This window comes from Argopecten irradians, chromosome 8 (genome assembly GCF_041381155.1).
Source record: "Argopecten irradians isolate NY chromosome 8, Ai_NY, whole genome shotgun sequence".
Classification (NCBI taxonomy): Eukaryota; Metazoa; Mollusca; class Bivalvia; order Pectinida; family Pectinidae; genus Argopecten; species Argopecten irradians.
The window spans coordinates 32714117-33002474 of record NC_091141.1 but is presented as its reverse complement, the minus strand read 5'-3'; the positions used below and the strand labels follow the sequence as shown (position 1 = coordinate 33002474).

The 288358-nt window shown below is 34.2% G+C and overlaps 10 protein-coding genes and 1 long non-coding RNA gene across 20 annotated transcripts; 6 read left to right on the top strand and 5 right to left on the bottom strand.

Annotated features, from left to right (window-relative positions):
* Nucleotides 1-7298: 7298 nt before the first annotated feature.
* Nucleotides 7299-9647, top strand: LOC138328916 (uncharacterized). Its single transcript, XR_011209376.1, has 3 exons — nucleotides 7299-7451; nucleotides 8176-8883; nucleotides 9440-9647. It is a non-coding gene; the product is annotated as an uncharacterized lncRNA (long non-coding RNA).
* Nucleotides 9648-9690: 43 nt separating this feature from the next.
* On the bottom strand, nucleotides 9691-26369 carry LOC138330138 (uncharacterized). 3 transcript variants are annotated; one of them, XR_011209532.1, is made up of 4 exons: nucleotides 26154-26348; nucleotides 12350-12435; nucleotides 10382-10743; nucleotides 9691-10345 (listed from the first exon to the last, which is right to left on the bottom strand). XR_011209532.1 is itself a non-coding variant. In XM_069277544.1 (2 exons), exons 1-2 carry the CDS (start codon nucleotides 26175-26177, stop codon nucleotides 19386-19388), a joined length of 492 nt encoding a protein of 163 aa, XP_069133645.1. In that variant the 5' UTR covers nucleotides 26178-26369; the 3' UTR covers nucleotides 18716-19385. The 3 variants fall into 3 exon arrangements, 1 of the variants encoding a protein (XP_069133645.1); XR_011209533.1 differs by lacking the exon at nucleotides 12350-12435; XM_069277544.1 differs by lacking the exons at nucleotides 9691-10345; nucleotides 10382-10743; nucleotides 12350-12435 and adding an exon at nucleotides 18716-19853 and having other exon boundaries at nucleotides 26154-26369.
* Nucleotides 26370-68501: 42132 nt separating this feature from the next.
* LOC138328914 (uncharacterized) lies at nucleotides 68502-70483 on the top strand. The gene is made up of 4 exons (XM_069275629.1): nucleotides 68502-68672; nucleotides 68857-69412; nucleotides 69596-70218; nucleotides 70448-70483. The coding sequence occupies exons 1-2, from the start codon at nucleotides 68523-68525 to the stop codon at nucleotides 69397-69399; spliced, it is 693 nt and encodes a 230-aa protein (XP_069131730.1). The 5' UTR covers nucleotides 68502-68522; the 3' UTR covers nucleotides 69400-69412; nucleotides 69596-70218; nucleotides 70448-70483.
* Nucleotides 70484-75221: 4738 nt separating this feature from the next.
* Nucleotides 75222-86918, top strand: LOC138330136 (uncharacterized). 2 transcript variants are annotated; one of them, XM_069277543.1, is made up of 17 exons: nucleotides 75222-75450; nucleotides 76136-76238; nucleotides 76983-77186; nucleotides 77617-77691; nucleotides 78065-78226; nucleotides 79274-79452; nucleotides 79849-79971; nucleotides 80361-80478; nucleotides 81056-81219; nucleotides 81727-81828; nucleotides 82552-82626; nucleotides 82865-82988; nucleotides 83644-83750; nucleotides 84510-84689; nucleotides 85095-85305; nucleotides 85754-85825; nucleotides 86744-86918. In XM_069277543.1, exons 1-17 carry the CDS (start codon nucleotides 75436-75438, stop codon nucleotides 86863-86865), a joined length of 2136 nt encoding a protein of 711 aa, XP_069133644.1. In that variant the 5' UTR covers nucleotides 75222-75435; the 3' UTR covers nucleotides 86866-86918. The 2 variants fall into 2 exon arrangements, with proteins under 2 accessions (XP_069133644.1, XP_069133643.1); XM_069277542.1 differs by having other exon boundaries at nucleotides 75223-75450; nucleotides 76133-76238.
* A 1023-nt stretch (nucleotides 86919-87941) lies between these two features.
* On the top strand, nucleotides 87942-91639 carry LOC138330134 (uncharacterized). Its single transcript, XM_069277540.1, has 2 exons — nucleotides 87942-88353; nucleotides 89494-91639. The coding sequence occupies exon 2, from the start codon at nucleotides 89519-89521 to the stop codon at nucleotides 91550-91552; it is 2034 nt and encodes a 677-aa protein (XP_069133641.1). The 5' UTR covers nucleotides 87942-88353; nucleotides 89494-89518; the 3' UTR covers nucleotides 91553-91639.
* A 154-nt stretch (nucleotides 91640-91793) lies between these two features.
* Nucleotides 91794-105531, bottom strand: LOC138330135 (uncharacterized). The gene is made up of 7 exons (XM_069277541.1): nucleotides 105375-105531; nucleotides 102747-102908; nucleotides 98477-98674; nucleotides 94548-94627; nucleotides 94162-94262; nucleotides 92932-92981; nucleotides 91794-92715 (listed from the first exon to the last, which is right to left on the bottom strand). Exons 2-7 carry the CDS (start codon nucleotides 102867-102869, stop codon nucleotides 92578-92580), a joined length of 690 nt encoding a protein of 229 aa, XP_069133642.1. The 5' UTR covers nucleotides 102870-102908; nucleotides 105375-105531; the 3' UTR covers nucleotides 91794-92577.
* Nucleotides 105532-108813: 3282 nt separating this feature from the next.
* LOC138330132 (protein SpAN-like) lies at nucleotides 108814-118065 on the top strand. Its single transcript, XM_069277538.1, has 14 exons — nucleotides 108814-108934; nucleotides 109496-109598; nucleotides 109940-110078; nucleotides 110525-110594; nucleotides 111241-111450; nucleotides 111881-111944; nucleotides 112274-112336; nucleotides 112876-113013; nucleotides 113581-113732; nucleotides 114100-114233; nucleotides 115007-115128; nucleotides 115401-115510; nucleotides 116132-116253; nucleotides 116586-118065. Exons 1-14 carry the CDS (start codon nucleotides 108833-108835, stop codon nucleotides 116896-116898), a joined length of 1842 nt encoding a protein of 613 aa, XP_069133639.1. The 5' UTR covers nucleotides 108814-108832; the 3' UTR covers nucleotides 116899-118065.
* Nucleotides 118066-118149: 84 nt separating this feature from the next.
* Nucleotides 118150-131195, bottom strand: LOC138330133 (DNA damage-regulated autophagy modulator protein 2-like). Its single transcript, XM_069277539.1, has 9 exons — nucleotides 131038-131195; nucleotides 126942-127064; nucleotides 123833-123889; nucleotides 123435-123502; nucleotides 122358-122506; nucleotides 120724-120904; nucleotides 119602-119663; nucleotides 118772-118927; nucleotides 118150-118377 (listed from the first exon to the last, which is right to left on the bottom strand). The coding sequence occupies exons 1-9, from the start codon at nucleotides 131058-131060 to the stop codon at nucleotides 118342-118344; spliced, it is 855 nt and encodes a 284-aa protein (XP_069133640.1). The 5' UTR covers nucleotides 131061-131195; the 3' UTR covers nucleotides 118150-118341.
* A 6033-nt stretch (nucleotides 131196-137228) lies between these two features.
* Nucleotides 137229-176487, bottom strand: LOC138330131 (modulator of macroautophagy TMEM150B-A-like). Of its 6 annotated transcripts, XM_069277534.1 has the most exons (10): nucleotides 176401-176487; nucleotides 176140-176288; nucleotides 147271-147399; nucleotides 145517-145570; nucleotides 144517-144584; nucleotides 142760-142914; nucleotides 141337-141517; nucleotides 140932-140990; nucleotides 138179-138331; nucleotides 137229-137964 (listed from the first exon to the last, which is right to left on the bottom strand). In XM_069277534.1, the coding sequence occupies exons 3-10, from the start codon at nucleotides 147360-147362 to the stop codon at nucleotides 137899-137901; spliced, it is 828 nt and encodes a 275-aa protein (XP_069133635.1). In that variant the 5' UTR covers nucleotides 147363-147399; nucleotides 176140-176288; nucleotides 176401-176487; the 3' UTR covers nucleotides 137229-137898. The 6 variants fall into 6 exon arrangements, with proteins under 6 accessions (XP_069133635.1, XP_069133634.1, XP_069133632.1 ...); XM_069277533.1 differs by having other exon boundaries at nucleotides 176140-176454; XM_069277531.1 differs by lacking the exons at nucleotides 176140-176288; nucleotides 176401-176487 and adding an exon at nucleotides 157805-158196.
* Nucleotides 176488-191491: 15004 nt separating this feature from the next.
* On the bottom strand, nucleotides 191492-253467 carry LOC138330128 (DNA damage-regulated autophagy modulator protein 1-like). Its single transcript, XM_069277530.1, has 9 exons — nucleotides 253370-253467; nucleotides 252870-253049; nucleotides 215854-215907; nucleotides 211624-211691; nucleotides 209637-209797; nucleotides 201833-202019; nucleotides 199513-199571; nucleotides 195349-195504; nucleotides 191492-194739 (listed from the first exon to the last, which is right to left on the bottom strand). Exons 2-9 carry the CDS (start codon nucleotides 252959-252961, stop codon nucleotides 194704-194706), a joined length of 813 nt encoding a protein of 270 aa, XP_069133631.1. The 5' UTR covers nucleotides 252962-253049; nucleotides 253370-253467; the 3' UTR covers nucleotides 191492-194703.
* A 12278-nt stretch (nucleotides 253468-265745) lies between these two features.
* LOC138330127 (tripartite motif-containing protein 2-like) lies at nucleotides 265746-274530 on the top strand. Of its 2 annotated transcripts, XM_069277528.1 has the most exons (3): nucleotides 265746-265877; nucleotides 267775-267933; nucleotides 270751-274530. In XM_069277528.1, exon 3 carries the CDS (start codon nucleotides 270778-270780, stop codon nucleotides 272740-272742), a length of 1965 nt encoding a protein of 654 aa, XP_069133629.1. In that variant the 5' UTR covers nucleotides 265746-265877; nucleotides 267775-267933; nucleotides 270751-270777; the 3' UTR covers nucleotides 272743-274530. The 2 variants fall into 2 exon arrangements, with proteins under 2 accessions (XP_069133629.1, XP_069133630.1); XM_069277529.1 differs by lacking the exon at nucleotides 267775-267933 and having other exon boundaries at nucleotides 265761-265877.
* The last annotated feature ends 13828 nt before the right edge of the window (nucleotides 274531-288358 follow it).

The following is a 288358-nucleotide window of genomic DNA, read 5'->3' as shown; positions in this document are numbered from 1 at the left end:
ATATCAAATTCAACACTGTGGGTACATCGAGGCGGGTTTCATCAGTTTATAAAGGTTGTTTTGAGAGCATTGTTTCATTTTCTTTATCAGTTCAAACCTCACCAATTTTTCTTCATATGATCAAATACCATTGCATGTAGGATTTCGATATACACACCGGAAAGTTCCTTGCTGGAAAGAACTGTCAAACTTGTCGAATCAAACAGAAGTCGACGACGGAAACAGACGATGAATTTATTTCTTTTCAATAAAGTTGACTTATACAAAAATATCCCAGTAGAAGTTATTTTCCGGTTGTACTTTCATGAATATTTTAGTTTCCATCGAAGAAGGGAATTTCCCTAAAACGTAGTTTCAGCTAGTAGGTTGATACAACCCAACAGAAAATATTCAGCGACATGAGTTGTATCACTGTAAGATAGCATACGTATGTGATAAATATCTATATTTCCATTTTACTTTCAGTTTCCCGTTTGATCTAATATGGGCAATTATCAGGCTATGAATTACAATCTGGTCAAGCGTATGAATTTTTAACGGTTTCCGCCGCGTCACTGACAATGTATACAATGTATACTTACGCGTATACAAAACTGTCAAGTATTTTAAAAAGTGGTTTTAAAGTTGTGCTGTCTTTGAAATTTAAAAGTATTATCGTGTTGACCAAATAGCGGGGGTCACAAAATCTAAAACCAGAGGCGTGCTAAGGATTTTGCAACATTTTGTGATCCTGTGGGTAGAATATAACTATCCTTCATTGGAAAGAGTATTTTTTCTTTTATATATCGACGTTTTCTAGCAATTTTTACTATGTACTATTATTTTTCGCCATTTTGAAATAATTAATTTTTATTTGTATTCACACTAAAATTCTTTCTGATTGGTAGATACTATGAAGAAAACTCATAGAATGCCACAAAAAACTCGACGTTATCATGCCGTACCAATAGAGACGTCTACGTTGCGTATTGATTTAGAAAAAAAAATCTTTTGAAAAATCAATGGAATCGTACGTTTAAACGTACGCGGATTCACACAGTTTGCAAACAAAATTTCTTTCAACCCCCGACGAAGTTAGAAATGCATGTCCATTCCCAATACATGAAATTTGCATGATATTTTCAATGCAAAGCCCGTTGTTTGTATCTTTTAAAGTAAATCCAGAATAATTTCTGACAAATGATGAAATTGTACCTAGTAAAAAGTAATTTTGTTAAAGCTGTGACGTCACGAGGCTTTGTGGTATGGGGAAGTCATGCAATACAGCTTCAGGTGAATTGAGGGTATTGTCCTAGACCAGCCAGTATTACACGTATAGGTATGAGAAAAATTATTTTACACGATGTCTATATTTAAAATATTAATGATAGTCAATTATGGTTGGAAATAAATCGATGCTGAACATTTTAAAAGCGACCAACGTTTTGTTGGGATTTCGTGTTTACAACCCCTTGCTCAGTGTAAGCCATACATATGACGATTCCCACATTACCAAATAGCACAATTTATTAAAGATGAAATTAGACATACATGTAAGACAAGATACATACATTAACGCAATAACGCAGTGCATGTCGGTCAAGTTTAAAACCGCGTTGTATGGAATTTTACATTTTAGATTGCGTTTTCTCCTGTTTTTTTGTAAGGTACGCATTATTGCATATGAATAAATGAGATTGTTTCATATGATAGATATATAGAGATATGCATAAATTTCTTTGTAATTGGCTGCTCCTCATTCCATTATATTTCCATTCCACTTTCAGTTTTCCGTTTGATATATGATAAACCTTGTTGAATGTTGAACGTCTTGTAGGTATTACTTGTTTGTAGGTCGTAGTTTCGGTTTGGTGTAATGTAGAACACAGAACGCAGAACTGTAGGCTCGAAACGCTTGGTGAGTAATTCAGGAATCGACTGACGTACAAACCTTCACTGGAAAGTTATATAGCAATACTCTGGATTTCAAACATCAACATTTGTATATTACACCTAATACCTGATGCATCTGATACCACGATAGCTATTGTATAACATAAGGCAACATGTTCATTCAATCAGGACTCATCCGTTTCATACTTTATAACATGGCTATGTAATTAGTAGTTATACAATGACACTAAATGAATCGGGCTTCCGATTAGGCTTTACATGTGCAGACATATGCTATTTTAAATAGACACACATTTGATTGACCTACACAATGTGACCTACTCGAAGGCCGCACATGTAAATGTTGATATTATTTGTACGCTATTGCAAGTACAAATTGATATACTACATCAGATTGGCAATATCAAGTGGTTTTAATGTTGTGCGGTCTATAAAATCTTATAGTATTATCGTGCTGACAAAATGAATGTATTGAAAAATATCATCGCATAATTTTCATTTGTTCGGGTTTTTTCAAACCGTTTTTTGTTGAACTATATTCAGAAGCTGATGCTATGGCTGTTCCGTTTATTGAACTTGGTGACGTCAACACACTAGCGCAAGCAAAACGTTCAAAACATATACGTGTATAGATTTGAATTTGAATGATCGTCATGGAACTATAAGTAAAGTAATAAACTGTTACCAAGATTGGACAAAAAGTTGATATGAAGCCCATCCGGATGAAATATAGATATCCATGGCGCCCTACAATCTATCTATCTTTCTTTCGAATGGGCTTCATATCAAATGTATGTCCTATCTGGTAACAGTTCATTTGCTTAAATGCTCAAGTATGTCGATTTGTGTATTTCCTTGCAGTGAAGTTTTTCCGCAAATAAACGCATATTAGCAGAACTCCACGATTGATCGTCTTGTTTGAGCTGTAAGCCAATCATCCTGATATAACAGTACTGAAATTACGAATCGAATACATATGTTGCAGTTTTACATATGTACTATGGAAATGCATCAGACACGTCATTGATTTCTGTAAATTGACTAGACTATCATAAATCAATGCATGTAGGTATGTATGTCACAAAGGATGAGCCGCTACACAGTCAATATTTCCTAACCTGAAATTGACCTGAAATTGACCAGAATTTAACCTGAATTTGACCTGAATTTCAGGTCAAGAAATCTTAACCTGAAATTGACCAGAAATTGACCAGAATTTCAGGTCAAGAAATTTTGACCTGAAATTGACCTGAAAATGACCAGAATTTCTGGCCAATTCAGGTCAATTTCAGGTCAAAATTTCTTGACCTGAAATTCAGGTTAGGAAATATTGGCTGTGTAACTGTTCAATAATTAACGTGAATGTCTATCAATAAATGTTAACAATCTCGGTCTGGAAATATACTTCATTGTTTTGTATTTTGCACCAACGCTTAATCATTATGCAACAAGACCAATTCATACTTTTTCATCATGTACCATAGAGTCGTTGTCAGTCAGACATGGAAGAGTGGCGCCTATGTTTTAATCAGACAGAGTTTTAATTTTAAATTCTGGAACATATCAACACTCAACAATGTAACTGTCGAAATTTCATAGACATATAATGTTTATATGTGGCTTAACTTTAATGGACATGCAATTGTATATGAACCTTTCTTTTTTTAATCGACACTCGGAAATAACTTTCTAAGGATTTAAAATCTGTCGTCAACAAATGAGGATACAAGTTAAGGTAGGTTACGTTATCTGTTAAGCTACACAGAGTACATCCTCAATACTCCAAAGGTTCGACGATTTATGATCTCTACACCTCTGGACTATCTCATTGTAAAATTGGAGGCAGCTCAGCGCAAAACATTTGACCAATCACAGCAAAGATTTCCTTTTAAAAAATACAGAGAGAGCGACGCCTAACATCAAAGCCACACAGTAGACCACAGTGTACCGTTATACGGCTCTTTTGATGTACATCAAATGACTAAATTACCTGTATTGTTCTGTTGCCTCCAGGTTTAGTATTAGATAGTCCACGGGTGTTGACCTCGTAAGTGATCGGAAGTGGAGTATCGAGGATGCACAGAGTAGCAATTATTGTACACAATGTCTATATAATTTCTAACCATCTAACCAATCATTTTAAAACAGTTATGAAACCATTCGAGTTGGTATTAATTTTATAAGTATTCTGTTTACAAACTATTTATACGAACATATTTCAGCGGCAATCGCATTTCGCGATTTGAACAGATATAGAGAATACACGGTTAGTATCTTACAATACAAGGTTTATTTTGGTGCGAGACTTAGGAAAGCCGAGATGACAAGGCTTTGTCGAGTCATCTCGGCGTTCCGTGTCGAGCACCAAAATATAAACCTTGTATTGTAAGATACTAACCGTGTATTCTGTTTATCCTGCAAAACCATTATGGCATTCAAACGAAAACAAAATTGACAGTTATTTACTTGGTTTCGTTCGAAGCGAGGACCCTTCTTTGATGCGGAGGTAAAAACGATTCATTCACTAAACCGAATGAGAGTGTGTACTCCTTTTTACTGCCGTGGGAAATAAATAAGCGCATTTCGCAAACAGTACCCGTAATTCTATTCAGCGTGATATATCACTGAAACAAAATAAAAATACTCAAAAACCAATAAATACCCATTAAAGAATTACTTTACAATACATACCTTTGCCATGAGCCAAGAAAAAGACGACACCGCCATTCGAGATTTTCCATATCGTAAAAATGACGTCACGTTCTGGTTCAAGTTCTGGGTCAAGTTAGAAAAAGTTCCGTTAGATATGGAACAAATTCACGTGATCGTATTGACGGATAAAGCATTTCGTATTGACGGATAAAGCACAAGTTTATATCCGGCAGTAGTTATCGGTCAGTATGTGGGGACAGTTTTGCAGGATAAAGTATTATAAGGCTCCTTCATATGTGAATATGTCGGATATGGATATTTTACCCGAGGGTCACGTTGTTTGTTTGAGTTGTACGCCTCATCCTATCCAGAACAATATAACTAAGTATCATTTAGGGCCAACCGAGGGTCATCATAATGTTATAAAACCCAGAGGCTAGCCGAGGATTTTACAACATTTTTGTGATCCCTCGAGGGTAGAATATCTATATCCTTTATATCCACGAAGAGTATTTCTCTTCTCATACCTCAACGTTTTATTGCATTTCTACTACTATGGTTTTTCGTCATTTTAAAATAAATTCGAAAAAAATGCAACTGCAAGTCAATTCTCCGTACAAGATAAATTACCGTGGTATTTTCACCGCAAATCCCGTTGTTTTGTATTTTTTTTTAATAAATCTAGTATAGTTTTTGACAAAAAAAATTGTTAAAATTATGTACCGAGAAAAAAGTACGTTTGTTGGCGCACTGTGAGGTCACAGGCTTTATTGCATGTGTAGCTAGGGCATGCTATACAGCTTCAGTCAGACGACATGAGTGTATTGCCCTAGACCAGCCAGTGTTACACGTGTAGGTATGAGAGAAAGGTATATCATTTTGTAAACACTCGGGTAGAATGTTTTTTCTCCTAATTCAACGGTTTGTTTTCAGTTTAACAATTATCAAAGCCCGCCATCATAAGACATAAGTAGTATAAAAGTGCCTGAGACTTTAACGCAGATCCCGTTGATTGCAATCGTTAAAGTCAAAACCACCATAGTTTCTCAAAGTAACGTTAACATTCATCGACAAGTACTAAAATAACGTCATGACGTTGTATTGCACGGGTACCCATGCAATACAGTCTCAATTGGCATGGGGGTAGTTTTTGTGTATTTCATGCAATAAAACAGTATTAGGCCAGTTGGTATGAACGAAGAAGTACTATTGCAGTTTGTAATAATGTATTACCATAGTGTAAATCAACATTTAGTTTTGTTTAATGCCTTGTCAAAAAGGTTTCATTAAAAAATATTTTTTTAATTGTTGTCGGTAATTTAGTATAAGATCCAAACACTAAACAATATTTTTAAATGACAAAATAATTAGACATTTCAGTTAATCCTTTGGATTTCAGTTAATCCTTTGGATTTCAGTTAATCCTTTGGAATAAGAGTTGTCCATTAAAGATGTATTTATATCATCGTTAATTATTGTTGATAAGATCAACTGAGATTTGTGCCCTATGCATACTACATTATATACAGTGTATAACTCGATACTCCGGATGCCGATAGTAACGGACAACTCACAATCCGGACAGAAATGTCATAGAATTGATTTTATTATTATTAACTAAAATAATTCCAGCATTCAAGAAACTTTACAATCCAGTCGGATTGAACAGAGGGGACATAAATAAGTCTCCGGATTATCGAGGGTCCGCTGTAAAGGATATGGAAATCAAACAATACTTACACCTGTCTCTATAAAGGTCATCAATTTTTAAGAATACTTTAAATATCATTCTGCGAACTCTCACAATGACGTAAGACAAGGCTTTTCGTGACCTCTTGAACTCTGATTAAGTATTAAATATTAATTTAGTACCCCAAAGCCTAATTCTCAATGTTAATACAATACATTGGGTTTAGTAGTAACTATATATAGGTACTGTTACATTGGCGTTATAAATGTTGGTAGTTGCCAATGCACCTCGTCTACTGGAACTGCGAACATAGGCTGTGTAGTTTCGGAACCTAGGTGACAAGGTGATCCAATTGCATGAATGTAATCAACATGCGATATGAAAGAATCAATATATGTATACTACACATCTACCTTTTACAGATAACGATGATTGCATGAATTATCCAAAACAGCGTAATAAGTATCAGTGAATAATAATGCTAGTCAACGTTTTGTTGGGATTTCATGTTAAAACCCTAAGCATTTACTCAGTGTAAGCGATACACATATGAAGATTCCAACATTAACAAATAGCATAATTTATTAAAGACAAAAAAGACATAAGGACAAGACACAAATAAATTTTAAGATCGATCGTAATCCAAAATGAACTTTAAAATACTGTAATGCAATATATACAGAGTTCGAGGCCGGATAGGGCACGAGTCAATAAATTGTCATGCTTTGTTAAATTGTGTTTCTTTGATATTTATTATATATATATATAATATATATATCAATGAAAAGATATTTCTGAAATTTTAATTGGTTGTTTTATGACAGAAATGCATGGAAATGGATGTCTGAAACATTGACATGAACAATGGGGGAGCAAGTGAGGAAAGCAATCGAATCTACTACAACAGACTCTCACAGTCAAACCATCACGCCATTATAGAGAGAATCTGTTCAAAGGATAAAAGAATGCTTGACCAAGTATAGGTGTGATATAAGTCATCAAAAGATATGTTCATTACATGACTTGACGAGCCTAGAGAAAACGTTCCAAGATATGCCTTGTCCGAATATGAGGTGGACGTAGTATGTGTGACAAGACACGAGGGAGATAAACTCTAGACTACTTGAAGAGGAAAAGCAGCACGAATACCAATATTGTCGCGTGTATTCATCTGGATGTTGAAAATAAAGATGGCACTTTACGAGTACCAAAACAGGTAGTTTTATAGATTTTTCTCCTAAAACAATAAATATCTTGAATATATAAGCTATTGTTCTGATTATTTAAAAAAAAGTTATAATATCGTTATCACTCGTCTTTATCTATTTCTCATGGGTAAGTGTTAGCTGTTTGACCAAAATGATGATGATGATGTTGTTAATGATGATGATGATGATGATGACACGATATAAGCATAATGCTAAAATGTAGTTATTATGATAAACAAAAACCCAAATAATTGATGATTTCTCTTGATGAAGTCAACTGAATCAAGCTTTCAATGAGAATGATTCAAGTACATGTATCATGTGATACCAGGATACCGTTTGTGCGGGACTATTGTTTCTCTTGGTCAGGAAATGGCGTTAAAATGAAATCCAGCGTTAACTTCATTTCAGCAGGAATTTACAAAGAGCTATGTATTTCATCCCCAATGGAGATGCCAGTCCCTCACAAACGTTATCGGGTATCACGGGACCCATTAATGAATTCTACCAAACCCTAGTACATGTAAATGAATAATATCTTAAATTGATAAATTCTACTTACACATATGATTAATACTTTCAATTGATGAATTCTTCAAAATAAACCAAACTAATTGGTGAGTTTAATTGATGAATTATACATATACCAAAATATTTGAAGGTTTCAGTTAAGTAATTTTCTACTAACATCTGAAGAGGTTGATGGTGATAATAAACCCTTTTATCGTTCAGAATCGTCGTTTACTTGGGGAGAAGTATCCGTGTGATACCATCATCAAAATTCAAGAGGCAAACTGTGTAATGGAGCAACATGTCGCAGCGAATTTTTCCGAATTCCAACCTCTCGCAGAAACAAATCAAAGACGTGAAATGATCACCAATTGGTTAAAGAAATACGAAGAAGCTCTCAAAGAAATAATCTCTGCATGCAAAAGCGAGAGCAAAATAAAACAAGTCGTCGGTAATTTGACTGATGATATACTGAATAGCACAACTCAGGGCAATATGGATTTTTCAAAAGAATGTCAAAATGAAAACGTCATGACATTTAAATCTTTATTGCAACGGGAACTTCCAGATAAGGCCTTGTGTGAGAAGGTAATGCAGGTCATCAGCGAAATGATCAGCTATATCCTAGTCAACATAGAGAGGTTTAAACAAGATTTCTTTTTCATTAAAAACAGATATATTCGGGAAATATTTGACAGCATCACCAGGATAATTATCAGGAGATGTCGACATTTTGAAACGGAATGCATTGAAGTAACCAACTGGTTGAGGTCAATTTTTAAAAAGAAGGATGAAGAATTGAAAGAAGCACTTAATCAGTCGTTACAAAGCTTGCACGGGTACTTCAGATGCGCTTTAGAAGAGGAGAGGAACTCAAAATTGTTCAGGATCTTCAATTTACGACTACAAAAACTACCCCACCAAAATATCGTAAGTGAAAGTTTTCAAAACTTTGTGTTCGTATGCAGGTAATTACTCGCAATTTATAAACCAAAACATACATAATGAATTAAATACAATAATAAATAATATAAATCTTAGAATTCATTACATTTGTCGATTCCTTTGCAATACAGTACAGTACAACAGTTCTAATGTTCCTTTCTTTTCGATGTTGCAATATTACACAGGCATACATGCGATGTATTCAGGTAAATTCAGGTCAATATCAGATGCTATTTATAGGTCAAATTTTTGACCTGAAAATCGACCTGAAATTCATATGAAAATTGACCTAAATTTGACATGAAGAATTTTACAGGTCAATTACAGGTGAAATGGACCTGAAATTGACCCGAATTCATATGAAGATTTGTTCATGTCAATTTCAGGTGACCAAATAACCAATTAAATTTTCGTTTTTTTCACGTGACTTTGACCTCAGGTAATTTCAGGTCAATTTCAGGTCAAGATTGATTTGAAGATATATTACCTGTGTAATAATGCAGATTCAAAACAAACCAATAGTTCTTTTTTCATATTTCAGCATGCCCCTTGACATCCTTTTGCTACGGAGTTGCGGATTCTAAAAATGGTCAACTTGTATTTGGATTCAGGGCAGAGAGTTTTGATCGTACTCATGTAACAATAAGTCCCTCTCTGAAAAGCATCTATTGACTTGAAAACAATCAGAGAGGCAACACAGGAATCCAAAACTGTAGATGAGTTAATTGGAAACAGTCTTGAATTGTCACTCGAGGATACGAAACGTCTCTTTAAACGTTATCGACAAATATGGTAGACATTTCTTTTGTGTTTCTCTGGCGCGAATATTGGTTGCTATTTGAGGCGATGGTTCAATTTCCAATTCACATGGCGGTTGACTTTTCTTCTGAAGTTCCTCCGTGTGAAGATCGGTTGCTGCTTGATGCGATGGTTCTGTTTCCGGCATCCAAGATGGTAGACATTTCTTTTGTGGTTCTCTGGCGCGAATATTGGTTGCTATTTGAGGCGATGGTTCTATTTCCAATTCACATGGCAGTAGACTTTTCTTCTGAAGTTCCTCCGTGTGAAGATCGGTTGCTGCTTGATGCGATGGTTCTGTTTCCGGCATCCATGATGGTAGACCCTTCTTTTGTCGTTCCCTGACGCGATTATTGGTTGCTATTTGATGCAATGATTCTATTTGCGATACCCATGGTGGTAGACTTTTTTTCTGGGGTTCCTTCGCGCGAATATTGGTTGCTGCCTTGGTGCGATGTTTCTGTTTCCGGCATCCATGATGGTAGACTTTTCTTCTGAGAATTACTCGAGCGATTATTGATTGCTGCTTGATGCCATGGTTCGGTGTCCGGCATCCAATATGGTAGACTTTTCTTTTGGTGTTCCCTCGCGCGATTACTGTTTGAGATATGATGAAATGGTTCAGTTTCCGGCATCCATGATTGTAAACCTTTCTTTTGGTGTTTCCTCATCCATGATTGTAAACCTTTCTTCTGTGGTTCCCTCACACGAATATTCGTTGATATTGGATGAAACGGTTGTGTTTCTGTCATCCATGATAATTTCTCATCAGGTTGATTCGTACAATTTATTGTGGGGACCTTGTGATATTGTATTATTCTCGGGGAGCAATGCTGAGGTTGTGTTTCATCCGTCGATAAAAAAATGTCTTTTGATAATTTTTTGTGGGAAATTGTTTTTGAGATATGATGAGTTCGTTTTTGTTCCGGATCCCACGAGAGCATGATTGTTTTTCGATTTTGGAGATTACATTCGGGGAATAATTGTTGAATTTGCGGAAATCGTAGAAGTTAGAAGATTCTCTCTCGGGATTGTTTTCGTTTTGACCTGTTGAATAAGAAATAACAATATATTTATACTTTTGACTGGTCCCACGTTATTGTATTTCCTACCGATAGTGTCTTCATATTTTGTATAATAGAGCAAAAATACTACCACCATGAATTATTGTTCACCATTATTCTATTACTTGACCTGTAAAATTGTGTCTCAATTATTGTTAACCATTATTCTATTATTTGACCTGTATAAATTGTGTCTCAATAAAGTAACCATTATTTCATTATTTGACCTGTATAAATTGTGTCTCAATAAAGTAACCATTATTCCATTATTTGACCTGTATAAATTGTGTCTCAATAAAGTAACCATTATTCCATTATTTGACCTGTATAAATTGTGTCTCAATAAAGTAACCATTATTCCATTATTTGACCTGTATAAATTGTGTCTCAATAAAGTAACCATTATTCCATTATTTGACCTGTATAAATTGTGTCTCAATAAAGTAACCATTATTCCATTATTTGACCTGTATAAATTGTGTCTCAATAAAGTAACTATTATTCCATTATTTGACCTGTATAAATTGTGTCTCAATAAAGTAACCATTATTCCATTATTTGACCTGTATAAATTGTGTCTTAATAAGCCAATTTTGAAAGCCTGTTGGTTATTTTTTTGTTCCTTTTGCAATAAATAAAGAAACTTTGCTTTTTGGTAAACAAGATCAAAATTGTATAAAAGGATTGTATCAAAGGATTGATAATGAAATTGTTCTTTATATTAAATTATATATACAATACAAGATGCCTACATGGTTCATTTAATATTTTATATTTCTAAATTCTATTAAAGCATATTACCATGTTCGAAAATATATAGCTTATGGAAAAGGAGAAAAAGAATTAATAAATTTAATAAAGATTGGCAAAAATGGATAAAACTAGTTCAAACTCTAGTGCAAACCCCTGACATTTTGTCCACATATTATATTGAAATCAAATAGCTATTGATGCATATTTTGTTTTTCATGTGTCATGCTTGCACTATGTATACATTTGTATATATCCGTTAATTGATATCCAATTTCTGCCCACCGCCCTCCCCCCTTCCCTTAGACAGCATATGTATTCCCTTTAAGCTATCGCCACTTTACCTCCTTCCCCTTTCTTACCCCCACTTCTGATTAATGATAATTTAAAAAATGTAATTTCTTATGTATGAAAAAGGAAAATGCCAGAATGGAAGGACAATTTAGACAAGTAATTTACATGTATATATGGCAAATACAGTTTGTGTTGAATCATTTTTTGGAAAGCCGCGGATTGATCATTCAAAATCGTTCATTCGGGTTAACATCCCAGTCCACTTTGTAAGACATCTCATAGATAATGATGAAAAAAAATCGGATTATCACCTTTGAAAACAAAGAAAAAGTGTTAAATCAAAGGCCATGTTCATGTTTAGGCGTCATTTTTAACATTATTTTCACGCAAAACTCATATTATTATTTTTATTTTGATATTTATAATAATCTATATTGTAAATTTGTATTTGATAATTAATAATATTTTGTACTAAAAATACTTGACAATTAGCTTTCATATTAAAATCCGGATTTGTTTATACCTGTATCCAGTTTTACTATTACCTTTGACTAAAAATGGCGGCCGTTACGATTGCCCTTTCTCACAGTTTCCTACTGCTGCACAATTGTGTTCAGCATGAAACTTGTAGCTGAAATACAAATAATCATCAACGGAGTACAATTTCAACAGGATGTTTAAATTAAACCTTTGGATCAATAACACATAGCGCATATGATACATTGCGTTTAAAGTAATTATGACATATATAACAAAGAATTATGTGATACATTTTAAAGTGCTTTAGTTTTGTGTTAATAATTGCTAAAATTAAACATCAATTATCAGTTTACTATTGTGTTTAATTTTACATTCCTTAGGCTTGATTATATTTGGTCTATGTTTATCCTTTTTGACATTTGAGATAAAAACTCGTGTGTGATAATTGTGTATAATCCTCTGGCAATTTACTTCGATACCTCTTACATGTAGGAAAGATTTTATGTTTCATTATATTACGTAAACGGATAAATATCACGGCCATCCTAATTGCCGAATAAGCGATATCTATAATTTTATTGTCTGTACATTATTTAAGCGTGACATATTTGATTTGTAAAGCAGTTAGGTCTCCGACTTTGTACGGAACACAACGGCTATATTATGGACACTCCTGAATAGCCCTCCGTCAAGTCAAAGTTATCGTCATTTAATTTCAAAGTTAAACTTCAACATTTTCTTACGTCATCTTTACTTCTTGAAAAAACGTGCGGAAGTTTCCGTATGTTAATATCAAAGATTTATTGACTTATATTTCATTACACTGGTGCCAATTTCGGGCCTCGAATTCATGATTGAAGGCACCCAATCGCCTAGGCAAACACAAATTACAAATACATGTAATTACTTTTTGAATGTATTTGTAATTGTAATTAATTACATTTACAAAACTGAGTAATTGTAATTGTAATTGAGTTTTGACCAAGTAATTGTAATTGTAATTAATTACATTGCAATGTAATTGACCCCAACCCTGACACCAACCTGGAAACAGTCGGTACAGTCTGTATAAATTAAGTAAAAAAAGTGGAACAGTAAAATACGGACGAATCGAATCATCGGATGTTTTGCTTCAATTCATATCATTTAATTGTTCCATCATAAAACATACACAAATGTGTACATATGTGTGTGTGTGTTTTTAATGAAGTGTCCCTCTGACCATCCGTACAAACTTTTCCGTCTCTAATTCTGATTCTATGAAGCTTAATTTGTTAAAATGTTGACTCTGAAACTTGTGCTGTCTATGGCAATATTATATGTATCATCTAATTTTGCAAACATACATTATGTTTTAGAAATCAATTAGTAGTGAATTTTAAATATTTTTTTTTCCATTTTATTTTCTAGAATGACATCCGCATAAAAGACTCAGTGGATCAGGTATTGCTGATGGACTAATTGTCAAGATGTACCAAGTAAAGATAGTTCCACAAAATACCAGTGTGAGACCCATAGTAATTGTACATACCATCGAAGGCGCTTGTTCTATACATGGAGTTCTGTCTAGCAGACATTTTATCACTCGTACTTTCACCAAGCAATTGATATGAAGCTGGATAATCTTAATATTAGTTTAACGTCCTTTTGATAGCCAGAGTCGTGTAAGGACGTGCAAGGTTTGTTGTCCGGCCTACCCGGAGAAAAAACCACCAACCAGCAGTCAGTACCTGGCAACTGCCTCACATGGGATTCGAACCCGCATCCAAGAGGTGGAGGGCTTGTGGCAAGATGTCGGGACATCTTAACCACTATGCAGACTCAGTTGTGAACTGACTATCACAGTTTTGTGAAGTGTATGATATCAAAAGACCAAAGTGATGCTTATTAATTAAGATAAATTAATAAGCTTAAAGTGTTTTGGTTGTAATTTCAGTTTGGAACATATACATTCACAGAATGAGTCTATAGAGATCTGTTATCAAGCCATATGGACATAACATTTTAGTTTATTTTTTAACGAGGACATCAAATGTTTTGAAAGGATGTTTCATAAAGATATTTCAGTATGGTGAGGGTATGTTGAATGATGGCATACAAGTTTATAGTGTGGTGACTGATGTAATAAGTGTATGTTTACAGTCAAGTAATTATGACTGATGAAAAGCAAAAGCTATAGTGTGATGAGGGCATACATTTACACTCTGATGACTGATGTCTCAGTAATGATGAGGGCATAAGATTATAGTGTGATGACTGCTTAGGGCATATATTTACAGGGTGATGATTGATGAGGGTATACGTTTACAATGTGATGACTGATGATGGCATAAGTTTATAGTGTGGTGATTGATGAGGGCATAAATTTACAGTGTGATGACTGCTTAGGGCATATGTTTACAGGGTAATGATCGATGAGGGCATAAGTTTACAGTTTGATGAATGATAAGGGCATAAGTTTATAGTGTGATGATTGATGAGGGCATACGTTTACAGTTTGATGACTGATGAGGGCATAAGTTTATAGTGTGATGATTGATGAGGGCATAAGTTTACAGTTTGATGACTAATGAGGGCATAAGTTTATAGTGTGATGATTGATGAGGGCATAAGTTTACAGTTTGATGACTGATAAGGTCATAAGTTTATAGTGTGATGACTGATAACGGCATAAGTTTATAGTGTGATGATTGATGATGGCATACGTTTACAGTTTGATGACTGATGAGGGCATACGTTTACAGTGTGATGATTGATGAGGGCATAAGTTTACAGTTTGATGACTGATGAGGGCATAAGTTTATAGTGTGATGATTGATGAGGGCATAAGTTTACAGTTTGATGACTGATGAGGGCATAAGTTTATAGTGTGATGATTGATGAGGGCATAAGTTTACAGTGTGATGACAGATGAGGGCATACGTTTATTGAGTGACGGCTGATGAGGGCACAAGTTTACAGTGTGATGACTGATGAGGGCATATGTTTATAGTGTGGTGATTTTTTTATTTATATAAGCTGAATAAAAGTTGACAAAAGAATTTCTATTGATGCAGTTTTGTCTCTATATCTGCCCTTTCCCTCAAATCCATTTATATATATATGATATGGTTTGGTGAAAGGAATTAACTGTATTTTTGGTGTCAAGTAATGTCACAGTTCAGATATTGTAGTGACAATATAATTATTTCTATTTGAAAGAGGAGGCAGTAGAAATATAAGCATTAATAAGTTGTTGCTTAGGAAAAAATAATGTTGCTAGGGACATTTTCAATGGCAAATGGTCCTAAAATTTCACTTTTTATATAATTAATTAATTTTAAGCATACTCAATAAGCTTCCAGCAGTGATATTTACTTTTTGAATGAAACAAATACAATATTGAAAGAATAACAAACAGAAATGACCCTATTTTTCTAGTAAAAATGTGTAAAAATGACCTAATTTCAGTCATCCAATAAGAAAACAAATTAATTTTTCTACCCATTTTTATTTTTTCTTTCATTACTTAAACATCCATTAATGATCCTCAGTAATATAAATTGCATGGCAAATGTACGGATTTTCCATAATTTTTCAACAAAAAGTGCACATTTTTCGTCAATTTTGGGAAGTCAGGGATGTGGCTATTTACTGTTACCATAGCAACCATCCTATAATTTTGGATTGTTTATTAATAATTTATTTTAATCAAATATACTTCATTTTAGGAAAATATATTGTTTTCATACAAATGTCATTTTTATAAATGCTTGAATTTTCCATAAAAATATCCTTCTTTTTCAACATTTTTCCAATTATGAGACCTTGTTGCCATGGCAACCAAATTTCCATGCCAATCAGTAAAAATGGCCTTCCAAACAACTTAATTCTTTATGGAATTTGTTTCTTAGCCAAAGGGGGTTGCTTATAAGTATATATTTTGAATTTCTATTTTTTTCACTTTCCACCTAAAGCTTGATGCTTATTGGCACGGAACGTGGAGTGTCAAATAAAATGTATGTTGTCAAGAAACATTTTAATCATATATCTGTTTTAGTGTTTTCACAATATACACATATTAAATACAATGTTTTATCTTTATTTTTAACCCAGTAAATTTAGATTATACATATACAATACATATTATTATTACATGTATGTAGGTGTATGTACATGTAGTTGTTGTATTGGATATATCCAATGTATTTGTAATTGGTACAAAAGAATGTCACATATTGATATACATGGGGATACAGGTATACCTGAATAAATACATCTGTACGTACTGTGAACTCTAGGCACAGGTCTGTCGCCGTGGCAACACACGCATATGGCCCTTTTCTCCCTCTTTCCCCAACTCCACCAATGGCAAATTTTCAAGTAAAGAACTCACTTATACCCAGCCCCACCCCAAACCTACTTATAGGAATATATTGTATGTGTATTTCGCCACTCTGACGCTAATTCTGTCATCTGGTCATAAATTGCTATACCTGTAATTTAACTAATAAAATAACCGAAAATAAGAAATGTTTCTCTTAACTTTAATGTCTAAAGACTTTTTTAGATAAGGTTGACATAAATATGTTGTAATAAGATGTTTGTATAAATTTCCTTTAGATGAATATTTTATCAAACGTATAAATTCCTGTCTAAAAAGATCTTCTAACTTGAGTTTTAATAGATCAGATTTAAGAAACGATTCCAAATCATATATATATATAGCCCAAACCACATTTTTTTAATTCCAATCTCAAATGTAAAATCCAGCTATGATTATTTTCTTCCATTTCTAATTTTCCTGATAGTAGATCAAGTTAGAAGAAAAACACTACTAATGCTATGGTATATATTGAAGAAACTCTTCCAAGTTAGATATATACCATAGCGTTAGTAGTGTTTTCTCCACACCAAGTACTCTAAGTCTTTTTGTGAAGCTGATGTGTACCTTTTCAATTCATGACCTTTATGAAATCCCTATATTTCACATCTTTAACTCAAAAACACTAATAACGTAAGAACATACTATTTCGATTAATTAATCATAACAACACTTAAATGTATCTCATATTAGGAAAACATGCACCATTATTGCGCAAACAGCGTAATTCACAGTGATAGAATAACATTGACAGTAATTAATGCAACCAACATCTAATTATTTTTTGATGTACCAGTTCTAAAGACGGGCTATCAAGCAATATCATAACCATCAGAAGACACCAAATCAAAATTGGAAATCATTAATTCTATTTATTTTTCTTCTCTAAATTGATCATTTTGTAAAAAAAGTAGTGATTTACCATCTTGAAATGAAGGTTCCGTTATTGATAACATAAAAAAAGTTTTAATGGAATTATTAATAAATTTTGTATTTTTACCTGAAAATGTAAGTTTTAAAAGTAAAACTTTCGTACACAAATTTAATCTTCAACTTATCTATTTCATATTTTTTTCCTATCATAGAAAGAAAGAACAGACTATAGCTTAAACTCACTCGGGTGTAAAACATGTTGGCCAGGTAATACAGGTAAATTTCAGAATGTTGGCGAAGTGTGAAAAACAGACACCACAGGTGAAAATTACAGGTAGCCGTGGGTACTGCCCATTACATGTATGGGGGCTTTGGTGTCAATCAGCTAAAGGCTGGGATCTAGGGGGGGGGGGTGCACCCCCCCCCCCCCCCCCACAACTTAAAGAACCAATGTTTTTCTGAAGCCTTATGACCCACTGATAACGAAATCGAGAGGTAACATTGTATAAACTGGGATGAACTTCCGGTTATGACGTCATCAAGATGGCCGCCATCTCGAATTTCACTAAAATTTGAAAAATGGTCATAACATTGACATTTTTCAACCGAAGAAGACAAATGAGGCATCAAAATGACCACAATAGAACAACAAATACATATCAGGACCATATAATCCAATATATGAAGTTATTTTTACGCAGGAAATGAAACATTCGGATTTTAAGCTCAAAAATGGTAATATTTTAGCAAATTTCTCATATTTGGCTTGACGCAGCAAAAATGATTGCCAACAGAAAACTATTATTTCTAATCAGTTATTTGCACTCTTATCAATCAGTAAAAACAACACCAACAAAAAACAATGTTAACATTGTATAAGCTCCGGTTATGACGTCATCAAGATGGCCGCCATTTCGAATTTCACTAACAATAGAAAAATAGTCATAACATTGACATTTTTCAACCGAAGTAGACAAATAAGCTATCAAAATTACCACAATCGAACAACAAATACAAATAAGGACCAAATAATCCTATATAAATAGTGATGTGTACGCAGGAAATGAAAAGATAAGATTTTAAGCTCAAAAATGGTAATATTTTAGCAAATTTTTCATATTTGGCTTGACGCATGTATAATTGTTTCCCAACAAGAAACTATTATTCGTAATCAGTTATTTGACTTCTTATCAATTAGTAAAAACAACAACAACAAAAATATACAGAAATGCAAAAGATAATTATTGTTATACCATCATTTGGTTTACATCACCGGCTGCGTATATATGATTGCTGTTTTTTCCAAACCGCTGACACTACAGTTTCCGGATGTCTTAGAATTTCCTGAAGATAACATTGGCAATTGATGATTCATATCTTAACTCATTTGAATTTTAAGTTTGCTTAATATCTAAATGGGACTTGACAATTTTCTTACATAATCCATTTTCATGTTCGAAAATTTGAAGAGTAGTAGCGTCTCAAAATGAATTTTTACAGCACAACGCCAACTAATAGGGTATCAAATTGAAACTGAAGAAAGCATTTGTTTCCGTTAATACCACGACACTTTCCGAAATTTGTTTCTTTTAGAAATAGAGCATCCACTGTTAACTTTATTTTTCTATGTATAACGTAGGGAAATGTCAGATGGTTACTGCAGTATCACATATTTCTTTCAATAGTTCTTAATAATAAGCATTATCGTTGTGTGTGCTTTCTCGCCAGAGTGACGATGAGCTGATGAGCTGATGTGACATTACATTACCGGTTCCGTCGTAGTTCTAACTTGTCAACCGTCCATTGCCAGATGTAACATCAATAACATCAGATGTGGGGGCTCATCCTGTTTTCAACCTTGTGATTCACATATCGTATATGATGTTCCAGACCTCTCCGGTAGGATGGAAAAGACACCAGAGCCACATTCTGCGAAGGGTTGAGTTGCTTTTCCTTAATTCGTATGAAGCACAATTCCTCATTCTTGTGAACCCCCAGTGACCATAGATGGCACAGGTGGATTCTTTGAGGTCATAAATGAGATCTACAGTGAAGTTCCTCTCTTTGCCAAGTCTGAAGAGCACTGTAGAAAACTTTTTCTGGAGAGTCTTCAATGGTGTATCCACGCATACACCAGATGCTACACAACCAGTACCTTCAAGGGACTGGGGAAAGTCTGACCAATGAAATTTAACGCTTATGACCTCATTTAAGACCTCGAGGATACCACCTGTGCCATCTATAGTCGCACGAGTGTCCACAAGGTTGATGAATGGTGCTTGAATCATTCCACCATTCGAAGAATCTGGATCTGGTGTAATTTCCTGAGAGGTCTGAAACAGCATATACAATATGTTAGAATCTGAAGGAGATCCCACATCCCTGAACCTGTTATTCCTGATATAAACTCTGGCCATGGATGGGTAATGAAAGATGACAGGCTAGAACATCACTGGTAATGTAGTGTCACATCAGCTCATCAACATCGAAGACGACGCTCTGGCTTTCGACGAATTGGATACTGATATCTCGATTACTCTGATTCGGACTGCATGTACCAGCTACCAGACATGCCAAGTCACGTCAGAGGATAGTGCAGTGAGGCGGGAAAGCACGCACAATGATAATGGTTATAATTGAGAACCAGTGAAAGAAATATGTGACATTGTGGTAACCATCTGACATTTTGCTTATACTATGCATAGGAAATAAACGAAACTGTGACTTGTCCTACCTAGATATTCTGTCAAATTTACATTTATGTTTCCAACTTATAAATCGCCAATAGTCAAACTTATTTGAGGAACTTATAATACACCAGGAAACTGTAGTGTCAGCGGTTTGGAGTTAGAAAATAGCATATACCCAGTATACGCACCCGGTGATGTTTTATAAACTTAATGATGGTAAAACAATAATTCTTTTTTGTATCTATATATATTTTTATTGTTTTACTGAGTGATTAAAGGTCAAATAACTGTTTACGAACAATAGTTTGTTGTTGGTAAACATTTTTACTGCGTTAAGCCAAATATGAAAAATTTGCTAAAAAATAATCATTTTTGAGCTTAAAATCCGATTTTTTCATTTCCTACCTAGAAATCACTACATATATTTAATTATGTGGTCCCGATATGAATTTGTTGTTCTATTATGATCATTTTGATACCTTATTTGTCTACTTCAGTTGATAAATGTTAATGTTATGACTATTTTTCAATTGTTAGTGAAATTCGAGATGGCGGCCATCTTGATGACGTCATAACCGGAGATTGTACAATGTTAACATTGTTTTTTTTGTTTTTGTTTTTTTTTTTTGGCGTTGTTTTTACTGATTGATAAGAGTTCAAATAACTGATTAGAAATAATAGTTTTCTGTTGGCAAACATTTTTGCTGCGTCAAGCCAAATATGAAAAAATTGCTAAAAAAATTACCATTTTTGAGCTTAAAATACGATTTTTTCACTTCCTGCGTAGAAATCACTACATATATTGCATTATATGGTCCTGATATGTATTTGTTGTTCGATTGCGGTCATTTTGATGCCTCATTTGTCTTCTTTGGTTGAAAAATGTCAATGTTATGACTATTTTTCAATCTTTAGTGAAATTCGAGATGGCGGCCATGGTGCACGTGGACCCCCCCCCCCCCCTAGATCCCGGCCTACTATTAAGGTGTAGTGCACTACTAGTTTACCTAAAGTGCACTAGGTGTTAAGTTTAGCTTACAATCAACAGTAAATATTAATTATATATTACATAAATCCATGTTTCCGGAATTGAAAACTTTCGGCTGTATAATGGGACTCATTCACGTACCACGTGATACCCGATAACGTTTGTTCGGGACTATTTTTTCTATTGATGATGGAATGACGTCAAATGATGTTATCGGGGAATAACTTCATTACAGCAGGAAGATAACAAATAGTTACGTTCCATCACCACTGAAGATACCAGTCCCGCACAAACGTTATCGGGTATCACGTGATACATGAATTAGTCCCATTCCTGAATCAATACACGGTTATTATCTTACACTGCGACCTTCGTTTGGTAAACCGATATGACTAGGCTTTTTGTATCCTTTATATGCAATACGTTATCTATTAAGGTTAGGTAAAATAAATAATATTGAAGCGAATGATTGTACAATATTTTGATTAGAGTTATTTCCCTTGATTTCCGGAAGTGTGTAATGATTCTTTGATTAATTAATGACTAATAAATGGGTAAGGCTGGAGTGTTGATGATAGTTTCTAAATTTACAGTTACATGTAGGAAAGATATATTAGCAAATTAAAAGTTGATCACTGTTGAAATAAATAAGAATTTAATTATTGAAGTTTTGTATACCAGGAATAATTTACTGATTCTAAGTTAGTAGTTCAGAATGATTGTCAAAGGGGAGCACGATGTAAGAGGCGAATCTCTGCTTCGGCAAGATTCTGTCAGTGACCAAGCTGAATAAGTTTGGTCCCAGCTGAGTAAGTTGGGGTTCCACTGTTGCTACCACTATGGGGTATACGTTACAGGGTACTCCAGTACAGGGTGACGTACTGACGAGTACAGGGTAACGGGGTGTCAGTTCGATACCAGGTGTTCAGCAACACAGGACGACGTGTTACTTGAACAATGAGACAAGGTTTGCAAAGGCACTCGCGATCGGTGCCGCGGTAAAAGGGTGACTCGGTATAGGTGTCGTGATAATGTGTACTTTGTACACGAGGAACTGACTGTCATAGTGAAGCAGCCTCTTTACTTAGACCTGTGGTATTGAAGATACAGTGTGCTCAAGTTGATTCAGTTGTTGTATTTACCAGGTGTAAATGAATCGGATCATGGTTGTTAACATGTGATTATGAGTCAAGTAGACTAGCCATTTATTTGTATATATTGTTGGCAGTATTTAGTTTGTTGTGTTTAACAGTGCCTGGGTCCAAGATAGAACTTGGTAACGGACCGTACTACAGTTGTAGTTGCAGCACAGAGTAGCAACAGGCATAGCCGGTCACGCGACCGTTACAATATATAAGGGATTAACATACCGTTATATGATAACCTTTTATATATTGTCACGGAAGCATGTATAATTGGGACTGTATATGTACTTATTATGTTGTTATTTTGTTGTATCTGTTGTATTTGAAATAGCGCGGTAAGTTGGGGTTTTAAATAGGTAAGTACCGTTAGGCGGAAACTACGTCACGGGTAGGTGTTCATGGCTGGTGCTATGTCGTGACGGACATGTTTCGTTGTCCGCGTGTCCGATAAGACTTATCGGAGATTCCATAACTGTGAGCCAGGCACAGACATCAGACTGTGGTAAGTACTCTTTCTACCTTACTTCTATTCTGTTTTAGTTGGTATTATTGTATTGTAGCGGGATTGGACTGGGTCGATCATCGGTGACCAGGTAGCTCAGTCGGTAGAGCACTCGGCTAGTATTCTGAGGGTCCCGGGTTCGAATCCCGGTCTGGCCGCTACATTTTCTCCTCTCCTGTTACAAAATTGGCGCCCAACTAAATAACCCACGGTGGTGGCGTTTGGAAGGGTCTCGTGTGTCTTCGAGGGCGAAGACTTCGAGAAAGGAGGGAGGAGTGTAGCGGGATTGGACTGGGTCGATCATCGGTGACCAGGTAGTTCAGTCGGTAGAGCACTCGGCTAGTATTCTGAGGGTTCCAGGTTCGAATCTCGGTCTGGCCGCAACATTTTCTCCTCTCCTGTTACAGTATTGTACCTGACATTATCGTGTCAGACAATCTAGGTATCTGTGCGCTCCAGTTCTCCAGTCGACCGTGACTATTGTTTATCGAGTAGATTGAAATATTTTGTATTTATGTTACTTCATGTCATATTTCATATGTATCATATATAGTAACATAGTATACTTACTTAATGCATGTGTTTTGTGACTATATATGCAATTCATCACTATGAATCACTGGTTTCACTCGATTATAAAACTGCGGAAGCCCAGTTCTATTGTTATAACGGTCAAGTGTTATGTATGTGCGCGCGGGTGCAAAATGTATGGAAGCCGATGAGAGTGTTCTACCTGTTTATAGTATTTTTGTTCATTTTGGAGCCGCACATTATTGTTTATCATTGTATAATAGGTATATATGTTATTTAGTAATTGGTTTACATCTTATTAGTAACATAATTAGTTAAAAAAGTGTAATTCCAGTATAGTTCTATATAGGATCATGTATTGGGAATGTATGGAGTTTGTGTGAAAAATAGAAATAATAATTGTAAATAAATTACTTGTAGCTTCACATATTGGGAGTTGGAAGCAAGCCCACGGAACCAACAGCCATGACCAGGCTTTAGATACCCCAGCAACATCCCACGCAACTGGACCGACCGGGAACGTATACGTATTATCCATCAAGGTCAAGGTCAGCTATGGTGAGCTAGGATGGTCTAACAGCGAAGGTTGTTTTTGATTAACATAACTGCTATACCTGTCGTGTCTTGGACACTAGTGAATAGAGCTAGCTATTACTCTATGGGCTCTGGATTGAGCTGGATGAATGGTGGATGGATGGTGTTCATCTTCCTTAACTCTGGACTGCATACTGCAGAGGCTCTGGATTGAGTGTTTTTTCATCAATAGCTATAGTTGTCAGCTATTTGTCACTGGAACTTTGTGTGAGGCTACATAATCAAGACATTTTAGGGGAACTGTTTGAATGTGTGCGTGTTAGTGAGGGTGTATAACAAAACATTGAAGTAATACAAACTGTTATACGAGTATGGTATGCATGAATGGCTAAACATATGTATATATAGGTGAAACAATAATATATCTACGACCTTCAGCGGAATATACAAGGACGTGTATATATAATCTTGTTCTTAATTGTCCATATACCAGGAATCGTTTCCTGTTTCACAAAAGAACTTATGAAGTAAAGAACAGACTGCAGGCTTTAAAATGGTTTATTTTCCAGTATAATATCTTGCATTGAAAATACTCCCGGTATATTTTCTGTGTACGTGTAAATTAGTTTTAAAATTAAAATCCAGATAAAACAATGAATGAATTGAACTGAGTGAGTAAGCTTCAATCAGGAGCATACATGTATCTAGTCAAGAATTGTTTACCTTAAAGGAAATAGAAAACAATGTACAAATTTATTGTATAAAAATGTTGTGTTTTTGTTTAAATGTCATTAATTGTAAATTTTTTAGTCAATTTTGAAATTGAACCCACCTAGGAAAAACATATTTCTTTAAAAAAATATATTGGCTACATTTCAGCGTTTGACAAACTATTTTCCCGGATCTTTTCTCAAATATTTGCTAAAAGAATCTACATTTGTATGTTTTAAAATGATTGCAAATTGTGGATTCAATAATAATTTTTGGAGCTTTATCAAAGCCTTAACTCTTATCCTGTCAAACAAGTGACTTTAGTCTGCTTGAAAAATCTTTTTGTAATAAAAAAAATCTTTATAAATGCGTATACAATAAAAATGAAACTTTCTTGATGGGTTTGTCAGATGCATATATATCTGAACAATGTTGAAAGCTTTTTTGCGTTCTGCACCCAGCAAGCATCGTGTTGACCACAGGTAATCTCACATTCGCGTAGAGATATTCTAATTAATGTGACAGACTCATGCTTCTCTTGACAGGAATATCCACAGTTTTAACCATGTGAGATTTTTTATTTTTCTTACCCCAGCCAGGAATAGCCACAGTTTTACTCATGTGAGATTTTTCTTTTTCTTACCCCAGCCAGGAATATTCACAGTTTTACCCATGTGAGACTTTCTTTTTTTCTTATCCCAGACAGGAATAGCCACAGTTTTACCCAAGTGAGATTTTTCCTTTTCTTACCCCAGACAAGAATAACCACAGTTTTATTAGTGTGAGATTTTTCTTTTTCTTACCCCAGACAGTAATAGCCAGTTTTACCCATGTGAGATTTTTCATTTTCTTACCCCAGACAGGAATAGCCACCGTTTTACCCATTTGAGGTTTTTCTTTTTCTTACAGCAGACAGGAATAGCCAGAGTTTTACCCAGGTCAGATTTTATTTTTCTTACCCCAGACAGGAAAAGCCACAGTTTTACCAGTGTGAGATTTTTCTTTTCCTTACCCCTGACAGGAATATCCACAGTTTTAACCATGTGAGATTTTTTCTTTTTCTTACCCCATTGTGAGATTTATCTTTTTCTTACCCTACACAGGAATATCCAGTTTTATCAGTTTGAGATTTTTCTTTTTCTTACCTCAGACAGTTTGAATTTTTTCTTATTCTTACCTCAGACAGGGATATACACAGGTTTACCAGTGTGAGATGTTTCTTATTCTTACCCCAGACAGGAATATCAACAGTTTTATCAATGTGAGACTTTTCTTTTTCTTACCCTAGACAAGAATATCCAAAGTTTTACCAAGATATATCAATCCTTGGGATAAGATCCTTAAGCTGTCAAAAACTCGGCAAGCCTTGTGTTTGATCACTTAAAAATCTTTCCCCTCGGCTTGAGATTCTCATTACTTCCCATAGGGGCTGAAATATTCTGGATATACAGCCATTACAACGTCAACAATAAAAGCCATCATTTCATAATTTTGGAACACAAAATTCAATCATGGCATTATCAAAATCTTACCTTCTTTTGAACTTTGATATTCATGGATACTCCTTCTTTATGCAGGTTGATGTTTATTAATTAAGTAATCATACATGCTCACTAAACTCTTTCATTGCACATGAGGAAAAAACACCTATCCTATAACTGTCATAATGCTAAAAGTGTATACATGCTAGCCAATGAACAGTATATTAGTAACAAAAGATATTTATAGCCATTACCTTTATAAGTAACTACAGCTATGTAGACCACTGTTGTGTTCATGTACTGATTCTTTGTACTGGTAATTACAATGTACTATGGAACCCCCACGAATGACATGCCACACACTTATTTTATTTCGTTTAAACGAAGTATTATTTAGTTTTATTTCAATACTATGTCGTTTTATTGAAATACTTTTCCGTTTTATTAAAATACTTTTTCGTTTTATTAAAATACTATTTCATTTTATCCAAATGTTATTTCGTTTTAACGACATGTCATTTCGTTTTATCGAAATAATAGCAAGGTAAAGTACATAACCATTTTAGTATGATCAAATACAAATCAGACGTTCAGAAGGCTGACAGCTTATTTCAAAACTCGAGAATTGATCGAGAGTTTGTATACTACAAACAAATAAGTGCAATTTGTGTATGGAATAAATCTCTGTTTTCATTCTGCTTGCAATAAATGAACAAGTTTATTTTAATGTAAACAGATGACAGTACCTTGCAGCCATCAAACAAGGGATTCCAACCCTCGACCCATTCCAACTATAATTATATTTTAGATTTTTCAAAGATTTTTTCCCATTACAACTTTAGTTTCGTGCTACATACTGTAACAACTTTTGTACGGTTTCTGTAAATCATACAACCTTATATTTACACGTGCTATGCTTGTTCACTATACGCAAGTACTAGCCGATTTTGTTTACCATAACTGCATGGTAACATTAAACTTTGAACTTACGTATGAATATGTTCTATGCAAGGTAAGGGGCTACTTTTAAAAAAAAAGATACACATGGGTTTGTTTACATTTTGACGCAACATTACGTGTATATTGTTGTTTTTCATAGAATTAGGGAAAAATGTAAACAATACACATATGTTTTATATTTATATATGATACAAACTTTTTTTTTAAATTAATAATTGTATAAAGAAACGGGAAAAAATATCCCGACCGGAGCGACGTGCAGTGCTTTCATTTTCGTTAAAAATGATGAATGTCAAATATAAACCTCTGTGTCTGTGTTCGTCCTACGATCGGATCTTTGGGGTGGACGGGCGTGAGGCCCTCTGACAGAGGTCAGTTATAAACATATCCTCTTGTCTTTGTTCTTTGCGAATTTAATCATGTGTATTATAAAACATGCACCGCTAGTAATATACGTGTTGACAGTTACTCGTAACCGCAAATACATTGCTATCCATCGCACACAAGTGAAGTTGTTCCATCTATCGATGTTGATGGATCTAAGTGTCGATTATATAATCACATAGCTCCCAAGGATGTAATATCGTCAAGTTAGACGACAATCTCAAACACATTGAGCTACTTGAACACCGGTGTTTTGACAACTTCGGCAACTCCAGTGTGTAAGCGTGCGTCAGCTTCGACTCGTTGCACAATAGGCCTAACGGTCACCGAGTTCACACATGTGGCCGAGTACAAATACTTTATGTTATTATGCTATATATTAACTTTTAGAAAAAATGAATATATATTTAAAGTTATGATCTGATTAGAAAAAAAAAATTATCAGTGAAATTTACTTCGTTTGCCATGTTTATTTTACATTAAAATATTGAACTTTTTGTCGTCGCGGATGAATCATTCTACCTTACGTAAAGAGTCATCATACGCTGTTCAATTGAGTAACCGACTTTTGACCGACTTTTATTGAATAATTACGTCACTTTCAAATGACGATTTTATTGTATAAAATACAAATGAAAAGTCGTGTAAGTGTAAATATAGGGATTGAATTTCGCTTTTATGTTAGCCATGCTTGTATGGAGCAATTCCTCTAAGAATATATTCAATATGAGGCGCTAACGCTCCTATACTTGACTGGGGTTTCTTCCATACTTCCAAACTTGACAGTGTGTTCTCCCGTACTTGACAGTGTGTTTTCTCATACTTGTCAAAGTGTTCTCCCATACTTGACAGGGGTTTCTCCTAACTTGACAGGAGTTTTTTCCATACCTGACAGTGGTTTTTCCCATATTGATCAATGGTTTCTCCCATATTTGACAGGGGTTTCAACTATACTGGATGGAGTATTCTCCAAAACTTGATAGAGTAGTCTTCGATGTTTGCCAGTGTGTTATCCCATACTTGTCAGTGTGTTCTCCCATACTTGTCAGTGTGTTCTCCCTTACTTGTCAGTGTGTTCTCTCATACTTGTCAGTGTGTTCTCCCATACTTGTCAGTGTGTTCTCTCATACTTGTCAGTGTGTTCTCTCATACTTGCCAGTGTGTTCTCCCATACTTGTCAGTGTGTTCTCCCTTACTTGTCAGTGTGTTCTCTCATACTTGTCAGTGTGTTCTCCCATACTTGACAGTGTGTTCTCTCATACTTGTCAGTGTTGACAGTGTGTTCTCTCATACTTGTCAGTGTGTTCTCCTATACCTGACAATGTGTTCTCCCATAATTGTCAGTGTGTTCTCTCATACTTGTCAGTGTGTTCTCCTATACCTGACAATGTGTTCTCCCATAATTGTCAGTGTGTTCTCCCATACTTTTCAGTGTGTTCTCTCATACTTGTCAGTGTGTTCTTTTATACTTGACAGAGTGTTCTCTCATACTTGTCAGTGTGTTCTCCCATACTTGTCAGTGTGTTCTCCCATACTTGTCAGTGTGTTCTCCCATAATTGTCAGTGTGTTCTCTCATACTTGTCAGTGTGTTCTCCCATACTTGTCAGTGTGTTCTCCCATACTTGTCAGTGTGTTCTCCCATACTTGACAGTGTGTTCTCCCATAATTGTCAGTGTGTTCTCTCTATACTTGTCAGAGTGTTTCTCCTATACTGTCAGTGTGTTCTCCCATACTTGTCAGTGTGTTCTCCCATACTTGCAGTGTGTTCTCTCATACTTGTCAGTGTGTTCTCCCATACTTGCAGTGTGTTCTCTCATATACTTGTCAGTGTGTTCTCCCATACTTGTCAGTGTGTTCTCCCATACTTGTCAGTGTGTTCTCCCATACTTGTCAGTGTGTTCTCTCATACTTGTCAGTGTGTTCTCCCATACTTGTCAGTGTGTTCTCTCATACTTGTCAGTGTGTTCTCTCATACAGTGTGTTCTCCCTTACTTATTAGTGTGTTCTCTCATACTTGTCAATGTGTTCTCCCATACTTGTCAGTGTGTTCTCTCATACTTGACAGTGTGTTCTCTCATACTTGTTCGTGTGTTCTCTCATACTTGTCAGTGTGTTCTCCCATACCTGACAATGTGTTCTCCCAAACTTGACAGTGTGTTCTCTCATACTTGTCAGTGTGTTCTCCTATACCTGACAATGTGTTCTCCCATAATTGTCAGTGTGTTTCTCTCATACTTGTCAGTGTGTTCTCCTATACCTGACTGACAATGTGTTGTCTCCCATAATTGTCAGTGTGTTCTCCCATAATTGTCAGTGTGTTCTCTCATACTTGTCAGTGTTTCTGTTCTCCTATACCTGACAATGTGTTCTCCCATAATTGTCAGTGTGTTCTCTCATACTTGTCAGTGTGTTCTCCTATACCTGACAATGTGTTCTCCCATACTTGTCAGTGTGTTCTCTCATACTTGTCAGTGTGTTCTCTCATACTTGTCAGTGTGTTCTCCTATACCTGACAATGTGTTCTCCCATACTTGTCAGTGTGTTCTCTCATACTTGACAGTGTGTTCTCTCATACTTGTTCGTGTGTTCTCTCATACTTGTCAGTGTGTTCTCTCATACTTGTCAGTGTATTCTCCTATACCTGACAATGTGTTCTCCCATAATTGTCAGTGTGTTCTCCCATAATTGTCAGTGTGTTCTCTCATACTTGTCAGTGTGTTCTCCTATACCTGACAATGTGTTCTCCCATAATTGTCAGTGTGTTCTCTCATACTTGTCAGTGTGTTCTCCTATACCTGACAATGTGTTCTCCCATACTTGTCAGTGTGTTCTCCCATAATTGTCAGTGTGTTCTCCCATAATTGTCAGTGTGTTCTCCCATACTTGTCAGTGTGTTCTCCATACTTTTCAGTGTGTTCTCCTATACCTGACTATGTGTTATCCCATACTTGACAGAGTGTTCTTTCATACTTGACAGAGTGTTCTCTCATACTTGTCAGTGGGTAATGAACAGGCGTTTGAATAAATGATATCATTATATGATCACATTACACCCATGTGCACCCCTTGAATTAGTTCTGTCATGGGTTTTAAACTGGCCTAATAATACTACTGTGCACTTAAACAATACATCGGCATTGAAAGATTATGTCATTCTCCAGAATACAACGGTCATATTCAACCAAAGATAGGGTAGTGATACAAAAACAGGTCAAATGTTACACAGCGAGTTACCAATAGCTTTTATAATTACCATGTACTGCGCAGTTCAAAAAGGAATACAGATATGTATCACATACCTACAGGTATAAGTATGCGTATCTATACAATAAAGCCTCGTGACGTCACAGCGTCAACATTATCAACTCGGTAAGATTTTTGTTAGATACTAGGCTGGGTTCACTTTAAAAGATACAAACAACGGGATTCGCGTTGGAAATATCATGCAATTTTCATGTATGGATAATTCACTTGCAGTCCCCTTTTATACAAATTTATTTCAAAATGGCGGAAAAATCATCGTAGTAAAATTTGCAATATAACATCGTGGGAAGAGAGAAGATAACTCTTCCATCTATCCATATGAAGGATAGGGATATTTTAGACTTGGGATCACAAAATGTTGTTGAGCCCTCGGCAAGCCTCGGACATTACAACATTTTGTTGGGTAGCATATCCCTATCCTTCATATCCACAAACGATATCTTACAGTGATATGCAGTGATTTACTCAAGTCGCTGAATATTTTTGTATCGAAAAGAAATGAAATTTTCATCTGTTTCTGTCGTCTGCTACTGTTTTATTCAACAAGTTTGACAGTTCTTTACAGAATGAAAATTTCCGGTGTGAATTTTGAAATCCTACAGGCTGTGGTAATTAATGAAAAATACCATGTATGGGTTTTTAACTGATAAAGAAAATGATATCATACTCTCAAAACAACCTTTACAAATTGTTGAAACCCTCTTCGATGTACCCATGTCTACTTAAGGTTGAACAATTGGTGATATTGCTACTTTAAATAAAATATACAGTATCGAATTATGTCTGACATAAAGTCGTAAATTGTGACATTTTGCTCTCCCACCATTCACTGATTTGTCACAGAATTTAGCCGAGAGAGATTAATATAATCTTTCCTTACCTAGAGGGTGTGACAACAAAATCACAACCCGAGGGGTATTTCATGAACGTGCAACGTGCCTCGGGTTGGACATTCAATTCCCCCTAGGGTTGTGATTGCGTTGTCCCACTCTCATAGGTAGTGAAGGATTCTTTTTTCCCATATACACAAGATATATATGAGATAATAGCCTAACATGGTTCCGTCGACTGCTAGTCAATGTTAATGACGTCACCAACAATCCACGCCACGTTTACACCGTTTAAAGTCATGACTTCATGTTGTCTTCAGGTTCAATCTGTCATACCCTAGGAGTTGACAAAGAAATCTTTCATGGCTAAAACCGGTGACAAATCAGTGAATTGTGGGAGATTTCTCTTCCAATCCCTAGGGTATGACAGCTCCGGGGATCCGGCGAAACAATTGCATGAATTCATGCGGTGTTACCATGGCGTGCATTGTTGATGGCGTCATCAATATTGACGTGAGATCGACGGAACCATGATCATGTCGCAGTGAAAATGCTTCTTTTAACCCCCAATATCCGTATCTGTCTTATTTTTTCACGATTTAGAAGAATGTTGAAAACATAATATGTTGTAAATCATACCGAGACAGGACTAAATCGAAGTCAAGATGAGCGATAATGATTCAGAAACTTTTGATAAAAATCAAATAAATATTGAACATCGCCAGGAGGATCCATTTAGTCAAACAAACCGAAGTTAGACGACATTGTAACGCCAATGCCGAGAACGTCACGTGATCATGACTACCGTAACTACGTAACGTCTGTCCAAACTCTTCCGAAAACGGGTCATGAATTTTAATGACAGGCGGCTGCCCACATACGACGGTTACATTTGAGTACTTCAGATAGGTGCATAGGTTTTCGTAAGGGTATCTCAGAATGAGATATCAATACTCTATGCAAAATGGAGATGTGCTGTGGGTTCAAAGAGGGGTCCATCAATCAGTCGTTGAACTTGGGATGATTTTTCACATAAAGCCAGTGGTGGACAGAGGATGATCAGCAGAACTGCACTCCATACACTAGGACCATTGTTGATACCTACAGATGAATACAGAGGAGAAATAAAGATTAGTGTTGTGTGAAGTTTATTTTTTGTCGTTAAGATGCTGCGCAACCTAAGCATTACATTAACAAAAATATGCTCAAACTTAACAAAAACTACACAAGAAGAAAGAGAAAAAGGAATATCGATCATCATCGAGTTATCGTTATGTATACTCTATAATGTCAAAATTCCTTGAGCTGGTCAAATTAACTTTTAACATTTTTTCTATGTGAAACAAGGTTACTTCTTTTTAAGAACTTTCTTCCTTGCCTTCCTAATTTCGATGTTTTTCCAAATGGAATTCTCGAACCATGGCTAGTGGGAGGTTCTCTATGTGTGTGTTCATCACTTCTCTCTTTGACAAATTAAGACTACACTAAACTTAATACGCTGTCTCCTCATATTAGACAAGTGAGAAACTTCTCTATTTTATTGTTTCTAAAACATGTACATTATTTACAATTAACATTTTTTCATCTATTTCGAATGTTTAGTTAAGCATTGGTTGTCATATTTTGACATGCATTGGTGTGTAACATGTACTTGAACACCCAATGTATGTTACACACAATGCATGTCAAAAATATGATTACCAATGCTTTTATTTACATTTAAAGTAGTCATAATCGTTGAAAAAAGGAAAACAGATAAGAAATAAGCATGCAAATAAAACTTACACGTCTGCATAGAGAAAAATATCAGTCGATGGAACAGTGTGATTTGGCGGGACATACTGTTTGCCACTGGCATCCGGTATGTTGTCATGGACATAGAGGTTACACAACGAGTGGTTGTTGAATATTGAATTTATTCCACTCGAGTGAGTTATTTTTAATAGTTACAAAAGACACGAGCTTTAAAAAATAACTTACGAGTGTGGAATAAGTTCAATATTCAACAACCACGAGTAGTGTGACCTGTTTCTACCACAATCATATTCGTTTTAGCCGATAGAAATACGGAGGGGATACGGTAATGTGTATTTATCGAAATATGCAAATAAAGTGTAGTAATATTTTCATCAGCAAAAAGACACTTATTAGTATTCAAACGTCATCGTATGATAAAGAGTCCATCGATATCAAATTCTTCTAATTGGGAACATTTTTAGGGTTAAATAATACTCATTTAACGTCTTATTCAGTTCAAATCTTCACAGCTGCTTCCAGAAAATAAAACTCAATGTCGGATTACATACATGTATATATACATGTAAAAGCATTCGCACGACACGGCATCGTCCATTTCCCGCCAGATAATCATCAAGCCATTACCATCAAGATCAAGTTCTTTTCATATACGTTAAATCTACGAAACTCATTAGTGAAATTCTTGTCCGTCAAGATGTATTATTAGTACTTATAAGGTCAATTTAACATGTATGAAAACGTCACGTATTTTGTCAGCAACGATCACGACGCATACGCTTTCCAACAGCAGTTTTGGACGTCAAGCGGCGATCAGAACATATAATGACATCATTTGATTATTGATGACGTTGACAATGATGACGTGACACTGAGAAATAAGCAGTTCGGTCAAAGTTCACCGTGTCAGCCAATCAGAATGCGTACAGAGTTTATACCACGTGTGGTATAAACAAATTGTTAATCAACAGCTGCATTCTTTATTTAATGTCCTGAGAGTTGAATAACACCGCCTATTGTGGTAGAAAACCGATAAAACTACTGTAGTAGATGAAATAGTTCTATTCGAAAATCAGATATACAAAGATAAATACAAAACTTCAATCCATTTCAAATATTTTAATTAGAACATTATTTAACCATTTTTGCATTGAATTCTGACACTGACCAAAACCAAGTGTTTTCGTGACCTCTTGAACTCTGATTATGGTTTTAGTACGCCAGGGCCTGACAATGTTATTATTGGAAAATAACACACATTGGGATGAGTAGCAACATATTGGCACTGTGCAGTGGCACTGTAAATATTGGATCATATTTAACATTAAATCAATGCAGTTAGCCAAAGGGCGACAACTCTAAAACAGCTATACTTTAGAATAGGTATAGCACATTATCAATGATTACCTTGATGCATAATCAATGCCGTAATATACAAAAAGTTGTTTAAATAATTTGGTATAGATATCTTACATTCACAACATGTACATACAAAATAGATAATGACGAAAAAGCAGTTGGCTGATTTCTAACGCAAGGTCATGTGTAAGTAATATTGAAAAATACATATACACAGGGGAGAAACTACGTCTTATACATGGTTGACGTTGCAATTAAAATGGCGGAAAATTGTTCGCTTCAAGGTACAAAATGATATGCTGTGTCACTAATAACGACAATCTCAAAAAGACAACGAGTGCACCGTACCCCAGACATTTCCATGTAACTGTAGTAGGTGCCATTTGTGCTAAAAATATCTCCGTTTCTTCAAACACTCCAACACAATATTAAAATAATGCCTGATATCGTTAACACAATCAAGCCTGGTTTTGTAAACAATCAAAATTTCTGCATATTTCCGATGTCGCATGTTGAACACTTTGTTATATTATGTTGCATTGATTAAGCACTGTTTAATTTTGAATTTTTATGTTTGAATTACGTTTAAAATCCTGATATCTACGTTTTATCAAAATGATGTCGTTAACACTTAAAATTGGAAATGATGCAGTCAACACTATTATCCAATGTTTATGTTTGGAGACTCGTATATTCACTGTTAAATATTCTTTAACAGTATTTTTTAAATAGGAAATGATGTCGTCAACACCTTTTTAGCTTTTATTCGAATATGGCATTGGACTGCTATTAAAAATTTGGCGCGTGACAAAATATTAGGCTAGTTAACACCATTCAATTTAGCTGGCGGATTAATATCTCATTCTTTAACCATAAATTTTGTACATTTACAAAATGTTGAAAGCATTTAAAGATGCTCCACCGCCGACAGAGCATAAATGATATTCCTCATTTGAACAATAATTTGTGTTTAATTGTGTATATATACGCCAAATTAACACAAAAAATAATATAAAATAATTTATGTTGCCTTTGGTGCATTCACAATCAGTACTTCATTCCATATAGAATAGAGTGCCACGGATTTTTTTCGGGATGCAATTAATTATTTTTAATATCTTTAACTTAAAGTAAAATTATAATCCCAAACTTTTCGATGGTGGTAATGGTGTTAAGTAAGTAACTTTTGTAACTGAAGAAAAATACCAAATCGTCTGCTCCTGTTTTTTATAGTAAAAAAATACCATTTGTCAGCGGTGGAGCATCTTTAAATATGAGTGTTTGATTAATAAATCAAGAGCTATGAAATATGATGTTTTAAAATATTGCGATAGCAATTATAACTGTATTGGGAGTAGTCGATCGATCGTTGTGAAACAAAGGGGCGTTACTCTGAAAAAGGCGGAAATATCTCTTTCCGATATAGATAACGCACATATACATGATATAAAAATTATTACCACCAAATTGTTTCGTTGAAATCAATCCAGTAGTTTAAGAGTAGTCGATCGATCGTTGTGTCTACGGGCGGACGATCTTAATCCTGTATACTCCCCTAACTTAGACGACATCTCAAATATCAAATATAACGATTATGTTTATCTGGACGACGGACGGACAAAAAGTCATCCTGACGGGAACGGGGTGAAGGCAGTGTGTGATTATTCGTTCTAGTAGGAATTTGCTGATGCTTACATTGATAACAAAACTTAATTTCTGAAGGACGTCTTTTTTTAGTTTTAAAAGGTGGTCGCTAGATGCTGGTATAGTGACCACGTTCCCATGGATTTTTGTCTGCGACTTAATTTATGTCTTATCCGAGGCAACAGATCAGCGTCTTTGGCAGATGTATATTAATTTGTATAGTTTTTGTCATCACTCCGCAGAACATTAGTTTTTCTTCATGTGCGCGGTGCTAAAGATCTAAAAACGTCATTCTTGGTGGTCAAGTATAACACGAAAATCCCATGCATGTTTTACAAAATAGAGTGATTCACCATTTATGTTCATGCATGTTTGGATGGATTTACGGTACTTGTTTTCTTAAAAACTGGCCGCTGCAATATAGAATTGTATTTAATAGTCTCACCAATGCTATTTGACTATAAACATTGAAGATATGCCTACTTTTGATGTAAAGTGTCTGATGTTGGTATTGTGTTCTCGACAGCAAATTCGAAAATGTGCCATTATTATGTTATGCGTCTTATTTACAGCGATAATTAGAAATATCTCTTCTATTAAATGATAAGTTAAACATTGTTGATTGTGATCTTAATGTGTTTCTTTGCTAAAATAATCCAAAGATGAGGAGTTAGTTGTAATACTTGGTGAAAGTCACTTGTAGTTTCAGAGTAACTTTTAGTTGCTATTTAAGGCCAAATATACGAAAACTAAGGTTGTTGATTTCGACTTTCTCGTATTGTCGCTTCTGTGAAGGCGATGATGAGAGGATCGACAGCGTGCTAAGCGAAAGAAATACTCCAGTATATATATACTTTCGATATATTACATGTATATGTATATGTGTTTTTTCCCTAAATTGCCTTTTTGGACTTTTGTTTATAAATCAGGAAAGTAATTAAAACGTTAAACCCATTTTGAAAGATCATGTTGATAAAAAGAAACGATTGCAAGCGACAAATAATAACTGTATATGTACGTGTATTCTGCCTTACTAGTCAATAATGAATGGAAAGGAAGTTATATCCAGCGTAAGTTGCCGTTTTCGCGGTTCTTTGGTGCTAAATACATAGGGATACTCCATAGCAAGTTAATTGATATAGGAATAAGTTATTTTCCCGTGTGTACAAACATGACTCGAATAAATACTGTTATTTTATCAATAACATACGAACCACAAAACATAGAAATTGGATAATAGTGTTGACGACATCAATTTGATAAAACGTAGATATCATATCTTAATATGAGGATTATATACGTAATTCAAAATTAAACAGTGTTTAATTGCAATATGCAATATCATAAAAAAGTATTCAACATGCGGCATCGGAAATATGCAAAAATTTTGATTAATTACAAAACCACGTTTGATTTTGTTAACGCTATCAGTCACTATTTTGATATTGTGTTGGAGTGTTTGAAGAAACGGAGAGTTTTATAACACAAATAACACTTGCTACAGCTACATAGAAATGTCTGGGGTACGGTGCACTCATTGTCTTATTGAGATTGTCGTTATTGGTGACACAGCATACCATTTTCTACCTTGAAGCGAACAATTTTCCGCCAAGTTAATTGCAACGGCAACTATGTATATTTAATAATTAATATATAATTAATCAGAATCTATCCAATGTGAAATATACTGTAAAAACATTTAATTTCGTTGAGGTAAAATTTCGTTGTTTTATGTCTATAATCGTTTTTTTTAATGTCATAATAGTTGCAGGATAAACAGAATACACGGTTAGTGCTTGACACGGAGAGCAGTGATGACTCGGCAAAGCCTCGTCATTCCGAGATTTCCTAAGTCTTGCACCAAAAGATACTAACCATGTATTTTCTATTTATACTCCTTGTGGTGCTATATCCCATAAGATTAAGATACCAGTTCTAAAAACCGACAATTATAAAGAACATAACAATTTTGCAATGACAAATGTATAGGTTACAACATCAGAAATTTCCAAGAGACTGAAAAACAAAAGCCATATTCGAAACACTATCAAACAAGGGTATAGGTGTTTAGTATGTTTTGGTTTGGAAAACAGTCAGTGCCTTATTATGCAGGGTTTTCGATTAGGCCGCCCAATCAAACATTGTTTCAGGTCAATTGAGCCTTCACTGTAAATGTTTTTTGTTTTGTAAGAATTGCACTAAATATTATGATGTAATGTTTACGCATCTAAAGAACCTGTATGTTCCTCAGTATCTATCATTTTTGATTATATTATTGTTGAAGGGATTGACCTTCGTTCCCGCGTACATAACATGTGTGTCTAAGAGTTACGTCCCCTCCTCCATAGGTAGTCTATAGCTAAGATTACGATATTTCTCTGCATAGATTTCATTTGATGATAAATGATGTCACTATAATACGTTTAATATTCATGTATATTTCATGTAATTCTTGTCATTTAAGTGGTAATTCTGGTCATTTATAAGATCATGTAGTATAATAATTTTCTCGGAAAAAAAATTATACTTTCGATTTCAACTGTTTCTCGGAATTACTTCCGGTTTCACGTTATTTCTTGGGATTGTCAATGTTTATGTTTACATATTTCACAATATTCATGCTAACTAACGCTTATCTCATTTGTTACACTTTTGAGGTTTGTAGTTATATACAAGTATTCTAAAATTGTATATGTACTTATTAACGGAGTATATTAAAGTTAATTAGTAATTGGTATATGTACATGTACTTTACTAACGAAACATAGTTAAGACAATCTTATTTGTTATTTCAGTTTCTACGTTATATGGAGTTATGTGATAAAAGTCAAAGAGTGTTGATTTACCTGTAATCAATTGTTTAACTTGTATCAAGGCTAAAGGCTACATAAACGGTGACCGCCTTATATCCCAACGGCCCAATAGTCCGAAGGCCCGTTAGTCCGAAGGCCCGATAGTCCGAAAAAAATAATATAACTGAAATTTATATGTGAACAGTACTCGAAATGTTTATTACGATTTTCGATGCAAAAGATTTGTTGTAAATTTGCTAAGGTATATTTACATGTATGTGACTATAGATTTGATGAAAAATGATAATAAAAAACGAAATGTTGCGAATTTTAAAAGAGAGCATAATCTTGAAATACGTAAACGTATCTGATATTAAAGAGTAAATGCATTTTAATTTACAATGCAATCCGGTTTAACATCACCCCCCAAAATATCATTATGCGGACCATTTCTGTCATTAAGGGTAGAATAAACAAGTCAAAGAAAGGGGAAGGAAACGCAAAATACATGTACATATTGTAAAATATAACGTATATAAGGTATAATAAAGGTCATTTTTCGGTAAATTTTGATTATATACATCATTTATTCATGGAGCAACGTTAACCCTAATGCAATCAAATTGCAGAGTACATAAGGCTTACAATCGGTCAACTTTAAAGCTTGTATGCTTGTGAGATATCTTATAAAATATAACATATAAACATGTTTTAGTATTATTTTTTTTATTTTGATGTAATTTTGAACTCGCAATGCTTCATTAAGAAATGACAACTTGCCGTCCAATCGTCCATATAAATTTTCAGATCAGCACTGCAGAAAAATGTATTCGTGAAAATACAACTGTACGTTAATTATAACAACTATATAACTTGCAATATTTACTAATTTTCGGACTAACTGGCCTTCGGACTGAAGGGCCTTCGGACTATTGGACCTTCGGACTAACGGGCCTTCGGACTATTAGGCCATAGGGATATAAGGGTCACATAAACCACTAGAACCTTTCCGTTCCCATCACGGTACGTTGACTCTCCATTTTGAATCGAAGCGGGAGACAACCGTATCACACAGTCTAGACATTATCATTCCGCATCTTCGGCGGACGATTTTTGCAATCACTTCTAAATCTATTGTAAATTTTTTATGTTTCATCTGGATTACATTGATAATAAAGTTGTTTCTAAATAAATGTATGACAAATTCTAATGTTTGCGCTATTTGCTTTTAATTAGTATACTAATGACGCACTCTTTTCTTACGTCTCTCGTTGTAGACTGGCACAAGCCCAGAAACTCGCATTTTTTTAAAAACAAAAATCTAAAATAAGATTGAATTTAAATATAAGCATTGAATCTTGCTTTGGTCGATTTCATGGGGTGATGAATTGAGTTGCTCTTGAAACAAATTCAACATGAACTGCTTCGCAGTTCATTCAATTTGTTTCAAGAGCAACTCAATTCATCACCCCATGAAATCGACCAAAGGAAGATTCAATCCTTAAATGATTCCGAAATTCTTGATATTTATTGATTGTGTAGATTTTAAAAAAATGTAAATTCATTAGAGAGTCATAGTACAATGTACCTGCAATTGATTAATTTGTTCATTATGGAAACAGGTACGTGTACTGTACATTATTATTATACATTCTAATACATGTACGGATGAGGATGAGAAATCAAAAACTAAATTACTGTCTTTGTCAGTGGCCATAATACAGTACGCAAGCGATTCTAAATACTGTATTACTAATTTTACATTGTTTTAAAACTCATCTATGCAACCATAAAAACTTCAAAGTTGACAACATAAAAATTACTTATATAAAGCTTATTTTGAAATAATGTACATGTTCTTCCGTTGCAATATGTGTGAGTTGTGAACGATTACATCAAAATAAAGTTTGATGACGCCGCCATTTCCTTCTTTGTCTATAGTTAAATGGCGTCATATGTCTACACTGTTGTTATGATCGATTTATCGATAAATATGGCACGGAATATATTTTAGATAATATATATAGGGTGCAAAAATGTCCTTAGTCAAAACGTAAAATCTTTTTACGATTAAATGTAAAATTACTTTAGGAATAACAATTAAAAATATGTAAAATTACTAATAATATATAGAAAAATATTCTCTTGCGTACTTAATTAAATTATTATGGCCACTGACTGTACGTTTTACGTAACATGTACATTAATATTATATGTTTGAAGATAAATTGTACATGTAGATAGCTTTAAAAAGGGTTCTAGTTACTTACGCAACACATGTACAACCACCAGACTTGATAAAGCCTTTAGTTCCCATAAGTATCCAACAATGGCTCCCCGTTCTGTCGTGTCTCAGGTATACAATTGGCTTAATATGACCGTGCTGCTGGTGATACACGACATTACTGATGTGGTTCTGTTGGAAAAGTATGCATTGTCATCTTTATAGTGCTTGATCCGGTCTTGACCCCAACCACAATCACTACTGAGATCCACAAAGATATATCCAAACCCGATATCGGGTAGCTGCGACTTGCAACTTGATAACGTAAAAACATCGGGATGATCCGGCATCAACAACCATCGTCCTCCTATTTCTAAATGTTTCTTCGTAATCGTCGGTCTCGGGAGGCGACAAATTTAACTGGTCGGCAACTTCGGTTAATTTTAAAAGTGCCCCTTTAGTTTTGCTAGATGTTGTTATCCCCTCTCTGTCAAATAATCTTTGAGCTGGCCGCCATTTTGTACAGATCATGCCCTAAATAAAGTCCCTTATGCCTATGATGTAATGTATCACTTCATGCGATGGTTTGGTGTAAAGTAACACCATTGTGATGTAAGGTAACACTTCAAACTGAGATCTGGTGTAAAGTAACACCGCTGTGGTGTAAGGTTTCCTTTTCAAGTATGAATTTGCTGTAAAGTAACACCACTGTGGTGTAAGGTTTCCTTTTCAAGTATGAATTTGCTGTAAAGTAACACCACTGTGGTGTAAGGTTTCCTTTTCAAGTATGAATTTGCTGTAAAGTAACACCGCTGTGGTGTTAGGTTACCCTTTCAAGTTAGGATTTGGTGTAAAGTAACACCACTGTGGTGTAAGGTAACACTTCAAACGGAGATCTGGTGTAAAGTAACACCGCTGTGGTGTAAGGTTACCCTTTCAAGTTAGGATTTGGTGTAAATTAACACCACTGTGGTGTAAGGTTACCCTTTTAAATTAGACTTTGGTGTAAAGTAACACCGCTACGGTGTAAGATTTCACTTTCAAGTAGGATCTGGTTCAAAGTAACACCACACTGTGGTGTAAGGTAACACTTCAAACGGAGATCTGGTGCAAAGTAACACCGCTGTGGTGTAAGGTTACCCTTTTAAGTGAAAAGTTGGTGTAAAGTAACACCACCGGGGTGTAACGTTACACTTTCAAGTGAAAATTTGGTGTAAAGTAACACCACCGGGGTGTAACGTTACACTTTCAAGTGAAAATTTGGTGTAAAGTAACACCACCGGGGTGTAACGTTACACTTTCAAGTGAGAATTTAGTAACATCATTTTGGTGTAATATTGCACACTTACACCAACTTTGGATTGAAGTAACACCAAATTTTGGTAAACAATACACTTTTCATTGTTTGGATTAACTTTACACCAGGAACGGTGTTACCGTTTTTTTACACCGATATTGGTGTTAAGTTACACGTTAAAAACACCATAAATGGATTAATTTAACACTAAAAGTTTACAGTTTATTTATAGAGAATACATAGTTAGTATCTTACAATACAAGGTTTATTTTGGTGCGAGACTTAGGAAAGCCGAGATGACGAGGCTCTGCCGAGTGATCTCGGCTTTCCGTGTCGAGCACCAAAATAAAACTTGTATTGTAAGATACTAATCGTGTATTCTGTTTATCCTGCAACTATTATGTCATTCAAAACGAAAGCAAATTGACAGTTATTTACTTGGTTTCGCTCGAAGCGTGACGCTTCTTTGATGCGGAGGTAAATATTCATTCACTAAACCGAATGAGAGTGTACTCCTTTTTACTGCCGTGGGAAATAAATAAGCGCATTCACAAACACCATCCGTAAATCCATTCAGTGTAATATATCACTGAAACAATATGAAAATACTCAAAAAACAATATATACCCGTTTAAAAATTATTACTTTGCAATACATACCTTTGTCATGAGCCAAGAAAAAAACCACACCGCCATACGAGATTTTGGATACCGTAAAAATGACGTCATTCCGATGAATGTGACGTCACGTTTTAGCGGGACTGAATGACGTTTCATTCACCGGAAGGTTCAAGTTCTGGGTCAAGTTAGAAAAAGTTCCGTCAGATATGGAACAAATTCACGTGATCGTATTGACGGATAAAGCATTTCGTATTGACGGATAAAGCACAAGTTTATCCGGCAGTAGTTATCGGTCAGTATGTGGGACAGTTGCAGGATAAACAACATTATTTAGGTGATTCACATTGTTGACGTATTATTAGATATTATATCAACAATCCGTCGTGATTGTTTATTTGCTTTATACATGTATGTCGTTTACATCAAGTAGGGTTAACTGTCTATTTGAAAGATAATAATGGATAACATATAGATACTGAACTGAATGCAATTAGCACACAAAACTGCCATTATAATCAGATTAAAATAGATTTGAAAACATTTGCTATGGCCATGTACATTTAAACTTAAAATTACTTGTGTTGTAATTTTAAAATTGACAAATCAAGAAGAGCTATTTATATTAAATTCTTAACCACACGAGTTTCGTAACATTAAGAAAAAAAATAAAATATTTACAACCCATTAGTGTTCCTTTTGAAAAACTAAAAAAAAAAAAAACAACAACAAAATCAAAATAGCATATTTGATACTCAGTATCCGTATCATTGAATGAAGTTAAGATATTTAATTTTAACAAGTTAACGAGATCAAAATCAACCCAACGACTTTTTTGATGAAAGATGACTTATTTTCTACAATCCTACGTTTTTACATTTTCTGTCTGTAGGGCCTTGTCATTTCTGTATTCATGGTCTTTACAATATACGATTGTCACACGTACTTTTGTACAGTAATGCCATTCTAATTCCAATTTTGTTTTAAAACAAAATATGACAAGTCAAGTGCATATAAATGGCGTATATATCAAGTGACTTGATAACATCGAGGATTCAAGGATACATTATCACAGAGATTTAAATAGTCATAATATAATAGTATCTATGTCTCTGATTATCAGTACTAGTATTAGTATTTCACTCCCTATACAAATTCACTTTGTAGTACATATAAGACTAAAGTACATGTACAGTAATATTCCGAACACACTGAAACCTTTTCATATATATGGTATTTAAGTTTCTGATTTATGTAAAACTTCCTAAGATGAAAAGACTCAGTATTTGAACTCTTACAATATACTGGATATCTATTTTTAAGCATGATCAGCACTTCAAACATGGAGGGCTAACCATAGTTCCATTATCCACAGTCTGCTTCATTATATAATGTTATAAAGTAGACATTCGATAATGCAATAGAATATATTTCCTGAAATAATATACTTTAAGCAGATTATTGATATTTTTCAAATTTTCATATACATGTACATTCCAAAAGTCTATACCCACCTTTATTTTTTTTAAATAATTCGTATATTGAATGGTTCTTATTATTGTGATCTATATTTGTTTTAATCTGGTGTATTGTACTTTAATGTACAAGTTTGCCACACCCTACTGAAAACAGCTTTGAGAAGTGACCATGTTCCAATGCATGTAAAGTTACATATAATAATACCGTATTTAATGTATTCAACACATCATTTTATCATTTGTTGCATTATGTTGGTCATTTTTTTATATTCTGTTTAATACTTAAATGTAAATTAATCAGTCTTAAAGTCATTGTGATGCCTGATTTGATATATTACCCAGTATTTCCTTTATATTCCTGAGCATAGTTTCAATATGTTTCATGAACATTTCTTAACTTAAAAAATCTTAAGTTTTCCTAGACTAAAACTTTTTCAATATAAAGCATTACATTTAAGTTATTAAGAAAAATCTAAAGCTAAGAAACTTTCTTTACCAGGTATCTTCTGTAAAGAGGTAATTCCGTGAACCCTATTTGAATATGATACTTGCTGGAAAGACACTGAATTAATAATTCTGTTTATTTATTTCCAAACAGATTGTCATTGACTATCAAATAATGGTAAATCTTTATTTAATTCATTTGCCGGTAAGTTGGAAACAGAGTTAAAATAATTATTTAAAAGTTCACATTTACTGTCGTTATCATATATCATTTCGTTGGTGGTACAGTCCAATAACTGGGATATCTCTGTGTATATATAGGGAAATGATCAGATAAAGTGACATAAGGTAACTTTTGATCGAGTGTCCAGCAACATACCAGATTGCGGATAAAGGTGAGTTATGGGAGTGTTATTTATTACATCATTATTAATGCATTGTTGTCATCTATATCAAGTTACATATTTTGACTCAAACATCATTTTAGAGGATGAATATATGAAAGTAAATTAATGACGGCATGCATTTGGGAGAAACGGGCTGTATTTTAAGCTGAAAATGTTTTTTTTTCGATATGGAAACAGGCGTCGACCAACCAAAATAATTCCATGATCATTCTTTCAAACTGATGCAGTTTTCATGTCTTGAAAAATATAGGCTAATTTGGCCAATATGAAATAACAGATTTCCCTCCCTGAAAACTACCGATTTTATTTGTTTTAGTGCAATAGTCTGGTATGGCACTCAAAACACTTTTTCTAGCTAAACTATTTCATAATAAAAGTTAACATTTTAGTGCTTAGATATTTTGTTTTACAAATTACAATAAAAATATTCTGACCTTAAATTTTATATATAATCCAATTATATATCTAATACTCCATTTTAGATAAAATTTACGTAAATTATTCCTCTTTAAGGTATATGTGCCGTAATTCTCATATTCAACAAACATGAAGACCTTTTGATAATTATGATATTCTCCAAAAAATATTGCAAAACATTTGAGAATTACAGTAATTACAATGTACAGATTTTAATTTCACAAAGACAAATAACTTGACTCAAAATGGATTTGGCGGTACTGCTAAAACTCATGATATTTACGTTAATAGTGCAGTGAAATAAATTAGCACAATGTGATCATATCCTGAACCCAAGTTGTGATCTACATTTTTACAGTGTTATTAATGACTGTAAAATGACTTCAGCAGATATTTTCCATCTAAACATACAAAGCTTAAGTTACAATGTACGGCGTACATAACTTTAAATCAACATTATTATCTTGTTAAACAAGATACCTAACGCGTTAAAGGAGATAAAGTTTTGATAAAACAAACTGATAATATATATTAATATATATTAATCATAATCTATAAGTGAAATAAAAGTTGAGGTATTCGGTACATAGTTTCGACAATTCATTTATTTGCATTTTCTTGCGACACATATTGTATCTTGTGTCCACTATTCCTCAACAATTTAGATTTTTCACTTGTAGATTTTACAATGTATGTGTGTCGAGTTAAATACTGGTCCGAGCGTTTGAGATATTTCATTTTTTCACTTGAATATTCAAAGTGTAAAGCATGAAAATTAGAATATGTAGAAGATAAACCCAGCGAGTACAAAATAATTTGCTAACCTTAACTCACCTTGACGACATAATTTTAAGTAACTATATATTAATCGGAGAGGCTGAAGTTGGTTCCGAGTTCCGAATTCCGTTTAAGTAAAACGGAAGAGTTCCGTTTAAGGATTTTGTTGGGTTTTTTTTTTTTTTAAATGAAATTAAGAAAATTAATTTATGTGATTTGAACATTTTGTCTGTTGTGATTGGTCATGGATAATTTGTGACAGAGTCAGAGAACCAGTTCCGAGTTCCTTTTAATGGTTTTCATGGACTACTGCATCCTCGATACTCCAGGGTTTCCGATCACTTACGATCTCTACACCCCTGGACTATCTCATAGTAAAAATGAAGGCAGCTCAGGTGAACAGATCTGAACCAATCACAGACCTGCAAAGATTTCCTTTCTTCAAAGCCACACAGTCAACCACAGTGTACCGTTATACATCAAAGGACTAAATTACCTGTTCTATTCTGTTGCCTCCAGTTTTACTACGAAATAGTCAAGGGGTGTAGAGATCGTAAGTGATCGGAACCCCTGGAGTATCGAGGATGGGACTACTGGTGGTAATTTCACTTTAATCTAAATTTCGATCGAATTCCATTTCATAGTTCCGTTTAAGTAAAACGGAACTCGGAACTGGGTTTTGCGTAACTTAACGGAACTCGGAAATGGGAGTTGATAGAAAGCTAAATTAAAGTGGATTCATCACTAGTGACACATGAAAAAAGACAACAGATAACATTTGTCATATTCCTAAGCATATTGACTGCTTTTATCTAAATTGATAGAAAATTTCTTTAACGGAACTCGGAACTGGAGTTCCGTTTTACTTAAATGGGCCTCGAAAATGGAAGTTAATTGAAAACGAATTTAAACCGACTCTATCACAAATAATTAATACCAAAACACAACAAACAACATTTGTAATTTGTTCCAATCACATGAACCGAATTTCTTTGAATTTATTTTGAAAAATAAATCTTTAAAAAACGGAACTCGGAACTCGGAACCAACTTTAGCCTCCCAATCATGCTTGATAGGAGTTGTGCGGGTTGAAGGATCATTGTACTAGGCTAAGTGTCCTAGGCTCGGTTATAACCGGAACAAGGACGTATAGCCCCATTAATCAATCAATCAGATCGTTTTACTGTATATGTCAATATTGTATTCTATGCTGCAAGGTGAAATCAATTGGAAAACCCTGAACAGATAAACATTTAGATACAGTTGAAATTTAAAAATTATTCATCCATCATATGGTCCGCCTACTGTAAGAATTTTGGACTACATGTGTATATGTATCTATTAGCAACGCTTTAAACCTATCCTCAAAAGTAATTATAACTTGTGACTTCACAGATGCTCCCTCGCCAACAGAGCATTAAAGGGACAATTCAATCTAATAGAACATTTAATTTGTACATATATCGGGGGGAAAACCAGTTCTAATGGAAATTTGATCAGTCGGTTTTACTGTGATGTGCTAGAAAAGCCCATGAACTGAGGTGTTTAACATGCGTGACTTTGGCTCGGGTATGGGTACAGAGTACATACTATATCTGCTTAATCGTAATGATCAACGATTTGTAATTACATCGGTATCAATAAAAATACTTAACAATGACGTGGAATTCGTCAATATATTGTGTTAAATGTTTCATAAGAAATATAGAACAATACATTTATGCCATATTTTGCTTCTTGGTTATGTAAAAGAATTAACCTGAGTGAATTGTCCCTTTAAACGATACTCCTCATTTGAATAATTGGTGTTTAATCGCGTATTTATATATATATGTCTAATTAACACACACAAAAAAGTCATATAAAATAATTTATTTTGCTTTTGGTGCATGATTTTGTAACTCATGTTTTTGATAAATACAATTTATCAGCGATGGAGCATCTTTAACATGTATGTATCCAGATGTACGGAAAATTGGAAACGTTATGTCATTACACAAGACAAATGATAGATATTCTCCGTCTAACTAGAGACCATTTAATCTTTTATCGACAACAGGGAAAGCATTTGAGAGATATATTCAAGCATATGCATAACGTTTTGATAGAAAATTTTCTGCTTTATCAGCATCAGTCAGGTTTCCTGCCTGGGCATTCCACAATATTTCAACTAATTTAATTGTATCATAATATTTACATGTCCATTGAAGAAAGAAACACAGCTGTTTAATATTCTGAGATATCTAAAAGTTGTTGATCGTGTATGGCATCGTTTACTTGTGAAGTTAAAGGAATATTTTTTTCAGGCTTTTTGTTTACGTGAATTCTATAATCATTCTGCTATGAACAAATAGCATGTTAAGGAAATTGAAATTCATTTTAAAAAGAGATGTTCTACTCAGTATTTACACATTTTTTATTTTACCAGATTTAGAACATGCATGTGAACTTTGGGATGGGTGTTTGGTATCAGATTCTATATAATTAGAATAGCTAAACGTGGGGCCGCGCGAATTATTACTGGTTTCAGCTTTATATTCGGAAACCGGACCTGAGACACTTTCTGTGAGACGCAAAAGAAGAAATGTTCGTTTAGTGAACAAAATCGTCGAGAATAGTTTAGCACCAAACTATCTCCATTCACGTCTTCCCCCAAACGTTGACGATAAAAATATCTATGATTTAAGAACTACAAATGTAACAGCAACTAATGTCCAGCTTTTTACAATTTTGGTCACAGAAATATTATATATCCAAAGTTAAGACGGGATCAGAGATATACTTAAATCTTTGTATCAACATGCGAGTAACTCATTTTCTATAATCCATGGATTAGCATCAATGTCGCTTATGATTGGCCGAAACAACGAATTTGGTATTATGAAGAGATTATCGTTAGTAAATATAAGGATTAATTTGATTGTATACTTATGTTATAGAGATATAAATCTGAGTGTGCTCTTATCTTTTTAGAGTATTTTCAATTCCAATCTGCACAATACATATTGAACGAGACTTAAAGTTGGTCGTAGAGTCAAATACCATGGTGGATCAGTCATTTAGCAGGGCCTTTTCTGACTTTTCAGTATTCTTGCTACTTCGCTAGAACATACAAAATGAAGATCCCGAAGAGACCCCGTGACCACCCCTAACACACGCACGCTGTATACGAAATAGATACTGAGAAATATTGCTAAAGATAAATTCTCGTTTAAAAATAACAAATCTAACGCATTCAAAAGAGATTTTACAAGCCTTACTTCACGAGTTCGAAACCAATATAGGGTTTTCCTCCACGTTCTAAACCTGACGCGTCTTTAAATGAATCTGGCTGTTTACACTGTATATCATACTCAAACATGGCATCTAGTTTGTGCACATTACCCAGCCCATGTGACCTAAAGATGTAATCATCTTCACCAGGTCATCTTCAACATTCAGTGCTAAACATCAACCTCAAGTTCTCAAATGCTTGAATATTGAAAATATTCAAAAGTCGCCTTTTACGATCATACGATGGGGCAGCAGGCATAATTGAACTGTAATTCACAAAGCATGATTTGCAAGCAAACTACAAAAACATAATTTCATCAATTAGCATAAAAACAATGAAAGCATCAATTTTCACTCTTTCACCCTTGAAATGACCATGAGAGAAGAAAAAAAACGGATGATAGGAAAAGCATACAATATGCAGTTGAGCCTAAAGTATCTCATGAAAAATATTTTGAATACCACTGAGTGGTCGTAAAATGGCCTAAAGTGATAGCTTTCCCCTGATATTTTATTGTTAATATATGTACTCTATATGCTACATATATGTAAATCTCGCTAGGTTCATCTTAAGCATACACATTCTACGTATATATGAAACTAAAATATGGCTAAAATACTTTTTTTTCTAATACCAAATCCCATTTGCTTTCACTTGTTTTCATTATTATAATTTTTTTCTTAGCTTTAGAAAATGAATGCTGGTGAATCCGTTATTGGTTTGTTAAACTCATTCCGAGACTAAATATCTCTGCCAATCCTTAAACAACAATATGGAGTGTAAATGAAGAGGTTTGTTACATTGTATGTCAATTCGGAGACTAAATCTCCCTGAACACCCTCAACTAAAAGTACGGAGTGTAAATGAAGAGGTTTGTTACATAGTATGTTCATTCTGAGACTAAATCTCCCTGGACACCCTCAACTAAAAGTACGGAGTGTAAATGAAGAGGTTTGTTACATAGTATGTTCATTCCGAGACTAAATCTCCCTGGACACCCTCAACTAAAAGTACGGAGTGTAAATGAAGAGGTCTCTTACATTGTATGTTCATTTCGAGACTAAATCTCCCTGGACACCCTCAACTAAAAGTACGGAGTGTAAATGAAGAGGTCTCTTACATTGTATGTTCATTTCGAGACTAAATCTCCCTGGACACCCTCAACTAAAAGTACGGAGTGTAAATGAAGAGGTTTGTTACATAGTATGTTCATTTCGAGACTAAATCTCCCTGGACACCCTCAACTAAAAGTACGGAGTGTAAATGAAGAGGTCTCTTACATTGTATGTTCATTTCGAGACTAAATCTCCCTGGACACCCTCAACTAAAAGTACGGAGTGTAAATGAAGAGGTTTCTTACATTGTATGTTCATTCCGAGACTAAATCTCCCTGGACACCCTCAACTAAAAGTACGGAGTGTAAATGAAGAGGTTTCTTACCTTGTATGTTCATTCCGAGACTAAATCTCCGTGCCTACCCTCAACTAAAAGTACGAAGTGTAAATGAAGAGGTTTCTTACCTTGTATGTTCATTCCGAGACTACATCTCCCTGCCCACCCTCAACTAAAAGTATGGAGTGTAATTGAAGAGGTTTGTTACATTGTATGTCAATTCCGAGACTACATCTCCCTGGACACCCTCAACTAAAAGTACGGAGTGTAAATGAAGAGGTCTCTTACATTGTATGTTCATTTCGAGACTAAATCTCCCTGGACACCCTCAACTAAAAGTACGGAATGTAAATGAAGAGGTTTGTTACATTGTATGTTCATTCCGAGACTAAATCTCCCTGAACATCCTCAACTAAAAGTACGGAGTGTAAATGAAGAGGTTTCTTACCTTGTATGTTCATTCCGAGACTAAATCTCCTTGCCTACCCTCAACTAAAAGTACGGAGTGTAAATGAAGACTTCGCATGTGAATCAGTGATAAGCCAGTCAATACATCACAAATGATGTTTTTACCTAAAACTTATCGAATATTTTGATCATATTATTGTGTGCAACATTGATAAAATTACGATAAATTATAAAATGTTGTAATCCTGTTTAGTTGTTTAGTGCAATATTCAAGGAAGTGCATAACTAATTATTTAATTATTGTCTTTATTGGTTTACTTTCGAATAGATCTTTGCTCCTTCAACCATGGATATCAGAGAAAGAAGCCATATAACGTTGAAACCTTTTGCTGAAATGTCCGTGTCTCAACCAACGATTTTGCTGCCTGAGAGAAGTAAGTATGATCCGGTGTTGAATATTGTGTTCATACATGTATATACCACCGATTACCTGAAATCTTGCAACACTTTGAATATCAGTTAAAGATGCTCCACCGCTGACAAATGGTATTTTTTCTCAATAAAAAACAGGAGCAGACAAATTAGTATTTTTCTTCAGTTACAAAAATTACTTATTTACACCATTACCACCATTGAAAAGCTTGAACTTCTAATTTTACTTTAAGATAAAAATACTAAAAATAATTAATTGCATCCCAAACTAATTCCTTGGCACTATGTCCTATATAAAATGGAGTAGCAGCAAAATAAATTATTAAATTATTTTATATTATTTTTTGTGTTTATTAGACATATATAAACGATTAAAATCAATTGATTGTTCAAATGACGAGTATCGTTTATGCTCTGTCGGCGGTGGAGCATCTTTAAGAATATATTCAGAACCCAACCTGACCGTTTGTGAACCTTTTTAATGTTTACGGTAATTCTGTTGTAAAGCAAAAAGAATAAACATGTTAATACTAAGCTTATTATGTTCAGGTTAGAGCAGTGATGAATTAGCGGATTCGCAATGTTTACTGAAGCCTTTAACTGTATTCAGTTGGTAATTATGAGAGTTCGAATCCAGAAAGATCGCTGAAAGATCCTAAAATGAAAATAGTAACATAAACCTCCAAATTTCATTACATAAATTACAAATATATATTTTGTTAACAAACTAACACAATAATAAATTACAAAATAGGTCTACTATACATTAATAATCATGCAATATTCTGAGGAGGGCTGAAGTTGGTTGCGAGTTCCTAGTTCCTAGTTCCGTTTAATAAACGGAACTAGGAACCAGACCCGAGTTCCGTTTAACTTAAACGGAACTAGGAACCAGACCCGAGTTCCGTTTAAGCTTATACGTAACTAGGAACCAGACCCGAGTTCCGTTTAACAAACATACTGGCCAACGAGCGGAGTTCCGTTTATTAGGATTCCTATCTCTAACTGCATGTTCAATTTCCTATTATATACAGGAATCGAACTTAGAGCTTCCATGAATAATACAGCACAGAATTAATCTCCTTAACACAAGTTTCCTTAAACGGATCTGACACCTAGACTCCAGTTCCGTTTAACTTAAACGGAACTAGGAACCAGACCCGAGTTCCGTTTAAGCTTATACGGAACTAGGAACCAGACCCGAGTTCCGTTTAACATACATACTGGCCAACGAGCGGAGTTCCGTTTATTAGGATTCCTATCTCTAACTGCATGTTCAATTTCCTATTATATACAGGAATCGAACTTAGAGCTTCCATGAATAATACAGCACAGAATTAATCTCCTTATCACAAGTTTCCTTAAATTATTCTGAAGCATATCTAAATTCCATAGTCGCAGACATTTACATAACCAGTTCGTCTTTTAATTTCACCATTCATTACATCTATACTATTGAATTTGGACACTGTTTTACTATCTGTTGCGCATTTAAATATAATTTATAAGATATCATCTATATCATAGTATGTATTTGGTAGTACAGTCCATTAAAATTATCGAAATGTCTCGCTGTCTCCGCGTCGGCTTATCGAATCGTCACCGAGAATCTTCAAAGCGGCGTCTCCGCGACCCATCGTGATCACGGTGATCCGCCATGTCACCATGATCCGCGGCGATCAAAGTTAATATGTATATTGGTAATGTTTTTAAAGCTTTTGGTTTTCTCTAACACAAGTGACCGATAACTTGGACACGCTTGTTCATTGGTGGGCAATTTTATGAATATAAATCCAGCAAAACTTGCAATATTTATTTAGCAGAACCTGTAACGGTAAATAACTTCTGTCACTAAAAAAATACCCCGTCTTCTGGCATATTTTGTAACGACATTGAGAATGAAACCAACTTCATTTTAAGCGAACCGTTAACTTTACAGCGAGAAAAATTCTTTTAAAATTTGGAACGACTTTTGTCTTCTAATGATCTACAATTTCTACAGGATTTAGGCCTCTTTATTAAAAACTCTGAGGAAAGCGGCCTTGATAATTGTTTAACTTGTTGTTTAAATATACTGTGTTCTATATGTTTTTCACTGCCCTTTTGTATGAATGGTTAAGGGTTAACCTAATCCTAACCCTAACCCTAGAAAATAATAAAGCTGTTTTTATGTCCCACACTGATCGGTGACACTCAGTGGAAAACATTTTTTTTTATGATTGGCTGACCAAAGCAAATCCTCTGTCGATAGAAAGCGTTGCTGTAACATGAATATATGTTTTTCAAAATCTCTTATATTAATCAATGTATTCAAGAGTCATAAAAACGTATTCATATACGTATAAAAAGACAATCGTACAAGTATTTGCTTGTCTCATGAAATACATACATGTTTAGAGTATTTAAGGTGAATAATCGACTTTCTACATTTGTATGTTACCGTACTGCATAGCTGTCCTAATTCGAATACAGCGTTGATAAAATAACATTGTTTACATTAAAGTTTTTTTTTTACTTAGCGATGGGTTTATGTTTATATATAAATGCAATCTATGTTCACGGGTAATTCAGGCATCTAAATTACATAATCTCTGTTGATCATTTCTTTAAAGATGCTCCACCGCTGACAAATGACATTTTTTTGCTATCAAAAACAGGGCAGACGGATAAGTGTTTTCATTCAGTTACAAAATTTACTTATTTTTATACCATTATACCCAGTGAAAAGATTGAGCTTCTAATTTTACCTCAAACTTGAAAATATCAAAAATAATTAATTGCATCATGAAAAAAGACGTCGGTTTTGAATATAAATTACAAAAGTAAAAACGAAATGATTTCAGATATTTTCCAAAAATTAACCATTCCATATGAGAATTTATTGTAGCATATCTTTATAAATCTAAGGTCAAGGATCTATAAAAATGTTTATAAAAAAAAAAAAAAAAAAAAAAAAAAAAATGTAGTAAAAGTTTGCTGATTATTATGAATTAAATTCTTAGTTTAACGATGCCGTGAACCTATTACAGAATTATCATTATTATGGACTCTATAAGGAGAGGAGTAGAGAGAGAGAGTGAGAGAGAGAGAGAGAGAGAGAGAGAGAAGAGAGAGAGAGAGGTGAATTAAATTTAATATTAATGAGATATAATCTAATTGTCTGTCTGTAGTTTTTCAAAGCTGCATTTTCATATATTTAGCCTGCAAAAATACATTTTGATAGTAATGTTAATGGGACCGTATACGGGCTGATAATAAATATAAGACGGTGTTTTTGGGTGGGGGGATCCACTCTCCCTTCATGTGCTGATTCGATTGCTATATAATGCTTCATGGGAACCACTGAGATGGCAGCCACCTTCAAAAGTCGTGGACGAGCACGTTTTCTCACTGCCTGGGACCGTATACGGCTGATAATGTATATAAGATTGGGGTTTTGGGTTGGGAAATCCACTCTCCCCCAGAGTGCCGAAGGTTCATTCCTCTTTCAATCCTAATAAGATTGCTATGGAATGTTTCATGGGAACCACTGATATGGCAGCCACCTTCAAAAGTCGTGCACAAGCACGTCTTCCCACTGCCTGGGACCGTATACGGCTGATAATGTATATAAGATGGGGTTTTGGATTGGGGGATCCACTCTCCCACCTAGTGCTGAAGGTTCAATCCTATTTCAATCCTAATTAGATTGCTATGGAATGTTCCATGAGAACCATTGAGATGGCAGCCATCTTCAAAAGTCGTGCACGATCAAGTCTTACCACTGTCTAGGACGTATACGGCTGATTAATGTATATAGGATGTGTTTATATGACCCAGAGATCCTGTTTCCGACCCGAAGCTTAGGGCGTGTTCTGCTAGCTAGTATTATGATCCAAATCAATCATACAACTGTCTGTATTTTTCTTCGTATACATTTGAGTTAAAAAGTAAATAAATGTGAACGCAACTCTGAAGATTTGGTTTCAGTAAAATAATTTATTATCGACAATAAAACTCTCAAATGATTTAGAAAGGTCTGTGCTTTAAATATTTACTGGAAAACTCTGAAAAAATATTGTTATTCCAGGGAATTAAACAAAAAAAAATATTTAATTTGGCTGCATCCGTCAAAAAAAGGTTACGTTTGAATAACGAATAACTGTCTAACTTTACTTTACCCGGCCAGAGGTAAAGTTAGACAGTTATTCGTTATTCGAATAACGAATAACGAATAACTGTCCAACTTTACCTTGCTCCAGACTTCGTATGTATGTATACATCGCTGTATTATTATAAAAAGAAACAAAGTGTAATATTTATATAGCAGGTAACGACAAGGTGGATTTGTGTTTACTTTCATTTGTTTACGAGTTTTAATCGAGCCACCCCATGGGAGGCCTCATCAGGTAACACAAACATGTGTTCGGTTTCGATGTACATTTCAATAAAAAGCTAGATTAGGGATTATCTATAAATCTTTATTACAAAATACATAAGATCAGCAAATACCATTGTAATTAAAATATTGTTAATTGCTTGCTTTCCACTTCAAGAACAAAACTTTTTGAATAGTTTTAGTCTAGTTTTATATAGAAACTACATGTAAATACACACATACACAACATGTATTTGTAGGTCCACGCGTGGAATGCGTGTGTTCGTAATGTGCAGTCGATCGCGATCGAGCAATTATCGTTGTTTGAAGAATTGGTTTCGCTCTTCACCACGTTCGAACCCATGTGTGTTTCGCTGACACATATTTGGCGAGTTTGCGCTCGCCATGCATGATGTTGAAAGATGTGCCTACGCATGCGTACTAGATGGTTTTGGCTGTGGGGCGGAACTACGGATTTCCCCCTCTCCGAAGAGGGGTTTTCTATTGTTTTTGAAAAACATTGAAATGTTGGGCATTTTTTATTAGCGGATATTTTCATACGGATATATGCTCTACTATTCAGCAAAGTTTTGGTACTTTATGGCGATATTTTTTCACCCCAAAACATAACGGGGCTTTAACAGAACACGCTGAATATAATCGGACACGCTGAGTTTACGATTTCCACACTGAATATAACCGAACATGCTGAGTTTAATCTGACACGCTTAATTTAATCTTCCACTCAGAGTTTTCGGTCTTCACTCTGAATATAACCGAACATGCTGAGATTAATCTGACACGCTGAATATAATCTTATACTCTGAGTTTAAGATTTTCACACTGAATATAACCGAACATGCTGAGTTTAATCTGAGACGCTGAATTTAATCTTACACTCTTCACTCAGAATATAATATAACACGCTGAGTTTTCGGTCTTCACTCTGAATATAATATAACTCGCTGAGTTTTCGGTATTCACTCTGAATATAATGTAACACGCTGAGTTTTCGGTCTTCACTCTGAATATAATATAACACGTTGAGTTTTCGGTCTTCACTCTGAATATAATATAACTCGCTGAGTTTTCGGTATTCACTCTGAATATAATGTAACACGCTGAGTTTTTCGGTATTCACTCTGAATATAATATAACACGCTGAGTTTTCGGTATCCACTCTGAATATAATGTAACACACTGAGTTGTCGGTTTTCACTCTGAATATAATTATAACACGCTGAGTTTTCGGTATTCACTCTGAATATAATATAACAGGCTGAGTTTTCGGTATTCACTCTGAATAAAATGTAACACGCTGAGTTTTCGGTCTTCACTCTGAATATAATGTAACACGCTGAGTTTTCGGTCTTCACTCTTAATATAATATAAGAGGCTGAGTTTTCGAACCTGACCACACTGAATATAATCGTGACACGCTGAAAAACTACCCAAAAACAAGGAAATTGTTTTTATATCAACCAGTGTTACAGATCCCCTGACTGACATGCCAAAAATTTTGTTTCCTTTTAGCGAATAAGTTTTCGTTTTACTAGTGATATGAAATATTATTAAACGGAATATTATTTTGATAAAACAAAATGATATTTCGACGTTTCATGCTTTAGGCGACGTTTTCACAATTCGTATTTCCCTACTATTTGTAATTTATGTTTAGCTAGGCGATTATCCGAGTTCGTATCAACCAAGTTCCAATATATACAAATGTATACATAGTGCAAGCATGACACATTGAAAACAAAATATGCATATATAGCTATTTGATTTCAATTTGTAATGTGGACAAACTGTCAGAGGTTTACATGTTCAACTAGTTTGATCTATTTTGACAATCTTTATCTAATTTATTATTTTTTTTCTCCTTATCCATAAGCTAATAACTTTGAACATAGTAATATTCCTTAATAGAGTTTAAAAAAAGCTGACACATTAAATGAACCATGTAGGCATCTTGTTTTGTAAATATAGTGTTTAATAAAAAGAACAATTTCATTATCAATCTTTGATACTTTTTTATATATAATTGTTTACCAAAAAGAATAGGTTTCACCTGCAAAAGGAATAAAAAGAATATCCAAAAGTCTTTCAAAATTGCGGTCTGAACTTCAGAGCAGTCCCAAAAAAGAGAAGCAAAACATACAATGGGAATTTGATAACCAATCTTGTTTTTAGTATAAAATGGTAAATTCTAAACTGAAGCCACTGAAGTTTAGTATTACTAGTTGGGCGACACCTGAATGTCGGATGAAATGAAGGGAAGAGAAAGGGAAGATAAATCTTGTTGTTATTAAACGGGACCAATTCCATTAGGTTATGAACCGAGAGGCCGATGGGCCTTAACGGTCATCTGGCTATTGGCACAATACAACACCTCAAAGAATAAAGAAGTGGCACACAGTTAAGGCAATCCAAAAAAAACTCATTTATTAGAAGAAGTGCAGGTCCTAATATATTTAATGAATTAGACCATGAATGAAGGTCCATTGATCCCCACCATGCTGCAAATCCAATTTCCAGTCTCAAGGTAGTCATTCATGTTACAGGCTCAATATCAGGTCTCTATAGGCCTTTAAGTTATTCACACGAAGTCGTTAAAATTTTTTAGCCTATTTGACCTGATGAAGGTCAAGATAATTTATTTGAACAAACTTTATAGCCCTTCATCCAAGCATGCCGCAGACCCTATATGAGTACCCTGGGACTTTTGGTTCTTGAGAAGAAGTCGTTTAAAGATTTTAGCATTTTTGACCCCTGTGACCTTGAGTGAAGGTCAAGGTCCTTCATTTGAACAAACTTGGTAGCCATTCATTCTAGCATGCGACAGACCCAATATCAGATCTCTAGGCCTCTTGGTTATTCACAAGAGGTCATTTAAAGATTTTACCCTATTTGACCCCTGTGACCTTGAATGAAGGTCATTGTCCTTCATTTGAACAAAGTTGGTAGCCATTCATCTGTGCATGTCACAGGCCCAATATCAGGTCTCTAGGCTACTTATTTATTCACATGAAGTCGTTTAAAGATTTTTTAGCCTATTTGACCCCTGTGACCTTGAATGAAAGTCAAGGTCATCTGTTTGAACAAATTTGGTAGCCATTTATTCTAGCATGCCACAGACCCAATATCAGATCTCTAGGCCTCTTAGTTATTCACAAGAGGTCATTTAAAGATTTTACCCTATTTGACCCCTGTGACCTTGAATGAAGGTCATTGCCCTTCATTTGAACAAAGTTGGTAGCCATTCATCTCTGCATGTCACAGGCCCAATATCAGGTCTCTAGGCTACTTATTTATTCACATGAAGTCATTTAAAGATTTTAGTCTATTTGACCCCTGTGACCTTGAATAAAGGTCAAGGTTATTTATTTAAACAACCTTGGTAGTTCATTGTATAATATATACTGGCAGTTAACCTGAAAGATACAATATAATTGATTGTCTATAAAAACACCAATAAAGGAATGTAATTAAAAAATGAAAAAAATCCTTTTAAGCTACATCCTCAATACTAACTCCATGGGTAACTATCACTGACGTAATATCCACTCTTGGAATATCTCATAGTAACTTGGAGCCACTTCAGAAGAAACAAACTGACCAATCACAGGCTTGCAGAAATCATTTTTGGCTACATCCTCAATACTCCAGGGGTTACTATCACTGACGTAATATCCACCCATGGACTAATATCTCTTAGTAAAATTGGATGCAGTTCAGAAGAAAACAAGAGGCCCAAGAGGCCTTGATGGTCACCTGAGTGCTGATACAGAAAGAACATTGCAAAGTTGGTTCAAATCTTTAAAAAGCATTTATGAATTAAAAGAAACCCCTTTTGGACCCAATCCTCAGGCCCCTGGGGGTCAGTCATGGAAAATTTGTTAATAGGATTCAATGGCCATATCATACTGATAATTCTGACAACATTTGACTCATTTTCTATTACAAATGACCAAATAATGTTCAAAAATGTGTTTTCCCTATAAAAACTACAGTAAACTTGACCCCTCCCTCCCCAAGGCTCATATATAATTCATAATTATTGTAAAGGACCTTAAGACCTTTCCATCTATGAAGAGTATTTGATTCTACCATTTCCACAATTTTAGATGAAGGTTTTTGAAGTTTAAGCCTATCCTATTTGACCCATTTTAGCCCCACCCCTCAGGCCCCTGGGGGTCAGTTATGGGAAATATGTTAATATGATTCATTGACCATTTCATACTGATAATTCTGATTCATTTTCTATTACAAATGACCAAATAATGCTCAAAAATGTGTTTTACCTAAATAAACTATAGTAAACTTGACACCCTCCCCACGTGATTCCATCTATGAAGAGTATTTGATTCCACTATTTCTTGAATTTTAGAAGAAGATTGTTGAAGTTTTAGCCTAATTGACCCCTTTTGGCCCCAACCCTCAGGTTCCTAGGGGACCATATTAATTCACAATTTTGATTGACCTTTGGCCTTGAAAGGTCTCTGCAAAATTAGATTAGGTCACTGGAGACTTCATCTCAGGTGACCTCAAAACTGAGTCCTGCATAGACTTCCTTTCAAGATTACAGAGAAAGTGACACCCAACTTCAAACCAACCCCTGAGTGATAGTAACCCCCTGGCGTATGGAGAAGGATTAGGCTATTACTCTGCTATTTTCTTAAATAAAGGGAGACTTAAAACTTGAATGTGGCATTTTATAATTGTCCCTTTGACATACAATTAAGCAAGGAGTTCATCATAATTGCTATTGCTGCCTGGAATATGCATTTTCATGAATAATCATGCAAAAGTCTCTGCTAGCTACCCCCATTTTATCGAAAAAAAAGTAAAAAAAATGGTAATAATAGACAATATCGCCTGGCTGGCACTCAATCTCTTACAAACACATACATTTTAGAGAACAAGAAATGTTAAACAGTTTTTTTACAGAGAAAAAAAAACCAAAATAAAACTACTGCTCTAATCAAGTTAAAATAAACCAGAAAATGTATAAATCTATGTAATACTAATAGATGTATAAATGTATGTATGTACTTCATATAATTGCAATTACTATACATACATGTATAATGTATATGGTATGTCGGAGTGAATGTGTATATGCCTGTATTATGTAATGTACTATAAAATGTCTTGAAAAATAAAAAAAAATTATAAAAAAAATAAAAATAACCAGAATTCATTTAATATGGATTATATCGTTTCATAATGACACGGCATCAAAGATTTGAAAAATATCATGTAATTATACATGTACATCACGAATAATCATGTAAAAGTCTCTGCTACCCCACATTTTATCAATAAGAAACTGTTTTTCCACATGTAGATAAAAAAAAATGTCAAAATATTGACAATATTGGTCTGACCGAATACTCAATCCAAAACTAAACATACATTTCTCTGTTTTTGCAATTCTTTTAGTGATATTGAGCAATCAAGAAATGCCTTGGAAATGTATAATGCTAATTCGAATTTCATGTTGGGCAATTAGGGTAATGAGTTATATTAGGTGCCAATCTTTCTAATTATCATAACATTTATGTGACCTTTTATGAGAACTCTATCCGTGGGGGTCACAGTGACTAAGTGGTAAAGTGTGTCCCAACATATTACCACTATAATTCAGAGGACCTAAATTGTCATGTAATCTAGGCGCTGGACTCTGAATATTTACTTTTTTTGACTCCGCGTTGACTGGGTGTTTAGTGGCCGGATGGTCTCGCGAAAAGCACAGAGAACAATTATGAGCTAATTTGCAGTTCGTTGAAACACGATCACAATTCTCAATGTTGAATCGTCGACAAATTTCTTTGCCGTTGGGTAAGAATGGACCTTTTTGGCGTTTTGAAGCTGGAGAACGTCCATTTGGACTGTCTTGGTTATAGATGTAATGTACCTGCATTAGGTTTTAGGATTAACTGGAAGTCGCTGAATGTCACGACGTGGAGAACCCCAAGAGAAGCCATCCTTGTACTGTGCCTCGCGATATTCCTTGTCATACAAGGTGACACTACCCCTGGCATAACGACTGAATAGACGCAATGTATTTTGGGTGTGTTTGATGTATTGTACAACCTCTGGGGTCTTTATTTCACCCTTGTTGATCATGTGTAATAAAATTCCCAGGCTACCATATCCCCACTGTTCTACGGACAATTGGTGGACTTCGGGACGTGATTTCCGATTGAATTTTATGCCGTTGTCCGTTATGGTAATGCCTCCCTCGCGAATCGAGGGTTCTTCCCAAACAAAATCTTTGACTTTGTATGCTTTTATTGACTGACAGTTTTGGGGCGTTTCGTTGATACCTGACACAACCTAACCTATCACATAGTGTTTTAAAAGATTCAGCGTTAGTGAAGTGACCATTTTTGTCAACGTTTTATCTGGTCCAGGGTATCAACACTTGGCCTACCTTGTTCAAGTTGTTGGGAGACTCTGTCCGACGTCTGGTCTTTTGTAACCAATTTGGTCTGCATATCGGCAATCCTTTGTTTTGTTTGTTCAATGTCCGACATTAGTTTTAATTTTTTCTCCTCTGCTTGCAGATCTGCCAGTTGTCTTTCCAATATGTCGGTTTCCCGCGTAATTGCGCTAGGCCTAGCCGGTTGAGAGTCATGCACCACGTGTTTTCCTCGTCCGAGGGATTTGGAAACTGGCCGAGGCAAAGTTCGTAATTTTGGGGGTTACATCTTGCTCGGACCCCTTTTCCGCGTTGCACCATGTCAAATCGAGGTGTTCCTCTTCGGATGTATCTGAGTCCTGAAGGGCCTCGTGTACCACGGCCGCCGCCATTTCAAAAAACATTTGTTCCGGTTTTGTCAGAATCAAACGCTGACTTTGGGCTTCCTAAAACTCTGGATACACGTATTTTTTTCCCGTGGTCTCAATTCCATGTCAAAAAGTTCATGTTGGTGATACTTCTTTGGTAAACATCTTTAAAAAGATATTTAATGGCCCACCAAGCGTACTCCCATACTGCATGGAGCTATGCGTTGTAACAGCGTGCACATGGCTGTAAAACTGTTCTACTACTTAGAGAGCATGACAAGGGGAGGGGGTAACTCTAACCGCCATGTCCGGAAAAGGCCCCAGAGGCCTGCATATATTTACAGTCTTACAAAATTTAATTTTACCAAAATTATCACTAAAAAATAATAAGCCAATTACCTCCCTTTATCCAATCCCAATGAAAAACTGTTCATATGAACATTTAAAGAATATAAAGTTTTTAATTTAAAACCCACGTACCCTTTTACAAGTAAGTCAGTTGTTTGATGGTATACATGCATCTGATCATACATGTACTTGCATAAGATATTTAACAGTATAGTGCTTTAATCAAGAAATGCCTTGGAAATGTATAATGCTAATTCGAATTTCATGTTGGGCAATTAGGGTAATGAGTTATATTAGGTGCCAATCTTTCTAATTATCATAACATTTATGTGACCTTTTATGAGAACTCTATTCGTGGGGCCACAGTGACTAAGTGGTAAAGTTGTCCCAACATATTACCCCAAGCCGTCCACCTCTGGGTCACAAGTTCGGAATTTGCCAGGTACTGACAGCTGGTCGGTGATTTTTCTCCGGGTTCTCCGGCTTTCCTCCACCATCAAACCTGGCACGTCCTTAAATGACCCTGCATGGCTGTTAATAGGACGTTAAACTAATAAAAAAAGAGAACTCTATTCTATATCCAAATTGTACATCCTAATTGGAACACATATGGTACCAGGTAATTGAATTATTTTAAATCCTTGATACTGCTGAATGATATGAAAATCAGTTAAATAAATCATCACATTAAAGGATCTATTTGTAGCTTTTATTTCATACGCAGAAATGAATTACTTAATTGGTACATCTTTCATACTTCAGTCTTTTGTTTTATTAATCATATTGAATTTTTATATTGAGGAAGATTACCTACATATATATATATATAATATAGGTACTAGTATTTAAAATAGTTACCGTTTCCAAGTGTTATTCATCACAGATGAAAAAAATGTCAACAGCAAGCAAATCATATATTTAAAAGTCTATACCTTAACCGAAATGGCTTTCAATGTATCAATTTTTTTTTAATTGTTTTTTTGATTAAGAAACATTTTGAAAACCTTTCTCAAGCTGATGAGGCTGTTACAAGTTTGACATTATCTACTGTATAGTGAGTGTTATAACCAGGTCTCTCCTTTTACCTAGATACTGTATGATATTTAAAAAAAAAAACAGAAAACTGTTGTTATTTTGGAAATAAAATGTCAAAATATCCTTAAAGGCTCGTGGTATTTCAAATTTTATAAATTTAAGTTTAATAAATTTCAAATGATGTAGCCATGAGTGTAAGATTCTATTTATCACATAACTAGTATTAATCAAAACATAGTCAAATCTTCAGTGATTCTCACAGGACAGTGGCGTAGGAAGATGAAACGTAGTAGTGGGGGGGGGGGGGGGGGGGGGGGGTGGGCAAAGGTCCTCAATATTTCATAATTTCATAACACCCCCCCCCCCCACCCCGCACACCCACAGGAGATACTTGATTTACTTTTTTCATATATCATTACATATTTATTGGGGGTCCGAGGGATTTGAACATACCGGATTCACACCATCGGCACATTGTTGTGTAACTAAAAATAATAATCAACTGATTGTCTTGCTAAGACATATAAAGATATAAATCTTTTAAGAAGCATTTTTTTGTAATAGTATAATTCCTTGATGGACATTTTTAGTCTAGTCCGTGTGTATTGAATTTTCATTATTAAAGGTTTTGAACATTACATGCTTGAATGTTTTAGGAAACGCGCAGCGAAATATTTTCTAAAAAGTTCAAAAATGTGTAGGAGGACCCTTTTTTCTTTCAAATGTGAATTTTTAGAACATTTCACTCGGCGAAAATGGGGGGGGGGGGGCAAAAAGACATGTTTGCCCCCCCCTGCCCCCCCTCCCCCCACTTCCTACGCCCCTGCAGGAAAAAGGGCATCCATGGTGCTTAGTTTAAAGTGCACCTTGACCTCAATAAATGACCACCAGATCAGAGTCCAGGGCACCAAGAAGATATCAACAACTTCCTTTACAAGGAAAAATCTTACAAATTTTCTTGAACATTGTTTATTTAATTCTAGATCTATTGAATCCTTGAGAGAATAGCCAGGGCTTAAGCTCTGGGTCAAAATTGGGATTACTTTGTTTAGTTTCAATTCTGTTTTATGTAAGAGTGGCGAATCAGGCTTGGATTCGATGTGTCAACCGAGATAATCAAACAACATCACAGACGTCATTAATATCTACGACGCCACAATAACGTTCGTCTTACAACATTTATGACATGACCGTATATAACATTGCTAAATGGGTCAGAGTGATATTATATATGTATGCTAATTTTCACAACACGGGTCAATCTGATGATTCCTGTCGGCATCCTACATTGTAATTATTACGCAGTAGTTGTCTATCACTATACACAACACAGCAAAATTGTGAAATGAATTTTCATTAATATTATTGCCCTCACCCACCCCAGTCATCCTCGATACTCCAGGGCTTCCGATCACTTACGATCTCTACACCCCTGGACTATCTCATAGTGAAACTGGAGGCAACAGAATAGAACAGGTAACTTAGTCATTTGATGTACATCAAAAGAGCCGTATAACGGTACCTTGTGGTTGACTCTGTGCCTTTGATGTTAGGCGTCGCTCTCTCTGTAGTCTTCAAATGAAATATTTGCTAGCCTGTGATTGGTCAAATGTTTTCCGCTGAGCTGCCTTCAATTTCACTATGAGATAAGTCCAGGGGTGTAGAGATCGTAAGTGATCGGAAGCCCTGGAGTATCGAGGATGCCACCCAGTCTGTACAGTAACTTAAGCCTAAGCAATTATTATGTGTCATGTAAAACTGCAGTGCATACAAATGTCCATATCTACATGTAATAATGTTGATCATATATCCATTGTCAAACTACATGTACATTGTTACCATTTTTTTTCTGGTTCGTTTTCTTTAGTTGTCTAATATTCAGATTACTCAAAGACGTTTCGGTACCTCCTGAAAGTCATTTTTCGCCCTGTTCACTTTATGATACCGAAAAGACTTCCGCATGTACCGAAATGACATGTAACGAAGCTAACGTTACGTACGTTACATGTGAGCCTACGCACTACCCGAAACGATATACATGTGCATGACTTTATGGTTTAACTACTAGCAATTTAACCATATGCCTCAAACAATATATTAGGAGATACATATATTCAAACGGCATCTGCCTCAAAGTCGGTACAGTTGTCAGTTTACGTGCTGTTAAGCCACGATTTAGAACACATGCATGGTTTCTGTTGTCAGACAGTCACTCGCGATGGTGATCATAAACAGACTGTAAACAGTACCTAACGTTATATTTGCAGGCCTACAAAAACAATCAAATATATCTGATAATACTAATATCCACCGATAATGATATTGATGTCTATAACAAGTAAAATGAACAATTACTTACCTGATAATGCCGGATTTAACTTGAACATCAAGGCGGCTTCAACGTTTTTACTCAACCGGATACAAACAATACACATTCCTTATAGGGGGCGCGATAGTCTGCGCCATGATTTTGTGCGTTCGAGACAGTACAAATAGATTCATTTCATTGTTGCACTTGTTGGACGCATTTTGTAACCTAAATCTGATGATTAGTGCATACATTATTTACTTATTTTATAATGTTTAGTCACTTCTACAGAAAATTTCAAAAATATCACTCATTTTTAAATGGTACATTTGCCGGTCCAATCGTTCAGAATAGCTCAGAAGGAAGGCGCCTGGGACCCCGAAATATCTCGTCTGTTGTGGAAATTTACCGAGAAACCTGCGAAATACCACCTTTATTCATGGCTGTATTGTGGCCGTTGTATATAACATTTCCAAAAGTAAGAACTACCGTTTTGTTCAGAATTACAAGGACTTTTTATATGTAGAGTTCTAGCTTCTCAGCTTTATTAAGTTATTTACTAGGATAGATTAAACAGAAATCAGTGGTCAAAATGCCGATTTTGGGGGTTTTACACCAAAATATCTCGTCGTTTTGAATTTTCACAGCTAAGGTGATTATATCAATCGATAGATCACGCCGTGATTAGCTTACATTCAAAATTTCAGCAAAATATATATCGTTGGATTTCCTTATTACTCAAATCGCGGTTATAAGCGGGTTGATAGCTAAAAGTTGTCGTGTTAACATTTCGTTCCGAAGGAACGATAACAGTTGTTATCGTACCTTACGTCTCTTCATTTCATATTATAAGTAGACATGAAGGGTATATTGCATATTTGTTTCCACATTTTTTGATCATAGTCAAAAGAGGTTCCCCATTTATGATGTCCAGTTATAGATGTATAATTTTAACTAGCACTGACTCATCATGGACTCCACTGTCCACTGTAAATCAAAATGTTTCTAAACTACTAAAAGTTTTATCATTTTGCCGTTAAAGTTTGAGAGAAAAGAATCAAGACACAATTTATACGGGTCAAATAATAGAATAATGGTGAACAATAATTGAGACACAATTGTACAGGTCAAGTAACGGTATAATTGTGAACAATAATTCATGGAGGTAGTATTTTAGCTCTATTATAAAAAAAAATATGAAGACACTATCAGTAGGAAATACAATAACGTGTGTACCAGTCAAAAGTATGAATATGTTGTTATTTCTTTTATTCAACCGGTCAAATCATAAGTGGTCAGCATAACTCCAGAAGTATGTTGTTGTGGATGGCAGTGGGTATCTGATATTTCCTCACGTAGAAGTGTATTTATTCAGATCACAATCTAAACAATCCCGAGAGAAGAAAAGTCTACCATCTTGGATGCCAGAAACAGAACCATCGCATCAAGCAGCAACCGATGTTCACACGGAGGAACTCTTGAAAAAGAAAGAAATGGAAAATGCTTACGTTGTTGCATGTATTCATCTTGAGCTTGAAAATGGGGGTCGCATGGTTGAGGCTAAAAAAAAAGTAAGTGAAATGTATTTATCTTCCATGAAAAGTTGATATAACAATAAAAAATCAAGAACGTTCATTAATTTGTTTCGATGTTTCAATTAATATTATTTTGTCAAATATTGGGAGTGGCGATGGTTTGATGTTTATGATGATAATGATAATGATTATGTCTTCAATATTTTTTCATGGCATATAGAATCACCATGTACTTGAAGAGGGTAACTCTTGCGTAATCATCAACGTTATCCAAGAAGCAGACGAATCAGCGGCGGAAACTACTGCGGAACATACTTCTAGATTTCAACCACTTGTAATAACAAAGCAGGGAGGGGAACTGGTCAACGCCTGGATAGAAAATTACCAGGATGTTCTCGGCAAAAGCGTGGCTGTGTTGAGTTATTCAACCAACCGGTCGGACGATGAATTACAAAACCTATTCAACCATGGATTCGGAGGTACCACTAGGCAGACTCGAAACATTCGTGGCTCAAGCCAGATACTACATATCGATTTGCAATTTGAATCGGAAATTGAACCATCGCCTCAAATAGCAACCTCTATTCGCACCAGAAAACCACAAAAGAAAAGTCTACCATCTTGGATGCCGGAAACAGAACCATCGCATCAAGCAGAAACCGATATTCACACGGAGGAACTCTTGAAAAAGAAAGAAATGGAAAATGCTTACGTTGTTGCATGTATTCATCTTGAGCTTGAAAATGGGGGGTCGCATGGTTGAGGCTAAAAAGAAAGTAAGTGAAATGTATTTATCTTCCATGAAAAGTTGATATAACAATAAAAAATCAAGACGTTCAATAATTTGTTTCGATGTTTCAATTGATAATATTTTGTAAAATATTGGGAGTGCCGATGGTTTGATGTTTATGATGATAATGATAATGATTATGTCTTCAATATTTTTTCATGGCAAATAGAATCACCATGTACTTGAAGAGGGTAACTCTTGCGTAATCATCAACGTTATCCAAGAAGCAGACGAATCAGCGGCGGAAACTACTGCGGAACATACTTCTAGATTTCAACCACTTGTAATAACAAAGCAGGGAGGGGAACTGGTCAACGCCTGGATAGAAAATTACCAGGATGTTCTCGGCAAAAGCGTGGCTGTGTTGAGTTATTCAACCAACCGGTCGGACGATGAATTACAAAACCTATTCAACCATGGATTCGGAGGTACCACTAGGCAGACTCGAAACATTCGTGGCTCAAGCCCTTCAGGGCAGCAGTGGATTCGAGGTGAAAGTCTTGTTAGTGAGATATTGTGGATTATAAGCAAAATCAAAGAAGATTTGTGGATCAATATCTATCAGTTTTAGACACGAGCTAGTAGCTGTCGAAGAAGAAGGGCAATATGATCAGGGATTGTACGGCCGTATCATCAAAGTGTTTACACGACGGTTATGGCGAAAGCACCCATTGGACAACAAAGAAAAGATAGACGATTCAGAGCAGGTTGTAGTTGGGTTGGAAACAGAAATCAAGGATCGTAAAAATGGGCAACTTCTGCTTTCAGATAGAGTCGAAATTCAACCACAGAGTAAGTAAATATTTAACAAATCATAATTACTTTATCTTTTTTATGCTAATAGTTGTTTTGATATGTAGAAAATATTTATTAATGGATTGTGCTTTCTTGTACATTAAGAAGAAGACACCTAAATAGGCAATGCCTGCTGTTCAATCCCATTGATATATGTCAATAACATAGACTTTTGAAATTGAAAAAAATACATTGTACCCATCATGAATTTAAAATACTATTTCAGAACCCTGCACTTCGACGGAACCGTCTGTCCGGGAAATATTTGAATCCAAAGCAGAAAATGTTTGACTCTGCTTTATCTCCCACCATCTAAGTCCAACATCAACTTCACCAGATATTTGCTCGGACAGCGGATGAAACCAAGAAGAGTTGACGATACATTCAAAGGAACAGTATGAAATAATCTCGTAAAGATAAAAAGCGCCATGTTTAATGTCATCAACAAAAATTCAGAAGAACTCATGAAGAAGCATTCTAATCGTGAATATAATGAAGCGTAAGTCCATTATATCGCACAAGTATTGGGATCGAGGAATTGCCTTTGCATAGTAATATACTGCTCGGACAAAGGTAAAATACCATCCGGTGAACAAGAAATTTTTTCCCCCAGTCAGCTAGACAATATACAATGTTGACATACGGGAAAAGTATCGTGTACATTTGTTCACCGCTTGCATGTTGCAAATTGAATCATAATGATCCTCTTTTGGGCGAACCGGATTAAATAATCCGCCGCGCATGGATATATGTTCCTGGTAATGGTGAAACGTTTTAGGACCCATTCGTCGTCACGCGAGGCCAAAGAACATAAAAGACCGTGAGATTCCTTAAAAAACATGTTCATGCATCGTTTTTTTCGTCATCACAAGTCCGGATAATCTCTGTCTATCTCAGGGTGCCTTCCGTCAATCGCGGAAAGGAAAGTGGTGGGCGAACTCCCGATCCATGTGGTCAATGCTGAATGTGGATTATGATGGAAACCTAACCAGCTGTCGGATGCAGCTTATGTAGCTCTTTCTAACCGAATACCAACGAGATTCGTATTTCCAGCCATTCCGGAACCAATGCTTACCAAAGGTTATTATGATTTGTTTTTATCGCCATTATTAGTAACGTAAATGAAAGTAAATGAAAGTAAATGATCATTTTTTGCACAGAATCATCTCCAATTCTGAAATTACCTCTGAATGCACTTGAAATATACCTGGCTCCAGGATTATGAAGCAATCTTAGACTTAAGTTAAACACTAAGCCAATCAGAAATAACTTTTTGTAACGTTATCTATGATTGGTTAAGTCTAAACGTAAGACAGGTTTGGACTTAAGATTGCTTCAGGATCCTGATTCCTGGTCACCAGAATATCTATGTCAAGTAATAAATGTTTATTATAAAATCTATATTTTTAATAGATTTTCCATTCCAACGGAAAATCATACGAATTGGTCCACTGCCCTAGACAACTGCAGGCATGACAAGTACGACGAGGAAAAAGAGATGTCATGTTTATATATCTTGGACAAGCTTCGGAACCTCACTCAAGAGAAGTCTTTGACTGCAATGCAAAGAGAATAAAAAATTTTGGAAAAAAGAAACCTTTTTCGAAAATCGTATTTCAAGATATCAAGGGCGATTTTGCAAGTTGTGCTGATACAGGGAAGACTCATAGTCTAGGGGTGCGCGTGGGTGTTTTAATTAACATGTACCATCCAGTCGAAAAAATTTATTCATGTCGTGTTGATTATGGAGTTATCTTTACTGGTGTGGTGTCTAAACAGTCAAGAAGAGTAGTAACGATTGTCCATTCCTAGTTGGCGCGGCACCCTTGCAAGCGTTGGGGAGTTGGAGCCGAAAACTCGTAAATCCAATCAATTCAGGAATGACGGATACAACTGGATGTGCCCCGAAAGGCTCAAGCGTTGATCCTCCAAGTTGACGGTGCGATGTACTGCCTCGCACATCGCCGTGCGCTCTGATACAGAACACATGGTCCATGCGAAAAACGGTTTAACATACAGAACTTTCCGTAAAGTGTGACGCCCTTTCTCCGGAAAGAAAACTACCAAAACAATGATAAACAGATAGCAATACGATAGAAAACAAAATAAATAAATTATGTGGTTTTTTTTTTAATTTTTAACTATTTGACTTACAATAACGATTTGCATATTTGATAATTTAGAATAATTGAACAATTTAAGTGTTTTTTTTTCTTAAAGGAAAAATGGACCTTAATCCACTAAGCTTGAGACCCGTAGCAAGAGCGTGCAAGGTCTTGTTTACTTTGAATTTAAGAGAGTCCCAAGACCACCAAAAACAAAGGTTTAAGTTTGTGAATGCATCTTAGTTTCCTTTTTTGTTTCCTTCCTCCCTCCTCCGTACATGTTATAGGATTAAACCCGCCAGATAATGGAAAGCGATGTCAGAACACAATTTTCCATTTTGGATTGACTATGTCTGGTAGTAATTGGGCATTGTAAACAGAGGAACGCATAGTCTTAAACTTCAAGTGAAGCATGTACTAGGTTAAAACCTAACGTTTTTATTGAACGGTTACAAAAATTTCCGCGAGTATCTTCCATTTTAAAAAAAAGTTCCCCCCGAAAAGTATCGGTGCTGGAATTTGTGAAGAGTAAATTTGGATAAGAGAAGATCACCAATCAATATAAAATGAGATAAGTAGATTGAATATTTTAATTTCACTGTGCACTAGAGAGAATACTTTCTTGGCGAATATTACGTTCTGGATCGTGACAATTCCCGTAAATAAATCGCACGCGAAAGAAAGTTAATGGTATAAAATGATATACAAATTAGAAATTATTATTAATAGCCCAGCCACCAGAAGAACTTAGAATGTACTGATATTATTAAAGATGTCGATCAGAAGTGGGACTTCCTACTGTAGCATTAATATGTATTATAGAGTGATGGAATGGCGAGGTGAGGGGTCGATATGAACAAACAAACAGAGACTGAACCGTCTCCATCACTGGTCAGACTAAAGGGAAACTAATATAATTTAGTATTTGTATTATGTGCCATTGTTTAAAATCAGTATTCTACTGCACTGTGTAATTAAGCAGTGATATTTATAGTCCGATTTTTTACATTGATGTACAAATATAGCATAGATAATGATAACATTTATACCTGTACTTCAAAATAAGCTTCATTTTATGCACGACTTATATTTAAGCATTGAACGTTTTTTTAGTTGGCATTCATAGTCATGAAGCGAGCGCGCTAGCACTTCATGTTGAAGTTGCTTCTGTTCAGTTGGCATTGATTTTGGCTAAGAGTGCCAACTGAAAAGACGTTCAATGTTTATATTTACACTTGGTTACAATTTTATAACGAAATCCGAAAGGATTTTGCATCAATAATTAATTAATCATTCGTTATCGTCATGGATGGAACAGCCATTTGAACAGCCCTTTGTCTGTGATCGCTGGCACAATGATAATGACGTCAGAATAAGCGCTTGAAGTTCATAGACTATATGAATGCAACCTGCGCTTGATAGTGGGACTGCAGTGAAAATGTAAATATACCCTGGTAAACCTCAAATATATAGTAGGTTCAAAATTCAAAATTCAAAGTTCAAAGTACAATGTATATATATTACAGAATAGGGTACGGCGGTTTTTGTGATATAGAGTTTTTTTAATGTTTTTATCTGATTGCCTCTATATAACTCAAACTATGACAATCAATGAATGTCAATCACATTTCATTTACCGTGATTTTCAGCAATTTTGAACTTTTATGAATTAATTAAGTGGTTATTGATAGAATCAAGGACCGAACATCTGTTCGATAAATGGTTTAATACTATGTATTTGATGAAACAGGGATATATTTCTATTTTTATATATGTGGATATGAAGGATAGGGATATTCTACCCTCGGGATCACAAAATGCTCTAAAACCATCTGGTTTTACAACATTTTGTGATCTAGATAGGAATATTCCACCCTCGGGATCACAAAATGTTCTAAAACTATCTGGTTTTACAACATTTTGTGACCCCTAATATATCCCTATCCTTCATATCCACAAATATACAAAGTTATTGTAAGTTATACTATATTGATACTCTTGAATAAAATGGAAATAATGACACTTAGCATATTAACCAATACAGTAAAACACAGTGATAACGAAATTATTTCGTTATAAGCAAATTCGTTATACACATAGTACAAACATCTTATGGGAACATTGAAGGGGGATCAAAATTACAACGTTATAACCATAAGTTCTTTGTAGGTGTAGTCGTAATAAACGTGTATTACATGAAACATGTTGTATAGATATTGTCCAATTAATGTGCGTACTTTTCTCTCTGTTTATTAATCGATCGCCTTCTATTTTAGGGTTAAACTTTTCTGATGATTTTGATATTACGATCAAACGTTCTAAGCGATCAGAAAATGTCCTGATGTTTTGTCGTAATCAGCCACTTTGGCGTTACCTTAGTCGAACTTCGTTGACTTGAAAATAGAGAGAACAAGGTACCACTTGGAGTAATTGAGGTTTTGTATACTGAATAATTGATGTGATTTTGCGTTAATAAGGATCATCTATTAATTAAAAAAATATTGCACTATTGACGTCAACCTGTCCTTAAATTAATATTCAGTTTTCAAATGAGAGAAAAAAACCCAGGATATACTAGTTTGTAAAACGGCCACATTGCGCATATTACAGTACTGTATCATAATGCCAATTAAACCCTAATATCGACCATTGACAGTCACTATATACTTTATCAATTGCAATTTATTAAACCTAGATCTATATTTAAGCATCTATGACCTTTTGTTAAATGAGCTTAGATTGATTAAAATTATTAAAAAACTACAATGTATCTTATATGAATACACACATAAATATTGTACGTAAAGAAGAAAAACTCATAGCCAACTGATCGTGCCTTTGTCGTATCCTTGCATCCTATCTATGTCGACATCACGTGGTACATCTTATGACTCTATCAGCCTCTCTATCATATGTAAACAAAGATGACTGTTTAGCTCAAAGTACAGCAGCGGTATTGCTAAATGTACTAACTGATATGTTGACGACGAATGTTTAACACAAATGAATGGTGTTATTACGTGCACTAAAAAATGGCTACGTTGGAATAGAGGACAACAAGCACCAAAGACAGACCAACATTGATGTAAAACATTGTACGTGGTAAACGATGTCTCCTTTCAAGGTAATCCCGCATTTATATGTACAGGTGTACATCTAGTTCACTGAATGAAACGTATGATTCAATAGTGTTATTAAAATCAGTTACTAGCTTACAATATAAATCATAATTATGTTTGGATAATTGACAGTTATACTATAAATAGTTTTAAAAGACAGTGTTTCAACATCGTATTCTCTTATTGATAAATAGATTAAGGGTAATGCATGATTTGGGCCATTTTTGCTCCAAAATCCATCATTTTGATCCAACTAAGTATGAAGACATTACGTTATCGTGTTTGAATATTGTATCCCTGATACAATTGTAGTTAACATTTTTTAGTTTTGGAGTTTTAGTTGCCACAATAACCATTCAAATATGCACTAATTAATCTAATTGTCATGTTTGGCCTATCTATGATAGGTTTTATCTAAGAAACAATTGAGTGCAATATTGAACATTCTTACATAATACATATCCGTTAAACGTATTGTATAAAGGATGAGCTCGATATTTGAAATTGAATACGTTAATAACAGGTTTGAACTTTTTGACTGATCCTGTAGCCAAAAAGCACAAAACATACATGGTCCGAATACTCATAATTATCATTCCCTTTGCTGTGATTTCCACCATAAAACACTGAGTGATCAATGCATTTTCATTTAACATGCTGATTATATAAATTCATGAAATTATTTAGAAGAATCTCTGGTGGATATTGCTGACGGTTATAAGTGGATTTGAAATCTCGAGTGGTCAATTTCATCCTGAATTTTGTACGAAACTACCAGCTAACTTGACACAAGGTAGGTATTTTTTCATATTTCTCAAATATAAATATATAAGGGTTATACATCTGTAACTTGATATTCGCAACTTATAGATGCTCAAACGCCGAGAGAGCATAAACAATCATTTGAATAACAACTGATGTTTAATCATGAATATATGTGACTAATTAACACAAAAATACATACAAAATTATTTATTTTTCCTTTTGGTGCATGCGCAATCAGTAATTCATATCATATAGGGCATGGTGCCATGAGGTTTTCTCGGGACGCAATTAATTATTTTCAATATTTCTATCTTGAATTAAAATAAGAAGCTCAAACCTTTCAATTGTGGTAATTGTGTAAAGTAAATAACTTTTGAAACTGAAGAAAAATACTAATTTGTCTGCTCATGGTTTTGATAGAGAATAGATACCATTCTTCAGTGGTCTAGCATTTTCAACAGTTGACTACCCTTTTTAATCTAACTCTAATGATATGACATAGTGTGATGTAATGGACCCCACGAAGCAAATGAGTTCCAAATTAGTAATGTAAATTAACATATAACATATGATAAGTTTCAATTTCACATATAACTTTCACAATTAAAATAAGTTAACCAAAGCTACAATTTTGAAGTTGTTTAATATGACATTCAATTTGATATGATATATCAAGCGATAAAGCGTTCCATAGTGTTCATGTTTTGATTAAATGCCAACGAATGTAATAGTTAGATTTTGTTTTATTTATGTATAATTCAATGTTTTGTAGGACCAACTCTGCCTATCTTAAGTGACCAGTATTTCACCACAGCCGAATGGCGACAGATGAGTACCGGACGGTCCGTCTTTATTCAGGAGTTCTTCGATCAGCCGGGACAGCGTGCTGTGGTCAAGGCAACTGGACTATACGATCCGGGAGAAACTGTGACCAATATGAACTATTACAATACAAACGAGAGAATCTTCATTCAAGGTTATAAAGCATTATATAGTTTTTGTTTTCGGGAACAATTGAAATTGACAAAAAATATATTACTACTATTAATAAAATAGAAAATTGAAAGCAAATTATAGTCTTTAATAGCGTATATCTTTTGATATATAGTTCACAATAATTTATTTCAAGATTATCACTCAAAGCATTTTGAGAGAAAAAATACGAAATTGACAAAATATATTCTATCTAATTTAAGGTGTTCAAAAGAGTGGAATTGAAACTTTCAATGTTTGTTGTTTGTTAGTTTCCATACGCGGCAAGTCTGAATACATTATATATGAGTTCATTGTCTTTCCCCACTTATTTCAGAAAGTTTTCAGAACTGAAATAATCAGCTGGTAAAACTGTCGTTTATAAGGTTATTTAAATTATTCTATTGTCCATGCTTGTTATCTTTTGTAAACAGGAAGTTTGTGTACCACTGATTCGCTGGACAGTCAGCAATTTTTTGGTTTTCCTTATACAAGCAAGAACAAAACAGGTATGGTGAATTATAAACATTACGGCCCATGTAAACTATCATAATTATTAGTTCTTGATTTTTTATGAAGATAAAATCATTGGAGTCATAATGATGATGATATAAAAAAAGATGATGATGGTATTATAATGGTAGCATTATGTTAGAAATGATGATGATGAGCATGATGATGATTTAGATGACGAAGAAGAAGAAAATGATGATGATAATATGATGATGATGAAAAATGTCATCGAAGTTAAAAAGAAAGTCATCATGTCATATACAGTTCATACATGGCAAATATCCTATTATTAATTGAAATTATAATTAGCAAACGTATAAGTAATCGTAAGTGATTCGCAAATCTTATTTGAAATATTCTTTTTTAAAGCACATTTGCTAAATGCTAATGATGCCCTTGATTTCGGACGGTCGTTTAATGAAACCTATATCGGCACTGACGTCATACGAGACATCCCCGTGAACCATTGGAGGAGCTGTGGATATAATGATTTCCTAGAAACGACGGTGGAAATAGACTTTTATTTCTCAAGTGAGTCTGGTTATCGATGCCTTATAAATTCCACCAATTACAGCTACAATGGCTATCGTTTATGTGTCATTTTGGCTATAAAATTATACTGTTAATGTGATCAAAGTGTTCTGAACTTAGCGGTAGTTTAATTTTACTACTTTGTTTTGATATTATCGAAAACGAACTTATTTTAGCGGTAGTTTGATTTTACCACTTGTTTTCAAATTACTGTAAGCGTTTTTATTTTAGCGGTTATTTAATTTTACTACTTATTTTCTTAGTATTGTAATCGTTCTTATTTCAGCGATACTTTTACTTTAGTTATTGTTTTCTTACTACTGTAAACGTATCTATTACCGTGATAGTTTTACTGTAAGTATTTTAACAGTAAGTTTATTGTAGCACTTTTTGGGCTATCGGTGAAGCGGTAATTCATGCACAGCGCTGATTTGTAAAAGGGTATTTCCTATATTGAATCAGCTTATTTCGCTAATTATTATTAGCAGAAATAAATAAGAATTTAATACGTGTATGTTATGTTTAAAAGCAAATTTAACTTCGTCCAAAATATGTAAGTTTACATTTATTCCTGAATGCCCCTGCACCAGTACGATGCAATTTTAAACAGACTTTTTGTTCTGTTCGGATCTTTTAACCTATTTATTTGTATTATGATACCAGATGATCCATCACATTGGAATTAACCAATATTAAGGAATATGAAACACTAGATTATTCGACAAACTTGTTAAATGCATTATCATGATCAGTACACTAAACCATAGTGTTTGTCTTGTGACAACCCTCATCCGTAGCATTGGGTAATTACTTGTTCCGTACTGTAGAAGCAAGTGGTTATGACAACCTGGACATTGGTCGTCGTTCGGTTTTTGAGATCGAAAATAATTGAACAAAGGACTTTATTCCTTGCATAAACATTTTTATAGTTGAAGTCATTTCAAAAAGATTGATTAACCTTAATTTGGATTTTCTCGTTTTTCGATGAAATCGCGAAAATTTTAATCCACTAAAATAACCTGCTATACGGTATACTTCTTTTTCCAGTTCCAGATAAATGGCAGAGTGCATCCGGGGTATCTAGTGTGCCGGTACGGAGTGTGATCCGACACCGTGAGAGTACCACCACACTGCAACCAATGGAAACAATAGTGTGGTCGGAAACAGAGGAATACGATTACCTGTATTACCAGGAGGGATTACCCGCAGATCTTACAGTGTTCCAGGTAATGTTTTTTAATAAACGCGTGGATTACTAACAGACCTATCAGTAGCCCAGGTAATCTCTTAATGAAAGTTTAGAGAAATGGAATACTGAGTAGCTTTACGACCTCGGATTGTTATTTTGAGACCATATGTTAATATTTATAATAGGTAAGAAAAAATAATACGCAAACTAATTCCGGAAGATAATGAAATATCTACATCTCCATAGCAATCGTTTAAAACACTGAATAGAGTGAAATATGAAAAAAAGAACTCTGTTTGGAAATTACTGTTAATTGTGAATTGTTATGAAATATGTATACAAATATTGTTATCTTAGTAAGGTAATGTCATTGCCAATGAAAATAAGTTTGATTACAATACCTACAGTTTAATACCAAACAAAAATGTTACAGATTCCCGAAGGCATTTATTGCAGGAATAGACCAAACGGCAAAACAGCACCAGAGCTTGGTGACTACTTCAGTTTTAAAGCGGAAGTGACGTTCAGTAAAGACAACGTCACCGGGATCATTAATGTATGTTATTGCAACAAATTCGATACTGTAATAATGCGAAGGTCTCTCGATCGCGAATATTTATCCCGCTCGTAATATTTTGTACGTGTATGAACTGTTTAAAGCATTTAAGTGTATCTATCGCAAAAATAACAACACCGTGAAAATTTAATGCATGCAAAAATATTCACGTTTACAGTATAATAACCAAATAACGATTATTTTTTCTTATAATTAAATAATAAATATACCATTAGATTTTTGAAGAATTTAATTTTATATTCATGTATCTATGCGCGGCATTTAAAGATGCTCCTTCGCTGACAAATGTTTTTTTTTCTCTATCAAAAACAGGAGCAGACGATTTAATATTTGGCTTTACTTGTATCAATTAGATTTTATAATTACAGGAATGGTATGATTATAAAGCCCAGGTGGTGAGAGTGGATTCTGAGAACATTCCTAGTCCGTTTATAGTGACAGCTGGGACCTTAGATCCACTACAGGAAATTCATGATTTCTTCTCAGGTACGCTCATATAGGCTCTAAATGAAATTTATAAGTATTAAACGATCTTCATATGGAATCTATGGTCTATATCGATGCCAGAGCTTTTCAGACAATCTTCATAATGCATGCCCGATGATTCATCTATACAGATCACAGATTCCATTGGAAGATAATTTGATGTTTATATTTACATTATTTACTCATTTTAGGGATATCTGCATTAAAATTGGTCGGCTCTAATATCGTTTAAGTTCGATCATGAAAACCGTTCATCAACGATATACACCACAAAATGGACCAGCCATTTTTACAAATATCAGTTGAAGTTTCCTTATTAACATTAGTGAGTCATAATGATCATGTTTTGGGTGTCATTTATACCCTTATAGACTTCACCACCTTTGCTTGGTCAGGTTATGTAGTAGAATTGACAAGTAAATGTAAACATTATAAAACAGATGGTATTAAACGTTAAATTGATATTGACGTTTAATACAATTTCAAAACAATTTCAATAATGTTAACAAATCCAAAATTATTAACTTTTTATTTTTTCTTCATTATTTCTTTAAAACTTATTGACATTACTTTATAGGATTAAGCTATAATATCGATCGAGTCACGGGAGAATGTCACGTGACTCCAATAAAGATATCACGAGACTTTGACGTGAGATACATCGACCCTAATCACGTGGCTATAAAGACACCACAACAGTTCTTTGACCTTGGAAACAAAAACTTTCAGTACATTGGACAGGTTCGTACCATTTGATAATATTTATGCAGTGATTTAAGGAATTATTTTAATTTTATGTTGTTTACTGGTGTGTAAACTGCATTTTAGACAGATATTTTGTTGCTGATATCAAATCAATGTTCATGGAAATTACTTATTAGGGTTTTTATGCAATTATTGTTTAAATAAATACAATTTCCGAATAAATTGCATTTTCTGTTTGTTGTCTTTTGCAAAAAATGAAACTGAAACCTATTTTAATGTTTCATAGGTATTCTTCAAATTCTAGAAGCTTTTGTGTTTACTGAACAGATGAATGAATTCTGCAGAATGATAAATCCTGTTTCCTATATATATATTTAGAATGTTGCCTATTTTTTGTTAGTTTTTTTATTGTCTTTTCTTGAAGGAGAAATGCCATTAATTTGCATTTCTGATTTGTATGAATGTTTATATCGTAGTATTGTATAAAAGAAATGCCATGCTAACATTAAACTTAAAAAAAACACCCACCCTGTTACCTTACAGCGATCCGTCCGGGACATTCCCTGCGATGTTTGGATAGCGACGAGATCAGACTTCCCTCCTCATTCTAACGAGTCTACAATCTGGGAATGGTACTTTTCTCACGTATGTCTCACGGGATTACATAAATCTAATGTATACCCTCGTAATTTGCTGTTTTTGCTCTTTCTCAGGTTATAACTGCATTTTTTCAGCCAAAATATAGGTAAGGGTGGATATCACAAGTAGTTTTATAGTCAATTCGAGAATTTTAAACTTCTAGAAATTGAGTTTTCAGAAATTTCTAGTCAAAATTAAGATTTTTCTTGGAAAATTCCGAAATAACCAACTATTCGGTATACGTTTTTTGGCTTATTGCAAAATCTTTGTAGAATAACATATATATGACTATTCCTTTTATAGTGAATACGGAAAAAACTAATTTAAAACAGTTCACTTCCAACATTACATGCCTGCTATCTGTATGTTCAATGTCATCTTCGATACTTCAGGGGTAAGTTTCACTGTCGTTATATCCAACCCTGAACTACCTCAGTAAACCTGAAGGCAGTTCAAGATAAAAAAAAATGACTAATCACAGACTAGTGGAACCTTTCCTTGACAGAATGTGACCCCCAACTTCAACGCCACAATGTACCGTTATTCGATCCTTATGGCGCACATCAAGGAACTAACTGTTCATACGTTTTCGCAGACAATGGTTTTGCTATGATATAGTTAATAGTGAATGGAATGATAGTGATATTAACCACTGGGATTTTGGAGATTGTCATCTGTATGAATATTCATCAAAGAAGCATAAATAACCATTTTTGTTCATCTGTACAGGGAAACTGGAAAATCAGTCAGGGATCCGGAAACCATATTCAACGGCCTCTGAAAATAGTCATTACATTTGTGAAGGTAAAAATAATGTTATATATAATAAATTGAACTTTCAATAGAACAATTATTATAAGAATAGTAAATTAAAGTGGAGCTATTGATTGTTCGTTTGCTTTGATGGTCATGTACAAGTTCTTATGACTTTGATGAAACTTACTTACTATTAATGTTTTAAATCATACAAATACGCTGATTTTATAATTATAAGACACATTTTACTTCGAAAAAATACCATGAATATCATTTTTCTTTTCAGAATAAAGCTAAAATCATATATAACATTTTTGATTTTGAGACCAAGAGACCAGAAATTACACCATTTAATGTGCATTCGTGTTACAACGAAACAGACATAAGATATGTCAGGCTTAATTTCACAGGTTTGTAGAAATTCCTACTGATGGTTGGTTTTCTGTTTCTGTTGCAACGTTAGTCTCCTTTTCTAGTTCTATTTGTTGTTATCTTTGATCTTTTTATATTCCCTTTTATTCCCTTCAAATGATATCTTGTACTTTTGATAACATAAAATTGGAAACAATAAATCATTTTTTGAAACGAATATTGTCTGACTCACTGGTCGTCGAGTCTTATAACGTTGTTTTCAATTGGCCGGGAGAATGACGTAATGATTCGTTAGATTTGTCCACCAAAAACTTCAAAACCTTTAACGATATTTTATAGATTTTGTAATGTTATATACCCCAAAAGTCCGTGGTTGCCATGGGATTAAGAATATAACACCCCCAACGAAATTATTTGAAAGCTCCAAAACAAAGAAAGAACTTATTATTGTCTGTTTGTATGCCACAATAGCTTCGTTGTTACCAATATAATTATCACCACTTTCTGCTGTATTCCTGTCTATGAAACAGGACTGTCACACTGTTGCGCTGTGTCTAAATTATCCCCCATTATCGGCGGGCTTAGGCTAATTTCTAATCGTTTCTGGGTTTTCTAAAACTTTTAAAATCAGGAGTTTGGGTTATTCAACTACGCTTTTTTATGATCCAATGATAATTTAAGTTTTATCCCCAGGTCCAATCTTTCTCGTGTCACCACATCCCGATGTCGTTCGGCAGAGTGTTCATGTAGCCTTGCAGAAAGTTATGAAAGTTTCTCTGCTTCGTATTCTAGGGATACAGGTGTGTGGTTATTATATGCTTGTAAATAAATGTGTATCATGATGGCGAAATATTATATTTACTTGTAAAGAACTCATATAGAGTTCACTTGTTAAATGATCCTTCTGAATTTATCATCAATCTTAGAATAAAATTGACTGATATTTGAGTAAAATTACAGTTTTATATGCGAGGAATATAGTATACCTTGTAATGGGACAATATGAATGTTGGCGGTAGACGACATATATTTGTGTATTACGACTTGTTAATAAAAAAGAGAACGTCCCGTCTTTGCATATCACAGAGTTAACTCCCTTGCGGGTAGGTATCTATGGTGACGGCATTATTTTTTAGCACAACTCACGTTGTTTTCTCTGAAGGGAATGACGTTACCCTCTGAAACTCAAACTTCACAATCAATATCTATCAGCAAGGGCAGATAACTATAATGATAGAAGTAAATACGGAATATTTAAAGCTTGTCAGGAACATCTATTTTTTATGATTTATAAGAATTAAATTTGTTAATCGTTCGTTTCTTGAATTGCTTTTAAATTTTAAATATGCTTTCTTTTCCTAATCCGTCTTTGCATATTCCCTTGCGGGTAGGTATCGATTATGATGTCATAATTTTGTGAGCACAATTCACGTCGTTTTCTCCGAAAATTACGACGTTACGCTCGCAAACACATGACGTCACAATCTATACCTACCCGAAAGGGCAGATAACTCTGCAATATGCATATAAAGAATATATGTAATGACTTTCATTTTCAGACTGTATTTGATAACTACGGCCTTTATATCGGTTTCGTTTTGTTTGGACCACCGGAAGTTGATGGTGATTGGACAGGAAATATCATATCTTTGGATGATGCCTTTCTAAATTTGAAAAACATAACAGATCGAGGATCTTTTCAATTTGGAGTTACAGTTACAGAAGATAATATAATACAGGTGCGTTTTTTAAAATTTCGTTTAAATCTAAAAGTGAAATGTTCACTTCTGTGAAATTCTACAATTACTTTACTATACTATTACTATACTATAAAGAACACATGCTATATATTTCATGTATATAAACACAAATGTTTGATACACACACTATGACTTGCACATTTATAAAAGAGCAAACAAGCGTATTTATGATCCTGCTATTTTCCCATACACGTTTTGTTTTGCAATGTAAATGTGCGAAGGAGAAATATCTATATTAGATTCAAAACTTGCACTCTGGAGTGTTATGAGCATGTGAAAACTGCGAAATGTGCTCTAACGTAAAATTAAGTCCCCTATTGAAATTCAATTACCGTATATTTTTAATTTCATTATTGATGCCATACTTACATGCCTTTCCAACAGTCTGGTCATTTTCAAGCAGTACCGCATTCAGTTCGAGTAGCAATGAAAGACGACAATGGCGATATTGTGGATATCATCACGGAGAGTAGTACACAACAAACAATGACGTCAGAAGCTACGTCGACAAAGCGGATAACACAACATTCTCATTCACACAAAACACCACATGCTGGACCGACTCCCAAACCATCATTTGTTGTTCCGATAACAGGTAGGGGGTGATGTTTCTCCTCACCATAACCGTATGATACATGTATACAATATTCTTACATGCCAACCACTATTGCTTTGTGTACGCGTCATTGTGCATGTTGATTGTGTTTCCATGACAACTTCCATCTTTAGTTTATATTTGTTAGTTTATTTTTCCTTTGTTGAACAAAATCGTGTTATTTAGGATACAAGTTTGTTTTTATTCTCAAATTGTGTTAATGAGTTACTGTAAAAGAACTTATTATAACGTTTATCTGATTTTAGCGGGTTATGCGTCAGAAACTTTGCTGTAATATCAATTAAACAGAATGTTCATTCTGATTAACGATATCAAAGCCATTTGCAACGACTTCAACGACTTCAGTTATCAATTTACTAGAATGTGTATCAAATTATTACTGTTGTGTTCTTTATATATTCATAAAAGGGTTACCAATTGCTTTTAGGTTCTCCAAAATCGACACCACTTTCATCCTCACAGACTGGAACACCATCATCAAAGACTGGATTAGGTGGAGGTCGGTATCTTTTCTTTTCTTATATGTGATTTATAAATGTTATAAAAACGTCAATAGTAATTTGCAAAGTCAAGAAGGAATATGATCAGTAAAAGCATCATCTCAGTTCCATTCCAACATGTCTGTGGAAAGTAAATTCAATCATGGTTTCAAATATTTTAGACAAATATTATAGTCCTACATTTCGATTTTAGTATAATAAAATTAGAAAAGATTGTACACAATTACAAATCAGTTTATTTCCAATTTCCCGATGCGAAACCATAATAAATTTTATTTTCTGACGAAAATTTTGGATAAACTCAGATTGGTCTACAGTATGCCATTAACATCAAAAAGCGCTGATGCTTCTAGGACAGCTGGTTCGATTCTCTGCAGTTCTATAAGATGTTTTCGCATATTTCCATGGTTCAAAGTCTTTTCCTGTTGAGAAAATTTTCAAGTTGAATAAAGATATTATTATCATTTGGTTTCTATCTATGCATGTAAATAAACTAGCAACATTACCGAGGATTATTATAACGACTATAATAGATGTTTAGATTGCATTGGAATAGTGAATTATTTTCAATTATGAACGCTTAAAGAACCCCTATGTCTGTTTATTATAGAAAAATATAGACATAAACAACAATCACGAAATAGGTTTCTTAATAAAGATAGCCGACTTATCGCTTTTGTCAGCCAGGTGTCAAATATGTCAAAACAACAATCATTTCGCAATATTGTTATGAATTTACAGCTACGATACATTCCATATCTTAAATATTATTTCTATTCTTATATACACATGCACGATGCACTTCATACCTTTTATCGAAATAACTTATAGTCTGTTTCTTTATTGTAGCATTTTACCTTTACCTTTTATAATCGCTGCAATGGTCTGCTTCTTTATCATATACTTTGATTTTACAGGAGCTGTAGCGGCTATAGCCATTGCCATGGTGATTATAGGAACGATATTAGGCGTCGTCGGAACCTTCCTTTACACGCGCAAAAAGAATCTTAATGGTTTCGAGATGTCCGAATTTAAGTAAAAAATATTATGTTTATTGTAGAACGTGTGAAATAAAAGTCACAATACAAAGAATATCATAGTTGGCTTATTATGTTGTTTTTTTTATCTATTTTCGAATTGCATTATCAAGAAATAAATAAAAAGATAAGTTAAACGTATCGTTATAACATCTCGTTTCGTTGCTTTTGATTTATATAAATGTAAATTTCAAATGGAACAATGAAATGGTCTTCCAAAATTAAAATGCAAATTTCTAAATGTAGAAATAAATCATATGATATCATAATGGTTTTACCACTACAAAATAGGTTGAATACGTTTAGGCAAGCTAAACATTTCAAACAAAACCAAACTGGTTTATAATTATGTTTATTAACTTGACAGAGAGTTAACATGATATTTTTCTTCTTTTTCCTATTTAAAGGCCCACTACCTTTCCGGAGCAAAACATAAAGGTTTCTTAGATAGATTAATAACATCAGAAAATGAATATCGATGGCTTAAGATGAGGTTAAAACACCAAACATATACAAGATTTCCTGCGTAATATATGATAACAGTGGAGAGTCATTTCGCTGTTTGCCGTCTGAAGCAGTGATAACTACCGCTTCGGTATTCAGAACGAGGGAAACATAAGACGACCCGCGTTATGATAATTAACATTTTATTGATTTTAATTAAATTGTTCAGGAGTAAAGATAAGTGAAATATTAACTTTAATTAATAACTTTGTGGCTCTACAAAATTATCGATCGCTTTTTACATTCCCATATTAAAAGAAATGAAAGCCGTTTCGGATAGATAGTGGGCCTTTAAGCAAATTTTATTCATATAAGGTTTGTGGTTGATTAGTTACACCCCATCTTTGATCTTCACTCTCATGATCTTTGATTAAGTACATATTGCATACGAGTCTAAGGTTGACAAAATATTTTTAGGAACCACACTTACGTCAATGGTAATTTTAATATATATAATCATTTAAATGAACTCAAATATAGAAGGCATATGTATATACCAGGTAATCTAATGACTCAAATTAGATTTATTCCAGTTGTTCAAAGAATGATTAGCTTAATCATTTCTCATTTGCTGCAAAAGTTGTACTAAAATCAGAACGTAAGAGTTCTTAAGAATCTTACAATACTAAAATTTGTATTATATTATTTTATGTTAATTTGAAAATTATCGTTAAATTTTGATTAGCCTAATCATTTTTTGATCAACTGGGTCCAGGTTTGGTTTTAATTTTAGAATCTATGTTCAGCGCACACAACGTGACCTTTTATGTGGAATTACCATATACATATATATATATATAGGAACTTAAAACGTCACAACCACACATGCACACCGGATGTTGTGCCATGTCTATAAATAGCACAACAACAGTCTCAGAAGGTCGTTTGTATGAAGGTTCCATCCATTACTTTAAAAGACAATGACTTTCGACGTAATAGACCTTTCAACCCGAGAATCATCTCACATACATTAAGCTACACTTCAGGTGAGTGTACATCTATATAATTGTGAAGTGTATGTGGAAGGGTTACTCTTATCTGATGCAATCGTATGCCGTACGTGTTCAATACGACGCCGTATGTTTATAGTGCTCTCAGTATGTGTGTATGATGTATCACGCTTGGTATGATATATAAGTATTGCTCCTTGAATACTTGTCTCCTACATAGAGAGCTTTGTCAGCTTAACGGAACGAACTAGATATTTAATCTCTACGTAACTAGACGCGGGCTAGATATCTAATCTTTATATTTACACGTTATTTTACTGGGTCTTGTTCTTAGTAAACATACAATATTTAAAACAAAGAGTGAACATTTAATCTCTGGTGGTTATTGGCAATAATTGAGTTAGACAAATATAATTTTAAAACTGACTTTTCTTTTGTGGTCGGTCAACCAATTGTCGCATATAGTAATTATAGGCATAATTAAAAGCAATGGCACATTTGCTAAGTATTTAATACTGTAGTATTAATAGTGTGAATACCGGATCATAAGTTCGAGAAATAGAATATGACAATATTTAGACGGTGCTGGTGGTTTGCGTTATCAAAACATCTTAATGTGGGTGCCAATTAACAGTTTTTCTTAGCGTCAAGTCTCTTGTTTAAAATACTAAAGTTAACTGGAGTAAAGATATTTAAAAAAAAACTTTGAGTTATCAATTTTCTCGGGAATATTTTCGCGATTTCGCGGAACATTATTGATATCGCAAAAAATAGTCCATTAATATGTATATTAAATTATATAATATAAAACATCGATTATGTTATCACCGAATCGCGAAATTTTAATTGGTAAAACAATCACATTTTACGTGAAAATTTAATGCATTTGTAATTATTAATGGATTTTATTTATTATATGGATTTTATTTATTATATAAAATTAAGAATTAAATGTGTCTTTGCATATATATATATATATCAGGTAATTGTTTTTAGTTTGCTTTCTTGAAAATTTAAATATGTACGAGTGGACATATTCAACACTTGAAAATTAAACTATATATATTTTAATGATTTCATTATAGATTTACAGCACGAAAATTGACATACTACAAATGCTGGCTAAGCGAAAATATAATTGACTACGTTTACCGTTACCTGTATCTGTTTATATAGGTGGATGTAACTGGTTCAATTCAAGATGGACCGAGAAGAAATCGACAGGATGTCAGTCCTCTTATCTCGACTGTTAGAAAAAGACATCGGCTCCAAGGAAGAAGTTGAAATCAGAAGGAAGACGGTATTGTTTAAAGAACAATACGATAATGTAAACAATGAAAAACATTCAGTTTTCAACACAGGCAGCTCCGCGGAAGGGTTCTCGTTGATGGGATCAGATAATGATGCGATGATTGTAGATAAATGTATACTGGTCGTTAAATCTAAACAGCAAATTCCAGCAGAGAGTGAGCATGATATGGTGCTAATGATACGAGACGCTCCCAACTGCCAGCTCAGTTATGTCGAGCTTGAAGTTGCAGTTTGGCGGAGATGTAAAGAACCCATGTATAAATCGTTACACAAAGTAGGAAGTAAAACATTTGTGTCTAGTGACACTTACAGAGAGGAACATGTCAAACAGGCTCTTAAAGTAGGTTTCAATGTAGCATCTCATGGTCCAAGTACGGGTACTGAGGAGACTATAACCAACGCTGCGTTTGACGTAGTGCACGCATTTCATTGTGCTGCTTGGCCAAAAGAGGCCATGGAATGGATCACGAGGTGTCGCATGTGCGGATGGCCACCACAAGCCCTGATAGATAAAATCATAAAAGGCGGATGCCACATCGTTCCTGTAGGTGACAAATCATCAGAGAATACGTTTCTACAGTGGAGATTATCCTTCGCGCACGCTGAAAGGCTTTTGATTCATTCTCTCAGCCATAACCAATTCAAAACTTATGGTTTGCTCAAAATCTTCTTGAAGAATATCAAAGACAGACTGGAGTCAGTTTTCAAAGAAGAGGACATTTTAAGCTCATACGTCTTGAAAACTGTGATCTTCCACGCGGTTGAAACAACGCCTGAATCTTTTTGGAAAGAAAGCAACACTTTTACTTGCTTTTGGCTTTGTTTTAATATCCTTTGTGCCTGGGTAAAAGCGGGTTATTGCCCTCAGTACATCATTCCGAAAAACAATCTGTTTAAGAGACATATTCACGGCCAGAACAAGAGGAAACTTCTCGAAATCCTTTCCGAAATGCATGAGATGAAATGGATGTGCTTGTCGATAGGGAAATATGTGCATCCATCAATTCTTGACATTCTGTTAGACAGAGATCACCAAGAAGAACTTATGCAACAGCAAACGCCTCGTCAGAGAGAAGCAACTTGTGACCTGCAGGTTCTCAGCTGCACTATCAGAAAATTATCTCTTATGCCAGTTCCGCGTGACAAACAGTTATGCTATGCGATTCAGTCCATCCAAAACGTTGCGAAATCCCAATTGGATGACTTTCTTGTCTACTACACTTTGACGAAACTTCTCTCTTTGTGTAGCATGAGCGACTATACTCCACTTAAAGAAGCAAAATCCAACAAGGCAAGATACAAGGACTTGAAGAAATGCAAACAACTTTTGCTACCGCGAAGTTGTTGGTTTTCCGAGAGTCTTTATCTAGCAACATTTTCTTACCTGACAGGGAATTCCAAGGTAGCATTACAAATATGCGAGAGAGTGATATCATCATTTCAATATTATCCAGGTACTTCACAAGTCTTCGCTGAACAATATGACCGGTACATGCGAGACCATTGTGGACGTGGATTATCGATAACCCAGAAACTACAACAGACATTTTCCTCCAGTGTGTATTTCACAAAGCAATGTCCTGGATTTTGTCTTCCCCAACTCCAGGCGGAAATGGACGAATTGCCATTACATGGATATATTCGGATTCCTCCCCTTCCGTATGCAGTTTTCCTTGAGTTCATTTGTTACCATGAACTCGGCGACATAAGGCGGCGTGACGATTCTCTATGTTACCTTATTGCTGTCAAACACGATGGTGACCAAGGTGGACAGAAACACTGGGTAGTGCACACGCTTGTAGGAATCTGCCATCAAACTTTAGGGGACAGTGATAGGGCTATCAGGTCATTTGAAGAGTCATTCTCGACAGACACACAGTGGAATCCAGCTTTGGATAGAATTGAGGCTCTGGAAGATGATTAATAGAATCTTCCCGTACCTTGACAAGAAATTCCTGAACCTCAATTTGTAACTTAGGGTTGCAACGTTCATAAAATACATTCATGATTAGTATGTTGTTATTATACATTCACGGTAGGGCATGATTATTTGTCTCCAGCTTATAAAAGAAATGATACAGTCTCAAAGAACATTATCATCGGGTTGTTATGGGTTCATAAACTGCACATTATTATTAAAATGAAAATAAAATGACCATGACAAAGATAGTATACATAGTTTAATTTTCGCTAACATCACAATAACAATTTCTGATAACAAATAGCTGCATCTCATTACTTCATTCAATGATAAAAAATATTGTGATAATTTTATATCTTTGTCTTCGTGTCAATCCACCAAAATTTAAAACATATATTTCTTCGTTTTTAACATATGAATACAGCGTCTCAATGTCACTCGAGTTCCTTTTCTTAAAAGCCATTCGAACATTATAAATTTATTGGTCATTCTTCTTTACAGCAACTTATGAACCCCTCTTTCGATTACATAGGTTCATAAAACCCATTAATTGGTCCCGATTTTAGGTATACACACTGTGAATCGCTGTTTTTTCGATGTTTAAGTGGCAAGATTTAGAATTATCTGAATGTTCATATAAAGCAAGTTCTTAAATACATCGTCAATAATGATAAAACTTAGAGTATTACAGGATTATCGTTCCTTCTACACCATTACAACTTGTGTACTCGTTATTGAGTTCAATAAAAGACAACTCGAACATATAGTTAAAACTAGAAAGGTTCATCGATTAGTTTACCGTTTTCATTTGTTTAACCGGGAGAGTAAAAACAAAACTGTTTTGAAATTGTCATTTAAAACCATTTTAGCTTCCACGATTGTGAATACCATTGATAACGGAACTACATTTTTTTTTGATGACTGGTGATCAAAAGTAAACATGTTTTGTATATTATATCCTTTATCCTTCTGCAGTGGACGGAAATCGGATGTTATCCTCAAAAGTGTTAGACGGGTTCACAGTTCCATTATACTGAAGCTGCTAGATTCGTTCCTGTCCTGTATCTAAGCGGCAATTCTCGATCGCTTATAAGTTTTGTACAAACGTAATCAGTGTCACTCACAGCTCCAAGGGCAAGCGTCTTGTCACCGAGATTAAGAGAACACTAAAATAAAAAAAAAATTGTTAAAAAAAAGAAAAGAAAAAAACCCAAAACAAAACAAAACATTTATAAAAAGATTTATTTCCCTTTGTTTCAGTCTGTCTGGACTGCAAAGTTAGATTTAGATTTTTATACACTTAATCCTAGAGTACTGATCAAACATGGCATTAGTATAAAGATAGAATTGAGGAGAAATGAGAAAAAAGATTGAACACTCACCTTAAATGATGACAGAAAGTCTAAACCCAGTACGACATCTGGGATATCTCCTGAAACGTCAAAGAGAGAAACTATTTATATTAAAAATACTCAGTAGATAATATGTTTGGGTCAATATATATTTTTTTAACGTTCCAGTCTATGTCTTCGTCCTTTAAACAAAAATCATTAAAAAGACACACACCGATGCACGAGGGGCCGCGGTGGCCGAGTGGTTAAGATGTCTCGACATATTACCACAAGCCCTCCACCTCTAGGATGCGAGTTCGAATCCCATGTGGGGCAGTTGCCAGGTACTGACCGCTGGCCGGTGGTTTTTCTCCGGGTACTCTGGCTTTCCTCCACCAACAAACCTGGCACGTCCTTACATGACCCTGGCTGTTAATAGGACGTAAAACTAAAAAAACCAAACCGATGCACGAATGCTTATTAGACTTTGTTGTAGATTTTCAATATATAAACACATTCAAACCCAAAGTGAACTGCGTGTAATATCATCAAATACAATTTAGCACAGCCTCTTATTAGACTGTGGGTTAATGAATTGGAAAAGAAAGCAAACTTCATAGCATTAAAATAACTACTGAGATCTGGCAAACTATATGATGTATATAACTTTTACATGAACAACGTGTATCCAAGATGGATCAAAATCCACAGGAAAATATCACCTGCTAGCTGACTTATCGTCTATTCGCAAGGTGGTCTAGAAACAATAATCGTTTACTTTACGTCGCAGATTAGTCATCATATGTAACTTCATAGACATGTCTTAAGCAAAAATCTGGTTATCAACATTTTTGATAGAAGTGGACCTTAGTGTAATAGCCCAAAGGAAACATCAGTCTTTAAAGTGAATAGTCGGGCAAAGAAAACCAGTCTAAATGCGTTCATTGGCCTTCCAAAAGTTCTCACATATTAATACGACGGCCAAGTTCTGCTTACGTTTCCAAGTTCTGACCATTAAAGTAAAGGAAAGTTGAAAGCATTGAAAGCGAGGCTGCGTGGAAATGTAACCACGGACATAGTCAGCCGGGAGGACGTTTTAGCGATTCCTATACTTTAAATTAACTTCTTCGTACGCAGACAGATTTTGGCGAGAGATTTTATTTTTCTATTTCATAATAAATTATACTGGATATACTCACACCATTTTTACCGACGTTAGCCATCCTTGCCCGACTGTTCACTTTAAAATGTTAGATACAAATGGACCATAGTATATATTACCTCTGGTGTGAAAGTCGAACTGTAAAGTCCTCGATTCTATCGTCATTGGAACACCAGTGGCCATGTCGCCCATGAACATCCTATTCTCGTCTGAGCCAAAACTGAAAAAAAAAATTTGATTGAGAATTTAGAAGCTTACAATCAATGCCGAACTGCCAAATCACGTGAGTTATACATTTTTTTCTCTCGCTAAATTTGCGTTCTAGTTGATTTTCGTAAAATACATACCCGCGAATAAAATGTAGACATGATTAATAACGAGAAAGAAAACATGCGATAATCTTCTGATACTATCTACTGAGACAACCATTAAAATTCGTTTATTGGATATGACGTCATAGTTACATATGACGTCATAATTACTATATGGTAAACTGTATACTTACAGATGTTGGTAAAGATGTCTGTTAAGAATGGATGACATCACACATGTGTTAATTAGGGCCTTCACGCTTTTACCATTTAACTGAAAAATAGTAAACAAGGATTGAATGATTATCAATGAAAATATTTAACAACGAAGAGTCACGTTATTATAATGTTTAGGAGTACTAAACGTGGACAATGTTGATAATTTAATTGTAATTGAGTAATTAAGCCGTAAAATAATAATCAATAATTGAATGTTTATTAATAGAATCATTTCTATATTAAACCACATTAGTGTATAGTATAGGAATACTGAAACGTGGGCAAAATAAATTACGTAAATTCAGCAAACTGAGCAATTAAAGTAATTATCTAGGATTGAATTTTTTTTAATAAAACCATTTCAATATTAAAATCACAATGTGCAATTATAAAAATGATAAAATAATTCTAATTAAAGTCACATTAAAGGTTTGAAGTTGAACACAGGATTGGTAGGTAGAGAAATGTATAAAGAATTGTCGAGTGTAAAGCGATTTGTGATCCGATCACGTTTATGCTAATAAAATAGTCCATTTAATCATTCTGGCGAGAGTGTATCCATAAAACGGAAATCGTTAGAATTTTATCGTAGATTAATGACATTTTCATTGCATTGTTCAGTAAATAAAGCAGTGGTTTTATTTCCTAGTATACAGTCAGAACTTTTTCCCCAGAGGTGTCGGAATAAGTCCAACTGACTGTTCACTGGTGTAGTAAACTATACTATCAAGGTAAATCAAATAAAATGTCATTCATCCTCGACGAAGCCATGTTTACCCGAATATTTATAGAACATTTGATGTGATATTAATGTACATACAGAATACAATGAAGGGTCACGGGACTGCAAAATAAACAGATAAATCGATGGAAACAAGCACCGCTGATTGTTTTTGTTCAAGCTGACGATGCAAGTTAAAATACACGCATATGTTATTATGAAAAATAAAGTGAAAAAATACTTTCCAAAAAATCGTCATGTGCTTTATATATGGATAGGTGAGCGTATTGGAATACTGGAGGAGGAAAAAAAGGCTGACCTCGACAGGATAATGTATCATAGACGATTCTTGATATGCAAGTGTACTTTAAAATCTTAATTAAAGATCTGTTAACTTGGTCAGCTTCGTGAAGGGAAAATATCATCAAAGTTTATCCCATTTATCTCAGATTGAATATCTTTATTTCCCAAACAAAATTTTACAAACTATGTTATTGTCAACAGTATTCTACTGATGAAGTTATTTAAGCATTAAAATGTCTTCCTATGGCATTTATGGTCTATATAGATGCCAGAGCTTTGCAGACAATCTTCATAATGCGCACTAGCGCATTATGAAATAATTGTCTGCAAAACTCTGGCATCTACATGTATATAGACCATTGATGCCATAGGAAGTTTAATGTTTATATTTACATTATCAACTCATTTTAGGGTTTCTGCATTTACATTGTTTAAGCTAGACGGGAAGACCGTTTGTCAACGACGATTTAATCCACAAGTTGGAGCAGCCATTTTGACGGTGATCAGTTGACGTCACCACGTCAACAATAGTGACGTCATAATGGTCACGTTTTGGGTGTCAGTTATACCGTCATATCCTTCACTTAGCCTTGGTTAGTTTATATAGTAGAAGTGACAATTAAATGTAAATATTTTGCATTATTCAGTCAATTTGGTAAAACAATAAATATAGATCGAAAGCTGGTGTACATGTATGTTTAAGGCGATAACCAATAAACTCAAGTTCAATAGTTGAAGTATGAGCGGTGATATAAAAATATGTTGTATACAGCTATCCATTCAACACTTTTTTTTGAAAGATCAGCGATTAAGAGGCCACATTTATTCTTGTCGTGACTATACTTCTAATGCTAGGTACATGTATTAGCCGTATGGCGATGGCTTCTTATTGAAAATTCTAGTCTCTGTCTTAACCGAAATAGCATAGATACAACATGATCAATAGGGATAAAACAATAATTCACCAGAAGATTAAAAAATATATTCCTGCAACAGGCATTATAATACATTACTTTTTTAACAGTTGCGATACACATATGCTTATCATTTACGTAAGCAGATCTATGTAAGGAAAGACATCATGAATTCTTTAAGGCCTTGATATCAAGTGCTTAATATAGAAACCTAGATCTACTTCTACAACACACGCAATATGACATACGTTATAGTAACATATCACCATAGCGACAGTGATGTTTTTTGGTATCGATGTATAATTTAATGCAAACAAATAGCTAGTCTATATGCAGACGGATCATTAATGATTGTGTTAGAAATGAATACACATTGTATATATAGAAAGTGTTAAGGAAATGCAGCATGCAGACCGCGTATATCCATTGAGCTAGATATTGTGTTTGAAAGCAACGACTTGGAAGCTGTTGATCGTTTTAAAAATTTTGTTAGAAAAAGTAAATGTCATAAAATAAAGCATAGGAATATAATCAGTAATATCATTACAATACTAAACTGAAAATTAGCCCATAAGGAAGTTTTTTTGTGTGATGTCTTTATTAAAGTGAACAGTCGGGCAAGGATGGCTAAAGTCGGTAAAAATGGTGTGAATGTATCCAGTATAATTTCCTATGAAATGGAAAAATAAAATCTCTCGTCAAAATCTGTCTGCGTTCGAAGAAATTAATTTAAAGTATGGAAATTCTCAAACGTCCTCCCGGCTCACTATGTCCGTGGTTACATTTCCACGCAGCCTCGCTTTCAATGCTTTCAACTTTTCTTTACTTTAATGGTCAGAACTGGGAAACTAAGCAGAACTTGACCGTCGTATTACTATGTGAGAACTTTTGGAAGGCCAATGAACGCATTTAGACTGGTTTTCTTTGTCCGACTATTCACTTTAAAATATCCACTAATTTTTCATCAAAATTCATTTCAACCAACATTCAAAAGTAATATGTTAAACTTAAGTTTATAACTAACAGCTCAATTTTCAGATTTCTAAATGTTTTAAAATATTAGATAGAAATATAAAGACTTTTATCTACAATGTATACTCTTAATTTCTCATTAACCGCTTAAAGAAGGTGTTGTAACCTCAAAATTCAACTTTTAACATGTATAGTCAATCATTTAGGTGGAAGTGCATTAAACATAGTCATATGGAACCTTTGTGTTTGTTTGATTAATTAACATCCTATTAACAACCAGTATCATCGGCCAGGACGGCCCCCGTGCATGCAGTGCGAGTTTCACAGCCTGGGAGACTGCGATATATTCGTGTTGTGTCTTCTTGTATAGTAATGGAAATCCTGCCTTTTTATAGTGATATTCCGTTGCAGCTTGCTGCTGAGGACACAAAGCAGCACACCCCACTAGGTCACATTATACTGACTACGGGCTAACCAGTCCTCCCACTCCCTTTATGATGAGAGCAAAGCAGGAGCAGAAACTATTACTTATATAGACTATGATGTGTCTCGGCAAGGGGAGAGAATCCAGAGCCTACCTCACAAGGGCGAACGATCAATGCTATTAAACAGATGATAATTAATATATAAATGTAGTCGCTAAAGCATGTTTCATTGTACATAATACATAGATTGATGAGAACTAGGCAAAACCGATTAATAATTAGATATTACATAACTAAAGATGCTACACCGCTGAAGAATGATACCCCCTCCCCCCTCCCCCCCTCCCAAAAAAAAAAAAAAAAAAGAGAGAACAGGAATAGTTTTCTTTTGTAAAACATCTATGTCATTATGCCCTATATGGAATGAAGCATTGATTACGTATCCATCAATGTGTTCTTTAGACATACATTTACATGGATTTACACCAACCATTGTTCTATTAATATGTATCGTTTATGCTCTGTCAGCGGTGGGGCATTTTTAAGTGAAGCAACCTTATTTCGTTTACCTGGCACTCTATAAAAGGAAGACACGGCGTCTCCACTAGAGGCCGCTTTGATGTTTTCTCGATGTTACCAAGACTACGTCTGTGTGTATTCATACGCCGTGGAATAAGTAGGTCCCTGTCAACTTTCGGCTGCTCACGATCAGGCATATCAGAGATAGCGACATCTGTTCCTAAACGTGACCGTCTGCCCGTTTGTTCCTACAACAGAGGTGGACTCTGGCAATATATTTCAGAAGCGAGATAAATATTAAAATCAAAAGTGAACCTGTTTTGTAGACATAAGATGAAACATGATTTCTGCGAAAATGTATAACAGCAACATCAAATACAAAATGGAATGCGAAAATTGAAACATTTACAAAATGCATCAAAATGAAAAAAAGTAGTGTGTCGATATTCCTGTCACGTCATTGTAAGTAAAATCCATGACCAATCAAATTCTCAAACGAGCAACTCCTGGCAACAGTTATCGAAAATAACCACGAATAATGTCCTTTCGATTACACTGTCACAAAGTTATTCTAAAAAAGAGTGTCGGCACGCAGAGTAGGTAGTCTTGACAAATTATCAGTTCACATATTTTAATGCTAATTTCATTAACCATAATGTAATCAATCGATGTTTTATGACGAACTATATATGTAGTAGCTTGTTGCTCACTAAGCGAACATCACGAATGTGCGATTATTTGTCTCGTATTTCGTCGGCGATAGAAAACCTAGTAAATAAATCACCGTGAAATCACCATTGAAAAAGATTCATAAGGGCCTGGATCTCGAAGTACAATCGTCGCGAATAAGCCATGGGACAATAAAAAACAAATAAAAAACACAAAAAAACCCGCTAAATTAGGTCGCCGCCGAAATAAGAGTTATATGTATTTTAAAAACTACCACTACAACGTCGGAACAGTCAAGCACTATAAATCATTTAGTATAATATTAATATTCGATAATGTAAAAATTCCCTAGTGTCATCCTATCAGCATAGATATACGTCAACGTCCACTCAAGAAATATAAATTTCACATCATGTTTATATCAGTTACAAAACATTAGCGTGCTTGGTACACCTCATTGTTGTGTTGCAGAATAACATTTGGATTATTATAAGACAAATTAAATGCACATATACGGCATTTGATTTATAAATTTAGTTTACATCTTTGTATTGTCTCGAATAAATAAATTAAGGATGAAAGATTCCAACGCAAGTTAGAACATATCTGTATGTGAATGTTGCAAGAGGGCTATTTTGTACGAATGTTGTTTCCAGTGTCAAAACCCTGGGAGTCATCTAAGCGTTTAAATGTCTGAGAAATAAAACTTGCAGATGAACAAAAATCCTATAAAAATATTATTAACACGCATTGAGTTACTTTTAAGGGCACTTTCGTTAACATACCAAGGTATATGATTTACTTAAATCATCGGCGCATTTATAATAATTGAGATTATAATGAGAACTAGATATTTATATATTCAAAATCAATAAAATATTTATATCATAAAAAATTCTAGAATGTATCGCTTGAACAACAAATATCAATACGTGTTTTATTTGCATTTTATTAAATACATGATTTTCTATTTTAAATTATTGATGTTAATTGATGTTTATTTTTAGGAACGCAATATAGAATTAGTATGCCATACTAAAAAAAGAACTGCGGAAACATACAAATATTATGGATATAAACAAATCTGGAATTGCTCCTAGCTATTTTGGTCGTTTGATGTACATCAAACGAATTGAATAACAGTACAAGACTGCTGACGGTTTGCCTTTGTAGTTTGGCGTCGCGCTTTACATAGTCTTTAAATGCAGACTTTGTAGGCATGTGATTGGTCTGTATATTTCTCCTAAAATGCCTCTAGTTCTCTATGACATAGTCCAGAGGTGAATATCACGGCAGTGAGAATAACCCTGGGAATATCGATGAAGGTTTATGTCAAGCTTAAGGGAATGGAGAATTATAGTATTATTAGTACATTTTCCAAGTGGACCCGCAATGATTCGAACACTTAAGTCTCCAGTTCAAACCGGCCGGATTGCAACTTTCCCGGAATGCTTGATTCCATTTACCTAAAGATTATCAATAATGAAAAACGCTCCAGGATATAGGATGTCGATGATTAATAGGTATAGGTATGAGGGTGAAGATGATGATGTCGATAATAATGATGATGATATCATAATGATGATAATGATGATGGTAATTATGATAATATCGTAATGATGATGATGGTTATGATGATGATGATAACGATGATGATATCGTAATGATAATGATGACGACGAGTATGATGATGATGACGACGACGACGACGATGATGACGATTATGGTGATGATAATGATGATGATGATGATGATGATGATGATGATGATGGGATGTACGAGAGGATGAAAGTGCATTGATGATTATGTTTGTTCTTTAAAACCTTGAAGAAATAGATAAGAACAAAAATAGAAAAAAATCCATTCTTGCATTTCTTTCCGGTCTATCGGGATTCGGTTTATCGCGGAACCACTGCGATTAAGAAATAAATAAAGGGAAAACCAGCAACATTGGCATCAGAAACTCTGAATGTGGCAATTAAGGTAATCTATGAGTCGTGTTTTAAAATTGTAAATAAATAAAAATGTGTTCGTTATAACTACAAATTTCACCCGTCCGTCACGAAATTAGTTCTGCCAGACGACTGGAAAGCCCGAGGAAGTATTTGCAGCACGAATTTTGGTAGAGAATGCGGTATCGATTCAATCTGTTGGCAATCCTATTACGTTTTAAATGTTTCATTTTCAGAAATACGTTTGTAACTTAATTTCATTCATGCTTTTAATGTTTCGTTGTCAATAACACATTTGTAAGTTAATTTCATTAATGTTTTAAATGTTTCAATCTGAATAATACGTTTGTAACTTAATTTCATCCATGTTTTAAATGTTTCGTACGGAACAATGCGTTTGTAACTTTTTTGGGTTAACCTTCAGTTATATTCGATAGATGTATAATGCAAAAGTGTTGATTTATTTCAAATAAGAACAGGAATCTATGAATCATACAATGTTTGTTAGGGATTAGGCATATATCGACAGTGCCTGCTGTCTAAACCCATTGATTTCTGTAAATAGAATTAAATGTTTTCCAACAAAACATATTCATAAACTTCTTTGTAATCAATAATTCATTAAGAGATTTATTGACTTTTACCCAGATCCCTCACCTGATCATTAACCTTTCTTGCGTGAAATCGATATTTCATATGTGATCTCCAAGCAAACGAATCGCAGGTAAGTTCATATCACTATAAGACCTCCCCTCAGCGTAAGATCAAACATAACACTATGTCTATGTGGAAGGTGTATGGGATCATGCATTTCCCGTTACGACGCAGAGGTCATTGACTCCTGATGCTCCAGTTCTCGGTAAATCAAATACTTTTTGTGAGATCATTACCAGAATGACGGATTGCAACTACCAACGCTATGGATAAGTCTTCTATTCATTCCTGTGTCCATATGTTGTTCAAATGTTAAAGATAATACCATTTTAATTACAAACAATGCCTATTATGGAAATTGATATCAAGGTTAACAGTCTTTGTTAAGCTGTTTTATTGGAAATATTTATTTTGAAATGCAACGTTCGTATTAATTATTGAACTTTATTTTGAAATGCAACGTTCGTATTAATTATTGAACTCGGTTTTAACATAGATAACGTTCAGGTACAATTTCTAAATCGAAAGACATGATATTGTTTTCAAATGTCGAAACAGTATCCAATTTATATGTTACCGTCAATGATTAAAGGCAATTAACGTTTAGCTATCCTACACATACTATAGCAATAGTACAAATAAATACATTAGACAAAGCATTTCAACGTCAACACATGTTGAATAAAAATATAGCTGAAGTAACCATTAATGATAACAACAATGATAGACTTTATTTAAACTTGATTACGTGTTGAGTTTAGCAGCTCGTCTTACACATGGTCAAAATAAATATAAAGTACAATAATATATAGTATAAAGCCATCTTCTACTAGTGACGTCATTTAAATATTACCTGACGTCACTAGTAGTTTAGGTAATGAAGTTACAATGGAATGGATTATAAGTCCAGCAAAGCCAATTAAATCGCTCGTGGTCATATTAAACGAGTAAAATTATTACTTGGGTAAAGTCTATGGATAAAAAAACAGATTGTACGATAAAAAAAATCAATTTTAATTAATGTAGGTGGATTTAATTAACATACCTGTCTAGGTGTTTGGACAGGTGTTCTTGGACTGTCTAAAAATAGGTCATCGCCAATCCTGTTCTTAGATTTATTCCTCTCTCGTCTCATTGCCGCTTGCTTCACAATATCATCGTCAGCCATATTGGTTTATTTCAGCCACCTGTCATTCACTTAATGTTCCTGAAAAATTAGTAGTAACCGAACACTAAGGCACGCCATTGTTCTCGAGGAAACATCTATATACACCAATTACAGCTATTTCCGGCCTTGTGTCTCCGAGTAGAGACGAACACTACCAAGTAGCCGTCATCAATGTTGCATAGAAGCTTTATCGATTGTCTCCTTGCCTTGCTCTGAAGCTAATACCGTTGGCTATGATACAGGTATAACGGTAGAGAATTATACCACTTGTCTTCAACGCACATTGTATAACAAATGTATGCAACAATGACCCGGAAAACGTCTGAGATCAATTGTCGTGTAACCGTCGGAGACAAATATACTTTGACAATTTATTAATCTTGTGTAACATTCTGTTTGTAAAGGTTAATTTGCATTCAAAGTTCAACAGTTTTTTCCTTCTTTGAGGTCAGTGTTATCAGTATTGTTTACAAACACAGCAATATACACTTGTATATGTATATAGGCTGATCTTTAATGCACAAACGTGCTAACTTTAAAATGTGTTATCTCTTTTTAATCTCAGGACGGTTGGGCTGACAAGGTTAGAAGTGTTACAGTAAAGGTTAAAGTGCAATAAAGTACATCAAAGACAGATGAATTGTTAACACTAATCAGCTATCAGTCTTTGTACTGCATTCGATCTGTCTGACAATAGGCTTTCAACACCCCGATTAATATATGCATATTGCATATACATGTATTAACGTGTTGTCAATGTTTAGGGCATTGGCTAAAGGTAAACCTAAAGAGCATTTACAACGACATAATTACGTTTATCATGTCAAGTTTATATTTGAGCAGTAGGAATGAATTCCACAGGAAGTGATGTTACATTTATGACCCGTGATCATAAACCCTTGAATGGATGGTATTGTGAGACAAGCAATGAAAAAAACATTTTTGCAACGACCTACTGATTATACAATTTTTGAAACGACCCCTTAGTATACGACTTTTGAAACGACCCCTTATATAAGTTTCAGTCAATTAAAATGTCGCGGGTGCATTGATTATTCAGAAAATTATGAATTTCTAAAATAGATCATTATTCAAAGGTAACATTGATACTTATTCAGAAGTACAGAAATTCATGTTTGAAATATTAATTAAGAAAATGAATGGGGAATTTCCTGCAGATCGACTGCCTTATTTCAAAATTGACTCTAAAATGTCTACAAATGTATTTTTATACGGGAATCTATACTTTGCTTATCAAGCATGGTAACATATTTTAATTTAGCGGTTTTAATATTTTATTCTTAAACTTTAGAAATGTGGCCTTTGGAAAATCAATTATTTGGTTCATCTCCTTAAATGGCATAATTTTACTGTCACTATAGGGCTATATAAAGTGCGGTATATTTTCTTCACAAGGAAAATCTACTTTCTTAGAATTTACTTGAGTTGTATAAAATAAACAAAGTTTTCTAATGTCTGTGTTTACTGACAATTATAAGTAACAACAGAGCCAGCAAGATCAATATCTGGTGTAAATACAATACTGTTAGATCTTAATCTAATTCTGAACTAATTTTTAAGTCTCAGTCGATATAACCCATCAATATTTTACCGTTTTCCATTTCAACCTACACTTCAGACATACCTATTGATTGATTGTTTATTCAACGTTTAGCCTTACGGCTGAAATGTATACAGTACGTAGAGTACAAACAATCATCAATAAAAAGGTAATTATCAATTAGATAAAAATTGAAATCTTCACTAATTATTTAATTACTTTATATATAAAGTACATAAATATAACTTAAAATTTTCGTTGTGTGGCAATTTTCTTTGTTTTCGCATATTATTATGAAACCATGAATATAACAACAACGAAATATGATCAATACAAGTATAACTGAAATTAGTGTTACAACAGAAAAAATAAATGCTCAAACCATAAAAAAAATAAATTTACTTTAGGACATTTCATGTTATAATTGTATTCATATTTGCTAAATACATATCACTACAACACCAATGCATGTTCTCTGCAATCCACCAACATTGTTTATACTGTTCCATTTACAACACTGATACACAAAAATTGTGGAACAATAGTGAAAGATACAAGCCACAGAAGTATTACCGTATATTTCAATACGCAATTCCATATTTTCGAACCTTTGACACCATGAACTATAGATTAAGATGAAAGGTATAACTATTGATCAACCCTAATCAAGTCGACCTCTCCGTTTTTAATGTATTTGTCATGGAGACGCATATATCTCCCTTTTCCATTCATATTTTAATAGTACACATTCATATGGTCATTTACTGCAGCGAGGAACATGCCAACAGATAAACGGATATTGTAGCTATTCAAATAGACTAATGGATATACATTACTGAAGGGTATGACTCAACCTTCACTGGGAGTTTGTGAAATGTGAACAAAATACATATACAAACTCAAAAATTAAACAAAATACATTTCACGAAACAATATGAACTTACCTTTGTACCCATTAACTCCATCCGATACATGAACTGTCTAACTCTATCAATAGCATTCCTCTACCAGCAGACGCCATATTAAATCACTGTACACATGTTGTTTATACAATTATAACACATTTTATCACTGTGTAACGTATTCATCTGACCGCAGTGACCTTTATAATCTATGAGTGACGCGTTGCTATGGGAACCCCGGGTCACCACTCTCTGATGATAACGTACCACTGTCATTCTGTACTGCGTATTTTAACAAAACAAATTGTGTTGTTGCTTCCCGGTATGTGAATTTAAAGTTAAGTGTAATAGTCGGTATTAAATTCTGGGTATAATGTTAATATTGACTCAGTGAAGAAACAAAAGGAGTTTATTGACATGATAAAAGATAATATATATTACCAAAGCTAGAAATCTAAAATACACGATAGTCATATTTTGTAATCAATAATTATACAAACACCATTTTTACAAGTTGATTTAGGAACACTGAAAATAAGTGTTTCGGAAGAGCAGCGTCCTTCGCGTCGGCAAAACCTATTTCACTAATTTCTTAAACATGGTTCACGATGAAAATTTGATTTGTGGAAACAGACCAAGAAGAATTATCCAAGTCACCCACATTCTACATACCAACAAAATAGAACAATCAAAATAAACAATTATCACTTCGACTTTGACCTATGCCAACCTCTACCGGTGTTATACAGAAAGCAAACACGGTGTAATGGGAAATAAATACCTAGGGCTTTTATCGAGAATGTAGTCAAGAGGAAAAAATTGAATCAACCCAGGGAAGGTTATTTTCATCGATAATTAAGTATAGTGTTATTATATACAATAGCTTAATCAATTTTGTTTAATATCATACGACAGTCAAATCACTGCTTGACCGTTCTCTCGCCTTCCAATTATAAGTATGAAACTGCACAGCCAGACATGTATTCGAACCTTGGACCTCCGAACTCTAGCCGGGTGGTCTAACAAATGGTCTACCTTGCGATCGTCGACTCGTTCCAACGCCGCGACAGTTTTAATTTTTGGTCAGCTGCTTTAGAATTTTTTTATATATGGAAATGTTTGCACTTATGAAGTACATAATAGCTTAAGTTTACATTCCTCCTTTGTCTTAGAATTATGAAAATGATTTAAATCAGTATGATATTTTCTAAAAAGAGTGTCTTTTACAAAAACAACTTTATATTATTTTCCCTATTTAACGGTGTTTGAGTTTAATGCGCACTGTACTGACTATAGAAAATAGACATTAGCTTCGTCGTACATTCGATTGCCTATTACTGCAGCGAAGTCTTTAGTTGTAGGTTTAGGACATCATTTCCACCTGCAAATGGTCCATTTGACATCATCCTAGAAAACGTTTCCCGCTTCCGTACACATTAAGCTGTCTTGATCGTCATAATTAGATTTTAGTAATTGTCCTGTGGCTAGTTGTGATGAGAAGAATCGAGAAAGAACCCAATATAGAGAAATAAGGAGACGGGGATACCACCGGGGTTAGTAGAAAGGCATATTTTATCAAGAGAAAATCTAATTATATAGTGTCAAGAACACGCCAAATACAATTCCGGAAACAATCAACAAATAGAAATGGACACTGGAGTTATTACGACGCGGAATCGCCGAGATATTGATCGGCTACTAACAATAGGAGAGATTTTCAGAAGCAACTGGCGGATCGACGGAGCGTCTCCGGAAAATCATGACGGGCAGGGTAAGTGGAAATGTTTACTTTTCTAGTTCATGTTTGTAATGTAAACTGTCTGAATTACACATTGTCATGTTTTTACAATAGTCATAAAACAATGTGAATGACTTTATACATTGGGGTACTACAAAAGCAAGTTACATCAGATATGAAAATCTCAACAAGATGATCAGGAAAGAGGGTTCAAGGTTTGCGGAAGGAATTTGAACCATCGAATGAAAGAGTCTCCGATCAATTATCTATTATGTGTTATATACCTACTGTCTGATTTCATAGGCTCTACCAGTATCGCTACAAATACGAATGCGGGCTGTGGTTGTTCTGAACATCCGAAATCAATTATTTATATGTGGTATATAGAAGTATACTATAAAAGGCTCGTAGATTCCAAAACATTTGAAATATTTATAGCAATAACTTATTGAAAGAATTAAAGCGACAAATAACTTACTCATATACGTATGGGTTGATAGTGTGATAGTAGGCACACGTGAAACAAACGGGATTAAATTGCAGAAGACAATGAAGTAAAGAAAATACGATAATCCAGATTATTGTTACAAGTACCATCCTGTAGAAATGCTGAATCAATTCACGTCAGAAGTGAAGAAAAAGATGTGATGGAAAATTAATTAATTGCTTTGGTGAAATATATATTCATTTATTGGCTACAATGACTTGATATTTTACTAAATAGCCTTACGCCAGGAAAAGACAAAGGCATTTCCTATAATTATTCTGTCCTAATACTGTAAATCAACGTAGTTTTGCGGTTACTATATTTTGCGTTTCATGCCTAACGTCTTTTCATCGCAATTTAAGAGTCAGAGTCATAACGCTATACTCTAACTATAATTTTAATATTTGATTCAGCGGTTGATTTTGACGCTTTCTACTTGTCCACAAAATTCGCGAGATTTACTCGTATGCGAAATTAATTGGTTAACACTAGTTTGAATACTAACAGAATACCAATATATTGGATTCAATGATTATAGTGTTCTTTCGGTAAGAAACGATTTGGAAAAAATATCAACAAATATAAATGAAAAGGAAAACATATTCATAATTGATAGAAAGTATATAATGTAAAGACTTTATTTTTGATGAGATAAAAATTTTCGCGTGATTTTCCCCGAGAGATCTTAATTGCGAATTCAAATATTACGCAAATTAATGTATAAAACGAAATACACAATCTAAATATAGATAATAAACCCCGATCGGAAATAATATTTTCGCAAGTATCTTGAGATCAGTGTAGACGTGACCAAAATATACTGCACGCGAAGAAAATGAGGTTTTAGTAGCTTTTATTTGATAGTTATGATACTGCTGCTATGGGTTGCAATGCCCTTTAGTTACTGTAGATTTACTCATTTTAGCGCAGGCAAATTTTAGCGCAAATTAGAAAATTTGTAAATTGTGATTAATTAGCGGGCATTTGAATTAGCACAATTCGATGGTTAAATACCGAGGTACCATAATACGTAGGTGCTGTACATGAATTAGCACTTCAAATACAGCTCGAGACGCGCTTAAATAAGACACCGCTAAAATAGATACGCTTACAGTAATGCATGATATAAATGTGTTATGCAAAGTTTTTTTTAAGTTGTATTCTGAACACGTCTCCCTATCAAGCTATGTAATGTTTACATACATCATTTCAGTCGATATCGTGTTCTATTTTTAGCGCCTCGTGTTTATATTTGTAACAGGTAAGTGGACAGAAATGAGATATCCCAGAAAGGATGTGCCGCCGCTCTGGCCTCTATGGAAGACCTTCGTGGCTCGACTGGCCCTGACATTTCTAATTGGAGCTGAGCTTCTGCAGGTACATACAATAAAACATTAACCTTATATAACAATATTAAATGTACGTTACTCAGCAGATACACAAGGCGTTGCTGGCCTATCAATCTATTACATAACATCGTTCTGGTATATTATATTATCAGGTCATTCAGATTTAGACCCTGCGAATAGTCTGTTTACTTTCGTAATAGTTATTTTACAATTGACCATTGTAATCTTTACGGTAAAGTAGGATATTTTCGTGAGGGTAATAATTTCGCGATTTCCCAAGGAAACCTGCAAAATATCAAGAAATGAATTAGATTAAACCTATCCTTATATCCAAATCCAAAAAGTTTGATCGGATGATATTCTCGTTTTTCGTCAAATTCGCAAAACAATAGATCCGTGAAAATATCCGGAAGTACGGTAACCCTAACCCCCTTACTCTACACTTTACATCATAAAAATGGCTTAAACTAAATTGAACAATAAAAAAATCTAACAACAAAACCTTGTGCTTGGTCTTATAAAAATCTTATTACATTTCTACCAGTTTTGTAATCTTTATTTATTAATTGCATAATTTCACTGTCATTAGGTTGATGCCAGAGCGAGGAACCGGCGACAGGATGCTGGAAGTCCCAAGAGAGTTTTATACTGGCCAAATGGAACTATTCCTTACACGTTTCCGTCAACATACAGTGAGTTTATAATTAATTAACATATTTCGCCTGTCGGTGAAACAAAACCTGGTGATAGAAGGAGCCTTGTAGGCTATAACAATGTATATACTCTATTGGACTTCTGCATGTCAGATAACTTCATAATCTATCCCACTTAAGTCAAAGTTCCTCTATTAAAATAAAATATCACTGAGATCAAATTGAATTTGTAATTTTATTTTGCTTTGGAAGATTTTAGATAATTAAGAGGAGAAATTTTAGTTTACAAGTGACACTTATTTTAGTCTCAAATGACACAATATCCCTTTCAACTATACTACTTGATGATAAAAATGATATTTGATATTTATTTTATTCAGCAAAGTCACAGCGGAACACGATTCGAGTCGGGATGGCCAGATGGGAACAGCAGACCTGCATACAATTTGTTCCATGGACGTCGGAAGTACAGAAGAAGATGGGAACAATCCGATACCTCAAGTTTATCAACGGCTTAACGTGAGTAGATTGAACATTCTCAATACTGCAGGGGTAACAATCACTAGCGTAAGATCTTCGATAATTAAGGGGTTACTGTCACTGTCATTATGCATTCTCGATACTGCAGGGGTTACCATCACTGTCATTACATACTCGACTGCAGGGGTTAACATTACTAACGTTTTATCCCCCGTAGACAATACCATAGTGAAATCGAACATGAAGACAGTTTACGTATATCAAAAAAACTTAGCGATATACTTGAATTCGCGTTGTGACTTGAGCGCTGAAGGCACTGAAATTAGAACACGTACTGTTAATTGTGTCTGAGAGAAGAAACGGTGTGTACAAAATTTATTAGCATGAATATTCCATGTCTGAAACATGTTTATCACAATTTTCCAAGTCTTTAACTGTACGTTCAATCGCCTATGAAATTTAGTTGTACAATCTGTTATTTCCAGATGTTTTTCGCATTACGGCATGTTTCCTCGTCAGCCACAACCTATCTCTATTGGCGCTAATTGCATGGACGTAAGTACTCTCATTCTCCGTAAAATTGTTTAGTAGATTATTCGTAACGTTTGCTTCAAAATTAATAAAAAGACAATTGTATAATTAGAAAATAATAGATAACAAAGCAAGGGGAAATAATCTTCTGCACCCCAAAGGTTTAATACTACTGTAAATGTATTTATTTTAACGCAGTAAAATTTTAGCGCAAATGTGATAACTATAAATAAATATAATTTATGAGTGTGGATATCAATTAGTGCTATTCGGTGGTTCAATACTGCAATTACATGTAACCTTTTTATAGAATTTAGCGCTATACATGAATTAGCGCTTCAAAGACAGCACGAAAAGTGCTACAATTAAAATACTGTTGTATATCTTGTTTTTGACCATTCTAACCTCTACCTGCGTGTTTCAATCAAGAAAAAAACCAGTCACTACAAAATCTACTATAATTTAGAAAAAAAAACTTCTATTTTTGACGTAAATACTACCATGGGACCGTGTAGTTGATGGACAGAAGGATGTTTCCAAGTGTCTGTTTGTCTTCTTAACTCCAATATGGTATCTTAATGTAGATCATATATCATGTGTGATCATATATGTTGCGTGATTTTGGATAAGTATGTAAGCAGGCATGAACCATATGTACCTTGTACCACAGCTAGACACTATCATCCATGAACTGGGACACGCCATAGGAATGTTTCATACGATGGAACGAAATGACAGGGATGCCTACATCACGGTACTGTACGAGAACATCAGCCCTGACTCCCGAGGGAGCTACGACACGGCAGCCATGAAGGGGCAGATGTATCCCTACCATGGGACCCCTTATGATTATAAAAGCATCATGCACTATGGACCTAAAGTGAGTCTCATATGCTATATAGTTGCTAATATTAGCTTGGGTTTTAATTTTGCTAAATTTGCGGATTAACGGTAACCCGCGAAATTTAAAATCTCGCGAAGTAGTTGAAAATCATAGTTTTATACATCACTATTTTTTCTGTCTTTCTAACTATCCTACGAATCTTGTTCCTGAATGATCAATTTCTATTAGTAATAAGTTTTTTTCAGGTATTTTGTGAACTTTGACAGTAGTCCCAATGTCTTGTGCAGAAAAAAAGTATTTGCTTCAAATAAAAATCCTATTTGTCTATTACAAGCGTTGTTATAGCATTACAATAAATTCACATTAAAATTCTGAGAAATTTATTAGTCACCAGAGATACGGAACACTATTTCTTCAAGGTAGTCAATAAGAATTACCTATTGGTTGTTGATGTCTTTCATTGCAGTACTTATCCGCCAATGGGAAGCCTGTAATGTTGACCAAAGACCCTGCCTATCAGAATGTTATAGGTAAGAAAACTATTTGACAACTAATCAATCATTAAATGTAATGTTACTATCTGTGATTTTCATATTGAAATATATCTTTTATAGATAAGATACCATATAGCCGGTTATTTTCACGGGGATGATATTTTCGTGATTTCTTGGGACATTGCTATGATCGCGAAAATTCTATCCGCAAAATAATAAGAAATATTTGAATCATATAATTAATACTCTTAATAAATTAGATAGTAAGGATTTAAACCCGCTAAAATTCAAGTTGCTCGTTTTTACCTAAAATCGCGACAGAGAGAATGTCTAAAAATATTTGAACTTTTATTTTGACAATACAGGGAAAGCAAAGACAATCAGCTACTATGATGCTGTGTATGTTAATCAAGCTTATAAATGTGCAGGTATGTAAAGATAAATGTGCAGGTATGTAAAGATAAATGTGCAGGTATAGAAAGGTAAATGTGCAAGTGTGTAAAAAATGCTAAACTGTGTGAAATGTTACTGGGCAGCTATGTAAAATATCAAAGTACAAATATGCAAAATTGTTATTTTTTGAACATTTACATCCATATAGTTTGTGTACTTTGTTCATAACAGCAGTGTGTAATGTATGCTAAATTACATTAACTAGTGCTATAAATGTACATATTTTAATATTTATATCATTTTGGCGTTTTTCGCATAAGAATATTTTTGTTTTGTATATCGCTTATAAAGTCATTATGGTAATTGCGCTAGCCTGTTCAAGGTCATATTTGCATATATTTGCATTAAAATTTGATTGATAACAAGTTCAAATTTACTTTTTGCGAAATCGCATCACAACAATATGCAGAAACCATAGAATTCAATATTAAAGGTCAAAAGGTGATTTCTCTAAAAGGAAAAAATAGCCTGTGGTTTTTGGCATGAAAATATATCATTATCCCGTTTTCCCCAGAAAGATGCGAATTTCACGACATACGCTGTGAAAATGGTGGTATCATTGGAGGGTCAGCTGACCGGAAGTGCTTCTGTTCATGTCCAGACGGATTTATGGGAGAATACTGCCAGACGCCTGTACCAGGGTATCAACACAGTAAGTTCCAAACGTCGTGAATAACTTTTTATCTATAAATTATGTCGCAAAGGTTAAGTTTGGGGATGTTGTCAAAACATTGGTTAGGTTGGTTCATTAGTTTAACGTCATAGTATTAGCCAGGGTCATTCAAGGAATGCCAGAGTACCCGGAGAAAAACCACCGTACATTGGTCATTACCTAGCATCTGTCCAACATGGGGTTCAAACTCGCAACCAAGAGGTGAAAGGCTTGTGGTAATATGTCGTGACATCTTAACCACTCTAAATATTTACTTTGATAATTGTTCATTACAAAGTGTTCGAGCTTGTTCAGATTTAGTCCAGCTACAATATTCCATTTTTGCTTTAATTCTGGTTTCTGCATTTTCTGTATGATACTATACGTTGATAGTTAATTTAGTGTAGTGATATTCATGCTACTGTGTATTATTTTTGCACCATGAAATATCAGTAAAAACACGATTGATATATATATATATATATTGGTTGTATTCTGACAATGACACGTGTTTTCACATTAAGGATGTTCAAATCCCATTTTTTGCACCCTTGTTTGTAATTGCAGTTGTGAGTTGGAATTGTGGCACATCTTGGGACTACGCGAATGGTAATTGTTACCAGTTTTTCCCAACAGTGGCGGTAGACTATGATATAGCAATTGATCTTTGCGCAAATCATGGCGGGAATGTGGTATCATTTAAAAGTACTGAAGAAGTGGTAAGCTTTACATTTTTACGTCATCAATTTCAAATTAATTTCAAGGAAGACAACGAAGAAGAGGTGTTTGTTAAAGTGCACCAATAATAAACTTTTCTTATTCATAAAAAATCCAACTATCATTGGCAAGGGAGGTCATTTTATAAACGCTGACAATTTGTAATATCTTGGGATACATGCAGGACGTGTAATTTGGTAATCAAAAGCAAAACAGAGCTGCTTTATGTTTTGTTTGCATGCTATATCATTGTTTTTAATTTTCTTCAGTTTAAATACTTCCTTTGACCGAAATAGAATTTATATTTCATATATATTCTATACTACAAATGAAAACAATGTTTTATAATCAAAGCTATATTTCCACCAGAAATGGCTGAAAACAAGAATTGATGAGAGTTTTCTCACGACGTCAATAACAAGTTTCTGGGCAGGTGTTAAACGAAGGGCAGGTGAAACAGAATACCTGTTACCAGATCTTACCGTGCTTGATGCAAATCTCATGTGAGTGCAGAAGATCAGTTAAGTTGAATACTACAACAAAACATATTTTGACGAATGAATCTTTCAATGCAGGTATAAAACCGAAATGTATCTATACAAAGCAAGTTGTTATTTTGACAACTTCTTTTTCCTCTTTTATTGATAAAAAAATTATATTAATTTTCATAACGCGGGTTGTCTTATGTTTACCGCCGTCGTCCTAATCACCATGTGTTAGTTGACTATCACTGCATCAGACGGCAACACAGCGAACGAATTGACATAAATAAATGCTTAAATATATGTCCAAGTGTCATTCTCAACAAATATATGTTATATTTCATATATCTGTAATATTTTTCGTGGGTTGTAAAAGTTAGGAGCTCTGCTTTGTAACTATAAGAAAAAATATTAAAATTGTGTGTTTAATAGAAAATTATTCCGTGCCCATAACGAATGCAAAAACGTAACCAATGGATAAGAATAATTTTACTTTAGAAAACAATATTTTTTGCGGAGATGGGAAAACACAACGTGTTAACTGGCCTAGTTGCTCAGTTTGATAGTTTAAAATAAAGTAGCAATTCATGTAAAACAAATATGCAAAATAATTTGCAGAATTCTAAATCATTTTTTAATTTAACTGCTTGCCCATTTTAGAAAGATGTAATCACAAATTTTGCAGAAATGTGAAATGATAATTTCGTTAATCATGTGCTTAAGCTTTTCGTCTTTGAACAATCGGGACCTGACCTTTAGTTGAATTTAAGAATATGAACATTTGACTCTTGAAGGCCACTCCATGAGCTGGGAACAAGTAACTCCGACGGTTGTGCCACAACTAATGGTCAGTCTATTATCATTGGGAATTGTGACATGAAACCGGACAATGGCATTATCTGTATGAAACCATTTGGTAAGGAAGCTCCAAACAAATTCTCTGAATTTAGATTTTTTTCTGTTGTAACTGAGTAGCGCATTGACCATTCCATAATAAAAATGTAATGTACAAATTTGGTTATTTACATCAATGATTTCATTACAACAATTAACTTGGTGATATTATATTGATATTAAAAAGATTTCTTTTTGATTTATTATTAAAATTACAACACCATGCATTATGTGAACTTTAAACTGTAGGCAATACAATGGAACTACATGTTTTTGTGGTTTTTGTTATCCTAGATTCCAAATGTGGAGGACGATACCGCCTTTCATCAGCTCCTGTATCTATTCAATCTCCCGGGTATCCTGACTATTACCCAGACTCTACAACGTGTCAATATGTATTCCAGGTAAAACAGGGAGTGTATACGTATGGAGTACCTACTGTAAGCCAGCTTATTTTGCGTCATCTTTTCTTAGCGATTTCATACCTAGCGACTTTATCACGGCAATTTTTAATTTCGTGATTTAGACTGATGGTTCAACTCTGCCTAGGTTTGAGATAGATTAATAGCAATAAATTTTCTTATCAGAGTTCAAATCGCCAATTACTCATAATCGCAAATCTCACACATTACGACATTGACTGACGGTTAATGACATTTCACGACTGTCGTAAATGGGTCATTGTCTTTGTCATTTTGAGTTTTATTTTATGTAATGATGTAATAGGTAATTACTGATTCTATATGTTGTTTGTAAAATGTCCTTGTTTTTGCATTTGATAAGGCATATATTGTAATTACATTAATGTATCTATGTAATGTGACGTAAGTTATTATTTCTTTTATGGTAAAATATTTGTTAACAGTGTTATTCAATTTTGAATATCCAGAAATACAGAGTTTATTTATAGTCTTGTTATTCGGAAACATTTTTAACAGATTTTTAATTACATTCCACGTTTTGCTTTAAAATTGTCTTTGTGTACCAAAATGAATTAGAAGTTCAAGTTGTGATTTTTTTTGCAGGCAAATAGTGGTAGAAGAATCGAAATAGTCATAGACAACTTTGATATTTTGGAATCTACGAACTGTGGAAATGATAATTTGGAAGTACATTTAAACGATAACATTACAGAGAGAGGACAAATGTAAGTACTGTTCAACAGATATTGTTTGAAGAAATATTTGGTGGAAATTACAGCTTCTTAGAAGTAGAATTTCCTGCATAAAAAGATTTTCATCAAAAGAAATTTATTTAAAGTTAAAGCTTTAAATTTTCAAAACAATTACCAATAAGCAAAGTATTTAAAACCTTCACTCCATTCCCTAGCTTGCTATCTATATTCGCAAATTTTGCGATCAGAGTAAGCTCACGAACATTCATCTCGAATTGATAACTTCCGCAATTTTATTTAAGGTATTTCAATTTAACTTTAAACCCTCGATACTATTTTCTTATAACTGTTTTTTATCATTTCAGATACTGTGGCTCCTCTTTGTTAAATAAAACATTATTATCAGAAGGAACACTGGCCATTTTAACTTTCAAAAGTAATTCACGGGATTCTGGACAAGGCTTTACAGCAACGGTCCGGTCTGTCCCTCTGAGAGACAATAATGATGAGACAAATATCCGTAAATCGGTGTTAAGTGACTTCCTCCTCTTTTACAATGACAATGATGAAAGTAACAGTTCAGAAACAGAGATACCGGAAACACATGACACGCATGCGTCATTTCTGCAAGTGCTTTGGAAATTATTTGGTTCCATTACACTTTCCTCCATACTTTAGTAACACATATTTTAGGTAACATATATTTTAGTAACCTATAATTTAATGATCAATACCTTTAATTTAATCATTTTCCAGTGACCCATACTTAAGTTAACCATATTTTAAATACCCATATTTTAGTTACCCATCATGTCTCTAATCCTCCATTCTTAAGTATTGATCCTATTCTAACCCATACTGCAGTCATACATTCAGCCATGTTTCATTGACGCATACATGGGTATCTATGCACTAGATTCCATACTTTTACAAACGAGATCCTTATAGACCATGCCTCAGTCATCCATTCATATACGACTCATATCAAAGCATCTACTTTTAGTCAACCACAATAGCATTTATAGATTTATAGATCCCCATGACGAAATCTTGTAAGGAAAATAAAGCATGCTCTGTCTAGAAACATGCTTGATTCACATACATTTATGCAGCACTTGAAATGATGAAAATGTTAAAAGGAAAAAAATCATTTTGATTATACTGTATAGTTGTTAAATTTCGCTAACTTTAAAATTACTGTTTTAGAACGTATTCGTGGGAAAATATATTCGCAAATCTTATCTGTAGTCTTTATAAGCGTCATTAATGCGATAAACTTTGCCATGTCAGGTCATATTTAAAAAAATCACAAGGTATTACATTTCGTGAATTTAAGTGAAACCGTGAAATAAGCAAATTAAAACCCTCACGAATATTAGCAAGTAAACAGTACATATATTGCTTTTTGATAGTTTCATATGAAGTGGAATAAACTGAAAATGATATAATACGTCTATGGATATCTTCAGTATTCCTTTGCACTTATCAATCATTTCAAATTGACACAATGACACCATCTCTACATAACCGTTGTTGCAGGTCGGTACATAAAATAGAATCAGCCGACCATTACGAGTAACAACATCAAAAGTCGAAAACTAGATTTCACTTAATAAATGTGCACTTCTTTTTTGCATATGACAGAGTTATTGCCCTTGCGAGTACGTATTAATCGCCACGTAATCAAGTCTAGAGCAAAATTTACGTCGTTTAATCAAGCATAACCTACCCGCAAGGGCAGATAACTCTGTAATATTCAAATACAGAATAATTGATTTAGATTTCACAAAATTAGGAGTTACTTTCTTTCTTTATAACGTCCATGCACTGTACCGCACAGCCGTTCAAATATTATATTATTTGCTCTTGTGGATAAGTATTAATCAGTACTTCGTATTATTCAGTGTTTTAAAAAAATTGTCAACATATGGTTTTATATATAAAATTTTATTTAATAAATTATATAATGTAAACATGGTTGGAACGATGAGATAGAGTTTTAAGTCTTAAGAACAATGATGTAATAATATCACAGATAATAGCACCGTTATTTGAGTAACAACAAATATTCCCAAGATCTGATTGATCAATCAGCAGCTATCTAGGTATGACGTCACAGGTTTATATGCCATTGGCACTTATGAAACAGGGCGTGACCTGGAAAGGAAGAAAAGGAGATTGATTATTCATGGAATCTATAATTTAGAGATGAAAATTTTGTTTACTATCACCAATATTCTATAATTTCAAATGTTATTGTCATTTGAGATAAAAATTGATGAATAAGATGGCTACTATTTAATTATTTCATTAACTTAGTTACATAGCCATTAAAATAGCTATTGTAAAAAGTGGATCATACAAGTCATAGAAATAAAACCAAATCCACTTGATTTTTTTTAGTTTTAAGTCCTTTTAACAATCAGGGTCATGTAAGGTTTGTTAGTTGAGAATCCGAAATTCTCTGAGAAAAACCACCGACCAGCGGTCAGTACCTGGCAAAACCCACGGATGTAAAAGACTCTGTTTGTACAGTTCAATTAGTACTTACAGGGCTAACGATATTGGTGAATTTGGTTTGTATCCGTGGTGATTTTAATTTGATTTTCTTAAAATGTGGAATAAAGGTAAGTAGGAAAAAAGACACTGATAGGGCGAGAAGCCATTCCGAGATTGTGGATGTTAGGTATAAACCCATCAAAGACGGCTGAAACAGAATTATCGAAAATAAGATAAGAAAGATAAAAAATACATGTACAATCATATTTTTTAACTACATCAGTTGAAATACGAGTTATGCGATACTAAAATAATCTTGTTTATAGATTAGTCCCAACATCCGATGAATTTGCCGTAAACAATCACGTCAAAATATGACGTCACAATTACCGGAAGTTGGGGTAATCGACGGTAATAATACTTTACCCACGACCCCTTTGGTACCTCAAAACCCATCGATTGAAGTAATGTAATAGTAAAATAGTAATTTATCGATTTCGCACTAGTGCTATGAACAATTCTGACAAATTAATTACTTGTTCACTCAGTATTATATCAGATGTATGCCAATGTTGTACGATGACGATATACTGTACATGTACTTAAATTAGCGGACTAAACATTTTAGCGCTGTTTTTTTTTTTTTTTTTTTTTTGGGGGGGGGGGGGGGGGTGTTGGAGGGGCTTTAGGGGCATTATTAAGTGCGCGCAACAATATTATCTTACTACGGAATGATATGTCGTACAAATTAACGCTGTACTTGATTTAGCACAATAAAGTAAGTGTTAAAGACGCTAAAATTAGTATACCGCTAAAATTAGTACATCTACAGAATAGGAAGCATCACCTCATCAGTCATATATTTGAACGTTGAATACTTACTGTAATTATATGTCTGTCACCTGATGTTTCTAGCAATTTATATGATAATTTCGAGCACCCAACTGAGCGATTGTTAAGGAATATTTGAGTGGAATATAACATTATGAAGATACATCAAATTTTTTTTCATGACTATGACAGTTTTTCTCTTTTCTATCCCGTTATTTGACAACTCAATTCTGATTTCGAAGTATGTCATCACCATGAATAAAATGAGGCAAAATAGTTTTCCTGCATAATTGTTCTCTAATTCATCATTGTAAAAATACATTTTCTTTGTGGTAAGCGATTCAATGTATTTGCGACACATATCATTAACAACAAATAGGTTAACATGCATACGACTGTGTACACTGTCTGCTTTATGAACAAGTCTGTTCGCCTATCTGAGTTGCTTCCCTTTCTTTAACAGCATTATGTAAGTTTACTGCAACATAATTTGTAAATGTGTAATGTAACACACTAATAGGAACTCTAAAAGAAAATGGTCCACGAAAGCAAACTTTTGTATTTTGACTGAATCATTGATGTCATAATGCGGAGATGTTTAAGGACAAAGTACATGTAGGTCGTACTACACAAATTGATGGCGTTTCTCACAAACATAGCTGGCAAACGAAACAATAAGGGGAGACTCTGCATTATCATCTTATAGTTATGTGTGTTTGCATGTTTAATGTCATACTTTCCATAAATATCGACATATATTTTGCAGTGAAAATACTATCATCGTAATCAATACTCACTCCTAAGGGACGACGATTCACTGTCAATCACTTTATTTTTGCGCATTTGGTGAACACACCAATTTGCGCATTTGGTGAACACACCAATTAGCGATCAAGGAATTTTAATGAAAATCGTGCATTTAGATATACGTTTTATACTATTTTTCGCGGAATTGTTGAATTTGCCTTCGAGGTATATCTCGAAATTAAGCGAAAATATGCATCTCGCGAAATACACAGTATATCACAGTATATCAAAATATGAAAACAATGGATAAATTCGTTTGAAAACACGCAGCGCCAATGCTAAAAATGAAGTGTACATTGCTAATTCGATTCTATTTTTTTCAGAATATATATATTATTCGGAATATGATGTTATATAAAAGGATACAAATTAAAAGAGACAGTGTCATGAAAATGCTGACGATTAACTGTGATATGAAGACTGCACTGCTGCCTCCTCGTTTTATCATTAACTTCCGAGACATGACGGTGTGCACCCAACAGTAGGTTGTCCCCCCGGCAAACGCTAGAGCGGCGCCAATGTAATGGGGTGGCTTATGGAGCACAGTCTGTAAAGAAAAATGCATATTGTAAAATTACATAAAGTATTTACGAGTTATCTGCCCTTGTGGATAGGTATTGATTGTGTTGTGACGTCATATGTTTGCATGCGTAACGTCATACATAAAAAAATCTGACGGGAATTTCGCTTCAAAAATAATGACGTCACGATGAATACCTACCCGCAAGGGAGGAACTTTTATAATATGCAAAGACGGAATACTTGAATGATAGTTTATATCAGACCATTACATTATTTGCATATTACAGAATTATAAACCCTTACATGTATGTACTGGTTGTTAAGTCATGTCTAAAGAGTACAACGTCATATTTTCCAGAGACAACGGCGTCATTTGTGCGCACAATATCATGACGCCATATCAATTATACCCACAAGGGAAATATGCAAATACGGAATATCCACGAAACACATCACTTACATGTGTAGAAGTTTATATCAGTTAAGAATAATTTCATGTTAACATCAAATGTAGATAAGTCGTATATTTAAAAAAAATCTGCCTTTAGTGGGAGCTACAGAACGCACTGATAAAAGTGAAAATGTACAATAAAAAGCCTGTGTCGTTGCAAACCGTAAAATATACAAAGTATCACAATTTGTTTTCCAAAAAGACAAACAAATGCATCAAGCAGATGCAATAAATATTCAGCAAAGAGTTGATTAAATTATTTTTTATACAAACCCATGCTTGTAATAAGGTAAATACGCCACTGCATGAGTAACTAACTATCATTAGAATTGATTTGTTTTCGAAATATATGCACATTTTCAGTGCACTCTTTGATTGGATTGTCCCTCTAACATACAAAGGGAGATAACCACTGATAGACTATTGGTATTAAGTGAATGTACAACAGCGAAATGGCAAGCTGCTTCCATTAACAATACGAAATGATTTCATATGTAATATTTTAAGGGTAAAAATGCAACAACAGACAACAATTGGAAAACTAAAATACAATTACAAAAGAGTAAGTGTAATTATGTTATTATCATATCAAGAAACATGGATATCACAGTTAAAACAGTAAAACAAAGCAGATACCAATATTTCATAAATGTGTGTATGAAGGCCTCGGATTATTGTATTTCGTAATAATGAAAATTGATTTTAAATGTTAAGGTACATAATATACAAATTAAAAGCATTCTTAGTCATATGTTAAATTTAATAAAAAATAGTAATAATCTGTTCAAATATCAGACGTCTATTCTTAACAATTTTCAAACTCCGAAAAACAGATTGAGGATATTTCTTGTTTCATGATAAATAACAGGGATATTTGATCGAGTGGAATGGGAAGTTTGAATATTGAGTGCTAAATATTTAAGTTTCCTTTTCAAGAGAAAATAAGGAATTTGATTTTCTATTGGATAAGAACAGCTACGGCCAGGGACAGTTCATGTTATACAGTAGGTAATTTATAATACCTTACCTGGAAATTCCCCACCATACTGAGTCCGAAGGATGATATTAGTCCGATAACACATGATGCGATATTGCACTTGTGCCAACCCCTTGGTATACTTGCCAGATAAAGCATGTGCTTAAGATATAGATACCTCACGATGTGATTGAGACCAACTGTAATAAACAAATAAAAGATAAACAACATTAAAAATTAATTTTGATCTTCTTATATTCGACTAAAATGTAAGATGTCTAAATTATAGCAATTATAGCAATATGAGCTATTTTAAGTTCTGTTTACAATTGTAAAACCATCTGTCTCATCGCAATATATCAACAACAACATGATATGGGATAAAAATAAATACTGATGTTGTGAAAACCGTTCAAACTTGTCTATAAAATCCATCCAAGGGAAAAGAAAATGGTCCCTATGACTAAATGACTTATTATACAGATCATATTGCATTCATTTGTTATTTAGGACCACTAGAACGCAGACTGAACAAACAGTTGGTCTTTATACAAAGATTGGTATTGTAATAGGAATAGAAAGATGTTCAGTAAGACAACTTTCTCAATTGCACCTTATATTATGTGATAATTGAATACTTTTTCTCAATCTAAAAATCACGTGTTTTAAGTCGTAAATACAACTTTACTAACGTTACTTCAACTATTACACAAGCCCTAAACGCCATTCTTGTCAAGTTTATTTGTCTTCCTTAAATTTTATTAATATTTCCTAATCCGACTGTAAAAACAAGGTTCACACAGGTAAAGTTGAATTCAGAATAATGGGCACTCAGGGCATGTTTTACAGTCGATAATAACACATTTAAAGGGAAAACGTGAAAAAATATATCAAGTCCCAATCTCATTAACGTGATAGATGTCCATTTGACCAGGAAATTTAATTAGTTACAATCATATTTAGTCCAAAGCATGATAGTAATATTGAACGCCCCTCCGGATATTTTATTTCTCATTTGTAACAGCTGTGTTTCAATAATCTAACAAATGAGACATGCATGTTTTAACAAATTGTGTATTGATCATGAAATGAGATATCAAAAAAAACATATTTAAAGAAAACACTTACGGAGAACAGCTCCGATATTCATACACTGTCCGAATATTGCTCTTTCCGGATCCTCTATGGCAGTATGACTGCAATCAAAAAGTAAAAACATGTGGAAATTAGATATATGGTTGTGTTTTGTATGGATCTCCTCCTGTGTGAGGACACTTATGAAATATCCTATGAATAATGAACAAAAGGTTAGGTTTGAATCTTTAAAAAAGGCTATGAACACTTCCTTTAAATCTGAATGTGTGGTTAATGCTTATAAATACAAACTAAAAACATTTTTATATCATTTTAAATACTCAGAAACACTTCTACAATGTGATCTACTATTTATTTGTATGTTAACTATATAACTGTATTGTGTCATACTCTGTAACAATATGTAACATAGAAAATATGTAATACCTCACCTGATATATGGAAAATTGTCTTTTCTTATGTGGCCGTTCAAGACACTTAAAAGATATCTAAAGAAAATAAGATTGCAGGACTGGTCAGTAAATAAGATCACATACATGTACGATCATAAAAACGTCAGAATACTTGGCCGACCTTAAAACTTTTCATCAACTTATATGCACGAATTTCACGAGAGAAAATAATTCTCGAAATAAATCGCCGCAAATAAAAAAAAAAAATAAAATAAGGATAGGAATTTCTATATTCTGGTTCAGCTCATTAAAGAGACAATTCGATCTAAGAGTACATTGAAACTTGCACATATTTCGGATACAAACCATTTCTAATGGAAATTAGATTAGTTGGTTTTACTGTGATATGTAAGAAAAGTCCACTGTTGTCAAATATATGTGAACTGTTTAATCGCCATTACACATAGCTTTGTATGCCGAACCCTGACACTTGCCTGTGTTGTAAAGAATTTTTGGTCTAGAACTTCTCAAAACGCTCTAACAGTTGTCTTAACATTATTAGATGCATGTTCTTGTCTAAAACAATTTCATCAAATCCTTAGTGGTTATGTATTGCTTTTGTTTAACGTGCGTAACTTTGACTCTGGCAAGGGTACAGCGTACATGTTGTACCTGCTTAATCGTATTGATCAACGATTTGGAATTTCAATGATAATAATTAAAATACTTAACAATGATGTGGAATTTGTCACTATTTCTTGCCATATGTTTCATAAGGATTGTAGAACAATACATTTATGTCATTATTTGCTTCGTGGTTATGTAACGAATTAGCCTCAATGAATTGTCCCTTTAATCATTATCCAGTTACTTGGTTATTTTTGATATAAAATAAAGTAAAAATGTTTTATTCTTTTTAAATGATTTAACTTATAGTCTAAAATATCGTTTAACGCAATTTAAGTAGCATAATAGTAGTTTGAAATTTCATATCCTGAATTATCCATAGGAATACCATAGTTGTAAGCCATATGACATATCGATAGTGTAAACTTTTGAATTTGAATGGACAGACAATAGTTGTTAAAATACAAATATATGATCATTTGTAAGATATGATACCCTTAAACATCAATGAAAAAAAAAGAATCTTAAAATATATTATGTTAAAAATCTATCTTAAATGATGTAATGTGAAAAATCTTCAATCATGCCGAATCCTTGATCAATACTTTAACTATTTAAGTGTTGACATAATTAAGTATCAGACTGATACAATATCCTTTATCCCCTAATAGATTAGATTACGCATATAAAATCTAAGTAAGTTAGTTGTGTATATATTTAAATCCATTTGAAGTCATGCATTCAGTTAAAATAGTTTACATTCATTGAACGATTATCCATAAGTCATATGTGTATATATAATACATAGTTGATAGATTGCCAATATCGATCGATGTATATCTTACTGTTGTAACGAATAACAATAATGTCATCTTGATTGCGGTAATTTACAGTCTAAAAATACGAGCTTACGTAACTTGTCCCTAGTTAGAATAAAATAAAATGCATTTTACTCATAAAACTACACAATCGACACACGAACTTAATATATATTTTGACCTATCTATTTAGAGAGAAAAATTATCATTGATTTGTATTCCTATCTTCCTTTTTAACAAACCAGGATTATTTAAGGACGTACTATGTTAAACCGACCTACGTGGTTCACGTGTTTCGAAATCGTATCCAGAGGTGTAGGGAGTGTGGTAATATAACTGAACAGGGACGACTCGAGCAGTCTATGCTTATAAATCAAATTTCTGGGTATTTCATAGGTGTTATTTAATGACATAAAATATATTACATAATTCGATATTTTTTATCGCATATGATATGAATACATTTATCCATAATTATTGTTTTTGAATGACATGATTATTCTTTAAAACTGATTTTGTTGATTTGTATTGATTTTTGTACATGAAAACAAATCCAGATTATTGAACTGAAGACCCAATACGCATTCAGTATACAAATGCAGTTGTTGCTCCAACAAGCTCAATTCTACAAAGAGGTAATAGCTGGAATTTCCAAACGTCAAATTTTACAATTTCCATTTCAACATCAATTACAACGGTTCTACATTGATTGCGTATATATAGACCTTCGGCAATAATTATGCTGGTTATTCCATATATAATACAACTGTATGAACATATGGTTTGAAAATCGATGACAAAAATAGATTCAGTATAGCTACAGTCATAGATTTGTTTACATTTGATAAGAATTGTTTGTTTTTATCTCAGACATCAAACAAACAATATTTACTCTCTATCTAGATCTGTAGAATCAATGATATCACACCTGTTGCATAGCATATCAAAAATAAAATTTGTGTCCATTTCTGGAATAACCGAAACCGAAATATGTTTCATGGCATGTCGTTTCCAACAATGGCAACAACGATAATCCACCAAACACCTATAAATATCACAAAGGCAATAGTGGTTATTTCTTTTGAATTAAAAACAAAACGCTAAAATCGGTATAGGAAATACAGTTTACAGAAAGTGAATACTAGTAAAATTAATTTACTATATAGCATATTGAAGATGAATTTTTGATGAGATAGTTGTGAAATTAATGAAAAATACAGTACAGCAAGGGACATAAATATTCGCCATTGTTATTATTTCCCTGTATGCAATACATGAATGCATTTTCACATTTTATTTTCCTTCATACGTCCTAGCTTATAGTTAAAATTGTGAAAATTAATACACAGAGATAGTGATTTATCTGTTGGTTTCTAGGACAAAAATTATATACCTTTGTTTTCAAGATAGTATTAATTATCATGAATCGAAAGTTTCATGTGATATTTTGGTGTGGATAAAGAGAAAAATAGAGGCTTAAAAGAAATAAACAACAATTTCAAAACATGAGGCAAAAAACAATTATGAAAATACTGTGGTAAGAATCTTCCTTTTTATGCCAAAATTCATCATTTGTATGCCAGAAAAATTACAAAAAAATGGCTAACTGAAAAAGAAAACACTTCCAAATGCATCACACATATATAGGCCTATAGTGAAAAAAAACAACATTGACAACTACTTGACTGTATTTGTTCACTCACGTGATGAATATAGAGAAAAACAGCCACATAGATGTGAATAATGGTAGGATCCATGGTCTCCTCTGTAACCAACCTAAACAGCCAGGCGTCTTTGTTGCTATGTCCTTGTCGAGTTTATCCGTGCTTGAAATCAAAACAGAATATCATATTACGTAAACAACTTTTTACCGTTACCATTGAATGTTAGTTACGTCACACATGTTTCAAACATGTTCCATTAATATAAAGAATTAACACAAACTCTATTAATGTCTATAAGTACAAATAAATCCATTATTCTATATATGTTTTACACAAACAAACTCCATTAATCTACATACATATGTTTTACACAAATAAACTCCATTAATCTATATATGTTTTACACAAACAAACTCCATTAATCTACATATGTTTTACACAAATAAACTCCATTAATCTATATATGTTTTACACAAACAAACTCCATTAATCTACATATGTTTTACACAAACAGACTCAATTAATCTATATTTGTTTTACAAAAATAAACTTCGTTAATCTATTTATTTTTCAAATAAACTCCATTATTTTGCATCAAACATACATGCTCCATTAATTTACGTTTTTTTTCATTTATAATATATATATAACTCTTTTGATTAATATAGTTTTCACACAAAATTCATTAAGTAACATCATTATGTTTCAAATACACTCCATATCACAATAAATAACTTTCAACATACAAATTATACGGGACTGGAACAGCTGGAAGTTTGTGATGAGGAAGAAAACATTAAAAATCGATATCTAATTTTTATTCTGAATTAACAACTAAAATATTCCGGAATTGTGAGACTCGGAATACATGCGCTTAACGGGAACCTTTTCTTATTTGACGGGGCTTTCATGGTTGTCCTCAAATTCACTACGGGTAATAGTAGGGTATGAATGCATTCAAGTGATTAATGGCTGGCTATGTGTACATAGGTATTGACCTACATTAGGTATACGCAGGTACGGCACACTATCAGAGCAGAAATATGCTACCTTACACACTCAAATCACACATGATAAGTACTAAATACATTTCGTAGATATACACAATAGATAATGATAAATATCTATTATTGTTTATATTCTTATTCGATAAATACTGTGTCATTATGCGTGCTGATATTACGTTACCGTAAGCCGGCTATGCCTAAACTGATGTATATAATATAAGGTTATAAGTAGTTATATAATATCAATTAGGAATATAGACCTACCCGTCACCCATGAAATGTTTTGACGTATCTCCGAGACAACAAGTGTCTTCTGACATACCTCCTTCTCTTATGTGACTGCTAACCCGCGTGTCTGAGTTCCTATATTGACTCGTAGATTTATCGCCTACCACACACTCTATTTTTAAAACTAAGCATGTGACTTGCCAATAAAAACTAATTCTGTATTTATATATATCTACAAGCGTGCGGGTAGGTATGCTAAAATGCCATGGAACATTCCAACCAGCTAAACTAACAAATTGTTTAGAACTGTAATAAAATTTGATAAATATTTTACTCGTGGTAGCGGCCTAATTTCTTATCTAAACTAGATGTACGCCCACAGATAAAGAAATACACATTACTTGACACCGTGTATAAGGGCTTTGGGGATACAACTTATACGGTCAAATGTACACAAATGTATTCCTTCTAACAAAAGTAGGTGACTGTTTGTGACTGTTACGTATATTGTATCTCAATAAAAACTTCCGAATGACTAATACGTTTCCGAATATCCTAGGTGCGGAAATTAAGTAATCTTACCGTAGATAATGATAATGTGTGGTTTACTATAGAAGTACTCTAAAATAGTATTTCAGTTGTTTGTATATCTTCAATTAAAGATAAAGAATGTGGTATATAATGTTAATAATTCTTGTATGCTTGATAATGTAAATAGAAAGAGTCAAACATGTAATTAATTGTTTGTTGATAACAATAGGTTTATGTGTTACCTATGTTAGATGAAATTTCTCACAATTTTGTATTTTCAGACAGATTCGTTGCCAAAATAAAACCCAGTAGTTGGCTCAAATTGGCAGTTTGCTATATTACAGGTAGTCTTATTGTGCATTAATAAATGTCTATGACAATAGATGCTAAAAGTAGAAGTCATTCAGTCAAAAAATGTCTGCCTTTATTTATTTTGTTATTTATTTGTGAATATAGATGTTAGGTTCTTTCGTATGTACTTTACATGTTTCTTTGTGTTATAATTACCAATAACCATATATATACTTGAACGTATTTAAAGGCCTGGTGTATGACAATGGAAAACAAGGTATCGGATATTGTCGGCGAGAACAAATGAATAGCCAAGATGGAAATGTTTTAACATTTTAATGTAATATGAAACTAGTTTACTTGTTTAAATATTCGTGTAGAATTTGCAAACATTTATCTTCCGCGGTGTGCTTTATATCTAAAATCAACTCACTGTTATCAATTTAGAATGAATTCATCTTTCATTGCGTGTACGAGGGCGTTTGCCAGGGAAAACCACCTCCAACTCTTTGGAAAAAAAATCAATATCATGCTAGTAATGCTAGCAACCATTGCAGTATTTTTGTTTACCATAGAATAATTATAAATAATTAAAGCAATACTGTTATTTTATCTCATTATGACTTATTCATGCGTAAATGTTGATGTGCTGGGTTACGTGAATTCAAACTGCTCTTGTCAATGTCTGATCAATATTTTTGTTTTACTTTTTGTTCTTTGAACACCTGTATTAGAATAGAACAAAATAAAGATACCACACTATCGACATTGATATTTACAGAAGTAACATCACTTTAAAGTGCGTGCTTCTTTTACCCGTTAAGCAGGAACATAAACTAAATGTATAATACATAAATCCTTGTATAGATAACGCAGTATATAACTGTTGAAAAATAGGCATTCCTATCCAGTGTCCCGACCAGGAATCGAACATCGGTCTCCAGTACGAACAACTGCGGCTCTACCGACTGATTCAAAGGAGCATACTTTGCCAGCTGAGTGATAGAGACCGTATTTAACACTTATTACAAACCCCATCGACCCACTCCTTTTATATACGTAGCAAGGGTCAAAATCCTAATTATCTTAATATGATCAATGCAGAAAGCAAAGAGATAAATAACTTAATGTAATACGTTTAATTAAAATGTAAATATTTTCAATAACAATATCAAAGATTCGATTATTTGGATATCAGTCATCATTTTCCCTCTTGTTCATAACATGCTATGTAAAATTAACTCAATAAAAAAGGGAGTTAGATATTATTTATAAATGCATTATTAACAAATACGTGTATATATTCAGAAGATCAAGGTGAAACATCAAAAAGATTGATGATATCCATGAGTAAGTTTGATGTTATCTGCCTGAGTGTATATCTACTCGCCTAGTGAAATCTTCTGTATGATGAAGCATTTATATATGATCATTATAACTTTTACAGAGATGGGGCATATAAACACAACTTTATGGATTGATCTGACGTTTTTAGGTAATCCTTATTATAGTCGTTTATAGCTGCAATGTATACACACGCGAGTCGTGACTGCATAGAGTGATAATGTTAGGAATGTTATATAAACAATCGCTCAAGTATTTAATGTTATAGTACTCTATTATAACGAATGGATTAAATATTTTAATGTATAATTTTAAAAAATGCTTGATCATTTACCACATTTACTAATTTACCTATATACAAAATCTCATTAATTATTCTGCTGATTTGAAACCAGAATTAAATTTCATATCAAAAACACGATATACACACATATATTTACAGTGAAATGACACTTTTTAGCAAGTCTTACTATATGAAATATTTAAAGTTAAAGTTAAAAACTATTTAACGTACATTAAGTGGACACCGGTGACACCTAGAACACACGTGCACTTTCATTCATACGTAGACAAAGAAGTTAAGGTGAAATCAAATTTGATAACATTTTCAGCAACTATATAGTGATCGATACAAACTATAAGTTGTTTTGTTTTACTGATAGAACAACATTAAAAATATCATCAATGGAAATCTGGCACAAAAATATGATACCACTGAAATAAGTTTGACTTACCTCGTGTAGTGCAAGGCATCCATGGTTTGAGGCACTTGATAGTCAAATATGCGAATGGTGTGTTAGTATGTTCACTGTACGTGATCGAGTGAGTGTTATGTGAACTTGGGTGTATTAATAAAAAGGGGGATGTAGCAAACCTCAGCTATCTAGTCGATCTTGACCTTGCTTCCTTTCGTCATTAAGAGGTTTTTACTCTGGAGGGGATCGATACGCGCATAAATAGAGACGTGATTATAACGTAGAATTAACGGGAATTCAGAGTATTAACTGTCACGGGATGACATTTTTCGCGTCATTATTGTCATGAATTGTATTCTTAATATCATATGATAACATCCAACACAATGTAGTAGATATTGGCCGAAGAATTTAGATTAATATTCATATATTTGCTTTTCATTCATACTGCAATGTCTTAATAATGGTATTTGTCTAGTTCGACATATACTGAGCTGTCGTGAATTTATATAATCGTTCGTGTTATTATTGGAACGGATCAGCATTTTACATTTTATAATATTTTATGATAATACAACATGAAGTCTTATACATAGACTAAGTGTATCAGATATATATCATTAATTTTATTATCCCTTTTTACTAAATAGATACAATCACAAAAGGTATAGTATTAAAGAGACGATTTTGAAAATAAAATACATACATATGTATATACTCTTCTAATCATGATACCAAAATAAAAAGATACATTGAGCATGATACACATATATTGTTAAATATTTACTAGATTTAGCAACAATATCTATTTATATGGTAAGTAGTATATTAGTATAGGATTATCAATTTATCGAGACAGTTTCCTCTTAATCAGATGAAAAATGCATTCACACGATGTACAAATAACAACACAAACACAGCCAATTAATTAGATATAGTGGATATACGAAACCCTTGGGCGCTATCATGATCAGCGAAACAACGCTTACAGACAAACCCTTGTAACATGTGATATATTTGTAAAAGTTCGGAAAGAAATACAAATGTATGTACACAATTACCTATGTAGAATAAACAAGTAATTATTTTCCTTGAAACGTACATGAAAAGACCCATGTTTAGATATCTAGGTTAGCAATGAACGTGATTATTTCGAGTATGTATGAATAATCAAACGGAGAAATGGCCCTGAAGGTAGGTTTTTCCATAAGTACGGTTTAAATTCAGGAGTGACTGCTGTGTGACTTGGCGTAATCATTAATTGATGTTACATCGCTTATCAATGTTTTCTTTCATAGTACACGCATTACATGTTTACGCCTACGGGGAATTATAACTCATATCTGCGACATATTTGATATCATTCAGTAAAGTATGTGATATTCATATTTGATCTTAAATATACGTTCATCTTAAATGATTTTTTGCGTGCCTTGACAACAAAAAATTCAAAATTCGATGAATTTATTTGTTACGATGTTATCAAATCATGATGTCACGTTATTGTTTAGTAGCGTTAAGTCATGACGTAACAATGCATTTCCAGTCAATGAAGAGCGTTCCAGGTTATATTACAGTAGTTAACATATGCAAAAATACTACATGGGTGAAGTACACACCTATCAGGCGGATTACTAAATTTACATTCATAAAGTAGTTATCTAGATACTTATATTTTTATTATTTGTATCTTCAAATGGATATTAGATCAATGTTTTAGTAATTAAGATATCAAAATATCATTTTACACTAAAAATATCATATGTTAACCTCTTTGTATGACACGAAAACATCGGCTTTGTATGGGTACTTTTTAAAAAATTTAAGTAACTTCCATTTTCTAGAAAATGCAATAAATCTATATCATATATCTGGCCCGTTCAGCCATGACACTGTCATAACTATCTTAAAGCACATGTGTAAAAACTCTTTTTGTTCACCAAGTCGCCACCTTCAAAGTGTCGTGAGAAGTAAACTATACTGTTTTCTTCGTCAAAGGCAAAGAAGATGGTGACTTGATGGATACAGTGAACAACGAATAATTCGAATTTCACAAGTAGAAAAAAAGAAGTGTCACAGCATGCTTCCACGTGTTGCTATTTTTAACACCATACATTATCTGCAATATCCGTTCTCATGTGTGGTATACAGGCCGCTTACATGATGGACATGTCACAATTTCATGAAATGGTAATATGTTATTGCTGTTTGGCTACAGCATTTAACCTTATGCTTTGGCTCACAGCATTTAACCTTATGCTTTGGCTCAAAGAGAAGTGATTGGAAACATTCCAAGTAATTCGTGTCTTAATAATTTATAGATCAAACATTATTTTGTATATCTTGAAGTGGTATTTTTAGATACCGTAAACAAACCTATTTTCGTGAGCAATAACTGTTTCGCTAAGGATGTCGATTGGCGAAAATAGGTTACCGCGAAATCATTGCAACTAACCTAGTCAAATAAATCTTATCAAATCGCGAAACAAAATCGTCACAAAATACGTTTCACTATAATTACAACAAAGCCTTTGGTTAATGTAAATCGAAACATTTACATTACGCGAAATTTTGTCTCCGCAAAAATTGGTTTCGTTTATAGTATCAAAAAATTAATGTAATCGTTGAGTTCATATCAATGTAAACTAAATTTCTTTCGCTGATGTTAATTCTCGCGGTTTTCAGATAAAAAATTTCGCGAAGATTAATATTCGCCGTTTGAAAAATTAAATGTGAAATCTTATGAATAAAAATATGATGTACATGTAGATGGTAATTTTCGCAATATTGTATTTGGATTGCAAAACTCTCGGAAAGTAAATTGCACACTCAAAAAATTGTTTTACAGTATTCACTTAATGAATTTATTATTATTATTATTTTTGTACTTTAAGTGATAAATGTGCGCTGTGCGTATCTAAAACGTACTCCTCATCTTTGTATTGTTGATATAATTGGATGACTGTTTATCAGAACACTACACCATAACAGGAAGAACATTTACGCATGACGTCACTGGTCGACAATATATGACCAATTTTACACTGAAATGTACACGCCTATCTCAATATCGAACTTAACAAGACTATCGAATTAAAGGGCACGTTTCTGGTACATCAGTTGTACAAAGCCTTGCATCCTGCTCTGTATTTTATATACATGTTATATTTATCAGAATATAGGCTGTATTCAGTTAACATGATAATATATATGAAATTTTAAAATATTCATTTTAAAATCAAAATAACGTTTTAGTATTTTTTCTTATTAGAGTCTACAAAATCCGCTTTTTTATCATGTAAATAAGTTTTTGTAATTGGCACATTTCACAAGTGTAATATAACCTCGAGCGGGTTTTTATAGTGATACAAACAATCACATGGCGTCAGAATTCCAGGAATACAAATTATCCGCTGGAGTTTTGAGACAAATTTTGACGTTGAAATCATAGCTCAGTTATAAAACCTGTCTTAAGTTTTTGCTTATCTTGCCAATGCCAACTACAAAGATTTCTGTCATGGAATATGAAAATTACATTCTTTTAAAAGGTACGTTTATACAGCAGAGTAGAAATTTCCATTGTCTTTCATGATATTTAATTGTCTAAAAATATTAGGTTATGATGTTAGCTGATCAGATCGGACTTCACGTCCTATTTACACCTCGGGTCATTTAAAGTCTACACTTTGTGTGGTTATCTGCACGGTTTGGGAGGCTGTGATATGTTCGTGTTGTGCCTCCTTGCGATATTGGAAACTCTTGCTATCTCGCTTAAGTATACCACCAGAGTCATCAGACAATACATCCCAATGGGTCACAATATACTGATTCTTATTCTCGTTTTGCTGAACGTTAATTAAGAGCAGAAACTACAACTTGTACACACTATGGATGTCTTAGTCAGGCAACACAATAAAAAAAACAGTGCAAAAGCAGACAAAACCGTTGATAAAGATTATTCTTTGCATATTAAAGAGTGCACCTCCGTGCGGATGGGTATTGATTGTGACATCTTGTTTTTACATGTGTCATGTTTTTCAAAGAAGATTTTTAATATCACAATCGATAAATTCCACAGTGAAGAAAAATATGTTTTGTGGAAAGACGGAAAATAAAAGAGCATGTTAACTTGAATGTTTCCATGTCATTTTGCACATTACTATTCGGTAGATGTATTTAAGAACAATATTTGTAGTAAAAACAATGTCAGATGGAAGACAACGATATTTAAGGATAAACTTGAATATATTTGTTATGTTATGGAAATATAACACAAAAATCTGCGTGTACTCTAAATAAGCCACTAAGCGGTTTATAATGAGAGTACACTTTGTGCAGTCTTACCACAAAACAAATCTGAAGAAAATCCTTTGAAAATTCAAAATTCATTTTGGAACTCTTTTTTTCTATGAAACCAATATGCCGTTATCTCAATCGATCAGAAGCAATATTTTTCATTTATGGGTTAGTAAAGAAAGTGTCTAAGCCAACGAAAATGCTCGTATCAAGCAAAATTGAATTATTATGGAATATATATATAAACACAGACATTTGATTAGATAGTTATGTTTTAATTTTTTTTCATCCTTGGATGTCACAACAGATTGAGATATAAGTACAACACTTTCTTACAGATTAGAAGGCTACACATCCAGGGGAAATCGACATTTACATACAAGGACACACACACACACTGAATGGTGACAACATTACTGTGACTCACTTTTAAATCATGTCATTCTCGCCAAATATCATATTGAACATACAATACATTGCAATACAAAAATGTCAAACTTTCACAACATCAAATTGAATTATTTATATCACTCTCAATACATTTTTAAAGTGATTATAACGAATCGAACACTTGTCAAATATTCTTTAAAATCTATACAATTATATGAAATATCATCAAAAACATATTAAGCAATTCATGTTAATGACGTAACTTGGCTGAATAGACTCTCTATTCTAACAAAATGCCTGTCTCGATACTTTTTCTTCAACGATATGTTTCGTTATCATTTTCATATTTTAGATTAAAATTGATTATGGATTTGAAGAATAGAATATAATACTCAACACATTATAATAATGTCGATTCAAACAATCTGTCTACACAGGACCTTTTAGTATGAACCACACAACATATTATGTGAAGAAGGTTTCCCACGAACTTACGCTCAATTTTGATTCTTCGGAAAATTAATTCATCATATGTATTTGCCTTCTGTTGCAAACGTTATACGATTTGAGCTATTTTCAAATTAAAAGAAGAAATCAAAATGAATTCTTTGATATGAAAGTTTTCTTTTTTTCTAATTTTGAAATAAACTCTATCTCTGAATTAAATAAAAAACAATAATACATGAAAATGATCAATTTACATTATCTACATTATTACGTTATCTCCCTCGTAAATACAAATAAACGAAAAAAAAACCCAAACGATATTTTTTCGCGCCGAGAATGGCATTTGAACGCAAATACGCGGGTATCCATATATAAAAAAATATCTTCCTTATTCTCATTTTTCATTCATACGTATCGTTTTAAGTGTTCACAACCTGTGGCTGAATCGTCAGGGTATACAAATTACAAAATCACTCACACTTAATATAAAATGTGATCTAAGTAGAAAATAAATAAGTATATAACACCATTTGCGCAATAATTTTAATTAAAAGCACTCAAAGTGACCAAATTTTCTCTTGCTTATATTGCATTATTTAAAATGCTTCTGAAAATTAGAAAAGGGGAGTTTTGTTTTGTACAATGCATCATCTTCCCCTCTTTTCCCTATCTATTGTAAGCACATTAAAAACATTAAAAAGTCCAGTATTACCATAACAACTTGTAATTTAAAAAAAGCGTACTCTATATCGACAAATATGAAAAGGTCTTTCTAGTTTTCTTCTCCAAATCTCCGAGTTCGTTTGACAAAATGTCATGTTCATTATAAATATTTCATTGACCTTACAAGTGAAGAAGACAACAAATATAGAGTATATCTCCGAATAAAAAACATATATATATATTAAATTAATTTTAATATTCAACAATTCTAATTTTCTTGTTTTTATAGATATATCTGCTATGTCGTCCTTTGATATTCATAAAAAACATACATAACAAAGCAATTTATTAGTCAAAATCTAAATTAATTTTAGTAACTTTAAAACAGTCCTTGATTTCAAATGTAAAATTTGCGAGATAGTATTTGTTTTATAACCCTTACCTCCAAATTCAGATAAAAAGCAATCCATAAACTTCGTATATAAATTTCTTTAATTTGACACAGATATTTTCAAGAGTGAGTATAATTTAGTTTACTACAATTCATAGTTTATCTTCAGTATTTGCTTTCTGTATTGCACCTCCTCATACAAAGCTATTTGAAATATATTTTTATACTAAAACAAAGCATGCTATTTCATAAAAATGTCTTTTGTTTTGAATACTATTATCCGTTGACATTTTTCAGATCATTGTTTCCATTTACTTCATAGTCAATTATTTATGCGTATCAGAAATAATCGCTGTTAAACAGGAAGAAGAAAAAAATATTGTAGCGAATTAAACTTTAGAAATCTACCTTCTGTGATATATATAATATAGTTATTTATCAATATTTCGTGGACCAGTCTTTCGCAAAACCGCGAATATTTCAACCCCGCGGAAATATTTTGCCATAAGGTATTTTTTGGATGCATATATCTTCCTAATTGTAGGAATGCAATCTTCCACAGTCAGCGCGGAGTGTGATAAAGTTTTGGACTTGGCACTTGTATCTGAGTGAAGCTGCCCAAATTGAGGCAGACCTGGCCGGGCAACTGAGTCCCTGTCCAGCATCGAAAGACTCATGGATGGATTTCCGGTCTAGACCCGTGAGGTTCCATTTCACACTGGAGTTGTTCCCCTTTGTCGTGGATCCACTTCCGTTGATAATCTGTTATTGTTATTACCCTGAAAAGTTAATTAAAAATTAGTGATAACAAAACAATCCTAAAATGTTTTCCATGGGTACATTTTAATATTATACTCACGTATATATTTCAGAACTTTTTATGATGATAATACAACTAGGTATTTGGTCAGTTTCCTATAACCTTTTCTTTTTCGTTTAAGAGATTTCAACATTTTCTTTTCGTTAAATAGGTATAAGATATTTTTAACTTACGTTTTCTAATTGCTGGAAATTAAGTTTGACCTTTGGACTTTCAAGGACAATCGACCGGAAATCCCAGGTGAAGGACAGAGTGTAGGCCAGGATGGATCCGGCAACTAACCACTCGGAAATAGTGGACGTTAAATAAACTCCTCTTAACGGGCCCTGTAACAGATCAGGTCAATGTACTGTAACAGATGCTTATACTTATACATATATACATAGTATAGTATAACCTATAACAACACATATTAATGTCTTACTCTAAACAGGCATATTTTAGTGGTAACATATTTTACCGCTATTCGCGCCGGGCATATTTTTTCGCTGTGGTATGATTGAGTTAGATGTATAGGTAGTGTAATATTGTAGCAGAGTGAAAATTTTTCACTGGACCAGTTAGAATTCGATTATGCGCTAAATTCGTTTCCACCAAAACAAATACGTTTATGGTATATGGGAAACTCATGACGGTATAATTAATAGTTATTAATTAATATGTATTTGTTATTAACATCTACATTGATTTATATCTGGAAATCAGACTAAAAGAATGCCTTGATATGTTAAATCACAAAAAAAAAAAAAAAAAAACTCTCGCGATAATTCATAACCGAAACAATTACCAGCTGTATGGCGGAAACCTCTCGCGATAATTCATGACCGAAACAATTACCAGCTGTATGGCGGTTATTAAGTTAATATGCGGAGAGAGGAAAATCGTCACAGTTTGTTTCAATAGCACACCTTCCACATAGAACATTATGACATAAATAGGATTAGTGAAAATACAATCACTTTCGTGATATTGTCAGAAATTAATTAGGTAATCAATAAATACCATTATATTTCGTGAGAAATTACCAAGCACATGGATTCGAACTCGCGACTCAGTTGTGAGGGGTTTGTAGTAATTTGACTTATAAATAATTCGGCCATTCACTCACAAATATTCATAATTAATTGTTTGCTATATGTACGTAAGTAATGATTGATTAATACCTATATGAAGTTTACATGATTTATAGATTGGTATACGATATAGCTCTTCTGTAATATGATAGAGAGGAGGGGAATCCTACTTCCTGAAAAGAGCTTTCCTGTAGTTTGTATAAACCGGAAATAGGAGTGACAATTCACCGCGCATGATGAACTCAAACTTCCGTTTCCATGAAACACGAGTGAATACAACACTCCTCGAGGCCGATATTTTAAAACAACACTTCGAATATTTCGATCGAAGAGTAAACAATGTCACGTGATTTGTAAATGTTATTAGTTGATGCACCTGTATGAAAGGCAATGTTTCCTTAACACGCAGACGACCGGTAGATGAACGTTTTTATGGAGATTGAAAGCAAAACATAAAATTATATATATTTATCATATATAAATTTCAAACTCAATTATTTTCCAATGAACCAATACGGTACTAAAATATGTGCATGTTGACATTTAATAACAGTAATTCAGGAAGTAGTTTAAAAGATAATTGTCGATATTTAGGTAAATATACCGAATGCAAACAATTTAAGTGGCATTACTTGTACAATGGTGTTTATGAACACAGTAAACAACAAACAAATTATCTGTTATTATATGTTATTCAAACACAATAGATTCAATGAAGTGATGAGCGCAAGAGTTCTATATACCTGTTTTATGAAACTTATTAAAACGTCGAACTTTTGCGTCGTAAGTTTATAAGCGTTAGAGATGGCCTGATCGTTCATATATCGTTAGGCTTGAACAATTCCTTGTTTTGCCATTTCAGATTAAATTATTAGACAAAAGTAAGTAAAAAGAGTATAATTTTGAAATATTACAAAACATTCTAAAGATTGAACAGAGGAATCTTTCTCATTTACTGTGTAAAGAATTATCATATATAGTTGAATAGAAAAAACTACGGCAGATTGCTCAATATACAAGCATTTCTGTGAGTGACAGATAGTGATCAATGTTGAGAAAGCATTTCGCGAGCGATTCGAATTCGTGAAAGTTTATCATTATAGCATGATTTCAATTAAAGCTACAATCATATTCTGTTACATGAAATTGTAAAATTGAATTGCCTTAGAAAAATTAACCATGAAGTCGCGAAATTAACTACAATTTTTCTGAAATTTCCACTACTAGAAAATATTTTTGGTGCACTCATACTGGAAGTGGGTGAATCACCATTGTTAATAAATGACATGGCCGAAAATAACATTCAAAATTTCGACATTTTCTGTCTTGAAAACGTAGCCAAAATTTTATTTGTTATATTTTGCATACATATTTGTGATCATAATATGTAATTATTTATATTCTTCAGAAAATAATACAGTTTGATGACATAAAACATTATTTTGATACCTTTTTGGATAAAAAAGGGAACCCTGTCATACACCTCTACTAGGAAACTTTAATTTGGCCATAGCACAGGCCCCTGGGACCTTTTGAACTTTTTTGATGTATTTCGAGGGTTTGCGTTTATGTTGCTACATATAACATTTAATTTTAATAAAATTGGTTCGTGGGTAAATTTCCATTGTTGGTGAAAGAGGTCCTTTCGAAAAGTATTAATATCATACACTCACGTATGGTATAAGGGAAATAACTGCCACTAAAACTGCGTCCTCTCTTCAGTTGGCATAGGTAGAGAACCCGATCAGTATAGTATAAACTAAATTGTTCCATTGTCAAACGATAGAATTTGGTTATTATTGCGATAACTGACACTAAAACTATCTTCATTGACAAATGAATAATTTACTTACATTTTTCGAAGCTTCGCCTTGATATTCCTTTATTTTGTAATATGTTTTGGATATAGTAACTGTGCAAAGTTAAGGAAGTACAATGTATATTTCGGGATTTATCTCGAGGGGGGGGGTGTACAGCGGACGTCTAAAAATACATGTATATGAAAGTGATTCTGAATCTCAGTAATTGATAGATATATATTTATCATACTCTACGCCATTATGATATTACATAGCACTGGGGATAGCACTCTTTAATACATAAAAATATTTTGCACGCGCAGAACACGTGTACACTGCTAAATGCAAAAGCTTGAAACAAGTTTTTCAGATTCCCGTATGAATTCATATTTAACGTTTTTTGCATTTTATCAGAGGAACTAATGTTTTTTGTATAATTGTGATCTTGATAAAGGATACAGATTATAAGGAAACACGAGAGTAGGAAGCAGTTGATAAATCTTGCAACAGCCAAAAACTTGCTCCCTAATCCCTCCCGCCTTAACCGCCATGTGATACATGTCTGTAACCAGGTGTATGCCGTTCCCATGACAAAGGCTAATCCTGCGCCTGCGTAGTGTGGAGCACGTTGTACTTCCGTCTGTACATGAAAAAACCAAGAATAATATATAATATGTTAATTAAAGCTATACAAGTAAGCATAGTGATTAGAAGAAATAAATCATAGTTGAATCTCGATCATTTTTTTAAGAAATTTAAGAAGGCTCTGCATATTTAAATAATATAGAGAGTGATATATGTTATACTAAAAGCAATAAAAGTATGATGACTGTTTTAATAATTAATTAAATGGATCCCGATAAGATGTTTAATTAGAAATTTAAAGTAGTCATTACATACATAAATTAAAGTAATATAGGTTTTAATTGAAATTTCAAAAGTAAGCATATTGTTAATGATTAATCTTAATTTGTTTTGGTTTAATAAGAAATAAAGGATATGCATGTGGATATTTCTATATGTAAAACCATGACATTATATGTAATGTATACAATATATTCTTTCTACGAAGACTTCAAACGCAGTCAATTATATTACGTTGTAGATAGTTTGCATTTATATGATCAAAAAGTATCAATTTTAATGAACATCTAACTACTCTGGATAATTTTTCGGTGGTGAGGAAGAGAGTTTGGTGGGAAAATAGAATTTCGAAGAGATGATGCGACTTTTATTCGAAGGATACTATCCCCCAATCTGCTTGTTGCACTTGAAAATGACAGATTGCATAACAACCAACATTCCATTAACAACATGTACAAAATGGGAGTTAAAAGGATTTCACATCACGTTGAATTTGGTTTTAAATGTTTTATCACGAAAACGAAAAATCTAGACTATCGTGATGTTTAATTGACTGTCTTTCTATACTACAGAATAGAGTTGTCAGCCAAATGAGATATCAGTTTGGCATCGTAGTATAGAATCGGGCTATAAAATGTTTTATTAATAATTAACTATTACTGTTTAGTTATCATTAATTATTTAGCGTTTAAAACGTAATAGAACTCTAATTGAATGAGAACAAATACTTGATTAAACAGTCCATTTTTGTTTTGTTTTAGAATAAAAATGATGACGCCACTTGCAAAGTGGCCATTAACTTCGAAATTGTAGATGTATTTTATACGACAATGCTAGCTGGGATCAGGTGCAGCACTTATAACCGTTATAGAATTGTGGCTTGTGAAATTCATAATGGATAAATATTCTTGAAATTTTCGATGCGTCAAAGATAGCATATCTATTAATTTAAAAATTATTATTTTCACATCTTAAATTTAATAAGCCACTTGAAAAAAAAGATAATAGTCTTGGTTACCTGAAAGTTTGCAACCATGCTCATTCCAAGCGCTGATAAGACTCCGATTACTACGCCCGCCATGTTGCCGTTTTGCCATTGATGAACATTTTCCATCTTTTTGTGCTTGAATATTTCTTTCAGAAATAGATATCTAACGAGCACGTTCATAACAACTGCAATGAAACAGATTTTTATCTTAATCAATTTCTTTTAAATTTAATCTCAACCGAATTGCAAATGATAATAAATGTTCCTCTTATCAGATGTGCATGTAACATGCTGCTTTGAGCTAAATATATAAATTGTTAAAGTATAACTGATGTTGATTTGATTAAAACTACAAAAGTAGGACAAGTTACGTGTACATTGTAAGATTGTATCGATTCATGTACGATATCCTGTAGCCTTTTAAATTTGCAGTTATTTTTTTATTTTGATATAAAACAAGAATATGAAATTTAAGGAAGTAAAACCGATGCTGATTTGATCAAAACTACCAAAATAGAACAAGAGACATGATGATGTAATGGGTAAAGTTTGTTTTTATCAATTCGTACACGATATCTTCATACACGATATCGTGTAGCCGTTTAAATTCGCAGTTACGGAATTCTGTCATTTTTATATTAAACCAGAAAATGAAATCTAAGGAAACGTTCGCGATCAGAATTTATATTTGCTTTGTAACATCACTGTAAAACATTGCTATGCTTATCTATGTCATATTTAAAGATTATCTTAAATTCATAGCTATGGTATAGAAACGATTTCGCATGACATTTGAGTTTAAGTCTAAATTGCGATTTTTTTACCCACAAAAAGTCTGTAAACCTACTTTCTTTTGCGTGTAATTTACTTTCGCGAAGTTAGCAATCAGTGTAAATTCTCGAAAGTTTATCTCTGCGAATTATATCTACAATAATCATATTTTAAGTTTTCAATACGCGAATAATAATTTCTTCGAACTTGTTTTGAAATGGAAATCGCGAAATTTAGTAACCGCGAAAAAATATGGTTTTACAATAACCGGCTGTACGGAATATGAAACCAAACATGTCTATGTACACATACATTGTACCTTTTCAAATACATTGTATATGATTTAAGATATAGATAATTTGATTTTGATTCGAAACACTAATAAGTCTAATTATCATTATGTTAGCAATTTTAACCACCGCTGATGCAATTTTGCTTTAAACTCTTCAAAACACATCTAAATTGATTACCTCATTTCGTAACATTCTAGAGGAGTTAACAAACCTGAGAATTTCCTGCTGAGAATAAATCAAATGAAAATGTCCATTAAAATCATCGCACCGTGTAAATTTTTCTATTTTTGAAATAAATTTAAATATTAAGTCCTTTTTCCAAGTGGGTAGATAAACTTTACAACTGTCTGAGTTTTATCGGTAAGTGTAAATTAGAGATTCGGTTACATGAACTAATTACGATGGTGCTTATACAACCTTATCATGTTCCATAAAGATTAGAAGGCTATAAATTCAACAAGTACTTAAAATTCCAGACAGTAAACTGGACTACACTTCAAATAGAAAATCGGGGTTCTGAGGAAGTTTTACTCTCGAGCAACTGTTGCAACTGAGCAACACACCGCAAACATAGTAGGCCGTCGTCCTTAGACTGTTGATAGAACGCTAAACATTAAAAACAAAGCCCCGCACATCGTTGTCCCAAAAGTAACATGAACAGCAGTTTTGCTACTCGCTTGTAATCTAATTACCATTCTATTCTGATAAATAGTAATCACTCACGCATGACGGCTCCTATATTGACTAATTGGCCGAAGACACAGCGCTCCGGTGCCTCAATTGCTGTATGGCTAGAACAAAAATAGCATCAGTAAGTCAAAGTTAGATGTTGAAGAGCATAACCTTAAATTAAGATTGTAAAATATGAAGGTTTACGTACTTCGGAATAAAAGACCTGAATGATGCCAGTCAAAGATTAGCTTGAAAAAAAATCAATTGCAATGGTGCAGTAACTTCAGTGTTGTTTTAAGGTTTTAGATATTGTTTAAGCTAGCGATACTTTGCATGACTATATATCACTCCTTAGGTGTACTTGAGCATAAATAAGTTGATAAAACGTTGCCTATGCATCGGTCGTAACCTTATTGTTAACTCGTAGATTGTTGCGTTGTTTGTTAATTTTGGCGTTTGTATATCATATGTACCGAACTCTGTGGACTTACTAAACACTGAAATGTACGATTGTTTGCATATTTTGCCAAATTTTATAAGCCACATAACAATCAACGACTCAACTGTAATACCAAAGTTAGACCTTATACATACACACTTCATCAACTAAGTATGTTCAAGTACACCTAAGAGGTGATATATAGACATATCAAATACCACTAGTTTCAACATGGTATAATCGTTCTGAGATATTTTTTATCTGTTTTACCCAAACTTCCTATACAAATGTATATAATACATTTTCGATCGCTTTACTGTTGTAATATTTTTCAGAGTTACCATTGACTTTAAGATTATACACAACAAGTAGAATATTTAAAACGATTTCTCAGACATGGGCCCAGTTTCATGAACATTCCTTAATTTTAAGGAATTCCTTAACTTAAATTTCCCCATAGAAAAGTATTACAAAATTTAAGGAAATATCTTAAGTTAAGGAGCCTTCCTTAAAATCTGTAATGCTTTCCTATGGAGAATTTTAAGTTATAGGGGATTCCTAAGATTTAAGGAATGTTCATGAAACTGGAGCATGGTCTTGATATTGTTTTACCTGATGTACGGGAAGTCTGGCTCCGTGTGACCATAGCTCACAGCTATACCATATCTATAAACAAAACAGTCTTCATAAAACACATGGAAATCATTCTATCTAGACATAACAAACTAACTGCCCATTTATTCATTGATAACCCCCTTCCCTACCCTCGACCCCATTCCATTGCTATTCACACTCCTAGCCCTCCACTCCTCCTAATACTGTGTAGCGCTTTAAATTCGCGGGGTCGATATTTTGCGGTTTCCTATCACAGACATATTCACGGAGGGTAAAGTTCGAGGTTTATTAATCCCTACAATTCCTGCGTCGTCGGTTACCCAAGTAACCAGTCCTCGTTCCGTTTATGCTGCAGCGTAGTGATCTTTGGTACGTTTATGATTTGCTGAATATTTAGTTTCAATGAAAACGCGAATCTAGCGAAAATAAACCATCCGCGAAACTTAACCATTCTACAGTAATTATATAATACGCATATTTAAAATGATAATCAGCAAATTCCATAAACTACCATCAACTTGCCAACTCATCAATTGTTAATAAATTCCAACTCTTATCATTACACAAACTACCCTCTCTCACCCTCTCAATATCCATTCATCTTATAGAAATAAACCATCCGCGAAACTTAACCACTCTACAGTAACTATATAATACGCATATTTGAAATGACAATCAGCAAGTTTCATGAACTAGCTCCAACTTGCCAACTCATTAATTGTTAATTGCCCCCCCTCCCCCCCACATTAACAATCACTACCTCCTACTCCCTACTTACACTAGCTGCCCCCTCTCTCCCCCTCCCCCATATTCATCCATCTTATGACCACCAACTGTCAGTACATATATTCTCAATGTTAATGACCACAAAATCCCCATGCATTCTACACCATAGCCCCCGCACTCTCCACTTCTGATTTCGATTAACATCACTCCCCATTGAGACAATCTCAAGAACATGCTGATATGTACAAGTATACTGTTGATAAACAGCCATATTGTTATCTATATTACGATAGCGGTAGGTCTAGCGGTCAGCTATCTGGGTACAGTTGCTCATAAGGTGTCTATAGGCTAATAACATTTCAGTAATAATAATTTTAAAATCAAGATCAACTTTTTTTTTTTGTCAAACTTTCTTGACAAAAGTTTGTAAAAATACAAAGTTTTCAATTTTTTACCCATTTGTGAATTTATGTAAGTAGGAAATGAAATGTTATTGATAATATTTTCTCAGCCGAATTATAATACTAGACTATCTCAACCTAGTTTGAAACTTTTTTTTAATTTTGGTCTAGTCTTACTTCAAATTTGCTGAATACCTTTTTATTATGCATAATGATAAGATTTTCAGTACAAATTGCAGTAAGAGTAGGACCAACATGCGGATGGAACATTCACTCAGCAATTTTACTTTGACAGGATAATTTACTTTAAAAAATAATGTGTTGCAGGTACATGTAGATCAATTGAATTATAAACAAAATTAAGTAATGTTAAACTATGGCATTTGCCAGTTGTGATTTCTTTTCCATTCCCAGTTCTTACTTGTACCTTAACGTCAATTGGAATATATTTTAAAGAGATTTTCATAATTAAGGGACTGGTTCCCACCTCAGTTACCTCCCTTGGGGAAGCTACACATACAATGTAGGTCCTTATAGTGAGCGGAGAATAGGCTAGCGGAGAGGAGTGAACAAAGAGAGAGAACCAGTCTATATAAAGCATAAGATTTAAATAAGTTTACTTACGACACGAATAGAGACATAATAATCCATAATGTTGTTATCAGCGGAAGTAGATACAGGCGCCTGCGCAGACAGACCAAACAAGCGATACTCATGATACCTCGGATTTCGTTAACCTCTTCTACTTCAAGTCTGAAAAATAAAAATGAAAACTTTTCTTCAAAAGAGGTCTTTAACTCATACTTTCAACATTGAGGTTATCCAGTGTAAATCCTTTATCTGTAATTCTGGTAAATGTTCTGGATGGTTGGACCCGTACGGTTATTGCAAGATCTGAAACCACAAAACACTTGGACTCAGTGGTGGTGCTGAAAAACGATGCCGATCATGTTTATAGCAGCCACGGGTCTATCGCCTGTAATTTGTTTGTGGAAGAGTTATTCATGAAAACTCATCCGAACAGCGGGATTCGTAGAAAGTGATAGCGGCTCTCTTTAGAAGAATAATGACCACCCCGAATAGAAATGTAAACAAACACAGGGCTCCGATACTACAATTATTTCACATATAGTGAATTCCTTGTATATGACTGTAAACATACACAGTGCCCCGTTTCAAATTCCAGACTGCAATTGCTAGTCATATAGTGAATTCCTTGTATATTACTGTAAACATACACAGGACCCTGTTATAAATCCCAGACTTCAATTGCTTGTCATATATTAATGTTCTTGTAGACTGTAAACTACATAGGGTCCAGTTGAGAAAAAAACCCCAAGCTTACAATTGTTTGACATATAATGGTGCCTTTTTATATTTTTTTATGTTATATATAAGTACAAACAAACACATGGCCATTTTACATGTACAAAACCCAAACCTATAATTATATTGCTCATGTTTACGCATTATTGTTCATGATATAAAACATATATTAAAATTCTTTTGTAGTGCCTACATTAATGCAAATGAATGTACATAGGGGCTTGTCACAGTTCACGCACATATGTGTATGATAAGCGCGTAATTTATGTCGTTTCCCATGTTTCGAACAAAGGAAATTAGAAAATTAAGTAAAGCATTGGGTTCATTTTATTTGATACACATTACATACAAAAAAGAAATCTTTCAAACACACACCCATTAGACACACTCTTAGGACATGCAATTCTCGGGATTAGTTCCTTAAACTGCCGAGCATTCGGCAAGCCTCGTGAAATATAACTTTTTTTTTCATAATTCTATTAAACATAATTGTCATTTTTTACTTTTATTAATGTCCTCATGATTACTTTCTGTAGCTTTAAATGTCACTTTTTATCTAGTGAATTTAATACATGTTATTTCTATTTTTTTTACAATTAAGAAAAACTAAATATTTATATAGCACAGAAAGATATTTTTCTTGTCGAAATATTTATCTTCTCAGCATGCATGTTTCGTTCACGTTGCCCTAATAGATTTTCCACATTGAAGATAAACAGTCATGTCTCAGGTTTCAAGAGGGGAAAAACACTGACAGGAAAAATACATAACATTGCAAAAAGTGCATTCTATATAAACCTGCTTGGCAGACATCTGTGTAAACAATGACTAGAGGTCGTCAGCTGTCTTCACTATCTACGGTTCCATGGTTTGTATACAAATGTTTTGCCTCTCACAACGATCTATTGTGTTTGTGTTGTAGCAATTAATGCTTCATGTAGTTATGAATGAATGGATAGTAGAACATCTGTACGATCCAAAAAAGTACGCGTTGCATACTATGAAATAGCTTTCAAAGTTTTTAGAGTCATAACTGAATATTTATTTTAAATGATTTATTTAAAGAATTTTAGTTATTTCTAATGGTCTTATCTAGAACTTTGGCAGAAATTTCGAAATAAGGTATAATTTCGCGCAATATGACACTGTTACAGTAATTTATTTTCATTTAGATTTAAAAAAGCATCGAGGTATAATCAATTTCCTCCGACATAGAATTTTAAAGAAGAATTAAGTTAGAATACACAGAGAGTATGATTATGTAGCTTACAACCAACAACGATGTCTAGGACCAGTAAAAAACATCAAAATCTTGTTATACTTAGTTAATTGTGTAAAAACCTTATCGGTAAACTACAAAAGTATCATTTTCATGTTTGCAAACCGTGAGCTCATTGAGTCATTTTGATGTCAGGGGTCACATGATTACGTGATACGGTTGAACTACTGCTTCCATTGGCTGATTATAACTATAACGACCTTTCAACCTTACAGTGGTTCTCAAAGGACCATCCCAGGCAAAATGGAATTAATTCGTCATAAAACAAGTAATGTTGACTTCAAGATCACATCGATTTTGGAACTGTCCGTAGACTGGTAATCCTTTAATTATATAATTCCTAAACTGTGCTAGTAATCTTATCCATTTGTTTGATGTCAATCTATGGAATGGAACTATTTTGCGCAATCGGAGTACTTTCCGCCTAATCACGTAAACATCAAAAGATAAATGGCGTTGGGATATCGCTTAATTTTACAGTGGTTGCTGGTGGAACTCTTCTATGAAAGAAACCACATTTACCATACAATTCGACATATTGTCATACACGTATAAACCAATGGTGAACAGCTGCACGTGTCTAAAAATGGCGGATAGCCATGGGTTTATCTCAAAGATGTAATATTCTAAGTACACATTATGATAATTCCAATATTCATGCACATATCGATGGGGATATTAAACTTTAAATACAAATGCACCATTACATTAAAAACTTATTAAATAGTAATATCATATAGTTATAAAATAATTACAACTATGCACTTCTTACGTCTAGGCCATGAAAAAGACTCAATAATTTTCCCAAGTAACATAAGACACTCATTTTCAACCCCATACACTGGTGATAATAAGCTAATATTTTATAAATTGTCATATGAACAATTCAACTATTGTGTTATATACTTACAGCTAATGTACTGTGTATTCGCACAAACTCTCCAGTGATATGTGCATGAAATAGTAATCTAAAATAGTTCTACTTCCATATCGCTGTTCTTTGCATGACCAAACGCCCTTTTGCATGATTATGATGATCAACGATTTCCGAAAACAATGATCCTTTATGTACACATACCAAACATGCTATATGACAATGGTTTAACGCCCTGTGATTATCATTTGTAAATAGATCATCACTACTTATCATGTATATTATGAGCACCATATTACGCGACGGACATTATCATTGCGATTAGTATAGGTGCAATTTGCGTCAGGGTCAAGGGTAATAAACGTCACATTCTTGTCCGATGGCCGTCTACTATATAGACTGAACACTCGACTGAACTGACCGGTAAACATTCATAAACACCATGTACATGTTCACTAGTCTTTGTTTGTAGCAGTATATAACTGATATACGTCCATGTATATTATCATTGTCTACATATAAACAAACATGATATGAACTTGTTTATCGATAATAAATATGAAACATTCGAATGAATGGTGAACTATTCATACGCAGGTATCAAACGAGTATACCAGAATATAACATTAGGTACAAACTGATTCCAAATTGGACGCGTATTTGGGTACATAAAGTGATAAGCATCCGTGTGAATATAAATAAATTCTCAGCATACATGCGAATGTACATAAATATGTCTTAAATATGTGATGGATTTTGAGTAGCGTCCTTTAATCCCGATATCAAACTTCGAAATAAGCATACATGTCCATCGTGAACTACAATGGCTGAGCAAAATTACATTGTATCAAATCAAATAAATGACTGTTTTCTATTTGGTTTCTCCCACCCATGACCTCGGCATTCGAAATCAAGGGTCAGGTTAACTCAATTACTCCTGAAGACAGATTTCGACTCTTCTAAATCAAAGACTAGACTAGTCCATTATGAAATTTCAGCGGCCAAGAAGTTAATATATAATTGATATATCTAGTGACAAAACTGATGACTCAACACTGAAACGATGTAAAAAAAGTCAGCATATTATGAGATGGCCAGGGAAAATGGAAGAGTAGGGAAATAAAGATAGAAAAACCGATAATATGAGTTAATTAGATTTTACAACACAAAGCAGTTACAATATAATGATGTTGCCGAGATAAGTACAACTGATTGTCAGATTTAACGGTAAAATTGCATTATTTTGCTATCTTTGAAACATCAGACACACCGTTGACGCTTCAAGCGTCTGGACGATAAAGATTGGAAGTCCGATCAATGAGACGCTTCGTAACCATTAACGATGTGACAAGATAACTAATTGACAAGTCACGTGACGAATTGCCGTAACACCTCATCGAGGGTAATGAGTGAGATTTTCTCGTTTCTTTTCGTCGACGCGATGTTTTTGACGATAACAGACAATTATGTGGTTACCAATTAACATGGAATCTTTCTGCCATTTAGGTGTCTGATAGTTTTTAGGAAATATTAACAGTGATGGTTGTTTACGTCTCAGATAGCATCATGTTGTGTTCCGTTCTGTAATACTATACTTTAACTGTAATGTATTAGTTGGCTAAATCACCGACTACTTCGTGAAACACCCAATACATTTATCTCTACATTCACTCATTATTTCGATGGAGACAGTAATATATAACTCGTCAAATTACGTCCATGACTGAATACATTGAAACCCATTCTCATGTAATTTTTGTAAATTTGAAAAATAATAACATTACAAAGAAAAACAGCGACAAAATCTGTAAAATGTTATTTTTTTGTGAAAAGAAATAATACAGATACGAACAAAATAGAATGTGCAGCAAGTTGTTACTAGTGATCGTTTAAAACTGACCGTCAAGTCCCAACCATACATTTAAACAACTTCGGCCCTACAACATATACTTAACTTTACAGCGAGTGTCTTCAGAACAAAACGTTTAAGAGCAGCATCCTTTCATCAACAACAAATGCCACAACACCTCATTTCCCGAACATCCTTAATCTAAAGTAAACCCTTAACTTATAATTCCCCATGGAAGGCTCTAAGACTAAGTTACTTCTGTAATGCTTTCCTATGGGGAATTTCAAGTTAAGGAATTTCTTAGTTAAAATGTTCGTGATACTGAGGCCAGATGGACATTGGTTCTCGATTCATGAATATTTGAAACAGAAAAACTGAAGAAAAACGTACATATAAAAAATAAACATATAAAAAAATAAACTACGAAAAAGTTACCGAGCACGTTATCCGATGTTCCATTATAAGAGCTGGTCAATGTGTGAATGGTCAAGGATTGGTCAGTATGTAATCGTTGACCAATGTGTAGGAAGAAGACAACAGATTAAGTTTTTGTATCTTCGCCACAGAAAACATATAGGTTACATGAGATAAATGACCAGGATGTCACGCACGAGTTATAAATACCGATGACGTCACACATATATACCTCACGTTTTTATTGATTAATAATTGATGATGAAACGATGATAAATTACATCTTGACTGATTACACAACACGCAAATATCAAATTAATCTCAAGTGTCCATCTTTCTGATTCGTCCAGAAATAAAGTCTATAAGTATGTATTCGTCATTGGATTTATGATTCATGTTCACACGTTAGAAGTTTCCAAACTAAACACGAGACGATATGCTCCTCAAAGAATCACATGTACATTCTCCTATTGCAATGTACATGTGATTCTTTGAGGAGCATATATATTAAGGAGGAATATTTTGCATGAATATCCTTAATAAAGTCAAATACACCATATTTGTTTTAATTTGATAGACAACTTATGATAAGGCCATCATTACCTTACTCTTGAGCTCTTCTGATGTATTTTTATTAATTTTGTGAAAAAGTTTAGGTATTTTTTCTAAAAATAGATAGAAAAATATTCGGAAACAATTATTATAATGTCTCTAGTGGATTTTGGTATAGAAAAACATTTTTGATGGATAATTCTCATTTATTAAGACAATTCTATCGTCACTTGCCCACATGCTTGCGGTACGTTTCACGTATTATGCTTACATGTACAAAATGTACAATTTTAGTTTAGACATAAACAAATTGTCTTTAATATTTTACCGACTCTTCCTTGTATCTACAAGGAAGAGACCTGTTCACACTTCCCTCGCTTTTGTTTAGATTTAATGTGTATCAGATGCACATTGTCAAATTTTAAGTGGTCATCAACAACTTCTATTGATGACAAAGTGTCAATCGACCACATTTCGGAGAAATGTTCGGCAATTGTCGGCAATATCCGGAAATTTGGATCTTGAACAGGCAAATTTGAAGTTCCAGATGCGTTTTATAGGGAGTTGAATTAATTGTAACGGATTTATTGTAAAATAAACGAGGTCAAACAGGGTCACACATACAATCAATAGAGTATAGAGGTGAATCAGAGAGGCACTGTAAAGGGGTTGGGGGAGAGGGGGGGTGAGTTGAAAGGTCATTAGGAAGAAAAATGGGGTGATTATAGAATCGACGGTCAAATTACTGGTAGCATTAATGTAATAAAGTATTAGAAGAGTCGGAGAGAGTACGCGTTCCGGAATCCCAGGAAGGCCATGATAGTAATTATGTCTTTGTAGAGCGTCAATTATCCTGGTATGTTTACCGTACTATGGTTGTATCCTGACGAGGCCTTGACATACTGATGTATTGTACTATGGATTGAGTACGTCCCGGGGGTGGGGATAGGGGAGACAGCGGGTAAATGATTAAATGTATCCAACTCCATCCCGTGTTATCATTGCTCTATTGCGAGTCTTGCTTTCTCATGTCACATAGAATAAAACCTTCATAATATGAAATATTAAAAGTATATACACTTGCTACTTCATTAGGGGTCATTATCAATAAATCAATACATGTATATACCATGGTTTATTCAAGTACCGTTTAGATATAAAATATTTTCGTATGTTTCTTTTGACAGGTAAAAACGTATACCCTGTCTGCCAATATAAAATAGTGACATTGTATACTTCAGTATACAGTATATCAACACTCAATAATTTTAGTTTTTATTATGTTTATATATCTATATGGAAATATTTCATTACATGCTGCTATTTACTGTAATGTAATTACTGCATGAAGATGACATTACTAAGTTTTATAACTTGTACCTAATTTAATCTTATTTTCAAATAAAAAAATGTTTAAATTTAACCCAATCAATTACGTTAATGTCGATAACATAGAAAATTAAGTATAATCTTAAGCAAATTTCAATTGATATACTTAGTCACAAGTCCCGGTGTTGCGATACCCTAATGAAATAAATAAGCCCTGAACAATCCTTGAACTCTACCTTACCTGAAAGTCTCGTTACCACTGATTGTCTCGTCCAATTAGAGTCCTTATTTACCTCCATAACTCTCTACATTCTCGATCCAGCATGCCTGGTGTTTACTTACATGTATACGATAGCCACTTAGATGAAGACAAACAGGAAGGGAATCCCGTAAGGTCACACGCACCTATATGTGTGTCTAAGTGTGTAATCTATGTGTATATATATATACATCATCTGGAGTCGAGGTTATATATTTATTATATATTGTCAGCTATAATCGATTTGACATTTACTGGCGAACAGTGATTTTTGTGAGTGAAGTATTTTACGTGTAAACAAAAAGTCTTAATGCACTTTCTGCGGATATATTCATGAAATGTACCATCTGGTGTCATCACGAGTTATGACTGTCGAACTATTGATTTTTCAGCAATCATTTTTGAGAGCGAAATATTTCACGTACACCTATAAAATATCTTAGTGTTCTTGATGTTTATATGTTGTAAACGGTATTTAAGGTATTTATTCGTCAGTTACTGCTGAAAATTTATTTTTGTCGAGCTAAATATTACTCTTTTATCATTTTACGATATATAAGGGTAAACGATCGCGACTAAAGTAAAAAATCGACATGACGTTATATATGTGAATTAGTCAAGCATGACTGATTACTCGCAAAATATTCATTTGTAAATAATATGAAACATAAATATAAACAAAATATGACTTAAAAGTAACTTTTCTGTTTTATGCCAATGTTCGTCAAAACAATTATACATACATGTACATTTCAGAGTTGATCATTACATATACATAGGCAACAGTCTCAAATCCATTATAATAGGAATACTTCTGCATTACTGGAATACGGCATATTATTTCAGTTGTTACATTATTATGTACCTAGAATATTTTAAGAAATAATTTAGCTCATCTGTGTGTCTTTTGATGAGAGAAACCAATATTTAAGAAACTATCTTTAAAGCTCACCGTAGGTGGGTTTTCCTGATGAACATTTCAAGCGTATTCGATAAAATCATTTAAAAAGATTATTTATTGTGAGAGAATGCCCCCAAAATATGTTTTACGAGACACCTTCGGGTACCGCGGTACTGAATACCGTTTTATTCTGCGCCTTCAGTAAAGTAACACATATCTAAGTTCTCCCCGGGGGTAGAGGGCGGTACAATGTCCATTGAAACACCTACAAAACGTACAACAAAACCTACACTCTTAATGATCCATTGGGGCGTCCCATAAAATCTTTGTTACGTGTATGATCCATTAAATAGATAAAAGGGCATCAATCGAATGCGCGTTATTTGCCGCCCTTGAAGACAGTCTTACAAGTGCATATTGTACATTATAATTTACGGTCTAGACATATAACATCCAATGCACTGAGCTGTATGCGTTATGCAAGCTCAATAATTTTTCTTTGATGGATTTTTCTTTTGTATGTATAAATAATAAATAAAAATTAATGAATTTATCAACAATATACAATTATAGCTTTTCGATGAGGTTAATACATGGTAATATTAACCTACTAGTAAGAAACAATATTAACCGAGCACAGAGTTATTTCATGAAATAAAACTATTTCCCCACGTGGATATCCAAAAGGATGGTAGAAATATTTACAATATCATTTTAAAAGATTTATCTTTCTTTTCCGCTTTTAGAACAAGATACAATAAGTCTGTTTGTTCCAAATTTAAAATACGAAATAAAACGCTATGGGAAGAAGCTCAGAAACACATTTCAGACACTTGTTTGAAATCATTCTCTGTGATACCATTATAAGACTGAACTGATAAAAACGAACGTTTTCCTCAAAATATCCATCGCGTAGACGTTCGGCACTTCAGATCGTAGATAAACCGCTATACGCTATATAATGTACATTTGTGCATTCCGAACCGTATACATCAATAAAAATGTCTGTCTTTTTTTCAGAGATAATTTACCACACCAACAAGTGCCTAATGTATATCTAAGACTTTTTTTTTCTTTTTTAAATAAAAATTTTAACTAAATAGAAGCGATCGTTTGATAGTGTAGAAACTTTTATTTAATTTTGAAGATCAGCGCGTTGTAGAATTTGTAGATCACTGTTGCACATTAGCGCGTTATAGAATTTGTATCCTTGAAACGGCTTAATATGTTGAAAATGGAAAAATCTCTTTTGTGATAGTATTGATAAGTGTTCATGTGGTATAACTACAACCCGTATAACTTTGCGGAATATCGCAGCTTTATCGTTTCTAAGCCCGAACCCCTACGAAAAGCAACGTCGGAGACAAATTAATGTAGACGCCGAAGTTGTACCAAATTCGGCGAAAATCGATAATTACCAGTCTGGAAATAAATAAACCTCCCCAAATGAACATTATTCGCAGTGGAAAATCGAATCTTTATTTTATTAGCATGGCTTCGGACAGACTTGATCAGTAAGCCTAATCGATTAATTTTGGAGGGTCTTGATTTGGTGTTTTACGACAAGATTTTACCCCAAATCCTTATTTAATGCTTGCATCTTTTTAGTTCTAATTGAAGTTAATTTGGGAAATTTCCACGACGCTGCAACAATATTTTATTTGAAGGTGATTATTTACACTGCAAAGAAGCCGTATATTGGTAAGTCTGCAATGTATGCTTTTGGAAGTGAACAAAAATCTTAGCAAATATCACGAGAAAAAAGCTATTTACCTCACATACATGACAATGGAATCTAATATAAAATCCTGAAATAGGTAAAATTAAAATATTTGGTTTTGGAAGTAAAATGATTCTTTCCAAATATCATCAGAAAAATACTATTTAACCCATACGAATGACGATGGAATCTGATAAATTGTCTATAATCCTAAAAATTGTTAAGATTAAGATGTTTGGCCGACAGAGCATAAATGATGTTCATCATTTGAACAATAATTGGTGTTTAATCGTGTATATATATGCCTACTTAACACAAAAAATAATTCAAAATAATTTATTTCGCCTTTGGTACATGCGCAATCAGTACTTCATTCCATATAAGATATAGTGTCACGGAATTTTTTTCGGGATGCAATTAATTATTTTTCATATTTTTAGCTTGAAGTAAAATTAGAAGCTCAAACTTTTCAATGGTGGTAATGGTGTAAAGTAAGTAACTTTTGTAACTGAAGAAAAATACTAAATCGTCTGCTCCTGTTTTTTATAGTGAAAAAATACCATTTGTCTATAATCCTAAAAATTGTTAAGATTAAGATGTTTGGGTTTGGAAGTAAGATAATTCTTTACAAATATCATCAGAATAAAATACTTACCTCATATGAAAGAGGATAGAATCTGATATAAAATCCGTTTTCTTTGTTGATTGAAATATAAAACCAAAAGATGGCAAAGACTCCTGACACAACCACGACGAAAAAAATCCAAAGCCAAATAAAAAGAGCTTCCCGAGATTAACCCTCGTCTCTACAGAGTCGGAAATGAGGATATAAATAAATGATGGCTGTTCACGGAAACTAGCATTGCAAGTCGTAATGACCTAGCAACCCAATACGAAAAGAGCGCTCCCAAATAAACTCCGGCGTCTCCACGGAAAAGGACAGCTTCTGGAACGGCTAAAACACACACCACGTGTGATAGCGACGTCGGCCCCATTCATTGCTGATCAGAATGGCCTATTGTGGTGTAGCCCTGGGGGCCCCTGGCGTAGCGGCCATCCTTCACTAGTGACGGATTGAGGTATCGACGCTTCGTTTTGTCCTAATGTGTCACTCACCAAACCATAGTACGTGATTGAAGTGATTTGTCGCGGTCAGTTATGTCTTCCATAACACGTTATAGACTGGTAGGTATTGTCCGATATTGTCCGAGAAAAAAAAACAAACAAACAAACGATGGCTGAAGTTAATTTGATTGCAGGGAACTTTACCGGTATCGTAAAGGAATCATTCTCTAGTTGTTGTGTTTTGTTGTCGTTGTTTTTTTAGATTGTTTGTTGTTTTTCTGTAATAAGAAATCATTTTGTTTCTAGCGTTTTTTAACGAGGCTGCTTTACTTTGTAGTATTTTTGTCTTTCTACTTGTCCTGTCCATGTTAATGGACACAAAAGCAACAGCAGAAGTTAATTTGATTGCAGGAAACTTTGGTGACATCATAACATTTTTTTATTTGTTGTTGTTGTTTTGTTTTCTTTTATTCGAAATTAATTTTTTGTCTAGTGTTTGTTTATTAACTAGGTAGGTTGACTTCATTTTGTAAGCATTTTTGTCTTTGTATTTGTCTTGCCCATGTATGATATCTGTAAACAATGCAAATGAGAATGAATGATCCTCAAAGAAGTTGTCACGTCAAATGCATTAATCACCTTCTCTGCTGAATGGCCAAAATGTTCTTATTACCTTTTTCTGATATAGTTTTTTTGGAAATAGGATTTCATATAAAATAAAAAGGTCATGTGGTGGTGTGCTTAATTTTGAACTATATGAATCAAAGATAATTATATCTGACAGTACGTTTGATTTTACCGGAAAATTCAATGTTTTGACCATAGATACGACTAACAAAATCAATATCTTCAAATTACCTTGTTCAATAAGTTTGCTTATCTGCATGATCTAATGTTTTGCGATAATATGCTGTCGCTATGTTTTCCTATTTTTGTTAGGTAAGTTGCCGCTTTGATCTCTGTTTTTCTTATTAAAATCATTTTTTCATCTTTGTCTTTGTCAGAAATATGTTGCCAATATGTGTAGTTGAATTGCTTTGTCTTATATTGTCAACAAGTACTTATGTGTTCTTGTATTCTATTCCTCAAGTTTACACAGGCACTATGTCTTTACATGGAATTCACGTGAAGAAATATTGCGTGTGTACTAAACTAAATCTTTTCAGAGGCTGATTTTTTTCGTGGTTAGCTGATGTCACAATGCTTTGAATAATGCATAAAGAAATATATTGACCGTATTCTATTTGACATTTAAAACCTACCTCAAGATAATCATGAATGGAAATTCGAAGTTATTAGACTTAAGCTGACAATGCATGTTAAACATAAGCCTGTTTGATCAGCTTTAACGTTCTGTTGATAAATAAAGTCTTTTAATGATACAGATTCATTAAGTATTGTATACTTTTTTCTGAATCCATATATTGTAATTTCTGTGTTATTCATGTATAAATTTGAAATAAATAGGCCTACAGTTTAGAGCTTTAACTTGGGCCATTTAATGACGGACTCCAATATCTGCAATGTGTTGCATGTGTGATGTCTGAATGTTTTGAGGAGGGCTGAGGATTTTATTGTTGTGTCTCTTTGTTATGAACGTCTCTATTGTTGGGAGGCCGAGGTATGTACGTGTTGTGTCTCCTTGTCATGAACGTCTCTATTTTTGGGAGGCTGAGGTATGTAGTGTTCGTTACGTGTTGTGTCTCCTTGTCATGAACGTCTATATTTTTGGGAGGCCGAGGTATGTACGTGTTGTGTCTCCTTGTCATGAACGTCTATATTTTTTGGGAGGCCCTATATTTTTTGGAAGGCCGAGGTATGTACGTGTTGTGTCTCCTTGTCATGCATGTCTATATTTTTGGGAGGCCGAGGTATGTACGTGTTGTGTCTCCTTGTCATGAACGTCTATATTTTTGGGAGGCCGAGGTATGTACGTGTTGTGTCTCCTTGTCATGAACGTCTATATTTTTGGGAGGCCGAGGTATGTACGTGTTGTGTCTCCTTGTCATGAACGTCTATATTTTTGGGAGGCTGAGGTATGTACGTGTTATGTCTCCTTGTCATGAACGTCTATATTTTTGGGAGGCCGAGGTATGTACGTGTTGTGTGTACGTGTTGTGTCTCCTTGTCATGAACGTCTATATTTTTGGGAGGCCGAGGTATGTACGTGTTGTGTCTCCTTGTCATGAACGTCTATATTTATGGGAGGCTGTGATATGTATGTGTTGTGTCTCTTTGACAACGCTAAAACCATTTTTGTGGTATCATCTAAAGGAAACATCCCTCCGGACTGCAACGCGCAAAGGCTTTATATGATGCAGAATTCGTGTAAGTGTTTAACAGCTTTGACCTGGACAAATTATTACAAGAGCCACAATCTGGCATAAGGAAGAACATAATAGGAGATCTTATATTATGATGATGATTTTATCTTTGCCTTGTATGCAATTCTGTCATATGTAAAATATTCGTCAAGGTGTTATTAGATATGTGATATTTGATTCAAGCAATACATTTTACTTTAAGTAAGTTATATCAAAACCTTTTATTTATTCGGCTGCATCGATGTTCTGCAAAATTACGAAGCAGTTTCAATACTCAAAATAATGAAATCTTAACTGAAAGCAGTATTCGTTCATCAAAAAGCGCCAAGGCAACGCAAATAACAAATTTATTTTCTATTTTTATATTGCTATGATTGTATATTATATACTGATTTCCATAATGTGTCATTCATAAATACAAATTAGCATGTATGTTTGGTGTAAAGACAGTATCTGTCTCACAACCGTGTTTACATGTTAAAGTTACACCCAGTTCGTCAGATCGTATCATATTCACGAGACAATTTGTCCTTGAAATGCCAAAAATAACAAGATGGAAACCCAATACTATGACGCAAATAAAGTCGGTTAAGCCAGTTTCAAGAACACTTGCACCTTGAATTATAGCTTAGGTCGAAGGTCACAGGGAATCCTAACGTAAGTCAACCGTGTCAAAGGATACACAATTAACGAGGATGACGTCATGAAGAACTCGATTCCTGTTGATTTACTCGATAAACGTGCCAATTGTTATCTGTAAACATATGCTATCTGTTGAAGTTAAATAAATGTTACTCGAATGTTGATGTGTGTGTCCATGCTTTAGGTTTTCAATGTATAAACTTCACGAGATATTTGATCTGTATATCATAAAAAAATCCTCAACTATGAAGATGATATGGTATTTTGAGATAATACAGTCATAAAATTCCGTACGAAAAAAATCATAATCGGAACGAAACGTTCTGGGATGGTGGGTGTTCGCCAACCGGAAGGTATTCGTAGATTCTAATATAATAAACTGGAGCACGGAAAGGATATTCCGATTTCATCCATACTTTACTTCAAAATGATTAGACCAATTGGGACATTTTTTTGCAATACTCTAACTGATTTCTCAAAAGATATCATTAGCTAATATATACAGCACTTAACTATTTTAGTCAAAACTATTTCTTAGATGCAATGAGACAAGCAATACTATGTATAAGACTGTTTTCTCAAAAAAGTTCAGTAGAAAATGCTCCATTTTGATTTCAAATGCATACATGATTATCAGTCTGGTATATATATCAAAGTGGTTTGAATCAAAATTTGTATATCTAATGATCATACAGATATCTCTTCACACCTAACGATATGAACATACTGACGTGGTCACCTGAAAAAATGCACGTACATTAATCAACAGACAAGTTTTTAGCTGCAACATTTGAACCTTCTCGCATCCTGTGTACTTTAGCGTTGATCAATTAAACCACGTGACCTGCTAAGATAAATAGGTAGCTATGACGTAATTCAATCTAATGATTTAAAATCAGTGGTTTCTTCAATTTCTATTCGGCAGGGTTATCTGTTAGTTAGTAAATCCACGTCAGTTAATTCACCATATGTTTTTTTTGACACTTCCAATGTGCATATATAGTGAGTAAATGTCACTCAAACTAATTGATATCGATCTTGATAAAGAATTGTACTAAATAGCGGATTTTTTTTCGCGTGACAATATTTTCTCGATTTCGATGTGATCCGCGAAATATCAAGAAATGGTTAAATGATACCTTCTCTTAAATCCATATCGCAAAAATAAAACTTCGATAACAAAGGATTTTCTCGTTAATAGATCAAAACGCAAAATTTTGGTCCGCAAAAATAACCGGTTGTACGTTAAGCGTTAATCAGCGTGTTTTGCGTGCGCGTGTAAATTTCGATTTTTTTTGCGAGCAAGTAGAAACCACAAAAACAGTTCTGCTCAAGATCGCGAAATCTGTAGCTGTAAAAAAGTCTTAAGGTATGAAAAAGAGATTAAGTCGTCGTAAAAATAATTTTTGTTTACAAAATCACACTCGCTGGGAAAAATCATATGTCAGTTAATTTAATCAATTTTCAGGAGTTTTTCGTACCTGTTCGGCAAAAAATTACTTCAATCTGGTAAAGAGTGCACACTTTTAATTTGCACGTTATGATATATAAGATATCGTGCCCTCAAATATGACTTAAATGTACTTATATCTAGATTAAGTTAATTATAAGAATAGATTAAAATGTACGTGTACTATATTTATAGAAGTATTTGCGTTTACAAGATGAAAACAAACCAAAAAAGGCTGCAACTTGTTTAAAATTGGGGTGCTCGTAATACCACGCAGAATGAATACATGAATGAAGAACAAATGCAGGCACGAGGAACGAATGCGGGCATGAGGAACGAATGCACGCGCAGACATTTATCACGTACACCCACAAGCTGTTTCGCGTCCGTTCGCGCAATTAGAGACTGGAATACCTAATTCTAATCTACGAGTAAAAATTAGGTTCAAGTGATATATTAACTACCCTTTCGAAATATCACAAGTGCACATGTAAACTGTATTAATATCCGTGTTTTCTCTATCAACATTCACCCACTGTTAATGTTGTACAATTTCCGTAAACATATCGTATCGGCAGCGTTTCTCAGATGTATAAATGCCAGTCTGTTTCGTTTATTTTTTTATTTTTCCCGAAATGGCACTACTACGGTGATTTACACCACTTGTCATCGGGGACAACGAATGCAGTTGTATCAAACAGCATGATGTTTCTTAAAATGACAGCTTGATAATTTGATAATGCATATACAAGTGTGACCATTGGCATGTATGATATAAACATATGTGTAGATGAGAAAATTTTGCTATATCTGTGCAATGATATGTGGAAAGTGTTGTCGATGATAAAGATAACCCTCGTATACTGTAAATTAACTAATGTACGCGTGCGAACTAATTTTGCGTAAAATCCTCATATATATATATATATTTTTGTGAAAAATATATTGTCACGAAGCATTTCAACTACAATTCACAATAGAGCGTTTTATTTGTAAATCGCGTAATTATATCACCTTGAAAAAGTCGTGAGGGATGAAACGGGAAAATGATTCGCACAATGTAAGTTTGTTTATAGCAGTATGAGGTTGCAATAAGGTGCATCAAGAAAGAGGAACAAGGAAATAAAAAGAAACAAAAGTAAACTTTAAAACGAGCTGTATTGAATCGACGAACAATCTTTCTTTAATTTAAATATATAAGTGTAATTTGTTTAAAAAGGAAATTTATACAAATTACAATAACATGTTAATTAAAAAATCGACGAAACTTGCTAAATTTACAACAAATACTGTAAAAGTGCATGTTTTCGCATGTGTTTAATTTCGCGATTAGCACGTGTAATAATTTCGCTACATTATCATTTTTGCGATAACTACAACTTACAAAAACCAAAAATTACGCGCTGAAATTTTTACTCTACAATACGGAATTAGACATTTAGACGTTTATGGCATTTATACTTGAATCACGCGATGTGTATTTATTGAGGAAGGAAGTTGAATTACTTCGAAGCACTCGATGGAAGTATTGTGATCGGACGAGTGCTCTTTTCTAGAAAGAGTGGCCGTTTCGAACAAGAAACAAGATGCACAGGCAACTAACTCATTTCTCGAACACATGGAAGCTTAACTACAAAAGGGGAATTCCGTCTTCTTGCCGCAGCTCTTAAATCATGTATGTCCATCGGAAATGACCACTCATTACTATTAGGACATATCTGTAGTATAGACAGTGTTGTTTTGTATTAAGACAATGACATATATGTCACTAGGACAACGCGGTGTATACAGGTGAAATTACACACAGGTGAGACTTGTATGGCAGGTCAATCATTTATTGGCAAATTATAGTCATCGTAATGTACCACATTCACATCCGGGCATTCCAGACGTATGATGGACGCCCGGAGGTAGTTAATGCATATTTATTAGCATGGTGTTTATGTCCAAGTGTGATAGTTATATGCATAATAGTATCCATTATATGTGTCTGTTATGCACATGTAAAGACTTTACAAATACGAAACTATGTCTGTGCTTTGTACATAAATATGCAATGCTTAGAGATTCGTACGGAACTATGTCTAAACACTATTAACTACATATGCATGAGCTTTGATGAAAGTGTAATGAGTTCAAGGTTTATGCTAAAGTACAGACAAACCTATATGTAAATCTGCTTTCTTTAATGTGAATGTGAAAAAAGAGAAAATCGAATTCGTCAAGTGTACTTTTAAAGGCCCGCTTCCTTTCCGAAACAAAAAGTATTGTTAAAACAATAATGACATAAGAAAAAATAGATAGATGGTCTAAGATGGGGTTACGACAACAAATAAATGCAAGATTTCCTGTGTAATCTATGTTAACAGAGACGATTTATTTCGCTGTTTTGCTATCTGGTGCAGTGATAGTCAATTAACGAGCGATACAGAACGACGGTTAGAAGCAGTGATCAAATTAACATTTATTTTTGATAGTCAATTAATTGTTTGCTTGGTTTATTTTATTAGTTTAACGTCCTTTTAACGGCCAGGGTCATTCAAGGAAGTTTCGGTTTTAAATTTGTTGGTAGAGGTAAGCCGGAATACCCGGCGAAACTGTCACATAGGATTCGAAAAATTTGAATTCACACAGTAATTAAGTGACACACCATTAAAATGTGTCATGTTTCGAAATTCAATATATCATGTTTCGAAATTCAATATATCTAGCATACTTTCCCTATCTAGAATTATAGAATTATCTATAATATATATATTCCCATCCTATCTAGAATTATAGAATTATCTATGATATATATATTCCTATCCTATTTAGAATTATACATTTTGTAGATATTTTTAAAGGAATTCCTGGTAGTTTGTTGATCATCACTTTAAAATCTTAAACAATGACTGGCCAGTACAAGCACACAATATCCGAAGTGATCCTGGCCGGGCTAGGCGAAGCTGATATCAAAGTCAGGGTTTGTGCCGTGAAAGTATCGTCAGAAGCGTGACTTTTATAAGTGATATCAAATTCATAGTCCCATTTATCAGAGGATTCATATCTACAAAACCGGAGTAAACCGTCCGAATCCCCTGAACCCCCGCAAGTCTTTATAGCAATGGACGTTTATATATACTTTCTATCTAATTTGTCAGACAGATGTCTCATGAATGTTTTCTCCAATGCCACCAAACGGATCTTATCTGTTGAATAAAGATACAAGGAATTAACATTTGTTTGATGTAAAAGAGCAATAAATTTGGGAATATATTCTGCCCTTTTTTCTGACACCCACTATAGGAGCCGTTTGCTAATATCTTCTATGTACGTAAAATACTGTAGTTACTTCAGTTCGCTGATGATTGAAGCGACCTTCTATAAACATACGTCCTGAACCCCCTCCCCCTCCCACCCCACCCCCTCATCCCCAGGAGTTGGACAGGCTTATCTCTCATATAAAGTACAAGGGATCCTTCATTTTTGGCAGTTTCATCTGTTTGGGTTTAAACTGACAAGTAAACTAACCTTCACATTTTATATTTGAGGTTGAAAAGTCGTCTAATTATGTGACAGGTGCGTTACTATAACAACGCGTTTTTCAAATTTAATTCCGGTAACCACGAGAACTGTATTTCTTTTTCTCTTTTTACTGGCATACAAAAGTTCTTTCTATCAGAAGACACGACATACTATTTGATAAATAGGAAATTCCTTGGGCGTATTTTAAAAGATTCACAATTTGTTTAATGTTCTGTTTCTATTTAAAAGTTCATTTTGTGTTTGCATAACGTCGGAGTCAATGAGGTCATGTAGGGTCATTTAAGAACGTACCAGTTCAGGGGGTGGAAGAAAGCCAGAGTACCCGTAGAAAAGCTACCATACACAGGCAATACATCTTCAGGTCATTTTGACCTGAAACTATCTTGACCTGAAATTGACATGAATTTACCTGATGATAGTATGCCCGTACACCCCATGTGGGATGAGAACTCGAAACCTAGATGTAAAGAGCTTGTGGCAATATGTGACGACACGGTCATCGCAACACAACCTTCAGACGTATATATTGTTGATTTCTTAACATCAGTATATGTAATATAAGTAAGCCAAACACCGTTGTTTGGCTACTCGAATCTGAGTTAATAACTTTTTTACCGGCCGTTTTACCATGCCTGAAAATATCCAAAACATAAGTAATATAACAATGGTTACCGCAGATTCCCATTCGATATTGTAACAGTACTTTTGTAATATGATCATAATTTGATCTGTATAGTTAAGGTATAGCTGTGATCACTTACCTTTCCGGAGCGCGTGGTTTTCTCCTCGATATCTTTATTTTACATTATGCTGTTTTTGTTCATTACGCATGTTGTGTTATACATTGTAATATCATTTATATTGGACAGCATATTGTTGACGCAGTATGTAATAATAGATTATAAAATATAGCCACATTTTTGTGATTAAATTCATGCAATATGGGTCAACTTTGTGAAAATTATGATTGGAATCATTGTTAAATAATGCATACCGGACAAAGTGTCTATGTCAATTGATGGACTAACGTAATGAGTTAATACAACACATGGCGAGACAAAAAGTAAGATATTCTAAACTATAATGAAACCTTTCTTCATGAAACGCGATATGAAAATTAAGATAATAGTAGATGATATAATGTGTTATGTATCATTAAGATCATTTCCTATTGCTTAATCACATTATCAAACTTAACTTTATGTCTTGCTCTCAAATACATGCCGACGTTAAAGATTTTTTTCTTTCACTTTAAAAATAATGCATACAATGTCAGCATATTTCTGGTTAATGTTTTAATAACCCTTATTTTTAAGCTAATCCTGATACGATTTCAAAATTTCAATGAACATGTAATGAATTTATTTTGGTCAAAAGAAACAAAAAGCTGTCAGACGTTAAGCAAAATGGATTCTTGCTGCGTTATATCCTTTTTCTTAACTTTCAGATATGACTTTTACTTAGGTTTTGGGTGTAACAGAAATTAAATTTTAAAAGATAAATATTCCTTAATTATAATGGGAATACACGCGATATCCATGCTCATATAGTTATGTATCATCTCTGGCAACGATTAACAAATGTAGACGGTGGACCTTGGCCTAGTCCAGAATGGGAATAAAAACATATATACAGCAGGATATTCTAACGACAAAAATAAATCCTCGAAAAACCAGCATGATTCAAGTTAGAAGCCTTGAATAAGAAAGTTCCTAATACATGTACATGTACCATCTTGCTGATAACTGCCAACTCATAATCTTAATTTAAGACGCACGAAATCCACTGTTTGGAGGCAGCAACTATACATAACCAAGAATATTCTGTCTTGGCAATCTGCCTCCATTGCGGGTAGGTTTCCATTCAGACATCATTATTTTGTGAGTAAAAGTCCAATATCTCCCAGGGTGCATTGCGGTTCCCACATTTCATGATTGTGGGGTTTGCAAGGAACCATAAGAAAGATCGGCAACTTCGTTTTCTGTGACAAGTATAACGCTAATCTCGCAAACACATGACATCACAATCAATACCTACCCACAAAGGCTGCTAACTCTGTAATAGGCAGAGACAGAACACGGGCATAAGCATATAACCTGTGGTTTAAGTATGAAAGCGGCACTTGAGGTAAGAGTTTTAGCAATAACTAACGGGAATTAAATTCTCGTATCCCGAACATGTGCAGAAGACACGTGTAAAGATGTTTATCGGAAACTCATAATACCAATAAAATCTTTAAGAGGTTTTTCGTAGTATGTGGTTCTTATAGTGATTGGCGTCGATGTTCGGGATTTAGACCAAAAAATGAAATTAAATAATTTTATAATGGCACACGTGGTTCTAATTAGCACACAATTCAGTGGATAGTGCAATGATGCTTTCTTGAAACTTGTCTAGTAAACCTTATCGATATTATGTATATATTAATGACAAAAAACACATGATTGGTAACTAAATATCATAATAAAAATATTGGCTTAGTGAAAGAAATAAAAAGAGAAAGGTTTATGGGGAGTCTTGCACGTGTGGTGATAAGCAATTAGGAGTTGATGCTTGTGAAACATGTTTGTCGATGATAAGGGATACGATTTTATGTATTTTTATGCAGTATCATCGGCACATTTTGATTGGTTTCAAATTATTTCATTTCATATCAACAGTGCTATCGATGTTTGTGATTTTTTTTTCAAATTTACTTCTCACTGAATAATCAACAGGACCCACCCATCCATTACTGCTTATCCTAAGAAGATTTCTTTTAATGTCTCTTTTATAAATCTTATTAACCGACTATTTTGCGTCCTAAAAACCTATTACCATATGAACTTTATGGTTATTCTTTGTTTATTTTGCTGTATATTAAAATTGCTTGATTTCTCGAAATGTACAGTTAAAGACGAAGTAATTCTCACTCACCGTCAAAGTTCCATAATATGTGTATAACGACATATGCTTATAACGATGTGACTCATGGGGCCGCAGTGGCCGAATGAATAGTTAACATGTCTCATCATATTACCACAGGTCCTCTATCTCTGGGTCGCGAGATCGAATCCCATGTGGGGCAGTTGTTAGCTACTGATCGCTGCTCGATAGTTTTTCTCCGGGTACTCCTTCTTTCCACCACCAACAAACCTGGCACGTCCTTACATGACCCTGGCTGTTAATGGGACACTAAACGAATAAACCTGATTGGTCCAAAAACGATTGGTAGAACCATGTTTTACTGTATTAAAACAAAACTGCGAAATGATGTACATTTACATGTCTAAAATGCTTAATAATAGGGCTAAATAGTGGCAAACAAAGTAATGCCACTTCTCTTTCCCATGCTTGGAGTGGTTTAATACTGCGAGAGTGGACTTACTCACAGTGTGCAAATATTCGCTTATCTATCTTTCATGAATATATATCATAGACCCACAGAACAGATAATTTCAAATCGTAGACAGTATTAAGTCCGTAGTAGCGATTTTACATTATACCGAAGCTATGAACTTTTGTACGTTATATAAAACTCAAATAAAACTTATACAAAAATCAACGACCTATTAAGTTAGCTCAATGCTCGCAAAACTGTGCTCTTCAATACCGTAAACTACAAATAACACAATCAACTGAAAGTGATCTACAAAGATTATGTTGTATATCGGACAATCAAGATAGGGTTTTAACAGTTATCAACTGGCTCTACTGCCAATCAAATATGTCTGTTTTAAATTTACAATAATTAGCTAAACTACATTAACGAATTGTAATATAACTTGTCTAGCATCGTGTACTGCAGAGAATGAAGATCCCTGCCTTCCTGAAAGATAGATAAAATTAAGTCCAAATGCGTTCTTTATTAGACCAATATCACCCAATGCCAGCGATAACATGTTTTCAAGGGTATTCAGGAATTCAGAATAAGCGGTTTAAACCCCGTAAAAGGTAGACTTACTAACCAAATGTAGATGATTATCTTAATTAAGTGCCGAATTATTTCGTACAGTTGGTTAGGATTAAATTTTGTCTGAAATGAAAAGAGGGCATGTAATTGATTTTGAATTGATGACTAAGATCATAGTAAGACAGTTTGTTTCATGAGTGGCTTTGATTGATTAGTTGAATGTCCTATTAACAGCCAGGGTCATTTAAGTACGCGCCAGATTTAGAAGGTGGAGAAAAGCCGGAGTAACCGATGGAAAAAAACACCGACCAGCGATCAATAGCTGCCTCACATGGGATTCGAATTGGCGACCCAGAGGTGGCGGGCTTATGGTAATATGTCGGGACAACTTCACCACTTGGACACCAATGCCTGTAATGGTTCTAAAACACACATACTGTACCTCCGCGATACTCCAGAGGTTACTATCACTATTTTTATATCATCACTTGGAATATTATATAGTAAAGGTGAAGAAATTTAGTGGGAAACAAAGACCAAATACGTATGTATAGGTCTACAAAGACTTCTTTTGAAGAGTTCGAAGGAACGACAAACGAGTAACGCCCATATCCAAAGCTAATACAGTGAAATGTCTGTCCATCTCCCGATTATCTTCGAATGAAGATAAAAACCAAACTAGTGAGAATGAATTGTCGCACAGAGCTTCTAGTTTTAATACATTTTTGTCAGGGGACATATAGTTCAAATCAATAGGTCAAATCTTTCTATGAAGACCACCAAAGGGACAAAGACAATGGTTTGAATATCCGGGGTATCTTTACACTCAAATTATATTTAACTAGCCAGTTTGGAATCGAACGAAAGTGACCGTATTAAGCAGTTGGTCTTTACACACATGTGGCCGCTATAGCAGGTGTTACTGTTGTATGTTATTAATTCAAGTATTGCAATAAGGCACTGTAAATAAACATACGAAGTGATTACAGATGGAAGATGCCTTCAATACATGCAGATCGGACAAACAAATGGACTTCTTGTCTAAATCACTAATTCAAACCACGAGTGCAGAATAAATATTTCCAGCGAACGAGTTAAATTTTGACCAGTATAACCATCACATGAGTGGTATTGCCAAGTATGTAGACTTTAGCGCGTTTATTCAATTATGCTTTTGGCCGCATAAATGTCACTGGAATTATTTTCAGCAACATTGAGGTACCTTGAGGGGGTTATTTTGAAATTTACGATAAAAGTGCAGGTTTTGGTGCAAAAAACTGCCAAATCGGTACGTTATAGAGAAAACATTCTATTGTTCACCTATAACGTCTAATTTAATATCTATACTGTGTAATCGTGATATAAATGCGTGAATTATCCCGTTGTGGACCTTTTGACCAGTTGTTCAATTTCCTGACCTCTCAAGTCTCGCGTGAAATCACTGGGCAGACACTAGACAATTTACCGTCTAAACCATAGTCAATGTTTACTGATCAATAAATGTAATCAAAGGAACTTTAAATAGGGTCATGACCTTTAACCTAAAGTCTAAAGGTCATGTCCTTTGTCTGACCTTACAAGGCACCGTCTAATTTTATCAATGTACCAACTGGTACTTCTGAAATTTAATTAGAAATATCGATTGAATTTGTCATCAGGTTGAGATATCACTCACCATCTTATTGGATATATAGTGTATCACATCATTTTGATAACTCAAACTTAACAGAAAAATGATAGCTTAAGATAAGTTTTAGGGCCTATAGATACCTATTATGGATTGGGTCAAAGATGCAAATGCAAAATTCTTCTGCACAGTATCAAGTAACTGTGCTCATTTCTGAACTCTCTTTGCCTACACTCTTCTCCATATGTTTTTCATGTATATTGGTCAATTGAGAATATCTAGGTTGTTTTCCACCTTGCTGAAAAGAAATTTGATATCATATCAAAATGAGATAAAAAAATTCGTTTAACTAATAAAACAACATAATTTTCATGATTAAATTTTGGCATAGAGACAAAATATTTTGATTTGTTGCAATACATTTCAGCAAATTTATACATACATGAAATTGGCCAATTGGCAAAGATAGATGTTTCAACACAATTGGAGATCTCTCACTAACTAGGGGCATTCAGACTGGCATCCTTCCCTTGGGAGAGACTCGATGATTAACCTCCATTCTTCGAGATGTTCTGTACCTGAACATCGCCATTGTTCTACCAACAATTGGTCGTTTGTAACACTGATTGTCGTAAAAGTCAGTGTGGTTATTTTAAACGGCATTTATGGGTTGGGGTGTAACAGGTTACGTGCTAAAGAGGCTATAAACACTTAGAACCGGGGAATACACTACAAAGACATCTACGTTAATGTCAGTGAAAAAACCCCATCAATTTGGGTCTGCGTACTCGTATAAATAGTCTGACATGTGTATAACGATTCCTTTATATAAATATGCTGTATATTTTATGACATTACGCTTACTAATTTAAGCACTCCCCAAAATGGAAAAGTGTTTTTTTGTAAATATTTAATACAGAAGTCTTATTCTGTAGTAGAAGTTAAAACCAGTATATTTGATAGACAAGATAATGAATTGCAAAAGCAAGCATTTAGACTTTTTATGTGAACCAACATATCTTCAATCGCGTAATATAAACTATTTGTGTTTTTGCGGTGCTTCATTTTACATGTAAAACATTATATGGTGTAGTATTGTTATGGTATGATCATAATTGTTGTAATGGAAATTGCTATCTTTTTCTCGAATAAAAAAATCACTGATATGACTATCGCCTTTTAGTGTACATTTGTATTTAATAGAATGTCAGAGACCTAAAATGGTCAATTCGACCACTTGACCATGAGTAAAGCTTATGAGACAATGCTACTCGGTCACAATGAACAAAATTAGAGACCTTTATGATGAAATGTTAAGACACTTTAACCACTCTGCTACCGCGAAGAAAATGAGAGGATAATTTCAAATATTTTAACCACTTGCCACCGCAAACAAAACGAGAGAGCATATATAAAATATAAAGACATTTTAACCCATTCGGCAACAGCAAACAAAATGAGAGAGATCATGCTAAATGTTAGACATTTTATCAATTTAGCAACAGCAAGCAATATAAGAGGACTAGTTATATAATGTCAGACAATGAGAATATAAATGGCTTGTCCAGATACTTTGAAAAGTAGGTCACCATGACTTCTAATTACAGTGCCAATGGAGGAATGTTAGACACTGTAACTACATAGAAATGGGTCTTTCGATGATTGTTATCAACTTAGCTCCATCACAAACCGAGCAAATAAAAACACAGTCATCAGTAATATGGATAATTACTTTGAGCATTTAGCCAGATTTACAAAATGTTTAATCATATACAGATTTACAAAATGTTTAATCATATAAATACCACACATAGTGTTTACACTGGAAGCGAATGGTTATATGAGAGATGTGTACCACATTTTGACATTTAAAATAACGACACAACATTTCGCCATTTTAAGAATTTAAGAATTCAAATGTCATGGTTACAGATTATAACTGACAACTTAAGTAGAAACATTTTAATTTTAATGGCGATGCTTCAAATGACACGATTATATCTTTCGCCATATTATGAAAGTGACGACTTGAAGCATTTACATTTAGTGGTAAATGCTATGACTGAACAGCATTGTCAATTTATGCTATAAGGAAAATAAACACCGCTAATAGGGTTGAAACAAAATATTATGGAAAAATATTCACTATAAAAACAGTTGCCAGTTTATAACGCAAAAATGTCTACTATTAATAGATTCTCAATTTTTATTTGGGTGACAATGCTATATCTAAAGAGCGTTGAAAATTTACGCTACCATGAATAAAAAAAACTAATAGTGTTGCAATCAACTTAATTTGATAAAAGACCTAGTAAAAACGTTTGTCGATTTATAACACAAACCTAAGTATACATTTCTCTCAATGACTTCTCATTCTCAATTTTAATTTTGGTGGCAAATGCTATAGTTAAAGAGTGTTTGTCAATTTACGCTATCAGGAATAAAAACAACGTTAATAGGGTTGAAACTAAATATTCTGAAAAAAGAGGTTTGCCGATGTATAACGCAAACCTTGTTGTATATGTCTCTCAATGGCTTCTCAATACCATCGTTTAGACGGTAGATGTGTAATTACAGCCGATGGTTTGTTTATTAACAACTTTCATACCCTTACGGCTTAACAAACCCCAGACGTTCTCTCCCTTCTGAAGGACTTTCTTAAATAATATACGATGTTACATTTAAATGTACATCCCCATTACATTAATGACAAATACTGTAAAAATTATGATTATTAGCGGTGTGGATATTTTACGTTTATTTTGTTTATTTGCAAACTTCGCAAATAGTACACTCGAGTCTTGGCAATACCAGGCCAGTGGCGTAGGAAGATGAAACGTAATGGGGTAATGGGGGGGGGGGGGGGGGGCAAAGGTCCCCAATATTTTGTACACCCCCCCCCCCAACACCAACAGGAGATACTACTTTATATACTTTTTTTTTATATCATTACATATAATCCTTGCATACATGTATTGACAGTGGCGTCGCTAACAGGAAATTAATATTTAGGGCTATTATCGAGATTTTTGATGTTAGAAGGTCCGGAGGTAACCCAACCCAACCCCCAACACCCGGAAAAATATTACGATTTAGAAAAGCTGTGATGAGTTTTACAATGTATTTTGATGATTTTTTAATAAGCGTTCTGAACATGGTAATTTTTCGCTTTAAAGTTACCTGCATTTAGAAATGACTATTGTGAGTTCGTCATACCATTATATGCAACCCTGCTCGATCTGAACATAACGGATTCACACCATCGACATATTGTTGTGTAACACAAAATAATAATGAATTAATTGTTCTGCTAAGATATAAAGAAATAAATCTGTTAAGATACATTTTTTGAAATAGTATAATCCCTTAATGGACATTTTTAGTCTAGGTCGTGTATTAAATTTTTATTATTAAAGGTTTTGTATATTACGTGCTTGAACGTTTTAGGAAACGCGCCGCGCAGCGGAAAATTTTCTAAAATGAAGTACGAAAAATGTGCAGGAGGACCATTTTTTCTTTAAAATGTGCATTTTTAGAACATTTCACTCGGTGAAAATGGGGGGGGGGGGGGGGGGGGGGGACATGTTTGCCCCCCCCCCCGTCCTGGGCCCCTGCATACGAATAATTAGACTACAGACGCTAAGCGCGAACGATGCCATATCGCGAACAGTTTGAAAACCGACTCTGCGAAAATATCAAGACGCAAAAATATTTACGTATGCAGTAGCATACAATGTATGCCTCGTCCCGTCACATCCCTAATGTTAAAATTGTCTGGTAATTTCAAACTTTAAACAACAATTAACTACCTGGGTGCATCTGTCCTCGATATCCAAGGGGCTACTATCACTGCCGTTACACTGTATATAGTAACCCCCTATATTTCCATAATGGATGCAGAAAAAACAAATGTTTATCTTTAATTAACATCAGTCGTGATATTATGCTCAGTGCCAATGATAAAATGATGATTGATATAAGATAAAAACAAGTGCATCTTATCATAATGTACATATGCTACAATGTCTGCAGATTAAGGAGCATATTATCATCACAATTACTTCCGACCATTCACAAAAATACCAGAACACAACTGATAGGCATCTAACTAATTTCAGATATCTCAAATTCCAATGGCTAGCTAGGCGTCCATTGCAATAGCACACTTCCTCGATACTCAATGGGTTACTATCACTGATTTTATAACTACGTCCATGATAGTAACCCCTGGAGTATCGAGGATGAATAACACACGACAAAATTCACATGACAATACATATATCTTAGTTCCTGTGAATATTTCTAAATTGCTATCAATTAATTATTTTGCAATAGGTTATAAGGTCGCGAGATTAAACCGTCGCAAAAATTGGTTTAAACTCAACCGAAAACGCGTTTACTTGTAATACCAATACATTGGTCGATAGGATTCATAAAATGTCAATAATTACACTGTACTTACATTTTGCTGTTCAGGATCCAGCAGGTTGCATGGAAGTATATTGTAGTACTGAGTTTGTGCACACTTCAAGTGAAAGTTGATACAATTTGATGTGTTGTCTACTGTGGATTAGGATGTTTCGCAGCTCCAGTCGAGGTGTGTGTGCGGAGCTTCAACAAGGAAATAAAAAACACATTATAAGCACTTAATGATATATATCTCCGAAAAAAGTACCGTATACAAGAAGTACTTCTTTATCTGATAGATCGTAAAAATCCGTACAGAATTGGTGTGCTGGACTATGTAGAGTTTTCTGCGGCACTTTACAGCTACACAAACTATAGTGGTTATGATAGGGCTCCGACAGAGGCCTATATAGCACAGTAAAAATATAACTAGTAGCTACGGGACTCGACATTACTGGTGAGGCTTTTGGTAGCAGGGATTCGTATCTACGGAATTGTTCTAATGGAATTGTCAGAGCGTTGGGTTAGACGATGAATAATGTTCGCATATATTATACATATATATATATAATTGCCATTAATAATATATATATATATAAGTTCCGTGTGAGATTTTACGAAACGAGTCTCTTGGAATAATAAGAATTTAAGGGAAGATTTTTTTTTACAACACGTTATGATTTGAAAATATGTTGTATTCTTCCATAATGCAGTAGAAATATCACTTAAAACATAAAAAAGTAATATATCTTTTAGACCTATCCTCCCATGTTTAAAAGACATGTCAATATTTGCCCTGCGGTGTAAAACCTGCTGCCCCAATTGTAAAAAAGCGACTAAAAGAATATTAGTTTTTTCTTCCTTAGGTCTATCGTGACATCGCATCTAGACAACGCATCATATGACAGTGCGACAAGACACAAAGCGAAAAGGAATTACATAAATGTATTCACCAAGCGAAGTGCGACATTGCATCATGTGACACTGCGACGAGGTACCTAGCGAAAAAACGACAATGCGACATAACGCCATGCGGCAGTATGACAATGTGCCATATGGCCAACACACTATTGTACTTCGCTTGCATCATTATCGCACTACTTTGCTTGGGGCACTATGGCACTGTGGAATGAAGCATTGTCACTCCAGGCATGGCGCAATGTCGAAGTGTCGATTTTCGCGTGGTGCATTGGCGCAACGTCGCTGGGTGCTTTGTCGCACCGGCGCATTGTCGCATTGAGGTCCAAAATGCGACAGTGCAACATGTCTGAAACCAACCACCATACGAAATAGAATTTAAACGATATTTGGATACCACATTGAAACATTCTCAATATCATTCTAACCTAATCATAACAAATTACTCGCGCATTATGCCTCATGTTTTCCAGTATTTCAAAACCTGTAATCAACGTTTGACAATAATCTTGAAAACAAGTTGAAAATCATTTTCAGCAATGTCGGTAAGCAAACATTTCTCCGAGGGTGACACCACCACTAGAAATGGTTTGGTGCGGAATAAAAGCAAGTTTTTCCCCATTACTTCATTCTGATCTACAAGAGTTACTTCCCTTCGTTTTACTCTGATAGTACTGGGGTAGAGCGGCCTGGCCTCGGGTAATATCTTTTTAAAACCCCTGTTTTAAATCATGCATACACTTTTACCCCTGTTTTAAATCATGCATACACAGATTAAAAAATAAACATATTTTAAATTGGTCGATCCAATAATAAGGGATTTTTGTTTCACTTTTTCAAAATAAGAAAAACAAAAATGGGTAAGAAGTCAAAATTTTGAAATCCTGCAGAAGAGTTCTTCACCAAAAATGCTAGCTAATCAATGGCGTGGCTTCATGTGAAATTATTGAAACATCTGTAAAATTAATCTTTCAATAAATGGTTTATTTTGCAATTGAAATATTTTTGCATTGTTGGTTTTAATTTAACGCCCTATTTACAGCAAGGGCCATGTAAAGAGGTGCCAGGTTTGATGGTGAAGGAAAGCCGGAGTACCCGTAGAAAAATAGTACCTGGTAACTGCCCCACATGGGATTCGAACTCACCACCCAGAGCCAGAGGTAGAGCCCTCATGGTAATATGTCGGGGCACACCCCTCCCATTCCGTAACCCCCCCCCCCCCCCCCAAAAAAAAAAAAAATATATATATATATATATATATATATATATTACGTAAACCACTCAGCCACCGCGGCCCCTCCATTGGAATAAATGAATCTTTGTTTCTTTATTGAACTTTTTATTTATCTTTTTATTTCTGTTTTGTTCTTTATCTAACTATCATATTGAAATTGTATATGAGGAACATGTAGAAAGGTGGCGGAAACGTAAGGGGAGATAACTTGGGCGGACGCAGTATTAGATGAATTGAAAAATATGTGTATGAGACGAAGAATGATAGAAATTTTGTCACTGGAGATTAGTTTTGCAAGGAAGACAGCTTACATATAGAAGCGTATTAGGTTCATGTACGAAAATATTTTTAGGATAGCGAAAATGTTTTATTTGGCGGTCGCCAGATAATTAAGTGGCGGCCGCTAAATAATTGGCATTTTCGTTATCCTGAAAAAAATATTTACGTACGTGAGCCTAATACGCTGCCGTATTACTACATACTATATACTTTTCATTATTTGATTCACTGATTGCATGAAAATATCTAAGAAATCCGGATATATATATATATATGTTCTAATGTTTAAATTTAAGTTTGTAAGTCTACTATCCGAGTATCTATACGCAACAAGGCGAACTGCAGATGTAGACCTTCCAAAAAGAAATTAGAAATAAATCAATCAGCAATGAATGCTTTACTTCAAATAACAAACAAAATCAATCTTTGCAGAGTTAACGTTTTGAAGTCTTAAATGAAACCCAATTTACATTAAGATACCGGTATATTCCTCTTATACGGTCCTTACGATAATAATTCAAATATTTATAAATATAAATTATTTTGACAAAAAATAAAAATTTAAAAAAGAATTCGGCTATATTTCAGACCGATACTACTTGGATCAGAATAGGTAACTCTTGACCAATGTTTACGGTAAAATAATTCTTGTTACATGTACTGTACCTTTGATATTATAAATACATTTTTTTTTCTTCAAAAAGCATGATGCAAGCTGATCGCGGTTGATTATTCAAACGAACTTGTAAATCGTTAGAAGATGATCCGCATCCGGTTGGGGTATTTATAAAGTTTTACCATAGATGCAAATTAGGGACCGACAATCAAATATTTTAACTCTAGGATTTTTATTGACAAACCTTTGTATATGCGTATCAATTATATTCATCACCTGCGTTGATGGATATTGTCTTTACTTAAGAAATATGTTTAATTAAAGATGCTCCACCGCTGACAAATGGTATTTTTTTCATTATCAGAAACAGGAGCAGACGAAAGTTACTTACATTGCACCATTACCACTTGAGCTTCTAGTTTTACTTCAAGTTAAGAATATGAAAAATAATTAATTGCATCCCGGAAAAAATTCCGTGGCACTATATCTTATATGGAATGAAGTAATGCACCAAAGGCGAAATAAATTATTATATGTAATTTTTTGTGTTAACTAGGCATAACACGATTAAACACCAATTATTGTTCAAATGATGAATATCATTTATGCTCTGTCGGCGATGGAACATTTTTAAAGTTTTATTCCTTCACTCAACGTAGACCACAGGCAATCACATCGTCTATTAGAAAAGATAAATGATTTATTCGTTATTATTCTGTATAATTTTATATGTACACATTGTACGTAGTCTAAATATACCGTATTCGATCCAATAAGCGCCTAGGACATTTAAAAAAATGACGTTTACGTGTAATCAAAGCTCGCTAAAACCCTAATTAGCCTGCCCATATGTTTGAAAACATTTTAACAGTGTACTAAAAGTTCACTTAAGGTCCCAAACAAAACAGGAATTACTATCGCGACCGTTGGTCTTATAAATGACAGTGATAATATAAGATCGACTGTTTGCTTCGGGGGGTGGGGTGGGGGGGGGGAGGGGCGGTGGCCGAGTGGCTTGGATTTCCTGACACATTACCACAAACCCCCCACCTCTAGGATGCGTGCTCGAATCCCTTGTGGGGAGGTTGGTGGTTTTTCTCCGGGTACTCCGGCTTTCCTCCACCAACAAACCTGGCACGTCCTTACATGACTTCGGCTGTTAATAGGACGTTATACTAATAAAAACCAAAAGAATGTTGTGGTATGAGTGTACAGTCACCCCCTTTTCTTGCAGCATGAATGTAGATTCGTTTCCCATTTGTTGTAGCGTAAGTTTAGAATTGTTTCCCCTCTGTTGTGACATGAGTGTATAGACTTAATCTCACTTTGTTGTGGTATGAGTGTAGAGTTGTTCCCCCTTTGTTGTGGCATGAGTATAGAGTTGTTCTCCGTTTCTTTTTGCACGAGTGTAAAGTCGTCGCTTTTGTTGTGGTATGAGTAAGAGTCCCCCCACCCCCTTTGTTTTTGAATGAGTGTAGATTTGTTCTTCCTTTGTAGTGGTATGAGTGTTATGAGTGTAGAGTTGTTCCCCCTTTGTTGTGACATGAGTGTAGAATCGTTCCCCTTTTGTTGTAGTACATGTGTAGAGTTATCTCCCCTTTGTTGTGGTATGAGTGTAGAATTATTTCCCTTTGTTGTGACATGAGTGTAGAATCGTTCCCCCTTTGTTGTAGTATGAGTGTAGAGTTATTTCCCGTGTTGTGTGATATGAGTGTAGAATTATTCCCCCTTAGCTGTGGCATGAGTGTTAAGTTGTTCCCCTTAGTTGTAGCACGAGTGTAGAATTGTTTCCCTTTGTTTTGGTATGAGAGTTAAGTTGTTCCCTCTTAATTCAATACCTCATACCGTATACGTCGAAAAATATTTTCTACCTTTGCATATTATAGAGTTATTTACCCTTGCGGTTAGGTACATGTATTGATACATGTAAATGTATATATTTACATTTTTACTGCTGTGCAACCTTATCAAGCTCAGTTGGCATTCGTATGAAATAAATTCCATTATTTTGTAAAAATTACAAAAGACACGAGCTTTACCTAAAACTGATATTTACATAATTTTACAAAGACATCAATACAGTGAATGTCAAGAAACAAATACACCGTACACGTAATACCTCAATATCTCCTAAGACAATTTGGCATCCCATGATACGTTAATTTAAATATATACCATTGCCATATTAGCAACAGGATCGGGCACAAGTTAATTCTAACTTATAAACACCCTCTCCATTAAAATTTACAAAATATTTGATATGTACATCATTAGATGGCTTTATATTATACCATAATTATTTTTTTTCTTAAAGAGAGGAGAAAACGATAGACCGATAAAGAGAGAGGAAGGATGGTGGATATAACATCAATAGTTTGTATAGAACCTTTGCTCCGACAACCAAGTGTGTGTAATAGTGTAGTTCGATATAAAAGGGTTTTTATGAAAGCCACAAGTGAAAGTTGTTTGAAGGTAATAATCAGTGATTTAAATCAAGGTCATATACATTAGCATATTTTTTGCAAGGACCACGAAGTTTCATTTATACCATGCAGGTTAAAGTTCAATGAGTACTTGTTAAATTTCTTTAATAATATATAGCTATATCCATATTTAAAATCTGTTTTCCATTATGTTAGCATAAAAAAATGAAAATGGAATTCTCGAAGTGTTTTCGTCAGGGAAAACATCCATTTCAAAGATGAAATGCACAACTAAAAATATTTGCACTCATTTATACACTTTTCGTATGCTGCGTATTGACCTAATTACAGACAAAAATATGTTTATGAGTTTTAGACAAAATAACCAACAAAACTACTTAACATCGAAAGAGCATATCATATAAGGCTTACGTAATTGCTGATACAGTTTACTCTGTGTTTTTACCGAAACTAATTGTAAATTGTGCAACCTTGGAAATTCGAATATCATTAATGGATAAGCGATATTTTTATGAATTTGGCAAATTGCAACATATTAAAAAACATCTAAAATTGGCCAAATGGAACCAATAACAGTTTTCTTAAAGATGTTCCACCGCCGTCAGAGTATAAACAAAATTCATCGTTTGGACAATAATTTTGATAATCACTTATGTCTATATTTGTCTAATTAACAAAAATACATAATTATAAAATAACTTGTTTGCTTTTTGTTGTCTGTGCAATCAGTACAATCAGTACCTAATACCATATAGGGTATAGTGACATGTTTTTTTTTCGTAATGTAATTAATTTTTTTTAATACTTTTATATTGAAGTAAAATATAAAAAAAAAAAAACTTTCAAATGATGGTTGTAGGAATGTTTGTTAACGAAAAAAAAATCGAAATTCGTGTTCCTGTTGCAATAGATAAACATACCATTCATCGGGGATGTAGCATCTTGCAGATATTAGCTCTTGTTTTAGACATTGACGATACAAAAATAACCCCCTTGTATATAGCTATGATATATTAAAGAAAATGGCGTCTTGGGCTATACCGAAGATATCTAAAACGTTCAAGATTGTATTTTTTTGTAACTTAAAAGTAATTTTCCTCCACTTCTTTGAAATATCCTCTTATAATCTGATGATGAGACTTAAAACGCATTAAAACCTACTTGACCACACGAAGGCCGATAGCAAATAATGCTTCTTTCGAAGAGTGGCAACAAATGATGAAATACAACTATCATGAAATGATAAATTTGCTTTAGTTCTTAACTATACGGCTATTTCTTATCAGTATCAATGTTGCTTCTGTAGTGATCACACATCTTATAAACATATGTAGACCATTAGTATATTGACTGGGATATTGTTCTTCGCCATCTTATGCTTGTACATGTTATATTAATAAAGAAAACGATTGTACTACTCCCTAAATGATTGTTATGCATGAAATAAAAACTTGTTAAACTTGTAAACATAGAAAGAAGTTTATCTTTAAGATAATGCACTAGTTTTCCACCTATTAAACTCGCGTATGAAAATAAAACAAAGAGGGTCACGTGGTTGTTTTCTCGCTTCACTGGGCGTGACCATAAGACCTGTATTACTATTAATAGTGTACATTTGCGCATGTGCTACGGTTGATGGCAACAAAATGCATCGTGGTGTAAAGCCACAAACACATTCGTCCTCATTAGAGCAGGTTTAATAAGCACGCGCATGAAAAAAAGGCACAATACATTTTAACGCACGCGCCAATCGTCGCACGTGCATATTTAAAGTACTACGAATCATTGTAACATAGTAAGTACAATGTTACGGAACTTTGCCAAATGCACTTTATAATGAATTGCATATTCATGTCGACTCACTAATTGGCCGTTTGATTTAAATCTTCGTACCAGGTTTAGATTACAGATTGATAGTTACCAGTTAAATGAGTTATTAAAATTATATATCATACGTTTTTAATTACATTATGTTATGGAGAAAAGCCGAAAACTGATCTCTCTCCCACATATTGTACAGTTTGAGGCTTATCTCTAACTTAAAACATAGCAAGTCTTTGTGTTAATAAAGTACACTTTTATTTCTAATATAAGCCAGTTTTTCTGCCTTTGTCTATGAGCCCAGGTAACTCTAGCAATGTGCATTCAACCTTGACAAATCCGATATAGACAATGGCAACATAGAATTACCTTTGCCTGTGTTATATGTGATGAATAGCATTCATTAACGGAATGCATGAAGCATGCTTTTGAGCTGGACAACTACCTGAAAATTAATTTTTATCATGTTCGCCAACAGTGATGGAGGGATGTTATTTTCTCAATTTAAACGATATATTAAGGTGACTTTAGTAAATTTTATTGCTTTAAGATGCTCAAGCGCTGACAAATAGTTTTGTTTTCACTATCAAAACAGGAAAAGAGGTTTTAGTATTTTTATTCAGTTACAAAAGTTACTTATTTTACACCATTACCACTATTGAAAAGTTTGAACTTCTAATTTTACTTCAAGTTAAAAATATGAAAAATAATTAATTGCATCCCGAAAAAATTCCATGGTACGATATCCTATATGGAAAAAAGTACTGATTGCGCATGCACCAAAGGCGAGATAAATTATATTATTTCTTGTGTTAATAAGACATATACATACACGATTAAAGACCAATCATTGTTCAAATGATGAATATCATTTAAGCTCCGTCGGCGGTGGAGCATTTTAAAGCACATTTCTTTTCAATATCTGATGTGGTAAAGAAATGACATATGCAATTTAGACGTTTGTTTGAAAGCGTCTTGCTAAAATGATCGCATATAACAGTGATTTTCAGGCTAGTTCAAAACAGTCAGTGTCCCCAGAACTTTCATTGAATTCAGAGGATTTAAAATTTCGATTTCTCTATGGACAGTTTTGGATTGATTTATACCATGTGCAATTTCATTCAACAAGCCAGTGGGATTTAGGTGAAATTCTGAAATATTGTTGAAACAACACCAAAATAAGTGTAAAACTACAGTGTAGATGATTTGGAAATTCTAAATCGAAAGTAGTGTACAATAACAACAAGGTTTCAGAAAGCGGAAATTGGAGTTAATGCTGTAGATAAGTGTTAAATGGTGAATTTATAACAAGGAGGGAAAATCTATCTGGAATCGATGTACAGAAATTCTGTGGATGTGTTAAATTCCGCATCAATAGCGGATTGAATTTTCTTCATTTTCATTGTGTGGGATTTTTTCGTAATTGTGATTTTAAAATAATGGAATATTCCGGCAGGTTGTGTGTTAACATAAATATGGGATTATGCCCGGGTACATATACTCACCCGTATTATGTAACTCTTCCATATGCTACCTTTTACTGTCTTATAAGTGACTGTCTTATATTAGAGTTACATATAAGACAGTAAAAGGTAACATATATGGCAGTTACAGTTAATGGTGCTATAATCCGGGAGTTAAGGTACAAGAAACAACAATAGATGACATCACAAATATGTTTTAATTACATAATTGCCGATCAGAAAATTATCAAACAAACAATCAAACTATTAATTGTATAATAGCCTTTTATTTTGTATAGCTACTTTGTCATCTTCGACATTCCAGGGGTTACTATCACTGTCGCAATATCCATTCCTGTACTATGTTTTAGTAAAACTCTGCGGTTGACTGAGAGGTTGGGCGGTACTCTCGAGCTCTGTAATCATCAAATAAACTTTCGTTTTTCTCCTGAACTGCCTTCAGTTTTAATATGAGATAGTTATTGGAACTTAATTGGGCCTTCTTTTGTTGTGATAAATCATAGATCCAAATATTACTTTAAAAACGTGATATGACGAGTTCCTCGATGATTTAGCGACATGGTATATACGACTTAGTGATTTAACCCCACATTTTGCCGATATTACAGAGGTAGTCTAAACATAACGACAGTGAAAGTATCAAGGAGTATCGAGGATGATGTGGTAAACGCTATGGATGGAATTTACTTTAACAATAGTTGATATTCTAGGGTAATTGAAAAAAATGTAACCAATGGGAATAATTCATGTACCATGTGATACCTGATAACGTTTGTGCGAGACTACTGTTTCTATTGGTGATGAAATGACGTCAAATTATGATATCCCGCGCTAACGTCATTTCAGCGGAATGATTACAAATGGTTACGTTTCATCACCCCTGGAGAAATAGTCCCACACAAATGTTATCGGGTTTCACATGGTTCGGGAATTAGTCCCATTGAATAAGCGACCATTGCCAATCTATTGCAAAGTAAAAAGCGAAGGCGTACAGTAATATTTAGTACAATACAATTCATCAGGGATATGGTTAAGGATCATTACATCGTAATGAAGTGGATCATTGTCCCCAATCTGTGTGATGGACGACAGTTACTTCACGACACAGGTACAATGACTTTAGACTTAGTTTATAGTAAAATAACTTACTTGTAATTAACGAGCAATGTCATTGGTTAAATTACACACTTTCTGAATTCCTTGGAGGATTTCGCATCGAAATTGTAATTCAATTTTCAAATTCTGATTGGGTGCAGCTAAGTTCAGCTGACCAATTGAAACCCGCTTTCTATATGTTATGAATTGAAGTTATGACAGAGACAATTGAGGGATTCAGACCAGTTAAATAAAATATATATGGATACGTTGCTCTTCAAACAGATAGAAAATTAAAGTAAAGAGTTCGTGGTTATTGCTTCATAAAGTTAAACAAATAAAATATGTATGCAAAGATAGATTCTGATTTTCGTGATAAAATAATTGGACACACTGAAGTATGAAATACAACAACTGGTGAAAGAACAAAGGAACAGATACGTCACAAAGTATGCTTATGTTTTGTATTTTGAATTCGTATACAACATGTTATTCAAAGGTCGCCGCCACTTTCTCAGTCCATAGATCAATGATTCGAGCTTTATCATTGGTTGCTTATTACGTAAATGGAAGGTGTTCCACCAGGTGGCGCAGTGCGGGAACAGCGGAAGGTTTTCGGGAGCGTATATTGTACTGAAAACTCTTGGCTACCGAAATTGGCAGTTGACATTTATAGTCGTTAAATTTTATTTTTATTGTTTGCTAATGTATAATTTTCTAAATGTTTAACCAATATATCTTTTGCGCCATGTGCATTTTAGTTGTATATCGCTTGAAAAATATATACGCTAAAATTAAAGCAACATTTTGAACTGAAATGTTGACGCCATCATCACCATATAATCTCTACTGTGCTAGTTTAATTGCTGGCACTTTTATTTGATTTATTTAATGTCCTATTAACAGTCAGGGTCATGTAAGGACGTGCCAGATTTCGCAAGCCAGAATCCAAAAGGACTTGTGATGAAATTTCGGGACATTTTAACCACTCGGTTATCGCGGGCAAGACAAAAAATGAGTAGCAGTTCTGGGTTTAAAACATACTGTACATACATATATTAACATTGTAGAAAACACTGTACTTCAAAATTATTTGTATATTATATATAATGTTATCAAACTGTCGTTTGAATATTCAAGAAAGATAACACTTGTCTTTTTTGTTTCTAATTGTGTTAGCCATTTGGCTGGTAATACTAATGTAATTTGTATTGTTTAGTTTTTTAACTCTTCATTTTTAGCCATAAGAAGTATAAGGAAAGTCTATATAAATAGCATATTCTTTGACATGACTTTAAAATATATAAGGTATCAGAACTCTCGATCGATTCTATGCAATTTAGTTGGGTACATCATAAGGAAAATCTAAAAAATAATTATATAGTAAAGTATAAACAAATATGACAACATCATGAGAATAAGAAATATTATAAAACTCTTTCATATGTGGATATGAAGGATAGGGATATTCTACCCGAGGGTCACAAAATGTTGTAAAACCCGAGGCTTTACCTCGACATTTTATTGCAATTTTACTGCTATTTATCTCCGCCATTTTGAAATAAATTTGAAATAAAAAATGAGTAGCAGTTCTCCATACATGAAAATTGCATAATATTTTCAACGCAAATTCCGTTGTTTGTATCTTTGAAAGTTAATCCACCCTAGTTTCTGAAAAAAAAAAGTTAAAATTATATTTAGAAAATAGTAATTTTGTTGACGCTGTGACGTCATGAGGCTTTATTGCATGAGTAGCCATGTAATACAGCCTCAGGCGACATGAGTTTATTGCCCTGGACCAGCCAGTATTACACGTGTACACTGTAGGTAAGAGAGAGATTGATATATTTTGATAAAACGAACACGGATACTGTTCATGTTGAATGTTGTGATACAGGGATTGTACCATTCACAATGCACGGAGATGGTTTGTCTGTTTTATAGTGTTATCTCACGGGAGCATTTCACCAAAGACATCAAGCAGCACACCCCACTCTATCACAGTATACATCTGATAATTCAGTCGTCCGTTTAGCTGTATGGTAAGCTACAGTAGAAGCCACCAATGATATAGACTATGATAATTTCCTGAAACACAAATGATAATATAGTAGGTATAGTAGGTATAACCTCGAACTTTAGCGCGTAATCGCTTACGCTTTAAACAATAAGAAAAAAGAGGGGGGGGGAGTGAAGGGGAAGATAAAAAAGAAAAATCCACCACACGTTACGCGTAAGTAACATTCTGTCTATATTAAATCATGAAAACAAAACAACTCTGATATATTCTTCAAATTCTGAAATTATCTAATTTGATCTCCCATTCATAATTCATATCATCACATTGATGATGTGTTCAGAAGACCGACACATTTGTATGGGGCATGCGCAGTCAGTATATAAGGTGCTCAAGTTATCATGTTACTTACACTTACATTTGAGAAGAATGAAGACATTTCAGCTCAAATTTCTAGACATATCAAACGTTATTTGATAGGTCGACTAGAGTGGTCTCCCTTTCCTTTAGTTTGCAACATTAAATGATCTATTGGCAAGGGTAAACTAACACTATTTTGTATGTTTACTAATCATAAAACAGGCATAGTTCTTGCGTTTTATAGGTAATAAGCCACCATTTGCATGAAAATATAAATAGCCTCAATATTTAAGTGTTTTTTTTTGTAAAGTCAAATCCGGTCAAAAACGGGTAGTGAGTGGGAGTACCTGCTGCAGACTCTTAATGATAGGGTTACAATGCAGATAGGCGAAAGAAATATGTTACGTATCAACTGCATATATTTATGATACATGTACATTTTATCAATTTGCAGGCTGCTTAAACATTACGCGGTAACAATATGCCAAGACTCTTTTACCGCTGATAAATGGTATTTTTTCATTATCAAAAACAGCAGCAGACGATTTAGTATTTTTATTCAGTTACAAAAGTTACTTACTTTACACCATTACCGCCATTGAAAAGTTTGAGCTTCTAATTTTACTTCAAGTTAAAAATATAAAAAATAATTAATTGCATCCCGAAAAAATTCCGTGGCACTATATCCTATATGGAATGAAGTACTGATTGCTCATGACCCAAAGGCAAAATAAATTATTTTATATTTTTTTTTGTGTTAATTTGTACTTATGTATACACGATTAAACACTAATTATTGTTCAAACGATGAATATCATTTATGCTCTTTCGGCGGTGGAGCCATCTTTAAACGTTATGCATACAAAATTAATTATGATGAAGTCAGTTTCATTTACATGCACAGCAATGTGTAAAGGGTTTAAACTGATTAGAAACATTTAGGCGAAAAAGAAAAATGATATTTATATCATTTTGATGTGTGTCATTTGTAAAGCAAAGCGGAAGTTTTCTACCAGACGTCGTTTTGATATGAATGCAAAGTAATTTTAGTTTCTTTTTGTTTTACCCAGATTTTGTTAAACCCATTCCTTAGATTTTAAAGTACTGTGGATCGTATTTATGGTTAATCATTATCATTATCTGAAGTCTTTATATGATACATTTAATTTGTATGACTTAGCTAAAACGCAATAATTTGAACAAAATAATGAATATTAGATATTCATTCGTTTAATATCAGAATGGGTTATATAAAAAATATGCCCTAGAAAATATGTCTTTCGTTTATTAATTATAAGGCATTGTTCTAGGAGGATAGAAATATTCCAAGTGGTGTGTTTTTAGTGATTTCGTGTGTGGGATATTCCTATCTTTCATACCCAGAATATGAATGAGAACTTTTATTCTCGTGTCTCGTCATTTATGAGAACATTTTTTGATGAATATAGAATGCATGGACGGTACAACAGTATGCAGCACTCCGTTAAAATCAAATAAGAAATGCATTTTAATAACATTCTGGGGCCAAAATTGGTCCTTACTCCTTCCCACAATTATATTCAGATCGCCTGCCCTTCATCTAGAGTATAGAAAGAATACATGTTTTGTTTAATAAGGGTTGTTTCCCTTCTACTACTAAAATTGTACATCTAATACAGGATAAACGTCTAACACTCCAATACATACCTGACATATTGATTCATGGTACTTTGATGATCATAGCCAGTTTCACTAACATCCCTTAACTTTAAGGAATCCCTTAACTTAAAAATGCTCCACCGCCGACAGAGCATACATGATATTCATCATTCGAACAAAAATTTGTGTTTAATCGTGTATATATATGCATAATTAATACAAAAATAATATAAGATAGTTTATCTTGCCTTTGGTGCATGCACAATCAGTAGTTCATTCCATATAGGATATAGTGTCACGGAATTTTTTCGGGATGCAATTAATCATTTTTCATATTTTTAACTTGAAGTAAAATTAGAAGCTCAAACTTTTCAATGGTGGTAATGGTGTAAAGTAAGTAACTTTTGTAACAGAAGAAAAATACTAAATCGTCTGCTGCTGTTTTTGATAGTGAAAAAATACCATTTGTCAGCGGTGGAGCATCTTTAAACTTATCCTCAAAATGCATTAAGGATTTTAATGAAGGCTCCTTAACTTAAGATTTTCCCTAAGCTGCTGTTATGCTTTCCTATGGGGAATTCTAAGTTAAGAAATTACTTAAAGTTAATGAATGTTTATAAACAGGACCCAGGTTCGGTCCTGTTCTATGACCCATTGGTAAACAACCACTTTTTGTTGTTCAACTTTGGGCAAAGGAGAGGTTTTGTTTTATTTGTTTAACATCCTATTAACAGCCAGGGTCATTTAAGGACATGACGGGTTTGTTGGTGGAGGAAAGCCGGAGTACCCGCAGAAAAACCATCGACCAGCAGTCAGTCCCTGGCAACTGCCCCGGTAACTGGAAATCGAACTCGCGACACAGAAGTGGAGGACTCGGGCCATCTTAACAACTTGGCCACCGCGCGTGCGGCCCCTCAAAGAAGAAGATGGGTTTGCCGTTATGTAAAGAGGCTACAGGATGATGTTATCTTACTCTTATATTATTATTATCAAATCAATCAATCTCTAATAGCAACGGTGCTTTTATTTTTCATTTTAGCGCTTTTGTGTTGTCTCGAAGTGTTTATTAATGTAAATGAAAGGTATTTGCGCTACTGAACAAGCGAAATGCGCTTATCCATATTCAGTCGACACACTTATAAATTATTATTTACATTTTTATTTTTTCATTTGCTCAAAGTTTATAGTGTTTATATTGCAGGTAACTGTGGCCAAGTGATCGATATGTCCCAACATCTGTGTGCGACAGTTGCCAGGTACTGATAATACGTCTGTAATTTTTCTCGGTGTACTTCAGCTTCTTCATCTTTTAACCCTGACAAACACTTTAATGATACCGACTGTTTATAAATCAAATAAATATATGTAACAATCGTCATATGGTTAAGAAGAATACAACCATTTTACAAAGTGAAGTGTTTATTTACAAAGAGTAGTAAAAAATGTTTAACGTAATAGAATCCTACCCGTTCTGTATCGGAAACATAAGTAAAAGACATCATATGAATATATAGTTTATTTGGTCTTTCATGTATACATGCATCGAACTTCACATGCCAAAATAAATATATATATACATACTATGATACACTGATCCACTGTATTCATACACGATATAACATCCATGTTATGTACATTCACTATAATATATGCCAATTAAAATTATGTACAGAAATACATTTCAGATGAAAATAAAGTCTTCGCTTTTAAGCACAAACTTGTCTTAATCGTTAAAAATAGTTTTGCTTTCAAGTAATAGCTCACACTCTCGTTTTACATATATTACATGCATTCATAACTAACTAAAAATACATTAACAATAGTTACAAATCACATGAGTATTGAAGAAAAATTCAAAATATAGCGTCAAAATCGGACTATACCTCGCCTTTATTGCTAAGCATTCACTACTGTAGAAGTGATATTATTCGTGGTGTGCAATGTATTCGCTGACTTTGCATTCATTAAGTTTCCACTGCGAATGTATGTACACGCAAACACATCAACCAATTATAACATTCACATTAGAATGGTTAGAATATATATGCAAAGTGTGATCAATGTCAAATAGTTTAAAATCTGACCAAGCGAAAATTTCCACACGCAAAAATATTCCTTTTTACAGTAATTGGTGACTTATGACTGAACTATTCCTAAGAATATTGCACTTAATAATAATATTCAGAAATATCAAGTATATCACAACTTTATATTCCGAAATAAAATGTCATAAAAATATTGTCGTAGAAATACATGATAGCAATAATATTATGAATGGTGAATTTTGTTGTCCAAAATTTAAAATCTATATGAGAAAAAAATGAGCATTCCTGTATCAACAACAATCAAATAATAATCGATTTTGAACATAATGACGACGGCTTTTATTAACAAAAAGTAATATGACAATGCTAAATAAGAATTTTTTCTAAAATGTTGTTTACACAATTTTTTCTTTAATTGATGTATGAACGAGAATAAATGGATGTAATTTAATGGTAATGCTGTAGATCACTTCGTATATGGAGAAGACAACTGTCTCTATAGCATTATGTAAACAAGATCAGCAATATCTACCGGAGTAGTATATTTAAGCAAGAGAAACAACGACAAGTGAAGACTATTTACTATAATGGTACTTATGAACCTCGAAGTGTTAATCTCCTTGACTAATCTACGGTTTCTCATTGTTTGCCCTGTACATATCATTTATAGTTTAGAGGCAATAACCCATATAAATTATTTTAAATATGGATATAAAGTAATAAAAGACTCTTTTATAAATGGTTATATTTTCAACAGAAATTCCTGTGTTTGCATCTATTAAAGTAAGACGAGTCAAGTTTGTGAAAAAATGTTAAACAGTTACCGAGGAAATAGAAATTTTGTTGACGCCGTGACGTCCTGAGGCTTCATCGCATGGGTAGCCATGCAATACAGTATCAGGCGACATGTATTACACCCGTAGGTATAAAAGAAATGTTGATATATAATTAGATAACTTATTTGAAAAAAAATCAAGATCAATCATATTGCAAGATAGTATTGCTTCTTTAGTATAGAAGGCACTTCTGCACTAATCAACGAACAGAAAGTCGGATCGTTGTTGTATACTTTTCAATATTTTTTGTAACTCCACAGAGGGTACTTATCTCATTATGAAGTATGCATCACGTTTTTAATATGAAATTTATTTAGAAAGGTCAAATGCAACATTTTTGAATGGTGTTAGAAACACAGTGACATGCCTAACGTTCCAACAACTATTCATTTAGTAAATAAATTTATTTTTTTTATATCTCTTTCTATTTTGCTCCCCTTTTATCACAGGACTTTGAACCCCTTTTGGTCTCAATGTAAAAAGATAATACATAGTCAAAAAAAGACTGTATAAGTACACTAGTCCTTTTTTCCTAATCTTCATATTCATGTTAAAATATTTTCTTTTAATTTGCATGTCTTCATTGAATAAAATACATGTTAAACCAACATTAGTAAATAGAATTGTGAATTTCGAAGCACAAATACGTTTCAAACGTAGCTCTTTTTAAAAGTGTCATAAAGAGAAAAAGAAAATTAATATTTTGTCCATCCCCATGTATGTAAGTAGCAGTGAAAATAATGTAAATTTAACTGGTCCCTAATGATTTAAAAACAATGGTCATTGTTAGTTCATGGAGTATCTCAGTTCGCTTTTGTGAATGGTGCGTATGCTTTTAAAGTCTACAGCAATGATGACACATACCCAGAACTTTGTTCACCAACAAAATGTACGCAAAATAAAAATGATTTGATAGCAAAGGTAGGAACATGTATCAATTTCAGATATTTACATAATGTTTTTCCAACCAATGACATGTAAGGAGACATCCCTGTGGTGACAATTATCTCCACTGACAGGGATATTAACCTGTACAGATGGAGGAATGCGGGACCGGTGCATTGAGGTTAAAGTTTGTTTTAATATAATGTATGACCGCATATGTGAAACCACAATAAATCATAAGTATTTGAACTGAATAATAATAACAAGGAACCTTTCTTTTTATTTCATACGAATTTGTGGCCAAATAAGCATGATAATGGAGTGGCTTTAAAAGAAGTATTCGATACGCCTCTGTTATAAGGTACATACATTTGTACATGTACTATATAACGTGAAATATTCTTGGACTCTATATCTCGTAATAAATGTTCAATGAGACTGATTAATGTATCACGTGATACCTGATAACGTTTGTGTTGGACTATTGTTTCTATTGGTGATGGAATGACTTTAAAAGAAGATATACCGCGCAAACGTCATTTCAGCGGGAACACTGCAAATAATTACGTTCCATCACCACTGGAGATTCTAGTCCCGCACAAACGTAATCGGGTATCAAATCGTACACGAATCATTCCAATTTATTTCATGGACACAAATATGCATGGTCCATACATGTGACAATGACTCCACTATTGATTTAAGTAGATGTCGTGTTTTGAATGTGTATATTCATGATTCCATGGCCACGATAAAACAACAAATATTTCTACAGAACGAAGATTTCAGTAAAATAAACAATACCATCGGTGTTCTCCAAAGTCAGGCATGATTGTTTCAACAGAAATTCGATATATATATATATATACAAACTCTCATTAATAAATCGCCTCTCAGTTTCATTCGCACACAAACTTTTTGTTACAAATGGAGATAATCCATACGTTTTATGAACAGCACCGCATCATCTTTGTGCATGTACTCTGGAAAAAAAAGAAAACAATCAATATAATGACGTATATATTTGAAGATCAGTGATTTGAAATCATTTCCTGAACTAAACAATTGTCATTCATCTTTAAACGTGTAACTAATGACGTTTACTGCGTAAATATTCTTAATATGTACAACAATACATAATATGGACCGTTGCTTCCAACCAATGTGCGTCAATTCGCCGATTTCGAATCGATATATGAATATTAAAATTACTTATTAACCTTAACACATACGGAGGCATCTATTATAGGTTATTCCCAATTTGGACAGGTTAATTAGAATAAGAACCGATGAAAAACATTTTGGAAAACATTTTTAGTTAAATGGTAAAATTTGGATATAAATGATGTATTGAACAGTTTAAACGAAGTAAGGTTTATTCAGCCTTTGCATATTATAGAGTTACCTCCCTTGGAGCACTATGACGTCATTAATTTAGCTATGTTCACATTTTCTTCGCTATTGTATGACGTGACAATCAATATCAACTCCCAAGGGCAGGTAACTCTTCAATATACAAACACAGAATAAAAGCAGCATAGATCAACAATACTTTGACCGAAACTTGCTTTAATGACGATTCATGTTCTTACCACACTGCTACTAACGGGCGCCTTCCATTTGACGATCCCACCGTCGTAATCGATTGTTCTGAAGCCAGGAACGAACGTCAGGATATACGCCACCACGGTCAATGCTAGAAACCATTCTGAAAATGCAGCTGTTAAAAAGATGGGACGTAGGGCGCCCTGGAATATACAACAAACTGTATAGGTTAGTGATATATAGCGTCTTGATAGACAAAATTGTTTTAAGCTGATAAATTAATACGTACAAGAACATTTGAAATTACGTACATGAACATTTGTGAACACATGCTTTATGTATTTTGTCACAATTCTATTTCTATTGATGAATACTACGACATTTTGTTAACATTAAATATGCATAAGAGGAATCAAGACATCTAAATATGTTGGTTTGAATTAATTTCAATCATGCAGCATTAACAAACTCAGATGAAAAGATTTCACGAATGTGAATTTAGAATGTTCATCAAAACCAGGATGACTGATTGAAAATAATTTGAATACAAATTCTATCTGAAAAAAGTCAAACAATGTTCATGTCTATCAGACAAATGAAGGAAAGTAGAGAAATCGACACTTATGACACAATTAAAGCCTCCATTGACGTCATTTCTACCGGTAATCTACCTTATTACGCAAAATACAGTAGTCAGAATTACTCTTTATACAGATAGTCATGCAGCTGAGGACGTATTACGTCAGAGGATTTTGCCATGGGCTTATCTGCCGGATATAAAATGGGCGGAGAAGGTAACACCTAGGAATTCCGCGAAATGTAAACAAAACTTACATTTATTGTGTTTGACTGTTCGGAAATCGATTTTGTGCAATTTTATGATGAATTTAATTGTTGTAAAATAAGTCAAACATTCTATGTCTGTGTATTCATGATTTCAAAGACGTAAGGGTATGCGTGTTATTACATTGTATGTATGTATTGCAAAATCGTATATTACATTGTCATGTTTATGAACATCAGCATGTTGTAAAACAATTTAGGTATGGACATTGCATTGATCATACACAATTTCGGACACCATATCATGTTATGATTGGAAAATTGTACTGGCTTCGTTTTGAATATCTTTTATAATTACTGGATATTAAATAACTTGAAATCTTAACTACATTGAGTGCATAGTGTTGTTTCTGTGGGTTTTTTTTTCATTAGTTAAACGTCGTATTTACAACCAGGATCATATAGGGCCAGGTTTGTTGATGGAGGAAGCTGGAATACCCGCAGAAAAAGCACCGACCAGAGGTAAATACTCGAAACCCAGAGGTGGAGGCTTGTATCACGTGGTTGAACTATGAATCGAAGACTGGAAGAAATGTCCCTCACTGAAAGACAACTGTTGTTGTTCAAATTCAAAACTGATTCCACACCTACTGCTAAAGAGACGTGATTGAAGACTTAGAATATTGGAACAGTCTATCGCCTATCGATTATTTCCTTGGAAGCCATGGATGACAGGCGGTTAGGATAGCACATCTTACTATCGTGGACATGGCATGTCTCCTAGCTGATACGACACGTATATACATTTGTACTGATTAATTAATTCTAATGGTGCCAGGGTTGATCAAACTGGGATGAATAGACGGTAGCGGCTATTGTAGACCTTTGGCGGTCGTGATTATTCTGTATCGGAATAAAGGACTGTATAGTGGAATATAGTTTTTTTGTTCTAATGTTTTCCGTAACCTTGACAACAAAAAGGGATGATATATCAGTTTGCATCAGTTGAAATCAAACTAACATGATGTATAAAAACTTGAAAACCATCATTTAAAAACCACAAATTGAATATTTTATTTGACATCTATACATTATTATTTCAGTCACAAGTTACTATGACCACACTCTAATACAACATGCACTGGCTAACATCTGTATGATAAAATAAACAATCCTTAAAAATGAACGAGGACATTCAAAATGTAACATAACTAACAGCATACAATAATCAAACTATGTGTTATAACGAGACAGTGTTGTAATAAACATAAAATAAAGAAATGTCCGACCATTAAATTTAACTTTGGTATTTTTAACCATGACATGCTGGGAAAAGTCAAATAAACTGGAAAATCACATCCTCTAGCTTAACGTTACCTTTTTATATTAAACATAAATAAATAAATAAAAATCCGACCATTAAATCAAACCTCGGTATATTTGATTTTTTAATAAGTGTATGCTGGGAAAAGTCATCACATCATCTTTTCAATCGTTAACATGTTGTATTAAACACAAAATAAATCCGCCAATTGAATTAAAACTTTTTAATCGTGATATGCTGAAAAAGTAAGATAAACTGAAAATCACATCAGTTCAAAAAACATATATTTCCAGAATCAAAAAGCATCCAACAGACAAGTTGTTTTATACCTAGGACTTCTATTACAAGTATTACATGTTTGTGCGGTTAATTTAGAGAGCTGCTACACAAACAAGGCACTACATTATGGTAAGAAAATGAGGAAAGAACTATACATCACTCGGTTGGAATAATTTGTGCGTAATAGAATCTGTATCTCGAGTTTACTACTTTACATGTAAATTACTTTAAATAGATAATAATCTTTTCGTCAGAGGAAAGTCACTGGCCCCATATTTTACTTTCAATCAATACTGATAACGGTTAATTACCCGCATGACTTACGAGTAGTTACTGTTGAACATTCTATCCAAGGCAGATGTAATCTTCCAGTATTTCTTAACGTCTGAGTCTATGTAAAATCTGGTATATGCAATCGATATCTTATCAAGAACGCAAGATGAATTTGTTTCAAAGGAGGTATGAATATAAGACTCTTTCATACGTGGATATGAAGGATAAGGATATTCTATCCGAGGGTCACAAAATTTTGTAAAACCCGAGGCTTGCCGAGAAAAATCGGAAAATACCCGACTGCAAGTCAAATCTCCATACATGATACGTGATATTTACAACGCAGATCTCGTTATTTTTATCTTTTAAAGTAAATCCAGCTTATTTTTTTTTTAAAATCTTCAAATTGTGATTAGAAAATATTAATTTTGTTGATGCTGTGACGTCACGAGGGTTTATTGCATGGGTAGCCATACAATACAGCTGTCAAAATAGAATTCTTATGTTTACAAAGTGTTAAGACAACGCAACTTTTTTCTTCATAAATCTAGAAATATAAGACGATAAACTATTTTGAAAGGAAATATACCATAACAGAAATTCTGGGAAATCAAAATTCAATAAGTAACAACAGAAAATATGTGATATAGCATATTTTCTCTTGTTTCTAGAAACATGCATTCATATCCGTCCTTACCTCTGGTTGGTCAAACTAGTCGATAAATAGCAATCACAAAATAAAAAATTCCCCATTTTATAACAATACCTTAAACGTTTTTCATGCAAACATCCATTTTATTTTCAGTCGTTGAACTAAAATCAAATTACATACTTATATACAGAGATTCTTCTCCTTATATGTTTTTCATGCAAACCTTTCTGCATGTGTTAGTTAAACAATGCATATTTCCATTACACTTTAACATTTTAAATAAGAAATTCTCATAAAGACACGATCACTAACAATACAACCGATTAGAGCCGATGAATTTCACGAAAATGATATTCAATTCATGCGTGAATTGAAAAAAATATATATTCACTATTTTGTAATTAGAGGAGTAAATATTTCAGAATTATCAAAACTAGAAACAATTTACTTTGATTGAATTTAATATACGTTATCTGACTGTCACAATTCACCGTTGGCGTAAGAAAAGAAGTATAAACACCTTTTAAAAAAATTTATATTTCTAAAACGTGTTATCTTTCTAGAAATTCTTTTGCTAGAAAATGTTTTTTTTTTCAGAAATCATTATTTTTCTTCAAAATGTTGTTTTTCTAGAAAGTGTTCTATTTCTAGAAAGGTTTAGTTTTCAGAAAGTGTTATTTTTCTAGAAAGGTTTAGTTTTCAGAAAGTGTTATTTTTCTAGAAAGGTTTAGTTTTCAGAAAGTGTTCTTTTCTAGAAAGGTTTATTTTTCTAGAAAGTGTTCTATTTCTAGAAAGGTTTAGTTTTCAGAAAGTGTTATTTTTCTAGAAAGGTTTAGTTTTCAGAAAGTGTTATTTTTCTAGAAAGTGTTGTATTACAGTATGTAAATATGTTGTACGTACCTCTTTTGTTCCATGCCCAGCGTCCCGCATATGTCGATAGTGACCCAAAGATACGCTGACTAGAGCTGGTTAAGGACTCAAACTTCGTTCATGTTACAAAAATTCTTTTAATAATTCTATTGATTCATTCGTTACAATCTGGTGTTTTGCAAGGTGGCCCAATACGCCAATTAGTTTTGATACTGTAAACATTTTTTTGCGTGCGATTTATATTGGTGATCAAGGTGATTTCACGACAGTTTCATTTCATTTAATCTTAAATCAACTGTTAATCCCTCCGAAAATGCTTTGAAAAGGAATTTGCGAAAATTTAGCAGCCACGAAAGACAGTTGGTTTGCAGTAATGAGGCAGCACCACTAGTACATGTATAAGGTGGATTCTATGTTATTGCCGGAGGGTTGATAAAAAACTATTACAAGAATAAATGGAAAAAAAATAGACATAAAATTAAAAAAAGCATGGCAATCCTAAAGAAACTGAATTTTCACATAAGGAAATTATTTGAATGAATAAAACCACAAATTGTCGATGTTAAGGCTTTAGTGATTGAATCTAAACTCACGGAAAAATAATCATTAAACAATGGTGGGGTAACATCATACGCAGAAACTCCAATTATACTCTTAGTCAGTTCTGTCGTGTTCTAAGCTATTATATTGATACAGTAAAATCGATATTGTTTTGTGTTCCGCGAGCCTAAATATTCTCTATTGATAACAAGATGTTTACATGCAATAGAAGCAAGAAACAGATACGGCGTAGGAAATATCAGGACGAATAGTTTTTTACTGGAGGTTAAAATCATGCCAGTAACAATTCAATAACAAATTTAAAAAAAGATATGATGAAAAACATATGACTGTATTTTATACACAAGTGCATCCCTATATATATATATATATTGATAGAAACCACAGCCTCAGGCGGCAAATGAAAGTTGGTGATTTCGCAAATTACATTATCGACGTTTTTCAAAGGGGAAAATCTGTTCCAAATCAATGATAGAATAACAAAAATCAAACCAATTATCGTGGGTTATTGTCGTAACAGAAAGTATATTTCTGTGATGATGATGATGATGATAATAGACTTTATCCCAGCAGACTTTTCTATAATAACCTGTTGGTTGATATATGTCTGATGCCGTTCGTTGTTGTAAAAAGAATGTCTCGTTCGACAGATTAACCCTGTACCCAGTAAACGATAGAGCCATTAGTACTTAATGGGAAAATCAATTTAGTGGTTCCAGTGCATGGAAAAATTATTGCTCATAAAGTGGTTTTGAACTTGGAAGCTAACTTTACTTTATTAATCATCTGAACGCGGTTTGTTCAGAGTACATTCTGTTTTTTGTTTTTTTAATTATTATATATCTCATAACATGGAACTGTTAAATTCTTTACGTTATTAAAAGGATAAGAGATTTTTAGGAAGAGTTACTTCCCCCTGGCTATCGGCGAAACTAGCTATACAAATCTATAATTAGATCATGACAACATACGATCATTTTCCTTTTGATGTTCATACAACGTTTGATAAGACGCCTCGCAAGGACATATGACTTTATCGGCCACAAACTTAAATATCTTGAGGCATCTGACGGTCAACTCCAACGACATGCCGAGACTGCCATAATAGGAAACTCTATATTTTTTACAAAATATTCATGAAGGACTCGCCAATTTATAAATAAATTAAAACAATATGCTTTGTGCTTCGTATTAACAATCTTGGTTACTTTAAGACATGTCTGGTAAGAATGTGAAGAAAACCGTAGTACTTCTACCGACCGTCGGTCAGTACCAGGAAATGACCCGATGTGGGATTCGAACTCGGAACCCAAAGGTGAAGGGCTAGTGGTAATTTATTCGTCCAAAGGACTAGATATATATGGTAATGGCTCTTTTTGGCCCCTAAATCTACCAAATTTTAAAGTATTAAGAAATTAAGTTGCTGTGTTTGAAATATTGAATACGCGCCTGATAAAAACTTAATGATATTTTTTATTATGTTTTTGCTATATATCCATGGTAACTTTGCATAAATTATTCGAATTTGAAAATTTGGTCAATTTTGGCATATTTTTGTCACATTTTCATAATATATGTATTATAAAAATGGTTGCCATGACAACTTGAACTGCTATATTACCTAATAGCACTATTAAATATGTCAGGTATGTAGTTAATATTTGAAATGCAAGATTAACATCTTAAAATAACAGACTTTGAAAAATAGCGGATTTGGGGGCCACAAAAAACCCTTACCATACCTAGTCCTTTAAATTTAAAAGCAACACTGACTTTCGTAAAAGGATACACATAACGAAGAATATTGAGACAAAGAGACTGACTATAATTTGAAATATAAATGTCAGGAAAAATGCCTTGTCTCTCTCTTCCTTATACATCTTCCAAGTGATAATAGCGTGGAGCCAGCAACACGCGCCGCCCAACAGGAAAGTGAGAAACGCCCCGGAGTAGTGTGGAATAGGCATCGTATCTACCTGAAAACAAACAAAAGTTTAATGAATGAAGTGTTGAGATTCGAAAACAACCGGTACATTCGAGAAAGAGCGCAATAGTATGTTCTAGTCGTATTGGTAATAGAACGCGCCGTACCATCCAACGTTAAGATCAGTGAACCGCTGTGGTTAATCATATTCCATTCATGGTAAACCTTGTCGACCAGTGTTCGAACTTTAACGTTGACGAGAAAGGGTCAGGTTTCACTTGCCCCACCTCGCGGGTTTTCATCCCACTGACCATCCATACATTCAGGCCATCAAAAGCGATTTAAATGAGTTAGATACAAAATGAAACAAAAACGTTTATAGTTTTTATCAGCCAAAGCTAAATTGTTTTCTAAAGATTGACAAGTGGTTTTCAATCATCATGCAGATTTAATTTCGCCACAACGTAACTCAAATATCAGCATTGCATCATCTGTTTTATGGCTCTTTGACGATGCAAAGTTATCGGCGGTAAACAGATGTAATTACAACCTGATAAAAATGGGTCTAACATCAATAGCAGGACCTCAGAAACATTGTACTCCATAAATCGCTTATTTGTGTAAACATTCACGTGTCAAACTAAAATCTGGGGATAATACCAACGGGTTTTTTTCTTCAAAATACCATTAAATTGTAAAATGGAAGATCTTTGTTCGGGAAACATGATCAAAGAACAAACATTGATGAAAATGTAGTATTGCATTAGATGTATTGTTGTATGTCGTTATCATAGTAATTAATATGGGTGCGCTCATATGGTTAATTGCATCAGATAACTACAGTAATTTTTTGTGTTTTCTGTACGGTAAATATTATTCGTCTTAACTACTTAAAGTCATATGTGCCATAACTGGGGAAAATTTTGATTTTGTTTCGTTTCTTCAGTTATCTAAAACTATCTTAAAGCCATCGGGTTTGATGAATTTAGCCGTGAAAATCATTCATAGGCTTAGACAAAAATGTATGATGCTATATGAACATTAGTTATAGTGTAGAATGTTTACACAGTAAAAGTAAAATATGTAAAAATATTCTATGCTTATGGATGTTTAGATAATTAGCAACAGTAACGTAAAAAGGGGATTGTAGACCACAACTTGGCTTCATGGTCTGACCATATGTATTCATTTCACTGTACGGTAAACGTAAATACCATGATGTTTGGCATTACTTCATTCAGCAATTCATTTTGAGCTTTTTAAAAATGTTTGTAAAATTAAAACCTATGCAAATATGCAATGTAATATAATTCTCAAAATGTTAACTTTTGTTGGTGAATAACATATGAAAAGGTCGTCATGATTCTTCAGTATTATAATTATGAAACATATAACTTTGAAATGGATTACACCTATATCGCAGCATTGACTACATAGCATTTATTCGAACTCTCTGTTGAACTGAGAAAGTGTGAAATCAAGCGAAAACTTGATTGTAAATCTGATGCTGCTTTCTTTATATCTCTCGATAAAGCTTCGTGAATTTTGTTTACGCTACCTCGTGATCAAACGGCCAATGAATATGCATGTTATCTATGTGTTTATCATGCTGATCTGACATTTAAATGAAGGGATGAGAGACAATAGTAGATATGCGATTCGTATATCTCATTGCTTCTAATGCTCTCAATGATAAGCATAATAGAGTAATAGAACTTCAGTAGTACTGCAATGTTTATCACTCAATCTCCACAGATACCTATCTAAAGACAGCGAATAATCCCTGTCATATAACAGAAAGGACAAAGGGTTAAACACAGCGTTTATTTCCAATAAAATATCTGCCAATTACATATTACTTCCATGTACCATTAAAGTATCATTAAGATAAATACCCTTGGTCAGTACATCAATTTATGACAGATCAACATTATTTTGTAATCATTCATGAATATCATCGGACTTAGCTATTTAAGGATGATGATGGACGTTTAAATAAGATACATAAGCGTAAATAGTAACATCCTCAATACTCCAGGGGTTATTTTTACTGTCGTTTTGTCCATCCCTGGCCCTGAGTTCTCGAAACAAAATGTAGACTTAAGTATATTTCTCCTGATGTAACTTATATAAAAAAAAGTTTGCCTAAGGTCATTTTTGGACTGTGAAGTTTGTTTCAAAAAGTCGGAGCAGGGACACTATCTCACAGTCAAACTGAAGGTAGTGTTCAGGAGAAAAAAAAAACAAAAGTAAAACAATCACAGGCCTGCAGCGACACCCTTTGAATATCATTGGGAGAGCGCCAGCCAACTTCAAAGCCAAACATACCATTATTTGATTTTTTATGTACATCAAAGAGTCAAATTTACTCTCCATCCGTTGTCGCAGACAAAGCCTTCAGATTTGCTATGACATATTTCAGGGGTGGATTTTATGACAGTGATAGTAACATCTGGATTGTTGAAGACGATGTGGTTAAGAACACAAGAACGACACGTTATAACAGTGAAGAATATTTGGATTACTATTGGTTAACGTTCACAGACACGCAATCGACATTTCTTTCTTATAATTTGTACTGCTGTATGATTGGATAGGCTATTTATGACCAAATAACAGCTAAGCACACAAGGTGTACACGGTAATAACAATAAATAAGAAATGTTCACTTACGTAGCTATTGCATTGATGAGCAGAAAATATTTTTCAAACTTGAAGCTCACATATGAAGCTATCAAGAATTAATTATGTATACAGTGGAACTTGCTTTATACCAACTCGGATAATACGACAACATTGCTTTATACGAAGTGCTTTGCCGATCTTCGCCGAATTCACTTTTTACCTTGGTTTAAAAACCTTCTCGGAATATTTTAACCTTGAAAACTCGAACAACTCTGATAATACGAAATATTTGTTTGGTCCTAATGCCAAACAAAAGTTCCACATAAAATGCTGGTTTAACTAAAAAAGCTCAAATTATTTACATTCGCCAAAAAATAGCAAAACTGACAAGTAATATTACCGTTTATATAATACTTTTAAGAAATTGACAAATACACATTTCTCCTCGCAAATATAGCATCAAAAAGAGACTTGCAAAAAGAAATGTGTCCCCATAGTATATACTACACCCTATAAGGGACTGGCACCACTCAGATGATGAATGTTGGAAGGTCCATAGCTGTTTGACGCTAACTTGTCGTTTAATTTAGTTCCTCGTCCTTTTTATTAAGGCCATTTTACGCGGTGTCAACATAATGGCCGCTTAATCACCCACTTAATAGGCGTCTTACTAAAAATGGCATCATTTGTCATGTTGACTGCAAAACGACGCTTCTCTCGCCTGAAAAGCAATTTATCCCCATTGGTCAGTCATGGGGGAGTGAGCTCATTACTAGAACCGATATACTTTCCAATATAAACTCACTCCCTTAACTACTATTCCTCTCAATGTCATTAAGGCAGCTTTGATCACGTTATTCACAGGTTTTGTTTCGCTATATGTGTCACTTTATGTGTGAAAATGGTTTAACAAGACCAATTTGTTTTCTGTTATGTGTAACTTGAGAATACGATGGTACTTAATAAGCTCTTTGCTGTTGATTCCTACCGACGGGATTTTAAGACACGATTCTTTTAAAGTAAAAATTAAAAAGAACTCCAGAGGAACTGAAAAAATAATTTAATGTACAGTAAAAAGGTTGTCTACATTCCATCTTTGAAAATTACAGAGTTGCCTCCCTTGATGGTATGTATTCATTGTGACGTCAATATTTTGTGAGCGAAATTCACTTCGTTGTCTCTGAAAAGTATGACGTAACGCTCGCAAGCACATGACATCACACTCAAGACCTACCCACATGAAAACAAACTTGGTAGTCCTTCATCCTAGTAAGCTACATACCCAATATCAGTTCGGAATATCTAATATGAATCATGAACGGCATGGGAAGAGCAAAGCTCTATTTGTTTATTTATTTTGTATTTCATGTAGGAGACATAATTTAGAAATAAAAGGACGTACTTTAAACTATAAAATTATATGATGTAATAATTGTCTAGCATTAACTCAAAGAAATGAACTCAAAGATTCGGATTTCTCTGTGTCCATGCAAGATCATATGATTTCGCGCCATTTGTTGACGTGATGTGACGTCATGATTACTTGTGCTCATCTTCGCTCGGTGGATATTTTAACCCCTTTCAATAGCTTTTAATTTTCAAAGTGTTATTATTATTACTATTTTAAAAATGATAAATAATGTTTCATTACTCCTGTTATGCATTTGCATTAGTTAAATATGTATTTACCTGAGAGAGCAGTACCGGAGCAACGCAGGTTAAACCTGAAGTACGAAAACATTTTGGCCATCCATGCATGCAGGTCATTGATCTGAATATGTACTTTTGCTTACGTACTTTTGCTTACGTACTTTTCGCTCTTATCCTTTATTGACAAGAATTCATTTCGAGATTTTACTCTATTTGACCATGTGACCTTGAATGAAGTTTAAGGTCATTCATTTGAACCGACTCGGTAGCCCCCTATCCCAGCATGCTATATGCCAAATGTCAGTACCCTAGGCAATTTGGTTAATGAGAAGTAGTCGGATGGCAGACGACCGACGACTGACGGAACATGATGACCTCAGGTCAGAAGACTTAAAATTATATAGCACTGTGATTTTTATTTCGTAATACATGCAGATTCGTTTTAACCGAGTTCGTTATATTCAAGACTATTTCTGTTTTATGACGAACCCATGTACAATAAAACACGATTATAACGAACCTGGTGTACCCACGAAACCACTTAGTTTTAAGTATAGGTCATTATAGACACATTCCATATGTTTTATAGGAACGGTGAATGAAAAGTACTGCGTTACAATCATGGATTCTTTATAAGCATAGTTCTTTAATCAAACATTATAGACATCATACAGGAACACTGGCGGCGAATGAAAGGCAATACGTTATAACCATGAACTCGTTATAAGTGTTTCCGCTATAAACATGTTTTATCGAGTTGAAATATTTCATTCGAATACAAATACGTTCTAATATGATAAGTGTTTATTTTGATATGTTAATTTGCACAACCCAATTGCATTAAGAATTTCATTATTTCACTGTTGTAGTGCGCTAAAGTTATGAAAATATGAAATCCTATTGTTGACACTGACGTAATTCTCGAAAGAGAAATTAACCTATTTTCGGATAATGATTCCTCCACCTTAATGGATTTTTTATACCAAATTATCGATCATTGATATAATCAATATCAGGTGTCTGCCCGAAGGTTCATCAACCTGACATCAACCCTACCCGTGTAAGGACATTAACCAAAGACGAGACATTAGAAAAAAGAAAATAGGTGGAAGTGGATATTTAGTTCCAATGCGTTACTATAGCAACACAGACATTTCTTGATACAAGAAACAACATTTAACGATATACCAGTATATAACGGATAAAGACAATCAATATAGACAGATATCCGATATTAAAATAAGGATATTTCTTATATTATGTCAATATAATGATTGACTAAATATATCAATATTCATTTTTTGTTTTCTCCGAGACTAGCTATTTCTCAGTTAATGAAAAATAATTCTATTTTTTGACGACTCTCAATCACGCATTCTTAACATCGATATCTGAATTGGACCTATCCTATTTTTTAATCGACCATATTTAATTTCTATCTCCAAAGAGTTTTTTTTCCACGCAGGCGGGTAATTATTTTTAATTTGACCACAACGATTCTCCTCTTACTGTAAAATTATGTCTCTCATGTCGAATGATACTTTTTAAAATATTTGCATGGAGATTCAGAATGTGAACAGATAGGGATTCATATGACTGTATCCTCTGGTTTTCTCTGATAACAAATATATTTCATAATTAAAGGACGATCATGTTATCATTGCCTGAGTGAACATAGTTGTAAGAAACAAATTAACTGACATCCTTTTATCATTTGATATCATTTGTTGTCTTGGAAACGCCATAAGTCTTCCTATAATTTTAGTGACATTCTACATGAGTATATAGAGAAGAGTTATATTAATATCGATCCCAGGATGCCGTGTTTATCCGGTAGAGATATTATTTTTATAGAATATCCGTCATAACGTTTTATCTTGTAGCCTTTAAGTGTGTTCAAGCGTGTTGCATTCATGGACATTGTCGGTGAGATATAATTGCAATACTTGTATGCGCATGCGCGGTATATTTAACGGTGTTTACGTGTTCATGGGATTTTATTTTTTTAATTTTTTTTTTTTTGGGGGGGGAGGGGGGTCATTTCAATTTAATTTTGACAAGAAAGGCGTTTAGTTTCAATGCCTTCAATGTTTAACACTATCTAGCTATACATTTCTATTCAAATTTCACGTCCCTTTGAAAGCTTTGATGTGAAATGGTTAAAGATGCTCCACCGCCGACAGAGTTCATCATTTGAACAGTAATTTGTATTTAATCTTGTATATATATGTCTTATTTAAACAAAAAGTACTTATGAAATGATTAATTTTGTTTTTGGTGCATGCGCAATCAGTAGTTCATTCTATATAGGACATAGTGCAACTGATTTTTTTCAGGATGCAATTAATTATTTCCGATGTTTTTATCTTGAAATAAAATTAAAAGCTCAATGGTGGTAATGATGTAAAGAAAGTAACTTTGGTAACTGAAGGAAAATACTACATTGTCTACTCCTGTTTTTGATAAAGAAAAATACCATTTGTCAGCGGTGGAGCATCTTTGAGAAGCAATAGTCAGTAATGCACCCAGATCGAGTCTAACGAACATCCTTGACTTAATGCAATTCATTTACGCAAAAACTCTACTAGAAATCCACTAAATAAGTTCAGAAAGGTTTCTTCATTAAAAATTGTTTTCGTGAATTAAAATAATACCTTATATGGGAACATTTTAGAAAATTAATTTTCATGAAACTGGGCCTTGACTTATATCCGGTGGTTGAGGCTATAAGATATTTTCACTTCTCAAATAAGTTAATTAGGCTTTCTAAATGAAAAACAAGTATTGGTATTTTCTGAATTTTGTAAAGGTCAACAGCAGCGATCTATGTAGGACAGGTGGAACATAAAACAGGAAAATTACCCTAATTCGCCTCTGCACAATGTCTTGCGAGTCCGACGTGACAGACAATATCGCACTAACTGGATGTAACGTGAACAAAGGTCCTGACATTATCTACCTCTGGACCAAGTGTGATTCTTGTCTACCTCTCATAGATCAAACTTCTTGTCAAAGACTAAACTTGATTACGGACAACAGCAGAAACATGGGGTCGCGCAAAGTCAGGAAATATATATGTTGGAAGCTATGTACAATGTACATTATTTTGAAATAACGGAAATTGCCACGTTGTCGCCTTGCATTGAGTTTAAAGAACCTTCAAATAGACGCTCTGGGCTTAATTTGCCCAACAAAGTCAAAACTTGTTGACTCGAAGTCGATGGGATGGGACAACACTCAGAGTTACCGAGGTTTGTAGATAAGTTTACTCGGCTATGCAATAGAACGTCGGTATCATCGACGAACTACTTCGAAATAAACAAGGACTTCGAGTTATAAGAGTTCAATAAAGAAGTTTGATTATTATTCCAAAAGATTACTATTGGTGAATTACCTGGAAGCTGGCTACTATAAGGAGTCCAAAGGCAGCTGCTAGACTGAGATACAAAGCTGACTTATTCATTGTGCATAGCCTGGTCTTCTCACGTGGTGTTAACGACATTCTCTCGTACATGAGCTCAACATACTTAAAACGCATCTCTGCATTCATCGCCACTGAAATAAACAATAAAAGAATACCAAACCTTTATTGTGACAAATCAGATTTAATTTCGACATATGTAACACGGGGGTTTCGAGATACCAAAACATTGTGGATAAAGTACAATTTGTTGATTAGTCCCGATATCCCGGTGATTCCGACGTCAAAAAAAACGTCAAATATGACGTCACAATTATGTCGTACTTACCCAACGATGTTTTTCGGTATCTCGAAATCGACGCATTGTTGTATATAGCCTTATCCACCACAGGTGACATTGATATTTTTACACTACCGGTACACATTTGGACCTAAATATTATTGACCGTTTATTGATGGATGACAAATCCGAGGCAGATAGTCCAAGTGGTAACTAACATTGTCAATGAATGCACCCTTGATAAAATGTTGTATATATGTTGATTGCTTACTAAATGTATATGAAGTACATTTCTATATATTTTTTATATAATTCCTCATTATAATTTTTGTCTTCATGTCTGCTATTACAAACAATATATAATAATGTCATCTGCGTTAATGCAAATTTGATGCAGTTAGATACCACATGAATGAGTAGCAAATCTTTAAACAAAACACTGTATACCAACAGATAACCTCACATAAACCACATTGGTCCTGTCAATTAGGTCTCAATCGGTCTGTTTACAACTTTTCTGGCATTCATGGCTATATATAAAAAGAACACATTACAAATCAATTGGGAATGTATTCATATGGATCTCGTATCTTATATATCGCCCTGGCTAATGCGGCCCGCTTGGTTTCACGCCTAGCCGCCGTGGTATAGGATGATTTACAAGAGTAGCGATGTCCGGTTGGGCAAAGCCTCCCTAGACACTGACCAAGGGAAATTGATACCGAGATTAGCCTGAAGTGATTAGAGATTACCGGATGTCCAGTCCTGGTCTGACCAATCAGTATCATACCGCGGTATCACAGACAATATACCACGTACACGAAATAAAATGAGGCTGCGTTTTGTATACGTAATTTGTCACCCTAATCATTAATTTTCCCCCAAAAATCGAGGTTTTTTTTTTTTTTTTTTTCTTTTTTGAATAGTGATATCCGAAAATGCAAATATCGCCGTTTTTGTGTCAAAATCGTTTAAAAACATTCTGTAAATACATTTTATGAAATAAAAAATGATTTACAACAGAATTGGACTTTTTTTGTATAGGACAAATACCATGCGCTAAACCCATATAATTTTAAGCAATTTTCAGTTGTTTAATGAAGAAATATTTACTAAGCCTTGCCTTTTTTAATTTACGCAATTTACGCCAATATAAGCACGGCTATATCTTGTCCATTTAGCAAGTTCAATCAACTTTTTAATTGATGATGGTGCAGAAGCTATATGAGTTTAGCACTTTAACCCTAACATTAACAAATTTTGTCGAAAACAATTATCTAAATTCAGCACACATTTTCATGTCTCTATAACGCTTCTTCGCGGAGAGAATTATGTTTGTGACTTGCCAATTTACTAAAGGAATAGTAAAAAGCCATAAAAGTCAATTTTCTTGGCATTCATGCCTATTTACTGGTATAAATTGTCCACAAATACCACAAACTCAATAATACCTTAAAAACAACGATAGCAACATAACTGTTTACCAAGGGTGTCATCAATGAGTTTTTGAAAGAATAAAAAGGTCTAGTTTTACAAACATTTCTTAACTTATAAGCACTGCAGAATGGTACAGACAATAATCAAATTGTTGTTAACTATCATTTTTTTCACCATTATGACATGTTTCATTTACATAATGTTATTTTTTCATACACACAATTGTATATATATAGTACTTACTGGATAAGGCACCTATGGATATAAATAAGGTAAAGATTCCCCTCTCGGGTACCTGCGTCCCAGTCTTACTGCAATGAACAATGATTTCGTTTAAAGATGACGTTGTTTTGGAGTGTTGTCAATAGATGCATAGCTTATAGAACTCGGTTTATCATTTCTAAAGATACCAAACTAGTTTTGCCATCATATACAATTACCACCATCGTCGTCGTCATCCTCCTCCTCCTCCTCTCATCATCATTATTGTTATTATCATCAACATCATTATCGCAAAAATCATCATCATCTCACCATCATCATCATCATCATCATCATCTCATATCATCTCCTCATCATCATCATCATCATCATCATCTCATCATCATCATCATCATCATCATCATCATCATCATCATCATCAATACCACCATCATCATCATCATCATTATCATCACACATCATCACCATCATCATCATCATCATCTTCATCATCACCATCATCATCATTGCATCATTATCATCATTATCATCATCATCATCATCATCATCATCATCAATATCTACGCCAATACACCTATTTAAAATGTGTCTCGGTACTAAACAATGTGTGTAAATATCACAACAATAACCAAGTATCTACGCCTTGATTTTGATTTCTCGTCAAACCATTCAATTTTCATTTCAACAAACTTTATTGCAAATAATATGCAAATGCATTTGGAACAGGCAAAGCCTATATTAGCCATCTCCAAACAAATCCGGTATAGTACAATTATCAACAAAATATTTTAACATTTAACATTACATTATGAATGAATATTATTATAAGGGTGTCTCCCCAACCTATCATAGTAGAAAAATCTAAAAAAATCTTTTAGTTTCAGATATATATATTCTGATATGCATTGCAATAATATGTATTTTTTTCTTCATTACAATTGTCACAGCCATGCAGTAGAGTTTTTGTGTTAAAATGCGAGTGGGGAATATTAGAGTTATGCATTTTGGTTCTGAGTGATGATCTTCGTTCATTAAATAAAGGACATATGAAAAGATAGTGTTCGGCTGTCAAACCATTCAATATTTCGGATAATTCTGTAAATATGCAAGAATATATTATTCAGAGCTCCGCAAGAGAAGAACACCTCTACTTCGACTCAAGAATATTATAAAAGGATATCAAATATTTAAACCATATTTTTTTATCACATACATGTATAATAACAACCGGACGGTTTTTTTTTTTTTTTTTTTTTGTTGTCGTTTATTTGTGTATTTGTGTTTGTTTGATTGTTTGTTCTTTTTTGGCAATTTCAAACAAATATCATTACTCCTACTGCTGATGAATATCACAAATCATAAAGAGAGTGATTTTCACAGGTTTGTCATAATTGTTATTTATTCGGAAGAAACGTGTTTTGAAATAAAATCATCAACCAAATATGCGATTTTTGTTTCGGTAATTGAACGTTGATTTTTCATCCTGTCATCTTTTTCAATTTTCTCGTCCCGGAGTCATTAAAATCTCGTATATATTCTTGAGAATCGATACATGGCTTCGTTTTTTGTGAGTTTTACATTTCACATCGTCAATGCGCTTGTGAGAGTGATATTGATTATATATGTATGTAAGGGTAGCACGATAGCAGACCATAATGCCTTGAGGATTTCTCCTTCCAATATGTACGCAAAAGACTACTATGCGGTTCGTGTTTAGGGTCGAAACAGATTGGTGGAAATTATAGATTAGCTCCCTATGAATTGGCATCATAAAGGTTGCCAAGCTTCAATCTTTCTCTTGTTTTTGTGAAAATAAATTAAAGTTCACCATATATGGGCACTTATATGGTATCAAAGGGAATAAGAAACCTAATACTTATTTACATTCGCAATTAAACTGATTTTTTTGTGAATATCTTTATACAATCACCAAATTTCTATCTAGCTTCGTGTGTTCGTCAGGTTTGTTTCTCAAGTCACAACACAATCTCGCATAAACAGTTGCATAAACATTTTTTGTTAGATTTGTTTAACGTCCTACCAACAGCATATAACATGTAAGAACTGATAGGTTTCAGGTGGATGGAAACTAGAGTTTCCAGTTAAAATCCACCGCCCTCCTCAGTACCTGCAAGGTATGAACAGCAGTTTATACGATAAACATATTAAAACTGACACCGGAAGCAGAAAAACGTTCGTGTTGAGATAAAAGACCTTCAAATAAAATAAAAATATTGGTTAAATGTTATGAATTATTCCGGCTGTTAACCAAAACGTTTGTAGTGAATGTCTTCTTTTCTGGATGTCGAAGAGACAGAAGCTATTTTAGCTATATCACATAGTACACAAGACACTGTCATTCTTTTAATATGCATTAATCTAATAGACGTCCGGTAACCCGTTACAACAAGTGCATGTTATCTAGTTATAGAATACAGGTCGGAGAGGCCCCGAGACAAAGTTAAAAATACATCAGCTAGAATAATTGATAGATTACATCCTTATAAAGCAACACTGTGTCCTAAAACTCGCAGAGATGCTTCATTAAAAATTGAACTAAATCGATTTCTAGTTATACAATAGGCTCATTTTGTGAACAGAACATCTTAAGTACTTCATACCAATTGTCCATAATAACATTGTAACCGATATAAATTTCTGTCATCTTTGTTTTGTATTTCATCTTTTATATTACTGAATGATGCTTGACTTCATCTTTTCACCAGTGGATTCCTTACAAATATAAAACCTTCAAAAGAGGAAATATATTCGTGAATTTGTCTTAAGCAGCGTCAAATTCATATCGGTTTTTTATCTGTATACTGTAAAAGTGCAATTTGTTCGTGACATGGATATTTTCGCATATTTACTATATTTAAATCTATAATCAAATGCGCTGTTAATCCACTCGCTTATATATGAACAATCGTTGGCAATTTAAATTAAAATTAATAATATCTTTTAAGTAATACATTGCAGTGATTGGCACATCGGAAACAGTTTGAAAGGCGAAAATAAATTCACGCATAAACATCCATGTTCACAGTATGTTGATACGTAAAGGACGTTTATTGTGGTCAATTTTATCAAAGCTCGTTTTGTATAGCTGTGTCGTGAGGAAAACAATTATGTTGGAGGTTGTGCATGGCGGGGCCGCTCTTATGTCTTTGAAAAGTAGCATTATAACGTGCCAAGAGCCATTATTTGGTAGCCATGGGGACTCTTAACGCACATCATAATGTCAAGTGTGATATTCCGTTATCCATAAATGACCATATAAGGCCTTAACGTAACAAAAAACATTACGTGTAAGAATTGGCAATGCTTGTTCATATGGAACGGCTTCTAAGATATTATTTCTTCTTTCAAATTTTCGGTTACCTAATGAGGAAACAATACAAAACTTATTACTTCTGCCGTCGTCGTAAATATTATCATTATTGAAAACGAGAATTTGCAAAGACACAAAAAATAGCATAAAATCATGATGGTTATCCCCTTAAATACCTAACAATTCACCGACAGCAGCAATATGATCTATACATTGGAATTTGATATCAAGGAACACTATATCATGGTCATTTACATAAAAGAAATCAATTTTCGTAATCTACTACTATTACGGCATTTACATTTCGAAACACGCTCGCGAAGATTAGCATTTAACAATAAGTTGAAAATTCTTGTCAATATAAACGTTGTTGATATCCATTCCAGATGATAAACTTTCGCGAAATTATTTAGACCGCGAAATCCGCAAAAGTTTATCGTCCGCGAAAGAGATATGTTTGCAGTACATCGATTCCTATCGACATAAAAACGTGATGAAAATCAATGAAAAATATTAAGTGCAATGTAAAGTTGATTCTTAGGGTACCTCCACTTAAAGTATACATCAATGAGACGCCGCACTACAGTGTCAATTGATGCCCTCGTTTACCCGTTGCTATAAACAATCCATAAAGAAGACTACATGTATACTCACTGTCAAAACCATTACTCAATATGCCCTTTGCCATTATTTCAGATTCAAAATTTATTTCGAATTATACAGGACAGTAGTGAAATTTGTTTCGATTTATCCGAATATTTGTGAAAAATTTACTTTACGGTGAACAGTTCAGTCGGGACCACCACAATATTTACGAAGATATTCGAGTAATATGTGTCCGAGTTACAGATGTTCGTCTTAAAGATTGCATTGTGGTTAGACATCTATGATCGAGAAAAAGAAAAAAATCGATAACATACCTGATGTATGGAAACACAGCATAGGTGTGGTTCTGAGCTACAGCCAACCCGTACCTGAAACATTCAAACAACAATACTGTAAATATATATAAGCTAGTTATTTTATCATATCCAAACTTGACAATTTGAATCACTTTCAATGGCCCCGATAGGGTCTTCGTGTGGGAAGAAATAAGAGTTCCCATATAAAAACCAACGTGATCTAGCAGGTGACCTCTGACCTTTTCACGTTCCTGCCAGGACTTGAACCCCGGCTTGCTATGGGAAAGTCAAGTAATTTAATCACTACACCATCATAGTACATAGGCCACAGGCCAAATACATACCATAGTGTATCATCATAAACGGAGTATGACGACTGATTTGCCCATGTTAGTATAACGTGACAAGGTGGCGTGTGCCGTTTTGTGACTTGTGTCAAAAAGACCTTTAGCTCAATCATCCTACATTACATGATCAACTATTGAACGCTTTCAATGTTCTGAACAAACACATACTTGCATGTTGACTTAACAAAAGTAAACTGGTATAAACCATTTTCAGTTCTACCTGTACATTAACTGCGATGCTGAGTAAGATACTTCATAGTTGTTAAATTTCGCAGTTGTAGACTTTCGCGATTTTCACTTTTGAAACTTTTCCGCGGGGCTTTTTATTCACGAATCATGCTTATAACCTTTGAAATCGTCATTCACACGCGATCAATCGCGAGTTAATTGAATTTCGTGGAATTTGATGAATCCGCGAATTAAACAAATCCGTGAACATTAGTAACTGTTCAGCACATTCTTATAAAATCAACTTCATCAGCTGTGCAAAATACGTGAGTGATTTATTAATAATATTTTTTCAAATGTCATTTATTACATAATTCAACCGAACGTAAAAGTGGATATTCACAGAAAATAAAAAATACGATCAACAATCAGTACCTTTAAATTTCCACCGCTGTACATTTGTGTAAAAATAAAGTTTAGCTTGCTATTGAAAAAAGAATACGTTATGTTAACACACGATATAGCGCAGACTTAGAATAGAGTGAAGTATCAAAGTTAATTAGCATGCGTTTAATCGCGTACAGAGAAAACTTAATAATTCATTTAATTTGGAAAGAAATGTTCCTTTAATTAATCTTGTGTATTTTAATTGCCTGTTCAGTGAGTCGTTTATTGCTGTACTGTTATGGCAATGATTGAATAATTCATTGGTAAACAGTCAAGCAAAGGATCCCTTCGGGCTCGAAAACAAAAACAAATCATATCTTGGTTAGATATCAGTAATATTACCATAGCAGTGGAGCAAGATGAAGGTGGAAACACTTTTAAAGCAATTTCTATTTCCAGTGTAAAATCGTTCATGCAACGGTGAGACTAATGGAGGTGTATCTTTTTACTAATCGATATGAATTTTCAAAAGAGGGGAGTCTTTGATGTTCATGATAACAAATTAACCGTGACATTAATTGACTACCAAACCATCCCAATTATCTGTTTTATTGCATAAATGATTAGTAAAGCCAATTCATATATATTATACACAACAGCAATGCCAGGTTCAGGATGTTCTGTGTTTTTAACAAAACGCTTTTAGAACGTGGAAACGTTGTAATGGGAACAAGTAAAAACATATGATTAACCCTTCATAGACATGGTGAAAACACAACAATGCATAAAAAATATTTTACGTTAATGTAGCTGTTTATGCTGGTTTAAGACTAATATTCCATTTTAGTTAACTTGAAGTTTGTATTGAAAAACTATAGGAGTTTTATCATTTTGAAAGTCAGTTGAGCATACATTATTTGATAAGTTATTTATTTATGTTTTGCTCTTAGGCAAAAGAGGAATCAAATAAACGTAAATAAACGTTATATTTCGGACAAGTCGGACAACATCGATGTAACGCATGTATATGTATTAAAAATGTTTGCAAACCTAAAATCGTCTCCAAAGACCGGTTATATTCATCACGTTAAAGTAAATTTAAAAGACATTTAACAAATTTGTCGGAACGGATCAGTATTACAAAATATCGAACCTCTAATATAGCATATCTTATTGAACTGAACGATGGTTCGGTATGATAAATGATATTTTTAAATGTGAAATACGGAAATTACAGACATAAGGATTACTTGAAATTTGCTTAAAATTGTAATAGAGGTTCAATTTTCTTCAAAGCAGAACATCTATTGAAAATTTTGCAATATTCAAGTTATGAATAATTTAGCGCATTTTAAAAGAAAGATCATGTTATTGCTCTAAATTGAATATTTTAAGACAATTGTAGCGTTGTATATTCGGTAATGCCTTCTGCATTGTATATATAGAATCTTGCATGAGTGACTATCCAATATGATACGAGTTAAAAAAAAACCGATATGCCACAAGCATTGAGGCGAGTGGCATATTATTTAATGAGTTTAAGAAATTTTCATGTTATGTGGAAACGAATGTGAGGATATATTTATCACGTAACTATCTATCATATAGTTGAAACCTGTCAATATAGACCGCCAAAGGGACAGAGGTCTTTATAGCCAGGTGATCGTTATACACAGGTTGAATGGTCATGAAATAGGTTATTTCGGAATTGGTTTTATCAGGCGGCTATTTTTCATACAGAGGTGGTCGCTACACGTTTGCCACACGTCCCCAATGGAGATACATTTGACGTATGCAACAGTCTATTTATGGTACAAACAAAACAACGTTGACGTCATTGTAAACTGTTATGTGGCTTGAAATAGGTGTCGTCGCGAAGCCATTGATGTAATTTCAATACTGTGTAATGAATGACGACTGTGTTTCAGGTTACGTTACGTGATGGATGTCTCAGTTTAAATCATCCAAATTTGATGTCGCTGAAACGTATCACTGGAAAGCCTCATTCAGGAAAGGAAATGTATCTTTAGTTCACACCTAATTAACTAAATCAGAAATAGTGGATTTGTCTCATAGTAATCGATATTGATTTTCAGCAGTTTTTACACGACTGAACTATTCACAGATCAAAACAGTAATTGGATAAACATTACATTTGCATTTTCTTTGTATAGTATTACTTTAAAATCAAAGCTACTAATTGTTCTACTCGTGTCTGTCTACTTTTCGGTTTCTACTGTAAACTACTAAATTTTTGCGACAGTCAAAATTTCGCGAATTTTCTCATCGCTTTTCCTAATATTTCGTGAAACTTTGATTTTTTATTATTAATTAACGTCTTATCTTATTAACAGTCAGGGTCATGTTAGGACGGCCTCCCATATACGCGGTGTGTTGCGTGTACACTGTATGAAATGCTTCGTAGTACGTGTTTAAGGAGACTGTGATATATTATTGTGTTTATACTTCTAACTGTTGCCCCTTTATAGTGCTATATCACTGAAGCATGCAACCGAAGATACCGAGAAAAAAAAAAAAAAAAAAAAAAAACACACACACACACCATACGGTCAGATTATACAAAATTAGCGTAAATTGTAATTTAACAAGTGTAAATAAACTTCTCAGTCCTTGATGGCGAACATTTGCGAATATGCTGAAATTACTGAAGACACGAATTATGAAAAACGCGAAAATAACGTAGGTTACAGTATCCGTCCGTTCCATTTGCGGATTTGTACCAGTTGTATCGATACGAATCTGCGGTATCTCATATGGAACGCGCCGTACCAGGATAACTGTATCCGTACAAGTGGTTCGTTTTCAGAAGTCTACCACTTAGACCCAAGGTGGCGGACTTGATATTTTTCATTTGTCAACGGAATGTTTTCTTTGATGAAAAAAGACGGATAGTATTTATATCCGATGAAATTATGTTGATTATTTATTTTAAAGTATGCCAAAACTATTTAGGTATTACAAGTATATCCATTCTAATTGTAACACCGAAAATGCATGGCCTTTATATTAGAAGCGTGTCTTTCATATGGGTGCCGCCTATATGGAAAAATCCAAACGCGTGCCGAATCAATTTAGTACAACTGGTACGAATCCGCAAATGGAACGCACGGTATAATTGTATAATGGAGGCTTCTACGTCACAGAAAAAACTTGAATGTTGTCAACTGTAGCTAAATGTGAAACAACAGTCAAAATGGAATGTCAGAATGGTGCTACACCGTCGAACGGAATTTTAAGCTATTGAAAATAAGTGCAGATGGATTAGTTTGTTTTCTAAATAACAAAAGTTACTTCTTATTTTGCTTTAGAATAAAAATATCTTAAACAATTAATTGCGTCTTGAAAAATAAACCCTGGCATTATGCCATATTTGGAAGTAGGTAATGATTGCGCACTAAACAGCGAAAGTAAAACATGTGATTTAATACGTATCGTTGTGTTAATGAAACATGTGTATCCACACTTTAATTCATTTTTTTACCTTGAACATTAGACAGCAAAATTGTCCAAATGATAAATATTATTTATGCGCTATCGGCGGTTGACCATCTTTAGCAAAAAAAGTCTTTGAAATTGCTTTAGAACAAAAGACGTCATCAGTATTTTAACGTTTATTATTTATTTATTCTTTAATCGCAATTAAATTCCTTATATATTAAAATATGAATAGGTTATTAGTTCCACTATGTCTCATCCATTCTTATAAACAAGCAAAGAGTTTCAGGCACAAATGGCATTTACGACCCTGTAGAACATTAAACGAACGTTTAAATGTCAAACTCTGTAACCTTTGTAAATGTCGAATACCAAGCAGGATATCAAGCGTTTTGCATCACATTTGGGCAATCATTCAATGTTTAGCGCAGACTTTCACTGTCTAGACATCAATGTGATATGCTTACAGTGATTCCGACTGTTTCAGTGCAATAATATTCCTTAAAACCGCGACGGAGTCTTTCTGGACGATGCAACCTGAATAATTCAAACTAACTATGCTTTTTCTGTAGTGATTCCAACTTGGTTTGGCACAATAATATTTAATAAAAACACGACCAGAATCAATCTGAACTATTGAAACTAGCTTTGCTGTTTAGATGTACAGAGCAAAGTGATTCCGGATGTTTGGTAGAATAATTTTTCAAATTAAAAAAAACGACTAGGATTTCCCTGAACTATTGAAACTAGTTATGCTGTTTAGATGTACAGCGCCAAGTGATTCCGGATGTTTGGTAGAATAATTTTTCAAATTAAAAACACGACTAGGATTTCCCTGAACTATTGAAACTAGTTATGCTGTTTAGATGTACAGCGCCAAGTGATTACGGATGTTTGTTACAATGATATTTCATAAAACTAAACCTGGTCTGACTGGACGATTCGAACTTGATGTGTTGTTTTTGTTTACAACGCGGAATTATTCCGAATGTTTGGTACAATAACATTTCATAAAAGACATGGCTAAGTCTCTCTGGAAGATTCAAACTAACTATGCATGATGACTTGTCTACAGGGCTTAGACGTTTCGGTTAATACATGGCTAGGTCTCTCTAGAAGATTCAAACTAACTCTCGTATACACGATGTATTGTTAACAGTGCGTAGTGGTTCTAGTTGGTTATGGTACAACATATTTCATAAAAATACATGGTTAGGTCTCTCTTCACTATTCAAACTAACCATACTCTCTCGCAGCGTGGAACCAGCTGTTTCAGTCCACTACTATTCCAAACGAACACTTCCTGGTCTCCCTGAGCGACTCAAACTAACCATTCTGTCTCTATTAACACTGCGATTCCATTTGTTTCAGTACAATACTGTTTGGGCTCTCTGAGTGAATCAACCTAACTATACTGTTTATCATTCACTAGCATCAACCTGCGAGCTCTAAAACCAGATATATCGATATATTCACGTATCAAGCAGCTGTCATACCTACGTATTGGGAGTAATTGAAAAGCAATAACAAAATTTGCATTTCAAAGTGCATTGGAAATCTTACTCAGTAACTACCCTAATGCTGTGTGTTGTTGCACAGGTTGTGTGAGTGACAGTGGTAGGGTTTCGTGTGTTAGAGCTTTCTCACTGGTACTTAACTAGTTTCTAGAAATCATTCCGCTATATTGAAGGTCATTCGATTTTATATAAATACCGGTTCTATTGTAATTCATAGAAAGTGGTAAGTTGCAGAAATACATTAATAGCTGCTATCGATACTGTCGTCGATCTTTATCGAATTTGTTTCCATGACCTTAGCTCAAATTTGTGTCAGTTGAACGTAGCTCAAATTTGTGTCAATGACATTGACTCGAGTTTGTGTTATTGAACTTGGTACGAATTTGTGTCCATTACCTTGGCTCGAATTTGTGATTGATAAGGTTCGGTCCTTGAGCAAATGAAATATTTAGCCGAAATAAATATGAAGAAAATGGAGATTGCATTTTTCACACACGCCATCTCTTTAATATAGCGACTATTGACTACTAATCGGTTGTTTTTTCTACGAATACATTGGTTTTCTTCTGCGCGATAAACTTTGCACATTATAAAAGGACCATGGCTATAAGTGGAAAGGTCAGTAAGCAAAACAAACACACCCAAACCAAAATCAATGTTTCAGTCCTCCCAGAAAGTCAATACAACACCTACTTTATGTCTGTCTATCAAGACACAAGTAGCCAATTACTGTACTGTTCACAGTGTCTGCTTCTGAAATAGTTTGATATTATCCTAGATGTCCTTAGAAATACAACAATTGTTTATGGATCTCATTATCACGTCTAATAAACTGAAATTGTTCGACCGAGGCTACATTTGTATTTGCTTTGGGTGGGGCGGAATTTGGAAATAATTTGGCTGATATTGAGGAGAGTGAATATTTAAATGTTAGAAAACATAAAACTTCATCCATGTTGGTTTGTCTGTGTTCTTAATTACGTAATAACTTTCTCAAGAAATTATGCATGAACCTAAGAGTATGAAAGGGATTGCCTTAAACAAACATTGTATTGATGGGTGTTATCGCTTTTGCAGGAAGGTTTCGATTGTGACGTCATTAGTTTATGTGAAAATATGACGTTTATCTCATAAAAAACATTATAACCAGTATCTACTCGTAAGGGCAATTAGCGCTTTGATTTTCTCGTGGCGTTCTAAATCTGATCGGTAGTAATTTGCTATATCATTTTTAGTTTTGATTATCATAGATTTAATATTATAGACCTAGAAAAGTGTGAAGCACATGAGGAATCAATTCTAAGATGTTACCGTGTGAAGAAATTTAAATCAACAAAACTATTTGATGTACGTTTTTCTTCGTCGTCGACTTCATTTTTTTTCTATCAGATTTACTTTCCATAGTTTCGATCCGTATTTAGAGAGAAACGAAGTGAAGTAACACTGATATAAAAGAACGTGTCGACTCCATTGTCTGCCCATACTACCTCGTTACCTTAGCTACGAAAATGGCGATTACATCACCAAACGTTTATTTAGTTTCTTTAATCAAAATACCTCATAAATGTGTCTTAAAATAATCCTAATATGGTAATTATTTGAAAATCATATTGAACAGGACTTCCACACAATAAACAGATAAAATAAACATACGGGAAGTCATTTTCAGAAAATTGACATCACAGATAAAAAGCAAATCAACTGCTTTATATGCATGGGTTGTAGGAATGTTAGGTTCTGGTTGCTCCGATAGGTTCTGGTTGCTCCGAATGTCATCAGAAAGGCTATCACGGGGAATTGGTTCGTCAGAAGGCTATGCTTTTGAATAAATTCTATCAATATTTTCGTATTGTAAATACGTTTTCTTTGTCTTTAATGAGGTTTTTTATGTCAAGAGTAGGTTCAGTAAATCCGAAATCAATATAAAAACAAGAAAATATCAAAAATGTAAAGACTGTCTGTCACTAAAGGGATTCGAATATTCCGATTACCTTGGATAAGGTCGACAGATGTAATATTAACTCACACAACCAACAAAAAAAAAAAAAAAAATAAAAAAAAAAAAAAAAATTCGAACTTTAATGAGGTTTTTTATGTCAAGAGTAGGTTCAGTAAATCCGAAATCAATATAAAAACAAGAAAATAAAAAAAACATTCGAAGCAAATCTATTTTTACATTTCTTATCGGAACCAATTTAATATGTCTCAGTTAACAGCATCACAACCACATTTATCATCATCATTATCATCATCATCATCATCATCATAATCACCATCATCATCATCATCATCATCATCATCATCACCATCACCATCATCATCATCATCATCATCATCATCATCATCATCATCATCATCATCATCATCATCATCATCATCACCATCATCATCATCATCATCATCATCATCATCATCATCATCATCATCATCATCATGTTCACCATCATCATCATCATTATCATCATCATCATCATCATCATCATCATCATCATCATCATCATCATCATCATCATCATCATCATCATCATCATCATCATCATCATCATCATCATCATCATCATCATCATCATCATTATCATCATCATCATCATCATCATCATCATCATCATCATCACCATCATCATCATCATCATCATCATCATCATCATCATCATCATCATCATCATCATCATCATCATCATCATCATCATCATCATCATCATCATCATCATCATCATCATCATCATCATCATCATCATCATCATCACCATCATATCATCATCATCATCATCATCATCATCATCATCATCATCATCATCATCATCATCATCATCATCATCATCATCATCATTATCATCAACATCATCATCATCATCATCATCATCATCATCATCATCATCATCATCATCATCATCATCATCATCATCATCATCATCATCATCATCATCATCATCATCATCATCATCATCATCATCATCATCATCATCATCATCATCATCATCATCATCATCATCATCATCATCATCATCATCATCATCATCATCACCATCATTATCATCATCATCATCATCATCATCATCATCATCATCATCATCATCATCATCATCATCATCATCATCATCATCATCATCATCATCATCATCATCATCATCATCATCATTATCATCATCATCATCATCATCATCATCATCATCATCATCATCATCATCATCATCATCATCATCATCATCATCATCATCACCATCATTATCATCATCATCATCATTATCATCAACATCATTATCATTATCATCATCATCATCATCATCGTCATCACCACCTGATTTATTCCTATGTTATCTAAATCAATTAAATCAATTAATCACACTTTGATATAAACAGGGAAACAGCCATATGCCATCGCTATCTAATTAATAACTGAAAGATTTTGGAGAAGAAAACAAAACACGATAATATTCACACATGCGACGGCTTCTGATTATTACAATTAGAACCACACAGCATCGACTTGATCCGTCAACGTCACCAAGTGTCACCGATGACGTAATCAATGACGTGTACTAATGACGTCTCATACTGATGTTGACATGGAATTTCGCTAATTAAATAGTACTTTCACCTCCAGCAAGCTCTATCGATATTATAGATACAATTAACCAATGCGATGGACTTCGTTTCATGCTCTTGTGATTCATTGATTGCGATATCGCCGTTTAACTGCTGGGTGTATAATACCAGGTGTTGTAGCACGTTACCTAGTCATTAACCGGGCAGGTAACGTAATTGTCGAGTTATGGATAGGTAGAGATGTATATTACTTAAACATAACAATTAATCAATTTAATGATCATTGCGACCATTAGTGATTACAAAGTCACCCAACGGACTGAGAGTACATACTAATTTCCCATAATAAACTACGTTATTTTCACGTTTTCAACATATTCATAAGTACATAAATTTGAAATCAGAGGAATCGTTTCTGACAATGATTTATTGTTTTCAAATGTAAAACGCATTTCGATATTCAGTTTATTTGTGCAAATGTCCAATGTCCTTGATTTGCTTTTATTAATCTAAAGTCTTATTTACAACCAAGGACGTACTAGGTTTGATGGTGGAGGAATGCCGAGGTACCTGGAGAGAAACCATCGACCAGCGGTCAGTATTTTAGAACTGCATCATAAAAGAATCGATCTGGCAACCCAGAGATGAAGAGCTTTTGGTGATATATCGGGACATCTTAGTCACTCGCCCTTATGGTCACTTTCTTAATACAGCGTGCATCGTGTATATATTTCGATATTTAGTGACACTGATTACGCCAAAACTGACCAAAGAAACGGACATATAAAAAAAACATCCGATATCGAATATACAGTTATTTTCTAACGTAGTTCAGCGCAATAACACATTGGAACCTTATAAAAGATGACGTTTGCACAAAGGTAATCATTGTCTTTTCTCCAATACTATCTAAGCTTTAAGCTTTATTTAACATAATCATGTTTTTTTCATATTTATTTTAGATCTGAAATACAATTAATATTTCTCTTAAATATGTGAGGCAGTTCGTGAAATGCATTTTAGAATGCGTTCATCGCAAGTGTTACATTAATTTGACGAAATGATCGACCCAAATGGAAAGTCGCTACAACGAATGATTTAAATAAAAGTTTCATTTCAGACCGCCGTCAAATTTCCATTCTAATTATAAACAGCGCAAAGCGTTCTGATGAATTTGTCAAATTATTTCTAAATTTTGACATCTTGACATTTTTCAAGGGGATCACTGACTGCTAATGCATCAATTGGAATTATATTTGTAGAAATGTCACCACTCGTTCGATAATAAACATGCTTTCATCGTAGCATCTGTATAATAATCTAAATCGATCATGCATTCTTTCGCTTCTAATTTCAGTCAGACACCGGAAGTGGAAACAGTCGCGTCGTCGTGAAATCACGTGATCACGTGTGATAGTTATCAACCAGAAAAACACCATCTAGATGGCTGTTAATGTAAAATAATTGCGTTTAAAAGTACACCGAAACATAGGATTTCCCTAGAAAAGAGTACGTTTACGTATATTATCAGTATAAATGCACTGAGATTCAACATTCTCTTAAAATAGCCGCCATTACTAGTGAAGAGCCTAGGCGATATCTTATCTGTAAATTATCGATCTCGGTCGGGAGTGCGTTTTACATCGCACTCTTGATTTAGTCAATGCCTGTTTTTCAGTCCTCATCTCCATATTCTTTGAATAGATCTTTTGTCGTGAGGGCTGCAATGGAAGGTCACATCTACATCAGCTGTACGGATACGTCATTTGCTCGTGGTACAAATAGAGCGCCAAGGTAGTGACAAACAGAGCGCCAAGGTAGTGACAATCAGAGTGCCAAGGTAGTGACAATCAGAGCGCCAAGGTAGTGACAATCAGAGGATATTCATGTCATAGAAATATGATCGAAGGTTACAATATGTCGGGCTAGTTTTTGTCTTTTTCAGTTCATATAAGAATAACGAGAACGAATATATACGTATCCGCCTTACAAATGCTTTCCGGCAAAAGACAGACAATGCCATTATAAATGTTTCAAATGTTAGATAATAGAAAGATTGTGACTGCAGCGTGATTCCCTGACAACAGCTGTGTGGCGGAAAAATTGGTGAAGAGACGGTTTATATTATACAAATTGTAAATTATGTCTTTTTTAGATCAAGTATGCCAAGTCATAGTCACTATTGTATGTGTTGATGTTAATCGAACTACAATATTCCAGCTAAAGGATAAAATGTTCTTAGTATTTTCATGTGTTGTAGTCATGTGTGCATGTTCGGGATTATGTGGGAGACGCAGAGTCATTGTGTAATTCTATGTAGTACCATGTTAAAATAGACTGTAGGACATGCGTGGATAAGGAAAAGGAACCATTAAATAATACGGTGACAAAATCTAGTGAATCAGACTCCTTCGGGCCAGATAAACTGAAAAAATAATAGTTCATTTCCGTCCCTACTCCATGTCATATTTCGTAAAAGTGACGATGAGATAGCCTTATGTCGAAACCCCGCTGCTTTGACGGTGGTTTCAGATATGACAAACATTATAAGGATGATAAGGCCAATCAAAGTCGTCCCGATCCAATTGCTCTTACAGCGATCTCAAATTACATTTTAAAGTAGCTATGAGGGCATTGTATTGCTAAGATAACGACTAGTGCAAAAAGGTAAAGGACATTAGAGACACAGATGGTGTTTCGAAACACTAAGTCTGTCGATGTTTGTCTGTGAAAGCCTATTGTTAGTTAACGCCGACATCTAGGAAATACATCTCCCATTCCAATTAGCTGTGGGAAGAAGTTTTGAGAGAAAGGACACCTGCTCTCTTTGATGTTTATATTTTGTTTCATTAAAACCTTTATCATGATATTTCCTGTACCGATATATTAATATCGATAAAAAAAGACTGATTTTCCATATTTTTACATATTACCGTGTGTCAAGCATAATATCCAATTACCTTTTTGTTTTGTTTTTTGTTTTACTGTTTTCTAAAAATCTGGTAACATGCATACACGGCCGTATTGCAAAAGCTAGAGGACGTATTCGCCCTACTTTCGATATAGCATTCATATATACAGAGCGCCGATGAAAACACAACAATGTTATAATATGCAAAATTTAATGGTAACAAAAATTTTACAGATTTTTTTTTTATTTTATTACAAAGGTATACATTTCGAGAATCGTTTCCTACCAGTGAGTTAGTCAAAGATTGACCGTGAATGGGGATGAGACAAACGTTTCAACGCTACCCCCCCCCCCCCCCCCCAAATTTATTTTCACACTTTCAATATCTGATTTGCCTCCACACAAGGACGACACCTACGTGGCATGGACCGAACCAGACGCTAAATTCTAACTGGCTGAATGTTCCTCCACTCCTCCTGAAGGGCAATTTCAAGTTCACGTCGATTTTGCGGTTGTGGCTGACGTCGTTTCACAGCTTGACCTTACTGGCCCCACAAGTGTTCAATCGGACTGAGGTCAATGGAGAAGGCAGGCCAGGGCAGTGTTTGAATGTTCTGTTGATTAAGGAAGTCTGTGGTCAACCTTACTGAGTGCGCACGAGCATTGTCTTACTGTAGAATGCCGACGTCGGGATGATTACGAAAGAACGGTACAACGGTAGTTTGTAGGACCTCGTCGATGTAACGCCGTGCCGTCAGCTTACCGTCCACGATAACAAGGGACGTCCTGTGGTCGAAGGATATCCCACCCCACACCATGACACTGCCGCCACCCCAACGGTCACATTCTCGGACGCACAAATCGACGTAACGCTCTCACCGTCGTCTCCACACGCGAATTCTACCGTCACTATTACGGAGATGGAAGTGGGATTCATCCGTGAACAGTACGCGTCTCCATTGGCGCATCAGCCAACGTCGATGCCCCCGGGTCCACGTCAGGCGATTTTTGCGTCGTTTGAAGGGTCTACAGGTTTTCAAACCGGCGCTACGCAAACGTCGGCGGACAGTAGAAACCGAAATTTGCCTTCCATTGATACCTATCGTTGTTCTGGCCGTTAGGGAGGCAGTTTGGAAGCGGTCACGGGCGATGTAACGGTCCTGTCGATCCGACGTCACTCGTTGCCTCTATCATTCAGAGAACCTTTTGAACGTACCGCTGATGAAGTCTCACAATAGTAAAAGGCAAACATCCCATTCTACGCGAAATTTCACGCCACGGAAGTCCGTCTGCTAACGTACCCCTAACTTCGTGACGCTGGGTATCCGTAAGTCGTGGCATCGTTTTCCAAACTAAACGACGTTTTCAAAATCTGAATGTGGAAAACAGTCTTCTTATCCACAAGGACTGTACACGTGTAATGGGTAGACCAAGCGCGCATTGATACCGAGTGCATGTGCAGGTACTTTTTCAACAATCGACTTCTTCACGGCCCGAGAGCAATTTCAGCCATGCGAATCATTATTGTATACATAGGTAAGGTGCTTAAAGTTTTACATTATTAATTTGTTTGATATTAACAAAAAATAATTGAAATATATTCAATTAAAAAGTGTTGCATTTTCTTTGGCGCCCAGTATATATGAACATGATAATATTAATTTTCCTTTTTCTTTCTTTTTTTTCGTAATGTATATACTGTGTGATTTTAAACGCAAATCTGTTAATTGGAGGCGAATTTCGACACTATGTCATTGGTTTAATGTGTTAAATACATGTATGTTATGATTGTAGAGGAAACGTCACTGTTAAATGTGGATATGAACAGGATAGTGGATATATGTCCTTGGATGGAGTCCGAGAGATATTAACAAAAGTCTATTTGATGAAACCGAGACGATAATCTCTGATTATAATTTAATTATAACTACCATAAATTTGATTAGCTTTTACGGATGATTTTGCGTCCAGAAGACTAGAACTTACAGTTATATCACGTTTATATTCCGTAATATCCAAACAGTAAGAAGCCGAAAATGCAACACAGAGTTTTTATTTATCTTTAAATAGTATGTACAATTACAAAAATCAGATTTTATTTGTAAAAAATTATTTATCTTTAAATAGTATGTACAATTACAAAAATCAGATTTTATTTGTAAAAAATTATAAATCAATTTTCTTGACAATGTTAATTTTCATGAAAGAATTTCAAATTTTAGTTGCGTAAAATACGGTACTATAACTAAGAAACAATATTAGCTGTAAGTTTCCGATAGCCAATTAAAAACGGTGTAGCATACTGTAACGACGTCTGTGATGTAATTTAGCATCGCCAATTTTGCGACACAACTGCTTTCGCGAAAGTTTATTTTCGGGAATGAAAACTTACAAAATATAAATCGAAATGAAATTTTGATAATTACCATTCCGCGAAAGTTTATTTTCGCGAACTTCTTCTGAAACTGAGATCGCGAAAGAAACTTTGTTCGCAATATACTTATCTAATTTCATATGGTACATTCATTTCTATTGGCTAGATCTTTGAGGTTATTTTCCCATAACCCTAAAGAATTGTACGGCAAGTTGTGATGACGCCATACATACGGAACATTTTTGCCGAATATTATAAATGCTTGGATAAGATACCAATTGGCCACAACTCAATTTGCCTTATTGTAAAAGTAAGTAAAATCACGAAAATATATATCTAATAAGTAACTGACAGAGTTATCTGAATTAAATTATAAAAAAATATTCACAATATATTGTCTGTCGTGTCTATGAAGAATATCCTTTCTCGGTTTTGTGTATAACTTCATCAACGCAAAATATATTGAGAGTAAAGCTTAGTTGTTATACCGTTATCCTAGACCATTATATCGTCTCGTTAGTACTTGTGTAGTATATGTGATCAGCCAGAGACACCCTAATGGCGTTAGGATTGTGATTGATAATGCAGATTCCGGTCTAATAGACATAATTACACCTCCTGAATCGGACAGCGAGGTAATGTGTGTCTATTTGGTACAACAATAATATTCAATTTGTTTTATTTCCAAGTCAAGAAAGTTTCACTGTCATAAATCAAATATCTGAACACACTCGATGAAGAATTACTACTGTAATTGATTGTGACGAAATAATTTTCAGCATTGCTTGTGGTTTCATCGTAAATTTCTAAACTGTAGGAAATAAATCACAGAATGTTTCATTACATATGTTGGCAGTAACTGATAATACTTTTGTAACACTTTCAGATCATTTATCAAGATAATACTAAAACTAAATACAAGATGCAATAAATGTAGTCCAGGTAAATGATTGAGTCAAAGGATTTTGTTGAAACATTTGAAAAATCAAAATATAAAGAAAGCAATATTAGGACCTGCTAAAAATCTAAATATATAAATCATTGATATTATTGAAAATACAAAGCAACTGGATCAGATCATCGTCCATCTACATACGAGCGAATTAGTTCATCCCTTTCCCCATTTACATTCGAACGAACTACATATAGTTCATCCATCTTCCCGTTTACATACGAAAGAACTGTAATTCACTCATTTTCATTTCACCCGTTTACATACAGTCATACGTTTACATACGAGCGAACCATTTCATCCATTTTCCCATTTACATACGTATGAACTAATTAACCAATCTTCGCATTTACATACGAGCCAACTAGTTCATCCGTCTTCCCATTTACATACGAACGAACTAGTTCATCCATCTCCCGTTTACATACGAACGAGGTAGATCAACCATCTTCCCATTTACATACGAACGAGCTAGTTAACCCATCTTCGCATTTACATACGAGCGAACTATTTCATCCATTTTCCCATTTACATACGTATGAACTAATTAACCAATCTTCGCATTTATATACGAGCCAACTAGTTCAACCATCTTTCCATTTAAATACGAACGAACTAGTTAACCCATCTTCGCATTTACATACGAACGAACTAGTTAACCCATCTTCGCATTTACATACTAGCGATTTAGTTCACCCATTTTCCGATTTACATACGAACTAACTAGTTAACCCATCTTCGTATTTACATACGAGCGAACTAGTTCATCCATTTCCTCATTTACATACGAACGAACTACATATAGTTCATCAATCTTCCCATTTACATACAAACGTTATAGTTAACCCATCTTCGGATTAACATACGAGCGAACTAGTTCATCCATTTTCCCATTTACTTACGAACGAACTGTAGTTCACCCATCTTCGCATATACATACGAGCGAATTAGGTCATCCATTTGCCCTTTTACATACGAACGATCTAGTTCATTCTTCTCCCGTTTACATACGAACAAGCTAGGTCACCCATCTTCCCATTTACATACGAACGAACTAGTTCACTTATCTTCCCGTTTAAATACGAGCGAACTAGTTCACCAATCTTCCCGTTTACATACAAGCGAACTAGTTCACCCATCTCCCCGTTTACATACAAGCAAACAAAGCCATACGCCTATCCCTGTTTTATTAATCACTTGTGATCCCGATATGTTTTCCTTAATCCATCATGTCTTGTACATCAGCGCCTGTAGCCTAATGTCTAATTCCTTATACAGGAATCTAAGAATATTGTCTGGCTGTTTGTAAGGCGAAGTTCACGACCCCAGTTTTATTTTACCGGAATTGGCAAAGACAGGAAAATCAATGTCAGTGTTTTCAAAGATGTAGGGATCATTGATAGCGAGCATTGAAGCATCTGTGTAGTCTACCACAGGAAGAGATTGGAAGGGTCAAAGCTGCCAAGTTAAGTACCCGAAAGTGTAGAAACTGATCTACTTGTATTTTTGTCCATAACGATATATTGCTGGGCACAAACTAGTAATTGTTATTACTCAATATATTCCCTTGAAATCACACTGGAGAATAAAATGAACCAAAGTATGTTTTGCCAGTTCTGTATTTGCAAACGACAGAGTTATCTGCCCTTGAAGGTCGATTGAATCTGTGATAGTATTGATATAATCTACTTTTGTAGTATTTATTATTTATTCAACATCAAAGACTTATAATGACAGAAGCGCATTTAAAAATTCGTTTTAGAAATTATTCATGAAACATTTTAATTTTAAATTCGCTATCCCGCGAAATAAAGCACAACTTTGCATCTCGAAATAAAGCGGTTTACATTGTTTAATCATTCTATGGCATTGTATTATCTAACGTATTCTATTGTAAGTCCATCTAATGCCAACTTCAATAAAAAAATCATTCTTTCAGGCTTGGCAATTATTGGGCACTGCCAAAATAAAATCTCTCCTAATATTCATATTGTATGGCATACAACATTTCCCGTTGTCAGCGTTATAAACCAGGAGAGCGGTGTAAGCACTCATGTTATGTCTGTGACGGCGTGACAGCACTATAAAACCAACATAAATGGCACAATAAAAGACAGAACCGTCATTGAACGACAAAAATAAACCATGCTACAACAAAAAGAAATCGATAAGTTTCTTAATTCAGTCAAGGGCAATACGTGTTGGGTACTTAATAACATTCGTGACCTTTATCAATTCTACCCTTATATACTCTATATCAAAAACCCATTGCCACCGTCGCTTTATGCTACTATAAAATAAATTCAGTACACGAAGTATTATGGTAGGTCTATGCGGTGTTCGAGTTAATTATTACTGAAAACCGACTTATTTTCTGTCGTGACTAATTGTCGCGATTTCATGTTTAACACCTTTCCTTTCATTAACTTGTAGAATTTTTTTCTGTCAATTTATTTCCGAGAATTTTCTATAAGTCGTAAAATACGCTTAATGTAACCGCAAGCAAAAGTAAGTGCGTTTCTTTTAGTCTATAAAAATATCGACAGAAAGCCCTAAATGTTATCATGCAAATTGCATTTATCATATTTTTGTTATCGATTTATGTTGTGGCATTTGCTGCTCAAATTCAATGAATGGTGTAATATCCTCGTTGCATTCGACTTAAATTGCATCAAAATTTTGTTTCTTTGAATTTTACTATAATTCAATTTAATTTAGTCTGATTAATATTTCTTAATATTTGTCAACCAAAGTGAGTAACGTCTTGGAGTCAAGAAAGAATTGAGACTGGATATTGAATTCAGTTATAAACATTCTGACTAACCACACATTTGGTAACTGCATCAGAAAACATTTGTCACGATGCCAGAACCCTCAAGTTAGTGTGTTCTAACAAATGCATGTAGGTGTCTGAAATTGCTATTCAATAATTGTACTAGCACAAGCCTGTCAGAAAATTGTTAACAAAAAAAAGAAATAGCTTTGCATAACAAAATGACAATTGGAAACTTGCAGACGAAGAAAACAGACCAAAGGAACTATAGAATGTTTGCAACGAGTTATGTTAATCACAATCGATCTTTTCTATGCTTATACTCGAACAGTATGCTTGGCACCAAGACTGTTCGTCTGAAATCTCGTGAATCCGTTATTATGTAAATTACTTATTACTATATACAGAATGTAGATAATGAAACTCGATGAAGTATAACTATACCTCACTTTAATTTAAATTGTTCTGATTGGATTAAACGTGATCACATGACATTGAATAAGTTAGATTTTTCCCTAGAATTGGAAGGCGAGAGAAATAACCCCAGGGAAATAACCCAGAGGGAAATAACCCCAGGGAAATAACCCCCGAGGGAAATAACCCCAGGGAAATAACCTCTTGGAAGCTCCGCACGTGACCGGAAGTTGACGTCATTTGCAACGTCAAGAAACAATGGCAACGCTGTTGCTTATTTTTTGTAGCCCACGAATTTAGCAACGTTGTTGTTGGGAAATATCTTCATGGGTTCTTTTAACAGAGATGTTTTGCTTTTAATTTTGTTCGGTATAATAAAATAATTATGTCCCTATGTGTCGGGATACATCTAGAATTGTCTCCCTGGAAAGAGTTATTTTTTTGTCTCGGGCTTCGTCCTCGAGAAAATAGGTCTTTCCAGGGAGACAATTCTAGATGTATCCCTCAACAGTGGGCCATAATTGTATAATGTACTATATGTCCTGTTCATGTTTTCTGTATAATTTCATTTTTAAGTTCTGACCATGTGTCTCATCTTAAGTTCCAAATCTGATATCTAGATTGTATACAGTGTTTGTTTCAAACCTTTGATGAAGTCATCAAATTTTATTCGATAACTTAATTTCGCGTTTTCCTGTCTATTGATCTTCTTGTCGCTATGAATACTTTTATTAATTATACCATACTGTCTTGGCCACTGGGCTTAAATTGTCGTATTGCGACGTTTTTGTAATGTAGATTTTGTAAAATTGTTTACGTTTAGATTGCCATTAGTTCATACATTATTCTGGGATATTGTAGTATTTCCTCGCGAATTTCCTTGTGGAATTTCACAAGTCACATAAAATGTCAATCTAATCATAAGACACATCCGGACGTAATTGTGGTTTTCAATATGTGTGTGTCATATCTACTAAATTGGTATTTGATTTACAAGATTTCAGTCCAGTAGATCTTCCCCTTATACGTCATTTGAATAGAAAGCATATTATACTACATAATGTAAGACGACGCCGGAATGATCTATAGAAATATGATAACAAAATTCAAGATAAGAAACCATCCCGGTCGATACTTCATTGAGACAAGCCCTAGGGACAATTCACATCCCATAATAATCCTGATGGAACTCTTCACCGTGGAGGTGCGATAACCCAAACATACTAAAAGTTGATCATACAGAATCCATTATGTCTAAAATTGAATATCGAGGCATCGTGACAGTCTTACAGTTGTACATTATTGGGCTCTGGCATATTTAACACATTTTCTACTTCTGGTATTCTTCGAAAACTTAATAATATAATTAAAAGAATACACGCATTTCGCAACTCGCAACTGAAAAAACCCACTTGAGGTAATTGTTAGATATTGACCATAGGTCTTTGGTCTTTCTTTTGATACTCCAGCTTTTTCATATCTCCTAAACCTACCTTTCCGTAAAATGACCCATACATTTTGTATACGGTGGGCATCAAACGTAAAATAAATCCAAACTTTAACACTATGTAGAATTCATATCAATGAAGGTTCCGTTTCACATTACACTGAAAATCGTCAATATATATAAATATTACCTTTGCTATTTATTTATTGCTGCGCGTTTTGATAATTTACTTTTTTTAAAACTTGTAGTTGCGCTGTGTCATAAAACTAGGGTAAAATTTGGGTATAATGTGACCGAGTGGGGTGTGTTGATTGATGTCTTCGGCGGCATGCTACAGTGATAAAGCACTGTAAATATTTCAACTATACAGAACGAAAATACCGCAATCCCCCAAAACACACACCACACTTCACACACGCTACACACAGCATGCATATGGGTGGCCGCCTTTACATGACCCTGCCTATTAATGAGATGTTACTTAAGTCAAACAAACAAAGAAATGAATGCTACAGTGCGCAAATGGCTGTTGAGACGACCTTTCGTTTCAGTTGTTATAGTGAACAGCAGTGAAGACTGCTGGTTTTTAACATTAGCGGCGATGACAATGGTGCAATTTAAATATTTATAGACCTCTTTTAAACCCTGCGTTTGGTAAACTACAATCTTGACATAATTCTAAAAATAGATGCCTCATACAAATACAGTTACTTTATTAAAAGTAAACGACGTCACACCAAAATGGCTCAGTTTCCTTGACAACATGTTTTACCAGTAGACCAAGAAAACGCGGATGGGATTAGACATGAATACATACTCTAGTCACAAATAAAACAGTGTTTATTTGTCTATCTATTTAACCGAAAGTACAACAGTATGATATCAGAAATATTTAAGTATGCATTGTTTTTTAATCCAGAGTGACGAATGTATGATATTCAATCGACAGGTACGATTTTTACACAATGCCTGCACAAAATACCTTTCACTACAAGTTTTTCAAAGTTGCTCTACTTGGTGAATATTTTTGAAAGTTCTGTGAGATTAAAGGTTGTGGAAACTGCTAGTTAATTACTAAGTAAATATAAATATTACATATTTAACCACTGTCTTAGCCAGGGATCGAACTCGAGACCTCTAGATTACTAGACCGATCGAACATATGCAATAAACAGTTTGTAATGTTTTTTATCGGTTTAATATGATTCAGAACATATTGCCGTCATATTGTTTTAAAAAAAAATATTTAAGAAAATATGGGAGGGGTGGAGGCGGATCCAGATATTCTGTCCGGTTCCTTAGTGAAAACGTTTAGTTACTGTCCCCGTTTTCCTGTTTACCTCTAAAGATGCAAAACATGTTCTGTCACTCACTGGCGGAACTCCGAAGAAACTGAACTTCGACAACAATTACATTGTTTGTATCAGTAAAAGCCAATCTCCTTCTAATCATGCAGGTGGTTTCATTTTTGATGTTCCTGTAGCCCACAGCTACTCGGCTTTGATTGCTTTCGATCATTTTAAAACTGTCATTAAGTCTCGTTTTAGTGACATTACTCTTTGAGAAAATCTATTTTATCTGGGCCTGACAGAATTCAGTTCCAATTGTGAAGACCTCTTGGGAACAGTTAAATGTACCGTTGTCTTTATATGACTAGGCTTGACGCTTTAAAAAAAAATCTGACAGAGTTTTCTCGCCGTCTGTGCAAATCTGTCTGTATTATTCTGTAATAATAGATTATTTTTATCTCAGTAATGCATTTAAAGGTGTTACGTTAAGTCTTTTAGAGGTTTTTCACCACAATTTGTATATAGATGTTTTTGCGATGTTACCTTAGTGGTATTTTGTTACTGTACATGTATATTTTAGCCATTCTCTTTTCGGCGGGTTTTTTTCGCCAGAAATTATGATTTTAATTTCTTTATATAGCTGCCAGTCTGTTACGCTCACACCACGGATTAATTATTGTGTTATTATTCCTTACGATAGAATATAATTGTGTTCAGGTCAGATATGTTTTGATTTAAACATATTTTATTGTAACCAAGAGCAATGGGATTGGACAACAGTTATACGTTATACGTTATATGTAGCCCTGTTCTCAAGAAACAAAACATTCCTATTGCATAGTCAGGATGTCATTTACAAATACATCTTGTATTTACAATACATAATATGAATGTTATCTTGACTATGTAATGAAAATGTTTTATCTTTTGGGAATGGGTGTCGTATAAATTGTATTACTTGTGCCCAATCTCATTGCCTCCAGTGGCAATGAAATATATTTATATCAAAATTTATCTTGGCGCAGTCATATTTAAGATAAGTTTATTTACATTATTATGATATAAACACATAATCAATGATAACGATATAATATTATATTGTGTTTGTTTATAGTAGCAAACAATTCGTGTAATAAACTAATTTGATAGTCGTAACAGGAATAATATGTTAACAAAAATGTCGGCGAAATCCTACGTACAAAAATATACTGTCAACATCCTAATTTTGGTGAAATACGATTTTAGCGCAAATTTAAACAGTTTTGCGAAATAAAGATGATAAGCAATTCTTTGTATTTGGTTTCATTAGTTTAACGTCCTATTTACAACCAAAGTCATTTAAGGACGTGGTCAGGTTTGATGGTGAATTAAAGCCGGAGTACCTAGGGGTAAACCACCGACAACGGTCATTATCTGGTACCTGCCTTACGTGGGATTCAACCTCACATCTCTGAGGTGAAGGGTTTGGTGTTAATGTGTCGTGACATGTTAACTTCTTAGCCACTGCAGCCCCTCATTCGTTGAAATTGCTTTACTAACGGCATATCGAAAATACAATCTAATTAACGTAATCATATTTTAGCAGAAAACGTCTGACGTGAATAGCACTAAGATATAATTACAACTGACACGTATGCATACTAATTGAAACATATCTAACACAATCATAGGTAAAGCTATTATCTCACAATAAGATGCTATAAAGAGATTTCTCGCCAAGGATACAAGTACAGACCACATACTAAATGGATTAACGATTTCTATCTATTTTTGTAGATTCTATTCGCTTGTGAAGTATCGATATTGCTGAGTAAGACACGATGAAAAGCTCTCGGTAAGTAAGTCATAATTCGTCATTCAGTAACTTATTGTTAAGCTACTTTTCCTGGTTACGTAATATCATGGGAGTGGCTGAGCAAGAGTGTCTGATCCCTCGCACACATCAAACAAAAACGAAACATTATTTCTTCGTTGGTAAAAAAACTAAATATCTTTATCAACAGAACAGACGTAAAGTAAATTGTGTGAATTAGTTGACTAGGAATTAACACAAAGTATGCAGGCCCCCAAATTAAAGCAATAGTAAATTTAGAAAGTGGCGAAATAAGGGCTCCGTTTCTAGTGTTTAATTACAAAGTACCTTTGAATCAGCAATTAAATACACCAGCATTGCTGAAAAGTTGGCATTTAACACTCTGCTGTCATAACTATGGCTCCCCAAAGCGATTATCTCACAATACAAAAAATTTCGATTCCAATGCACGTCTTGTATTGGGCATTATTCGGAATGCTGCCATCAAGGCACGTTTCAACAAAGACGTGCTTTCGTCGCCTAGATTTGATCAATACAGAATGCGAACTTTAACTCATTTCTAGTCTTGCAGAAACGCTAAATTGTGTGAATATGTTAACTTATAGATCATTAAACCATTATGGATTTGGTGTTGTGGAATGCGTTTGTTCCATTAAGTTACTTTGTTGCTGGTTTCCATACAAAGGCGCAATTTGGCGCGAATTTACCTCATACAACCGTTCTGTAGGAGTTTTTGTGGATGGATATATATATATATATATTTACATAAATAGTAAAATCAGGAAAACATAAATGTTTGCCTTAGTATGAAAACCGGCCTTAACACAACAGGGTAGGACAGGACATAGGATGAATGGACGGGATGGAACACCAAATATAACAGCAATTCATCAACAAAATGTCAATGCGGCGTTGAATGTAAAAAAAAAAAAATCAACAGAAAGAATAACTTTAAGAACAGAAAAAGTCTTAACACGGACAAATTTGGAATTACATTTCACTCCGCAACCCGAACATAGAGTTCGGAAAAAGAGGAAATGAAAGGCTAGTTCAAAGAGAGCAGACACCGAGAACTGAGACTTCAGTATTTAATCGATGTATTATGATATAATTAGTATGATTATATAAATATGTTTCAATATGAAACAAGATTCCTTTCTTACCTTGCGCTTGGTGTTTTAAAGCCAGCAGACATATGATCAATCATCAGATCAACACAATATTTCCATTTAATTGTACTGTATATGAACGGCGATTTATGAAAGGGGGATAAGAATAAAAGGTTATGAAAGGAACTATAATAATTCACATCATTGATCAGGTGAGTACTATACCAATGTATAACGAAGGTGTTATTTGGACAAAATTGATGTCGATTGAGATATTATGTAAAATAAATTCACTAGTAACTGTAACCTAAAGCATCATTCTTTGAGTAGATACTTATCGTTTCCGTTGTACCTTTGTTAAATTATATAGTTTGTGTGTCTTTTTCATTGAGAAATAAATACAGTACACAACAAGTGAAAACAAATATTAAAAAAACAAAACTGCAATTCTGGCTTAAAATTTTACTAACATTAGAACTCTTGAATGAAATATGTGTTAATATCAAGTCTATTAAAACGAAGAACTGTTACATGTATTGCTGAAATATATGCGTTTCTGATTTCATCGACAATATTTGCTTTCATAGTCAAATTTCAGAACTACTAAGCCGGTATGACACTAGCTGGTATACTTGCTTATGACGCACATTCATGGGCGTAAGTGAAACGTTTATGATGATTTATCATTATAGCGTAAAATGACGTCACTGTGTGTAACGTCACACGTCATTGGCGGATGAATCCATGGCGTAGAGATAACGTAGAGAAGAGTCGACATATAAATTTTACTGTATTACATAAAATTTTAAGGATCAACATTGATATATATTGATGATATGGAATTATTATTATCATAGTCGTAGTATACTCATATATAACAATAATCCATTTAACGAAATCCTTCAATAGATATTGACTTTTTTCCATTTTTTTTATTATCCAACAAAAAGTGTTGTTGAAGGATTCACTGATTTCAGTAGTATAAATGACAGAACGCTCTGGTTATTCGTATATAGTCAATTAAGGCCAGAGATTATCTGCTTTTATTAGAGGGTGGAATTATGTGATGTTTGTTCCGGATATAGTAAAACGTCAATTTTGGCCAAACTATTATTAAAGAATACACGGAAATTAAGTAGACAGAATCTACATATAAATTAAGATCGTTATCTCAGTACAGTACAGCACAATAATGTGATCTGACTACGGCCGAATTGACGGCCGCCCGCAGACGAAAAACAACGGGACTCCAATCATACAGATACAAATGGAAGCTTAAAGAAAAACAAATAACTAATAAATTCCGGATATAGCTGGAGGTTTATTTGCAAATACGTCAAATTAGTATACACTATTGGTTTCCGGTTGTTTTCTGAGGACAAGGCAGCGTTGACTAGAAGCAGAGTCCAATCAAGCTTTGACATAATTGATGTACATTTCATTTATTACGGGACAATTTCTCTTTGAAAATGAATCGAGAGTGGATAATAGGTGAAGGTTTCGTGAAATTAACGGTTATTGGGAAATTTATCATGGAAACGCTACAGCATCAAAAACAAACAATGGATTGTGGAACTGCAATAAATCCAATGAAATGTTCATTAATCAAGGCACAGCTGTGTTTATTACATGTATATTAAAACCTATCTTCGTGACCATCTCAAAAAATCATAAAATGGTTACCTGTTTAATAAGACCACTTTCTATAGGTTCTCAATGTCCAATTTCAAAGACAGTTTTGAAGAAGAATGTTCTTCTGTCCTTTGGATGTTCTTTATAGACGGGTTTGACCATACCTACATATACACTACGGATCCCATCAGGTAACCTGTGGATTACCTGACTAAGCGTGCCTCCTTAATAAGACCACTTTTCCATGGTATAAAATGACCAATTTCAACTCAAGTCGGCCTGAGTATATAAAGATCATTTCCATATGTCCAGTGGGAGGTCTTAATAGACAGGTTTAGAGTGACAGGTTTTTTAGAGTGAAAATCATTTTGATGACCCCATATATCTATTTATCACATCAGATTTTTAAATCTTAAGCTTCATACAATATTATTAACGTCACTCAAATTGTTTCAAATTACTTTTTGATTATCTTTACTCGTTTAAATACATAACTCAATTTGAACTTATGTGTTGATAATGAAATTTAATTCCTTCAGAGATATATTTTATATTGTGATATTGTGATAGCAGCTTTAGTTAAGCAGTGGTGCAATGATATCTCCGAAGAAACAGGAAAACAGTGATGTTATATTGTAACAACACCTTAAAGATGCATATCTCGAGAATAAGATGACATTCCTATACAAGTCATCTGAACATTATAAATATTAGCCAATCAGATTGGCAAGATCAATAGCCCTGACCTATCGTTGTATTTTCGGAGAGACACCTAGCGGATAGTATAAAAACTACGACCGATTATCCAGTCTCATAAAAAGGGTATGCAATAATAATTCACTAAACTTCCGGTATGGAAGGAAACGTTTGACAGCCTCAACACCACTTCCCTATTTGATTCAATAAAAACCGTGTACTTGTATCCGTTTCAGTGGCATGTGTAAAATTTTAATCCGATTATTGTATTGACGAACTATCACTGCTAGTATTGATGGTAAAGTCGTACGATATAACACAAGTTGTTTCAGATGGTATCAAGTGTTTGTTTATGTGTCATGTGTCAATTTTTGAATGACCCTTGTGGTGTCACAAACCGGATTTAAGTAGACACATAGTAATACTATAACATAGACAATCCTTTTGAACCCTCCCTAACCTGACCGGCACTCTAAGTGTTCATACTAATGCTATTGATCGTACAAGGTTTATTTCGGTAATGACAGCATGGATCCATGCTGTGTTCTTTTCAACCGCAACGGTAAATTGCTGTTTTTGACTTGACGTTAAGAATAATGGGGATTTGACGATACAACATTTTCAATATTCATATTTAAAACATTCTCATAACCATGTCTCCTGTCAGTAGTCGACATTGTTAGTAACAGGAAGGAAACACAAAAAGAAATCAAAGAAGAAGAATAAGAAAAATAAGAAGAAGTACAAGAAGAACAAGAACGAGGATAAGAACAAGAGCAAGAGGAAGTTTACATGTGAATTATATAAACATCGATTATCAGGACGTTAATGGACTCGTAATCCGGACGGACATATCAAGGGAAGCATTTGATTAATGGTTTAGCCGGAATTCGCCTGTCCAGAATATTCGCAATTCGTGTGGTTTGGTTATTAGTTCAACAAGGTCAAACTAAAAACTAATTTTAATATTTCTTTATAAAACAAGAAAGGTTCAATATCTCTTAAAATAACCGATCGCCTGGCAGTACATAGCCCTGTGTACCTATTATATCAGAGCAAACATTGTAGAATATACAAAGTTTGCTCTGAATATACGGGGCCGCGGTGGCCGAGTGGTTAAGATGTCCCGACATATTACCACAAGCCCTCCACCTCTGGGATGCGGGTTCGAATCCCATGTGGGGCAGTTGCCAGGTACTGACCGCTGGTCGGTGGTTTTTCTCCGGGTACTCCGGCTTTCCTCCACCAACAAACCTGGCACGTCCTTACATGACCCTGGCTGTTAATAGGACGTAAAACTAAACAATTCTAAACGCAAAAGCAAGTGCGGTTTGATTGACAGCAAAGGTACATATTGCACCCTGATTAGGAAAACCAATTTAGAATTAATATCATAGCATGTACGTATATCGGTTTTTTTTCATTTCCGTATCATATTTTGCGTTTTGAAAATGCTATTGCATTTACTTCCCACATAACGTAACATGCATGCAGTGAATTATACAATTCAATCCGGTTACATCATAACGGTTCCGGATATCAATTCATTACAATCATCACGTATTATGATATCGAGAATATAGTATACTTATTCCACGGGGCTTTTCCAGACAGAATTAATCGATTGTTGCCTATTAAAAAAACCTAGTCGATTGGCGTTGCTTCCACGCTGTAATTAAACTTGCCTGTGTATAATGGTTTGTCCGATCAAAATGTCGACATTGATTAAGACCAAGTCTCGCTTTCAGCAAGACTATTTGACTTCAAGGTTCCTACAAATATTTAATTAACACTTATGAAACTAAATGTGGCTTTAGTGCAGTTTCATGATAGTGACCTTGGTAGTTTTGCAATCAACTAAACGATTGGAATACGGCTGCTAAGACAATGGCGCCAACGTTTTAAAGTCGTCTGTTTTGTTGTCGAGGGTACTCATTGTTGCAGCTAATTGTCAGAAAAGCTAAAGTCTGAGTTGTGTGTCGCATTCAAGAATTACATTGGGCTGTTATTTGTTCTGTAGCCCTCATGAAATATGTAAAGTCTTCATTTAAAGAACTAGTTTTAAGATACATCGAGATAAAAACTATTTCAATTTTTTTTTCGAACTTACAAAAGAGAATATTTCTTATTTTTCACAATTAATTTTATATGCGACATATTTGTATACATACATATATTTTCAAGAAAAACTCAGTACATCATCCTCGATAGTCAATGGATTACTATTACTGTTCTCATATCCACCCCTGGATTATTTATAGCAAAGCTGAAGGCGATGTGTATGACAACAGATAAGGTAGACGGTCCTTTAATGCTGGGCGTCGCTACTTCTGCAGTTATAAAAGGAAGTCTCTGCAGGCCAGTGATTGGTCGTTTTTTTGTTCTTTTTTATGTTCTCCAGAACAACCTTCACTTTAAGTATGACATATTTGAGGGGTGGGTGTTACGACAGTGATAGTAACTCCTGGAATATCGAGGATACATAAGTTGCATTTTACAGCAGGACCCATGAAATGATAAAGCAATGCTACTTTTGTCTATTAAGTGTCTACACATTGTCAAACCAAGAAAACAAAAAGTATTATCCCCATTTCAAATCTCAGAGGGATATATAAGTCATTGGGGGATAAAATAACTTATCCGACATGTTTTCATATACACATACTTAATATCAGAAGCAAGAATTGATATATATTGTGTAAATGCTAATACCAAATGTACGCTTGATTTTTATACAACTTCTTAAAATAGTAGCAGAAATTATTGTATAATTTACAAGGTATATATATACGTTGAAAAAGTTTTCAGATTTCCATTGGCCTTTACTTGCAAAGATGTAATACTGCATACTAGTAGTATATCATTTAGTATTGGGTAATATCTATTTTCATTTTCTGCTTTCAATTAGTTTTTATTTCAATATTGCGTACGCCATCGAGACCTTCTCGTTAAAATTGTACCTTACATACATAAACATGGGGAGAGATATGCATTACTTCAAAGAAGTATTTTATAAAAGGAACAAAATAGCTGACATTTTACGAAGGTAGATAGCGGAGAACACTTTCTATGGATTAAGTAGCAAGTGAAGTTAATTTTCTTTTGATGCTGAACAAAGTGGTTCTTAGTTATGTTATGATATTTTCTAATGATCTACATAAGATCTCACTCCGCGTGGAAGCGATACCATCACAAAGATATTAGACATGCCTATATGTATAGCTGACACAAATAACTGGCAAAGCCACATTCCTATTACATATTACACTGTGAAATGAATGATCTAGGTCATATTTGGGGAAGCATCTCGATGTTCATAACAGATATAAATTTCCGAAACCTTGAATAATTACATAAAGATGAAACTAATTTATAATGACTTCATGTCGAAAATCATATTTCAAGAAAAACAAGGCAAAATCAAATGCCGATATGTTAGTGGAAACAGGAAACACTGATCGTAAAATAAAGTTATCACACATTATTTTTGTTCGTGAAACACTGGTGTTTGTTTCAAGCGATTCAAACAGAAAATGTTTAAATACTAAAACCGTACATATATAACGGTCATTATCTTTATTATAGCGCCTTTCTTTACTGAACTACCTTTGCGCTGATTGTATATCCCGTATATAGTTTTTATAATATGTATGGAGGCTTGTACAATATCGCTTTCACGTTAACATATGACTGTGGCAAAATAAACATATTCACATTTTTATATAAAGCAAAGGCAAACTCTACTAGACATACCATTTCATGTCGGCCATTCATTGTCGTGTTTGACATATTATGTGCAGTTTATATAAGTTTCTGGTAGGCAAAAGAGTGTCGACGTATCATTCTGGATCTCGTTAGAGCAATATCTTTCCCTCTAACCAGACTCTTGGTAAACACGTGTTGCAGAATTGGAATACCGATATCAGTTATAGATAAGTTTGTCTAGTATATTATCCTCACACTTGGGCAATCTACTCGATTCATGGAATGAATATCTTCGCGGATCAGATATCTTAAACTGCCATATAAAAAATCACATGTCATATAAATATATATATATATAATGTAAAATGTAAACAATAAATTGCAAGCGGCTGTATTCCATCAATGTTATATGTACAGATATACGAACTCGTACATTTGAATGCCCGGATGTACATTGTGTGACGTCTCCATCATGATTTCTTAAATATCCTCTTGTAAATACGATAAACTTGAAAACGATACATATCGTACCACAAGGTTGATAGGATATACATCTGCTAACCCCATCGCTAGATAAAAACGAATAGCCCTTAATGCATTTAATTATCCCAGTGCTGAAAAAATCGGATTCGTTTTTTTTGCCTAGCAATTGTTAATGAGTTTGAGGTACCTTGATGTTGATGTATTTGAAATAAGGTTAATTTGTACTGCTTTTAGCTGTTATCTTTAATCTTAACCACATATAACCGAAACCAAAAGACCGCTTCTAGAATATATCGTACTACAATAAGCGAATTTTTTAGAAATATTTTTACCAGCAGCTCGCTAAAAACAACTTTCTCTTGTAAAAAAAAAAAAAAAATTCTTTCGCTTTCAATTCATTTTCATGAATTTCATGATTTAGTTAAATTCGCAAAATAAATACCTACCATATTTCTTGCACAATAATATTGAAAGGTATTTCTCATCAAATTTATATCCGCGAAACTTAGTCTCCACGAAAATACTTTGAAATGGCGATCGCAAAATTTAGAAGTCGCGAAAGAAAGTTGGTTTACAGTATCTGGAATAAGCCATGCACTTCCATGTATTTTAAATGGTAGTCATATATTAATCTAATAATACAGATACTGGCTATTCAATCCGAGATGCATTATATCTGTCAAAGAGCATACAAAATGATCCGATATTGGAAATCCGTGTCATACGGTCATTTTTGTCCAGACTATGAACAAATCGATGTGAATCCTCGCTTACAGCTAAAGCCGGGTTTTACTCGTACCAATGGCAGCATAAAAATAGTCTATCAACGTTATAAATGCGAAATTTAGACAAGGCTTTCTTGATACGTATTAAGTACGCAACAACAGGAAGGCCGCGAAGGATTATATTTACCGAACGTGCCCGTAATAGTAAAGTACTATTTAGTATGATGGATATCGATAGCAATGCCATTTAGATCTACGTATTTGGCGCAATGTGTTTTTATCTGCATATGCGGTAACACAAATCTCCGAAGTATCAAATAGATGCATTTGGGTAAAACAGTCTGTCTAACCAACCCATGCATCGAATGTATTTACTATGCGACTACGGCGTAGTATATCAGCTGTCTCCAGACATTCTCGATACTTCAGTGGTTACTATCACTGTCGTTATATCCCCCCTGGACTATCTAGTTATAAGAATGGAGACAAGAGAATAGAACAGGTCATTTAGTTTTTATATATACAATGTATGTCCATAATGAGAGCCGTATAATGGTACAATGTGGATGACTGTGTGGCTTTGATGTTGAGCTTCGCTCTCCCTCTCTCTGTAGTCTTCAAAGGAAATCTTTACAGGCCTGTAATTGGTATTTTTTCCTTCTGTATTGCCTTACGTTTAACAATGAGATAGTACTGGGGAGGATATAATGTCAGTGATTGTAACCCTTGGTAACCCTTGGAGTATCGAGGATGGCATCCGGAATGGTCGTATTAAATTTGTTAAGGATGGAATAGTATCCAATTAATGATGGTATTTTTTCATTGTTATCCAAATTCAAAAAAAAAAAAAAAGTTAGGAGTTGAAGTTATAGTTCCTATTCGACATATGCATGGTAATGCATGGTTAGTGTTGTCAGTCAATTATGCCTATAATCCAAGCTCTCAGAACCATAAAATTAGTTAAATAACTACAGAACAAAACACGCATTGGTTATACTAGGGCTAGCACTATTTGTTGAGCATGACATTGCAGAAACAGAATTCCAGACGAACCAACACGATCTCGATTGAAATTCAATTGCCGTAATGTCACACACTAAACAGTGTGACAGGGTAAGTCACTCCAAACCGAACATCATAGGCTATAGACGTAGAGAAATGTTATCTTCCTAAATAACTTTCGATCCTAGAAACAGCAACACAGTATAGTGGTATTTCATAATGGACGTTATCAAACGTTTTGTTTGTCCTATCTGCATTATCGACCAACTTAACTCACTTCCGGTTTATTACTGTTCTTCGATTTAACTTGAACATACAACATCGCATTGCCTGTATAAAATGACGTCACAGTGATAAAATTGTCGAACTTTCTTCTGATTACGTCACCATATCATGACATCACTAAGGGATACCATTATCCTACTTTCCTTTTTTGATAAGAATTTTCAAAATTTACCTGTACCTAGTTTCACGAACATTTCTTATACATTAAGTATTTAAGGACTTCCTTACCTTACAAATCTCCATAGGGAATATTACAGATGTTAAGGAAGGCTCCTTAACTTTGGGAGTTTTCCTGAACTCCTTTAATGCTTTCCTACGGAGAATTTTAAGTAAAAGAATGTTCGTGAAACTGGGCCGTGAATGAAAATGACGCCCCTCACTTTGTTACACATTGCACACTTCAAATTTACTTATTTTAGAGGTAATATGATGTCAGCGGTTTTCGGACTGTTTTTGAAAAGGATATTTTCGCTATTGAACCACAAAAACGCGCTAGTATATAACCGTGCTAATAAATTTATAGTTTTTCGCATTTTATTTAAAATTTGACTGCGCTAAAATAAGTATATTTACGGTTATATATTGTTACCAAGCCAAGGGTTTTAATGAATGAAAACATGGATGCATATATTGCATAACACAGCATACGAACTTATTTTGAGTTAGGCAATCTCGACGTTCCACGCCATGAATATGAACGGTCTCAGCCCCCATATAAACAAATTCTCGCGCCGACCAGGCCTAACTTGCCACCATATTGATCCACATATCTGCTTGATTATTCTATTATCAGTAGGGGTAAATTACAACACAGAATTTCATATCATGTAATTTGTAGCCGGTCACGATCGAACAGAATGTATCATAATTAGGTCATTATATTTAGTAATTCAACTGAAATGAATTTTGCGTTCATTTAATATTTCCCTTTCTTGCATTTTCTTACCAATCAACTGTACCATGTGATTTCCATCCAGGCTCGCATGAATACGTAAAGATGACAAAGAGGGAAAAATCTATTTCACATTCAGTTATTCTGTTCACGACATCTAACGGTATACTTTGCTTACTACACGTGCACTTGAAAATATCAAGTTCTTCTACGATTACATGAGATATAAGAAGAATATACCACAGCCTCCCAAAACGCACAGGTGCGGTATAATACACATCACACCACACAAGGTCATAGCTTACTGGCAATTGACGACAAATTCATTACGCCCACTTAGCTCTAAACAGGGACAGACACAAAAACTTTTGTAGGCTATAGAGTGTCCGAACCCAGAGCATCCTCACAGGGGCGAGCGCTGAAGTGAATTCCCGGAATGTGCTGTACATGAACGATAAAGTTACAAGAGACAGAACAAAATGTTAGCTTTCTCACTATTAAGACCGAAAATGAGGAAATGTTATGGGAGACGTTTGGAAAAAGAAAGTAAATTCGGAAGAAAGAAAAAATATACTTAATTTAGTCGCATTTACGATCATGCAATATGAACAACAGGTACAATTTTAACCCTATCCCCCAGGACTGTTAAAGGAGAAAGTGCATCGATGTTGTTATCGTTAGACAACGCATACAATACACGCAGTTGAACTTGGTTAGATCTCAACTTCAAAACCATGTTTCACATATCTTTTTAAAAAATCACCGCACTGTAGCCATGAAAACCTTTTACCCGTTAATACATGCTGTTTTCATACGAAGTAGACTGTTCTGTGCTATCGCCGGAGATCGATCGTCTGGTGAAAATTTACCATAATGAGATTTTAAGATTCCCGGCGAATCCATCATAAGAGCGAAGCTGTACAGCGTAGCACTGAAGCGAGTAAAATAAATTTCAGTTTATGCGGACGCGTTGATGCTAACTAAAATTTCGAACATTTTGCGTCAAGAAAAATAGACTTATGTCTTCAGCATTATTGACCTAAATATTTCATGATCATGTATCATAGCTGTCATTTTTGGTTTTACTAATACGCTAATTGATTTTAAGTGATTGGTTTCGAGATATAATTGTAAAATGAGTTTCGTGAGTCGTTTTCCTGTCGGACCTTTTACAAACAGTTGTGTACATCCTTTACCTAGATTAATCTTGCGCCAAATCACATATCATCACGTTACAATAATTTGGTAACAAGTTAACGTAATGTACACACCTACAAAACCGAATGCTAATTGAAATAGTTTTTATACTGTACAGGACTCCGATGCTTCTTTGGAGGTCAAGGATTTTCTAAACAAGATACTTACTTACAACTGCAGAACCGCTGTTGCAATTGGAAGCGATTTGTAATTGTTTTATGATAGAATTCAGTTATAATTTAGTTAATAGTTTTATCGAAAAATGTTTTATCAAATTTATCTCCACTACATGCTATAGAAACAAATATAGGTCCGTCCATTTACAGGAGAAACATGAATTTAGTCTTTGCATCAATGTTCATTTGGGAAAACAAGCTTGTATGCATTTTAACAAAGGTCAGGATAATAAAAGGCAAAAGGCATACTGCTACCAAAACCTATCAAAACCACATATATTCACTATAATATAATAAAGCAATGTATTTCCTACGCAATGCCAGGTAAATTCACAAGGCTGACCAACTCAGTGCAACTGTGTCTGAATAACTTTACATTGACAAGTACTGAATGTAAGCTACGTGTATATGAAAATCATAAGATTCATATTGAAGAGTAATATTTAATTGTTTACTTAATATTCAATAAAATACTTTAATATTTCAAGTTTATCAATTGAATAATGTTTATATCAAAGAAGTTTCCCTGGAAATAACAACAACCGACTGTCAGATTATTCTTGATTTCAATAACATCAGCGTAATATAGGACACTTTCAATATTCCCCTCTCCCTCTCACGCAGAAGTACACAAATATTTAACCACTTTGAGTAATAAAGTACATCTGCTCTTAATGTGCTCTTACATGTTGAATGGTTTGTGTCTGCGGTGTTTAGTACAGTATGTCTACGATAGTTTAAAAAAACGTGTAGCTCGCCTCTAGTCTCACAACAGTAATATATTGTCGTATCAACACAGTAACAATATACTTGAATTATTCAGCGGGTGATAATGTCTTGGTCTATTGAAAGAATGATCTTAAAAACTGATGAGCAAAAAAAAAGTTATGTGGAAATACAATCATTTTGTGAAACGAGATATTTCATCTGTATGTTTTGTTGAAAAAGGCAATGAAATTAATCCTAATTTAAATATGTGTCTTTTAATGTTTATAGCACTTGTTAGACTATCATAAAATTCGTTGCATTATTACGAAAATCTGGTAACGAGCATTGGCGGAAACAACGTTATAATGATATCATAGGCAAGCTAATTTGGAATTTAAAGGGATTGCATTGAAAAAAAACATTGATTGACTTAGCATTATATAGACAATGGTGTAATACTAAAGCGAAACGTGTGTGTACTCAAAATCAACAAATACATTATATACAGATATTGTGAAAATCATCGCTCCTCTTTTACGTCTGTATGCAGAATGCAACATGTTGATTGACTATGAAGCATCGCTATTAATTAAAAACCACACATCGTACCATTAATGAATTTGACGATTGAGTGCACGCAGGAAACATAACATTCCTATCTTCACGTGAAGATGTTTGATATTTACAATTCGTCAGATGATCATGCTTCGCAGTCTGTAACAATACAAGTCCTACTATACAAGCCTCGGTAGCATTGTAATGTGTGTGAGGATGGTCAATTGCGACTCCTAATGGTTAATATCTAGTCCACCATAGGGCAGCAAATCGGCCATAATCATTATAAAATTGATCGATCAGGTATCTATATCATAGGGGGTCTCATCGATAAAATCTCACATTGCGACGAGGTAATGACCCTTACTTATGTATATATTAAGTGGTAACAAAAATATAAATTTTACATAATGCAAGCAACAAAACACAAATCATCAAAGTTAAAATGATAATATATATATATATGTATACTCACGTTAGAAGAACTGTTGAAAATATCCATGAAAATGTGAAAATTGGCAAAATCCACAACACTTTTCCAAGTAACTGATAAAGCGTTAAGCACATTCTGCCGGTAAAATTTTATCCTTGGTGTTGACGCTAGTCGATCCGATGCAACATGGAAATGTCCCTATCACAGAAGTCTCTAGCCAACCTGCAAAGAAATACAGACTTTTTAGCATACACACGACGACGAATACCCTCCAATCCTTCAATATGCTTGAAGTCCAGGCAATGAACTGCTCTGTGGATCGATTGTTGGTCCACGGTGGCAGTCGTCTGGTCGTCAAACCGTTAAGCTGATGTAGGTTATAGCAAGTTTAATTAAACCCCCGTACACGATTAGCAGTAGAGAAGACATAAATAGTATTCTGTTAACAGTTTGTACGACATCTACAATGGACTTGTGTGATTATGATACATAATGTTGAAAATCCAACCTAGGGATATCAGCTGCTACTATATATTAGTTACCGCTAGATTCCGTACAGTAAGAAGTCTGCCTGCTACCGTTCTACACATGAGAATAAAAATGCAGCTTGCAAGATAATGGTCTGTATAAGTCTGCTTACAAGGTACATTAGTTTGTTGTAACTTCGCACAACATAACTGAGAATTTGCAATCTTTCTTCAGCATGATTTAAAGTCGACACGCGCGCGTGCGACAAAAAATACACGGCAAAACACCAGTCACGTATATTGTTTCCAAATGTTAACACTTAAGATTATGCAATCATCAGAATGGCAGGAGCACTTCAGTTATTTTACATCTTTTACAGACTGGGGTTATCTTATCATTATTACAAATGTTTTCGATTTCAACTATCATCAGGTTTTGGTTGTTATTGATTATATTTCTGGGCTGCGGTGCCCAAGGGGTTAAAATGGCCCGACCGCCTCTGAGTCGCGAGTTCGAATCCCATGTGGGACAGTTGTCAGATACTGACTATTGGTGGTGTGGTTTTTTCTCCGGAAATCTGGTTTTTATCCACCATTTAAATGACCTTAGCCGTTCACTGGACGTTCATCCAATCAAATCATATCATATTTCTGTTGAGCTTTTTGATGCTGTATGACTACTATTTTTGAAAGACCTAAACATATTTATATATTATAAAGGGTAATGTTTCACGACCTTTCGTGTATTTATGTCTTCATAATTTTAAAACTATATGTGCCGTAATTTTCATACTCAGAAATCAAGAAGAGCTTTTAATATTCATTCACCATAAAAATCACTAACGTTTTTCAGAATTACAATACTTACACTGCATAGGTTTTAATATTGTACAAATAAGGGTTGAACATTAGTTTTGGCATTCCTGCTAGAAATCATTATATTTACATCTACAAAGCTGTGAAATGAGTATATGCATGTATACGGTCAGAACAAGAAGCCAAGTTTTGGTCAATAATTTTATTTTTCTAGTGGTTTAAGTAATTCTAAAGTGATCTCAGCAGGCACTATTTTATCTAAACACACATAAGGCATAAAAACTATAACTTCACAGTGCATTAATTCTATGATGTAACTAATGTTTTTAAGGCATCACACATGCTTGCCTGTCCATTTGAATGATTTGCACAGCTTAATGGTTTTCAATCTAATTAAGATTATATTTGTAATTCTGTTCCGATACGGTGATCTACGTTACGCTCCATTCGACACGTACATTCCTTATTTTGAACATACCTCGCATCTATATAATCAATATTATTCTCGATCTTGCCATGTAATATCACCATGCCACTAAATTCGATCAACAGTGAAGCATTGGTGTCACCATTTTTATATTTTAATAGTGGCTATTGAAACTGTTTATTGTAATCTATGTGAATACGCAAAAAAGTTTACAAACAATCGTTAAATAACACAATAAACAGTGATTTAAATGCATTGTTTAGATCATATTTGATCAAATCAAATAATATACGTTTCAATTAATTCTTAAAGAGATAACTTTTTTTTTCGAATTCAATACTCAACGTCAAAGTATTTATCGGGACGTCACGATAATGTCGAGTTTCAATACACAGTGAAATCTCTCTCTATAGACACTTGAAAAAAATGTTTCTACAGCCGGGTGAACTTAAAACACAGGTCGAATAATTTGGATTTCTGGTACCCCAATAAAGTTGTCTTATTAAGCAGGTTGTCTTTATACAAAGGCAGTCTATATGGAAGGTTTTCCTGCATACGAAATACACAGAAAAGACGAAACAAAGTTAAGCCATAAAACTCTCATCTTCATGGGAACAGTATTTTTTTTAAATAAATCACACGGTGATTAACACTGAAGAAGATTTTAGGAATTTCAACCGTTCATATTTTTGTCTTCAGATAACCCATAGAATATGAAAATAATAATTTATTTGCTTCAGCATCTACATATTGACAGTAATGTAGAAATAACCAAGAGTATCATGTTATAAACGAAGATATATATTTAATCTTTGCATATTACAAAGCTACCTCCCTTGATGGGAAGGTGTCCAATGTGACGTCATTATTTTGTGATCAGAATTCACGCCATTTTCTCTAAAAATAATGACGTTACGAGCGTAAACACTGTAATATGCAAATACAGAATATCTAAAATACCTCATACTTTGGCTAACGTTCATATTGGATGTATGACACAATATATGATTGATTTTTGGAATGAGGAAAAGTCAGATTAACCATTCGGACACGACAAAATTACCATAAATCGTTTATCGTTTCGCATTCCGAGTAAAGTAGTAACTTTAATGTCTGTTGTACATTAAAAGTCGACGAAAACTGATATATGCACACGTTGTGACATTTCCATATTGAAATACCGTCCCAGAGTTCCATTGTTATTTGTTGATGCTTAGGGTATTTGTAGACAACGGTTGATTTCCTTTTTATTGATAAATATTATTGTAGCAATCACAGTTATATACAATAAGAAAACCACCGATAGGTTAACGGTATTTATAAGCGAGTCGTACTATAAAGTTGGGATGGTTTTCGTTATCACTAAGAGACACAACAATGATGTACCACAGCCTCCCGAAACACATTATGACAAGGAGAAACAACACTAACGTACCACAGCCTCCCAAAACACACTATCACAAGGTGATACAACACTAAAATACCACAGCCTCCCCGAACACATTATCACAAGGTGATACAACACTAACATACCACAGCCTCCCAAAACATACTATCACAAAGAGATACAACACTAACATACCACAGCCTCCCCGAACACATTATCACAAGGAGATACAACACTAACATACCACAGCCTCCCAAAACACACTATCACAAGGAGATACAACACTAACATACCACAGCCTCCCCAAACACACTATCACAAGGAGATACAACACTAACATACCACAGCCTTCCAAAACACATTATCACAAGGAGATACAACACTAACATACCACAGCCTTCCAAAACACATTATCACAAGGAGATACAACACTAACAACACACAGCCTCCCAAAACACACTATCGCAAGGAGATACAACACTAACATACCACAGCCTCCCCAAACACACTACCACACGAATATACAATACTGATTTACTACAGTTTCCCAAAACATACTACCATAAGGAGATACAACAATTACATACCACAACCTCCCAAAACACACTTTAACAAGGAGACACAACACTAACATACCACAGCCTCCTAAAACACACTATTACAAGGAGTCACAAAAGGGGCATATCCCAGCCTCCCAAAACACACACAAAGAGAAACAAAAAGATATCACATACCCCGTAGAACATTTACAGTATCACAAAAAGAATCCATGCAGCATTTTTTTTTTATTTTCCTTATTTAACAGCTAGAGAGTTTGTTTAGTTGTAAAAAAAAAAATAACAATCGCTACTTGAGATTTAAGGTGTCACGATGTGGAATGACTTGGAATTTCAATTGAATTTCATTAGGAAAATTTTCATTTTTTTTTCATCAGCAAATGACTGTATATGCTCCCCTAGGTGTCTTTGTATCGATGGTGACAGTTTGAATAAATGATCATAGAACAGTATAAATGCAATTGAAAGTCGTTGGCATAGGACACATAAAAACTTATGAATGTTATGGCAAAGTTTTTAAACATATTAGCATCCTCATTAATCTCCATCTGTACAAAAAAAGACCTTGGAATAGATTTGGAAATAATGTATGATTTTGGTACTGTAATGGAGAAGGTACGTTAGGACTCGAATATGGCCTCAAAATTAATTCTCCAGTAAAGAACAACATATTTTGCCATATAACAGTTGAATGCATTTGCTAACACATTACATCCCGAAAATATTCCGCATGTGCCAATTATGTTCACTATGACGTCATCAACATGCAGTTTCCCGCCATTTTTCATAAAAATCCTTGAAAAATCATACTTTTTGAGTGGTTTTCTTTAAAACTGAATGTGGCCGCCTTCGTGGAGCAGAAAGATATTTTCACACGTTGTGTATCGTGTATTTACGCATATCCATGCAAAATATAAAGTTGCTCCAAGGTGGCGACCAAATCCATTTCAAGCCTTTTCTAACCTAAAGATGATGAATTTCTGGCAAAATTTGGCGAGAAGAGGAAAATCATCAATTTGATGACGTCATAGGTGGAGCACATCGTGTACATGGTTATAAAAAGTTATGTTTTGATGAATGGCAAGTTTGAGAGTATTTCTTGATGTGAAATTGATGCGGATCAGAGTTAATTTTTTTCGGCCTGAAAAATTAAGGCCATATACTGGTCCTATCATATCTACTCCTTTTCTAAGAAGACTCATTTTGTGACAATAAATATAACTGCCTCAAGTGTTACAATACGGAAGATAACAATAAACGGTTGTTTTTTTTTTTTTTGTAATTGAAGATAAATGTTTCGATCAATCACCTAAAAGCTTGATAATACGTAGGACTCTCTTTAATTGTTTAAGTTTAATACAGTAAATTAAAATTCCCAAAAGTAACGTATTTGTATCTTTTTAAATATTAAATGCATATTACAAAACCATTTGGAAAATCACCAAACATTGCACATATCTCTCAACGCCTCATAGATATCAACACCTGTTGTTGATTTCTTATTCGAGTTATTAGATATCAGTGCACGGGCTTACATCACTAGGCACGAAACGCAGTTTATGACCGTACTTGCATGATCATGCTAGTCAAACTAGCTGATACGCCAGTCATACATTCGATATAAAAACAGATTATGCTGCAATTTCATGGCTTGATATCAATTAAACGTGCAAGTGCCGATGCCATATGCTTCCAATGTTCTAGTATTTTGTTTCTTAATTGTGGTTTGAATTTTTCCCCACATACTGGTTTCTATCAACAATATCATTTAATCTTTATTTGTAGAACTTCTGCATGATTTCTAGTCACGCTTTAAAATTCCCAAAGGTAATTTATTGGCAATGCATTGTGTTTTACACATGTATTATGGTGGGCCTTCATATCTATATCAAATCGAACACATAGCAATTTGTCTTAAATTCGATAGTTGGACAACAGCGATACTATAAGGACTCTTAACAATGCCAAGCTACTGGTCAACAGGTAACGATATGGTGTCCAATATAATGGCTTTACAGTGAAACCATACTATGTATTTATCCGAATGGTTCTGATGTTCAGCTAAGCAATTTTAGTAACCTACCCCTAGGTTAATAGAAGCAATTTTTTAGACATTAAATTATCACATTACACCCCGTTTAGCATATAAATAGTATAACATATATATATAGATTGAAAGATAAGGGAACAATCTATAAGCTTACATTCTTTACTCCGATAAGAGGCAAATTATAGCAGATTAATATTATTACTTTCAGCTGTGTATTACAATTAGAAATCGATGACAAACTTGGTTAATATACACTAATATTACGAGGGTTGAGATATCCCTGTCCACCTGGCAGGCCAATGTTGTATTATTTCCTCCCATACATTAACAAATAAGGATGAAAATCCAGTTGTTTAGAAAAAAATAATCCGACGTCATCTCATATAATATACGTCTCAACACGTTAAAATTAATACCGTCGTCGACAATGATTGTCGCATGTATCATTGACGTCACGCCATTGTCTAGCGCGGTGAGCTTTCCTTTCCCTACCCCGGTAAAAGACAGATTTATTTTTACACAAGCAACCGTGGGAAAACCCTGTCATATATGGGAAAATAATAAAATCTTTTAAACCCTTTTTGGTGAAACAGGAGACTTTCAAGCACGAGGTCACGAAAAAGAGCGTGACTGATTCTTTTTCTCTTACACTATTTCATAGAAAAATCTCACGCCGGTAAAATTGCGGGTATCCCTGTCCGGGATAAGATAAATGTTTATCTTACACGTACACCGTCATACTTACAGCTAGACTCAAACATTTGCTGGATTCAGACATTTGATAGACTCATACATATGCTAGGCTCAGACATTTGGTGGACTCATACATATGCTAGACTCAAACATTTGCTAGACTCAGATATTTGCTAGACTTAGACACTTGCTAGATTCAGACATTTGGTGGACTCATACATATGCTAGACTCAAACATTTGCTAGACTCAGATATTTGCTAGACTAAGACACTTGCTAGACTCAGATACTTGCTAGAATCAGACATTTGCCAGACTCAGGTATTTGCTAGACTCAGACATTTGCTGGACTCAAACATTTGCTGGATTCAGACATTTGCTGGATTCAGACATTTTCTAGACTCATACATATGCTAGACATAAACATTTGCTAGACTCAGACATTTGCTGGACTCAAACATTTGCTGGATTCAGACATTTACTGGATTCAGACATTTGTTAAACTCAGATATTTGCTAGACTCAGATACTTGCTAGACTTAAACTGCTAGACTCAGACATTTCCTAGACTCGGACATATGCTAGACTCAAACATTTGCTAGAATCAGACATTAACTTTACTCAGACATTTGCTAGACTCAGACATATGCAAGACTTGACTGGAGACTAGATTGTTATGTGTTCTTGAGGGAAAAATAAAAATAAAAACCTGATTTATGGCCTTGGGTCTTTTCCAAAACTAATTACAACGACCTTGACAAAATGATTTACTTGTTTAGTTTCGCTTTCTTTCAGGTTGAAACGGTAAGGCGTTAAACAATTACATTCTACCGATGAAAGATTTAGTTTTGAGGCGATGAAAATGAAAAGTCCTTATTTCCTATTTACTTACAGCACATTGCCTCAATGCGCAGCATCAGACCAAACACAATAGATAACTGTAGATGCAGTTCATCATTTTGTCTAACAAAATTGTGCTGTCAACATATCAACACATTTCGTATCATTGTTCGCAGACTAAGTAGTTTTTAAGATAATGAAAACACTTTTAAATATCTGAAAGATGAACTGTATGCGCCTTGTAGCGGATAGAGTAAACACTCAAAAATAAAAGAAATGTTAGGCCTTAACAGCAATGAAGAGTCGATGTAACAAAGATATTTCTTGTTCCGAAAACATTATCATGGACGGTTATTTTAGAATAATTTAGATTAGATTTTAATTAGATTAACTATATAAACTAAACAAAGACAAAGTGAAGTATATGAAGGTATAACTGACACCCAAAACGTGACCATTATAACGTCACTAATGTTGACGTGTTGACGTCAACTGATCACCGTCAAAATGGCTGTTCAATCTTGTGGATTAAATCGTCGTTGATAAACGGGTTTCCTGGTCAAGCTTAAACAATGTTAATTCAGAGACCCTAAAATGAGTTTATAATGTAAATATAAGCATTAAACTACCGTCATATGGCATCTATGGTCTATATAGATGCCAGAGCTTTGCAGACAATCATCTCTTAATGCGCGCATTATTTAGATTGTCTGCAAAGCTCTGGCATGTATATATAGACCATAGATGCCATAGGAAGATAGTTTAATGCTTAAATATCTACATTTCTGTTGTGTGCTCGCTACACTAACGTTATTACTCATGTTTGTCTAAACGTCACTTTGACGAGTCCGAATATACAGACGGGCGGCATTTAAATTAGCTGTTTAAAATGCCGTTCATACACCAGTTAACAACAAAAATAACAATATTTTCATTCTTTCATTCAATGGCAAGATAACCAGATAAAGCAAATATTAAACAGATATCGATAACCTGCAAATGTCGTTAGACTGTACGTATAGAGGGCGCTCTTAGCGACATATAACTATACAGAAATTGTCCTGGGGCAAGGCTATATCTTGATTACACGTCTCTTCCCCCAGTAGACGACTGATTACAATACCATCGTCTGCTCTTTACCGCTTTCCGTGAAGTTTTTGGTTTGGTCTGGTGTCATAACATAGTCTATTGACAGACATTTTTATGATTTAAATCTATTAAAATTTGGTGCCAGAACACATTTGAATCAGAACTTAGTCGTCAGAATACTTGTTTTATTTTTATTCTAAACTAAGAAATGTAAAAGTCATTGATTGGAAAGATACTTAATGTGGAAATTTGATATTTGACAAAGATTGAAAAACGCAGAGTAAAAAGTCGTCATCGACTGACTCAAAAAACCCTCAACCAGAACGCGCTGACTCAATATGCACTCTCGCCGCTCACAGTATAACATGTCAAAAAAAACGGCCCTTGGTCTAATCCGGATCCTTGTGTTGTCCAAAGGCTATACTTGTATATGTTTAATCTATACCAAATAGCCTCTGGTATAATACCGAAAAACCTGTACTATACCGAGTCTCAATATGGCTGGTCCCCTATGACATCCATTTTAGACAGGTTGCCTACCGTATGATATATGACAAACAGTAACGTGGGAAAATGTACTTACAAAACACATCGAATGATTGAATTATATATTTTTATTCCAAGATTCAATACAGTGACGTGACATTTTCATTTAACCAAAAAGAATTTCGAAAATAAAATAATCAATGGATGCGTTACAATGACATTGTCACATATATCCAGCACAGTGTATATTTGTTAAAGATGCTCCACCGCTGACAAATAATATTTTTTCACTATTAAAAACTGGAGCACACGATTAGGTATTTTTTTTCAGTTACAAAAATTACTTTCAGTTACAAAAATTACTTACTTTACACCATTACCACAATTGAAAATCTTGAGCTTCTATTTTTTTTAAGTTAAAGATATAAAAAAACTAATTGCATCCCGAAAAATACTAATTGCGCATGCACCAAAAGCAAAATAATATATATTTTTTAAATATTTTTTGTTTTAATTAGACATATACATACACGATTAAACACTAATTATTGTTCAAATGATGAAGATCATTTATGCTCTGTCGGCGGTGGAGCATCTTTAAATGAAAAAAAAATACACCACATTATGTTATTTCAGGCTTTGTTTGACATCACAGGGATGATACATCATATGTTACTGATTACCGAAATATTGACATTTATGGAAGTATAATATGTGCCAGTTTAAGTTCACAGGAGTTGTTCCTCTTCAGAAAGTATATTTAAGTAAGTTTTCTTAGAGTTATCTCGCCTGGCATAGGAAAGCTTTGTAATGGCCATCCGGCTGGAGATATCAAGTCTCTTGTAGAGTTTCAGGTATATATGCTTATTAAAGGTAATTGCAACATGTGAAACTGAACATTAGCACTCAGCGATCCAGCCTTTTTATCAGCTAGACCTGTTTAAGGTGCCAGTATTTGATGGTGGAAGTGAGTAGGAGTATGAGTACTTTTAGATAAATCACCAACCTACCCCAAACAGGTTCCACACTCACTACCAAGTTACAACCTGCTGCAGGCGCATAGAGTAATTTGAAGATGCGTTTGGCTAAGAATGTGAATGAATGACAGAGTACACAGTGAATAAACCACCAACCAGCGGTCAGTACACAGCAACTGTTCAATATGGGATTCGAAGTTGGGACCCAGAGGTGGATATGTCGGGACATCTTAACCACTCGGTCTCAATCACCATGACACAACGGAGGTGGTATGTGATTGGTGGAATATTAATTAAACAAAAGAAACATTCCAGTTACTTCTGATGTTACATTGCTAATTGAAAAAAATAGACACAATGTATCAATAAATAAATAGTATTTCAATCAATTAAAAGACTTAAGAATTAAAAGATGAATTAACTGATCATAATTTATTACCTCACAATATAATGGAGGAATGGTTCATCAATTTGGATGCGACATCAATCAATTTTAAGCATTTTGTCAGCCATAAATCAAACAGGCATTGTGCCACACATAGATATATAGTTTGCATTGTTTATGCTTAGGCATTGAATATGTGTACCTGTGTGTACGAGCACGGGGCGTGGTTAGATACCGTCTGGTGATCAGTCAATTTTATAACTACGCCGCTTGATTGCTACACCGCTTGAGGCGTAGCAGTTAGTATCATAAGCAAATCACGCCATCTTGCATTTTAGTGCAGGATAGTCATATCGCAAGAACGCTTGGATCAGAAGCTTGATCCGTGTGTTACAAGCATTGCCTGTTGAACTAATATTAAAACGAAATGCGGAAAACAGACTTGAATATGTCCGGATTCGGACGCCATCTTCCTGATAAATGACGGTTACACAGCCCTTGCATCCGTTGAGATTACGTGTAGAACAGGCTTTCGTGGTGAAACTATTCTGAATTAGGATTTTCTAGAAATCAATCAGGCATTTTCAATGATATCTGTTTTCATTTACAGGTGGAACAATTATATCTGTAGTAGTATACTGTACCACATTAGAAACATTATTGTTATGCTAATATTAACGGAACACGGAGCACATACTATAATGCGGAATACGGAATAACAGAACATACTAAAAGTGGAATGAAAAAAAAACATAGATAAAACAGAAACATATGAGATAATCTTCAATATTTTCTTTATGTCTGTTTTTTTCTGAGTCGTTTTTTTCTCTGCATAAAATCCTATTTATTTTGTTGGTATAATTAAAACTGTTCCTCTGAACTAGGCCTGGCTTCTTTGCAATAACACAAGTTCGCAAATTATAAAATGACTTCCAACAAAACATTTGAAAATGCTAACCAATATCATCATATCATTGTTTAATTTCCAAATTATTTCCAAACAAATTTTTAAGCTTCCGCGTAGCCCCCTCAGCTTTTTGGCAAACCAATACTTGTCCAGATTTAGATGCATACGTATCGATAAACTAGTTATACTTTCATATTACTTTTCTTTACATACTTTAACATACATTCGTAACATTTATATTTCATACAAATAAATATATATGGAGACAAAGGACAACACTGAAATTTTAACTCTATACCGTATCAATTCCGATTAAAACTGTGTTTGCTATGAATCATAATCTTCTCTGTTGATTACCGAAATTATTTCGAGGATTGTTCGAAGTACTTGTTCATGTCATGTAGGTTACCGTACACCTTTCACCGTATATATATTTACCTGACACAGTTGTTTATTTTTCAATAATCTACAGTTCCAGGTAAACTAATGTACAATGAAAGGTAGAGAGTGACACTACATGCAGCATTGTAAAATTGGACAGATAAATAATAAATAAATGTTATCACAACATAAATGTAATAGAAAACTTCAATAATACATATTATTACATATTTTCTGTTTTATATATATTGATTCGTGTGACATCGGCTTAAATAAATCACATCAACCACAAAGCATAAAATTACTCCTTGTGTTGAAAATCAAGACTCTATAGTACACATTTCGACAGCAATGGCATTCCTACAATGATGTTTTAATATTTAGATAGTAAAGTTATGTACTTTCAACATTTGACGGTTGAATGAATAATTTCGGTATATTTCCCAATAACTGATTAAGTCATGTGCTTCATTTCTTGAATAATGGAACGGGGAACATAAATCCACGTTTCCCAAATTGAATAATTCGTGTATAATTCCTTATAAGAATCAACAAAGCCTACTAATTAAATTTGGAATTTTAAGCTTTCCTTATCACTTTTCCGTTTTCACAAATTTCAATGTAGTTTCCTTTAAATCCACTAAATCTTGATATTATGTTATAGGACCAATCATCATCTCTTCATTTCATAACGTCAGTCGGCGGTATATGTATATCCAAAATTATCCGTTTCTCATGGTAATCCATGAATATCTTGTAATTTCCGACAAGTTATATCCAAAATCGTCTGCCTCGACATTAAGAGCAGTTAAATATACATATCCAGAAAAAATTGTTATTGGAATCATTGATAATCATTTTAGATAGTTGTTACTTCGTAAAGATCTAATTTGTACTGTCTGCAAAACTGTTTGCCTCTTGTACTTGCTCCACTCAGAATGAAGAGAGAACTCAACTACTCACAAAAAAATCTCTGGTCATTGGTATGGAATTTCATGAAAAATTCATGCAATGCATGCACGACCAGAGTAGACATATTACAACAATTACTTTGCCATAGTGTCCGGTGTGGTTAAGGCCTGGTAAGCTCTAGATAGGTTTACACCATAGCTAGTTAAACCCGACATTGTCCTTAGATGGCGCTTCATGTTTTAAGCTAGAAGCTTATCACCTCAAACTGTAGATTAGTTACACAATAGCCATAGTTTAGCATTGTACATCAGAGTGCCATGTTTTAAGTAAGAGAAACACCTCAAACTGTAGATTAGTTACACAATAGCCATAGTTAGCATTGTGCATCAGAGTGCCATGTTTTAAGTAATATGCACCTCAAACTGTAGATTAGTCAAGAACATGAACAGCCGGCCCTTCGGGCCTCGCATTGTAACATTATCTATGACTAATCTACAGTTTATATGTTTCTTTATAAAATAATATCCGATCTTCCGTGTTTGTTAGAATCATAGGTGGCGTCTATTGATTACCGGAATTGACCGAGGATTGCCGAATATCACTCAACTTTAGGTCACGGAGACAGACACACCGTTCTATATCACCTGACACGAAGTTGAAGTTTTGGCCAATATTGACGGTAAGTTATGTTAGATAAGTTAATGATATAACTATTCAACATCACCTCACTTACATACCTCGATATATAAGGTTTGTGTTGACAACAAAAACGTAAATTTCATTTTATATCCTATAATAGGTCTGTTATTGTTATTATATTATGGCTGTGCTAGATATATACAAACCGAAAGAGGATGTAATACACAGCGCTTATATCTATCAGGTAGGTCTATAAATTACAATGTACACCGTCCTATATTTTGACGTCCACAGTTTTATGTCTTTGATTTGGAACATTGAGACAAAAGCGCTTAAATTACCGGGTAGACTGTCCTAATTAATATGTGTTAATGCTTGCATAATGGAGCGGGGAAGATGAAATAGATGAATTCATGTGTTCAGCATTGTAGTAAACCTATTAATTAAAGGGGAGCTATAGGACCTTTACATTAACACACAATTTTGAGTCCCCTTAAAGCTTGTCAATGCAATGTTAAAAAATATTAAAATGATTTTTTTTAAAAATTGGAGTATACTTGTATTTCAAGAATATTTATGAGATATTTCCCTGTTTCGGGACAGCCATTTTTGTTTTATACATCTGACGATCAATGACCCCTATATAAAGCGCGTGAATAACACACACGTGCGCTCAATCATCTACATATACACTTAGCAGTCCGCTGTATATCACCTACAAATAGGTAAACAAAGCCAAGTTACCTGTAAAACTGTATGGGGCTTGTTTTAACTAGAAAACTTGTCAACTCCTCTTAGCTGTCATTTCGATGTTTGTCGAAATAAAATTTCAACCCAATTTGAAGTGAATAGAAAAAAGCGACAACTTTCACGGCCACACACGTGTCGATGTACGTGTAAAACCTAGTGTATATTGAAGTGTTTTTTTATTAGGTCGTATGGGACATACTTTGGGATACAGCTGACAACATATCCATGTATTACTTCAATGAAACCTTGTCAGGTGAGTGCAGTATTTATTTTCAATTTGACATTGTTATTTACAATATCGGGACATGTGTATCTGAGACAAGATATGTTTATAATGACGCACGTGTGTCAGGTTCCGTGCTTTATATAGGGGGTTGGCCAGTGAAGGTTACTAAGCAGAGCAAAAGAAAAATGGCTGCCACTTCCTTGGATACGACACTGTCATAACTAGGGGATGTCTCAGAAACAATTTTCATTTTTTTTTTTAATGTCAAATGCATGTTTTTTTAACTTGCATTGTCAGCTTTAACTGCATTGGAATGTGATATAATATGTTATAAGATTCTCTGTTGGTTAATGGTGGTCACTGTAAATGTGTGATCCGGTGTTCATTTCGCATAAAATCGTACCACACATTATATTATCGTTTCGTATTTATTATTCCTTTCAAATATCCGAGAAAAGCAATTAATCATCAATAGTTATCAGTTAAGGTAGTTGTTATTTCAAAGTACTTTGAAATCAAAAAAACCTTTTTGAGGTAGGATTGGCCCATCCATGGCCTCGTTAGCCGACTACTCACCCTCAGTCTCTGGGTCGTGGGTTTGAATCACATGTGAGGCAGTTGCCAGGTACTGTCCATAGGCCGGTGTTTATCCCCCTGGTACTCTAGATAGGTTTACCCCACCTATAAACCCGACATGTCCTTAGATGGCGCTTCATGTTTTGCTTGGAAGTTTGTCACCCACCTATCAAACAGGCATGATACCACACATATACTTTATACTTTACATTGTGTATACTCCAATATTGAATAGGTGTTCTTGTGTTAAAAGCACGGGACGGGGATAGATCAAGAATTAGATGCATAGAATTGAATCAGATAAACTATATGAAATATGCATTATACAACTTAACATACCTTAACCCCCATTGAAACTGTATTCGTAACATTTATATATACACAGACAAAGGATAACATTTAGAATCCCAGGTGGCATCTATTGATTACCGGAATTGACCGAGGATTGCCGAATATCACTCAACTTTAGGTCACGGAGACAGACACACCGTTCTACATGTATACATTACCTGACAAGAAGTTGAAGTTTTGGCCAATATTGACGGTAAGTTATGTTAGATAAGTTAGGATACAACTCTTCAACAACATCTCATTGACATACCTTGATATATAAGGTTTTTGTTAACACCAAAAATGTACTATCATTTAAAATCCTGTAATCGTAGATCGGTTGTATTATGGCTGTGTTAGATATATGCAAACCGAAAGTGGATATAATGCAAAGCGCTTATAAGGCACGCCGTCCTTTATCCTGACATGAAGTTTACGTCCTTGTTAATACTGACAATACGCTATTTTATTACTGGGTAGGTATACAATTATAATAGGATTGATTAATTCCTCAATGCCTGCATTTCGCGCTTCGCTTAACATGTTGGTTATACACTGAATGTAGTACTTGAAAGCGTTGTTTATTAATAGGGTAGCAATGACATGTCTATTTAGAAATTATAATTTATGTTTGTATCTAGATATATGTTGATTACCACAGACGCTTGAAATTCTGTATGTATAAAGACATATCACCTATATATGCTATATACAAACACCACAAACAAAATGCACCGGTAGCCATTTATATATACATGTAGTTAATAGATATTTGGAATATAGGAAATGTTTGATATATGTAGTTATGCTATACTATTGACAGATTGTCAAGCTTCTCTGATGTTATAAAGATCTTCTGTCAGACAGGAAACCTTATCTCCACGTGACTACCACTGTTTGTTTATTTGGGTCTGTGCTATAAACTTGTTTTTTATTGATTTATAAAAAAAACATATTCGGTAAGACAGGAGGTTATTTAGTTTATTAATGTCGTAATTTGTAGTTGGGAACTCGAACATCCATCGAGTTGTGGTCTTTGCTTCTTTTCGCCTACCGTCATTTTTCTCTTGCACAAAATACATTTCCTCAACAAACACAATAATCAATTATGTAGTTTGAAATTATCGGTAAAGTTCTACCAAGTCTACTCAAATCACAGGGCCATGTCAAATGTATTATATAAATTATAATAATACACAGATATATATATTTGACGATGGTTGGAAAATGCCAAGTCCCAGTTGTTAAATGAAAAAAAAGTTCTAGCAGAATCGATGTACAATTATATACATGTAAGTATGTGGTGTTAGGCTTCCACCTTGTAGACTACACACAGTTTACTTAAATGGACTAATCATATCTCTGGGTATTGTCCCTGATGTCTTAGATTTAATTTCATAATGCTGTCTACCAAACAACATAAATACATAAAGCAGAGACCCGATAAAGTCTTGGGATGATTAGTTAATTCACGCGTAAGCATCTTGTTTTAAAGGGTTCAAACGGGTGTCGATGCTACAAGTGAGTTCTGTACTCCCCTCTTCCCCTCCATTAAAAAAATATTGTATATTGTCCCTAATCAGAAAACGACAAAATATGTTAATTTTCTGGTGTGTTATTTGATCTCGTCTGTCTCCTGACCTGTCGCCGTCACCCCTGAACGTCATCTACATACATGTATTTTCCAAAATAGAAGAACACAGCATTTCCCTGGCCAGCAATTTTAAAATATTACTAATATGTGTCTTTATAATTTAACAAGTATTTAGTTTTAAGTTTTTAACCATATACTAAAGTATCACTTAAAGTTAGTGGATATTTAAAATTTACCTCTAGGCCTATAAAATCACATAATGTTAAGTTTTGGCAAAAATCTAAAGTGAACCGTCAGGAACCGATGATTCTAGCTCAACAGAAAAATACAAGTGTATTTCAATGCTCCATTCATCCATTCATGAACATTTGAGTAATCCAATATTGTACTGCCTATCTGAAATAGGATTGTTCCATCCATGGCCACGATGGGTATATGGTTCAGATGTCTCGACATCTTACCACAAATCGTCTGAGTATCGAGATTGTTTATTTTCCCGGTACTCCGGTTTTCCTCTACCTACATCACCGGTACGTCCTTTAATGGCCCTGTCTATTAATTAGACGTTACACAAACCACACTAATCAAATCATCCATGACAGTTGTCATATTAAAACATGTAATTCCCCGTTGCTTCCTTTCACACTGCTACTGCGCTAGCGACAGCGGAATCACAAGAACATTTATTTCTATCTATCTTATTAGAGTAAGAAAACAGCATATTTCACACATAGACCACAACGTATGAAATAAAAAAGTTTAATATATTCCTATCGGAATCCCTTTTAATTTCGATTGTTAATATATCGGGCAGTAGATCAAATGTATGATTAAAGTCTTGATAAATATTTCATTCATAAAGTCCCAAGTATCCTATGAATAGCATAATGTAGACTTCAATGTTCACATACTATTGGACTAATTCACCCCTGAACTTTCATAATGGACTGGTCTAGTCTTTGATTTAGAAGAGTCTAAATACAACTTCAGGGGTGAATGAATTAACCATCCTCATTCTTACAATCCTCTCTCCTACCACCACCTCAACCTAGTATCATTAAGTTATCGGGCAGCAGATTTGTTATTTAACTCAACAGTCTCTGGACAAGGACTGGCAATTATTGACTCTCCATGATATTCAGAATATGTACAATTATCGGAGAATCAAATTTCACATTGCATGAAGTTAATATGTCTTAAATATTAAGTCTTAATATCGACAATTACGTACACCCGTAGCGCCATTCAGTATATGTTGAAATGAAACCCGATAATAACTATCATATGAACAAAACTTATATATAATTCGGTATTATTACAGAGGACAATAATATCAAATACCAAACACTTCATGTGTTATTGTGTTCTATAGCTACATCATCAAATAAAGAATATATTTTATGTACCAAAACGTAAAAAGCTGTATCGTTGTTTCAGAATACATGAACATCGACTGAAAACGTCATGGCAGAAGGTGGTCCTAATCAGGTCCCTAAAGATGGTACTCAGTCGGACTCGCACCTCCTGGAGTGTCCAATCTGTCTGGAACAGCTTCACCAGCCAAGATGTCTACCATGTCATCATTCTCTTTGTCAGGAATGTCTGAGTACTTACATCACCAGTGAGGTGTCGGGGAAGAGGGATACGGCGACTACCTTTACTTGTCCGGTATGTAGAACACTTACTCACCCTATTGATAAGACTGAGGATAAGGACAAATGGGCCGAGCAGTTTCCCGTAGACAAAGTTGTCATGGAGTTGATACAAATGAAGAGCGGTGCAACAGACAGTCACTACTGTATGTTTTGCGAAAAAACTAGAGACAAGAAGGTTCTGGCTCAGTTCTGGTGTAAGACTAATAAATGTTTCTTTTGTGACGCTTGTAAACAGAGTTACCATGACATCATACATACCAACTGTGATGGTATAGATATCAGAACTTCCGCTGGTAAACTCCTACCAAGAACAGAAACACTGATCAAGAAATGCGACAAACACAATGAGAAGATCGACTACTTTTGCGTCGACCACAAAGTTTTTGGCTGCAGCAAATGTATAATTGTTGGTCACAGGAAATGCAACGATGTATCGACCACTGAAGATTACTGTAGTACATTGGACAGGAACTCAACAATCAAAGAAACGACGACCTATCTACAAGAGGCTACCGACTCCCTGGAATCAGCGGTAAAGAACCTCCAGCAATATTTACAGAGCATTGCAGACGACAAGGAGTCGGCATTACAGAGCATCGACGATATGGAAGAACGGTTCATCCACCGAATGAAAGAATTGAAGAAGGAAATCACAGATGACCTGATAGCTAAGTACAAAGTAGAAAGTGACAATCTGAAGGCGACAAGTCAAAAGTGTGAACGACTGAAGATCGCTATGAAGAATACAATGGAATCAACTGCTACAGCCCGGCAGCAGAACGACCACATGGGGACGATTCTATTGTACCAGAGAGGACAAACAGAACTTGATGCTTGGAAAGATTTAGTCAGAGAGATTAGGATAACGAGCTCTATTGTAAGTCTTAAGCACGAAACGGAATTTGATGGAACAAGTTTGAACTTTGGTAAAATCGTCGTCCAGAAGCAACAGAGACAATTTACAGATGTCCAAGGCCTTACCAAACCTTTATCAGAATGTGAACTAAAGGAGTTAAGAAAAGTGAACATAAAAATGAAATCAGATCAGTCCAATTGTTTTGCTCGTGGAGTTGTTATCACACCGGACGGCAGTATTGTTGTAGGAGATTATAGCAATCAGAAGTTGAAATTAATCAACACAGAGGGAGATGTTGTGGTTGAGTTGAAGGTGAATGGAAGACCTTATGATTTGTGTTTGGTAGACAACACTACTGTTGCAGCTGCGATAGGTAATGGTGTACATGTGGTGACAGTTACATCCTCTAAACTTACATTATCGAATGTAATAAACATTGGGAAGACATGTTACGGTATAACGTACAGAAATGGAGAGTTCATCGTGAGTTCAGATACAGAAGTGTACCGGGTTACAAAGGACGGTAAGACACTGATGCTACACAAAGGTCCTAGTAATATACTCACATTATCCCAGGACCAACGTACCGGGACTCTCTTCATTCCCTATTACAACCTCACTGCTGGCAGTACGGTCATCGGTAGTCTGCCTACTAACAATCTACACAAGGACGTGTTGAAGGTCGGTATAATAAGGAATGCGTATGGAGTGGACGTGGACGGGGAGGGTAACGTCTATGTCTGTGGACATTTGTCACAAAACGTGGTACAGATGTCTGGGGACGGGGCAAACGTCAGAGAACTGTTGACGACAGCGGACGGTATCAGCAATCCACTAGCTATAAACGTGTATGGTGATAAGCTTGTCGTGACGTCCTGGTCAGATAACAATCCTATTCTCTTATTTCAGTTGATTTGATCACTAATGATATATCCACTTTTGTGATGACTGTTTCCCTACGTAGTGACGTATCACTTTCAGGAATGTTAGGTTGATACCTTTCCGTTGAACCAAACTTCATCAGTTCATCAGCTTAAAAATCATGGTTATAAAAATCTTACAAGAAGCATTAAGTTAAACCTTCAAACTACTTTAAGTGAAGTGGAGTTCAGATATGTTTGGTAAAAACAAACTCCTTAATTTTTTATTATTTTGTGTTTTTGCTGGAGGTTTGTACCGTCCCTTTAGTACAGGAATCTGTGAACTTATGACTCTTTGATTTCATTTTCACTAATGTAACATAGTAGTAAATTAAAGGAAACGGATATATTACCATATCAAGTCAATAGTCAATGTATGACAATTATGAAAAATTCATTAATTTTCTTTATTGTGAAACAAAGGAGAAACATATTAAATTACATAACTGACCTTCATAATTACTGATGAATACACACAGGATATAAAATAACTGTCCATAATAATTATGATGCAATTGTCCCAACCGCTCATCAATTTGATTAGATTAATTGTAATTAAACAATGGTTTTATTTGATGCTTTCATCTTAACATTTGCCCGTATTTTGTAAGTACATGGGTTTTAATATCAAAGGTGTATGTTCCTTCCTATGTGTTATCCCCGCGGGAGGGGAGTAACATTGGTGTCGTTGACATCTTGCACGTGATATGTGATCCATATGTTTATAGCTATCTATGATATGCGTCAGATAGATTTGTTTAACTTTTTAGATTTGAAGTATTTATTATGTATGTTGTTTTTATTTAGTTTCGTAGAACTCAAAGCATTATCATCATGTATGTGTGTTAAAAGAAAATCTTTCTTTAAACATAAAAACTAAAATTCATTATGATTTAACGGTTTATTTCAATGAATATTGAGTTTTACGAGGAAGTAGTGCATATCGAAATAGCCTGAATGCCCACTTTTGGCCCGCCCCTCAGGCCCCCGGGGTCAGCCAAAAAATGTGTACAATTTTGAATCTCCATCCAGGAGAATGCTTCCAACGCAATACGTTCAAAGAACAAGTCGGTGGGTCAGATGTAAATAGTCAAATTAATCCCTTTTGACCCCGCCACACAGGCCCCAAGGTGATCAGCACGAACGACCATTTGTACAATTAGAGTCATAACTTAAAGATGATATCAGTCAGATTTTGATAGATACTGGTCAACGATTATTCAGATGGCGATTTTTGACGGACGGACTGATGCCATGGTACCGCTTAAGCAAATGGTCTTTTGGATTAGTCGATATAGGGAAATCCCGTGAGTTTTAGAAGTTTCAATATGTTTTAGTTTATTGATACATTGGTTGAACATTTCTTTCGAAGACACTCTGCTTTCTTATGTCTTGATCGAAAGTTGCTGATATACTTAGCAGTGGCCGGTCTTTTCCTTTATCTATTTATAATTTGTATTGTGTTATACAATTTTACCTGTTAAATATCCTGAGATTTTGCCCTTGTAGTACTTTAACATGTCACTAGTGTAATATATCTAGGAGCGATGTTCATTGGCTGTGTCGAACAGGAAATCCATTGTGACGTCATGATAGAAGCAATATAGTGACGTCAGGATTTCGAGAAAGAGGACACAAAGCCAAGGCTCGCAAAAATAAAAACTTCCGAGACTTGTTTCATAAAACCTCATACATATATATAACTCATTGAAGATCACATATTTGTTTCATGTAATTCATATTTATTGTATAGCATTTGGAAATAAAGCGAAATTATAAAAAAAAAACAGTAGTTGTTTGAACCACTCTGTATTCAGGTAGACCCATTTATTCGTATCGGATTTTTTAAAAGAAACACAACAGACGATAAATCACATTTAGGATGAGTATTTTATTATGCTACAAGTATGATTTTCTAACACAAATTCACACTCAAATGATTACTGTGCAATTCATAACGTTTACTGAATCTAGAGTATTCCTTTAAATCGTAAATCGCATATCGGAAAAAACCCAGTTATATTGGAAATTAGATCAGTCGGTTTTGCTGTGATATTCAAGAAAAGCCCATGGTGATGAAATACGTGTGAAATGTTCAAACTCGCTCGCTATCCGCCATTACACATTGTGGTCGAACTTCTTGTATGCCGAACCCTGTCCCTTGCTCGTAGAGTAATGCAACTTTAGTCTAGAACTGCTCAAATTGCTCAGACAGTAGTGTGTTGACTTTATTAGGTGAATTATCTTGCCTACAAATCATTTTATCACCTCCTCAGTGGTTATGTAGTTCATTTGTTTAACGTGCGTGACTTTGGCTCTGATATGCGTACAGCGTACATATTGAACCTGCTTTATCGTATTGATCAACGATTTGTAATTACAACAGTCTCAATTAAAATACTAAACAATGACGTGGAATTTGTCAATATTTTATGTTTTATGTTGCATAAGAAATGTAGAACAACACGTTTATGCCATAATTTGCTTCTTGGTTATGTAAAATAATTAGTGAATTGTCTCTTTAATTCGAGAATTGATACTTATTGTAAGAATGGACAAACGTCACAAACATTGGAGCATGACAATTCTGATCTATCAGAGTTGCTTCCCTTCAGTCAGTACTGACGGAGAGAAACGAAGGGAAGTAACTCTGGTAGATCAGATTGAATATGACAGACCCTTGAAATGAGAAGTTGAATGTACATATACCACTGTGGGTTTAGTGTTTATGGAAATTAAATGCGTTTCAAACCGATGAGCTCAAGATAGTAAAAGAATCATGGCGATTTTTTAAGCTTTTTCTAAGAAATTACTAATGGAAAAGTCAGTGATCGGGAAGATATGTAATGTGTTGATCATATGTTATTTACTTCACCACTTCTTGACGACTTAGAGAGAATTTTTTTCCTTCTTAATGTATTGCAGTTAAAACCTGTGAAATCCGGCAACCTGGCTATAGCGGTTGAATATGTTGGTCCCGACGACATCCGAATTACACAAGTTACAATATACGATAAGACGGGGCAGTTTCCACAAACACACCTATGTACTATGAACATTCTCATTCTGCTGACATTTTTATATTAGTTAACATAAAATAAAAGTTGATTAAAAAAGCAAAATTATATACATAATATCCTAAACACATTAATCCGTTTGAGTTACAAACACAATGCCACATATACACAGCACAGTGTCTTTGTTAAATGAAAACATACTACACAAGTTTTTTTCTTTTTTTACTTTTTTTTGACACCACACGCATGGTATTGGCACAAATGTTCAACCAACGGATACTATAATAATACAAAGACATTTTATACAAGGATATGAAGGATAGGGATATTCTACCCGAGAGTCACAAAACGTTGTAAAACCTGTGGCTTTTCTCTCACATCTCCAATTTTTATTGTACTTTTACTACTATGACTATCCGCCATTTTGAAATAAATTCGAAAAAAACCGCGACTGGAAGTCAATTCTTCATACATGTGTAAATGAAAATTACGTGTTAATTTCGTTTTTTGTGTCTTTCATTATAATTCTCCATCGATATAACAGCGCCAGGGATTGGTTAAACAGCGATATGTGACCAGGAAACAAATATCGATTACAGTTCTTAGAACCAACTTCATTCCATTTTCTCTGTCGAGTATTCAAATTTGGATGTTTATTTGATATTTAGGTCCACAACTTGCATATCATTTTCATATAAATAGATACATCACCACCTGTGCTCTCTGGCCCATCACGTCTAATACAGCAGCACCCTGCAATATCAAATTGTATTTTGTTAACCAAGTCTCCAGCATACATACATGTACAATATTAAACGTGTTATCCAAGCCCATTATGAGGTAAGTCTCCCAAAACACGCACCACGCACTTCATATACGCAACACATCATGCATATGGGAGATCGTCCTTACATGACCTTTCACTGAAGCATGCTGCCAAAGACACCAATCAACACACCTCATCCGGTCACATTATACGGACAATGGACGAACCACCCATCACACTCTCTAAATGCTGAGCGCTAAACAGGAACAGAAACTACCACTTTTATCGACAATGGTGTGTCTCGGCAAGGGGACAGAACCCAGAGTCTACCCCAGAGGGTCGAGCGCTCAACAGGCCAAAAGTGAAGAGCTGTCAAAGGAAACGTTAGCAAGAATAAAGTTAGTTAGGAAGAAGAGAAAAGATAATATCCTAAATTTAGTCATCTTTTACGGTCATGCGATAAGGGCAAAAGCAATCCTATTACAATTTGTAAAAAAAAATTTTTTTTTATTAAAATCAACGTAAAATGCATGTTTTCAGAGTAATAAAATGAACATTTGTAAATGTCTATTTAACGACCACAGATATGTAACAGCGACAGCCTTATCAAATACCGTTATCAAATAGCCGCAACACGTAACCCAACGTCTCAACGTATAACCAGAAGGAATTACAGTAATTAGAATAACCTATAAACCGGAAGTGTACCTATTTCCGATGCGGGTTTAGCTAGTTAGACCAAAATGCTTCTTCATCGTTATATCTATTGACGTCATAAAGATAATGGATGGTTATTATCAACCAGTCACGATCACCATGTTTCAGATTACGGATTCCATCGAGACGTAGATTCCGACGACAAACGAGCCAATATATTGATGACAGAAAGGAAAGCCGACGCTTTTGGTAGATTTTTAATCTTAAAGAAAACTGCTCTGGATTTTCCCCATTAAATTCAAAAGTTCTAATCAAAAAATATGTTGTGTCATAAAGTAGAATTTTACATGGTAGATGATACTTTAAAAAACTTTGAGAGATTATTTGCTGAGCTGTTAAATGCTTAATTACTAGCTTTCTGAAACGGGTTTTCATTTTTGAAATTGGAATAGAAAACGAGATTGATAATTTTTTAGAGACAGCAGAGCTTACCCTAATACTTTAATTGCATCGCATTTTAAGCAATCTAATTACAATAAATTAAATGTTAATTTTCATAAACCGGGTCTTGTGCATGCTTCAGTGAAATAACACTACACAACTCGAATATACCACAAATTCAATTTCACCACGCACTTCATACACACAATACACAACATACATGGGAGGCCGTCGTTACTTGACTCTGGCTGTTAAAAGAACGTTAATTGAATCAAACAAACAAACATAACAGCAGAAGTAAACGGTACAAATTACGTGTAAACTATTTTTGAAGAAGCTAAATACCCTTGGAACAGAGTCGCATACGTAAGTCAATGTCAATGAGAATACTATAGAAGGAACAAAAATACGCCTAGATGGCTTCGTAGACAAAATTTGCTTGTTTGAATTTTTTGTTGGTTGCTTGTTTTATTTGGGTCCTGTTAACAATCAGGGCCTTGTACGGACGACCATCCTGTATGCAGAGTGTATAAGTGAATGTTTGTATATTTTGGGAGGCTGCGGTACGGAAGTCTTTTTTGTCTCTTTACAATGGTAGAAACTCTTGTCAATTTCGTCCACTTATCTCACTGAAGCATACCACCAGAGACATCAGGCAACAGACCCAAGGCCGGGTCATATTATACTGACAAAGGACAAACCCTTTATCATGAGTGGAACGCAGAAGCGGAAACTGCCACTTATGTAGACTTTGGTGTGTCTCAACAAGGGGATAGAACCCAGAGTCTAACTCAAAGGAGACAAACGCTCAACTAAAGGTCGAAGGATGGGCGAAATTAAGGAAGTCTGTATGAAAAGAAGAAAAGAAAGAAGACTAATATCCTTATGTTTGTAACGCCCAACCTGCAGGGAACTCAAGATAATCTAGTAAACATTGCGTCCAAATCTATACAGGAATAACACCGAAATAAGTTCCTGCTGTGTGTTTCTGTTGCACTACTGCAAGAAGACTAATAAACCTCTAGCTGAGATTTTACACAGCTGCTCACTTGTGTTGTAAAGAAAACATTCAGATTTATGCTGTCTGCGATATGTTATAAAATTGTACACATGGCGTATTGATTTATGGTTTAAGCTTAAAGTAGTGATTTTTGTATGCCTCTATATCACTCATGTGTACTTGAGCATAACTCAGTTGCTATAAAGTGTCTATGCATTCGTCCTAACCTTAGATAATTGGGAAAAATCGCTGTTTTAATTTATATATGACTCAAAGCCAGGATGGAAAAATAAATAAATGCTATAAACAATTTTATATCATATCAATTTATGTAAGATTTAGGTTGACTACTGACAGCACCTGTACATTCGATAGTATCCTTAAATTGTAAATAAAAGCTGTTCTTATAAGGTATTGATTATTAATAGTTGATGGTAGCAGTGACCAGTGCAATAATTGCACATGGACTTTTGGTCAAAGCCTGCCAGTGAATATACATATATAAATATTTAGGAATTATTAAAATCAAACTTTTGTTGTACATGTTAGTGAGAATGTAGTGTTTATCAGGGGTGTGAGGTATTTCCATATGAGTTATGTCCCTTTATCCGTGTTATGAAAGTTTTGCATTACTTAAAGATGCTCCACGCCGACAGAGCATAAATGGTATTCTTCATTTGAACAATAATTGGTGTGTTATCTTGTATATATATGTCTAATTAACACAAAAAAATATAAAATATTTTTTTTGCCTTTGGTGCATGCACAATCAATACTTCATTCATTATATATATATAGTACCACAGAATTTTTTCGGGATGCAAATAATTATTTTTTATATTTTTAACTTGAAGTATAATTAGAACTTCAAACTTTTCAATGGTGGTATTGGTGTGAAGTAAGTAACTTTTGTAACTGAAGAAAAATATCAAATCTTCTGATCCCGTTTTTGATAGTGAAAAACACCATTTGTCAGCGGTGGAGCATCTTTAACATTTCATATTTTATATTTGTCTCATTTTTTCTCAACATTTACCACTATTGGAGAGAACTTATATAGGTTTTACCTGTTGTTCAATCCATTTGACATACAAAATCATTGTCAATAAACCTTGATGAGTTGAAAAAAAAACTGTTGTTATGTTTAATTTGTAGATCTTAGCTAAACATGCAAAAATTATGCGCTTTTTTGTTCACAGGGTTCAGTACATATTTCTGTCACAAAATAACCATGCCATTATGCTAACTGGTGTTTACAGCATCTAGTTTGTCGAATCTGGTCAAACCAGCGCTCATTACATAGGCATACACATCCTTTTTGACCTTGTCAGTAAAAAAAGGCGACAGAAATATGTACTGAACCCTGTGGACTTTCAACAAAAAGGTGTGCAATTTTGGCATTTTTTGCCAAAATTTACAAACAACACATCAATCTACGAGTTTTAGATTATGAACGGATGGATATATGCTTTATATCAACTACGTTATGTTCAAGTACACCTAGGAAGTCATATGTAAGCATACAAAAAAATCCCTAGTTTAAATGGGGTCTTAAATTTAAAGAGGTCAAATACCGTTGCAACAGAGGTAAACGGTACAAATTTCGTGTAGACAATTTGTTACGCGAAAGACTCTCGAAGCCGTGTCTTACACGTAAAAAAATTAAAAAATCAACAGAAGCAACAAAAATATACCGAGATACCTTAACACCATTGCGAATCACTACCAACTCCAGTGAAAAGTACATCTACTTTTTGGACAGGACAATCATAATTCATGTAAGTGATCTTGGCCCAAAGCCGTGGTGCAGAAGAGTAGACGCCAAATGGAAAATCTTGCCCTACTTCTCCTTTAAGTGGATTTCAACGAAATTTCTATTGAATCGTCATTGGATGAAGGCAATCTTTCATAGCAATAAGCTTGCCCGCAGGGGAATAGGGATGAGCTCCCTGGGTGAAAGTATGCTTAACTTTTAAAATCCTACATATTCCTAATCCTACATAATCCTACATTCTGGTCACATGACCGTTTAGGTCCCTCGGCCTCTTGTTAAAAAAAAATATTTCCCATATTTTAGTTCCAGATAACTAAAAAAATGGGATGTTGAAATTTCATACAATATCTAGTCCATCTAGTCTTAGCGTTTTTCTAACTTTTTTTCCTTTTTATTCCCCTTATACAACATTAAGTTTTCGCCTCATTTAAAAAAAAAAAAAATTTTAATATGTTAATGCCGATCTCGTCCTCGCGATCAAATCGAGTAACAAGGCACACTCTACACTGACAATAGGACACGTTTTCATTAAGAGTTGTTAATATCTATGTTCTTATAAATTATATTTTACAAAATAACAAAAACCTCGAAATAAAAACGGACAACAACGTACACCATCAGGTACATTGTAACTGGTGAAGGAAAACATTCATCCATATGATACTTATTCTGGACCTAGCTTCATCAACATTCCTTAGTTTTAAGAAATTTCTTATCTTAACATTCTCCAAATGAAAGCATTACATATTTTTACCTTAATTTCTGTTATGTTATACTATTGAGAAATTTAAAATAAGAAACTCCTTAAAATCACGGAATGTTGATAAAACTGGTCCCAGCTTAAAGGCCCACTACCTTCCCAAAACAACAAAATAAAACTTTCCTTATATGTATAATAACATTAAAAAAATATCGATGGCCTAAGATGACCTTACAACACCAAAGAAATGCAAGATTTCCTGCGTAATATAATATATTGTTAACAGTGAAGATTCATTTCGCTGTTTTGTCGTCTGGCGTAGTAATATTCAACTAACGCGCAGTGATTAGGACGACGGTGGAATCATGAGACGACCCGCGTTATGAAAATTAACATTTAATTCATTGTAATTAAATTGTTTAGAACCAATTCGTTATGTTCCATTTTACATATTTATACTTTTGATTAATGGTTTTCTCTAAGCGACGTGTTAGTAGGAGATCTGCTCCTTTTTTCGACCTTAGTTACAATTACTGTCAACTACCATTAGATGGCTAATATTGGTGTCCATATTGATTTTCTGATGATTCGATGTATACAAAGCTTTAGCTTCTAAAGTTGTAAAGTACTAGTGATAGATATATATGTAGCATTCATGAACGCATGTGAAGTCTCCTATGGAATAATTTCCATGAGTTATCAATACAAAATATGGTATTAATAAAAAAAAATACAAAAGTGAATGAAATAGTATTTTTTGTGAAGTTAATGTTAATTTTGACCGTACCGGTATTAATATTCTCTTGGTAATGTAAAACATTTATCAATAGAGAGATTAGCAGTGGAATCCGTTTCTCTGATAACGTCCTTTATATCAGATGTTTTGTCAAAACTATTTTTATAGGTTCATATAATGTCCCTTTCCATACATTGTCTTATTTTTTCTCCTGTTTGCCGGTTGCTTGGTGTCTTCGTCAGTTCATTGATATAGCACTAAAAGGGCAACAGTTCCACTATACAAGAAGACACATTACGAATATACCGCAGTCTCCCAAAACACGCACCACGCTCTTCATACAAACAACACTCTGCATGCATATAGGAGGCCGTCCTTACATGACCCTGGCTGTTAAAAGGATGTTAGTTTAAACAAACAAACAAACAAACAAACAAAAAACTTAGGACATTCAGGTCACGTATCGTTCTTTTGTCAGTCAAAGTGACTGTTGAACACGGCGAAAATTCAGTACTCTACTCTGTAAAATAATATATATATAAATCAAACATTGGTAAAATTTGAGACATCGTCCTCGCACAACGAATCAATTTCAAACGAAATTAACATTCAAGAAAATATGGAAATGTTTGTTTTTTTTATTAATTAACTTCCTATTAACAGCCAGGGTCATGTAAGGTCGGACTCCCGTGCATGCGATGTGTTGCATGCGTGAAGTTCGAGGTGCGTGACTGCATCAGTCTTCTGAAGTCATGATACTGCCTTCATTGTAAGGGTTTCAGACCCTGTTTAAATTAGTGATTTTAGTATGTCTATATATCATTTCTTAGGTGTACTTGAATATCACTTAGTTCATATAAAGTGCCATGGTTAGTTGGTGACAGAAATATGTACTGAACCCTGTGGTCTTGCAACAAAAATGTACTAACAACACAACAATCTACGAGTCAACAGTGATATTTAAGGTTAGGCAGGATGCATTTTTTAGTAACTAAATAATGTTCAACTACACCTACGAAGAATACAGATTTTTTTTTTTTTTTTTTTTTTGCTTACATGACCGTATTTGTATTTATTTTGTAATGTTCCCTATTTAAGCATTAGTCTGGTATTAAGTGACTTCATCAGCATCCTTTCTTTTGTTATTAAAACACGGATATATTCTGTTAGGTAGTCACTCACTGTTTAATTAGGCCTGGGCGACAGTAACTGGTTCAGTGTTATTCCCGAAAATAACTTTACATTCATAGTTACAAGCAGGTTTGTGAATCAAAAGATTTGTTTTAAAAATATATGGTTAAGGTATATTATTTATAAAAATCATTAGCATGATGATACACCGCAACGAAGTTAAGGGGGTATACTAAAATCTAGGTGTCCGTCTGTCTATCTGTTTGTCCGTCTGTCTGTAAGCACAACATTGTCCGGTTAACTCCTCCTAAAGTACTCGACAGATTTTTATTAAATTTGGTACACAAAACCCTGACATAAATGGAAGTTGAGTAAACTGTATATGGTTCTGCAATGTTCTCTATTTATGGAGTTATTACTAAATTTATGCATCAGAGAATATTAGTCGTCCACTCTGGCGACAGTTCTAGTTCTTTTTGTGTTTAACACGATACTAAATTCTACACTAAAGAGGCTGCATTGCAGACAGAGAATAAACGATACCCATCATTTGAACAATAACTGATGTGTACTCGTGTTTCTATGTGTCTAACTAATTACAAATATGTATATAAAATGATCTATTTTGCCTTTGGTGTTTGCATAAGCAATACCTCAATAGAGGGCATAGGGATTTTTTTTTCGACACGCAGTTAATTATTATTAATACATGTATTTTTATCTTGAATCACAATAAGAACCTTAAACTTTTCAGTAGTGGTAATGGTGCAAAGAAAGTAACTCTCGTAACTGAAGACAAATAAGTCATCTGATCTTGTTTTGGATAGAGAAAAATATATCATTCGTCGGCGATGGAACATCTTTTAACATTTCGTAAATAATGTTTTTGAATGCAAGCTAAACCCTATTCTGGAATTATGAGGGAAACATTAATTGCGTTAATGATAAATAGAGAAAAAAAACCGGTAATCAGATTAAACTTCTACGCGAATATCAGCGTATGTCCCTCAAAAGAGTTACAAAAGATTCACGAATACGTTTAAGCTTTAGTTTACTGCATAGAAGAGTTATAAAGTGAATCCTTTAATGCAGTATTGACATCTGTTTACTGTTAAATACAAAACAGATCTAGGAAGCATAAACATTTCTATACGCCTGTAGAATGTTGTCACTAAGACGTCTAAATCCTTGTGGTGTAAATCAAGTTGATGATGATGTTTAACTCTCCACAGATAATAACTATCGCAATTTGATTTGCCAGAAGAGAAATACTTCCTTGTGTAAATTAAATTCTCTGATTTAGGATCGAGATGAATCTTGAGATCGAAAAATAACAACAAAAATTATGACGCTTTGGAAAGGTGATGTTGCAGAATTCACAATCGCGTAGAATTCTTTCCAATTTTACAGAGTTAATTAAATGTCTAGACAGTTGTATTAGTATTTATTTGTTTTTTTTTCTATTCTGGCTTTTAGGCTATCTCACCTGAAGGCTCAGTATTTCCTATAGTCATCATGCTTCGTTCGTCGTCCATCATGCGTACACTAGTACTGGACCTGTAGAATGAAGGGCTAACTTGTGTGTTTAAATGCATGAGCTTAACCTTCATTCCAGGTAACATAATTAAATAGGCTAATTTTTAGACATCTTCTTGTCAATACGTTAGAGGCCATGGATACCTTATATGGAGTCTGTAGCAAGCTGGACTGATGAAACATGACTTTATTAAAATAAATGTGACCCTGACCTTCGTTTAAGGTAACACAGGTCAGATAGGTTAAAATCTTGTCAATAAGAAGCAAGACCTGATATTGGGTCTGCGACACGCTGGAATAAAGTAATACCCGTAAATTCAATGTCTCTGGGGTCAGTTTCATGTCCGCATAGTAAAGTCCAAGCGAACCCAGAACATGCAAATATGAGCTGACTTTGCCAAACGAGTAAGTGAATGATGTTCTCAAAGATTACCATGATAGTTCTTTAAGTGGACAAGGAGGAATTCATAATTGTCTGGACAAAAATTAGCGAATATTATTACTTACTTTTTGCGTATTGTAGAGGTCATTGCCAATGATATTCGGTCGCATGTGTCTTGTCAACAGCGGAAACTAACTCATCACCACACGGATCTAGTATAACTGTTCTTTTTGTGTATGGCACGTAGTCAGGTTTGGGCCACTTCCTATGACGGCATTTTGAAAAACATATATCTTAACCGCAATGGACATACTTTCTTTTATACGGAACCGATGGTCGGTGATGATGCTTTTACTGTCTCAACTGCATTATTTCATATGCTGACTACTTTGATTAATTTAACGTCCTCTTAACAGCCAGGCCATACAAGAACTGTCTCTCATGTATGCAGTGTGTAGTTTCCCTTGCGAGAAAGTATTCATGAAATCATGAATATTGATGAATGATTCATGAAGTTTCAAGAATATCAGCAGATTGTGAATCATGGAAAAAGTTCATGAATATTCATCAAATGACTCTCGTGAATTCTTCATGAAGTTTTATGAATCCATGAAACATTCATGGTTGTTCATGATCAATGTGTCAAGAATGTTCATGAAGTTTTATGCATAACTGATATTCATTAAAATTCTTCAACGTAAATGAAAATGTTTCATTCATTTTTAAGAATGTTAATGAATATCAGTTATGCGTAAAACTTCATCAATGATTCTTGACATGCTATATAATTCATTTTGATGAATTTTAATGAATATCCACTGAAGTCACATAACTTTTCACATGACCACATGAGTCACATGACTTCTATATATCCGGCCAAAACAATCACCATCCAAAATGGCTGCCGTATCTGCTGCAGTGCGGAAGGGGAAACACAATTCATCTTAAATTGGAAGTTTTGGCACATTAGTGAACGGATTATCGCATTCCTGAATCTATTAAGCACAGATGAATACTTTCAATAAGTTTTGATTCATATGTAGTTCTTTTTTCAACATGAAATTGTTGCACACTTATAAAGCTATAGTGTTAACGCATATATATTGGTTTATAGTGGTTTGTGGAATTTTGTCAAGTGATATTGAATGAAATTGTCCATATAAATTATCATGCTCTACCACTATAGGTTTATTTTGGACAAACACTAATTTACACGGAATGTATTATGAAATTGATTGCTGAATATCCCTGAAAACAGACTTTGTTAGCACTTATCTGTGACAGCATGAAAATATATAAAGAACACAGTTATGATGTTGGTGATTTCATGTTAAACTCTTCTGATGGTACATATTGATATATGGAATATACCTACTGTCATAAGAATTCGCTTCATCAAACATTGAATTGATTGCAATAGAATTGTCATTGGTTTGATAGAAAATTTCAATCCTGGACCCTAAGTACAGTTCATGACATTGAGATGCCTCTGACTCCAACTTGCATTCATGAAACTTCATGAACGCAACACTGACGTGACGCAAGTTCATGAATATTTATGAATTGTTCCAGTTCATAATTTTTCATGAATATTTTATGAATTTATTGTGCATACTGCTGCGAGTTGTACTTCATGAATAACTCATGAATTATCATGAAATAAACGTTCTTGATTATTCATGATGGTTTTAAGTTCATGACTATTTTCTTATATTCATGAACTTTTTATGAATTTTCATGAATGGGTTGTTCATAAATGTTCAAGATTTCATGAATAAAAGAGATTCCTGAATGTTCATGAATTCACGATTGAAAGGATTCATGAATGTTCATGAAATATTTTATCATGAAGTTTTAAGTTCATGAATTGCATGAAAAATTTCATGAATAATTTAAGAATATTCATAAATTTTATTTCATGAATTATTCATGAATGTTCATGAATTATTCATCAACGTCTCGCAGGCGTTGTATGAAGTGTGTGGTGTGTGTGTGTTTGAGAGACTGCGGTACTTCTTGTATGATGGAACTCCTGCCCTTTTTATAGTGCTATATCCCTAAATCATAGTACCGAAAACACCAAGCAACACAACCCACCCGGTCACATTATACTGACAACGGGCGAACCAGTCGTCCTACTCCCTTAATGCTGACATATGGCCAAGACATAACAAAGTCTATAAGAGTTGTTGCTCCTTAATACTAGTACAAGTATATCGTATTTAAATGCCCATTACCTTTGCGAAACAAAATTTAAAAGTTTCTTAAAAAAACAATGATAATATACGAAAATGTATATCAATGTCCTAAGAGGATGTAATACCATCAACCAAGTGCTAGATTCCCTGCGTAAACTAAGCATTGAATTCACTAAATTGATTTGTTAAGAATGTGACGTCAAGTATGGAACGAAGTACTGATTGCTCATGCATACAAAGCAAAATTAATGATTTCATATTATTTTTTGTTGATTAGATATATATTTTTCATTTACATAAACGCGACAAAACATTAATTATTGTCCAAATGATGAGAATCGTTTATGCTCTGTCGGCGGTGGAGCATATTTTATCAATGAACCAATTTATCAAACAATTTGTTTTGAATAAAAAAAGAAACAAAAGAAAACATTCACATGCAATATCTACCTTACTGACTTCGCGAGGCTGCTGAAAGCATCAATTTATACAGATATGTAACGTATTATCATTATTTTAAAAAAATAATCTAACGCTCTCTAAAGTTCTCCAAGTTCAAGACTTTACTATTTTAAGATAATAGACATGTGTTTGGCGTGTAGAAGTAGTACCAAATGGTGTTTGTTGTGGCGGTAGACACGTGCTGGGGTATCTTAATTAAATCTGACAACTACACGTCTCGTGGCCATTCATACCGGTCATCCATCATTACCGGCGGGGTTTCCATGGCTTGTTAACAGATCAAGTAGTTGCTGATTGACCAGAGGCGTATACAGATAAAAATAAACCAAAATAGCTATGAGGGAACTTTGGAGGCGTCAAATACCATTTTTTTAATTACCGGTGACGACTAATAAGTTTTGTGTATATTTCCTGTCCAGGTATTTCTCAAATACACATGTATCATATATATTTTATATATACTAATAATACAACAGATATTGATGTAACGTTAATACGTGTTAAGTTAACGATAATGATTGCTCCCGTGCATGTATGGCATAAGAATTGTACCTGCTTCCCGTCCTCGATACTCCAGGGGTTCCGATCCCTTACGACCTCTACACCCCTGTCCTATCTCATAGAAAAACTGGAGGCAACAGAAAAAACAAGTAAATCAGTCGTTTTAAGTACATCAAAAGTGCCGTATAACGGTACACTGTGGTTGACTGTTTGGCTTTGAAGTTGGGCGTTGCTCTCTTCAAAGGAAATTTTTGCTGGCCAGAGGTTGGTTCAGATTTTTTACCCTCTGAGGTGCCTCCAATGTTACTATGAA

Bases quoted from the DNA above. Each gene is read 5' to 3' on its own strand.
- LOC138328914 (XM_069275629.1), top strand. From the start codon at position 68,523: ATGCCAGAAACAGAACCATCGCATCAAGCAGCAACCGATGTTCACACG. The intron at 68,673-68,856 runs GTAAGTGAAATG...CATGGCATATAG, and splicing joins TGGTTGAGGCTAAAAAAAAA to AATCACCATGTACTTGAAGA.
- LOC138330134 (XM_069277540.1), top strand. From the start codon at position 89,519: ATGGACCGAGAAGAAATCGACAGGATGTCAGTCCTCTTATCTCGACTG.
- LOC138330138 (XM_069277544.1), bottom strand. From the start codon at position 26,177: ATGAATATCAAAGTTCAAAAGAAG. The intron at 19,854-26,153 runs GTAAGATTTTGA...ATGCTGTTTCAG, and splicing joins ATATCAAAGTTCAAAAGAAG to ACCTCTCAGGAAATTACACC.
- LOC138330132 (XM_069277538.1), top strand. From the start codon at position 108,833: ATGAGATATCCCAGAAAGGATGTGCCGCCGCTCTGGCCTCTATGGAAG. The intron at 110,595-111,240 runs GTAAGTACTCTC...CTTGTACCACAG, and splicing joins TTGGCGCTAATTGCATGGAC to CTAGACACTATCATCCATGA. The intron at 113,733-114,099 runs GTAAGCTTTACA...TATTTCCACCAG, and splicing joins TTAAAAGTACTGAAGAAGTG to AAATGGCTGAAAACAAGAAT.
- LOC138330135 (XM_069277541.1), bottom strand. From the start codon at position 102,869: ATGGCTGACGATGATATTGTGAAGCAAGCGGCAATGAGACGAGAGAGG. The intron at 98,675-102,746 runs GTATGTTAATTA...CCTCTGTTGTAG, and splicing joins CTGTCCAAACACCTAGACAG to GAACAAACGGGCAGACGGTC. The intron at 92,982-94,161 runs GTAATATATACT...TTGACGTTTCAG, and splicing joins GTTCGACTTTCACACCAGAG to GAGATATCCCAGATGTCGTA.
- LOC138330136 (XM_069277542.1), top strand. The intron at 80,479-81,055 runs GTACGCTCATAT...ATTACTTTATAG, and splicing joins AATTCATGATTTCTTCTCAG to GATTAAGCTATAATATCGAT. The intron at 82,989-83,643 runs GTTTGTAGAAAT...TTTTATCCCCAG, and splicing joins TGTCAGGCTTAATTTCACAG to GTCCAATCTTTCTCGTGTCA.
- LOC138330128 (XM_069277530.1), bottom strand. From the start codon at position 252,961: ATGTGCTTAACGCTTTATCAGTTACTTGGAAAAGTGTTGTGGATTTTG. The intron at 202,020-209,636 runs GTAATTCACCAA...GTTTGTTTTCAG, and splicing joins TTATAGTAGCCAGCTTCCAG to GTAGATACGATGCCTATTCC. The intron at 194,740-195,348 runs GTAAGAACATGA...TTTTTTTTCCAG, and splicing joins CGCCCGTTAGTAGCAGTGTG to AGTACATGCACAAAGATGAT.
- LOC138330133 (XM_069277539.1), bottom strand. From the start codon at position 131,060: ATGGATGCCTTGCACTACACGAG. The intron at 123,890-126,941 runs GTGAGTGAACAA...TATTTTCTTTAG, and splicing joins TTTTTCTCTATATTCATCAC to ATATCTTTTAAGTGTCTTGA. The intron at 118,378-118,771 runs GTAAGTACTAAT...CTTCCTTTCCAG, and splicing joins TCACCAATATCGTTAGCCCT to GTCACGCCCTGTTTCATAAG.
- LOC138330131 (XM_069277531.1), bottom strand. The intron at 145,571-147,270 runs GTAAGTAAACTT...TTTTGTTTATAG, and splicing joins ATTATGTCTCTATTCGTGTC to ATATGGTATAGCTGTGAGCT. The intron at 141,518-142,759 runs GTAACCAAGACT...TTTCATGTACAG, and splicing joins GCATGGTTGCAAACTTTCAG to ACGGAAGTACAACGTGCTCC.
- LOC138330127 (XM_069277528.1), top strand. From the start codon at position 270,778: ATGGCAGAAGGTGGTCCTAATCAGGTCCCTAAAGATGGTACTCAGTCG.